Raw genomic sequence first — 277,793 nt, forward strand, 5'->3', positions numbered from 1 at the left:
ATTATTGAGCAAACAGAAATTTTGGTTTCTTGCAAAAAGATAAACTAAACGGGAAAAGTATTTTTTCCCCCAATATATAACTCCAATATCCTTATTATTGTATTTTTGAAAGCAAATGTCAGGGGGCAGCTTGCTTTGAAAAATGCAAAAACAAGATTTCTTGTTGAGGCCAAGCTAGACGAGCCATTTGACAAAGTATGTGTTTCGTTTGCTGGTGTGAAGGTTTATGTTTGTTGTTTGGCAAAGCTGGAGGAAATGTGCCACTTTGAGGAAGCATCGTGAATGAGCACTGCCGAGGGGCGAGAGTCTCAAACCGCTGGGATGCGACAGATTCTGGCTCACAGCGATGAGAAAGAGCCAATTTAACTGCCTTGGACATTTGAGATGAGAAGGAATTTGAGTCTTCTTCCATTGTGCTTTCTCGCCTTCAACAACTCGCACATTTTCTGCCCAGTGGCAATGAGGCACAAGCATCAGCCCACCAGCCAATTCCATCAGTTCCACAGAAGCAGCCACATCCAGCTCTTCCTTTGGCTCAGAATTGTTTGGAAAGCAAATGGGAATGAGTCTGGGGAATTGAGATTATTTTGTTTTGTCTCTTCCTCTTTCTCTCTGGAACTGTGACAAAGAGGGCTGCTCTGTGTGGCTGCTGGTTTGTGACATTTTTAAGTTCAAAGAATTGAGTTTATCTGCTTTCAACAATCACTTCATTTTTGGATTCGAAAAACACAAAAAACAAGACAAACACAAAAGAAGACGAACATCATGGGGAAGAGCAGAAAATGGCAAAGGTGAAGTGTCACAAAAACAAAAACGGCGGGGATAGAAGCAAATAAACAGAAAAAGATGCACAAATACTGATGCATTTTGTGCAACAACATCAACACAAACAAAAAGAAAAAAATCACAAAAATCATAAATGGTATTTGGAAGGAACAAATTGGGTGTTTCATTTCAGTTCACCATTTGTTGTACCGAATTCGACAATACTAATCCACCTTGTTGAAGCGAATCCTGCACGCCGATGAGCAAGATATCGGGCAGGAAGGAGGAAAACACTGTTCTACGAGATGAAAGTGGCCGAGATGGAGCTGCACGAGGCTGAGCCAGAGAGTTGCTGCTGTCTGTCGGAGCAGCAGGTGTAGTCGACTGCATCGGAGAGGGTGAGGATGGCAGCGCCAGGCGGGAAGTGCTGGATGAGCAGGCGCTTGAGACTGGTGAGGGTCTGTCTGTCGGCGGGGTTCACCGACAGGCAGGCATTGACGAGCTCAGAGAAGGCAGACGAGCCGATGGGCTGCATGGGCGGCCTCTCTCCATTTTTGATTTTTCTCCAGCGATTTCTGCCTCATACTCACCAAATGGGATCTGGAGCGTCAGGCACTCCCACAGCATCATCCCGATCGAGAATGCCACCGACTCCTTTGTTGCACCCATCTTCTTGTTGATCAGCAGCTCGGGCGCCTTCCACCTCAGGCACTCTTTTCTGAAGTCATCTTCATCCTCAAAGGCAGACGAGGGTAGTGAGTCTCTGTCATCATCACTGACAGACGTTGCAACTGTTGATGAAGAGATTGATGATGAATCTGAATCATCATCTGACAATAAGTCAGAATGCATCACAATGCAGATCACCATGTGCTCTGAGAACAACACAAGGTGGGGACTCAAGTTGGCCAAAGAGGAAAGCTCATTTTCCATTTCGTCAAATGAATGGAGAGCAAGGTTGGCCACCCAGAACAGGATCTGAGCAGCTGTTTGCTCCCTCTCCTTCAGAGTTCCTATTGCCATCTCCTTCGTCTTATTCCTCCCGTGCAACAGCATGAACAGCGAATCCCTCAGATCCACAATCAGCTTCTCATGAGGCGAGGAGCAGGCCATTGCATCCACCAGATTCGACATTGATGAGGTGGTGGGGCACAGATCCTCCCCACGAACAAATGTTGAATCTGAGTCAGTTGTTGAAGTGGATGAAACAGATGGCGATGGTGTTCTCTTCCTTATCTCTTCTTCTTCAACCTTCTCCAGCATCCATTCAGGAATCTTATCTGAATCTCTCCCCAGGATGTATTCAGTCGATCCACTTTCACTCAATAAATGCTCTGATGACTCGGAGTGTCCCAAGCTTTTCTCAAACACCATCTTCTTTATCCTCTCTTCATTCTTCTTCTCAGCCTCCCTCTCAGCCCTTCTCCACTGATCCTCAGGCGACATCTCCATTGTCACCATCTCAATCGCCTTCGGATCCTTTCTGATATTGTCTTCCACAATCACCTCCAATTCTTCTGTCCGTCTCTTTTGCTTTTTCCATCGAACAACAAACAAAATAAATCCAACAAGAACAATCAACAAAATCACAACAAGCACGATAACGATTATTGGCCATATGGACATTTCCTTGTTTTCACCTTCAACAATCCTTTCATCTCCACCCTTTGCTTCACTTGCATTCTTCAGAATGAATGGATTTGTTGAGGAAGGAGATTCTGCGTTGCCAAACAAAATTGAAGCACTCACTTCGATTTCATCTCCACAACTGCTGAGGAGATCTTTTGCCACGCTCCCTTCTGCTTCTCTTTCTGACAAGAATCCTTCCATATCAAAATCGTATTTTTCAATCTCCTTCTCATCTCCCTTCCTCTTCGCAACAGAGAATGACAGATTGCATGGAACAAGAAGCATCCCTTTGAATGTCAGTTTCATTCTATTTGCCTCTTTTTTTGCTTCCACGCTCTCCAGCACAGGAATGACGAATGATGAATCTCTTTCAGAAACAATCCCTTCAAAACTGCATCCATCATCCAACATCCAAAGTGATGTATTTCTCTCCAATCCATCTCCTCCCTTCAAACTCATCACATTCAATATTCCTGAATCAGAGCAGATGATGTTTCTTCTCAGCGAAGGATATCCTTCAATCGATGGATTGTTATTCAAAAACTCTCCTTTCTCAATTTTCACATTTCCTCCACTCGTTGTTATTCCACCCTCTGGTGAATTCAAGATTGTTGTATCTTTCAGCATCGCAGAACTCTTCGCAACATCAACAACAGATCCATTCCATCGGCATATTTCTTCTTCTCGATTCAAATAATTCTCGGTTCTTTCCTCTAAACTTCCTTCAAACACACACGATTCCATCAATATCTTCTCTGCCGATGTTATCGCCACCTGGCTCCCCTTTTGTGACTCTGATGAGCACTTGCTGAGCGAGCAGTTGCACATCTCAAAACAGCCCATCGGGTGAGTTGTGCAGACAATACAAGACCCACTTGCCGATCGGCTGATATTTGAAAACGATGACAACACCAACGAAACAAACAGAGAAGAATGGCCGTTTTCAAATGAGATAAGACTTTCGTTTTGAAGAGTGATGTTTGTGCCTGTCAGCCTTGAAACACTCACTTTCTCGCTCTTTCCACATTCAATCACCGAACTCTTGCATCGAACATCATCCACTCCCAGATCGTCAAATGATGCTCTTTCCGAACCCAATATGTTGAAAACAGGTTTTGTGAATCCCAAACTGTTAACGCTGCACGCATCTGCTTCAAATACCCCATCTTCAACAACAATCAGAGAAGCATCGAAAAGGAGCTGTGGATTCGCTGTTGTTCTGCTCTCTGAATGAAACGAAACAGATTCGAGAATTAGAGATCCATTCAATTGGTGTATTAAACACGAGCAGACAACATTCTGCATTCCACCAAAAACAAATGAAACTTTCTCAAGTCGAACAGACTCTGAAGTTCTCACAACTCCCTCATCTGCCAAACTGATCTCGCTCACTTTGATTTCGGCATTCCTGCTTGCTTCCATCGACTTGATGGTCACCCTTTGAGCAGAGCACGAGCCAGTCAATGTTGTTTCATTCCAGATCAATAACTGCGAATAATCTGATGGGATGATGTGGCTCACCCCAACATCCAGCGAGGAGCATGTGCTCTTCATCTCCCCACACTGCTTGCTGTCGCTGCTGTTCCCCACAACAGAAGACACAAATATGAACTCACTTCTGAACACAAACACTCTTCGCAGCAAATCCTCCTCATCCCCATAATTGTCTGCTGTGCATCCCCATATTGCCAGCTCCTTCACAAACGGCTCCCCGAAGTTTATCAGGAACTGTGATTCACTTATCTGCGAGTCAAGGTCAGTGCACTTCACAAACACATCCCTCCCTTTCGAAGCAACATTCTCTCGCAATGTGATATTCGACAGCACAAATGGCAATGCTTCCTGTGAGACACTCTGCGATTTCAAAAACATCCCTCCGCCCCTCCCAATGTTCGAGCAGAAACATTTTACCACATTCGTGTGGTTCATCTCCAGCTTCCCCCTCTCATTGAGGAGGAAGAACATTCCTCCTCCTTCATTCGAGCTTGCCGATCCACACCCATCAATTGTCGAATTCTCCATTTTCAATCTCACATCATTCGACACATCACAGCAAAGCAATGAAGGGTTGATTGTCGCACTGTGCTTCACATTCGCAAATATGCATTGCTCAAATAGAATATTCCATACTTCTTCTGCATCATTCTTTTCGCTTGAAGCAATCGTATTTTCACTCATCGCAACTGCACTTTTCCCGCTCAATGCAATATCTTCAAATGTCACATTGTTCATTGCTATCGCACAATCTGTTGACACACTCATGATCTCACACATCGATGACAATCCTGCGATGTTTGTCTTTTCAATCTCAACAATTCCTTTCGAGGCACCGATCAGCACAAATGACACCTCGCCTTCGGCACTGCCATGTGTGCTGATTGAACAGCTCACAATGCTCGTTTTGATTGCATCTGAACCTGTCTGGATGAGAATGCTTGCTCCGTTATCAAAAGCAGTCGGAATCACCATTCCCATTTCTTTGAATTGAACAGCCCCTTTGCACTCAACAATAGCATCTCCATCACCCTCAATCGCTTTCACAAATTGGATTTTGTCTGTTTCGCCATTTGTTCCTTCCACCTTCATCCCACTCATCTCAATCACACTCCTTGCATCGCAAACCCCATGAATTATCATGCGCTCGACTCCAGAACTGACTGTTCTCTTCAGCCCATAATCAACAGATCTGCACGGATATTCTTCCAACCCACACACCGCCACATTCTTTCCTTCCTCTGTAATAAACACGCTCGATCCAATCTCTTTCCAGAAATAGATCAGTGGGATTGCACACTCCCTATTTCCCCCATCATATCCCCTCATCGAGTCTTCTGTCAGCAACTCCAGTCTATCTTTCACAAATGGCAATGTTTCGTTCTTGATGCTCTTGATGAGCAATGGAGATGAAATGAATAAGTCTTTCCCAAACTTCGCATTATTCGGCTTGTCAGTCGAAAAAACAGGCGAGGATATCACAAACCCTGCCTTTCCTTCCTCTTCCTCTTGTTTCTGCATCTTCAGCATTATTCCTCCTCCATATCCAACTCCTTCCTCTTCATGTGGTGCTGTGCAGCAATAAAACTCACACCCGCTTATCAATAGGTTTGTGTTTGCAGATGCTTCATAAAAGAATGCACCTCCTCCAATCTCATTTCCCTTATCTCCAGCAACAGCACACCCTTCAAATGTGCAGTCATCTATTTCCACTTTGTGCTCTCTTCCATCATCATCATTCTCATTGTTCACAACACTTATGCATCCTCCACTTTCCTTCGAACGAGTAATCGATGAAAATGTGCATCCTGACATCTCATCGATATTTCCGTTATGGCACTCAACAACGCTCCCATCGCCAAATGTGATTTCAGCAAAATTGCTCTTCGTCATATTCATCGAAGGCACACTTTCTGCATTCCCTTCAACAACAAATACCGATGAATCTCCAATTTTCATATTCTTTGTTGCAAACTCATTAATCTCCACTACCCCTCCAGCAGCCTTCACAAACACTGTCGAAATAGCCTCATCCCCTCCTTCCATCCCACATTTGGTCAGTGTGAGTTTCTCTGAATGGCACTCAAACACACTTTCATGATCTGTCAGCGATTTCTTCAAAGAAAAGATAATTCCTGTCACAAACACACTGACAGAGCTTTCAACCAATCCATTTTGTGCTCCTTCTTTCTGGTCAGAAACTTCACACTTCATTTCATTCTCTTTGGATGCAATGCTCCATTCGTTTGAGGTCAAATCCAATTCCTCATCAAATGAAAATGGCTCACAAATTGAGACATCCTTATTCTTCCCTTCAAAGTGGAGTGACACTGCCTTCAAAATAGTCGAACATGGAGATGATTCATATCCACACATCGAAAAATCATGGCCCAAAGATCCTCCCACAAACGCTGGAGCTGAAAAGTTGTTCCACAGATACACCACCAGCGGGATGGCAAATGTTTCATTCAGCGTTGATCTCTCAAATCCATTCAATTTTGTGAAATCATTCAATTCAACTCCAAAGCTGATCGATTCTCTGTTAATCACACTCGAAAGATCATGTGCGTTGATGAAGATTTCTTTCCCCTCTCTGGCATCACATTCAGAAAATGAAACATCCCTCAAAACGAATGACTGAGCTCCATCAGCCAAATGAAGATAAATCCCTCCTCCGTATCCGCACTCTCCATCTGCCGTTTGTGTTGCCTTGCAGCTCTCAAGTTGCAACAAATTACTTTCATCATTTGAAGTTTTTGTTCTCAGAAGGGAAGAATCTGTGATGTTTCCCACAGTGAATGATGAACCTTCTCCAATCTCAACCCACAACCCTCCTCCATTTCCTCCATTGCTCTCACACCCGCACATTGTTCCTCCAACAATTTCAAGAGAACAATCTCTCCCAAGTGTGCATTCCACTGCTCCTCCATCTCCTCCATCTCCTTTGAATCCACTCATTGTATTGTTCAACAATTTCACTGACTTGGCTGAACTTGCGGAAATCACTCTTATTGATCCTGATGGCAAATCTGCCTGTAAAGATGCTTTCACTGAAAGTGTTGAATCCTCTATTGTGATGGATGCTCCATCAGCAACTCCAAATAAGACACTCTGTGCATCAGAGTTAATATCCTCAACACTCATGGAAGTGAATGTGCCAGCAACGCTTCTTCCGGCAAGGCTAATCAATGGATGATTCCCAATGGACAAAGACAACGTGGAAAACGATGAAACGGACACCTCACCTGCTGACACGGACAAAAACACAAAAGACAACGCCGACTGGGAATTTTGCAAAGAAAGTGAGCAATCTTCAAGCGAAAAGAATTGTGAGGAAGAAAAGAAGAACACTTCGTGATTTTGGAGAGCAGAAGGAACAGAGAAAGTTAGTGAACTGATATTTGCATTTGCACTGACTGTTATCATGCTTTCTCCACTTCCATCAGAATCGTCAATCACTTTCCATCCACTGTTTTCATCTTTCCCTCTGATTGTGTGTTTGAAGGAACCAAATGTCAGTTCATTTTTCACTTCAATCATCCCATCAACAACAATCTTCTTTTCCTCTTCTTGCCTCGTCAAACAATGCCTCAGAGTCAGGCAGGGAAACTCAGCAAATCCACAAAGAGAATGGTTGAATGCATCAACACTGCTCACATAAATCTCATCTGGCAAAGGAATCAGATAAGCACCCAAAGGAATTGGTGTTGAGTCATCACCTTTATCGAATCCTCGAATTTCATCCAGCAATGGATTCGAAGCTGTTAATGAAGTGATCTTCCCACTTCTTGCTGCTGATTCCAAATTGGGAGAATCAATGAAAATATCATTTCCCCACTTGGCTCTGTTTCCTTCAAATGCTGATGAAATATGAAAGTTGGCATTTGTTTCTCTCACTTTCAGCCCAATTCCCCCTCCTCTGCCTTGTGTGGTTGAGGCATAACAGTTCTTCGCAATTCCTCCTTTCACATTCAATGAACCCCCGCTTCCCACTGCAACCATCATACCCCCTCCAAACTCAGAGTCTTCACTTCCACAGCCATCAATGGTGCATTCTTCAAGGGTTATTGAATGTGACACTTCACCCACACTCATCAGCGATGATCCGGTTGTTGTTCTCACAATATTGCTGAATGTGCAGTTGCCCAGGGTCAATGTTGCAGACGATTCTTGAGGCACAGATATCAAACTTGTGGTGCTGAATGTTCTGCCCCACCTCACATCTTTCATCTTCAACTCTCCCCCTTCCACCTTCACAAGTGATCTTTGAATACTCTTTTCTTCTGAATGAGCTGCATCCATTGATATGTCCATTCTCTTCACATCCATCAATCCACTTCCCTCAACCTCAAACAACCTGCATTGTCTGTTGTTTTCAAATGAAGAATTGTGAATCACAGATAGATCGCTCACAACCAATTTCCCTGTTCCAACACAAAACAGACTCAAACTGTTTGCCTCAAACTTTGTTTCAATGGTTGAGCCAAGTGATGAAGCTCCATTCACAGAAATCGTTTTTTCTCCAATATCAACTCCTTTTCCTTCCACAACTTTCCCAGAAAGCACCTTGATTTCCTCCACAAACCCCACAATCATTTGGGAAAGGCAATGACTGATTGTGAGGCACGCACAGCTTTCATTCAATCCGCAGCTGAATGTGTCTTTTGCATTCTCTTGACTCTCCTTCGAACCAACAAATCTGCTTCTTCCTCCTTCATTCGGCAGCCATTCACTTTTGTCAATTCCTTTTGCGTTGTACCTAACTCCTTCAGATCGTGTTGAAAAACAAAAAACAATTTGGGAATCAGTGTAATTATCATCAACATGAATGTCATTGCCAAACGTTGCTGTGTTATTGTGGAAAAAGCAAAACCACAAAAGATTTCCATTATATCCATTTGTCAGAAAACTTATAGCTCCTCCTTTCCAATCTGAATGGCATCCTTGAAAAAGGCAATTTCTCAAAACAATTTTATCGACAGTTATCCAATTATCGAATCCTCCTCCACTTGAACTTGTTGCATTACGCCCACAACAATTAACAAACAAACAATCCAAAACACAATCTTTTGTTTTGTTTGCTTTTGAACTTAAAATATCAAGTCCTCCACCATCATTTCTTGACCATCCATCTTTGAACAAACAGTTTTCAATAAAAACTTGAATAGCCATTCCTTCTATTTCTGCCCCAGCACCACCATAATCATTTGACGAGACGCAATAACACTCAACAAATGTGGAATGCTTTACAGTGCATTCCGCAATTTTCAAAGCATATATCCCCCCTCCTCTAGTGGAAGTCGCATTGCATTTCACAAAAGACGAATTCTCAACAGTCAGCGTCGCATTTGAATTGTCATGCACATACAGCGCTCCTCCACAAGGCGCAGAGCATTCATTCCATTCAGCGTTCGTGAACTCAATTGTTTCTGTTGTTGTATTTCTTTCTGTATTCCTCACTTTCCGATTCACTCTTTCATTCTGAACAAATGTGCAATTGTTGCAGTTGAATGAACCAGATCCTTCTGTTCCGCTCGCTATCCCTCCCTCAAGCACATTCATCGATCTTTCAACTAGGCAATCTTCCATTTTGCTTCTCTTCATCATCCACTCTTTTCCAGTTTGTATCTCCTCTGTTTCAATAATTTTCATTGTGATATTCGCAAATCGACAGTTTTTGATCTCTTCAAAGCCTCCTGCACCCTCTCTCAGAATGCTGCCTCCACTCCCACAAAGCACAACATCCTCAAACTCACTGTTTCTCACAAATAACATCGGCAAACCTCCTCTATCCATCTTCACCACACTCCCCATCATTCCACATTCCTCACCATTCCCAACACCCAAAGTTGTGTTTATCAGCCAGCATGTTCCTCCATTCCTCACAAAATGACCATTCCACTCGTTCTTTCTCACAAACACACTCCCCTCAACCAGCAGCAATGATCCTGCTTTCATTTCAATCATCACACAATTATCTATCTTTTCAAGCAATATCCCTTTCATTTCAACTGACGAGTTGTGTATTTTGCAGAACATCCGAACAACACTTCCCTTCCCCAAAAAACCACTCTTCTCCACACCAGGAACACAGAAAGCATCATATCCATTATTCCGTTTATCGCTTTTGTCTTTGTCGCAAACAGCCGAGAGCAAAGACACAAGAAAAGCAAAAAGAATCATTGCTCCAACGATGATTATGGGTTTTATGAACCCATATTTTTATGATATCCCATTAACAAACCAAACTTAAAAAACTATAATTTCCTTCACTGCTTCCATTTTTGAAATTCAATTCTCTGTCTTGTTTTCCATTTTTCAGATTCATTCTTTTTTTATTAATTTCAAGAAACTGCCATCTTCAGCAAATTCTATGGTTGCTCTTTATTTTTCTGATTCATGTCTTCCCCATCTTTTTTGCTTGAATGAAATTTCTCATCCCCTCAGCCCTTTTTTCGTGATAAGGCATTTTCATGGAATTGTTCATTTTCATTCTGAATCTCAATGTTTTCTTCCTTTGATTTCATCGTCTCCTGAAAATAAAAATGGAGAAAAAATATCAAAATATAAATAAAATATAAATAAAATAAAATAAAAATAAAAATAAAAATAAAAATAAAAATAAAAATAAAAATAAAAATAAAAATAAAAATAAAAATAAAAATTAAAACAAAAACGAAAATAAAAATAAAAATACTGAGAAATAAATCAGAATTCTATTAATTCCTGCATTGTTGCTTTTGTTTCATTCATTGGCATTGCTTCAATCCTTTATCACACTTCCAAATTCGCCTTTTTCAGTTGCTCTTTCCAAGGGAAACCTTTTTTTCCAGTTGCACAAAAGATAAATTGATTTTTGCAGAAATGTTCTCTGAATTTTCTCTTTTCCTGTTTTTCAACATTTGCCATCTGGCAAAATTTTTTTGAAAAGTTCCATCACTTTAATTTTGTCCAACAAAAGATCACAAATGATCAAAAAAAGTTGATCATTCCGTTCCCATATAAGATTTATGCTAATTTTTTATTGTTGTTTTCTGAGCTAATTATTGAAAAGCATTTCAAAGATTTGATGATAACAGACAGAACGTTAATAATTTGTTAGCAAATGCTTTTGTTAGCTGCTGCTTTCGAGCTATTTGAATCAAATGAATTACATGTTCTTATTTCTGCATTTTCATTTCATCTATTCGAATATTCATTATAATTTCATGGATGTCATACAAGCTTTTATAATTTTCTTTTGTTGTTAAACGAATAAAATTGATTTGCTTTAATTCAAGAATTTTTCATAAGAATTAATCAAACAGGAAAAATTCATCAAAACTTTGCTCGTTGTTATCGAAAAATATTCAAAAAGCAGTTGACATTGAATAATTATTAATGTTGTTTTTCAAAAAAAATCACTATTTATTACAAATGAAAAAAAAAACAAACTTTTCTCTTATTTTGATTTAATCATTCAATATTATCAAGTTTCTTTCATCTCAGTATGTGCCTTTCCCTTCTCCCTTCCTTTTAATATTGACACATTATGGAAAAATATCCTACAACTATCCTTTCAAATAGCATGAAAAAAGCAGATTTTTTCGGCTGGTCAACCATTCTGATACAAATGAAAATGTTGTGTTTGTGTCACCATTAGGGCAGCCTGAAGACGTTGTGCAGTATCTGAAAAAGCTTCTTATGGCGGGAGCAGCGTAACAGTCGTTTCTTCGCTCAGCGCCTTCGTCTTCTTCAACTGGAGCAGCACGCCGATCAGCTTCGCCATTCCTGAGGCGGAAAAGCGACGAGAAGAAGGCAGCAGGAGATGATAAGCTATCTTCTTCTTCTTCTTCAGCACCTGCGATTGACCCTTTGGATGCATCTGCGGTGGCAGCGCAATTCACGTCGGCAGGAGCGATGGACGACTTCGAGAGGTGGCTGGGGTGTATGAAAATCAAAAGATTTCGTAACTGAGGGAGCAACGGACGCTGCATGGATATGTTGTGGCGCGACTGGCGGTGCTGTATGGGGGTGTTGCATGAGCGTGCGATGAGGAGCTTTCAGCGATGCTTAAGGTTCAGTTCGTGGCGCAGCTTCCATCGCTTGCAGCGTCTATGTGCACGAAGTCGGGGAGCAAGCGAATCTTTGTAGCGGCAGATGTGATTGCAATCTGTTTATAACATTGCAGCTGGCTTTGCGATCACCGCAGTCGATGCGTGTGGTGGTGAAGCTGGATAAGGAAGCGATATGACACTTGCCCACAGTGCGCGAAGTGGCGAAGAGCTGAAGAATATGGAAGAAGATCTGAAGAGGAAAATGGTGAATGCGGTGAATATACTGCGTGAGATGTGTGTGAAGTGCGAGGCGCAGATATCTGAGATTGCAGGGGAGAATGAAGGGCTGAGCAGACAAATCCGGGAGCTGAAGGAGCAGCAAGAGGAGGAGAAACATGAGATGGTAAATATGTCTACAAAGTTCAACATACTTTTGCAGAAGATCCGGGACGACGAGCGGAAATCGTTGCGGATGAGTGCGCTGGTTAAGAAGCTGCAGGAGAAGAACAAGATTATCCTACGGCGGGAGAGTAAGATTCAGGAGCTGAATGAGAAGCACAATGCATAGGTGAAGGAGCTTCAGGAGCAGCTGGCGGCCATGAAGGAGAAAGTCGAATTTATTTATGTGGGGATAGAGAAGGAATTGAAAATCAAGATAAAGAAGTGCGAAGTGGAAAGTGGAGAAAGCAATGTTTCGATAGATGCACCAAGGGTGTTATTTACGCCGGCTTTTTTTTTGAGCCCTGTGAAGGGGCATGCTGGTTCCATCTTCGGTTTCGATGATTCAGCCATCGGAGTTGTTTGAAAAGGACTAAGAAAATTTGCACCGAGCATCGGGGATGGCTGCAGTGTGATGGTTGTATCAGACCCGAGCGAGAAGGTTGTTGTTGTGAAAGCGAGTAGAGGAGTGAATATTGCAGGAGAAGCAAATGACGATGGAGCAGAGAATGCTTGTAATGGTGATGGAGGATGAGTGGATACAACTGTAAAGCAGAAGATGAACCAGATGGAAAAGGAAACAAAAATGTTGATGGAGCTGCTGAAAGGATACGTATAGGCAACAAGCGAGTAGATGGCGCTGTTTATGGAGGTGATTGAGAAGCAGCAAATTATTCTTATGTTTTCAAAAAGCAGGAGCAGAAGAAAGTGAAGTTGTCGTTTGAAGAGACGATGGAGCGCCCGACGAGCTCAGCGTCTTTATTGCTGGAGCAGGTGGTGTTCGAAATTGTGCATATGCTTCTGATGTCGCACATATATAAGTTATCAATGTCGATTCAGTCGAGACAGCAGTGGCTAAAGACAGGACAGCTACGGAAGCTGGCGTGGATGCAGTCGACGATCAAGGGAATATTCAGAGACAAGATATTGGTTGATTTGAGTGATGGCAGCTCCGATTGTGAAGATGTGGAACTTCCAAGGCAGTTGTTTTGAAGATTTTGTGTGTTTGCGGCTGGGGGAGAAGTTCTAGGAGAATAAAAAGAAAGAGGCAGTGCTGATGGCAATGATCTGCAATGTGATGTTGTTCCGAAAGGAATTTTCACATGTGCAGCAGTTGGGAAGTACGTGCCGGAGGATTTTACGGGAGGTGAGCTGTCTTTCTTCCTTTATTGCAACACGATGCAGTTTGAAGGCAAGCAGCAGAAGCAGCCGATGAAAGAGAAAGAGGACTTCCTGACAATATCGTTCCGGATGTGTCGTATGCGTATCGACATTTTGCTTGAAGGGGTATTAAAGAAGAAGATAAAGATGTTTTTTAAGGAGTTAAAAGAGATGAAGTCGGAGAAGGGAGAGGTTGATGCATCTTTATTTCTTGGATTGCTGCTGAACATCAACCTAGCTGTTGCAGCGAGTCTGAAAGAGGTGATGAATGTGTAAGTCAGATACGATATGCAATGGCAATCCTCCTATTTTGTCATCTTCAGAAATATAATAGTCATTGGGTATGGCACGTTGGGGCAATGCAAACGATGAAGTGGAGTCTCTTCCACACGTGCAATCCAGACTCAATTTGCGCAGTCCCGGAGGATCTTCTGAGACGCATGTCGGCTGTCGAGGTGCTGTCTGCCGTCGTTTGCGTCGGTGCTGTGGGCGTGCCAGTGCAACGATTTCTTAATACTGAACCAACGGTCGCCGTATAAGTGCGATGTTGCATACCGAAGAGAGCCTCTATCACAGTTTGAGAACATTGCTGTTAAAAAGACTGTGAGCTATCACTTTGCACTGATGAAGCAAGTGCCTGACGAATGGATGCGTGCGCTTTCGTTGGTGCCAGCTGGGGTGTGTGTGAGGGTTGTGCTGAGGAAAAGAACGGAGAGTCTGCAGACTGTGATGTGGAAGAAAGAAGGGCAGCGGATGCTGTTGTGGATGGTGAAGCTGGATGTGGAGTTGGTGGGACTGCAAATTGGAAGAAAGAGGTGGAAGTGGAGATCTTCTTTAAGCTGCCACTGTGAGACTGGAAGCGAGTTGTTATGTCTCACGACACAATGACATGGAACTGGAAGGGAGAAGGAGCCAATGCCTTTTCATGCTTCATTATTATCTTCTTCTTTAACTTTTACATAATAGCTCGAGAAGGGTTTGAGTGAGAAAGAGATGGAGATCAACAACATGCTGCTGTTCTTTGAATGCGTATAAGATGCGATCGACGCTTTGAATTTTCTTATGACATGTTCATCAGAGTTATCATCTTCTTTTCCTTTTTCATCCTTTTCTATCTCCTGTTTCTTGTCGAATTCATTTTCTTTCAAAAAGCTTTTGAAAGAAACAGATATGCAGTTAACACTGAGAATACAACAGTCTTCCTTCAATATATTTCTGAACATAACGTTTGAAGAGAAGAAGTTGAAGAAGGTGAAGGTGAAGGTGAAGGTGAAGGAGAAGAAGGAGAAGAAGTAGATGATGAAATCAAAGAATACGAAGAAGACGAAGAAGACGAAGAAGACGAAGAAGACGAAGAAGAAATAAAAGAAGAAATATATGATAACAAAGAAGACTTTGAAGAAGAAAAATCAACAACTGAAAGAGAAAGCTGTCCATATGCTTCATGAATAATAGAACTGCCTGAATATGAATATAACTGACCAAAATTGAATTTCACATTCTAAATTCGAACTTTCTCTGACGTTGTGATTAGACTTTTCTCGTTGGTTATTGTTGAGTTCAGATACAGCAAAGCAGCTGAGGATATTCCAACGAGTTATTGCTAATATTCTGCACACTGCATTCTCCATTTATGAAAGTTTGCTCTGAAATCTGCTGCGAATTTGTCGAGCTAAAAACAGTTTTTCCAATTAAAGAAACATATTGTTAAACAAATCATAAAACCATCAATTTTTGATAAAATTTTTGTTTATTCCAACTTTAACCAGCTGTATTTACCAACAAGAAATGTTGATATTCAATCCGAGTTAAAAAAAAATTCTGAGTAAGTTAAAACTTAAACGATTATCAAGATCTTTGTTTATTCTTAAAAAGAATCAAATAAACCATTAACAATTCATTGGTCAGTAATTGAATGATAGTTAAAGCAAATATAACTCTTTTTCATTGAGAATTTTATATTTTTTTATTTTGATCAATAATTTGATATATAATTTTTTGATTCAAACATTTTCTTTTCATGAAGAAGATTGCAATTAACAGATAAGCATTTTCGTTATAATTTTAATCTTTTCATAAAAATAATGGAAACGGAATGATTATATATTAACTGCCATGGGTCAAGTTTTTGATCTGATGTCACTTTTCAAAATAATTTAGCCATCTCTTTTAATCCTATTCTTGCTCTCTTCCATTTCATGTCAACTTATTTTTGTAATCTTCCTCTTTGATCTCTTTATTTTTATCAATCTATTTTTGCGTTTTCCTGATTTTTCAGATTGCCTGTCAATGAGAAATAAAACTCTTTTAAAAATTATTCTTTGTTTGAACAGTTTAAATCGGATACAATTACATCTGTTTTAGCATAAATTTTTATGACAATATCCGATTGTGATAATAAACGATGCAACTTTACACAGAAAATAATAAAAATTAATAAATAAATAAATAAATTTTGGGTCAAAAATTTTCAATTTTTGATAATTCTTCAAAAATATACAAAATTCATTTGCGAAATTAATTATTTGGCATACTGCAACTATAAGCGCATCAGTTATTTTTCACAATTTTTTCACTCCAAGAAAAAATTGAAGTTATTTAAGTTAATTATAATCTCTTTGTTATGAAAGCATGAAAAAATATCAAAAAAACTTTAAATTGAGTAAGAAAATTTAAAAAACAAAAAATATTGATCCAATGATCACTTTGATCTGAAAATTTCAAATTAAAAATTCTCTCGAAATAAGACTTTTCAGAATGAAAAAAGATTATTATTGCAAAGACACCTAACGAATGAATGCATATATTACGAAAAAGAGACAAAATTTGAGGATAATAAATTGAGTGTGTTTGTAACTCTCTAAGTTTCTGCTATTTTTTTCACTTTTAAAAAACTTCATCGTCAATTTATCCATTTATTTCAGACATATAAACTATCCTCAATAAAACTGAAAACTTAATGAACAGAATAATAAAAATTTTTGAATATTTTTTGGTTTCATTGATGTCGTTCAAGTTTCATTATGCCAATTTTTTTCACAAATAAACATTATTAAAACTTTTTTGAGTTCATTTTTTGATAAAGCGAAAAATTGAAATTTTTGTTCAAAAAATCGATTTTTAATTGAAAAAGGTACCAATTACTAAATAAAATGTGATTATATGGGTAATTCTTTTTGGGATCATACTTTTTCTGTCAAAATTTTCGGTCTGATTTTTTTCGGTTCGAAAGTTATCAACATGTAAAGAATTTGAACGGAAAACATCTTAAAATCTATAAAGCTTAAATCTCTCATGAAACTCTTCAAAATCCTTTATTTTAAACTTGAATTATCGCTTTTTATCAAAATTTTGGAACATTGACATTGTTTTTTTTCATTCAGTTTCCGTTATTCTTGAAAAACAAATGTTATCATGATAATATTTAAAAACATGTCACAAACTTCATTTGGACGACAATCAATCAGATTTAAAAAGTTATGTTTTTTGATCTCATAAAAATTACAATTGCTGATTTTTGGTGAATTAGAGTTTTTTCTTTTTGATCCATCTTGAAAATAGATGTTTATAAAATTTACAATGAATGTTTCGATTCTTTTTTAAGAAAATTAAATATTAAGATACGTATATAAAGTTTTATTCAATCAGATATTTTCAAATCTCAGAATTGATATCAACGTTTCGTATTAGCAAATACATCTCACTAAAATTTTAAGCAAAAAAGCATTTTTATAATTGGTTGTTTGTAATTTGTTTTTTCTTAAAAGTTTAATTTTTTTTTGGATTTTTTGAATTCGTTTTTTTGTTGCAATATTCTCAAAGAATATAACTTCTGCATATGACTATTACAACGATCGGTGAATTTTCAGAGGGAAATATTTCATGTTGTCAATAACAATTTTAAACATTTTTAATTTGACGATGAAGAATATTTAGCCGGAAGGAGTAAGTGAATTGCGCATTTGAAAGAGTTCAAGAAGAGTAAAAAAATGAAGTTGAACAAGATGTTGTTATTGAATGGAGTGTATTTGAAGAAGTCACCCAGAGAACATCAAAAAATGTAAAGCGCAACCAGTGTGAGCATCAACCCTCTAGAGTCTCCGTCTTCTGCATTCAACCATCTAGACTCGTTCATCAGCGCTGCCCTACCATCTTTGAAACCTATTCGAACGACAGGATCAAGTGTCTCGACTTTTTCTTCTTCTCGAACTTTTTGCAATCGGCTGGTGATGTTGTATTCCACACCTATGGCAACATCTTTTTTCCTGTGACAAGCTTGCTTCCTCTTTATCACCAGTTACACCTTCTGCTTCCACCCTCACCCGGTGCATTCCCTCTCGGCTGCAGCACACACACCGCCCACGCATCGCCACCAACGCCGGATAGTGCATAAACTCCCCATTCTCCAGGAAATAGACTTCATACGATACCGTCTGCATCCCATACGCACCCGGAACAACGCTCCGTGTCCTCGTCGCACTGCCCCTTTGCAGCACAATTGACCGTCCTGGCACCTGTATCAGCACCTCCACCGACCTCTGCGCTGACGTCGTGTTTGTCAGCACCACATCGCACACACACACGCCCCGATAGCATCTTCTCCCACTCCACACACTTCCTCGCCTTCCTCCCTTCCTCATTCATCTCCCACTCTTCGCTCACGTCATACACAAACTTTTACACAACCACCTGCTTCATCTCCACTCGTTTCCCCAAGAGATTCAACTGCAGCCCTTGTTTCCTCACTTGTCTCTCTTATTATCTTTCTCTTTCCTTTTCTCCTTCTCCTTCTTCAGTTCCTTCCTTCCCTCCCTCAAATTCCTCCATCTCCTTCACAAACAGCACCACAGCTGTGTCCATGCTCCAAATAGACGCACTCGCCCTTCCTCCCCTCATCTCAATCGCCTTTTCCACACAAACAGGATGCACACAAACATCTGTCAGCGCGGCTGCAAACGCCGCTGACGCAAATGAATCAGTGTATTCAATCACATTCGCTGACACAAAATGAACGGCCCTCCTACACTCGCGCGCATCCCTACCCACCCACTCCCCGGCGCACCCAAACAGATGTCGCGCATAGTCGAGGAAGAAATGGTTCCACTCAATCAGCACAAAACGAGATGACGCCACACGATGATATTGGTTCTCTCGGTATTCCTTCATGTTCTCCACCTGCTGGAACTTCGCAACTGGTATTTTCTCTTTTTCTTTCCAGGTACAAAGCTCATCATCTCCAAAAAAGTCGCTAGAAACACAAGAAGCAGAAGTGAAAACATTACGCATATACTCTGATTCAATCTGCATTCCCATTGGCATCGCCATCTGAGGATCTGATGGAATAGCCATAAAGAAAGAGCCACAAAAATAATTTGCCCAACGAGGCATCACGCCAGCATTGCTTATCCTCTGCCATGCATTCTATTGCATCTATATTCTCGGCCTCTGCCCTTATCCTGCCTCCGCACCTGCCCTAGCCATCCCGACCATCGGCATTGCCATTCTCGCTCCAGGCCTCGATCCTTTCTCCATCTGCCCCATCTGCCCTTGAACATCCGTTGCACCCCCCAGCAGACACGGCATCAGCTTCAGCTCTTCGTTGTTCCGGATGAAGCACCCGCTCATCGTGCGCGTGTCACTCAGCTGCACATCGTTGAAGACAATCTTCTGCATGTCAGGCAGAATCCCTTCTTTCTTCCGCACAAGTTCCTTCAGCTCCTCCACAGTAGTCTTCTTCGTCACACAAACTCGAATTATCTTCCCTTTCATCGTCCTCACCTGCATTTCCATCTTCCCCAAATCCCCTCCTTCGTTGAATGCTCGCCCCGATGCTCCTTTCACACTGCTCGGCATAGGTACATCTGTGCTTCTTTTGCAATTTGCAATGTTAAAAATTAACTTTATGATGAAATAATAGATAAAAATAATTTAAAACTTTTGGGTGGAGGAATTTTTTGAAATTGTTTTTTCTTGTTGCTTAAAATCAATTTTGAAAAATCACCCATAAATTTTCCAATTTTTAATTAAAATAAATAAATAAAGATAATTTCTTATTAATAAATACATGCAATGCTTTAAAATGTTATATTAACCTTTTGCATCAATAAATTTCTGAGAAATAAAACATTTTTGAAAAATAAGTTTTGAAATTAATAATTTTTGATCTATCCCACAATCAAATTTCATATTGCCAAAGATTTAGGATTAGCTTTTTTTTGTGATGTGTTTAGTGCACACTTTCCAATATATTGCAATTTGAATATATAAATATTGTATAATTGTATGCAATGATTGTCATTTAAAATATATTATTATTATTAACAAAATTTGATTCTAATGATATGAAGTTGATAGTTATGCAACGTCACACAACATGAGTCCAATATTGGTGGATATAGTTGAAAATATATTGAAAATATGGATAAACGTATGCTACATATTTTATTATTATATTTAATCTGTAATTTTAACTTTTAACAATATATATTATAAAATTATAATTTCTCAGTTCGGAATGTTGCAGACAACATAGATTTAAATAAAATTAGAGGGGAAATATTCTAAGCATTTAATGCGTTTGGATCAATGATTATTAAAAATCAACAATCAGTCATTACAGCTGCAGCAGCACAGGAAAAGGAGGAGGAGTGTATTTTGCAACAAAGGAAAGAGGGATTCTTGATTTTGCATTTGTGAGAATGAAATTTAGCGCAAACACAGCAAAAGTGGGGAATGATATTTTCACTGAATGTTACAACATCACATCGCAGATCAATGAAAGTCGATTTCAATTTGATCTTCGAAAGAAACCAAATGTTAGTTATGCAAATGTGGGAAATGGAAGGATGTGCTATTATGGATATGGATATTCACTTTCCATACTCCACATTGATATATGCAGGAACAAATCTATTTAACACATCACCAGCAACATTGAAACTCGTTGATTGAAGTTCTATTTTCGATGAAATGACACTCAACACTCAAGAAATGAACATTGATGGAGATGTTGCAAAAGCAAAGATTGGAATTGTCGAAGGAGGAGAAAACGTATTTTTGATAAATAGCGAACGAGCAATCTCATTTTCATCATTGGCATTTTCGATATCAACATTTGCCGAATCAAGAAAGGAGTGTGTATTTTGTGCAGTGCAAACACATTGAGATTTGAAGGATGTTCATTTGGAGCAGAATCAGAAAGTATTGGAGTGGGATTGATTTGCGGGAAAGGAGGGAAAGTGGAGTTGACAAATTGTGAATTTGAAAATATCCGAATGACCAAATCAGGGATGGTGACTTTTGATGGAGCGGGGGTTGGAGGATTTATTGATAAGGTGATTGTGAGGAATGTGACAAGACAAAACGTGGGAAGAAGTTTGTTCGAATTAAGAAATGGAGGAGATGTTGAGGTTAAGAACACGACGATGAATGAATCTCGTTTTGATGATGGAAATGGGATTGAGATTGGAGAAGGGATTAATGCGAAAATCTGGAACTGCACATTCAAATCGATTCAGAGAGGCAGTGGGAATGGAGGGGTGTTGAATGGGAGAGTGGGGAGTGGGAAGTGTGTGGATATTAACAAATGCGTGTTTGAGGAATGCAGATGCGAGTCAATGAGTGCAATTGGGGGAGGTGTTGATATGATTGTGGGAGATGGAGGGAATTTGTTGTTTGATGACAACAAGATGAATGGATGCACAGTTTCAGAGAGAAGCGGAAAAGGAGAAGGGTTGCATCTGACATTTGAGACAACGAATATTGAATACTCTATGAAGAATGACACTTTCACGAACAATGTGGCAGAAAAAGGAGAAGATGTGTATTTGGTGTGCGGATCACCATGGACGATGCTTCTTCCAGCGTTGTAGGAAGGGACAGCCACAAGAGTCACAGCAGAAAATAAGATGTGGGTGCTTGAGTCATCTGAACCAAGAAAAGAAGACTCACTGATCAATTATCTGTTTCCAAGATTGGGATCAAATTTGTTTGTGAGCAATGCTGGAAACGAATTATCAAGTTGTGGAGCGAAAGAAAATCCTTGCTCGTCTGTTGATATTGGGTTTGATCGGTTGAACGATGAGATAGAGAGGATTATGGTTGTTAGTGCTGCTTCAGTGAGCAAGACTATCAACAGAGGTGGGAAAGGACTGACAATCAAAGGGAATGAAGAAACGAGAGAACTGGTTGTTGAAGAGGGAGGGAAATTTGAATTGACAGAAGGGGATGGGCAAACACATTTGACTTTGTCACTTCTTCAGATTTCGCTTCAATGCTCCTCCTCTGCAAGTGCAAGTGGTGATGAATCGATTGTGGAAGTGAGGATTGGGGAATGTTTCATTTTGGATTGTTTGTTCTCAGGAGGAGAAGGGAATTCAAATGCGAATGTGAATTCAAATGTGAATGAGTGTGGGAAGTGGATAGTGATTGGGAATGGAGGGGTTATTCGAATAGAGAGAACAGAAATGAACGGGATAACATTCGAAGGATATGGAATTGCAAGAGTTGGAGGAGGGAATGTGATATTTGAGAACTGTTCATTGAGTGGGATTGAAATCAGTGGAGGAGGAGTGATAGTGGGGAATGGTGGATCGGAAGTGACATTGAGGAACATGACAGCATTGGGGTGTGTTGTGGGAATAGGATCGCTGATAACATCGAATGGAGGATCGAGTTTGAGAGTTGATGGAGAAAGCAGATTTGAGGATATTGAGACTGAAAGTGTGAGTGGAGGGTGTTTGAAGAGTGAGATGAACCTGAATGATTTGCTTGAAATGGGATCATCATCCATATTGAGATGCTCTGCGAATGGAAATGGAGGAAGAGGAGGAGGAATATATCTGGATTTGAGTGACAATTGTGTGAATAACTTTGAGTTGACAACATTGACATTCGAAGGCAATGTTGCTGCTGAGGGAAGGGATTTGTTCATTTTGTGCAAGAAACTAAATGAAACAGTGACGAAGGAGAGGTTTGGATTTGAATACAAATATGAAAATGGAGAAGGAGAAGGTCAGGCAGTTGATATGAAAGGGGTTGACAGAGCACATTTTGTGGAGAGTGTTGATCTTGGGTTTTTCCTTGTTGAAATGAAGGGAATGGAGGTGAGTGTGTCGAGGGAAGGGTATGACGCATTGGGATGTGGGAGCGATGGATATCCGTGTGAATCGATGTGGAGTGAAATAAGCCACATTGACAGAAGTGAGACAGAAGGAGAAAGGAAAGTGAAAGTGAGGGATGAAGGGACAATTGAAGATATCTATTCATTCACAGATGCACTTGTGATTGATGGAGAAGAAACCAAACACAAGCCAATTCATTTTGAAAAGACGATCAATAAGGATTCTCATGTAATACTTTATAAATTTAGAGTGTTTCAAAGGGATATCAAACATTTCAAAAACGCTCAATCAAAAATATGATGTTATTGAAATGCATTGCTCTTTTAAAAATGATTTGCAATTAAAAGTTCTTCTTTTTGAAATAAATTTCACGAATAAATTCTGTGAATGAAATTCTTTTGAAAAATTGAATTTATTGAAAAAGACAATCAAAATAATCGAAAGAAAAATAATTACAAAATTAATATTTTTCTTATTCATTTCTTCCATTCATCTTTCAGTCTTTCTCAAACAGCGTAGAAAGCGTATACGACTCTGTTCTGATTGCTTTTGATGCTCTTCTTCATTGTTCTGCTTTTATCCTGATTCCTATCATATTCCTTCTCCGTAAAATAAGTCGTAATCTTCTTTATCTTCTCAGCCGCGCATGTATTCTGAGTGTGCCTGCGAAAGAAGCAAAAGAATGTTGTTCCGTTTTTCTCTTCAGGTCCAATTTCCGCATTCAATCTTCAATATTCATCTTTGTGAAAAAAACAATTTGATATTAAATTGTTTATCAAACAATTTGTACATAATATTCAAATAAAATGAAATTCAAATACATATATGCACTTTTTATATATTTTCAACCATATCCACCAATATTGGACTCATGTTGTGTGACGTTGCATAACTATCAACTTCATATCATTAGAATCAAATTTTGTTAATAATAATAATATATTTTAAATGACAATCATTGCATACAATTATACAATATTTATATATTCAAATTGCAATATATTGGAAAGTGTGCACTAAACACATCACAAAAAAAAGCTAATCCTAAATCTTTGGCAATATGAAATTTGATTGTGGGATAGATCAAAAATTATTAATTTCAAAACTTATTTTTCAAAAATGTTTTATTTCTCAGAAATTTATTGATGCAAAAGGTTAATATAACATTTTAAAGCATTGCATGTATTTATTAATAAGAAATTATCTTTATTTATTTATTTTAATTAAAAATTGGAAAATTTATGGGTGATTTTTCAAAATTGATTTTAAGCAACAAGAAAAAACAATTTCAAAAAATTCCTCCACCCAAAAGTTTTAAATTATTTTTATCTATTATTTCATCATAAAGTTAATTTTTAACATTGCAAATTGCAAAAGAAGCACAGATGTACCTATGCCCACTGCTCTTTCTTCCTCTTTCTTTTTCTTCTTCTGCCTCAATGAAACCCTCAACATCCAGTCCCGATCGAAGCACTGTCTCAAATACCTTCTCCTCTTCTTTCTTGTCTATCAGCTGCGACCTCAGCTGATTTTCCACTTTCTCCACCGATTCCACACACCTCCTCAAACTCCTCTCCAGCAATTCTTCTCCTTCTCTTCTTCCTTTTTCTCTTCTTCCTTTTTCTCTTCCTCTTCGTTTTCACCAATTGCTTCACAATATATTCTTTTCACCAATTTCTTTCAGAATCAGCTCCGAGTGCATCTTCTGCAAAACATTCTTTCTTCGGGTCAAACACATTCATTAGCATCATTTCTCTCAATTACCCTTTTCTTTCTTCTCCTTCTCTTCCCTCCGTTTTCCTTCTCCCACGGCACAGATTCAGATCCACTCATACCTTTTTCGCAACTAAATACTCATCGTCTGTCGCCACCACTGTCACAGTGCTCTGCCCTTTCCCTGCAATCACTTCCTTCGGGATAACCGCACGCCTCCTCTTTCCTTCCTACGGTGCTTCGTTCAGCACAACTGCAGTTGTCTCCCCACAAAAATAAGATGTTTTTCCAGTTCTGCGCTCCTCCCGTTCCCTCTTTCCATCACCCCGTTCTTCATCATCTTCTTCTACTTCCTCGCCATCATGTCTGCCATCATCTCTCCGCTTGCTGCTCCTCCGCAGATCGCATCCCCTTCAAATTCGCTCGCCTCCATCCTAAGTCTCCTGCGTCACAACCCCGTGCATCAGCACAGACGGCGCATCCAGCGTGTTCCCCAGCCGCGCTGCTGACGTCTGCCTTCGCTGGATATATTCTTGCTCTGTGCCCAGCCTCTTGTCCGACGTGTAGAACGACCCCGCCACCTTCGCTGTCTGCACCCCTGCCTGCCTCCCCTCTGCCAGCCCCGTCAGCTGCGTCTCTGTATCAAACACCTGCGCAAGCACACTCCCAAACACATGCACACGCGTAATCACTGTGCAGTTGCTCAGAGTCACCTCCACTTTCCTTGCTTCCGCTCCTTCTCTCATCTGCCTAACTCTCACAATCACAACTGCAGCATCACCTCCTCGTCACCAAATCTTCCACATACCATTTAGAAGCGATGTGTTGTCCTGTCTCACACCGCAATTGATTTCTTCTTTCTATTTTTCGATCATGTTTTCCCCATTCATTCCATCTTTCTCGTTTTTTTCAACCATCTTGCATGGCTCATTCAGCGAAATAGATGTCCGCAGCCCTGTCGCCCACTCAAATAGCTCATATTCCCCGCAAGGACAATCAGCCGATAGAATCGCCTTCCCTTCCTTCATCACCATCTTCTCGCTCACATCACGCAGTGGGACAATCCGCTCTATCCCGATCATTTGCGTCAGCGAAACCAGTCTCTTCTCAATCCCCTTCTTCTCATTCTTCGCTCTCTCCTTTTCTTCCTCTTCAATCTTTTCCTCTTCACTCCTTTCCTCTTCTCCTTCATCCCATCCCTTCACCTTTTAGCTTTTCCACCACATGCCTCGACTGCGGCGATCGCAACACCAGCCGCGCTATCGCCGACGGCAGCAGCGACGGGTCAAATAGATCGCAGATCGATATGAGCGCATTCACATCTGCCGCTGCAACGATCCGCTTTTTCCCCGACTTCGTGCTCACAGATGCTGCAAGCGATGGAGCCTGACCAACAAACGGAACAGAAAGCACCACCTAAAGCACAACATCATCAGCATACGTAACACCTCCATTCAGAACTCCCCGCCGAGCCACAACATATCCCTTGAAGCGTCTGTTGCTCCCTTAATTACGAATTCTTTTGATTTGCGTGCGCCCCAGCTTCTTCTGACACAGCAATCCGCATACGTCTATCGATATTGTCCATCGCTGCTGCAGACGTGTATGACGACGAAACCGCCGATGCATACGAAGAGTTAATTGCAGGCGAAGATGAAGATGATAATTACTTATCATCTCCTTCCGCTTTCTTCTCTTCGCTGCTCTGCCTCCTGAATGGAGAAGAAGATCTACGTTCTGCTTCAGTTGAATAAGACGAAGTCAAAAAAAAAAAAAATAGAATGATTAGAATAATGCTGTGCTGTTTTCCTGAAATAAAAATGTGCAAGAGATGTGAGATAATTTTTTTAAAGTTGACCAACAAGCTTCACTTTGGCTTCTTCAATTTTCGCATCAGAAAGTTAAAACAGTTGATGAAGTCATTCACCTCAAAATGATGAAACTTCGAGGTGCTTTCCTTTTTCTTTTTTCTTTTTCTTTTTCTTTCTTTTTTCTTTTTTTGAAATATCATTGCAGATTGTATGACGTCGAACTTTGAATAGTTAATAATCAAAAAATTCCGTTTATATTGATTGCAAAATAAAAGGAGATATAACAGAATGTTTGTATTTGACTGTGTAAACATCAATAAAGTTTGCAAATGAATATCAGATTTCTTCAGTTCTTTCGAGAAGTGTACAGTATAAACAATCAAATTGACTACTCATGCATATGCCATTTCCTTTGTTAAATTGGTCATTCATATTTGTGATTAGTGACTTTTGTGAATATCTCTTTTCAATTGTTTATTTGTTATTTTAGTATTTTTTAAAAATGCAACCAAAAGATCATAAATCAACGTAGAAGCTTATTTTTTTGTGACAATTTTTATATTTAACATGTCCAAATATTCAATAAGTTTGAAAAGAACAATTTAAAAAATCAGAAAACAAGAATAAACCAAATTCTTGCTCCAAAACTCTAATCACAAATTGAAAGCAATTCCAACTGTAAACACAATGCTTCACAGAACCCTTTGAGGTTGAATAAATATTTTGAAGTTGGCGCAGCCATTTTAGAATGATTATTTTGAAACAGATAGACTGTTGATTGAAAGTTGAAAGGAAGCAGAAGCTCAGAAATGAAAGATAGTCGAATGGAAGATGAAAGAGTTGCGTGATTGTGGAGGATGTGTGAAAAAATTATCTGCTGAAGCTCTGCAATTGAGCAATATTGGCTTAGGAAGAAACAAGTTTGTTTGAAGATGAGGTTGCAATATGATAGGAGATAAAAGTATTTTTTCGATAATTATGAAAGAAAAATGGATTTTGATGAAGGAAAATGTGAGTTGAGTGAAATGGTTGATGAAGAATGCTGATAAGAAGAAGAAGATGATGATGATGATGATGATGAAGGAGGAGAAGGAGAAGGAGAAAAAGAAGTGAATGAAGAATTTCGTGCATTCATATTGCTTGGCGAAGAGTAATGATAAGGCAATGAGCCAATTGTTAACGATGATGATGAATGAGAATAACTTGTATTTTCGCTTGTTTCATGCGAAAACTACCAAAAATTCGACAGGAATGAATCCAAAGTTTCATTAATAAAAGCATATGTTTTAAAATAGAAAAAGTCGATGTTATTATCAGATCAAAAAATTGATGGATTGCGATGTATCCAGATCTTCTCGATCATTCTCATTGGCTTTGCTGTTCACCACTTTCATTTGAACGAACTTTTTTATGCGTTGCTGTTTCATTTATCGGTTTAATCGCTTCTTTTTCTTCCTATTTTTCTCTATTTTTTCTTTATTTTCTTCTACTATCACATCTTCTTCAACTTTCCCTTAAAAGCATTTCTAAAACAGATAAATAGACAGTATCAAAACTTTTTCATATTATTCTTGTGAATACTCGACAAAACTTTCAATTCTTCCATATTCCGATATATGTTCAGCAACTTTGTTCGACTTTTCATCTCGGTATATAACTTCAATTCTTTTATTTCCTTTTTTTTCTCTTCTTCCTCTTTTCCCTCGCTGTAATTATCTCTTTCTCTTCCTTTCTCATTGTTCTTCCCTAACTGCTTCAGCTGCACTCGTTGGAGTCATATAATGTCGTTCATCAAATTCTGATATCTCTTGCTTTTAATCATCTGCATAACTGCTTCTAGGCACGTTGCTTCCTCAAATATTCATTCTTATCTGTTTAGTGATCTCTCATTCAGCATTGGTCTCACTGAGTGGACTCCTTGAAATATAAATTTGTTTGTGCTGTATGGTTTTTCGAATATTCTCTCTTAAGCCTAATGAAAATTTTAACTTAAAGGATGTCTGGTTTCAGATGCCTTATAAATAAGCACTTATTCAAAGGAGAGAAAATTATAGATAAGCAAATAAATGAATTTGAATGTGCCGGAAAATTGTGGATTGAATAGAAAACATTGGATGTGTTTTCAGCAATTGAATGAGCAAATATATTCATGTGATTTATTTGTCGAACATCGTTAAATAAAAGCACATCTTTTTCAAAAGCCAATATTTTTTTCAATAATTGTTGCTTTTTAAATTGGAATATCTGCAATTCACTTTTGCTGAATAAAAATGACACAAAAGGGAATAAAAAGGAGAATTTGTGAAAATTTGTATTGCTTTGAATAAAAATCGTTTAAAGCAGCCAAACCTGGTTTCATTCAAAAGTTGTATCGGTGCAAGCTTCCATTCTGCAGAAACACATTTTTCCCCCCTTTCGTTCAACGAATATTTGTCAGGATAAACTAATAATTAAGAAAATTCTCAGTGAAAACGTTAAATAAAATCTAATACTTGAAATCTGAAAAGTGTTTAATATCAATCAATTCAAAAAATACATGTGCTCTTTATTCATTTTCCACGCATTGATGTTAGTTTTTTAAAGTTAAAATTATCAGCAATAAAAGATTTCGCAGATAATCCCATTTGTGGAACTTTGTTATCACAAAGAATAAACTATTTTTTTTTGAATCATGGAACGAATCAAGTTTTCTCTTTTATCAAACTCGAGGAAAAGCGAAAAATGCAGAGATGTTTGGGAGTATCTATCAAACAAATCTGCAAATGATTGCGTGGAAATGCTGAAGTACATGTTTTCTCATACAAATACGGGGAAAAAAATATTTCCCCAGATTCAAAAAATATTTAACGGTTTGTTTTTTTTTCGTCTTTGTATTTATATTAATCATTCTCTTTTAAACTTTTGATTACTGAAGATCGAAATCGATATGTAATTTTGCGATTAGCGTCTGCGTATAATCGAGAAGAAAATCCACATACAAAAGTGACGCTTTTAAAATGTGTTTGCCAGGAATATGCCCTCTCGCAATTGATCGATTTGGGCTTTGAATGCTCTCATGGAAGCTATTATCACGCAAAGGATAATAGCTCGTACACATCATTTGATTTTCGAACTCCAAAAAAAGCTGCTCTTCCCCCATCAAAACGAAGTTTGATCTAATTCTTTATTGAAAAAAATGTGAATATGTTCATCTTTAATTTGTTCTTTGTCATGTATTAACATTTTCATAGAGATGAGCCCAGAAGATGAAAAAGTTTTCTCTGATTTCATAAATGAAAATTCAACCGAATCATCGAAATGCATTTGTAAGTTGTCACAACAGAATAACAGTTTGTCTTCTAAATGGGTTCTTTAATTGAAAGTGTTGAAGAATTATCACTTTCAGAATCTTCAATGGAAATAGATGATGATTTCAAAATCATAAACTGCAGCGAAGAAATGGAAGAAGATGAAGATCCTCTTTATCATTATTTCACAGAGAACAACACAAGAAGCGAATATTTGCAGACAGCAGAAGAATTAAACAATTCAAAAAACAATGAATTCATTCACATGGAGATAGATGATGAAATTTCACTTTTGGACGTTCAATGTGAAATAGATGAAGAAAGCTGTTTCGAACCGGAAATAAATTTGGATTTATCAGAATTAGCATCGCAAAGCAATAATGGAGTAAATATGGAGATTGAAAAAAGTGAAGAACTGCATTATTCCAACGAAACCAATGAAAATTCTATAAAGAATAATCAAGGCTCAATTTCTTCTTGCAGCTCAATCATCGAATGCTGTTCAAAGAATAATCAGCACGCTGCACAAACTGGAACACAGAGAGAAAACAAGAATTATTATCCGTTACCAAACATGGGAAACACTTGTTATCTCGCTGCAATGCTACAAGTGTTCCGTTCTATTTATTTGCACTCAGAACGATTTTGTACTCGAAAAGGAAGGATTTCACACTATTTGCATCGTTTGCTGGACATTGTTCAACCATTGGATTTTTCAGTTAACATTAACAATAATAATGTTTCACAATCTTGGTCCTTGCCTTTCGTAAGAAACTGGGAAAAAAGACATGGACTCAAAAACGGTGAACAACAGGAATGCTATGAGACATTTTCAAATTTGTTTAGCGATCTTTCATCTATAACTCCAATGATTGCAAATAAAATGTCAGCTAAAATCTGCTACCCCAGAAAGTGCAACGAATGCGGGAGGTTGGAATTAGGAATGATTGAATCGACCCCATAAATTCGACTAAATGGTAGAGATGTCATTTCCGAGTTAAACAAATCATTCAGGATAAGCGAAACAAATACCAACAACAGGGAAGCTTTCTGCTTCCAATGTCAAAAAACTACTACTCAATTTTCATCGATGAAAATGAATCAATTCCCTCACATTTTAACATTCACTCTCGAATCCGACATTGATAACCAAAAGAGAATATTTAATATTCCCTCCGCAATCTCGTTTTCTGAATTAAAAGGAACGATGATTTCTCATCCTTCTCATACAGAGAATTCCCACAATTACTGTTTGGTAGCATTGCTTTTTCATCAAGGATCTAAAGAAAGCGGTCATTTTTATTCAATGTGTAGAAGCAGACGCCCATCGCCAAAATGGACATCATCCAAAGATAGTTGGTATATTTGTAACGACGGAGAAATATCCTTCATTGATAATGAAATTACAACAGAAACAAACACTCATATAAACAAAGGTTCAATTCCGTTTATGATTGTTTCCTCTCAGGAGAATCGTGGATGCATTCCTGTTTCCGATATTTCTTCACCAAATTTGTTCCAATTGGGACTGTCACATCAAAAATGTGCGTTTTCTAATAATATTTCATTAGTGAATCAGAGGAAAACAGATGTTCGTTCGGTTTTCATTAATTGTGATGGTTTATTACAAGATCCTTCTTATTCACTTCATCCTAATACGACAAATCCACATCATTCCACTTCACCTTCAATAATATGGGTGATTATTTTTGATATCATATTATTTCATTTAAAAATTTCGATTGTTAAATTTCACTTGAATATTCACAAAAGAATACTGAAAAGTGATTATACTAATTAAAGATGTCTTCATTTTTATTTTGGCTTTAACATTAGTTTTTGAAATGGTTTTGATGAAATTTGTAATTAAAATACAAAATCTCTATTCAGTGACAAACAACCTTTGAAAAATAAATACTCCGAAAAAAGTTATGATTTCAAAAATATTCACCCATATATGATGATGAAATTACTAATGTTCATTCTTCATCAGAAAATCACCATAAAAAATCGACCTTCTTTGATTTATCAAATCGACCTTCAGGATGTTCTATTGCATCTGAAATAGACTCTTCATTTCTTCCTTTTTCAAACGAATTTTCTTCTAAATGCAATTATCAAACGAACTCAAAAGACTGTGAAACTAATAATACTGCAATTAATAATCATCTCACTCATAATTCAACCGCATCTGCAAAACCAAATGGAAAACAATCTCTCTTTCCAGAAATGATTTCATCCAGCCAATTGAGTGAAACAAAAAACAGATCAACAAATCCTAATCAATACTTTTCAACACTTCACAATTATCGACATCAAGATTCACAAAATGCAAACGTCAATAATCCATTCTTTCATGGTTCTCCAAACAATTCTTATTCACATATTAAAAAACAAAAAGTTCGTATCATTAATACAACGAAAGCGCAGCTATTCAGAAAGTTAATGGAAACCACGAATATAAAAATGTCAAAAAGTTCTTTCTACAAAAAGACAAAACACCTCAAAAGGGCTTCCAGGCGAACTGACTTGTGTAACTTATGTGAAATGTTCAATCATCTGAAGAAAAAAAAAGAATATCTTAAAACAAAATCACAAACATTGAATGATCAAGAGCAACAAACAATAAGACTTATTGAAAAGCATCGTTTTCTGGCGTCAAATCAACGTCAGCACTTCCACCAAATCAAAAAGAACATTTCATTTTCGGAGGCGTTGGTTTTGTTCGACTTTAAAGAGAATTGGACGCTTCCAATTTGCAAAAATCAAATAAGCCGAGATTATTACGAAAAAGAGGAAATCACACATTTTTGTGTAATTGTTTACATTGTTAACAAGAAAGGAGACAAAGAAAAGCACATTTTTAACTTCTTCTCAAACGCTCTATCTCACGACTACCGTTTCACCATTGATTGTTTAAAGCAAGTTTGGGAAAATGAAACAGTTAAAGACAAGCAAACTCTTCATTTTGTGTGTGACACAGGGCCACACTTTCGGGTTTCCCAACTTACGCATTTTCTCCTTTCTGACAACTCTTCTCCCGTCAAAGGCAAACGAACAACTCTTTCCTTTTTCTGTGAAAAACATGGAAAAAGTGAATGTGACGGAGAATTCGGGAATCTGACAAACTGTGTAAAAAATAACTTGTCCAATGGACCTTCACTTAATAATATTGATGAACTTATAAAATTTCTGAAAGACCATACAGATGATTCATATGATTCCCACCAAAACAACTTGGATAATTATCAAAAGACAACGCGATATTTTGTCAAGTGTGATTCAATTATGAAAATTTTGTTTTCATTTTCTTCATTTTTTTATTAACTTAGACACTCTTCTGGAAATAAAATAAGATGGAGGAAAATTGAAGCGAAGTCCATAAAGACGTATTTGTTCTATGAGAAACGAGGTAATCAAATTTTCAGATCTGTGTGTTCACCACAAGATTCCCGAGGAAAAGAGTTAATGAACTTCCTTGAAAAAAGCATCAGAGATGAAAGAATGATAAAATCCTCAAAAAAATATTCTCGCAAAACAGAAATGTTTGAAATAGGGAATGCTACAAGAAAACTATTAAATGATAGGAAAAAATTGGATACAATTTGTTATAAAAGTTCTGGTCTTATTGATGAGTAACTTTGTTTTTGTTGAATTTTATATTGAAACGAATGACGTTTTTTGATTCGTCTGCTGCTCAAGCCATAAAGTATTTGCTTCAAACAAATGCTTTCTGGTACCCCAGTTTTCGCTCAAGAGCAAAACAAATGGGGCTAGGCTGATTCCGTCCTGGGACTGTGCTGTGACCGGTCCAGCACAGTCCCTTGAAGGCTTTGGGTCCAGAATCAGCCTCCCAGGGCAGACAATCATTTTATAAATTCGTTTCAGTATTGAAATTCTAATTTTTCATCAGTTTTATTTTTTTCTGTTTTTCAAATGTCGGCATTTGATGTTTTATTATTATGTATCACATTTATTTCTATTTAAATTATTCATATTTTAATAATTTTTGTTCAGTAAAAAGATCAAGAAATGTATTATATTAATATTGAATTATAATTCACAAGTTTTCTACACATTTTCAGAGCAGATAAGATTAGTAATTTAAAATGCGTTGAAAAAAAAAACCAGAACTTTCGTTGATTTAGCTTTGAATTTACGATAATATTTGTATTAACTGAAATTGAGAAGAAATCATTCAATGATTTATCTATTGACATTGATCAAAAAGCGAATTCATAAAGTTTGTTTTCATTGCAACAATGAAATATGCTATTGAACGATCAATTGTGAATGATTTATAAATGCAACTGTTACTTTTGAACAATTTGCAGTAACGCTTTCTTTTCAGAAAATTGAAATGCCTGCGAAGCGTTTTTGAAGCACGGAAAAACGCTAACAAAGATTCATAAATATTGCCGAAATGATGAATTACACTTCAATATAGACCAAAATATTTTTTGGAATTCACTTTTAGTTGCAATGAAGATTTTGAATGCAAAGATAAATAGTTTGTTAATAAGAAAATAAGTGAAATTGAACGAAGAAAGGAACTGAGAAAAAAGAATCCGAAAAAAATAACAAAATTCAGAGGCAAAGGAAAGTCCAAAGATGAGCATCCAATTGAAAACATGGCTTTTGAATATTATGTTCAAATCACAGAAAAATCTGCGGGAATCTTATAACGGAGTTTGTTGTTTGCATCATATTGCTTCTATTTATTGTGAAGCTGATTAAGCTTTATTCATCCTTCTTTCGTTTTTTTGTTTGAGCGCATTTACACAAATATCCATAAAAAGATTTTTCTTTCTTTTTCCTTCTTTGCATATATGTGATCTGAATTACTTTTTTTGATGATAAGAATAAATGTTATTTATTTATTAATATTTTCAAGGAAAGTTACTTTGTTCCCGTTTTGTGAGTGATAGTGTTCAACTTCTTTGTGAAGTTTACCAATAACAACTTCAATAATGAAATTTTATGTCTTCTTCTTCTCCATCTGATCTTACTTTAGTTGTATTCTCAAATAAGCTGGTTTCTTCTTCTTCTCCTCCTTCTCCTTCCTCTTCTCCTCCTCCTCCTCTTCTCCTCCTCCTCTTCTCCTCCTCCTTTTATTTTCCTCCTCCTCTTCATTCCAAAGAAGAAAATAATCTTATGTCACAGCATCAGCAATACGATAACGGTGCAGGCGTCAATCCTTTTTCGTCAAGATTTTCAAATTATCTCTGTCAGATTGTTTGGAAAGACATTCACAGAGATCAACAACGTGAGATGAGTGCAATACGCGTTGAGAAATTGCTCAGGAGAAATAATGAATGAGAAAGGAAGAGAAAGAGAAAAGAAGAAGAACTCAGAAATCGAGCTACAACACCACGAGGCAGCGAATGAGATGATGGCACTGTTATCGGTACAAAGCGAATGGAAAGAAGGCAGAAGGAGAGAAGATAACAAGGCAATCGAAGTGGCTTCGTGGAAGCATACACAACAAGAAGTGGAAAAATAGAAACTTGTTTTTTAACTGTGGCTGTCGGGGGATGATGGAGAGGAGAAGCTGAAGACCGAAAAGCAGCAGATATATGAGAAGAAGGAGATTGATACCAACCTGAAGCATTATATGTGTAAACCTATGTTAATGCACAATATTTTTACACTGACCAAGGCGAAACTTACGTTGCATTTGACTCACTTGTTGTCAATGTTGTCGCTAACGATGATATTCTGAGAGGAATAGCGTTGTGAGAAGCATATGAAAAAGCTGGCATGGAACAACAAAGAAAAGAGGAGAATGATGATTGAGGAGCACAAACAAGAGATTATGCAGAGAGAGGAGGAGGAGAAAGCAAAGAACGCAGAAAAGCCAAACACTTCAAGAATTATTATCACAGCTCATCCTTTTGCAGATGTGTCTCAGAAGTCACAAACGGTGAAAGCAGCCCACAAGACATATAAGTGAACCCTGTTTTTCATCCAACCTCGCTTCCATCCACTTTTTCAATTTACAATATCATCCATGAGCAGCCAAGGCAACCTCTTTCCTTCCAAATGAAAAAAACCAGTTTGGTCAACAAAATTCAACTTGTCAATTTTCAAGAGATAATCTCCTGCTTGGACGAGCTTGTGTCTGTTATGAAGCAGTACCTGATACCATTCTTTAAAATTTGTGGAACAGGAGATGGTAAAGTGGACTGGAGAGTTATTAAAAGTGACAAGGAAGTTGAATAGGTTCAGGAAAGAGCAGACAGAAAAGGAGAAGGCAAAACTTCATGCGGAGCTGAGGAAGCTGAATGAAGGAGAAAAGACAGGAGAGAAGATAAGTGAGAAGTTGAATTAGAAATCAGAGTTGAGGAGAAACATAGAAGAGAAAAAGAGGATTTTGAAGAAGGAGAACGAGTAGAGCAAAAAGTTTGTGCAGAACGATAAGCTGCCACAGTTTGTGAGCTCCCCGAACAGTAAAACTTCTCAGGCATATCCAATATCTTCTTCTTCTCCTTTTTCTTCTGCAGATGCTTCAAATTTGAGGTCATCAAGAACAAACGTCTTCAAAAGTTTTCTGAAAACATGATTGACTTTTCGGTTTCCACATAATTCTCATAATGGCTGGATTATAGAGGAGAAATGGCAAAGACAGATGAACAGAAATGTGAAATATGTATGACTGGTTATATAAGCATTTTTTTGGAGTTGTTTTGTATGATTTTCGAAATTTTTTATTTTATATATTTGTACTGAAGGGTCAGAATATATTTTTTTTTCTTATTAGTAATTTTGTGCTTTCATGAAACAACTTAAATATTTGTTGTTTTCACTTTTCTTCTTCTTCTTCTTCTTTCTCATCCATGAATTTTTTTGACTCATTTCAGAATATGCAATTTCACTATCTCATCTTCTGAGTGACATCTCAACTATTCAAGCCGCTCTCATCGCGCAAATTCGCTTCCTCTGCCCTGCCAACGAAGATACAATTTCACTTCCTTCTTTTCTCCAAAAATAGAAAACAATAAAATTTTCAACAAACACTTCTTGGCCTTCTGCCACCAGAACTATTCATTTTCCAGATGCATATGAGCACACCACATTCAACACTTCCTTCTGTGATGATTCATGGAAACCATTGAAGAAGGGATGAAAGAGAGGCAGGGAGAGAAAGCGAGGAAGAAGAAAGGAGGCTTGAACTACCGTTTTGGCAGGATCTGCACTCAATATCATCGTTATTGATGCTTCTGGAGGTGCATCAAGGAAATTTAGTGGAGCGGCTGGAAAAGAGAGAGAGAAAGAGAAAACAGAAAAATTAAAGGAAGAGAAGAGGAAGAGAGAAGAGAGAAGAGCAAAAAGATAAGGAATTTTAGGAAATAGCCCAAACGATGGAAAAGAAAAAGATAAGCAAGGAAAGCCCGAAGAGAAACATGAGAAAGAAGTGAAAGTCTGAAAAGAAGAGAAGGCCAAAGAAGGCACTGAAGAAAAGAAGGAGAAGAAAAAAAGAGGGTGAGAGATAAAAGAAAAGAAAAAGAAATGCAATCCGAAGGAGAACTTTTTTTTTCTGTTTATGGAGAAAAATTATCTCAAAATGCCTCGCATTGAAAAGAACAGTTAGCAATTAATTTATAAGATAAAATGAGTCTCAAATTCAATATTGTTTCAATTTTTTTTTTTTTTTTGGACTTAGAAACACAGACAGATTATATTTTTAAAAAACATTATTAACATTTTTTAACTGCGAATCGATAATTACTGTGAAAAATAAAATGCCAGTTTTGAAGAAAAGAAAAAAATGAAAACGAGAAATATATGGAATTCAATGAAACTTTTATAACAACAATAATATTCGGTTAAATAAGAGAATTATTTAATATTAAACAACTTACACTCAATTTATTGCAAAATTTGATACAATATTGGATAGTGTTGTTGCATATTTGAAACAAACAATAAAGTGATTTTGTTTTTCATTTTTGTTCACGACTATACGAAACAGTAACATTTGACAAAAATTTTCCAAATTAAAATGATTGCATTTCTATTGGATAGCGCAACATTATCATAATAGATCATAAACATTCATGCAATATGTGTGAACTGTAAAAGTTATTTTTCATCAAAAAAGACAAATATCAAACAAGTTACGTTTTTAATAATGGTCATCCAATAATAATCATTAAAAAAACTATTTTTTTTTTTTTAATTGTTGACTTGAAAGTTGATGACTGATATTATTCATGATGCCTGAAAGCATTTTTGATGTTTGAAAACTGTTTTTTCATAATCATAAACTTACCCCGAAAAAAAGTATGATCCCAAAAATAATTACCCATATATATTTAGCCCCGTGACAATATGCGATGGAAATTGAATAAAAAACAAAAAATGTCGGTGCATCGAAAAATGTGACAATAAACGAATGTGATCATATTCGATGTGATTATTTCAGGTTAAGACTGTATTCAGAAAAATGAACACGGGTTATTTTTAAATTTTTATTTGTTCATATACACCAAAAATAATTCTAATTCGAAAAAAAATAATTCAAATTCGAAAAAGAATAATTCAATTTCGGAATTAATAATTCAAAATCGAAAATTAATAATTCGAATTCGGAATTAATAATTCAAAATCGAAAATTAATAATTCGAATTCGGAATTAATAATTCAAAATCGAAAATTAATAATTCGAATTCGGAATTAATAATTCAAAATCGAAAATTAATAATTCGAATTCGGAATTAATAATTCAAAATCGAAAATTATTAATTCCGAATTCGAATTATTTTTTTTCGACTTTGAATTATTAATTCCGAAATTGAATTATAAATTCCGATTTTGAATTATTAATTTTCGAATTAGAATTATTTTTGGTGTATCTTTGTAACTTAATATTTCTTTTTTATGCAAAACAATGTGATCTTTTGAGAATCGTTATAATCTTGAAAAAAGTTTATACTTTTTGAAAAGTCGAAACTATTAAATTGTCAGTATTTGTTTTTGTTTCACATTTTTTTGATCAATTTTTCTCATAAATTCATGAAATTTTATCTCGGAGTTAATAATTACTCATTGGATTTGTTGATTCGTCTTTTTAGCTCCATTGTGATAAAATTTTGTGAATGTTTATAAAAACCGTCCAAAAATGTTATTTCATTATAAAAATATATTTTTTATAAAAGAAATGAAAAATATTACATGTTAATTGTGCAGTTGTAACAATTGAAGCTAAATAACCCATGTTTGCGTTTTATTATTGTGAACACAGACTGACTAAAATTTTGATGTGATTTTCTTTTCTTTTCTTTTCTTTTTTTTTTCTTTTTTTTCTTTCTTTTTTTTTTTGTACAAAGAAAATAAACACTAATAACTATATCAAAGCACAAAAAGTTTGGAATAAATCGAGGCTTTTTTTCAAAATAGTCATAATAGTATCCCAAATGATAATAATTATTGTTTGATTCCTACGTTGGATCAAAAAAGCTGTTGGAGTAGCATATAAAGTTTTATAATATAGAACAAATTAAAAAAATCCGATTAACAATTCATAAATATCACTTATAATCAATTAAACATATTTATGAAGTGTCTTTATTAAACATTCAAAAATCAAAAATGCAAACCATTTCCATTTTTCTAATTCTTTCGCAGATAAAAAAGTGCAGATATTTGCAGAAACATAATACCAAAATAAAATTATTTCCTTTTTCTCGTGCATTAGAATATAAAACTCATTTTCATCAAGAAAATATCTGAATTCCATCAATATTTTTCAAGTGAATGCCAGATTTTGGATGTGTAGAATGAATTTGAGGAGCATCCAAAGGAGTTTTCTCCACTGTTGAACTACTAATAATTGAAGAAATTGAAGTTTTGCGCGTTGAACAATTAACCGGGGATGAAACTGAAGAAAAAAGCGACGCTGTTGGAAACAAAGAAGGCTTTGTGGAAGAAAGTTTATCGGTAACTTCACTAGAAGAATGACTGTCCTTTGGCTGTGGAGAAAGTGGTATCTGCATCAGAAAAGACGAATGAGTTGATGCAGGCCGAACAACTTCAGGTTGGCTGCAAGAAGGAGAAGAAGAGGTCTGCTTCGGACGAGGACGCGAAAGAAAGTGGGGAGATTGCGGTAATGGAGCTGGGTGCTCTGTTGGAATGCTCGGGGATTCATCGACAGGCTGACGGACAGAGCGGTCAGCTGGTTTCAAATGGTGAATTTTCGACTTCTTTTGATGAGCTTTTTGGAAAAGTTCGCGCCATTGAGAATGAGAAGATAAAGAAGACGAAAAAGTAGTTGATTGGTCATTTTGCGTTGTGGAAGAAAACACATTAACAGGAACATTTCCGGTGAAATTGGCTGCATATGTGGAATCCATCTGATTCTGATTCTCAAGCGAAGAAGGCGAAGGAGAATCGATCAAACACGAAGAAGAATAAGTATTTGATCGCTGCACTTTTTTCACAATGCCTTTCTGTTCCCCAGATCGCAATGGATGTTTCTGTTTGATAAAATCTTCATCATAAAATATCGGTCCGCGCTGTGAGACAGGCAAAGCCTCAGAAACATCTGTACTTTCAGATGAAAATTGTGATAACGAAGAAGGCAGCAGAGCACTTCGCTCTTCGAAAACAGATGTTCCTAATGCTGGCCGGACAGCTGCTGGTGAGTTGGAATAGTCATCTGTCAGCGGAGTGGCTGAAGGTGTGGCCGGAGAAGGCTTTACTTTGGAATCAGATGCAACGCTTTCAGAACTAAGTGCAGAAGTTGCTTCGTTAGCGTTAGTCTGCAACATGTCTTTTATCAGCAGAGGCGAATTAGAATTTTCAGAATCAGCGCAACAGTTTTGATCCAAGTCGCGATGACTATCTTCATATCTTTCGTCTCCTTCATCCCCTTCATCTGCATCACCATCACTTTCTAATCCAGCAAATGGATGATCAACCATCGGAAAAGGCTCTTCCTCTCTGCTGATTCCCACAGGCTCCTCTTTCGACTCCTCAGACATCGAAGCACTCGAATCTTCATAATACTCTTCTCCATTTTCTGTTTCTTCGTAGTCAGCATTTTCATACCTCTGCCTGTTTATTAGTTCTTTCATTCTTTCTTCATATGCTGCTTCTTCAAGTGCATCCAATGCTTTCTGCTTTTGGTCAAGTAAATATTGTGCCCGCAACCTTTCAACAGAATTCTTCATCCAATCAATCTCCAGTGACTCATCCTCATCCTGTTCATTCTCTGAACCACTCTCAAATTCTTTCTTTTGATCAGAAGATAAAGTTTGCTTATCTTTTTGTGCAAATATTTCTTTATATCCCTTTTTTGTACTTCTTTTTGCTTGCTCCTGAATTCTGTTTAGCATTTCAGGTGGATAAACTCGCACAACATCCCCAGAATCAGCATCAATCAAACCCATTTTTTGTGCATTTGTATCAGACGATGAAGAGCTGCCAACATTTTTGATCAAATGTCTTTGCAATCGATGTGTAGTGATTGTGGCTGTAGATAAATCAATGCCGCCCAAATTTGCAGAGCTTGATAAATTATTATTGGAATTGTGAGTGTTATTGTGATGATTTGCATTCTTTTGTTCATTTTTCTCTTTTTCATCCGTTTTGTTTTCTTGACTGTTGTCAGCCATCTTTTTCTTTTGAATTTCATTAATGTTTTGTACATTGCTTTTCGCTTTGCCTTTCTCAGAATCTTTTTCTTCGAATTGTGAAACTCCATATTTCATTGATGCATTTTCTTTTTCACTTGTATCATTTAATAGTTCCAATTGTTCATCATCTTCTTCTTTCACAATCTTCAGCTTTTCTGTTATTCTTGACAGTTTTCCAGATCTTGGCTTTAAATTCATTCTCCCTCCATTTGCTATTAACGATTCATTGCTTATGCTTTGCGCTTTGTTTATATCTGGATTTAAAAATTCATTTTCTTCTTCATTATTCTTTTCCAATTCATCATTTCTTTTTTCATTCTCCACAGAATTGTTCTTAATATTCGCTTTGAGTTCCTTTGTATCTGCCATTTTCTCAATTCTCTTTGCTTTTTCTACTCGTTTGCTTGTCTGCTTTGCCATCTCTTTCAGCTCTTGCCTTTTTTCGACCACTTCCTCTTTTGCAATTTCGTCCCTTTTCTTCGCTTCGACTTCTCTTTCCTCATTCAAAATCAGCCATTTCTGACGAGGTGTCAGAAGAGCAAGCTCTTTCTTTGAAAATATTTTCTTCGCAGGAACAGAAAAAGTAAGCGTTGGAGAAATAACAACACGATTATACGAATGACCACACGATAAACTTCTCCAAGTCGGTACATTTAACGAAGAAGACAGCTGTGCCTTTTCATTTTCATTATTTCTCTCTCCTTCTTTTAATGAACTATCTCTTTGTCCACCCTTCCCTATATTCGCCTTTCTTCCTCTGAGTGTGCCTAGTCTTTCTCTCCGAATCTTCTCCTCTGCCTCACGCAGCCGAAGTATCGTCACACGCTGCTCTTCCATCTTCTGCTCGAAAAGCGCAATCGATCGCTGGAGCTTGTTTTTGGCTGGGACATGTGAAGACGAGTGGATTGGAGACAAATGTGCAGATGGTACAGTCGAAGAAGAACTTGGCTCGTTTGTTGGAGGAAGATAAAATCTCGAAGTAGTTGCGCTTAATTCATTCATTTTCTTTCTGTATGATATTGGCAGTGTCAAAGACGATGCAAGGCAAGAGCTGGCAGACTCTGGGATGCGATGGATTGGGGCGGCTGGATGCAAAGAAAGAGGAGGAAGCACAGACGGTGGAGTTTCAAAGGGAACGTACATGTCATTCCCTGTTGGCGCCAGCAGAAGTTCTGTGCCAATCAGCTCTTTTTCCTTTTTCATGTTCTGAAAAGCAGTCTGCTGTTTGAGATCTTTCTCCTTTTTCCGCTTTTCAGCTCCGCTGTATCCCAACGGAGAAGAAGAAGAAGAAGCAGATGCGGGACTTAGATTCGTGGATGGAGAGCTTATTGCAGCTGCTAAAGATTTTGTTGTGCCTGATAATTTGAGCATCTTTTGTTGCTTTCTTTTCTTTTCCTTCAGATTCTGCTCCCACTGCTTCATAGCCTCTTCTTCTCCGATGACTATCTCCTTTGGCTTTGCCAATCTGTTTATTCTCTTCTGCAATCTTTTCTCTCTTTTTGCTTTCGCTTTCGCTCTCTTTGCCTCAATAACATCAGCATCGCATATGCAATCTTCAGCCATCGATTTGTTTCCAGATTCCTCTGCATCATCCTCTTCCTCTTCGCTGTCTTCATCCCCTTTGTATCCTCCCACAATTCCCGGGATTTTGCCTCTTTCCCTTTGAAACGCCTCGATCTCTTCCTGTTTGATGAACTTCGACTGAATGATTGATCCCCAGCTGAGTTTCTGAAATGTTAGCGAGGGTGGAGGAGTGGCCACCCGAAAGAGCTCCATCGGCTGCTGATGCAGAGGAACAGACATCACACTCGCAGAAGTCGGCACATCTGGACACGGAAGAGGGAAGCAGCGATATCTCGGCCGCTGTGTGGTTGGAAGAGAGGCTTCGTTTGACTCAGAAGAAGAAGAGGAGGAGGAAGAAGAAGAAGAATTGTGCTTGCTAGGTGAAGAGGGGAAGTCAGATCCTTCTTCTAGCTCATTAATGTTTGAATTTGATTGAGATTCGTCAGATAAAATTTGTTCGCTATTTTTAACAGAATTATTTATAGCAGTTTCGAATTTGTGACCTTCTCTTTCGAGTTTTTCATCCAAAATCTTCTGTCTAATTTCCCTTTCCTTCTTTTTTGTCTCAAAATACTTCTTTTCCATTTCCATTTGAGTCTTTTCTTCGTCTTCGCCATCTTTCGCTTTGCTTTTCTTTCTGGCAACATCGCTATCAGATAACAGTTCCTCAAGACTGTCGATTTCTTCTTCCTTATTCCCCTCCTCTTCCTCCTCCTCGCTCCCTCCTTCCTCTCTCTTCCTCTTCTCCTTCAAGCTCTCTTTTCTGAATATCGACTTCGTGTGCAGCTCTTCTGGAAGCGGTGGCATTTCAAGTGGAAAATCACACTCCTTCAAAAATTGAGGGTTGGGCATCCAGCCATTCTTCTGCTCTTCGTCTATCTCTAACGAGGAGCGAGGAAGGCCGTATGTCACATTCGGATCAGCAAACACATAATACACCCGCTCTTTGTGCTTCCACCCCATCCGCCGCTGGGTTATCTCTTTCTTGTGCTTGTGATGCGTTCGAGAGCGCTTCGATTTTTTGGTTCTGGTTTTATCACCCTCTTCACTTGCATTGGCTTGCCCTTCATCCTTTCCAGCTTCATTGTCGTTCTCATCTTCTTTTTCTTTCTCTTCTTCATCTGATTCTGAAGACGAAGAAGATTCATCATCAACAAAGTACACTCCTTCTTTCCTCAGCTTCTGTTTCGTCAGCTTTCTTGTCCGAGAATAAGCGTCTGGATCATACAAAGGCAGTCTTTTTGTCATGTCTCGAATGCCTTTTTTCGGATGGCGCCGATAAGAAAACATGCCAACACGTGGAGGCGAAAGGTATGTTGACAGCGAACGAGAAGTCACTTCCACACTTTCTCCGTCACAAGACTCTCCTTCATTCACAGTCGCCCTTTCTGTTTGTATTTGATCCGCTCCTCTGTTTAATTCGCTCTCTTTCCCAGAAAAGCCGAAAGAGCCATTTGCGACAGGAGGGTACCGAAACAACGGGGGAATTCTGTTGATCTTCAGTTTTGGTGGACGGAATGAACAGCTACTGTCCTTCATGTTCAGTGATTTGCTGAGCGATGAACCAGACAGTGGAGCTGCTTGAAATGAAGTTTGGGGATTCTCCGAATAGAGAAAAGAGGAAACTGAAGGAGAAGAAGGCGAATATGAAGAAGAAAAAAATGCGCGAGAAGGGGGAAGCTGTTTTTGATTTTTAATGCTTTTTTGGTCTTCGCTTAGAGATCTTTTGGTTGAAGCAAATTGTCTTCCGGTCTCATCCATCTTTTTAAAGGTTTCTTCCATCGAAGATGTGTTGAACAATTCCAAAGCACCTGCATTCAATGCTTGGATTTCATCTGCGAGTAAAGATTTGTCTAATGATGAAAGCTGTTTCATAATTATTAAATGGCAAATAAAGAAGATAAAACATTATTTGATAAAACATCTTCAAATATAAAACAGAATAGTTCAATTCCATTCTTGCAAAATTTATAATTACTTGCTTTTGTATTTAGTATACCTTTAATGATAATCTAACTTGTCCGTCCTTGCTCAATATTTGAGGTGATACGCTATTTGGTAACCCTTGAATGGCATTTTTCGTCTTTGGGGAAGCTTTCGCTTCATCTATTCGTTTCTGGCCAGACGAGGCTATCGAATTTTTTGCATTTTTACCACATATTCTAACACCAGAAAGATATTCTTGGTCTAAATACTGCAAAGCTTGCTGCTCTGAGTTGATAAGTGTCGACCCCCAATATATCTTTTCCGCTCCAGGTATAAAAGAAGGCTTTTCAACAGATAGCGACATAACACGAAAGAAATCTGGCAACGGTAAGTAGTTGGGCACATCAAATTGCATTGCATCTAAAAAATCACGCAATTTTCGAGGAGAGATAATTAATTTGCAAGACTCAAAATTTTTAACATGGTCACAAATGCAAAATCGTCAGATATAAAGAAACAAAAATGTTAAAAGAAAATCAAACATTTAGACAATGATTTAAAATGTTCGGTTTATTTAAGTTTAGGCCATCCTCTTCCTCAAAAATTGAAAAAACTCGAACAATTTGTTGAATTTTGTGGATGCTGAAAGAAAATATTATATACAAATAAATCTATAAAGCAAACTCAAATTTTTTGCCTGATAATAACTGAACTCCAGCTTCAATAGCTTTCATGTTATGCGATGAAGTTCTTTTGTTGTTTGTTTGATCATTTAGTCTACGAAAAGCAGGATGAATGAGCAAAAGAGATAGTTGATTATCTGTTAGTGTTGTCTCTTCTTCGTTGTCGAGAACTTTCCACTCATAAAGCTGACGTTGCGAGATTTGTGTAATCTGATTTTCATATTTAACATGCATTTAACAGAATATAAGTGAAGTAATATTTTTCAATAAGCTGAATTTATAACAAACTGAAAGGATACGAAGCAGTTCATTCAGTTTGTGAATTGTTATATGCATTTTTCCAAAAGCAGTTTATTCACAAATAAAATATGAAGGTATTTTTTTGATCATTTATTCCTTTGAAATGAGAAGATAAGATATGTTGCTAAATTTAATATCAAGAAATTCATTTGGAATTTCTAAGAAATGTCCCATATGAAGCATATTAAAAAATGTCGCTTCAACAAGTTGAGGAACAAAGGGAGGAGATGCCCATGCCTTCGCCCACATTTAAAGCGTATCAACAGCAGACATCGTTTTATTCGCCAAAGTCTGGAAATTAATATTCAATATTCAATATTTACTAATTTTTTCCCCGCCGAATTATTTTTTTGTGTTTTCCGTAAATTTTTTTATTATAAAGCTTTATGTCATCATTCCAAGGATCTCCACAAATTTGCTATTCTTTGAAATCGCCAATTGTGAATGTTGGAGCAGTTGCATCGCCTCCGACACTTGGTTTCACGACACAACATTCTCCTCCAACACCGGCAATTATGCAAACTGGATCTCCGTCCATTGTTTCATTATTTTCATCTTCGTCATCTGGGTCAACTTTATTTTCTCAATCGTCATTTAATCCGTTGCCATTACCGAAAACTGGAGCAACCCCTTCTCCGCTTCGTGCCTCTGATTCACAATCTCAAGACCAAAATAACAATGCAAATGCTTCAAATAATTCATCGCAAGCGCAAAATGGAGCTTCATCTACTTTTAATCCATCAATGGTTTCTGTTCAAGCTGTTCAAGCATCTTCTCCATCAGGAGATTCTTCCCGCCAAGATCCTTCTTCATCGTTTACTCTTGCTGCGACTCCGGTCGTTGGGCAATCTTCGTCATTTATGCAACCTGGTTCTTCACAAATGTATCCGTCAATAATATCTCCGTCATTGCCTGTTCCTCAACTTATGACATTTTCACCTTCATTTGTAACTTCTCAACAGTCATTCGGATCAACTTCCACTCCTCAAGTTTTAGGACAGCCTATGGGCTCAACAGTTGGTCCGTTTATTATCCAACATTCACCTCCAATGCTAGGAATCACATCATCACCTTCATTTTCTACCTCACCTTTTCCAACAACGTCCGAAGAGCTTCTAAAGTTGGCAACCTCGTCAACATTTACCTCTTCTCCTTTTAATTCACTTTCACCTCCTTCAGCATCCCCACCATCGACCTTCGATGCAGCTGTTAGATCTGAGCAGAACCAACTCCAGAGACAAGAAGGAAAAACGTCTACTTCCGTTACTGATTCTTCTACTCCTGCAGATAAATCTCAGACAAATTTCTCAGCTTCAACCTCTTCGTCATCTTCATCTTCATCATCGTCCTCGTGCTCTGGTGAATCTGAATCTTTTGCTGGACAGTCTGTTTTCTCGCTTTCCCAGCCGTTTATATCTTCTTTTGCCACACCATCTCCGTCTACCATTTTGGTACCAGCGTCATCTGCACCTGCATCAGTTGCCACTTCCACTGGGCAGGAGAGGTATTTGGTGCAAGAACAACAGGACGCATTCCGCCCCTCAGGCTCTGTCCAGCAGCTTCAAAACTCCTATCAGTATCAATACTTCACTCCTTCACTGTATGTTTCATCACCTTCATCGCAGCAGCCACAGCAGCAACAACAACAGCAGCAGCAATCGCAACAGTTTGTTCCTTCGCAGTACATCATCTTAGCACAACCTCAGCAGCAACAGCAGCAGCCGCAGCCGCAGCCGCAGCAGATTAGCCCAGTATCGTCTTCTTATCCTGAGTCTGTGCGCGCCATTCAGGATCAGACAAAAGAACAAGAAGTGTTTTTCACGACTTCTTCGTCTTCCTCTTTGCCATCTCAATCTCCTCAAGGTTCCCCTGTGAACACAGCGTCAGCACAGATGCATCAGTTTTCAATGGCAAATCAGTCTCAACAACAAGATTCTCATTCAGCACACCAATCTTCATTCAACCAGCAGGCGATGTATCAGCAGGAGATGCAACGCCCACAGATGATTGTCAATCAGGCAGGTCAGCTTCAGCCTCTTCCTGTTCAGTTTGTGGCACAGAATCAGCCTCCTCAGCAATATGCACAGACGTCTGCGATGATTCAGAACAATCCCTCCCAACAATCTTCTTCTCCTCAAACTGCAATACAGGCGAGCGAAGCTGCTCAGCCTGTTATGATTATGATGGCTCCATCTCATATGCAGTCAGTGATGTCTCCATCTCCACAGCATTATGTGCAGCAGCAGAATGGCAACAAGACGATTCTGAACACTCAAAATGGACAAGTTGCATACATTACGAATGGATCAAATATGTCTGCTTCTCATTCTTCTCCTTATCCAATGGCTCCCTCGGCTTCTGTCCCTGGTTCTGCTTCTAATTCTCTTTCTTCTCCGATGCCTTCTTCATTTGCCAATGCTGCCTCATCTCATCCTCCGCAATATGCGCAGATGGTGTATGCTCCCATGGGGTATGCGCCTGTCCATCCTTCTGCTGAAGCAGTTGATCCTCAGCAGTTCTATCGGATGGCCCCAGCAGGCACACAATACGCTCAGTATCCAAATGCACAGGACACCTTCCCATCTGCCATGGCCCCTCAAAAAGCGGCTGGCTACAATCTCCGCCAGTTTCAGCCGCAACAACCGCAACAACAGCTACAACAACAACAGCAGCAGCAGCAGCAAATGGCTCCATACGGCCAGCCATTCACTCCGCACCAGCAGTTCCAGCGGATTAATCCGAACGCCCAGAAGTTTGTGAGCATCAACAGCGATCCTTCATACAGATACAGCCATCCATCTGCTCGTTCATCGCAGCAGAAGCTGTCTCAGAATGCGATGATTCCGATGAATGACACTTTGTCCACTTCCTCTCGATTGTCATCCAGTTCATCGCAAGCCTCTAACTCTGCACTGTTTCCTTCAACGCCTTCTTCTCTCTCTTCTGACCTGTCGAGTCAGACTACGACGTTCAAATCAACTGCTTCTCTGGCTTCTTCAAGTGCTGCGTCATTTGGCGCAGCTGCCTCTTCGACGCCGTATGCAACAGACAACCAGCTGCTTCAGCATCATCTGCAGAACAGAGATGTGCCTCTCTCTCTGGCAGACATGAAGGGCAATGTGATGGCCTTTGCGCTGGATCAGGTGGGCTCGCAGACGCTGATGAACATGTTCAGGCAGTGTGCGCCGTTGTATTTGATGGAAAAGGAACTGAGAGAATGTGAGAGGAACGAAAGAAGAAAGAAGAAGAACGAAAAGAAAGCGAAAAAAGGGAAAGACGATATGAAGGAAGAAAAAGAAGAAGGCTCAGCAGATAGCAAGCAGGAGACGCAAAACGACACATCTTCATCGTCGTCTAGGTTTATCGACGAATCTTTGCTTTCCACATCGCTGCTTACCAGCAAGCTGTTGGACGAGCTTGTGACGAATGCGACTTCGGTGTATCTGCTCGCAGTCGACCCGTTTGGAAGCAGCGTGCTGAAGGCAGCTGTGCTGAAGATGCGGCTGATGCAGTTGAAGCGTGTTGCCTTTGCGCTCTCTGGAAGGATGCTTGAGCTGGCAACACACACATTTGGATGCAGACTTGTCCAAAGTGTGATGGATGCGCTTGATGCGTTTGAGGGGAATGAGGGAGTAGAGGATGAGAGCTTTGATGAGGAAGCGGAGGAGGAGGAAGATGAGGAGGAGGAGGAGGAAGAAGAGGAAGGCGAAAAAGAAAATGCAAATACCGATGAGTCAAAGAAAGAAAGCGACAAAGTTTGTGACAGTGACAAGGACAAGCAAGAATCTGAAGGAAAAGATAAAGAAACAGGAGATCAGAAAGAAGATAAAAGTCAAGCAGAAGGAAAGGGAAAAGAAGAAAATAGTGCAAATGATAGCAAAACAAAAGGATCTCAAGACAAAATAAAAGATCGCAAGCGCATCATTCATCATCCCTTCCGAGGACTAACAGGACAGCAAGTTAGCCGCCATTTGGCTGTGGAAATCTTCCCTCATTCTCTTCTTTTGCTGCACAATCAGAATGGCAACCACGTCATCCAGCGCTGTATCGAATGCCCAGCAGCATCAGAGTCTGACCTGTCTCTTGTGTTGTCGATATTAAACAGAAACATGCCGACCAACCTTGCCAGACATCCATATGGCTGCCGTGTGTTCCAGCGGCTGGCTGAACATTTGTCTCCTGCTGGACGCATCGAGATGGTGAAAGGTTTGCTGGGCGACATTTTGGCTGTTGTGCTTAGCCAGTTTGGCAACTACGTGATATCTCATTTGATGGTACATTGCGACGACAACGGGCGCTCTCTTGTTGTCAATGCGCTTTCTGGATCGTTTTTCATCCTTGCAAAGCAAAAGTACTCGTCTAATGTGGTTGAGAAGTGTATCGTGTACTCTTCTCCGCAGCTGCGGCGCAACATCATCAAAGAGCTGTCGTGTGCCGAGCTGCCTCAGCGCGATTGGTCAGCCAACTCTTATTCAGACATCCACCCACTGATGCATTTGCTCTACGATCAGTTCGGAAACTACGTTGCACAGCGCGTCTTTGACTATTCACCGAGCGAGCAGAAGGCGGAGATTTGGGCTGCGCTGAGTGGCGTTGTGGAAGAGATTCTGAGTCTTTCATCGGATGCTGGAGGTGCTCAGTCTTCGATGGGATCGTCTAAATCAGAGCAAGAAGCTGTCCCCAGGCACATTGTCACAAGAGTGCAGAGAATGAAGATATCTCTGCTGCAGCCGACGCTTCCCCTGCCGTCGCCTGAGTGGAGTGCTGCAAGGCGAGCATGGAAGACGCATCGGCTTGCTGCAGCTGCTTTGAATGCTTCGTCGCAGTCACACGATTGCTCGTCTGATGCTGTCTTAAATCAGGATGAGTCTGCACAAACATCAACTAGCAAACAATCTCCTCGTGCAATTGAAGCGAATCTTTCTGCAATTTCATCTTCATCATCTTCATCTTCATCCTCTTTAACAAATTCTGGTTCCAATTACGAGGAAACTTCTATGCCTAACCAAGAGCAAAATAACTTTTTCAAAGAAAATATGAAAAACAAATCACTTAAAGTGCATACAACATAAGTTTGATTATAAATTTGTGTTGTAGTCACTTGCATATTAGAAAAATCATCGCATTAATGTTTTGTATTTAAGTTCTAGTGAGGTTACTGAAATACGTACAAACTGTATATTGACTGTAAATTGAGAGATTTATTTGGATGCATATGATTTGAGAAATACTTTCAATTTCTTTAGTCCAGTAACTATTTTCTTGTGCACTTCGTAGAATGTGATTTTATCATTTAAAAGTACATTTTTGCTGAATATGTATTTTTCCATCAACACTTCGACAATTTCATTTATGCATCCTCTTCGTTTGATTTTGGTTTTCCACGATATGAAAGTTTTTTTAGCTTTCACTTTCTTTTCAACTTTTTTACCTGCACATATGCAGAAGAGATGAACCTTTCAAATTTAATTTTTTTGAGTTAATTTTTTTTTAACTTTGAATACTTTGATATCTTAGTCTTTATATTGCATTTAATTTGTTGTTCTTGCATGGGCTAACGTTAATTTTTGAGAGAGCACTTCTTATCAAAAGCGAGGTTTGGCTTATTTCTTCTTGTTCGGTGAATATACGGAAATTAAGTCCGTTTGACTTTCATTATAATTCTGAATATCTGGACAGATCTTGTATTGTACATTGAATGTAATAATCATTTTCTCCACAACTGTTGTTTTTTAATTGGTGTAACATTTTTTTGCTGTTTAATTTTCTAAATTCGCATGAACAAAAAGCTCACAAATTTTCAACCTTTATTTGTTACCCTTGCTTGAATACAAAGTTTTGGTTTATAACATTTCCCACATATTTATAGTTAGATCTTGTTAATCAAATTTATATCTTTTGATTTAGAGTAATTTGAGTTTCCTTGTTTTAATTTTTTGTTAAAAAATAAAAAATAAAGGTTATAACTTCTTAGAAAGGATAATTTTTTTTTTTGGACATGGCAATAATTGCGAAATCAAAGCAAGTCCAGATATTTTGTGATTCTTTTAAATGTGCTTTTGATTAGAAACTATCGAAAGAAAATCATAGCTGAGAAAGAATATAATCAAACATTATTAAGATGCGTTTGACTTTTTGATTGGAACCAATAATTTGGAAAATGTCAAAACAAATCAAATTGCTCCAAACCACCTTTCCTCATGAGATTTATCCCCTGTTCTTATCAAATCTTTTCATAAGCTTCATGGCCTGATGGGAAACCATGGACTTATGTAATTATTTCAAACCATTTTTCAAAAGTGATTTCCAAAAAGTGGAAAAAATGCAATTATCCAATGGTTCCTGTAAATTGAAAACAAATAAAAAATTGGCCATATTCCTCAGATATTATTTCTGCAATTTGCTGTTTCTTCTTGGCATCTGCAATGAAAACGAACCCTCGTTGAGCTTTCACTTGCAATCATTTTCATCTGCACTTTGCGGCTGCATTCAGCAATCAGAAGCAACAAAGTTTCTTCCATAGCGTATGCATCATCATTTCATTGGATTTGAGATATTTTATATTTTGGACAAATGTGCTTATGACAGTTTGAATCTGTCAAATATCGTTTTCTGAATTTTTGGGTGCGACAGAAGTGTTCGGATTGCAGGCATGGGTGAGGTTTCTGGATTGAATGCTGAAGCAATATTTCATAATTCTTTTCAGACGAATTGCAGATCTGGCAAGCTGTCAAAGATTCAAGAAATCACATGTTGGATTTCGAATATCGAAACATGCATTATTGAGCAAACAGAAATTTTGGTTTCTTGCAAAAAGATAAACTAAACGGGAAAAGTATTTTTTCCCCCAATATATAACTCCAATATCCTTATTATTGTATTTTTGAAAGCAAATGTCAGGGGGCAGCTTGCTTTGAAAAATGCAAAAACAAGATTTCTTGTTGAGGCCAAGCTAGACGAGCCATTTGACAAAGTATGTGTTTCGTTTGCTGGTGTGAAGGTTTATGTTTGTTGTTTGGCAAAGCTGGAGGAAATGTGCCACTTTGAGGAAGCATCGTGAATGAGCACTGCCGAGGGGCGAGAGTCTCAAACCGCTGGGATGCGACAGATTCTGGCTCACAGCGATGAGAAAGAGCCAATTTAACTGCCTTGGACATTTGAGATGAGAAGGAATTTGAGTCTTCTTCCATTGTGCTTTCTCGCCTTCAACAACTCGCACATTTTCTGCCCAGTGGCAATGAGGCACAAGCATCAGCCCACCAGCCAATTCCATCAGTTCCACAGAAGCAGCCACATCCAGCTCTTCCTTTGGCTCAGAATTGTTTGGAAAGCGAATGGGAATGAGTCTGGGGAATTGAGATTATTTTGTTTTGTCTCTTCCTCTTTCTCTCTGGAACTGTGACAAAGAGGGCTGCTCTGTGTGGCTGCTGGTTTGTGACATTTTTAAGTTCAAAGAATTGAGCTTATCTGCTTTCAACAATCACTTCATTGTTTGTATTCAAAAACACAAAAAAAGAGCAAGACAAACGCAAAAGAAAGAAGACGAAGAGCAGCAAGGGGAAGGACAGAAAATGGCAAAGGTGAAGTGTCACAAAAACAAAAACGGCGGGGATAGAAGCAAACAAACAGAAAAAGATGCGCAAATGTTGATGTGCTTGGTGCAACAACTTCATCGACAAACAAAAAGAAAAAAAAAATCACAAAAATCATAAATGGTATTTGGAAGGAACAAATTGGGTGTTTCATTTCAGTTCACCATTTGTTGTACCGAATTCGACAATACTAATCCACCTTGTTGAAGCGAATCCTGCACGCCGATGAACAAGATATCGGACAGGAAGGAGGAAAACAGTATTCTACGAGATGAAAGTGGCCGAGATGGAGCTGCACAAGGCTGAGCCAGAGAGTTGATGCTGCCTGTCGGAGCAGCAGGTGTAGTCGACTGCATCGGAGAGGGTGAGGATGGCAGCGCCAGGCGGGAAGTGCTGGATGAGCAGGCGCTTGAGACTGGTGAGGGTCTGTCTGTCGGCGGGGTTCACCGACAGGCAGGCGTTGACGAGCTCAGAGAAGGCAGACGAGCCGATGGGCTGCATGGGTGGCCTCTCTCCATTTTTGATTTTTTCTCCAGCGATTTCTGCCTCATACTCACCAAATGGGATCTGGAGCGTCAGGCACTCCCACAGCATCATCCCGATCGAGAATGCCACCGACTCCTTTGTTGCACCCATCTTCTTGTTGATCAGCAGCTCAGGCGCCTTCCACCTCAGGCACTCTTTTCTGAAGTCATCTTCATCCTCAAAGGCAGACGAGGGTAGTGAGTCTCTATCATCATCACTGACAGACGTTGCAACTGTTGATGAAGAGATGGATGATGAATCTGAGTCATCATCTGACAATAAGTCAGAATGCATCACAATGCAGATCACCATGTGTTCGGAGAATAGCACAAGGTGGGGACTCAAGTTGGCCAAAGAGGAAAGCTCATTTTCCATTTCGTCAAATGAATGGAGAGCAAGGTTGGCCACCCAGAACAGGATCTGAGCAGCTGTTTGCTCCCTCTCCTTCAGAGTTCCTATTGCCATCTCCTTCGTCTTATTCCTTCCATGCAACAGCATGAACAGCGAATCCCTCAGATCCACAATCAGCTTCTCATGAGGCGAGGAGCAGGCCATTGCATCCACCAGATTCGACATTGATGAAGTGGTTGGACAAAGATCCTCTCCTCGAACAAATGTTGAATCTGAGTCAGTTGTTGAGATGGATGAAATGGATGGAGAAGGTGTTCGCTTTCTTGTCTCTTCATCATCTTCTTCCTTCTCATCGACCTTCTCCAGCATCCATTCAGGAATCTTATCTGAATCTCTCCCCAGAATATATTCAGTCGATCCACTTTCACTCAATAAATGCTCTGATGACTCGGAGTGTCCCAAGCTTTTCTCAAACACCATCTTCTTTATCCTCTCTTCATTCTTCTTCTCAGCCTCCCTCTCAGCCCTTCTCCACTGATCCTCAGGCGACATCTCCATCGTCACCATCTCAATCGCCTTCGGATCCTTTCTGATATTGTCTTCCACAATCACCTCCAATTCTTCTGTCCGTCTCTTTTGCTTTTTCCATCGAACAACAAACAAAATAAATCCAACAAGAACAATCAACAAAATCACAACAAGCACGATAACGATTATTGGCCATATGGACATTTCCTTGTTTCCACCTTCAACAATCCTTTCATCTCCACCCTTTGCTTCACTTGCATTCTTCAGAATGAATGGATTTGTTGAGGAAGGAGATTCTGCGTTGCCAAACAAAATTGAAGCACTCACTTCGATTTCATTTCCACAACTGCTGAGGAGATCTTTTGCCACGCTCCCTTCAACTTCTTTTTCTGACAAGAATCCTTCCATATCAAAATCAAATTTTTCAATCTCCTTCTCATCTCCCTTCCTCTTCACAACAGAGAATGACAGATTGCATGGAACAAGAAGCATCCCTTTGAATGCCAGCTTCATTCTATTTGCCTCTTTTTTTGCTTCCACGCTCTCCAGCACAGGAATGACGAATGATGAATCTCTTTCAGAAACAATCCCTTCAAAACTGCATCCATCATCCAACATCCAAAGTGATGTATTTCTCTCCAATCCATCTCCTCCCTTCAAACTCATCACATTCAATATTCCTGAATCAGAGCAGATGATGTTTCTTCTCAGCGAAGGATATCCTTCAATCGATGGATTGTTATTCAAAAACTCTCCTTTCTCAATTTTCACATTTCCTCCACTCGTTGTTATTCCACCCTCTGGTGAATTCAAGATTGCTGTATCTTTCATCATCACAGAACTCTTCGCAACATCAACAACAGATCCATTCCATCGACATATTTCTTCTTCTCGATTCAAATAATTCTCGGTTCTTTCCTCTAAACTTCCTTCAAACACACACGATTCCATCAATATCTTCTCTGCCGATGTTATCGCCACCTGGCTCCCCTTTTGTGACTCTGATGAGCACTTGCTGAGCGAGCAGTTGCACATCTCAAAACAGCCCATCGGGTGAGTTGTGCAGACAATACAAGACCCACTTGTCGATCGGCTGATATTTGAAAACGATGACAACACCAACGAAACAAACAGAGAAGAATGGCCGTTTTCAAATGAGATAAGACTTTCGTTTTGAAGAGTGATGTTTGTGCCTGTCAGCCTTGAAACACTCACTTTCTCGCTCTTTCCACATTCAATCACCGAACTCTTGCATCGAACATCATCCACTCCCAGATCGTCAAATGATGCTCTTTCCGAACCCAATATGTTGAAAACAGGTTTTGTGAATCCCAAACTGTTAACGCTGCACGCATCTGCTTCAAATACCCCATCTTCAACAACAATCAGAGAAGCATCGAAAAGGAGCTGTGGATTCGCTGTTGTTCTGCTCTCTGAATGAAACGAAACAGATTCGAGAATTAGAGATCCGCTCATTTGGTGCAGCAAGCACGAGCAGATAGCATTTTGCACCCCATCAAAAGCAAATATCACTTTCTCAAATCGAACAGACTCTGAAGTTCTCACAACTCCCTCATCTGCCAAACTGATCTCGCTCACTTTGATTTTGGCATTCCTGCTTGCTTCCATCGACTTGATGGTCACCCTTTGAGCAGAGCACGAGCCAGTCAATGTTGTTTCATTCCAGATCAATAACTGCGAATAATCCGACGGGATGATGTGGCTCACCCCAACATCCAGCGAGGAGCATGTGCTCTTCATCTCCCCACACTGCTTGCTGTCGCTGCTGTTCCCCACAACAGAAGACACAAATATGAACTCACTTCTGAACACAAACACTCTTCGCAGAAGATCCTCCTCATCCCCATAATTGTCTGCTGTGCATCCCCATATTGCCAGCTCCTTCACAAACGGCTCCCCGAAGTTTATCAGGAACTGTGATTCACTTATCTGCGAGTCAAGGTCAGTGCACTTCACAAACACATCCCTCCCTTTCGAAGCAACATTCTCTCGCAATGTGATGTTCGACAGCACAAATGGCAATGCTTCCTGTGAGACACTCTGCGATTTCAAAAACATCCCTCCGCCCCTCCCAATGTTCGAGCAGAAACATTTTACCACATTCGTGTGGTTCATCTCCAGCTTCCCCCTCTCATTGAGGAGGAAGAACATTCCTCCTCCTTCATTCGAGCTTGCCGATCCACACCCATCAATTGTCGAATTCTCCATTTTCAATCTCACATCATTCGACACGTCACAGCAAAGCAATGAAGGGTTGATTGTCGCACTGTGCTTCACATTCGCAAATATGCATTGCTCAAATAGAATATTCCATACTTCTTCTGCATCATTCTTTTCGCTTGAAGCAATCGTATTTTCACTCATCGCAACTGCACTTTTCCCGCTCAATGCAATATCTTCAAATGTCACATTGTTCATTGCTATCGCACAATCTGTTGACACACTCATGATCTCACACATCGATGACAATCCTGCGATGTTTGTCTTTTCAATCTCAACAATTCCTTTCGAGGCACCGATCAGCACAAATGACACCTCGCCTTCGGCACTGCCATGTGTGCTGATTGAACAGCTCACAATGCTCGTTTTGATTGCATCTGAACCTGTCTGGATGAGAATGCTTGCTCCGTTATCAAAAGCAGTCGGAATCACCATTCCCATTTCTTTGAATTGAACAGCCCCTTTGCATTCAACAATAGCATCTCCATCACCCTCAATCGCTTTCACAAATTGGATTTTGTCTGTTTCGCCATTTGTTCCTTCCGCCTTCATCCCACTCATCTCAATCACACTCCTTGCATCGCAAACCCCACGAATCATCATGCGCTCGACTCCAGAACTGACTGTTCTCTTCAGCCCATAATCAACAGATCTGCACGGATATTCTTCCAACCCACACACCGCCACATTCTTTCCTTCCTCTGTAATAAACACGCTCGATCCAATCTCTTTCCAGAAATAGATCAGCGGGATTGCACACTCTCTGTTTCCCCCATCATATCCCCTCATCGAGTCTTCTGTCAGCAACTCCAGTCTATCTTTCACAAATGGCAATGTTTCGTTCTTGATGCTCTTGATGAGCAATGGAGATGAAATGAATAAGTCTTTCCCAAACTTCGCATTATTCGGCTTGTCAGTCGAAAAAACAGGCGAGGATATCACAAACCCTGCCTTTCCTTCCTCTTCCTCTTGTTTCTGCATCTTCAGCATTATTCCTCCTCCATATCCAACTCCTTCCTCTTCATGTGGTGCTGTGCAGCAATAAAACTCACACCCGCTTATCAATAGGTTTGTGTTTGCAGATGCTTCATAAAAGAATGCACCTCCTCCCATCTCTTCTTCCTCTCCAGCAACAGCACACCCTTCAAATGTGCAGTCATCTATTTTCACTTTGAAATCTCTTCCATCATCATCATCATTCTCATTGTTCACAACACTTGTGCATCCTCCACTTTCCTTCGAACGAGTAATCGATGAAAATGTGCATCCTGACATCTCATCGATATTTCCGTTATGGCACTCAACAACGCTCCCATCGCCAAATGTGATTTCAGCAAAATTGCTCTTCGTCATATTCATCGAAGGCACACTTTCTGCATTCCCTTCAACAACAAATACCGATGAATCTCCAATTTTCATATTCTTTGTTGCAAACTCATTAATCTCCACCACCCCTCCAGCAGCCTTCACAAACACTGTCGAAATAGCCTCATCCCCTCCTTCCATCCCACATTTGGTCAGTGTGAGTTTCTCTGAATGGCACTCAAACACACTTTCATGATCTGTCAGCGATTTCTTCAAAGAAAAGATAATTCCAGTCACAAACACACTGACCGAGCTTTCAATCAGTCCATTTTGTGCTCCCTCTTTCTGTTCAGAAACTTCACACTTCATTTCATTCTCTTTGGATGCAATGCTCCATTCGTTTGAGGTCAAATCCAATTCCTCATCAAATGAAAATGGCTCACAAATTGAGACATCCTTATTCTTCCCTTCAAAGTGGAGTGACACTGCCTTCAAAATAGTCGAACATGGAGACGCTTCATATCCGCACATCGAAAAATCATGGCCCAAAGATCCTCCCACAAACGCTGGAGCTGAAAAGTTGTTCCACAGATACACCACCAGCGGGATGGCAAATGTTTCATTCAGCGTTGATCTCTCAAATCCATTCAATTTTGTGAAATCATTCAAATCAACTCCAAAGCTGATCGATTCTCTGTTAATCACACTCGAAAGATCATGTGCGTTGATGAAGATTTCTTTCCCCTCTCTGGCATCACATTCAGAAAATGAAACATCCCTCAAAACGAATGACTGCGCTCCTTCAGCCAGATGAAGATAAATCCCTCCTCCATATCCGCACTCTCCATCTGCCGTTTGTGTTGCCTTGCAGCTCTCAAGTTGCAACAAATTACTTTCATCATTTGAAGTTTTTGTTCTCAGAAGGGAAGTATCTGTGATGTTTCCCACAGTGAATGATGATCCTTCATTCATCAAAACCCACAACCCTCCTCCATTTCCTCCATTGCTCTCACACCCGCACATTGTTCCTCCAACAATTTCAAGAGAACAATCTCTCCCAAGTGTGCATTCCACTGCTCCTCCATCTCCTCCATCCCCTTTGAATCCACTCATCGTATTGTTCAACAATTTCACTGACTTGGCTGAACTTGTGGAAATCACTCTTATTGATCCTGATGGCAAATCTGCTGGCGATGCTGCTTTCACTGAAAGTGTTGAATCCTCTATTGTGATGGATGCTCCATCAGCAACTCCAAATAAGACACTCTGTGTTTCAGAGTTAATATCCTCAACACTCATGGAAGTGAATGTGCCATAAACACCACTTCCAACAAGGCTAATCAATGGATGATTCCCAATGGACAAAGACAACGCAGAAAACGATGAAACGGACACCTCACCTGCTGACACGGACAAAAACACATAAGATAACGCCGACTGGGAATTTTGCAAAGAAAGTGAGCAATCTTCAAGCGAAAAGAATTGTGAGGAAGAAAAGAAGAACACTTCGTGATTTTGGAGAGCAGAAGGAACAGAGAAAGTTAGTGAACTGATATTTGCATTTGCACTGACTGTTATCATGCTTTCTCCACTTCCATCAGAATCGTCAATCACTTTCCATCCGCTGTTTTCATCTTTTCCCCTGATTGTGTGTTTGAATGAGTCGAATATCAATTCATTTTTCACTTCAATCATCCCATCAACAACAATCTTCTTTTCCTCTTCTTGCCTCGTCAAACAATGCCTCAGACTCAGGCAGGGAAACTCAGCAAATCCACAAAGAGAATGGTCAAATGCATCAATACTGCTCACATAAATCTCATCTGGCAAAGGAATCAGATAAGCACCCAAAGGAATTGGCGTTGAGTCATCGCCTTTATCGAATCCTCGAATTTCATCCAGCAATGGATTCGAAGCTGTTAATGAAGTGATCTTCCCACTTCTTGCTGCTGATTCCAAATTCGGAGAATCAATGAAAATATCATTTCCCCACTTGGCTCTGTTTCCTTCAAATGCTGATGAAATATGAAAGTTGGCATTTGTTTCTCTCACTTTCAGCCCAATTCCCCCTCCTCTGCCTTGAGTGGTTGAGGCATAACAGTTCTTCGCAATTCCTCCTTTCACATTCAATGAACCCCCGCTTCCCACTGCAACCATCATACCCCCTCCAAACTCAGAGTCTTCACTTCCGCAGCCATCAATGGTGCATTCTTCAAGGGTTATTGAATGTGACCCTTCACCCACACTCATCAGCGATGATCCGGTTGTTGTTCTCACAATATTGCTGAATGTGCAGTTGCCCAGGGTCAATGTTGCAGACGATTCTTGAGGCACAGATATCAAACTTGTGGTGCTGAATGTTTGGACCCATTTCACATCTTTCATCTTCAACTCTCCTCCTTCCACCTTCACAAGTGATCTTTGAATACTCTTTTCTTCTGAATGAGCTGCATCCATTGATATGTCCATTCTCTTCACATTCATCAATCCACTTCCTCTCACTTCAAACAACCTGCATTGTCTGTTGTTTTCAAATGAAGAATTGTGAATCACAGATAGATCGCTCACAACCAATTTCCCTGTTCCAACACAAAACAGACCCAGCCTGTTTGCCTCAAACTTTGTTTCAATTGATGATCCAGATACTGAAGCGCCATTCACAGAAATCGTTTTTTCTCCAATATCAACTCCTTTTCCTTCCACAACTTTCCCAGAAAGCACCTTGATTTCCTCCACAAACCCCACAATCATTTGGGAAAGGCAATGGCTGATTGTGAGGCACGCACAGCTTTCATTCAATCCGCAGCTGAATGTGTCTTTTGCATTCTCTTGACTCTCCTTCGAAGCAACAAATCTGCTTCTTCCTCCTTCATTCGGCAGCCATTCACTTTTGTCACCATCAGCATAATATCTGACTCCTTCTGTTCGTGTTGAATAACAGAAAACAACCTGGATATCTGTATCGTTATCGCAAACACATATATCATTTCCATTCGGAGCTGTGTTATTGTGGAAAAAGCAAAACCACAAAAGATTTCCATAGTGTCCATCAGCATGAATACTTACGCCTCCTCCGCGTAAATCCGAATGGCATCCTTGAAAGAGGCAGTTGTGAGAAACAACTTTGTCCACTCCATGCCAATGAGCAAACCCTCCGCCATCGGAGCTTGTTGGGGAGTGAACGCTGCAATTTTGGAAAAAGCAATTCAAAACACAATCTTTTGTTTTTGTAGTTTTTGAACTCCAAATTCCAAGTCCTCCAGCATCATTCCCAGTCCATCCATCTTTAAACAAACAATTCTCAAAAAATACTTGAGTTGTAATTTCATAATTCTCAACGCCTGCCCCTCCATAGTCAACTGACGAGACGCAATAACACTCAACAAATGTGGAATGCTTAACAGTGCATTCCGCAATTTTCAAAGCATATATCCCCCCTCCTCTAGTGGAAGTCGCATTGCATTTCACAAAAGACGAATTCTCAACAGTCAGCGTCGCATTTGAATTGTCATGCACATACAGCGCTCCTCCACAAGGCGCAGAGCATTCATTCCATTCAGCGTTCGTGAACTCAATTGTTTCTGTTGTTGAATTTCTTTCTGTATTCCTCACTTTCCGATTCACTCTTTCATTCTGAACAAATGTGCAATTGTTGCAGTTGAATGAACCAGATCCTTCTGTTCCGCTCGCTATCCCTCCCTCAAGCACATTCATCGATCGTTCAACATCACAATCCTCCATTTTGCTTCTCTTCATCATCCACTCTTTCTCAATTGGCATCTCCTCTATTTCAATAATTTTCATTGTGATATTCGCAAATCGACAGTTTTGAATGCATTCAAAGCCTCCTGCACCCTCTCTCAGAATGCTGCCTCCACTCCCACAAAATACAACATTCTCAAACTCACTGTTTCTCACAAACAACGAAGACAAACCTCCTCCTTCCATCCTCACCACGCTCCCCATCATTCCACATTCCTCACCATTCCCAACACCCAAAGTCGTGTTTATCAGCCAGCATGTTCCTCCATTCCTCACAAAATGACCATTCCACTCGTTCTTTCTCACAAACACACTCCCCTCAACCAGCAGTAATGATCCTGCTCTTATTTCAATCATCACACAATTATCTGGCTTTTCAAGCAATATCCCTTTCATTTCAACTGACGAGTTGTGCATTTTGCAGAACATCCGAACAACACTTCCCTTCTCCAAAATACCACTCTTCTCCACGCCAGGAACACAGAAAGCATCATATCCATTATTCCGTTTATCGTTTTTGTCTTTGTCGCAAACAGCCGAGAGCAAAGACACAAGAAAAGCAAAAAGAATCATTGCTCCAAAGATGATTATGGGTTTTATGAACCCATATTTTTATGATATCCCATTAACAAACCAAACTTCAAAAACTATAATTTCCTTCACTGCTTCCATTTTTGAAATTCAATTCTCTGTCTTGTTTTCCATTTTTCAGATTCATTCTATTTTTATTAATTTCAAGAAACTGCCATCTTCAGCAAATTCTATGGTTGGTCTTTATTTTTCTGATTCATGTCTTCCCCATCTTTTTTGCTTGAATGAAATTTCTCATCCCCTCAGCTCTTTTTTCGTGATAAGGCATTTTCATAGAATTGTTCATTTTCATTCTGAATCTCAATGTTTTCTTCCTTTGATTTCATCGTCTCCTGAAAATGCAAATGGAGAAAAAATATCTAAAAAAAAATGGAGAAAAAATATCAATCAAAAGAAAAAAGTGAAAATACAAATTCCAAAAAATTAATCTGAATTCTATTAATTTCTGCATTGTTGCTTTTGCTTCATTCATTGGCATTGCTTCAAACCTTAATCACACTTCCAAATTCGCCTTTTTCAGTTGCTCTTTCCATGGGAAATCTTTTTTTCCTGTTGCACAAAAGATAAATTGATTTTTGCAGAAATGTTCTCTCAATTTTCTCTTTTCCTGTTTTTCAACATTTGCCATCTCTTTCAATCCTATTCTTGCTCTCTTCAATTTTGTATCAACTTATTTTTGTAATCTTCCTCTTTGATCTCTTTATTTTTATCAATCAATTTTTGCGTTTTCCTGATTTTTCAGATTGACCGTCAATGTTTTAATCAACCTCATTTAATGAGAATTCTCCGAATTCATTACGATGTTAATTTTCTTTTACGAATAATTCTTCCTGCCGCTTCAAAGACTTCTCGATTCATCCTCTTTAATTTATTCTGCAAATTATCCATCGCTTTGTTTTTTTTTTTTTTTTTTTTTTTTTTTTTTTTTTTTTTTTTTTTTTTAACTTGTTGAGATTTGAGTTCACAACTGTGTGAGGTGAAATATTTGTGAGTTTCTGCTTTTAACAGCCAAAATAATCCATTCATTGATTACTGAAAAAAACATCTTTGAATGCAAATCACAAAATATTTCAAAAAAGAAAACCTCAAGCCTCCAATTCCTTTGGCATTTCCGTTGTTTTAGTTCTGGGGTCTGTTTTCCATTCGCATTCCAAGTCTTGCATAAAAATCATTTCTTTTGCATTTTCAAGTTGATTTCAGCCTTTCTGAGTTAAATGAATTTTGTTTTTTTAAAAAAGCTATTGATAAAGAAAGCAATATTGCTAAATAAGATTATTTTTCTCTTGCATCGCTTGGAATGGACTTGAGTGAATCATTTTTTGAAAACAAGCCATTAAGTTATTGATATCATAAGGCTTTGGTATAAAAGTGGAGGTTCTGCAAAATTACAAATTATCAAGCATGAATGAAAATGTATAAAGCCAGCTTTGTAACATCTGCCTTCAAAATGGGTCATTTTCTGTTGGCATCAATAACTGAAACAAACTTTTAAATCGAATTCAGTCACGTGAAAATGAAAAATAAATGATTGTTTGCGCAAGCTCCATTTTGAAACATTCCTTTGCAAATTCATTAAACAAGGAAAATGAAAATGATATAATGCTGGAAAAATGATATTATTATGGGGCAATTGTGTGTTCAAGAAAAAATGATTTAAAAATATTTAAATAAAACGTTTTAAATATTTGTAAATAAATAAATAAATAAATAAAAAAAAAAAAAAAAAAAAAAAAAAAAAAAAAAAAAATATTGGTAAAAAAGATTCAATAATACGATTCTCTATTTATTCTTTGTAATATATCAAATAATAAATGATTGAAAGGACAAACATTAAAACTAGCAAACAAATAATAATCTCTTGAAAATTCTTGAAAAATGTAAAAGAAATTCTCAGACGGATAATTCAGTGGAATGTTGATTATAAAAATTCAAAAAAAGTTTACAATAATGCAAGCAATGGTAGTTTAAAAAAAAAAGGAAACGTATGCATAGTAATGATATGTTAACATTTCGATGAATTCCACTAAGATTAATGCAAAAAACTTTTCAAAAAATAGTCTTTTTGAGCAGGAAAAACCAATCAAATAAAATCATATCATTTTTGATTGGATCTGGATTTACTCATCGCTGTATCAATTTTGATTCTAAGAGTCGGTATATAAACATTCAATACAAAAAACATTTTCTCATTTTTCGTTTGTTGCAGTAACGATAATTCCTGATGGAATTGATACAACAAGAATCGGAGGTATTTCAAGTTGGTCAATAAGTTCAATATGCTCTGATAAATTCCTCAAATTATCCTCCTGCTCATCAAACAACGAATCTTCACTTTCATTTGTGCTGTTTGATTCATCCTCTTCTGAACTATCATTTTCGTCATTTTCATTATGCTCCTCAGCATTCTCTCGAATATTTCTTCTTCTGTGATGTTCCTGGTGCTCATGCACAATCTCGTCTCGCCCTTGTTCCGGTGTCAGTTCGCCCATTAGCATCAGTATGTGCAAGAGTGGATTGATCTCTCTCATCTCATGCTGCTCTCTTTCCCTCTCGTTTTCTCCCGCATTGTTTCTGTTCCTTCTCCGATTCCTTCCGTTCTGCGTGGCAAAGTCACCAAATAGCAGCCCGTTTTGCAATCCAGCAGCAGGAGAATTCGTGTCTGTCTGCCTTTCTATGTCAATGTCAATCTCATCCACAAGTGCTCTTCTCTCTCTTTGCGTTAGTCTTCTTTGCTGACGACCCTGGTGCCTCCTCTCTGTTGTATTTCTGGTTCTACCATTTTCATCCCCTTCGTCATCGTTGCCTTCTTGCTCACCGTGAATCTCATCCAAATCTTCTTCTAAGCCTAACAATTCCTCAAAGTGTACTGCTTCTTCCACTCTTCTTTCTTCCTCTTGTGAAAGCACTCTCAAATATAGTCCGTTCTTTTTCGCCCTAAAGCTGATTCTGTTCATGAAAGTAACGTGGTTAAGGTCAATCCCTTGGAACAGGTTTGTTTCGCCTCTTTCCCCGCCATGCTGATTAGCATTAGCATTAAAAATTGCGGCTCGTCTCCTTCGCTCAGCAATTGCATTTCTCAGCTCTGTTTCTCCAGCCTTTCCAAATGAAATGATGTCGAAGAAAATCGAGCAAAGCACAATTGTTGTCAAGTCTCCAAAGTCGTCCATAATAAGTGTAATGAATCCGAGTGGTTGTGGAAGTGCAATGAAGAATATAAGATATATGCACCGAACGGCTGCATACACAATAAACACAAACTGAAGCCTGGAAAAGAATGTTAGCCGATTGCGGAAAGGAAGGGAGAAACTCATTGGGTGAAGTGGAGAAAGAAGAAGTTGATTCTGCAACGCAGTTTTGTTTGTCTTCACGTTGGAGAACCAGTGATATGTAAGAAGAAATAAAATGATTATAAGAGCAATAAATGTCATTTTGTCGTAGAATATCATCATCATTCGAAAACCCATCGACGCAAGAGATACAATCACAATTGCAGCCCATGATGTCTTTTGGGTTTTTCTGTGTGTAACAGATGATCCCAGAGCCCCAAGCCATAGGAATACAATTGGAATTACACATCCAATTGATGTTACAATCTCTAACAATATGCGGAACCATAATGGTCGTTCACGTCGGTAAAGCGGAATCGTATCAATGCTCAATGCACGTAATAATGAAGAGATGACATGCACGATGCACATGCATATTTGCGTCCAATGCAATATGCATCCAACTTCAAGTGAATGAAAAAAAATCACACGAATAAGACTATAAACTGTCAACAACGCCCAAATCCCTGTTGATGCATAATAATAAATAGGAAGCGGAATTTCGTAAGAAGGGATATGCACGCTGCCAGGATTAAGAAAAGATCCACTCACAGACACCCTTCCGGAACGAAGTTCGCAATTTGACAAAGCAATTGTGTACTGATTGTTATCTGGAATAGGAAGGTGATAGTTGCCAGAAGATTTTATGTCCAATAAAGATAATTTTTGTTTATATTTGGGCTCCTTTTTATTTAAAAATGGAATTTCAATGAAAAAACAATATAAATGTAAATGTCAAACTTGGAGGTCTCTCATAAACACAATGCATTCTTTTGTTCCATCTCGCACGTGGTGATCCATTTTTTCGAACTGTACAGTGGGCATAGAAAAAAGTGTCAATTTCTGATTCTTATTTCTTTATACAAAAATATAACTTTCAAAATAAATAATATCTGGCAAACTGCATATCTACATGTATTTCGACAAAACCCCCTATTTAATAAGAAAAGAGTACATTTGTTTTATCCAAATAAAAAGCAGATACAATTGTTATAAATTATTTAGGATAAAAATAAACCTCTTAAAAAACTAAAGTTACCAATAACATATAATCTAGACGAAACTGACCAACTACGTTTAAATTCTAATGAATAGCATTGTCTCAAAATTAAAAATGCTGAAACAAAGAAATACAGCATCGGTAAAACGAAAACAGAAATATTAAAAATACTATGGGAATATGAAGAATGGAATCATTATTCTTTTCAAAAATGAATGGAAGAGATCGATAAATTCTCTAAGATAATGAAGAACTTAAAAATGACAAACAAAAATTTTATATGGTTTAGAGATCATATAACATGGATTCTTCGATAATAAAGGCATTTATTGAGATGCTAAAAGCATCAAAATTGCAACCAGATCTACAGCCTTCGCATTACATTAATTTTTGGTCATTGATGAAAAATACCACAAATGCTGCAATTGTTCTTCAATCATTGATACAAAAAGCGTGTGGAGTTCAATCTGACCAAGTTGAACAGTATCTGGCGAATGTTAAAGCGAAAAAAAAGCCACCAGAACGTGAAAAAGTCGAAGGCATGATATTTCAGTTCGTTTATAAAAAAATAAAAGAGAAAAATATGAAATGTTTTTCAAATTATTTTTCAGAAACAAAAATAGCAGCTTATTTGAATAGTGCATTTTATCTTTCGTTATTTTGCGACTGCCCCCCAACAAATGTTGAAGTTACAGAATCAATCAACCTTTGGTAAATGTTTTTTTGTTTGGTTTTCTGGGTTATATTGTTTTCCATTTTTAGGAAAGTAACAATTGGAACTTCAATGGAAGAGAAAACCGCTCATGGAGAACAGCTTGCATTTGTGTGGAGATTGTGCTTCTAGTGATATTTATAGATTTATGTTTTCAATTTTTCTTTTCAGTTCCATAAGGTTCTGACAACCTCAGGGCAAACAAGAGAAAACGTAATTTCAAGATTATTTGACATACTTGTTTACATTCCCCTTCATAACTCTAACGCGCTTACAAGCAGTCTACGTCTCACCACACATTTTTCAAACCATCGTATGAGGAAAAAAATGATGTTTTGATATTTTGAGATTTAATTTCTTTTCTTTAAAAATATTTAATGTCAGACATTGTCCTTCTTGTGATGATTTATTTGCTGCGTTGCACGAATTTCCGGAGTTTTGGAGGGGATGCGTTTGGTGGTGATGCCCAACTGAACCTGTCAGTCATGAAAAAGAGTGAGGCTCCCCAAGCAGAGTCTTCAAGCACAGAAAGCGGAAAGCCACAGCAGTCACATGCACACGAGCCGATCGAAAGCGAACTGGCATTTTCAAAGCCGAAGTGGATTTCGGAGGCGTCGGACGTGATGGAAGGGTGGATGGCGTCGTCGTCTTCGCCGCTTTTTGACTCGCCGTTCTACAAAGAGTGGCAGAGGAGAGACATCCTGGCAGAGGAGCAGCGGAAGAAGGCGAAAAAGAAGAAGGAAGAGCAGCGTGGGAAGGAAGAGAAAGCAGCAGGCGAAGGCGACGAAAAACGAGAGGCAGATTCTGCGAGTGTTGGGGCTGAGGGAAAAGGCAGTGTCAATGAAGGAGCTAATATTGCCAGCACTTCTCTTTCTACCAGTGCTTCAGGTTCTGCGGGTTCTGATGCAAATGATACAGACACACAGAACAATGCTGAAGCTAATAAGGAAGAGATGGGCGAAGCAAAAGAAGCCACTCAAACTGATATCAAAACAGACTCACAGCTCAATTCATCTGCTGAATCAACAGAGAAAGCTGCGGAAACAGACAAAGAATCATCTTCAGCTGTATCAGAGCAGACGAACTGTTCGACTGATACTTCAATTTCATCGTCTCAAGAACAGTCTCAGAGTGGAGAATCAACAGCTGCTCAGCAACCTTCTTCATCTGCTGAACAAAAAAGTGCAGAATCAGAAACATCTTCAAGCCATTCTTCCTCTTCCAACGACGAAAACACGAAAAAAAGTGATAGCTCCGAATCCAAACTGGAGCAAGAAGCAGAATCGCAGTCGTCCACAGACAAAGACACATCAGATCAGAATGTTCCACCGCCGTGCTACACAACTCTTTCTTCTCTTCCTCCACACGCAAGTGCTCAGCCGTCCATTTCACTCCTCCGCAAAGTGGTGTGGCAGAAGATGCAGCTGTCGTCCCGCCTGCTGCAGCACATCTCTGACCTCTTCCTCCTCCCCAACATCTCCGAGCGCATCCTCTCTCTCTGCCTCTCTCTCCGCCACCTGCTCCTCACCCGCTGCCCAGCTGCTGACCCCATCTCCCTCCTCTCTCTGGCTGTGCACTTGAGGCCGTTTGTGCTGCAACCGCATCCTGTTGGTGGAGTGGCAAGGGACACATTGACGGTGGTGCAGGAGGAGCTGTGTGTGACAGGGATGACAGCGATGAAGGCGAAGTACACTGCACTCTGCGACGAAGAGGAGAGAGTGAGGAGAATCGCAGGGAAAGAACAGAGTGGAGGAGGAAGAGGAGAAGGAGAAGGAAGAGAAGGGAGAAGAAGAAGAGCAAGCTCAGCAGATAGAAATAGCAGAGACACAGAAGTGACTAAGCTGAGCCGCAGCAACAGCAAAAGCAGCTGCAACAGTCTGAATCAGCCACAAATGACAGAGAATCCAACAGAATCGCAAAATGAGCTTATTCTTCGTGAGAGCATTCCAACAGACATCCGCCCGACCATTCCAGTTGTGACATCTGACTTTGCTCTGCAGCATCCGATGGCATCTCTTGTGCTCACACAGTCAACACGCTCTGTGCACCACCACAAGAGACAGAATAATAATAGTAATAGTTATAATAATAGGACAAGTGCAGAGGGAAAGGGTAACACACAGGAGAGTAATCTTTCTGCTGTTAATTCACCTGTGGGAAAGAGGATTGCTTCTGGCAGTTATTCTCCAATTGTGTCATCAATATCATCATCATATTCATCATCATCATATTCATCATCATCATATTCTTCTTCTTCTCTTTCATCCACCACTCCTCCTTCGATAGTCCCTCCTCGCCCACCAATTGAAGTGCTTGTCTCATCCTTCCTGGCTGACATCATCAACTGCTACATCCCCCTCAACTTCCCTTCTCCTGCTGCTGTCTCTGCTATGAATCCGACTTCTTCATCTGAATCTTCTGAGTCTTCTGACACATCTTCTTCTTTTTCCTCTTCTTCCTCTTCCTCCTCTTCTGATTCGTCTGGTTCTGCTTCTGATTCTTCTTCTGATTCTTCTTCCGATACTTCTTCTGCTTCAAACACAACAGACACCACATCTTCTGAACACACTTCAGTCACTGAAACATCTTCACCATCCTCTTCCTCTTCCTCTTCCTCTCCTTCCTCTTCCACCCCCATCCCCTCCTCCCCTTCCCCTTCCCCTTCCTCCTCTCCTCCTCCTCTTTCCTCTGACATTCTCTCTCCCTCTCTCCTCTCCCATGTGGCAGGCGCTGCCATGTGTCTCCCTTCCTCCCGTCTGATGCCTCTTCTCCATCGCATCATGCGCATCTTCAGCGACCTCTGCGAAGCCAAAAAGGAGTTCCTCTCACAAGTCATCGCTTCTTCGGCTGTCCCTTCCACTTCCACTCCTTCTGCTGCATCGTCTGAGTCCTCCCTCCGCCGCTCTGTCTCTCTCTTCTCTTCCTCCGTCGCTCAAAACACTGTTGCTTCTTCTTCTTCTTCTTCCTCTTCCTCCTCTTCCTCTTCTCCTTCCTCTTCTCCTTCCAATGCTAATAATGATGCCAATAATCCTCACAATCTCAGCAACCTCAGCAAAGTCAGCAGTGCCAGCAAGCTGCCCAACTTTTCTGTCTCCTCGTTTGTCGCTCTCACCTCCTCAGACACTTCTTCTGAGCACAGACGGGCGGTTGTGGAGTGGCTGTGGCAGGTGAAGGAAGAGGGCACGCAACATTACAAGGCGTTCCTTCGCCTTCCTCCTCTCATGCAGAGGGTTCAGATGGAATATATAGATGATTGTAATGTGAAGAATGTTTGCTCAACAATGTCAAGCTCTCCTAATTCTTCTTCTTCTTCTCATTCTTTGGCTGCTAATCTCTCAACTGCCCAACTTACACGAACGAACTCCTCTTCCTCTCCACAACGTCCTCTTTCTCTTTCTCTCACTTCATCCACAAATAATCGCAGTTCATTATCATTATCATCTTCAGCATTCCCTTCTTCTTCCTCTTCTTCTTCCTCTTCTTCCTTCTCTTCCCCTTCCATTCTCTCCAGTTCTCTTCCACTTCAGTTGGTTTCTCCTCATTTGCCTCGTCTATTCCACCAGCCAGATCTGATGCGCCATGACTTCTCCTGTTTCGTCCTCAGCGACGGCGACTACAACACCCTCACTGGCATCATCGTTGAGGGACTGCTTAGCTTGCAGGATGATGAATGGAATAACTATGCTCTTTCTTCTTCTTCTTCTTCTTCTAATTCTCCAAGAGGAAAACTCTTTGAACAGTCTCTTCTTTCCAATGATCATTCACTATCATCTTCTTCTTCTCCCTCTCCCTTTCCCTCTCCCTCTTCTTCCACTCATAAGTCTCAACCGTCCCCTCCTCTTCGCATCGTCCTGATGGGCGGAAATTTGGAAGTGCACAAAGCAGTCAACGCGCTCTTCCAGGTGCAGACGACGTTTCCCCATCTGCTGAAGCACAAGCAGGTGCTCTTCTACCTCGTGCCCCTCACTCCTCACAAGAGAGACCCAGACGCTGCTCGTGTTGCAAACAGAGGGAATGGGCAAACAGGTGCAGAGAATATGGGCGCTTTGGCTGCTGGCTTGTCGTTCGGGTCGTTTGATGTGGGAAATGCTTCGGCACCGCCGTCTTCTACTTCTCCATCTGTTTCATCGTCTGTTTCATCATCGTCATCATCCTCTTCTTCTTCTTCAATTTCAACTTCTTCACTTTCTTCTCCTTCTTCTCCTTCAGCTACCACATCCACCACCACCACCACCACATCCCTCCCTCTCTCTTCTCTTCCACTCCCCCGCTCTCCTCTCGAAGATGAGAATCGTCTTGGCCTCTATCTCTCTTCCATCGATCCCTGGTTCCATCACCTCGTGTTCCTCCCTTGGTCTTCTCAGCAGCCACTGGCGTTTCCTTCGATGAAGACAACTGCTGCTGATTTCTCGTCGCTGGAGCAGAAGAACGGGGCGTGGACGGTTGGAGTGGAGGGAGAGGAGGAGGAAGAAGAGGAGAAAGAGAGAGAGAAGGAGAAAGAGGAAAAAGGAAAGGAAAACAAGGTTTGTTGTTTAGAAAATGAGGCTGTTACTGTATCTGAGGGATCTGCTCAGAAAGATGAATGCAAAGAGCAAAGCAACTCAGAGAAACAAAAGACAAACACAAAGACAACAAATGAAGAAGAATCCAATGGAGAAGGAAAAGAAGAGAAGAAGAAGGAAGAAGAAAAAGAGCAAAAAGAGCAATCAACAGAAAAAGCAGAAGAAGCGAAGGATTCGACAACAGAGAGTGAGACAGATGCCAAAATGAATGAAGCATCAAATGTGACACAGCCATTCTCTCTTTCAGCTGCTGACAGCCAACAAAGTGCCTGTGAGCATTCGAATGCTGCTGCAATCTCTTCTTCTTCTTCTTCCACCTCATCTTCATCTCCTTCTTCATCTTCTCCTTCTCCTTCCTCCCCTTCCAACAGCCAACTATCCAAAAGACTCTCCCTCACTCGTTCACGTGCCTCTTCCGTCTCCTCCAGCAGCATCCACCAGAACATCCTCCACCCTCACTCTTCTTCTCTCTCTGCCTCCTCCAGCTGCCTCGCTTCTGCCTCGCTCTCCCCTTCTTTCCTATGCAAGCGCGCCTCCTTCTCTTCTCTTTCTCCTGTCACACAGCTCGTCCACTACGCCGAGCACAGCCACAGAGGACATGTTACCCACACCCACCTGCACACTGCTGTCTCTCTCCCTTCTGCCCTCCACACAGGATTCGCCTCTCTCTCTCTAAGACCTCCCCTCGTATCACCTGCTGCCAGACACCTTTCGCAGCTGACGGCTCTGCACAAATCGAGAATAACACTCTCTTCGTTCGACGAGGCAGCCCCTCTGCATGCAGTGGACGATGCAATGCAGCTGCTGCTGACGATGGCACAACACAAACGAGCACTGAACATTTGGATAGCAGAGATGTGGTCGAAGGGCAAGCAGTGGGCAGAAGAGAGAGAGAGGAGAGAGAGGGAGATGGAGGCAGAGAGGCAGCAGATAAGACGAGGAGAGGCTGATTCGTCAAAGTCAGCGGCGAAACAGGAGGAGCTCCCGAAACCCATCTGGGCATGGTTCACGCCATATTCCTCTTCTTCTCTCTCTCAGTCATCTTCTGCTTCTACTTCTTCTCTGTCTTCATCATCATCATCTTCTTCTTCTTCCTCTTCTTCCTCATCATCATCCTCCTCTTCTTCTTCTTCCTTCTCTTACTCAGGTGCAACATCCACATATGCTCAATCAGAACTCATAGAAGTTCCAGTGTCTTCTCTTTCTTTGACTCTTTTGGAGGCAGCCGACGATGTTTCGAAGAATCCGCTGCCTGAACGGGTGTTGAGGGAGCAGCAGCTGAAAAAAGAAGAAGAAGAAAGAGAGAAAGCGATGAAGGAAGCACTCGAAAAGGGAGAGGCAGTTGAAGGAGATAACTCCAACAGAACAGGCGAAGAAGGTGCAGATGATCTGATCTCCACACAAAGTGTGTCACAAATGGGGGACGACTCTTCTCTCTCCACACCTCCCACATCCTGTGTGGACGATGACCTCTCATCTGCTGCTCCTCTTTCTCCTCTTTCTCCGCTGGCTGCCCTGTCAGACGCTGCTGGCTGTCTCGATGCAGCTCAGTCAGCACAGTGGATGAGTCTCCACAGATGCGCCTTCTGCCTGCAGATGCTGTTGTGTGTGCCAGGCGTGGATAGCTTGCAGATTGTCCACTCTCTCATCGCCAGAAAGAATGTGAAGCATATCACACCGTGCAGACTGAGGCTGACTTTCTTGGAGGTATGCAATTGAATCTTTTCTTTATTTGGTTGAATGAAACATATATATTGTGATTAATATTGTCATTGTCATTTTGCATATATGTTTTTATAATTAATAATCTGTCAAATTTTCATTCCATTATTTTTTTTATTTTTCTATTTGACATGAACCGACTTTGCACTTAGGTCTCTACCGATAACACTCCGAAGGATGAGATCACAATTGCCACCACAGAGACGTGCTACTATTTATCAGCCACGTCTGTCCCACACTCAGACGACATTGGCTTTGCCGGAGCGCCTCACCTGGACTCGCTGGAGCTTGCTGTTCTGAGCAACGACTGGTCAGTCAGCCATGCTGAGTCTAACACTCGCTCCAAATCAACAGCATCTTCGGCTCTTTCTTCTTCCTTCTCAACAACTTTTTCGCCTGTTCTTCGGTGCTTCCGCGTGGCGCATCTTCAGATAGACACTTTGGGGCGAGACGCTGATGATTCGTTCTCCTTTTGGCTCGATGGGCAATTCTATGGGCCAAGTGCTCGCTTGTGCTTATCTCTGAACCAATCAGATATAACGGGCGTTGACGACAAAATGAATATTGCGTCTTTCTTCCCTTCTTTTTAAATTTTTGAGTTAGCCGCAATTATATTTATGAAGTTCTAAGTGTTTGTTATATTTTTATACAAAACATAAAACATAAAAATTTATTTGTTATTTTTAGTAAACGTTTAAGAAAGAAATAATTATCATATGTTTTTCATGTTGTTATTTATTTCTTGGTAGTTTCTCTTTAGTATCAAAATTATTAATTTTGAATAAAATACAGATATTTTGTTGTGTTTGTATTTTTTGAAGGCCCTGCAAATATTCCATTTGTATTATAAAGAAGTTTATTTGCAATTGCTTTGAATCACATCAAATATATTGTTTGATTTTCTGTTGCATCATTAACACATAACGATTTTTAAGATCATTTATAAATTATCCAAGTTAAAATATTTGGAAATGCAAGACTTTTAATTGAAAACAAAATTATCTAACATTGAATAATGTTTAAGAAAGATAGGAAAAGCAATTTAACATCCGCCATATCCACAGTTTGATGAACGCAAGCATCCTCCTCCTCCGTAGATTCCGCGGGAGTTGCAGTTCAAGCCAGCAGCATTGTTGTAGCAGTTGTTAGCGTTTCCGCAAGCATGGTTTCCGGCAATGCGGCGTGATCCAGCACACATGTTGGCATGTCCCATGTCATAGCAATCGTTTCCTGTGCTAATTGCTTCGTTTGCACGACGGATCATAAACTCATCTGCGCATTTTTGAGCATAGGCACGGTCACCATGAACGCGACATGCATCAGCATTCATGTGAGCTCCGTTAGCTGATCCGCAAATTGCACCTTGGTTGTATCCGCAGTTTCTGTTTCCAGCACCATAGCAATTGGCTGATTTTCCGTTCGCATATCCTGCACCTCCTCCTCCTCGGATAGATGATGTTTGACCATACATGCGTGGGGCTTGGCACATATTTCCGTAGTTACCATAGCCACCATTCATTCCATTGCATCCCATTCCGTTGTATCCCATTCCGTTGTATCCCATTCCATTACATGCATCACAAGGAGCTGCACAAGCACACAACTCATAGCAGCATCCATCAGGATAGCAGCAAGATCCGCAGCACATCTCCTCAAGTTCTTCATCAGAAAGTTCAGACCCACACAAAAAGCCCATTCCTCCCATACCCATTCCTCCCATGCCCAATGCACCAAGGCCTCCCATTCCTCCCATGCCTCCGAATCCGCCCATTCCTAATCCGCCAAGTCCTCCCATTCCTCCCCAGAATTGTGCAGTCAATGCTGCAAGTGAAAGAAGTCCAACAAAGAATTTCATTCAGAATATCTGATTGGTATCAATAACAGATATTTTGTTTTAAAGGATAATATTTAAACGAATTTATCTTGTCAAGTTTACAGTTAAGACATGAATTAAAAATAAAGCTCAAGTCGAATACGAAATTATTTGATTATGGGTCAAAATGGTTGGAAAAAAACATAATTTATCGTTTTTGAAATCACTGCTTAATTCATTTTTTATTTGATCGTTTCAATTAAGCTTATCTGACAAGGCAAATCAAATAGTGCCTCGTTAGTCCCTTTGCGAAAAAAATGATTTGTATGAATTAAAAAAAAAATACTGAGTTCAATGCATAGATTTCCAAGTGAAAAAAATGCACCAGAATCAAAAATCAAAACAATGCATTAATCTTTTGTTTGAAATGTTGCAGAAACATTAATTTATTTCTAAATTTTCTTTTATAACGGAATGTCTTTTTCTCGACAAATCCATCCGATTATTATCATTCAACGAATGCAATACCAAGTTTTTGTTTTTTATAGAAATTTGCCGTTAACAATTAACATTCAAGTCCATTTGAATTTTTGGAAAATAATATAACGTTTCTGATGAAATCAATTTCAAATGAATATTTTTTATGAAATAACAATTATTATTCAACAGCAATCATTTTTCAACCATCGAAAAATAAACCAAAGAGCTAAATAATTTTTGTTGTTTTTCCAAATGAAAGTTCATGTCATGATGTGCAGGATTTGAGTATCTGAACGAAATAGAAAAAATAACAAACCTGATTTCTCGTTCGTTATTTCGTGCTAACTCCACTTATATTAATATCGCGTGAGGCAGACTTTATCCATAAAAATTATTAAATAGATCATTCAAAAATTTGAATAAAATTGAAAAACTCAAAAAAAAGTTGGTACACATATCGCAAAAAATTCCGTACATCGCATAAAATACAAGACAAGATCGATTTCACAATAACTGCAAGAGGAATAATTCTGACAATTTTCCTCAAAATATATCTCATCAATGCAAACTCATTTGGCTTATCAAACTTCCATTTTCATGAAGACTGAATATAGAAAAAATTATTTTTGAAATTTAGGAGAAACTCAATATCATATTTCTCCTAAATTTCAAAAATAATTTTTTCTATATTCAGTCTTCATGAAATGACAATATGATTTCAAAGCCAAAACATAAAAGATTTGAATCAGATAAAATGAAATCACAAATGAGATTTTATTGTGATGTCAGTTCAATCAATTTCAACGTTTGAACAAAAAAGTTCTATTCTTTCAAATTGCAGCTATTTTGTGGAAAAGTGAAATTATAAAAAGAAAAAAAAAAAAAAAAAAAAAAAAAAAAAAAAAAAACAGATATTTGATCACCAATGACAAAAAATTAAAAAATCAATAAAAACAAATTGATAAAGATTTCATTCATAAATATTCAATTGATGATGTCATCTTCCTATGTGAATGAAAGAAATAAAATTTTGTTCATTTTATTAAAAACAAAAATGTTTATACAGTCAAAACCGGATAAAATCTCATCGATTTTTGCACAACTTTTTGTGACATTGTCCGATTGTGATTATATTCGATGAGACAGTGCACAGAAAAGTTTAAAAATTAATTTATGAAATAATTAATTATGAGTCAATTTTTTTATTTTTGGAAATGTTTCACAAAAACAAGTTTTTCAATAAAAACAACAATTTTTTTTATTTTATTATGTTATACTGACTTATTTGAACATTTTTATGAAAAAGCGAAAAATAGAAAATTATAATCAAATAATCGTTTTTTCATTGAAAAATGAACCCATAATAATTTTTAATGTGATTGAAAATATTCAGCCGTGTGATTATATGCGATGGAAAAAAAAAGGGAAAAAAATATTTGTGCATCGAAAATTGTGACTATAAACAAATGTGAATAAATTCAACGTGATTATATCCGGTTTAGACTATTATTCAAATAATGCACAATTCATTTTGCATCAATATTTGCAACAAAACCAACAAAATTATATCTAAATGATTCAACACAATAATTTTTGATGTGCATGAGCACGAAAGTCATTGAGTGTAATAAGAAGGATTTTATAACAAATATTGTGGCAAAAAGAAATGTTCATTATGAAAATTATTAACATTTTTATTTTTTATCAAAGGAACTTTTATAGAAAATCTTTCATACATAGAGGAAGATGACACACTCGATTGAATGTTTTTGAAGGTCAGTCAAAGTTCATTGATTGACCTTCAAAAACTTTAAATTTGAATGACAAAATAATATCGATTTTTTATTCAAAAAATGAACATCAATTAAGCTTTTTTCTTTTTTGTGAAACAATAATCCAAAAAAATGGGGCATTGTATAACAATTCAAGCATTATCGTTAACTAAATATGTACTTTTAATGAGCTTTTTGTGATCAAAAAAACGCAATAAAAATGTGTTAATTTTGGAAATACGTATGAGGTCACAAAACATAAAAATATTTCATCAATGATGTTTGTTTTCAATTGTGAAAATTTAATATATTTTGAAATCTGATAAAGTTTAATTATATTATAAGTGAAACAAAGTTTTCAAAATATGTGCAAATAACGCATGAAAGCACGTATTTTCCCCCAAATGTCAATCAATTGTTATTTTTTCAATTTCACAATGTTGTGATCAACGAAATGAAATGAACTCTTCAAAGTTTGTGATTCATTTGTAGGTTTATCTTAATGAATGATTCGGCTAAATTTCAAACTTTTTTTCCATTGAAAATATGATTTCATTTTTAATCACCCATTGATATTCAAAATTCACGGTTTTTTTTTTGAACTTTTATTCTTTTCAAAAAAATATTTAACATTGGAAAAGAACGATGAACAACTCTATACGTAAAAGTGATTATTAAAAACATGAATCATATTCATTATCTAAAAAGTTCACAAAGTATTTGATAAATTTATAGTTAAAAGCTCATTAAAACATTTATGAAAAAATGAATAAAAAAATATTCAAAACTCAAATAAAAAGCATTCTTTTCCAAAATACTATTTGAAAAATTAAAAATGTTTCATTTACAGATGAAAATCAACTATTTCTTTGAAGGTGAGCTGCGCGAGCATCATCATAACCTTCTTTTTCGAGTTCATTATTTACCATTAACAGTTTACGCTTCCGCGCAAGCATTTCACCATCATTTTTCGATTCTCTAATGAAGATATCAAGACTTAGTAATAGAGAATCGATACATTCTTTGGAAGCGTTTATGAAATTCACATCAATATCATCAAATGATACAAAAGGTTTAATGCTTTCAAACAATTCTGCAAATTCAACGTATTGATATTGATAAATTAGAATATCAAGCCACAAAGCATTTTTGTTTAAGATTTCCGCATCAAAAAATCTTCTCTGCTGTAAAAACTCAAGATGTGAAATAGATTTGCATTTATTCTCTAATCCATCACGATTGCTATCAATCTTTCCCGTATTTTTCTTTTCGTGATGGTTTCGAAAATAGTTGATCAACGCAGCTCTTTCTGAAACGATGGACGAAGAAATTTGAATACATTTTTTCAATTCGCAATAAGTTAAGGGATTATGCTTTGAAAATACAAGAAATGAATTCAGAAATTCAACAAATGAATATTTGATGTACCAATCCTTTTTAAGCTGATCCAGTGACTTTACAATGTTTTCTATTGAATCTCCTTTCATTTCTTTCGATTCTCCATCATCAAAATATATGTTAACTTCTTTTTCGAAACATTTCCAATTCACAACGCAGCTTTCCTGTAAGCAGTTTTCAAACCAATCAATAGCAGTCAAAAACAACTTTGATCGTTCTTCAGCCGATAAATTAATATATTTATTATTTAAAATAGTGATAAGCAACCACGCAACATTATCTTTCCTCAATTTCATGAAATCAGTAAACACGAGCAGCTCTTTTTCCTTTTCCTTACATTCGTAGCTGTTTGTAATAGCCAACTGTTTTCGTTGCACATAAAGCTCAAAACGAACAATTTGATCAAGAAAAACGTTGAAATAATCATCAATAGCATCATCGTCACTATTGTGGTAACACCTCCATTTTTGCAATCTTTTCAAATTATGAATTGTAATTAATGCATTCATTATTATGTCGTTCCGAAAATTGAAATCAAAAATTTCCAGGAAACATTTGTTTTTGTAAATAGCTTGGTGAAAGTTCTCACTCGTCTTTCTCAAAACGTGGTCATTTTTACAGAATAAAGCCAGGAGCGTCTTTGATAATATGTCAAAAATCTGAAATTTGATAAGATCCCATTGATAAGTATTTGACATACATCCAACATATGCACATAAAATTCGAAACGATGCAGCCATTCTTGACGTTTGCATAACCAACGCTTCACACAACTCTTCAGTTTTTATATGTCCGTTCTCATCAAATGGAAATTTCTCTAAAATCTCTTTTTCATAGATCCAGTTTGACAACGTAGACTCAAAAAAACACCATCCACCATAGTCCTTACAAAAGAATAATTTCATTTGACATATTTCTAGAAGGAGCACAATTAATTCTTGTGTTTGCGCTTCAGGTTTGAAGTGGACATATATATTTCGAAGATCCAAAAAAAAGTCTCTTGATCCAGAAAGCAACATTTCGTTGTTATTGACACCCAATGTTAGAAAAATGATTTTTATTAATATTATAATGTGCCTCTGATTTGTAGATTCATATGCAATAGATGCAAGTTCTAAGAAAAAATAAATTAAAATAAACAATAAATCATTTCAAATTATTAAGATTATAATAAAGATTCAAACTTTGTAACGTCGTTCTATTTTCTGATTCAGCAATACGTTTTGACTCGCATTTTTTTGTATATTCGTCCAAAATTTCTGAAAATACAAAAAATAAATAGTTGAAATTGTTAACCTTTTCGAATACATCTAACCTTTAATATCACTATTGTATATTTCTTCTTCATTGAAAATATCAAACATAGATTTTAAACGTTCCTTGCCACACACACACAAATAAAAAGCAAGTCTATTATTATTATTAATGGGATAAGCAAAATTATTATTCGTTAAAAACCTAAATATGAGAGTTCACAATTAATTTAGCGCATTCAATACTTGCCATTTTACACTTTTTTCATAAAGAAAGAAATATATCCATTTCTCTTTTTCACAAATAAAACAAAGATGGAAAAAATAATTAATTAGGATTATTTCTCTTTGAAATTTCACAAGAAACACATATTCAAAATTAATTAATTTTCTCATTTAATAACATAAATCAAGACAAAACGATAATTTGACATGAATTACTTGAAGAAAAATATGAATAAATAAATTCAGATTTATAAAAAATTGTTTCATGAATATAAAGTGATATTGCTCATGAATAAAAAAATCAAAAAATATATAAAGAAAATCAATAAACTATAAAGATCACAAGAAAGGAATATAACTTTATTTTGAAGAGCATCCACAGCAAAAATGAGATTTTGGTCCATGAAAAGAACGCGAAGTGGTTTCAAATGGTGCAGATGGACCAACAATAAGCTTGCTATCTTGGGGCTTATAAATGTGCTTGTCATCTGGACGTCCAGGATCTTTGTATGTTTCCCTTGCTGTGGATTCCAACCTTCCAAGAGGACCTGCAGATTCTGGAACACCTTTAAAAGCTCTTTCTCTTGTAGGATAATCATCAGATGATGGACTTTTATATGTTCCGCGTGTTGTTGTAGTAAAATCTGTAGGGCGAGTTCCCAAAGGTTGTGTTGAACTCTTAAAAGGCAATGATCGTTCAGTAGGCTCTCCAAGGTAATTTGTTCTGTACTCTGTATCAAAAAGTCCAGGAGGAGATGATCTGGCCTTTGTTTCTCCTGGGCCCACAGACGGGCTATACAAATCTTCGCTTGGCTTGATGTATGTTTGCCTATATGTTGTATCGAATTTTCCAGGTTCTGATTTCATTGGAGAATTAAAAGAACGTACACGAGCAGGATAATCAGCTGAAGACGGAGCCTTATACGAATCTCTCGTCATTGTGTGCGGATCAAACGGTTCGCTACCCTTCCAAGAACGAGACTTAGCCAATGGCTCATGATCAACGTGTTTTGGAGTGTATTGGCGTTTCATTTCGGTTGCCATAGGAACCAAGCTGGGATCGGTTCCTAAGTTATCTGTTGGACGATATTGACGAGACGTTGGATAATCTTCATCGCTTGGGGGCTTGTGAAAACCTCTGCTAGTTGTGTTGAATGCATCAGGGTCATATGGCAAAGTTTTTGAAGATTTTGGTTGTTCTTTTCCATGACACAAACAGTCACATTTATGTGCGCATGTGCAGGGATAGTAAGGAGGACAAAGAGGAACAAGATCACAAGTTTTTGGCATAACGGTTTTTTGTAACCATATTACTTTCTTTTTGTTGAGACGAAATAAAGATTATTCTTTTTGATTGAATAATGTCAATTATTCACTGAAATAAGTTTCAAATGCTGCTAATGCTAAATACATCGGTAAAGTGTAACTTATTGGGTCCGAAAATTTTCAAAGAAATTATCTTGAATTGTTTCTTAAATATACTTCATTGTTGTAAATTCGATTAATAAATGTGTAATTAAGTTTCAACGATTAACAAATAAGTTGTGAATTTCAGTTTCATTACCAAAAATAAAACCAGAATTTACAAATATTTACAGAATCATTAAAATCTTCTTCATTCTTCAAATTATTTTCTACTTTAATTCACTCAATTCACAAATACCCAAATAAAATAAGTTGCTATTTACAGAATCTGAAGATTTTTCATCATCTTCATAGTTTTCTTTTCATTATCATCAAATAATTTTCGAATAAATATGTTCCACCTTTTGAGTGATAATGATTTAAAAATTATGTTATGATAGGATTTTTCAATAGAAATCATAATTTTTTTACAAAAAATATCATTTGATGAATGATGATATTCGAATGTGTTAAATTTGGTGAAATATTGAGAATAATTCACAGTTAAAATCGGGACCCAATATATTACATCTTACCAATACATGCAGATTAGAACGTTCTTGATATATTATTTCAAATACATTTTTATCTACAATAATTGTCAAATGAAAAAAAAAAAATACAATTCTTTTGCTCTTCATAATATTAAATAACTATTGAAGTAATTATTATTATTATTATTATTCTGAAGTCTGAAAGTTAGATGAGAAACGCTTTCGAAAACTCAAAAATCAAATCATTTAAAATAATTATTTATTTAGAAAATTCTTGTATACTTTAATTTTGATGAAAGTTTATTTTTTGCTCATTTGAACAATCACAATAATTCATATGTTTCACCTGCAGATTGTTAATTCCATTTCCTTTTTGTCATTCAAAATTCCTCTTTCCGGTTTTTGATCCCTTTGACAAATTTATTTTTTTCATTCTCATAAATTTTATCTTCAAATCATCAAAGTTAAAAAACAACAAGAATGTGATCATATCACAGTCTTTGCTCATTGAAACAGTCACTATATCACAAAAATAGTCGCATTATTTCTTGTTATTTTCGTTTTTAGGTTGCAGTGATCGTTTTCAGGTGCTCATATTTTTGAAAAATATATGTATTTCGATATATTCGTATATTTTATCACAAAGGACTAATTAATGGTTGATCACCTGTTAACAAACCCATTTTTACAGTCTGAATATTTCTCTATCTTTTAAATCGTATTTATTTTTTTTAAAAATTTTTAACAACGAATTAATTTTTGTTTTCCATTGTTGATTCGCATTATATCTAGATGGAAGATAGTGGTATTAAGCTTTTTATAAAATTTGATATTCAACATTTCAAAAAATATTATTTTCTTTTTTCATGCAATTATTTTTCTCATTTTGAAAAAATTTTGCATTCACATAATACCCCGCATAAATATAATAGAAGAAAGTGACTTGGATGAACTTCATTTCCCGTTAAAAGTGTTGAGCGCGGAGAATATTGACAGACTCGATGAAGAGATTTCTTTTGATGGTGTGAATTTTTTTGTGTAAAATAGTACAACATATTTCATCATGCATAATATTTTATTGTGTTTTGATAAACTGTTATAAGATAAATTTTGCACTGTATGTGGATTGTACACATCTTATGATGACAACCCGATCGTCGTTTGTGACAAATGTCAAACGGCTGTACATGCAAAATGCTACGATATAAGTGCTGAGGAGCTTGAAGAAGATGAGTGGCTATGTAAGCCATGCAAGTGTGAAGACTATAAAGCCAATATTTCAATTTAAAAAATTTATTATTTTTTTTTTTTTTATTAGGCAACATGTTTATGCTATCAAAAAACAAAAGGTTGGACAAAAAAATGCTCGTAATTCTGAAAGGCAATGTAGGTTATGTTCGCATTATGGAGGAGCAATGAGCGAAGTCAGCAATGATGGTGGATGGGTTCACACATGCTGCGCTATATATCTCCCAGAAGTTTGATTTGTCTAATTTCATTTTCTTGATTTATAAATTCGTTCCAATTATTAAGCTGCAATTTGTTGATGGAGCCGTCGATATTGACAAAGTGTTGAAAGAGCGAAAGAAGCACAAATGCTGTTTGTGCAATTCTTCGGAAGGGGCGATGATTCGATGTAGCTGTGCTCTCTGCGATTCCCTTTTGAAAGACCAGGAATCCGATTCCGAAGAAAGTGATACTGAAAATGCTCAAGAACAATCAGGAAAAGAGGCTGATGTTTTGGAAGTTAAGGAAACAAAAGAAAAAGTGAGAAGAAATAGACGAAAGGAACAAAAGAAAGAAGCTGAGGAAAAGGAAAATAAAAAAGAGGATGAAAAGGAGTTAGAGAAAGCGGAGGAGAAAGAAGTTGAGAAAGAAGCTGAAAAAGAAGAGGAGAAAGAAGCGAAAGAAGAAAAAGAAGAGAAAGAAGAAAAAGAATCCGAGAAAGAGGATGTGAAAGAAATTTCAAAGGCCAAAGCCGATGAAGAGAAAGCTGCAAAAGAGGATAAAGATAACTCTTCAGATGTCGAAGTCATTGAAGTGAAGAAGCCGAGAAGAGGGCGCCCACCGAAAAAGAAGCCTGAGGGTTCTGAGAAAGCAGGCGAAGACGCTGCTGCAAAACCAGTTGTCAAGAAAAAGCGCGGGAGGAAGCCGAAGAACGCGCTGAAGGCGAAGAAGGAAGAGGAAAGCAACGACGGAAACGAGTCGCCTGAGGAAGAGGATGTCAAAGAGGATGAAGTGGTGCCTCTGTCCAAGCGCTTCCTGCAGCTGCACGATGGCTGCCAGAAATGGTTCCATGTGTCGTGTGCTGTGAAAAGTATGAACGTTGTCAAATTGAATGGCTTTTGAGAACTTCATTTTAATCGTCATTGTCATCGTCATCGTCATTATTTAGAAATAATTATTGCACGTTTTAACAAAAATTTGCATTTTTATTCTTTTTCAATTTAAATCTTCATTTTTATGTTTAAACAAATGTTTATGTTTTTCTCTTTTGCATCAATGGCAGACCATCTTCTTATCGATATTCTCCCGTTTCCCACTTCTGCTAAAACGAAAGTGGCAACACCTGCTTCATCATCAGAATCCACCGCAGCTCAAACATCCTCTTCTTCCTCTAATTCTTCCTCTTCCTCTTCTTCTTCATCATCTGATTCATCAACTGAATCAATCCAAGCAGATGGCCCAACCTTCTTCGCTATTTTCTGCCCTGAGCACACCGAGGCATTCTACAACCTTCCCGATGACAAGAAGTACATCATCGGAAGTTACAACTACCATCCGCTGATTGGAATGGGCGTGCTGACACGCGAAATGATCGATGCGCTGAAGCAGAAAGTGAAGATGGACAACAAAGCAGAAGAGGCTGCGAAGGAGGAAGCGGCGGAACAGAAAATGGATGTGGAAGAAGGAGCGAAAGAAGAAGGAAAAGAAGAGATGAAAGAAGAAATAAAGGAAGAAATCAAAGAAGAGGTGAAAGAAGAAACGAAAGACGAAACAAGTGAAGAGAGCAAATTGGAGGAAGTGAAAGAAGAGCTGAAAGAAGCAAAAGAGAAAATTGAAAACGAAGAAGGAAAAGGAGAAAAAGACGAAAAGACTGAAAAATCGAGGAAAGCCGAAAAATTGCGCAAACTGAAAGAAGCAAGAGCAGAAGCCAATCGGATATTCAAGTTTGCACTGACGATGCAGGAAATCATTGACTGCCGTAACACTTGCATGACATGTGTGCCTTTGTTGTATTTTTTAGCCCCCTCTTTCAATCATATTCCAATTTAAATATATATTCAACATTATTATTATTATAAATTCCGTTATTTCCAATTAAAATAATAATGTTATTAAAAAATATTTTCACAGGCACCAAATTCTCTGTGAAGCCCTGTGGCAAGTTCCTGAATCCATTTGTTGCCCTCAACAGATGCATGCGTCCTCCAAAGACAGACCCACCAGCGCTGAATTACTGGCGCATTATGAACCAAAAGAAGAAGCGAGAGAAAAGCGAAGAAGACGAAGAAGAAGGCGAGGAGGAAGGCGAAGAGAAGGAGGAGAACGAAGGAGAGGAGGAGTCTTCTTCTTCCGAAGTGGAGAAGAAAGTGAAGAGGCGCCCGAAAGCGAAGTCTGTGCGACCGAGATGGGAGCCAGCGCCGGGCGAGGAGTTCCACTTCAACGACGTCTTCTTGTCAGATGAAGAGCTGCGGGAGCTGGATGCTCAGCTTGCCTTTGAGAGGAAGTCTGCGAAGGCTGGCCACGAGGAAGAAGAAGAGGAAAGCGCTGGCTCAGGCGCAGGCGGAGGTGCAGGTGCAAACAACGACGGAATGGATGTGGAAGAGGAAGGGAAGGAAGGCAAAGATGATGATGATGATCAGTACAAAGACGAGTCCGAGGCGAAGAAGCAGAAGAAGCCTGTGACAGGAAAGAAGCGGGGGAGGAAGCCAGGGAGCACGAAGAAGAAGAAGATGGAGGATGACGATTTTGTGGGAGAGGCTGTGGAAGATGATGCGCATAGCGATGCTGAAGACAGCGATGCCGACAAGATATCACAAGAGGATGTATCAGACTTCTCAGAAAACGGAAAGTCGAAAAAGAAAAAGAAGCGCCGCGGACGGAAGCCGAAGAATGCAGACAAAGAAAAGAGCGAGAAAGATGCAGAGGGCGAAGAGAAAGACGGTGAAGGGAAAAACGAGGCGAATGAGAAGAAGCCAGGAACTGTGGGGCGAAAGCGCGGGCCACGAAAGCAGAAAGATGCAGCAGCAGCATCTGCATCGGCAGCGCCAACTTCTGCACCACAGCCGTCTGCTCCTGCTGCGACATTCCCTCAAACTGCCTCATCTTCTGCCTCAGCCAGCACCCCAGCCTCAGCCTCAGCCTCAACGATGGCCTCTGCACCAGCCACGCAGATCAGCACACAGCCAATCAACTCCAGCAGCACCTCGCTGACATCGCCTCTGACGTCTTCGTATGCATATGCACCTGCATCTCTGCCACAGCACCAGCCGCTCACCCAAAACTCGCTCCTTGCAGCAGCTGCAGCAGTTGCCTCGTCGTCGTCGATGATGTCATCGATCGGGCTGTTGGGAGGGACTTCACAAGGCGACGGCTACGGGATGTCGCTGGACGAGTACTATGCGTGGCAGAAGCAGCAGCTCCTCCGCCAGCAGCCGCGCACTGCGATGATGCCTGGCTATCCTGAGGGATATGGCCCCTCGCAGATGGGCATGGCTGGCACTGGCATGCCCACAGGCACATTGGCATTCTCAACGATGCAGCAGGCCGTGCCGATGGGGACAGTCGCGATGGGCGAGCAAAGTGTGATGGGGGGAGAGATGGCTCCTGCGCTTGGGGCGGGTGCGGGTGGTGCACAGGGCGGCGAGCAGACAACAACGCCGACAGGGTCTGCTGTACCGAATGAGCTGCTGGTGCTGGCCAATCGTGTGCAGCAGGAGCTCGCTGCGTCGTACGGCGCTGCTGCCAACAACATCAGCCTTGCCCAGCTCTTCCAGCAGATCAGCCCGTCGATCGTGTCGCTGTCGCAGGAGGAGCAGTCCTCGACCATCAAAGACGCGTTCCTGAAGATCCTCCAAATGGCCCAGTAAAATTTAAAGAAAGAAAAAAAAGAAAAGAAAAGAATAAATAAATTCTTCTTGTTTGGTTGCAATTTTGGTTTGATTTGTTTTTCTTTTTAATCGTTTGTGACTGAAAGGAGGAGTGTTTTTATGGGATTGCTGCTGTGGATATTAGCTCTCCTGTTCTTAATCTTTTTATGAATTTACTTCTTCTCGTCTTTTGTTCCTTCTCATGTCATGTCTTAATGTTATTTTCTTATCATCCCACAAGTATTTCTATTTCCATGGATAAGTTTCAATACACCAATTTAAAACTCATCTTGTTGATATAAACAAACCGATTATTTGTTAACATTTCTTTCTCTCATAAAGCATGATGACTTCAATTACAAAAAGCAAAGTTCTCGCAAAGAAATCATCCAATTTAAAAAACATCTTTGAAAGAAACTATTTTATTATCAAAATCAACTGAGTTCAGTTTGTGTCAACAGATTTGTGTGAAATGAATCGAATGAATTGACTGAAAAAGCAAAGAACGATAAAGACTTTTTAAAATATAATTCACAACATACATAACAGAACAGAAATATGACTCATTTCCAAGGAGAAATAAACTAATCGCCAATTTAAATACAACAATAAAGGTTATGAAACGAAGAAACAATGCAAAATAAACTAATGCAATCGATCATCAAAAGAAGCAAAAAACTCGTTTCAATAAAAATAAAAAAGGCTTACAAGAGATAAATCATTCTGCTAATGTCCACTAAAAAGCAATACCAATCGATATTTATAAATACAGCACGCAAATTTCTGTATATTTTCACTCCCAAAAAAATTCAACAACTTAAAAAGAACCACCTAATTTTCTCTAATACTCTCATTCTCATTCGTATCTAGCATCTGATCGTGGTGTTCTGGTGGATCTTGCACTCATAGGAGGTTTGTGTGCCGAGCTGTGTGCAGATGAAGAAGGACGCTCAGATTCCGAAGTGCCAAGCTTGCTGGATGCAACTTGCTTCACACGAGGCTTCGTGGAGTTTGATATCTGCCTCATAAATGCAGTTGTGGGCGTCGCCGGTAGAAGTGATTTCTTTGCGCGTGCACTTTTTGAAGGTATCTGATGATGAGGTGTTCGAACAGAGGGAGTGCTTGGGGCACGCTGAAGAGGCTCCAAATTGAGATGCGGAACAGAAATAGAAGAAGACGACGAGTCAGTTGAAGGTGTAGGTGATGAAAGTGCTGTCTCTTTGTACTTCGGTGGCTGTGCAGACGGATACTCTACGCTTGCTGCTGCTGAGCCTTTGTTCGCATAGAATGGCGAAGAAGCATGCGACGGAGGAGACAAAGAATTGCGTCGTGGCCGCGGAACAGTGCTGCAGCGTGGAGGAGAAACCATCCGCGGAGCCGCTGCACGTGGCTCAGTTCGCATTGATGTAATTGCTGATGATGGATATGCATGTGCTGGAAGTGGGCTTGTGTTGTCTTCCACAGAAGGATATTCAGGCATTAGCCTGGCCGGCCTTTCTCGCACGGAGCGCCGTGTGGGAGGCGTCTTGCGCCTCGAAAAGGTCACAGGGGTGCGAGCGCTCTCCGGTTTTAATCCATACACATCTGAACGTGGTGTATGCTTTGGCGTTTTCGGAGGGGCGCGGTGAGTTCTGGCGGATGTTGGAACTTTTGGCGATTTTTCAGTTCTAACAGGCTCGTCTTTTCGAACAAGTCGTTTGCTGCTTTCTTTCTTTGGAGATGTTGTTCCTTTCTCTCCAATGCTCGGACTTACCGTGCTGCTTCTCATTGTATCACTTGCTCTGTAATTTGGACCTGCTGTTTGAGTGTCCTTGCCAAATTCGATATCTTCCACCACTTCTTCGATCATTCCATCTGACCCTTCTGTGTGATCAAAGCTTCTGTAAGCCTCATTCAAATCATCGCTGCTTGATTTGCTCTTGTTGCTTGTAGCAGAAGCAGAAGCAGAAGTATTGCTTGGCCCTTTCGTCTTTCGGACTGTGCGGCAGATGCGTGTTATTTGCGGCTGAACCGAAGGCTGAAAAGTCGAAAGGACCGTCCCCACCAAAGACGACGATGCATCAGACAGAATGTTGCTTGCGATTGTCGATCCCCTTGAAAGCGTAGCTGCCTTTGAGGATGCAGACGGAGATTCTGAAGGAAAAGCGTGTGAATGTGTTTGGGGAAATGTGAATGGTGTAACAGAAGGTGTGGATGAAGTAGTATCTCTATTTCTTGGCATTTTCAGATCTCGATTTCGTTTTGAAGATAGAAGGCGAAAGGCTTCTGCCTCATCGATGTCATCGCCTTCGTAAATCTGTTCATTTTTAATAAGCGGAGTGTCAACAGCTGACAGACTTGTACGAGTTGTCTTGACAGTTTGTGGTGTTGACCTTTGAGTCGAAGAAAATACATTCATCTTAGCACCAGTCCGCCTCGATGAAGATAAAGCACTTGCATCAGTGACACGTTCACTTTCTGAGCGGCTTATGGGTAGTGATGATGGACGTAATGCATGCGTTGGAATAATTGGAGAGGGAAAAGAAAACTTAAAAAGAGGAAGTTCAAGGCAAGAAGCTGCGGATATCCTAAGCGTTGGGTTATAAACAATTGTTTGGCGAATGAAATCGCAAAAATGTGGTATCAAATAAGTTGGTATTTGAGAAAGAATTCCAAATGACTCTGAAGGAGGAATAAATGGTTCCTTCCTTGAAAAAAGAGTCTGTGAAACAGGAACAACTGGACTACTAAATAAAGATAAAGCATTAAAACGCTTATCGGAAATATAATGCAAATCAGCTCGAGACGGATTCCCAAAACGTGAAAATATAGATTCAAAAATATCCTCAAATGAATTACACGACAATGGTTTATATCCAAGACACATTTCAAAAAATATCATTCCAAATGCCCACATATCGTTTTCTGGGGTAAGAATCCCTTCTGATTTTTGAGCTTCAAGATGAAAAAACACTTCAGGTGAAAAATACTGTGCAGTTGTACATTCAGCTGGTAATAAAAATATTTCTTCAGATGGTGAAACAAAAATTGTTTTAGGATGAAGAGACCCAAAACATTCACCGTTTTCATGTAATTCTTTTAGAGAAATTAGAACTTTTTTCATCCAAGGAACAAGCATCTCTATTTTAATGAATCCTTCAAGTTGCAAAAAAAGAAATTTTTATATAAAGATTTAAATTAAATTCGAAAGAATACCAGGTGATTCATCAAAAATGGACGCAAGAGAAGCAAGCTGCATAAAAATTAATATTGATCGATACCCGTAAACCAATTCGCAAAGAATTTAAAAGGAAAAAAATATTTCTCTCTTAAAAATGTGCAATTTCTTTTGTGAGTGATTGGAACAAAATGAACAAATAATACTATTTACAGTTATAAGAGATGACTAAGATAAAAATTTGGATAAAGACATTCTCATGCTCAAAAAAAAGCTGCGTTAAATATTTTGTCATGAAAGAGTTGTCATTACTCATTGCTTTGACGATCCAACTCCACTTGCACATTCTTTGCATGGCTTAATCGGATCTTCTGGTCCAAGTTTTGTTCCTTCTGGAGGTGGTGTAATAGACATATCTCCAGGCAATTCTGATTTTCTCTTTTGTGCTTCAGCAACTTTATTCATCTCCTCTTGTGCTTTTTTAACTTGCTCTTCTTCATTTTGTTTTTTCCGTTCATCAGCTTTTTGGAGTTTATCTTGAATAACTTTTTCCAACTCTTTTTGGGATTCGTCTTGTTTCATCTTATGCTCTTTGTGAATATTTGCAACTTTTTCTTGATGCATACGACAGCTTTCCACCTTTTCTTGCATTAGCGATTCAGCTCGTTTTTGTGCCATCTCCAAGTCTTTTTCCATTTGTTGTCGGTCTTTTTGACGGTCTGCATTCATTTCTTCCTTTTGTTTTTGTACTGTTTGTTGCTTTTCTGATACTTTTGCTCCAGCTTCTTTTTTCTTTCAACAAAAATTTGAATAAAAAGTTGAAAAGGATAAAAAAAATCAAACTGATTGAAGTTCATTCATTCTACGTCTTTCTGCTTCTGCTAATTTTTCCTGTATTTCTTGCGCAGAAAGCTCTTCCTTTTGATTTGATTCAAGTTTCTTTGCAACTTCTGGCTTCTCAGAACTTTTTTCTAATGGTACATCGATACAGATACTTTGCATTGAACTTTTAGTTTTGTTTGTTTGCATTATAAAATGTATTTATAGATTATAGAAATTAACGCGATTGTTCCAGCACGGTTATATCATGCGAAGGCAAAAAATTCGCACATTCCTGCAGCATTTTGATCTGATTGTATTTTAAATTATTTAAAAATTTTATGAAGGAATAATTCAAAGTTGCATATTTTGGTAAATACCCTCTTTCAAAAACAAAAACGAAAAAAAAAAAAAAAGACGTTTGGAGTGAAGACTTCAAAAAATAAATTGGAAAAAAAAAAATAGCTTCATTCGTTAAAAATTAAAGTTAATAACTTAAATTGTTGAGTGATGAACGATATTATCAAGATATAAATTGTTTTCATTCATTTCTAATATCATTAATTGGTCTATAATTTTTCCTCTTTCGATCTCTGATGCATCTCACTGAAGTACCAAGAGTATAAAGAAGAATAGAAAGACTGACAATTCCAGCACAGATAATTGAAATGATTGTAATAAATAAAGATTGCTTTTCGACAGGACGATTGCCATCCCAATCAGCTTGGATCCACCCAAATTTATAGGATTCTGCAAGTCCCTTATGTGCAAAGGGCAAATCTTTGCTGAGTCCAGAAATAGAAACTGGGGGAAGTTGATGAGAAGTTGTAGGCCCAGCAATCATTAAGAAGTTCTTTGAATCCTTCATCATGAAAGCAGATGTGATCTTAGCATCAATAGCTCCATAGGGTTTTGGTGGAAGAAAGTTATCGGCCTCTGCTGTTTCTGTTCTGTTTCTGAGATCGTGCCGAGAGGCAATGCTTGTTCCTGGGTCTTTTCCAATGCTTGGCAGGATGCTTTCCTCGTCTGCGAGATAATCGTTGTATCGAATCGCCCATTTGGCTGTGTTGAGGTCGTGTACCTTGCGCGACACTTTTTGCATCACTTTCTTCCGCCTCGACTCTGAAGGCGAATAGAACAAAGCAGAATTCGACTGCTTTTCAAGAAAGTCTGTGAAACCCAGTTCATTTCTGATTGACTCATGTGGCGGAACACCAAAAAGCATAATGCTCTCTTCCTCTCTTAACTGCTTGCTGACGTCTTCAACGATCACAGATAAAGGTGATGCCTCAACGCGAAATACTGCTCCATCTTTAAGTGTCTTTTTTGGTTCAAAATGAGAATAATCAACAATAAGCCATTCACCATTCCGGGTTCCGCTTGATTCTGTATTCAGAGCTTCCGAAAAGATATCCCCTGGATTTCTGCCTTCTCCATTTTGCTCGCCGATTTTCATTATTCCGATCATCGCCCGCATCCAACAGGGCAATGCTTTGCTTTTCATCAAATTCAAAGCATCTGAAGATAATACAGGAAGTGCAACACCAGATATGCACACATGATCCCCAACAATGTAGAAATCATCTAAAGAATGAAGCAATCCGGGATAACTTGTGAACGATACGCTGGATGTCTTTCCATTTGCTAATGGAAAATGGATGCATTTGTGGATTTTTGTCAAAGCTGAATATGTGAACCAAGTATTGTGCATAACATATAGCTCTTCATTCCGCTTCCGTAGTTTAACAATAGAAGTTCCCTGATCTCGTCTGCTGAGTAAATCACAGCAATTGCTTTTTTCATTTAAGCATGGCCAGGGCTGATACCTTCTAATTATATCGTTGAGATCTCCAATGTTTTCCAGAAACCAAAAATCTTTTTCGGTCAACTTTGCAGAGCCAGTGTCTTTCTGAGTATATCCATCTATTAAGCCAGAGAACTGATTCCATAGCATTTCTACTTGCTTGTTAACTTCTGTGCTTTGCTCATTTTTAAAAAAATCTTGAACATAGTTCTTTGATTCATCCAAAAAATTAAGAACATCCTGGTTTAAAGCATTATCTTGTGAAAGTGTGGAGAGGTAATAATGAATATTTCCATGAAAAGAGTCAATGAGAGATGATGTAAAGTATCCTTCAGCAACACCAATTGCATGATACGTCTGCTCGTCTGCAGTCTTTGAATTTACAAATATTTCCAGTTTGTTCCATCCAGATAAAAGCATGGTGTCTTTGTATCTTGCTGTCACAAGTGCATCATTAAGTTTTCCGCTATTTACAACATATTTATTATTCAAAAAGGAAACAGAAATCCAATTATCAGAATAAAAGCTATTTATTAATATGTTTATCAAAAAGTAATGAATTATTTTTATCATTTCTTATTAAATATGTATGAGTATTCAAAGAGTATTCATAATAAAAGTTTGATGGTGGGCTTTGATCTGACAAATAAAAAAATCAATAAAAGTACTTAACCATCTTATTTATAAAAGCTAATCAATTAAAATTGAAAATATTGATTTCATTCAAACAAATTATTTTAAAAAATAACTGAAAAAACTGTTAAAACTAAACTGAAAATTTTGAATAAAATTTAACAATTCAATGAAACAAATTACAATTTGCAAAAGCATAGTTAGCTAAGGATTAATTGTAAGTCTCGAAAGCATTTGGAAGGGTAGAGGATGTGGAGAAGGAGGGATAAAAACGTGTGTTTGGGGTGTTTGTACATTGTTATTTGCTTGTTCATCTCTTTTCTGTATAGATGTGCTTTTAATTGGAGAAAGTGAATGAGAAGAAGAAGGAAACCTCCGAAGAGGAGAAGTCGGAGGTGTCTGTTGCACGTCAAATGGAATCTGCTGACTGGAAAGTGGATCATCCACTTGCATTCTGTGCTTTTTGTATTCATCTTCATCTTCTCTTTCCTTTTCGGTCATTCCTTTCTCATTTCTTCTCTCTCCACTCTCTTTAATCCCTTCTTCGGTGTGTCTATCATCATAACCAGGTGTGGCAATAGCAGATGAACCAGCAGTATTAAAAGCATTAGAAGCAATAGAAGAAGAAGCATTATTATTAGTATTACTATTATTAGAAGCAGAACTGAATGTTCTGGGCGGAGTGAGTGAATAAACAGAAGCAGCGACAAGTGCCTGTGGAGGGATGAGAGAGACAGCAGAAGAGGACGACTGGATGGTGGCTGTGTGATGAGGAGAAGAGAAATCACTGGACTGAGAGAAGGGAGATGTGGAGAGAGAGAAATGGGAGTTTGGAGTGGAAAATGGAGATAATGAAGAGGAAGAGGAAGAAGAAGAGGAGGAAGAAGATAAAGAAGTAATTGAAGAAGAAGAAGAAGAAATGTTAGCTGATTTTTTGGTTTGCATGGAATTGTTCTTGTTTTGGGTCAATGTTAGCAGAAGTGATTCAGCAAATGAAATTGAATGAGAAGTAGTCAAAAAGCGGGAGTTGTATGTGGCAAGAAGAATGGGGCGTGGATAAGAAGGATGAGACACTTTGATCCTGAATGAATAAGATATTAGATAAATATAAAAAAGAATGTTATAAAAAGAAGAAGAATAAATAAATAAATAAATGTGCAAAGAAAACAAATGGAAAAGAAAGAAAAGAAAGTAATCACAAAATATACAATGAATACAATAAATGCAATCATAATAGCAATAAACATTATTTCCATCCAATATATTCACACACCAAGGCGGATACACAACAACATATGCCCCGTCCTTCAGCTCTCCTCTTCCCCCCAAGTCCATCTGAAACAGCGCATCCACAAAGAAGCTGTCATCCTCCAATGTTTGCCCTTCCTCTTTCATTTCATCTCCTTCTTGTTCTTTTTCTCTGTTTTTACTTTCTTTTCCTTCACTTTCTCCATTTCTCCATTTCTTATTTGATCTTTCTGTCTCATCCATCGGCATTTTCCCTTCCTTCCCCATCATTTTCCTTCCTTCCTTCTTCATCTTCATCTTCATCCTTTCCTTCTTCTCCTTCTTCTCCTTCTCCCTCCTCTCCTTCCTCTCCCTCCTCTCCTTCTCCTTCTTCCTCTTCTCCTTCTCTCTTGCTCTAAGTGCCACTTTTATTCTCTGCTCTGTCAAAGGAAGGGCATGACACACCGCCACAATCAGCTTCATCTCAGCTGTGTCTGAAAATACAGACAGGAGAAGAGGAGGCTGGGGATAGAAGACAGAAGGCGTTGGGTGAGAAATTTGAGAGGAAAAAGAAGGAGAGGAAGGAGAGGAAGAGGAAGAAGAAGAAGAAGAAGAAGAAGAAGAAGAAAGAGAAGGAGAAGAAGGAGAAGAAGATGATGATGATGATGGATTTAACATATTTTGTGAAGATTGGCTGAAAACAGAAGGAGAAGATGAGAACGTTTGGATATTTGCATACGAGTCGCTTGGATTGTGTACAGCAAAATGAAGAAAACTCTGCTTTTCTGCTTGTTTTGAGCTGAATGAGAGGTCGGGGAGAGGGAAAATGGCTGAAGAAAGAACGCTGCCAAAGAAAAGAGGAAGAGAACCACCTGAAATTGATGAACGGAGATAAGAAGAGGAAGAAGAGGAAGAAGAGGAAGAAGAGGAAGAGGAAGGATTTGATGGAGATAAGTCATTCATTAATGCTTCACTATAGTTTTTATTGCTTCTCTGTTCTCCAAATAATACGTTCTTCTTGTCTGCTTCTTCATTGTGAGGAGAAGACGCAGAAGAAACAAGCGCTGTTGTTGATGATTTTGACAAAGGGGACAGAATATTTGGCTCTTGAACAGATGGAAATGGGGAGAATAGCTCAGACTCAGGAAGAGATTGCACATCGCTCTCACTTTCAAGCAAAGAGACTCCGTTTGGCACTTTCATGAATGAAGAAGAAGAAGAAGAAGAAGAAGATATTGATAATTGCATTGATGATGAATCATTATTGAATGTATTCTGTTTTTCTCCTTTCATTTTTTGGCAAGATGGACTTTTAGCTCCAAAACTGCTGTTTTCTGCAGTAAATACAAGTGTTCCTGATGTTTCTTGATTTTGATGCTTCTCTTTCATTCTCTTCGATTCTTTGCCTTTCATCTCAAAATCTTCACTTTCGCTTTCGCTTTCTCTTTCTCTTTCGTTTTCTTCTGATTTTGATCGGCTGCGTTTCTGTTTTCTTAATCTTTCTCTTTCTTTTGCCTCTTCTTCTTCTTCTTCTTCTCCTTCTCCTTCTCCTTCTCCTTCTTCTTTCTGTTGTCCATCTATTATTATACTCCCTTCTTTTTCTTTCTCTTCGTCAATTCCATAGCCCCTTCTAGGTGTTCTAAAGTTATCCCTTTTATCTCTCTTATCCCCTTTCCCTCCTCTTCTTTCTCTCTCATAATAATACTCCTCTTCTTCCTCTTCTTCATCTTCCTCCTCTTCTTCCTCTTCCCATTCACTCTCTTCATCCATCGAGTCTTCATCCTGTTCTCTTCCTTCAGCTGAGTTCAGCCATATCTCAAACAGCGTCGTGTCGTGTCTGATTGAAGGCAGCAGCGCTTGCAATCGACTTGTCAAATCTCCTTTGCGAAGGAGCGGGCGAGAAGAAGGGTCAGAGAGAAATGTGTGTGGCTTGAAGGAGATAGAGGAAGAAGAAAGGGAAGAAGAAAGAGAAGAAGAAGGAGAGCCAGAGGAAGAATACTGTGAGGAAGAATATTGAGACCCAAAAGTGGAAAGAGAAGACGACGAAACCGACGGCGAGAAGAAAGGTGAGGGCGTCTGAAGAGAGGCAGAGCCCAATCCACTGTGTGAAGAAGACTTCGAATAAGTCAGCGGCTGTGTGCGAAAGGAGGTGTGAAGCAGAGAGCCAAAGAGAGAAGCCTTCTGGTTAGGCGTGGTGAGTGTGTGAGAGGACAATAGAGGAGCAGAAGGAGAAGTGGTGTGGACATCGAATCTGCCGTCAGTGAATGAGGAATATTGAGATTGTGGTTGTTGTTGCTGCTGCTGCTGCTGTTGTTGTTGTTCTGATTGAGTCTGCAGATGTTGATATTGCTGATGCTGCTGTTGATGATTCTGTTGTTGTTGTTGTTGTTGCCATTGCTGTCTGTCCAAATCAGCTGCAAACTGCGAAAACGTCGTTTTTGGGTGGCTGAGCTGTGGGTGTGCTTCGTCTGAAAGCGATGAAGAGGATAAACGCGAATGGAATGGACGATGAAAGACCGAGTCGTCCAAATCATCGACTTCTAATTCTTCTTCTTGCGAGCATTGCCTTCCAAAAGAAGAAGAAGAAGAAGAAGAAGTTATAGCAGAAATGGAAGAAAGAGAAGAATTTGTAGAAGAAGAAGATAAAGTTGATGCAGCTGTTCTTTTTGTTTTCTCTTCAACTTCATTACTTTCCATTTCAATGCTCATCCTTTCGTTCAATTCATCCATTGGCTTTTCCAAAGAAGATTTCTTTTCTGCTTCTCCTTCTTCTGCTTCATCTGTCAGATCAACAATCATTTTGTCATTGAATGATGGATTAATCGTTGTATGGATAAAAGGTGATGATAAAAAGGGGTTCTTTTGTACACTAGATTCGCTTAAAGAAGGAAAAGTAGCTGAAGATGAAGAAGAAGAAGAAGATGATGATGATGAAGCGAAACCAGATGGGGAATTAGTTGGAACATCGTGTTCAGAATACACCCCCATCAATGGATTGCGCAATGGAGTGTGTGGAAATGGATGATGCCCTGGTGAAACGATATCGTCTGACAAAGGAGGACTAAGAGGTGTTTGTGATTTGACAGCACGTTTTGGTGACAGTTGATTTCTTGCGCTTTCAACATTTTTATTGTATTGATTGTTTTCTGAGTTAGTGTTGTCTGATGTATTGATCAAATGCTGTGGTTGGAGATTCAGCCTTTGTTCATTGCTCTCATCCTTCTCTTTGCTGTCCTCGGAAATGATGTCTTTCTCTTCATTGTCCGTTTGCTGCTTTTTTGTTTTGGGGATTTGCAAAGGCTCTTCTCCTCTTTTCTTTCTCATTTCATTAATCATTTCCTTCAGAACATTCAAATTGCCCTTTTTAGGTGATGGTCTGTGAATTGCGAATGTTGGAGATTTCACTATAGGCTCGCACGCTTCAAATGGCTCCTGCGTTTGTACATTTATCTCTGAATTTTGTGGTGTTGAAATTTTTCCATCAATAAATATTGATGGAGATGATGCAGAAGTCGATTGTTGAAGATGAGCATCTGCACGCTCGTTTTCCATTTGAGCTTTTAATTCTGTTTCTTGACCTAAAACTTTCAAATCTGTAAATTGTGATAATGAGGTTTCTTCGATGAAACTTTGTTGAATGTTTGATTGTCCTGAATCTGTTGTTTGCTTATTGCCAGCTTTTGATAAAACCGGTTCATAAACGCCAATAGAACTTGCTCCAAGTCCATATTTTCCTTTTATTGACTTTCTCATATGTAATGGGGGACTTGAAGCACCATGAGGAGACGAAGATTCGCATCTTTTCTGCTTTGAGGAAAAATCATCATTTTTTTCAACTGTTTCCAATCCTATTCGCTTTGGCGAAGTAATTATTATGTCTTCATTATCTTCATATTGATGTATATGATGCAAAGACGTAATTTGTTCAGAAGATGTTTTCTCACCAGTAACAAGATTCAACGTAGAATATTTATTCAAAATTGGAGAGGACCTATATCCTATTAACGATTGAGAACGAAACGATGCTTTAGAACCTTCCTGATTTTGTGTAAAAGTTGTTGGAGAAAAGCGAAGCGTTTTTTGAGGGGATTTTGTTTGAGAAATTTTAGAACGGACCAGTGGCTGGGTTTGAGTTTGTAGCTTTATCAAACCCTGAAAAGGTTTATCAAATAACTTTGGGCTACTTTGATAATGGTGAGGTGAATCAGAATTCATATCTATAATTAATTATGGTTATGTTCTTTTTTTCATTTCACAAAAATATTTTTTTGTCTTTATATCGATGTCAATTTTTAATGAAACTATTATTTGAACAGATTCAATTCAAAAAGATAATTCATTGAAAATCTTATTATTCTAGGATGATCTCATTGGAAGTTGATATTTGAAAGTATTTTTTGACTGAAATTTACATTTTTTCACTGTTTTATAATTTGACATTGATTTTAATGATTTAGGGAATGATATCGCTTTTATCTCCAAAGAGTCCACGTCGTTCGAATTGGGAGCAAGGTATATTTTTTGAATTTTCATATTTTTTATGATTGTTTTTCTGTTTGATTCGTATATTTTTGCTTTATTTTAAAACTACATTTTCTTTTTCTTTTTTAAATTGCTTTATAATCAGATTTTACTCCAGTTTCTCCAAGGACAAGAGGTCGGAAATCACCACGTTTAAATGAAGTTCCATCTCCTTCTCAATCGAAGCAAGTGCAATCACCCGAAACGAAACCATATTTTTCACCTTCATCTTCAAAGTCTTCTGGCTCAACAAACTTTTTGACGCAAACTCATAATTTTGCACCTTATTCTCGACAATCTCCAAATTCTTCACGGATTCCCCTTCCTGTTCAGTCATCTCCTCATAACATTCCTGAATCTCCTCCAACTGTTGTTCTACCTTCCCAGCCAAAGCCTCAGCATGAAGATTTGTTTATGGCAGATCATCCTTCAACAAACCCATCTCCTTTAAGTTCAAGAACATTCAATGATGATGAGGCCAGTTTTTCCCCTTCACCCATTTCCTCAACTTTCTCTAACAATCGACCAAGTAGTTATTCTCATGATTTTCTTAAATCTTCTTCAATTTCAAACAGCCAAAATCTTTCTCAAAGTTTAGGAAATCAGAAGCGTTTGAAATCATCTCCGAATTTCGATCGATTTTCTTCTTCACATGCATTAAGCACTTCACATTCTCCATCTCCTGCAAAGACATCTTCGTTTGGATCTTCATTAAACTTGCCTAAAAAGAGTTCATCTACCTCATCTCCACACCCTGAAACAGAGCTTATCGCCTCGCCAAGTCGCCAAGCAGAAATAAGACCCCACATTTCAATGGAGCTTCCTTCGCAGCATTCGTCACCGCCTCGAATGATGTTTGTCGTTCAAAACAAACTCTGGTCTGACGAGGAAATGAAAGAAGCAGAGGAAAAAGTGAAACAGGGAAGTGCATATGGACAGAGTGAAACAGAAGAACCTGAGCCTTACAGCAGCATTCAGCCCAGCATGTTTCTTATCGAAGATGCATTGAATGGGAAAACTATTCCAACCGAGCGAAACCGCACTTTTGGAGGATCAAAGACCGAAAAAGAAGAGCTGGATCTGGATGATGATGGAATAGATGAGTCAAATCAGATTAAAAGAACAAACGTGAAAGAGGAAGGAGACAGTTTGTTGGGAGATGACATTCCAGTTTTTGAGGAACGAAAAATGGAAAAGAGAACAGCAGATGAAAAACAGGCGAATGAAGAGGAACTGCCTGATCTTGGAGGCGACGATGCAGATGACGATAGAATTCTTGGGGAGAGAGAAGAGCTGCCTCCGCTGGACACTCCCCCTCTGCCTCAGCAAGCAGCACGCACTTCAGTCACACACTCAGCCGACCTGCCGTCGTCCAAGCCTTCTTCTGCGTCTGACAGTTTTGCTTCACACACAGCCCCGATGAGCTTAACAGGAACGTCTTCTTCTCTTTCAAAGCAAGCAACACCAAACAATCAGTCGCAAAGAACATATCATCAGTCCCAGCCGTTGACTCCGTTGCCAAATTCTCTTCCTGACCCGTTGCCTCAGAAATGCGCTCCTCTTCCCCTTCCATGCTCTCCTCCGATTGTCGACCGCCTCGAACATCACATAACACATAATTCCATTGATGTTTTCGAGAAACCACCAAGTTTATTTCCACTAACTTCACAAGTTGCACAAAGTTTTTCAACAGCTTAACTTTCTAATTTTTGAAATTCTCATATTGTTTTTTGTTAAATACTTTTTTCTTTTTTGATTATTTCATTCAAAATTATTCAAAATAAGAATTTTCGCTTTAAAATATATTTGCTTTAATTTGAAAAGAAACATATCATTACGAATTAATTTGCATTAACAAATATGGTCAGTTTTTTCACTTGTTAGAAAAAAAATTATTTTGAATTTTGAAACAATCAAAAAAAAAAAAAAAAAAAAAACTATAAATGATACAAAAAATTTTTTTGAAGGATATGTGAATCAATCAAACTAACTTATATACATATTTATGAATTATTGTTATGTATGTTGCTTTATATAGCTATTTAATCTCAATTTAAATTGTGAACATTTTCAAAGCGAAATAATGAATGATCATTCATCTTTTAAATGAAATTATATATATTGATCAATATTTCCTCAATAAATTGCTTCATTTCTTGATGGTTCGCACAAAACAAGTTGCTCACAAAACCACAGTTATTAAAGTGCCTCGAAAGCAATTGGCAACTAAGGTTGCTCGCAAAACTATTTCATCTCAAGCTGGAATTAAAAAGCCACATCGTTATCGCCCTGGAACTGTTGCGTTGCGAGAAATCAGAAAATACCAAAAAAGTACTGAATTACTCATTCGAAAGCTTCCATTCCAAAGACTTGTTAGGGAAATAACTCAAGATTTCAAAACAGATTTGCGTTTTCAATCAAATGCCCTTCATGCTCTTCAAGAAGCTTGCGAAGCTTATCTTGTGGGATTATTCGAGGACACAAATCTCTGCGCAATTCATGCAAAGCGTGTCACAATTATGCCAAAGGATATGCAACTCGCTCGTAGAATAAGAGGAGAAAGAATGATTTGACTTTTTCATTTTTATTTAATTTTTTTTGACTTCATTTGTATTCTTTTCTTTATCATTATATTTTTTTCATCATTTAAATTTGATTTACTTATTGTTCTATTTAATTTTAATCTCATAAATATATTATAAAGAAGGCTATCCTCGATATTGATTTTTCTGAAATGAAAAAATAAAGGTTTACTACTTTCTTTGAGAAAAGATGTAGGTCTGTGAAATGGAATTTTTGAGAACTTATTAATTCCAAGGTTCAAAGGTGCTAAAGCAGAAAACAAAAGAATTTGATAAAGAAATGATCAAAAAACAAAAATATTTTATTTTTTCATTTGATGGAAGAAGAAAAATCATTTTTTAAAGATGATACAAATTCTTTAAACTTCGTTGTCATATCAGATCTGCATAACAATAAAGAAATGTTTGATAAATTTATGGAATGGTGTAAAGTTCATCAAGAAATGTTTGAAAAATAGTTAATGTGATTTTTGAGATGTTAAAACAATTTTTTATTTTTTTTTAAGACTAGATGTATGCATTATGCTTGGGGATATGGAGAATTACTTTCACAATAGAAAAATGGAAACTCGGGATGTGGAAGAGATGGAAAAGAGAGTAATTGATAGATGCAAGCAAATTTCTCTTCTTTTCAAATTAATACTTTTTATTCCTGGAAATCATGAACCTCCAATGTTCTATCATGCATCGTCATTGCAAATATCAGATAATGTTTTTATTCTTCATGGATCTATAAAGAAAATCTGCGAGGGATTAATAGCAGCTGGAGTTGGTGGATGCATCCCAGGTGTATCGCGTAAACAAAAAATATTTAAAGGCTATCCGTTTAATACAGAAGTTGACTTTTTTAATTTTTTGCAATCGTCACAAATCGAGAAGTTGGCACAATATTATCAGTCAAGCTCCACCTCTTCAATTTCAGAATCCCAATTGATTGATGATGCTGTTATTTTCCTTACTCATGACGGGCCTGTACATTCGTTGACAACATTTTCGATGAATGAAGATCACATTGATTCTCTTGGATCAGTTGCCTTGTCAAAGTTTCTTCTTCACAGCTCTCATTCTTCTTTATTGAATCACATTGAAATTTTGTTACATGGGCATACTCACGAAAGTGTAGGTTTTTTCGGGGAGCATATCGTTGCTCAAGAGATAGCGGAGATTGAACAAGTACAATATTTTGATCAAAAATTTGGAGAATATTCAACAAATATTGATGAAGAAGGCGTTCCAACTGAAAAGCCATTTTTGCCTTTTACAGCAAATTGTTGTTCCTTGACGTTTGTCTGTTTTTTTAAGAAATGGTTTCTGATTTTAAATTTTTATATTTCTTTCAGATTAGGATATTTTACCACATTTTTTATGAAAAAAATCGAAAAGCGTTGGATAGTGGAAGAATTTTCTGAACACTTTTTATAATTTCTAGATTATATTTTTCTGTCATAATCTATTTATATTATCTATTAAGCAAAGGGGTAATGTTCATTTTATATTTAAGAAAATTGATGAAACGTTATCAACTTCGAAAGTGGAAATTTTCCTTTCGTTGCAATTTATTCAAGTGTAATTATTATAATTTTGAGTGAAAAAAATCTCAATTGTGTATTTTTCATGAAAAGTGAGGAATTTTTAATAGGGTTATTATTTTATCCTGACCCTTTTTCTTTATTCTGACACAAAAAATGAAGTGAAAAAAATTCAAAAAAACAACATAATTAAAAGAAAACATAATCAGAATTAATTCTTCTGATAACTTTCCTTTTTCCTTCAGCTCGATTTAATGCATTATCTTTCTTTTCATCTTCAGAATCATCGTTTTTCACATGAAGAAATCTTCTTTTTTTTTTTCTTCTTTTCATCCACAACAGTCTTCACTTCATCTTTCTCCTTTTCATCCATTTCATTTTTCCTTTCAATATTCATTTTCAAATGATTTTCCCATTTCTCTAAAAGATTTTCGTCGGTTATCACTTTTCCATCAAAGTTGTATCCATTTCTTCGGGATGGAAGAGGGTAAATAGATGATTCGGGCAATTTCAAAAGAACTGGCCCAGAAGAATTGTGAAGAACACCACTGCAGATGAAAGCTTTCTGAATAACTGAAGGACATAATACAGTGTGGATGGCTTGAGGCAGAACGTCGGAAATTGCTGATCGTTTGGAGGAAGATGAAGAAGAAGATGGAGCCTCAAATTTGTTTGTCAGTTCAGATTTGAACACAGCAAACACCACTCTGTCCAGCGGTTGATTGAGGTGTGTGCTGTGTGGTACGAAAGTTGAAACGTCGACTAGTTGTTTTTGGAATTCTCGCCAGATAGCTGGATCTGCGCGAGATGCATGCGAATCAAGAAGGAGAAAATGTGTTCGTTTTCAAGTGACATGCGCTTTCTTCTTTCGATGATAGAAGGTTGAAGAACGGTGAGAGCATGCCTTTTAAAGCACTTGTTGTCTATCCATCCGCTGCAACAGCTGCCACGAATGTCGAATTTATCATTCTTGGTCGTTCTTTTGTGAAACCTGCTTTTGTGTCTGCTGTATGCACAACAAGCTGTTTGGAATCTGCAGGAAAGCGCGTTGAAGATTCATCGACATTTATCATCAAAGCTGGATTATAATGGAACTTTTCATGCAGCTCGTCGAGTGTTATGTACCAGGGTTTTAAGACACTTCTGCACGAAACAACCAGTCTATTGATGTCCAAATTCTTCGGCGTTCCAGTCTTCAGCTCCGGATGAAGCTTGACAAAGCCGTACGTAGCAGACATTGAAACTTCTGTAAATGGTGAGTCTTCATCATCGTTGTCGTTTTAAAACATTTTCCATCTGAAAAACAAATTAACAAAACATAAAAATAAAAAAAAGCAAACCAATTCTCTTGTTTTTTTAAAGTTAAACAAGTTCTTGACTTTGCTTCAATGTGAATAATATCCAAAACTCTATGTTCCTTTTCGCCCACTACTGCTGCAGGTCTGCCAACTTTTCCAACTAGCCTTCCTTTTCTCGGTGCTTGAACTGCATTCTTTATTACCGTACGGCTGAATTCCTTGGAATTAATATCATCCGTTATGCGAACTACTCCATCGACAACGATGTGAGCCATTCGCTCCAGCCGACTGTGATAATTCCTGTACTTGCGCGAAGACATTGCACGCTGTAATTTTTTCTAACCTTCTTTAAATTTTATTTCTGTTGATATTTTCATTTTTTAATAATATTTTTTAGATCATAACAATTTTTTATTTTTTTAATAGAAATGAATTAAAAAAATCGAAAAATAACATTTTTAACGAATTGAAGGTTTCATGCCCCATGTAACCCTCCAATTCCACACAGAAGTTCAATGAAGGGGCTAAACCCTCCCTATCTCCTCCCCACTCAAAATTGGGTTTGTTTTAAAACGTATTTATTTTTATCTATTGAATTCATACATATACTTAAAAATCTTTAAAAATATGAAATTGTGGGAAAAGTTAATGATTAATTAAAAAAAATGGTCTTGATAAAAAAAAAGGTCAAGATAAAATAATAACCCTAATTCAACAAAAGATTTTCTTATTAATTTTATTTCATTTTGTCTTTGGAGCTTTGTAATTATGAATATCATTTTCAAACAAATTTTGTGTTGTTGATGAATGAACAATCATGATATTCTCAATTTTGAAGAATGTCTGATTAAAGAAAACAAAAAAAAAAAAAAAAACTTCTGACGTGAAAAATCAATACTGACGGACGTGAAATAAAAATCTTCATCACGTCACGCAGGCTTTAAATAACCCAAATTTATTTTAAAAGACAAAAAATGTTATTTGCTCAAGAAAAAAAAAGTTCTTCCGAACAAATGAAAAACTTAATTATTCGATAAATAGTCATTGAGGAGATATAAACAAATATGCATTAATTTTTATGATTCTTTCTCACTAAAATTAAAATATAAGTTATAACATTTTGATCAAAAAATGTGAATGTTTAAGCAATAATTTTTTTAAACTTTGATCTGAAAAGATCAACTTGAGTACGAGAATTTATCCTGATAATGACAAAATTGGAAGGCATAACAACAGAAGAATTCGAACTTCTTAAGAAAGGATATAAAAAACAAGATTTTTTACACTTAGAAAGAGTTTATGTAATAGAAAAGAATTGGTTTGATGCTTTCTGCGAGGGGAAAGCTCAAGGACCAATTGATAATTCAATACTATTATTGGATGATCATTTATCATTTAATCCATGTTTGTTATCAAAAATAATTTTCAAAAATTTCCTGAATTTGCAATATTTTCCTATTTATTATAATTATATTTATTTTTTTAGCAAAAAATGAAGTGAAAGATTTTTCGATAACTACAGAAATTAATTGGAAAAAACTAATATCTGTGTATGGAGGAGGTCCTCAAATCACTTTAGATGTATTTTACAATAAAGGAACACCAATTTTAATTAAGTCTTATAATACATACTCAATTACAGCGAAAAATGTGTCAGGCGAAGTTATTGATAAAAAGAATTTAAAATGTGGAAAGTTTTTTAAGTTGCAACATTTTGTTGAGAAGTTAATCAATGAATTTCCACAACTGAAAAATTTATCTTTCAAGATATTTGTGCACGATAACAATTCCAAACCACTTGTCCTAAACGCAGACGCTTCTTTTCAGAGTCAGATTCCATCAACTTCTAATGAGCTAGTTGTAAGTTGCACTGAAAACGATGAACAAGATGTTTCAATTATTAACAGCCAGAAGTATTTAAGTGCATCTTCCGAAGGGTCAACACCTCAATCAATCACCAAAATAATAGCAGCCGCAGTTACATTGGCACAAGAAACAAAACAAGAATTTTCAAAAATTAATCCGTACAAAGAGCAAGTGAAAATTGGATCTGATCCTCATTATGATCGATTGTATTCTACATCAAATACTAAATATTCCGATAGTTACAAACCTTACAATTTTCAGTACAAACAAAACGAAACTCAGAAGACAATTTATGCATCACAAACATATTGCATGAATGAAAAAGCGAAGTACCTTAAGTGGAGGATGAAATTTAATCTTCCAGTGGAAGGATGGTGGAATATGCATGAAAAAGAACTTTCAGAGAAAGAACTTGAAACAGAAAAAGACTCAACTCAAACGAGCGTTGACAGTTTGCAGCATAAAAGCGATGCCACATTGAGAGAACAAAACGAAGTCAATACATTACCTCAAGTTGAGGAGCAACAACAAAGCAATATCAATCCCGAAGACAATTCAACATCGGCATCCATAAAACAAAAAGAGATGATAAACAATTCCATTGTCACTCCTCCTTCACATTCTCAACATCTTTCTAGCACTCTTCGCGAGCCAGTCTCTGAATGCATCAAAAACCCACAAGTTTCGCAGACTTTGCCAATTGAACCACCACACACATCAGAACTCATTCCACAACTCACTTCAGAAAAAGAAACTCCTCCTCCTCCCTCCTCTTCCTCTTCCTCTTCTTCCTCTTCTTCCTCTTCTTCTTCCTCTTCCTCTTCTTCTTCCTCTTCCTCTTCTTCTTTCTCTTCTTCTTCTGAATCACTTCACTCCACTTCAGTTAACACTTCATCCTCTCCATCTGCTGACTCCTCACTTGTTTCACCTGCGTCATTACCACCAAAATCCATTTCATCCATTCCATTTTCTTCAAAGGGATACTGGGTCTCTAACTTACCCACTCCATCTCCATCTCCATCACCTTCACCATCGTCCACTTCATTTCATTCAAATAATCTTTCTTCTTCTGCTGTTGCATCGTCTCCTTGTGCAACACCCTCTCCTCTCACCTCAAACACCTCTTCTTCTTCTTCCACAGATAATTCTGATTCAAAAGACACATTGTCTATTTTAAGCAATGCACTTTCGCAATCAACAAGCATCATTCATTATTCATCATCCACACCATTTCCTCCACCTCCTTCAACTCCAGTTAAGCCATTTCAGTCTGCCTCTTCCCTTTTCCCTTTTCCTTCATCAAACCGTCTTTATTCAATGAATTCTTCTTCTTCTTCTTCTTCTTCTTCTTCTTCTTCTTATTTATCCTCATCATATTCATCTCAATATGTGCCTGGACTGTGTGGCCTTCAGAACTTAGGCAACACATGCTACATGAACAGTGCTCTTCAGTGTCTTTCAGCGTCTGTCCCGTTGGTGGCGCATATGCTGTCGCTGCGCTGGATCGACGAGGTCAACATGGCGAATGTGCTCGGGTGGAAAGGCGTTCTTGCTGAGGCCTTTGCCGAATGGGTCGGAGAAATGTGGGTTCCGGGCACATGGACAGAGGAGAACAGGAAGGAGACAGAAAGAGAAATGTGGGGGGATCAATCAAAAGTTAGTGAAAACAAACAGAATAATGATAAAGCAACAGATTTGTCTTCAAGCTTTTCTATTTATTCTCGAACAGGATACAACAACTCAGCAAATCAGAACAAAAAATATTCGTATCGAGTTGTCTCACCTTCGCATCTCAAAAGTGTGATTGGAAGATGTGCAAAGCAGTTTTCAGGATATTCGCAACAGGACTCACAGGAACTTATCAGTTTTCTTTTGGATGGATTGGTATGATTGCATTTGTCTTATTTTGAAATATTTTCTTTTTATAATATTTTTTTATTTATTTCTTTAAATCAATTTGCTATTTGCTTGAATGATTATCAACGCAATTTACTTTGTCAAATAACAATTCTTTTTAGCACGAAGACCTCAACCGTGTGAAAGAGAAGCCATATGTCGAGTCTCCCTCCTTCTCCACCACGAGCGACATGACAAAGGACTCCCTCGTTGCGTGGGATGCGCATCTGAAGCGGAACAACTCGATGATCGTTGACTTGTTTCAGGGGCAGCTGAAGTCGACTGTCACCTGCCCGACCTGCGGCTTCTCTTCTGTGACGTTTGATCCATTCACCATTCTGTCGCTGCCTTTGCCATCAGAGAAGCACAAACAAGGAGCAATCTGGCAGCCAGACGGAGGGCTGGCTGGAGGGAAAGAGCAGCTGTGTGTGATTGTAATCACACAGCAGCAGAACACGAAGGAAGGACGGAGGAAATGGAACTGCGAAACAGTGCTGTGGAAGATGAAGTGCGCACCTGAGTGTTACAGAGTGGAATGGAAGAGGAGAAAGAACGCACTTCTTCGGGAAGGCGCTGGAGAAGAAGAAATTCAAACCAAAAAAAGAGAATACAAAGAGGAAGTGAACAAAATGATCGATGAATTTAAACATTTAATCAGAAAATATGATGATGTTGATGCTGATGGCAACGAGCAAGAAAGCAATGATTCAAATTCAGAACTTCCTTGTATGTGTCCTGTGGAGATTCATTTGTCTCTTTATCACACAAAAACAGTTGGCGATGTTCTCTCAGCAGTGAACGATATGTTTGAGTTGAATTCCACGTGGAAAGGGAAGAAAGCAGATGAAAGCAAATGCGAAAACAACGGTCCTTCTGCAAATGAAAAGCAGACGTCGCTGGTTGCCCTCTGCGATTCTTCCATAGCAGCATCATCCACAATATACAGATACACATACACCAGTTCATATAACACTGCCTCCGCTTTCACAAAATCATTCACTCGCCTTTCAGAGAACAAAGAGGTTGGGTCTCTTCGAGGAAGGAAAATTGTGGTGATGCAAGTTGAAGGGGTTGAAGAGACGAAAGGCAAACAATCAACTTCTTCTGTTCTGAAGCTCATAAGAGAGAAAGAAAAGAAAATTGATACTAAACACACAAATGCGCAGACATCATCTGCTTCATCTGCAGATTCTAATAAAGGATTGCATTCAGCGTCACAGCCATCATCAGACTCAACTCTTCAAACAACGAAGCCACAATCTTTTGAGAAGAAAGAAGAAGAAACAAATAACAAGAAAGCAGATGAGAACAATGTTCAGGAATTGAAAGAAGAAAAACCAAAGAACAGTCCAAAAGACGAGCAAGAGCTTGAAAGACTGAGAAGACAGAGAGAACGAGAAGAAATGCTTGAAGAGAAGAGAAAGTTAGCAGAAAAGAAAAGATATATTTCTCCATTTTCGTCAGATTCTGACGGGGAAACACTAAGTAACACTTGGCCAGACGAAGTTTCATTTAAAATTCCGTCGACATCAGAAGCTATTGTATTACGCACGCCAACGCCGAACGACCCAGAACCTTCAAAGGATCTTGATCATATGACAAACACAGCAGCTGATTATTCATCGTTTATTCTTTGTCATTCAATCACAGTGTCTGTTTATCTTTCTTCAATAAATTCATTTTATTCGTCTACTCCGTTTTCAAAGATCAAAGCAGCTACTCCTCCAATTGTCGTATCAATTAAGCGAAAGAAAGATTCTGTGGAAGACTTTTTAAGAAAGATTTGGGAAGCAGTTAAGCAATACATCAACCCGAGCCGCTACAAAGAATGGATAGAAAGCGAAGAACGCAAAGAAATAGAACGCAAAGAAAGAGAAGAAATGGTGACTGTGAAAGAAAACATTGACAAATATTCGAGAAAGGACGAGAAATGGCGAAGGAAGCAGAAGGAGTTGGAAGACGAAAAGAGAAAGAAAGAACAGGCAGAACGCATTTCGAAGCTGAATCAGTTGAGATTGGCGAGACTAGAAAAATTATCTTTGACGAGGAAAGATGAAAAGCAGATGCAAAATAAAGACGATGAAGAATCACGAATCAAGAAGACTAATTCTTATCAAAGAGGAAATAGCGAAGAAGATGATGACGAAGGATCTTCACTGCTCAGTTCAATGAACTCTTTTGAAGGCGATCAATCAACTCTAAACACCACAGCTTCATTCAAAGGATCTTCTTCTTCACACTTATTTTCATCAGCACCTTGTGATACCAACAAACCAAAGGCATCTGGAATATTTCTGGAAGGGTTTACGTATTTCCCTGGGGTTCTGACAGAAAGCGAGCGGCAAGCACGCTTAATGCACAGAATGAAGGCTGTGCATCAATCAGGCAAAAAACCATCAATCCCAGCAGATCAACCTGGACGCACACGAATGATCCTTTATGCATGGATTGATAAACTGTCTGAAGAAGAGAAAGAGAAGCAGAAGACTTTCATTGCCCGCTGGATGAGGGAAGCCCCGCAGCTTGAGTCTGATCTGTCTGATGTGCTGGGCAGAATAACTGAAGATGCAGAGATGATTGGAAGCTTGAGCGAGTTGACTGATGCAGCAGCTGTTATGATGGAGGAATGGGCAGATGAGATGAAGCAAAGAGAGAAAAGAAGACAAAAGAAGGCAAATAAACAATCAGTGAATGAAAATTCCGCTGATACAACATCAAACAAGAGCTCTTCATCAGCTCCTATAAGTACAGGAACATCTTCTACCGTAATTGAAGAACAGTCGACAATTCCAAGTTTTCTGTGCTCATATTTCTATATTTCACCAGATATCCTTCAGAAGATATTTGAAACTGTTAGTTTATTTGGTTCATTCACACACTTATTTGACCAAGTCATTGAAGATAACATAAAGTCCAGTTCCTCTTTGACTGTTTCGCCTTCTTCAAAAATTAAGAAGTTTGTGATGGAGAATGCAGAGCTTATTGATGCAGTGTGTGATGAGATAGAGCAATATGCGAGGAGTAATTATTATTTCGCGATGAAGCTGGATGAAGGCTTCTACACAAATCCCATGTTCTGGCCTGTTGCTCCATCAGATCGCAATTGTGGATCACGCTCAATTTCAAACACATTAAGCTCTTCAGACTCTTTGCAGGGTAATTGTAACGAACTTGATGATGAAAACACGGATTGGCCCGAAGAATATGATGACTGGAATGATGCTGCAAGCAATGGTAATGCTTCAGATCGACAAAATGAAAGAAATGATCGCTCGGATATGTCATTACCTGAAGATTCTCAATTTTTAGACACTCAGGTTGATTCTTCATCAGAAGAAGATGTGCTTGGAAAAGATGATGACGACGATGATATCAACTACCAGTCAAAACTATATGGTAAGCCAGTAACAAAACATAGAAAACTTAAACATTCTAAAATGAATACTTTCAATTCTGAAATAGAGCGTTTGCAGGATTTGTCAAATGCATTGCTTCCATTGAGGAACGGTGATTACATTCTCTATGAAGACGAGCAAGATCCATTCGAAGATGAAATGGATGATGTTTTAAAGGAAATGAATGCTTTTCCCAGTGACTCTTCGAATTCATCAATGTTTTCTAGAAATGGTTCAATGAGGGCAACATTGCCTAAATCCATGTCAACGCGCGCTCACAGAATTTTGTCAATTATGCTGATGAAAGATGTCTGCGAATTGGTGGAAAAGGAAAAAGAAAGAATGACTTTGAAGAAACTCAAAGAAGATTCTGCATCCACCTCTGAAGCTCATGAAAATGACAATGCACAAGAAGATGGAGATAATTTAACTTCAAAAGAAAAAGATTCACAAACAACATCGAAACAGAAATCTTCACTTTCGACGTTGTCTTCAAAAAGAGATAAGATATTAAATGATATTCAGGATGGAGAAAAGGAATTGCTCGAGATTGAAAGGTCGTTATCCAAAAATAACACTGAAAATAATGAAAGAAGTGGAAACAAGCGAAATGATGGAAAATCTTCAGGCAATTCATCAACAAGAAATCTGCAATTGATCAATGAAAAGAACATCGAAACAAATTGTAGTGATACAAACAATGATTCAAACGAGATTTCAATTGAAGTCGATACAAATGATGACGAAAGCAGTGAAATATCTGAAAGTGACAATGAAGATACTGATGATTCGACAGATTACAAAAACAATTCAGAGGAGGATGACAGCATTTACTCAGAAGCGCTTTCTCATCTGAAAAAGACAAAGAAAAGAAGCACAAGCGCTGTGGTAATTGATGATAAAACGCCTTCAATCACTTCATTTTTCAAGCGAGTGAAAGAGACAAGCGATTCAGCATTGCCAAAACCCGAAGAAAAAAAATCGACCCAATTGGTCAGTTCTCTTTCCTCGAATAACACTACTACAGACGTTAACACTTCTAATTCATCAACTTTACCGAGTGTAGAAAACTCTGAACAAAATACGCAACAAAGCTCAAGTTGCGATAGCAAAATGTCTGATGATGAGGATGCAAATCCTTTGCTGTCTGAAACTCGCTTGTACCGAGAGCCTTTGTTTGGAACTGATAATGCTTTTTCTTCGTTCACCTCAAAGCAATCAAATTCACTATGCTACGAAGACTTAACTGATGGAGCATGGTTTTCTGTTCCAGCCAGAAAAAAGCATTTCCATCGATGCAATAGAGAGAGATGTGGAATTGGAAAGCAATGGTTGCTTAAACAAGAGGATAATTACAAATGGCCTGAAGATCTGTTTGAAAGCCCAGAAATGCAGATATCGAGTATTTTAGAAGACATTAATCAAGAAGATGATTTGAATGATTCCCAACAAATGAGTGAAGATGATTCTGTGATTGACGATGCTGATGATGATGATACTGAAACTCCAAATCAACTTTTTGAAGAAATAGAAACAGCACTTGAAGACGAAGAATGGTTGGCTTCTCTTCAACTTCCAAGCCGTGCGTTACTCCCGTTTCGTGTTGTGACTGGCAACGTGGAGAACGAAAAATGGCTTTATGAAATAAACTCTGTTTGCATTTCAACAATTCAGACGAATAATGTAGAAGGGCAAATTGAAAAGCAAAATGGGAAAGAGATTCAAGATTATAATATTTTATCATTGGACAGTATTCTCCAAAAGCGGAATTCGGATTCTGTTAAGAATTGGGAACTCCAGCAGTTTGAAGCAGAGGAGAAAATAAGACAAAAGAATTTGCACAAATTCCAACAAAAGGAAGGAATAGACACAATAGAAGACACGAAAGACAGCGATGAAAATAATGAATCCAGACAGAAAACTTCAATTCCAGAAAAAGAAGAGACGGAAATAAGCCTTGTTTGGATTGCACCACAAGTGATTGATGCTCACAAATCACTCAGAATTATTGAAGATTGGTCGAAAAGAAAGTGGATGATGGATATGCTCAAAGAGAAAGAGTTGTTTGAGAAAAAACAGCGAGAAGAAGAAGAAAGAGACGAATTTGAAGAGGAAAACGAAGAAAATAGAAACTCTGAAGATCCTTCGCACATGGTAAATGATAACATGATTCAAACCGATAAAGGCAAAGCTTCACATGAAGAGATGAATGAGCAAATGGAAGATGAAGATACTCAAAAAGAGAACAGGCTTTTGCAGATGAAGACAGCAGAGACATTAAGTGACAACGATTTTATTCCAGACAAAACTGCATTATCACTGAACAAAGATTCATCCTTATCTTCTAACAAAAATGACTATAAAAAGAAAAATCACATTACAACACTTCAGGATTGCTTCCGTTTGTTCTGCAGGAAGGAGCAGCTCAGTGAAGACAACATGTGGTACTGCCCCAAATGCAAAGCTCATCAACAAGCTTGGAAACAAATGGACATTTGGCGATTACCTCCTTTGCTAATCATCCAGTTGAAGAGATTTTCATCAACTGCTTCGTCGCTTTCTTCTTTCTCAACATTCGATCCATATTCGTCATCATATTATGGAATGTCTCAATTTTCTCGAAGAGAAAAATTGACAGATTTTGTGGATTATGGCGTGGATGCTGAAAACTTTAAAAGATGGGAGCGATGCAATCCTTCCGTGATTGATTCATTTGCAGAGAAAGAGGTGAAGCAATATTCTTTTAATGAGCAGAAAGATACACAAGTTAAGAAAGAGAATGTTAACGTCGAGCTTAAAAATGATAATGGAACAGAAGAAGAAAAGAATTCAAAGCAACAAAGCGAAGTGGAAATCGACATATCCAATCAGAGTATTGCTCAATGTGCTGAAAATTCAGTTGAGAATAGTCAGAATGGAGAAATAAACAGCTCGTCATACGACGCTAAAGCTACGCCACTTCCTGAATTGAGCAATGCACAAAGCCAAAAAGAAAATGAAAAGCTGACAAGCCCACAATTATTAAATTATTCGAACATGAAACTATCACAAGAAAGTGGTTCTTATGCACCAAAATACCCACCTATTTACAATTTATATGCTGTTTCCATTCACAGCGGTGGGACTGGAGGTGGGCATTACACTGCAAAGGCCTTATCCCCACTTACACAGCAATGGCATTCATTTAATGACAGCTACGTATCAACAGAAGGTGGATACACAAAATGGATGACGGATTCAAAGTCTGATTGCAAAGATGATAAGAAAGATGATGATGATGATATCAGTTCATATCCTCCTTCTGTCGTTTGCGGAGATGCTTATGTTCTTTTCTATAGGAGGGAAAACATTCCCTTCAACAAGGAGGTTATTGAAGGAGCTTTGAGAGAAGCTGAACAGAAAATTGCTGAAGAAGAAAGTTCCATAAAAAAGGACGAGGAAGCAAAAAAAGAAATGATATAATATTTTATTAAGTATTACTTAAGCGAATTTATAAATATTTTCTTGTTGTATTTATTTCGTAAACTTGAAATCAAAGTCTAAAATTTTGAGTAAACTTTCATTTCATTTCATTTCATTTCATTTCATTTTTTTTTTTTTTTTTTTTTTTTTTGACATATCACTTACAAATGAAAGAATTCTTTGTTTATTTTTTACAAATTGGAACGTGAAGGTTTTAAATATAACCGAAAATTTAAACTACAAATTTTGAAACAATTATTAAATACTTAACTTTGTTTCAAGAAATAGCAAAATCTCGTTCGAGAAACAAATACATAATCAAAGAACTCATTTACGTGAAACTTAAATTGGAAGAAAACATACACAAAAACTCTATTTGAAAATATAACAAAAAAGACATTCGAAAAAAATTAATATAGAACGAATTTGCATGCGTCAAAATAAGAATTCAGAGAATAACTTTCAAAAATCCAAATAAAGCAAAAGTTAGTTTTCCTTCTTCTTTTTGGCTTTTGCCGATGGGCATTCCTTCGATATATGCCCCACCATCCCGCACACAAAGCAAACTCTGGTGTCTTGAAAGTTGCACTCCTTTGAAGAATGCCCCATTCTCCCGCATCTGAAGCACGAATGCCTCGACACATCGAGATCCTTGTTGTGATGAGGGCAATTGATGAACATATGTCCTTTTTGACCACAATGATAGCATCTTTCTCCTTTCACTTTTTCGTGTTGGGCAACAGACCCGCTTTTCATATCAGTCACCGAATCACCCTCCATATTTGACAGCAACTGCTTTTTCACTTCAGGCGCTTCAATCAGAAGAGGTTTAATGCTCTGTTTCAGTGGATTAGTAAAGGAGGAAATAGGCATCTCAATAGGAGCTTGCCATGAAGGTCGCAGTATTTCATTGCTTTTGTCGGGCAATGGAAGAATGGGTTGGTCTTGTTGAAGGGGCAGAACCCGTTGCCCAGGGATAGGCAAAATACCAGGAACGTTGAATGCGTTGACATCTTCTCTTCTTTTCCTGCTCAATTCAATTTCTTGTTCTATTCTTGGATATGTTTTTGCTTCATTTATTGGACTTTGTAAAGGTGGGAATAATGGAGCCACATCTGCCTTGTTAACAAATGGCTGCTTGATCTGTATTGTCCGGCCATGCGAATCAACAAAAGAAGGAAATGGCAACAAACCCTGCTGAACATAAGGCTGCTGTGGAATTGGATAAGAGGAGTTTGACAGTTGAGGCATTGGTGCAACTGGTGGCTTGCTGGTATTTTGTGCAGTCATCACAAAGCTTTGCTTGTCGACAGTCTGCTGATAAGGCATATTTTGAGGAACGGCATTCGATGCAGGTGAACGGTACATCAAAAGGCCAGATGCTTGAGCAGGATCTCGATATTGTTCGAAGCATACTTGAGGAGGATATTCTGAAGTGAAAGATGGCTGAACGCCATTTTTGTAAGGCATGCACTGCTGCATGGGCATCGCCATGGGCAACGGTGAAGACGACGCTGGGGACAGAATTATGGGAAGTGGAGTGTTTAATAGCGGCTGATCGGTCATTGTGAGAGAAGAGGCTGGCAGAAGCGGAGGAGAGAAAAAGGGACTGATTGCGAGCATCCCAGGCTGTGAAGAAAGAGACGATGCTGAGAAGATCACAGGAGGAACAGAAGAATCTTGCAGAAGCGGGGCATTGCTACGCGAGTTAGCACGTTCGGGATTTGTGTCCTGGCGACTGTTTGCGCTGCTTGAGAGAGGAGACGATGAAGGATCAATTACACGTGGTGGAACAACGATTGGTGCAGGAGGATAAACGGAAGAACGATTAACACCTTGATTAGCTGAATAAGTGGGTGCATTTGAGGTATTATGACTTAACTCTGGACGTGCCTGGGAATCAAAAGCAGAAATGCTATCATTTGTTCTGCTATTTAAACTAGAATCTATTGTCCGCTGATCCAAAGAGTTGGTTTGAACATTCTGTAAATCTTGAGTGCTGTGCAAAAATCTTTTTTGATTGTCACTCTCTCCAGATTTCAGATCCTTCTGAACTTTTTCAAGATTAACTTCTGAAGGAACTTGAATGAAAGTGGATTGTGTTGATGAATTGGATGTAATGTTTGATTTTTCTCCGTCTTTTGAGTTCATCAGCAGATTAACATCAGAACCAGTTTTTGAACTGATGTCAGCAGATCTGTTAGACCCCAATGCCATTTCCAAAGATGAGTTTGAGTTTGTTCGAGAATTATGCGACTGATTGGAAGCGGTTGAATCAGCTTTCCCAGTAAATTCCTTAGGACCACTGGGAGAAAGGCCAAGATGAGTTGGTGCAGGAAGCAGTGGTCCGAGTGCTCGCTTAGGCAGTATTTCTCCATCCATTGTCACAATTATCGGCTGAGGATGAGTCAAAGGCATCGAAGTGAAGTTTGAAGAAAACGTGCTTATGTTGTTGGTACGAGAAGAGGAAGAATCTGAAGCATCTCTTGTGGACGTATTTAAGGTCTCTGAAAAGCTGTGCATCGACGGAGGAGGAGAAGTGGAAGTGGAAGAGGAAGAAGAGGATCTTGGCGATGAGCAAGCGGATGACGTGCTTAAGGCAGATGTGGAGCTTGTATCAGACAAAAACGAACTTGTTGAAAGTGAGGAAGAAGAAGTGAGTGAAGATGGAGTTTGGGAAGCTGACGAATCAGTTGAGACAGAAGAGGAAATGGAAGACGGAAAATGCATCTGCAAAGGAAAGCTTCTGCCTGTCGAATTCAAAGGATCGTGCGAATTCGACAGAGAAGAAGAGGTAGTTGGAGTGGCAAACGATTTTGAAGCATCTTCAGAACTGGAAGAAGGTGCTGTGGATGTGTTTGCCAAAGATGACGGTGAATGAGCACCAGACCGAGTGTTCATAATTTGCTGTTCTTCTTTGTTGGCAGAGGGAGCAAAGATCGATGCTGTCTCGACAGTAAACATAGATGTGTTGCTTGTCTGGTTCGTGTACAAGAGAGAAGGCGGCTGCAGCGCAGAATAATCAAACGAGGCGCCGTCGTGGTCGATTGTTGACTGAGTCCCTGTGTCTGAAAGATGAGTGGATGCAATCGAATTCACGCTGCGTCCTTCGACAACAGAGCAGCGTGGAGAAGAAGTTGAGAGCATCTCCTTTTTGTCAGTGGCCATGCTGTCAGAGTAAGTGGCGGAGGAGTTCTTTTCTTCGATCAAAGAAGAAGTGCTGGAGACATCTGATGTTTCCGCTTTTGAAGAAGTCTGCTGATAAAAGGGAAGAGAAGATGGCTGCTCTTCTGCTTGATTATTGTCTGCAGCATAACTTGCACTGGAATGCTGCTCAAATCTGCTAAGATCTTCATCATCACGCTTTTCTTTCTCTTCTTTTTGAACTTGTTCTTCAGTAATGTTTTTTTGCTCTGGTGTTTCTTTTGTGTCATTTATGGAAAAGTTATTTGAAAGTACATCTTTTTCTCCGCTCAGCTGCTGAGTGACTAGTGGAATGTCATTGTTTAGAACCAAATCAACTCCAACGTTTATTTTTTCATCTGCAAAACGCAAATTATCGATCATTGAAAATTTTTCTGTTGATGTCTCACTTTTCTTCACAGAAGTAGCATTTCCTTCGTTTATGTTGTGTTGTTGTTCTGCTGATGAAGAAACTGATTGATTTTCGTCTAATTCTTGGTTCTTTTGAGAATTTGTCTGTGTATCAGTTTCTTTTGCGATTGCTTTGTTCTCAGCTTCTCGTGAACTGTCCTTCTGAGAAGGCAATTCATTGCTAACTGTCTTTTCATTGGAAGGATATAGTGTTGAAGTGTTTAGTGCACTTTGTAATGAATTGCCTGTAATTGCTGATGTTTGTTCATTCACATCCAATTTTGTGTTGGACGTTTGAGAAATCAGCTGCTCCTCTGGCAGCAGGTCAAGATGAACAGCCGCCACATTCAAATGCCCATCAACAGGAAGAGATTTCTTCTTCTTCTTCTTCTTCTTTTTTCTTGTCCCGTCCTCGTAAATAAACTCAATCACTTCGTCGTCTTCTTCTCCTCCTTCTTCCCCGTCCTTCCTCTTCTTCTTCTTCTTCCTGACGATCCTGTGCACAGGCACATCTTCCCCTCTTTCTGTGATGAGTGAGTGCATCAGGCTGCTTCCAATGCCATTTGCTTCGCTCAAACCAGCCGAGTGGCCAGAGACACGGCGATCAGACGACGTCTGCTGAAGGGCAACAATTGAATGATCTGATTTTGCATTGGACTGGGAAGAGGAATGACTTCCTGTTATATCCTCATCTGAGATATGTGGCTGCATCTCTTTGTGCTCGGTGCGAAATAAAGCAGAGCTGTTTGATTGATCGTTGGATGTGTTTGAAGGATGGGCATTCATTTGCTTCAGAGCATTTGCATCATTAGTGTCATCAGGATGAGAATATGTCTTCTTTTCATTGGGAGAGTGCTTGTTTGCCAGATACGATGCAGGTGAAAGAGATATAGAAGCACCAGACGTTGAAGGATAAGATTGAAGGGAGTTGTTCAGACTCGAATGTCCTGTCTCATCAGTCAGTGAAGATGGAGATGGGGCAAGCTGAGAGGTAAAACTCGACAGCGGAGAAGCAAAGTTCGAAGAACCAGAACCAGAAGAGGAAGAAGAAGAAGAGGAGGAGGAGGAAGAACCAGAAGCCAATGCAGACGAAGAAGAAGATGACAGAACAGAAGCAAGATTATCTGACGAATACTGCACAGTTGTCTCATAAGACCCCCTCTGAAACTCGAGAAAGTCTGCTGAGCCAATTTGGCTTTCCTCCGAAAAATGCGACGATCCCATCGACTGCTGCTTGGAGGAGGACTTGAGCACATCTCCGCTGAACGGCGACTGGAACGAGCTGAAGGCGTCAACATGGTGCAGCGAAGGGGAGGAGAACCCAGACCCAACGAAGCTGTCCATGTCATTTGGCGAGGGAGACAGCAGCGCCTGTGCCGAGCGAGGGGACAGAGAGCCAGCAAATGACTGGGGAGAGCCAGCGGGGTAGGCAGAGCTGATGGCAGAGAACGGGAGAGCAAAGAGAGGAGAGGCGCCCATTGCAGAGTTGGAGGACTTTGCAATTGTCGCTGCTGTTTCAGAGAGATATTGCAGATCGTCTTCAGGCAGCATGTTTGTGTCGTCAGAGGGAAGAAGACTGAAACTCTCAGACGAATGGCGTTGGAGCTTGCGCGGATGATACGGCTCAGCTGTGAGAGAAAGGGAGAGGGAAGAGGTTGAGGAATTACGCAAAAGCTCCTTCGGTTTGGAGGAGTTGGAGGAGGATGAGGATGAGGTAGAGGAAGAGGCAGCAGTCTTGGAGCGCAGTTGGAGAGGGATGATTGTTGGTCGTGCATTCAGCAGAGAGGAGTCGGCAGAGCTGAGGCTGCTTGTGGTTGGCAACTGCACATACTCAGAAGGTGGGGAGGTGATTGAGCGTGGTGAGGAGACCAGCGAGGAAGGCGGTGAAGAGGCAGTTGATTGGTGCTCAGAAGGCTCAGAAAGAGTTGTGTGGTTCTCTTTGCTGTGCAGCTGATGTGTCTGCTGCAGCGTCTGTGGAACTGAAGTTGGCTGGGAGATCTTTTGGTAGGAGATTTGAGAGTTTATTCCTTGCAGACGCCGGATTGGGGGAGAGGAGTGAGGAGTTGTTGATTGCATGGAAGGAGAGAAGGAAGGGAAGTGCGGGTGGGAGGTATGGCGATGGGGCGATGTGAGAAACGGAGAGGAGGTTGGGAAAGAAGGAGAGGAAGAATTGGCAGAGGTGGAAGAGTTGGAGGAAACAGATGAAGGAATAGAAGAAGAAGAAGAAGAAGTAGAAGTAGAAGAAGATGATGATGATGACATCGACACAACCATTTTAGGATGGCTGCCTGAATGAGAAATGGACGAAATGGTAGAAATAGCTGGAACAGCTGTTGGAGTGGGAGCAAACAGGGAGGAAGGGAAGGAGAACGAGGCAGATTCCAGTGAATGTGCAGGAGAAGTGGTGGAAGCATACTGATCATGATAAGTGATGAAAAGGGGGGACTGACAGGAGGAAGGAGAAGAGGAGAAGGCAGGCGAGGCAGAAGGTGAAGAGGCTGTTCCATATGAAGTTATTGAAGTGAAAGAGGCAGCAGGAGAATGTGTTGTCTGAGAAGCAGAGTGGACAAGAACAGGAATGTCACAGGAGATAAGCGTGGACTTGACAATGGTGCTTGTGGGAGACAGAGACAATTCAGCAGTAGCAGAAGAAGAAGAAGTGAGAGATGCTGTTGAAAGTACCTTTGGTTGAACAGAAAAAGGATTGTGTGACAGTTTTTTCTTATCGGGTGAGTTTGTCGTGACATTTTGAATACCGCTTTTACTGTCGAATTGATGAGGGTGTGTTCTGCTGGGGAGGAGAGATGGGAATGAACTGAAGATTGGGCGACTTTGAGGAGGAGATTGAGTCACAGAAGAAGATGGTGCAAGTGAAGTGACTGATGATGATGTCGAAATGGAAGAAAAAGATGATGAAGAAGAAGGCATCGCCGTCATCGATGCAGAAGGGAAGGAAGATGATGGAGTGGAACTGGAAGCAGCAGAAGAAGAGGAAGAATGCTCTGAATGAGGTGAGTCATCTGACGAAGAATCTGCTATCAAATCAACATCCATCGCAAACAGCGAATGCCCCAGAAGCTCTGCTGCTGTAGGTCTCATCAGGGGATTTGTTGCCGTGCATGCTGTTACAAAGCTTTTCATCTTTTCAGAGCATCGCAGTTCTGGCAGTGGAAGAAACTGCTGAAACGAGAGTTGCGATAAATGCATAGATAACGCATTGGACGAAACAGAGACAAATGGATGCGTTCCAGTGAGAAGCTCGAGCGCTGTTATTCCCAAAGACCAGACATCCGATTTCAGATTAGGATGTGAAGGATTTGTGATCTCCTCAGGAGCTGTCCAAGGAGTAATAATTCGGATTCTTTTTTGACTCATTGCTTGTGGAAAAGATAAAAGACGGCTCATTCCAAAGCATGATAGCAAAACTTCACCTGTTTTAGATATAATAATATGTGAGGCACTAAGGGCTTCATATCTCCTCCCCAAAGTGTGAAGGTAAGCCAAAGCAACTAAAGTCTCATGAAGTATTTTTACAACTTGTTTCTCTGAAAAAGGACCTTTTTGAGTTAAAAACTTTTTTGCGCTGTTTGGGTAATAATCAACAATTAGCCACATCTTGTTTCCAACAGTAAGGTTTCCTCGAAACGTAACAAAACGAGGAGGTGTATTTCTTTTCAAAAAATCGAGATCGGACAGAAGAGCTCTACTATGATTTCCTAAAAGATTAAGTGAAATAGATAGAATGGTACACGGTGATTCTGTTGGTTTGTAGGTGCTGCATTCAAATTTTGTTTCCATCAAAATTTTGAACATGAAAAAATGCAAACAAAATTTTTAATTTATTTATGAAAAATGCAAAAAACACGTGCAAACGCTCGAAAAATGCTAGTTTCATCTTCTGCACGAGGTGGATCACTGATTTCAAACTGCTCCGCTGCTAAGGCAGGGAAAATTGACCTTTATCAGTATTCATTTATAAAAAGCATAAGAAAATAGAATTCCTAGGATTTTTACGCTAATAAATAAAATTCAAACATGAAACAGTTCGCAGTTTAAAATTAACGCGCCAATAGCTGGTAATAATTGTTTGATCGTTTGTTCGATCAATAAATCTATTATTTTAAAAAAAGAAAGAATTTTTTTTTATGAAAGGTATTGGCTCATGTTTTTGGATATTCGTCAATCCAAGAAGACTTTTGATAAAATTGTAACAAAATTGTAACTTTAAACAAAAAATTTAAAAAGAATAAAAAAATTTTTTCTCATTCTAATATTTTAATTGAGATTTTCCCCGACTTCCCCTTCCTCTTCCTCTGCGAACTCCTCTTCCCCTCTCAAAACGGCTTGGCTCACGACTTTCCATCAATTGTTCAATTCGTGAAGCATGAGCTGTTTGATTTGCAAGTAATCCTTCAGTTTCCCTCGACAGCTCATATTCAAATTTGCTTTCAACATCCCTTAGCAAAGAACGAATAGCGAATTTCTGAAGAGGTGTGAACTGATCTTCCATTGCATCCAAAATCCCGCTTTCTTCATCGCCTTGCTGCTGCATTGCCTCGATGGATAATTCATTTTGACTTCCTGCATCGGACATTGTTTCATCAGTTGTAAGTCCTTCAACGGCAAAAGTTGGGGATGATGAAAGTGTGGGTGAAAGCTGTGGTGTAACAGAAAACGAAGGACAAGGTGAGCTCAATGCAGAGAAAGTTGGAGATGGCGAGAGATCTGGAGTTGATAGAGCAGATGGCTGTTCTCCTGTGGCTGCAAGCTGGTCGTCGTGTGAATGCTGATGCATTATAAGTCCAATTTCTGTTCCACGAAAATCGTCGTTAAAGGCAGACTGATCTCGCATCAATTCCTGCTGTGCAAGTGTCATTGCCGAGCGATCATCGTCATCTTCAGCAAGAGCCATCGCCCTTTCAACATCAATCGCTTGTGAAGATGAAGCTGGCGAGGGTGACGAAATCGGCATCATTGCGCGCATATCACCATCTGAGCTAAAACCGCCTTGCACACTTGAAGAATCGGACTGAGCATTTGAGAAGTCTTCAAACTCCTCAAAAGACATCACATTCACGCCAGCTGCTTTCAAAGACTGCAACTCTTCTGACGGCAATTGTGATTGACTAATGTCACTTCCGCCTGCTGACCTTCTCGAAGACGTATTTGACTGCCTGTTGCTTTCATCCATCCCAAGAAAGTGCCTCACATCTGATGCTTTTAGCAATCCAGAATATGTGAAATTTCCTTCTCTTGTAACAGCACTTTCTATTTTACGCTTCCATTTTGCTCTTCTCAATATGTTTTCTTCCACAGTTGATTGAGAAATAAGACGATAAACATGCACTTCTCTTGTCTGGCCAATTCTATGCGCTCTGTCTTCTGCCTGCGCATCCATTGCAGGATTCCAGTCTGAGTCATAAAAGATGACTGTATCTGCTCCAATCAAATTCACTCCAATACCTCCTGAACGGGTTGAAAGCAGAAACAGGAATATTCTGGGCGTAGTGTTGAACAGCTCCATCAGCCTCTGTCTCTTATCAATAGGCGTTGCTCCATCCAATCGAAGATATGCATATCCCATCGAAGAAGCGAAAACTTCCAAGATATCCAGCATTTTCGACATTTGTGTGAAAATTAAGCAGCGATGACCTCCCTTTTGCAGATTTTTGAGCAAAGCAGCAAGACATTGAAGCTTTCCGCAATCATGCTGCACAAGATGAGGAGGAGGAAACGACACAGACATTTGAGCTTCTGTGATACGAAAGATCGGTATAAGTGATTCTGAACGCATTTCCGAATCGGTTGTGTGACAATTTGTCAAATGAGTTTGTGAAAGTGCATGAATTGATGGAAGCTTCAAATGGAGTGGCTTGATAATACAAGAATCATCAATTTTTGAACTCATGCTCACTTGAGAGTGGAAAGGAGAGTTTGAGGCGCTTGTATGAACATATTCTGCCTTTACAGAATTTCTTGGACTGAATGATGAGTGTGTAAATGAAGAACTAATAGAGGCAGTATTGGAAGATGGTATGTTCGTTTCATCAGCTTTCATCACAACTGTAACAGGCTTTATAATGTGAGGATTTTGAGTACGCCTTTTAGCAGACGAGGATACAACTTCATTTAGAATAGAAAATGCTCCATCGCAATTGCAGTTCTCTGTGCAGTTGCCAAGAAAAGAATCAATTGATGAATTCATCTTTGAATTAGAATACGATCTGTAAGGATCTTTTGAATAATTTTGTTTTGGCTTCCATATCCTCCCCACTCCACCGCTAACACGCGAAATGCCATCTGTTTCTGCAGTCCATCCTCCTCCAGAAGATGCGTGCATGGTCGAAGTAATTGGATGAAGAGAGATTGGATCTGATGAGAACAGCAACGAGTTCAAGCAGTTTATTGAAAATACTTCCTTTTGAAGAGCTGACAAAGCAGAATAAGGAGGCGATTGTTCAGCAGATGGACTCTGATTGATCGATGATTTGAATGGAGAGATGTGACTTATGTTTGGAATGACTGGTGTGATTGTAATGGAATGAGGCTGGCAGACAATGCATTGAGACAAGATTGTTGAGGAATATGCTTGATGCAGATGAAATGGAAGAGCCACAAGATGTAATAAAACATCCGAATAATCAAAAGAAGGATTGCAATTTTCTTCAACATTTGATGAAATTTCTTCACAAAACTTGTGCGGATAACGCATTCTTGAGCATACTCTTGCATGATAGTGAGCATATTGTGGATGAATGGTTTTTCCATCATGGCAAAGCAAGCATCCGCAGCAAGTTTCAAGGCGTGGGACTGATATTTGGTTGATATCTTGTTCCATTTCCCCAGAAAGGGCAGGCGTATCCTCATTCTCCCATTTACCACTGATTGTTTTTGAAAACTTGGCGATGCTTGCAATCGACAAGAGCGAAGCATCAGGCTGCATCTTTCTTTGTGGTGACGCAAGCGGATTGTTTTGCATGAAGCTGTTTGAAAGAGGCTTAATATCCACCAAGTCGTGCTGTGTTTCCAACAGATTTGCAGTTTCGCGCTGCTCAGTCGGAGAAGCAGAAAGCGGTGAAGCAGAAGAATTCGATGGAGAATCAGCAAAGAGGCTGTCCACAGTTGATGGCGTGTGTGGTCCTTGCTGCATGGAATTCGGAGGAGTCGTCTGAAGAGAAGGAGAAGGTGGCTGTGGTGTCAGACGAATACTGAACTTTGTTTTTCCCTTTGTGGTTACGCGAGAAATGGGCAAAGGTGGCGTTGAAGACGGAGAAATGTTTGACGAAAATGGAGAATCGGTGAATTGGTTTTGTGAACTGTCTTCTTTCAAAGGTTGAGGGATCATTTGTTGGGCATTTGGTGATTGCGAAATTGAAGTGGAGCTCTGAAGTGCAGAAGGTGATGTGGAAGCGACCTGAGATCTTGCAACATTTGGAGTTGATGATTTATCTGAAGCAGCTGACAGATAAAAAGGCATCGCTGATGAAGGTGAACGAAGTGTTTGAGGCGAAAGTGAGGAAGTCTGCTGAAATGATGATTGAATTTGTGGAGGATAAGCAAAAGGTGATATTGATTGTAGATTAGGATGTGAAGTGAATATTGTTCCGATCGATTTGCGTGGATCTGATTGTTCTTCCGAAGAAGTTGGCAAATGAGTAGGAAAAGTCATGTTTGAAGCATATGGCAAAGGAAAAGAAGAAGCCATCTTTCCGTTAATTGAAGCAGGTTGCATATTATTTACAGGAGAAGAGACTTGTCGAGTCTCAAAGCCGCGGTTCGCAGGACGCCTTCCTCTCTTTCTTCCTCTTTTGTGTGCAGTGTTACTTGCTGCTGAAACAGTTCTTCTGGCTTTAAGCAGAGAAGTAGTCGACATATCACTGCCTGACAAATTGAGTGAATTGCTCCTCCACAAATAACCGTTCTGAGAGCCTGTCTGTGATACAGTGAATCCACCAGACAGCAAACTGTCCAGCTCATCTGCATCGTCGCTGTCTGCATCACATTCAGAATTGGCTTGGTTGTCTCCGCTAATTTCAAAGAACTTGCAGCTAAGTGGATCTTCCTTGTTTCCTTGACCATTTTCTTGCGCCTGGAGTGGAATGCCTCGAATGGCTAGTTGCATTTTGTGCGATGTTTTTTCTGAGAAACGAGAGTTGAGCAAAATCTGGTTGAAAGCTGCTCTTTTTTGCATAATTGCCATCGAGCGCACATTTACAGCATTCTTTGTTGTTGTGCTTGATGGCAAATTATTCGCTTCAGAGCTCTTCAAAGTTAGCTCTTCATCGCTTATGTCAGTCAAAACATTGCTCATCTGAATAGTTGCTTCCTGTTTATTTGTAGCATTTAATCTTCTTTCATCTGACAGTCCGTTTGCATATCTCTCAGAATCAGATCTGAGCGGAAGCCCGCCTCTCATCAGCATCACACAGCAGTCGCCCATGATTGGCATCAGCGTTTCTCTGCTGCATCGAACCTTGTTCAGCCTAAGGACACTCTCCAAATTGGCTGCACGGCTCTCCAATTTCGATATCTCATACGCCACACTTTGCTCAGCCATTGTCTGCGTTGAATTGATGAGAGGGTTCGTCTGTTCAGAAGATTGAGCTTGGGGGAAAGAAGAAGAGGAAAGACGAAATACACCAGAATGAAAGATTTCTGGCTTCTGTGTGAATTTACGCAAATTGGATATTTTGCTCTTAAGTTGATCTATTTTTGTGTGATATGCGTAGATCTGCTCTTCAAGTTCTTTGTTTGCACCCGAAGAAAGTGTAGTTATTCTGTTTGCAATTGCTCGTGAATTAGGCAAATTTGAAGCTCCAGACAGGCAGAAAGGTGAAGAAACAGGAGAAAAAGCATTTTGAGATCCGACGTCTCGCGAAGTGATTGAAAGAAGCGAAAACAGGACTGGAAAAGACACAGCAGCTGACGGGAGCTGAAGTGAAGAGGTCTGCAATGAATGGACTAAAGCTGTGATTAGCAGAGAAAACAGGCTGCCTGATGCTGATATGCCCATTCTCGACAAAAGTCGCTTGCCGAATGACAACTGCGGATCATCGGAGAAAGCATTCAGCGATCTGTACAAAGTAGAAAGAGAAAATGAAGCAAAGCGGAGAGCAGAAGAGAATTGAGCAGCAAAACCAGGAGAGACAAATGAAATAAGTTCGAAAAGAGAAGATGATGATGAAATTAGCTGTGTTGAAATGAAAGAAAGGAACTTTGGGATTGATTCCAGAAAAGAGGAAGAAAACGAAGAGGAGTCCGAAGAAGAAGCAGAAGATGGTGAAGGTGTGGTTGAAGTGAGTGAAGGAGATGAAATATTGGTAGGTGTCCGTGAATACTCAGAAAGGGTGACAGAGAAAGGCGAAGTGGCAGATGAAGGGCTGGATGAAGTGGAATCAGAAGGAGCAATGAATGTTTCTGAAATGAGCTGCTTCTGCGAAGTTGTGAGCGAATCTGCTGCTTCAGAAAGCATACGGCTCATCGCTTCGCCTGAGGCAAATGGAAATCCCAAGTGGAGTGTGGGAAGAATTGTTTGGAGAGAAAGCACAGGGTCATCAGCAAACACGTTGAATATGCACGATGGATAGGAAGAAGATGGAGCAGGAGAGCTGTCGTTCTTTGTGCTTCGAGAAGAGGATGAAGTGTCTGTGGATGCTCTTTTTGTTGATGACAATGGACGTTCCACAATCATTAAATCTGGACTTTTAGCAGATCGAATTTTGTCAACGTTTTTAGGTGCTGTTTCAGCTTCATCCATCGCTGCCTCTTCATTTGCATCAGCATCTTCGTCTTCATCTTGATCGCGTTTCTTGCTTGCCTTCATCATTGCTTCATTATACAGTTTTTCTTCTTCTGCTTCTTTCAGCGCTTCGAGCCTTTCTTTCTTTTTGATTTCAATTGCATTTCTTGTCTCGATTGTGCCCATCATCCACTCCACAGACGATGTAACACAAGGTGTGATGCGAACAGCTGGCAGTGCAACAGGCGATGCAACTGGAGGTGCTTCAAACAGATTTGGATGATTGCACACTTTCCGCAGCTGCATAAGAACATTGCACATTCCCATGTAGTTGCCAGATGCCAAAATCCGCTTCGTGTCTGAAGCAGCCATGAACTCTTCATACAAAAGTCTTTGCCTCTTCGACAATGGGCACACAATGATATGCTCATATTTTGCAGGCAACTGCTTTTCGACATCTTGTTTCAGACGACGAAGAATGAAAGGTCGCAGCACATTGTGCAATCTCTGTACAATCTCTGGGTTCAAATCATTGCTGGCACTTGAACGTTGTGCATCATCCTGTGCTCCACTGCCTATTCCCCCACCATCATCGAGCATTCCACCGCCAGAAGAGCCACCATCTTGCAGTGCAGTCAGAGGGATGTTGAACCACTCGTTGAATTCTGCATGCGATGAAAACACATCTGGCATCAGAAAGTGCATCAGAGACCAAAGCTCCATGACTGAGTTTTGGAGAGGCGTACCTGTCAGAAGAAGTCTGTGTTTGGTGTTGAAATGCAGCAGCTTTTGCCACCTCTGCGTCTTGAAGTTCTTAATGTTGTGTGCTTCGTCAAGAATCATGTAGCACCACGACTTCATCCGAAAGATTCGATAATCTTGAGTCACCAGCTTGTATGTCGTGATGCAGATGTGAAACGCATTGGGTCTTGACCAGCCCTCACGCTTTGCTTTTCTCTCTTGAGTAGAGCCGTAATATGTCAGGATCTTAAATGCAGGACACCACCGTTTTATTTCTATTTCCCAATTGACAAGTACAGAAGAAGGAACGATGATCAAATGTGGACCCCAGATCCCTTTCTCACACGCAAGATGGGCAAGCAATGAGACAGCCATGACTGTCTTTCCCAAGCCCATTTCGTCTGCCAGAATGACATTGAGGTTCTTCTCGTACATTGTTGCCAGCCAGTCCAAGCCGATGATCTGATACTCACGCAATGGGCCTGGCCCGTGAATGAGATGCGGAACTTTCGTTCGCACAACAGACGATGCTAATGTGAAGCCTGTTGGAGCTGCAGCATTTGCTTCCTCACGAACAGTTTCGATTAAATTGTGATGGTCAGTTGATGTTGATCCAGCAGCTCCAGACGTTGAAGATGAAGCAGATGAATTTGTTGATGAATGTGAATGCTGTGGTGATGCATTGTTGATTGTTTTGTTGCTTTTAACAGGAGTATTTTCTGATGGAGATGAAGCAGGCTGATTTGACATCTTCAAATACAACTGTTTGAAATGACTGAAAGGATCGTCATCATCATCAGAGCTAATTGAATCAGCTGAATCGTCACTTTGCGAAAACGGACTGTTTGAGCGATATCTTTTTGAATGAACATTCTCAATTTCTTCTTTTTGAGACACATTTTCTGTGTATGTTTTGTTGTTGACTGAGCGTAGAATCATTTCAGACTTAACTTTCACTTTTTCTTCCTCCTTTTTCCATGACTTTGTGCGTCCTCTTGTTTGAATCTTATCTTGAATGTCCTTCGCTTTCTTCTGTTCCAGTTCTTCTTTCTCCTTCTGAAGCTGATCAAACAACTCTTGTTTCACAGGATCAGCCCCACTTTCTGTTGCATTCACCTCCAAAACATCCGGCAATGATGCATCATTCACCGCGTTTGCAGATGCAACTTCAAGAATGGATCCTTCACCCTGTGACCCTGCCATTTCAGGCGAGAAATCAGAGGAAAACGGAGAAAATGGAGAAATCGATCTTTTCTCCTGCCCTTCGCCGTGTGAATCTTTTGTTTCGGTTGTCCTTCCTTTTCCTTTTTCATTCAATGAAGGTTTCTCTTCCTCTTCATCATCATCATCATCAATGGTGATTGGTTCCTTCCCATACAGATTTTGTATCAGTTCCTCAATTGGAATATCAGCTGCCTTTTTCAGCTCAGACAATTCTGAATTGTCTGCATCTGCATCAAACTCTTCGTCAGTCGCAATCTCATCCACATCGTCTTCTGCTTCTGTTGCTCCGCTTCCATCAAAGTCAATTTCATCGTCTTTCTCAATTTCATCCAACGAGCTTGGCACAAACGATGGCTGAATGATTTCACTTGGTTTGACTTCTTTCACAGTTTGCTCCTTTTTCGCGCGCGAGCGTGTTGTCCGAATTAGTTCTGAGTCAATTTTCACAGATCCCCGATGCCGTCTTGTTTTTATCCCGGATTTGTCTTCGGGTTTTGGAGCATCTTTTATTGATTGTGAAACATTTTTCGCTTCTTCGCTGTTTTTCTGCTGTGCTGATTGATCCTTTGAATCAGACTTCCCTTCACTGCTGTCTCCTTCAATGCGAGCAGCAATAGAAGAGCTCCAAGACTCCATTTTCCCAACAAAATCGTCGAACGACTGTGCCTTGATCTCCGTCACTTGTTGATTTTTCACCATCTGCTGCTTTAGTTCTACGTATTCCCTCACCTCGTTCCAGAAGTCCCGAATCATTCTCGCAATTTTGGCGCATTGTTGTTTATGAAATGCTTCAAGTGCTTTCTCTTGTGTCTGGAAATAGCGCATAATTGACTTGTTGACTTTCTGGCTGCTTGAAAGCAAAGAGCGTCGATATTGTGCAAGCTTTTCAGCTGCCACTTTAACATCTGAACAGAGATGAGACCAAGAAGAAACGGAATTAGTGAAGCTAACAGAAGTCGTTGACAACTGAGTCGTTGCAGAGGTACCTTTTTTGTCTGATGGTGTTCCAGACAATGCAGCAGACAGAGAACGTTGTGCTTGAATAAGTGGTTGGACTGTCGAAGGATATGCATTGAGTGCTGAGCTTTGTAGCGAAGGATGCAATTCCAGATGATTTCGCTGAGAGTTGTCTCCGCCTCTTTTCCTTCTTGTTGCTTTCTGGGTGTCTGAAAGAGTGCTTATCAAGACAGGCGGTTCCAGAGGAAGTGACTCAACCAGTCTGTTTCTCAAATGTATTGAAGAATATCGTATCATCAGCGTCTTTATCTCTATTGGCGCTGGCATTCCTCTTTTCAAGACGAGTTCTGGATATGTTCTAAGGTGTATCACATAACCATTTGTGCTTCCTTCTTCTTCATCTTTTTGCATTCGTTGCTGCAGTTGTTTTGCTCGATACGTCTCTTCATCTTCGGTTGCTTCATCGTCCTCTTCTTCTTCGTTTCCTGGTAAGCTGTTATCTTTTTGACTTCCATTACCAGTTTTTTCATTTGACATGGATTCCTGTTTGTTCATGGACTTTCCCATTTGATCATTTGCGTTGCTCATATTTCTTTCCCCTAACTTTTCATCTGAGTTTGCATTATTTGAGCCGACGTCATCTTTTCCCTGATTCTCGTTTGTTCTTTCTTCAGTCTTTACCGTGTTCCTTTGCTCTGTGAAAATTGTTCGTGGTCTTCCTCTCCTTCCTTTCTTTCGAGTTGGTTCGTCTGTTTTCTCATCTGATTGCCTTTTAGCAGTTTTACTCTTATTTCTCCTTTCCTCCATTAGTCTGTCTAATGCTTCAAATGCTTTTCTTTCTTCTTCTCTTTCTTTTTCTCTTTGAGCTTTCCTTGCAAGTTCTTCTTTCTCTAATTCTTCTTGTTTCCTTCGCTTTTCTTCTGCTAATTGGTTTTTTCTTTCTTGTTCTCGCTCTTTAATCCGTTGCTCTTCTCTTTCTAATGCAATCAATTTTTGAAGATTCTTTTGTTCTTCTGTCAAAAAAATAGTTTCTTGATGAGCAGGCAACGTGCGGTTCTGAAAGACAAGGGAATTTGCAGCAGCAGAAGATTGAGATTGAGAAGGGCTCTGAATTGTTGAAGCTGTAGCATCGCGGGATAAAGCTGATGGAAAATGAAACGAATGTGACAAAAGTGCATGAGAAGTTGACATTGTCAGCGGTGATGGAGATTTTGTAAGCATAGAAAGTGGAGAAAAATAAGAGTCTATGCGAGACGTTGGGCGAGGATTTGTTGCATTGCATGGAGGAGGCAGTTGAAAGCGATGAGAAGTTGAAAGAAATGCTTGAGGGAGTTCTGTTTGCGAAGAAGGGCGTGCCATTGGGTAAAGAGGTTGTGATGGGATTTGTTGTTGTGGAAAAAAACTTGAACGCGGTGAGCTTTGCTTTTGAAAATTCTGTGACGCCGCAGATCCTATTTGATTTTGTTGCATAAATAAAAATCTAAAACAGCAATAATTATAAATCGTTAATAATTATAATCTCAAGTATACGATGCCAATTAAATATTTCTTTTATGGCAATATGACTATAATTTTTAAATATCGCTTAAAAAGCAAAAGAAATCAAAAAAAATATGAGTCGCTGATCTCTTGCCCATATACCGTAACACTTTATGAACAAAATTTGTTAAATTTTTTGGCATTTTTTTGCAATTGAGGAACTATCCCAACTTTACTGATTAGATATATTTTTTTGAGGATGAGCAAGTTGTCAAAGAATCCTGATTTTGAAACTTTACTTTGTTTCCAGCAACTTTCTCTTGAACCTGCAATTTCAAAATCACCATCGTTAAGTCAACCATCACCTGATACATTTTATGTTTCAAATAAAGTTTTCGATATTTCTATGGATAATTCTGATGAAAAAAGAACATATCAGAATGATTCTTTTTCTGATTTGTTAGAAATGAAGTTTCACAGTAATCCTCTGCAAATTACAAGAAGTCCTCTGAGCCCCAATAAAAAATCTACATCTGAAACAAAAAATCTAACTTTTATTGCAATACCATCTGCACATATGCAATTGTCAAACGAAAATGTCGTTGATGTTGATTCGTTCGAAATTATTGATGATGCAATAAATATCTCTTCAAACAAACATGAACTTCAGTCGAAAGAAAAAATGCAAAGTCAGATTGCCGAATGGGAAGGTATATTGCCTGATGTTAAATTTCCAGCAAATGATAACAAATCTTTTGACTTCAATTTGGTGCAGCACCATGGGAAATGCAAATACGTTGAACAAAATCTGGAAAAAATTCCAAAAGTTACGCATCCAAATGATATGTTTGAACAAAAAAGGTCTTCTACAGCCCCGACTATCCACAAGACATACAGTTCCAATAATGCAAATATTTATTATCCTGCTGATACTTCAAGAAAAAATCATGATAAAATAAACGATAAGCGAATTCCGTCAAGTCTTTTGCTTAAACTTGATTTAGATTCATTTCCATGCTCTGATCCATCCGTCACAGATCGGTGCAAATCAACTTCAACACCTTCATCTCATTCTGCTTTTAGACCTTTTTGCTCTCATCGTTCTGCCTTATTCGGTGTTGCACGGCAAACCACGCATCAACAACGACCTTCATCGGAATTATCATACGCTTTTCCAGCGCAGAAAGGAGATTCGATCAATTTGCTTCCTCTGCACAAAGAGGAAGGTTTAAGCATCATTACGACACACATCACAGAGCAGCCTTTGCATCTCTCTGAAAAAGGAACTAAATCTCCACGTCGAACAAAGAGCTCTCCTTCAACTCCTTCAACTCCTTTAAATCTTACTCCAAGTCAGGCAGAACGATATCGCCGATGGAAGCGCAACAGGCGGAGCAGACAGTTTCGCTCAAATTCTTCGCGTGGCAATGAAGAGAGTGACAATACAAGCCGAACGCATCGACTTATCCAAACTGAGAACTTTGTGAAACTTATCGAGATGCCCTTGCTCTCCAACACAAACGCTTCCAAGCCGCAGCAGGCACACTCACAGCAGTCTTTGCGGAGCAGGAGCAAATCCACTTCTCCTCTTTCGTTGCCCTTGCAGAGCAATGCAGCATTTGCTGAATTCTCGAAGACTTTGCCAACGGCAGCACAAACGCTTCCGTCAACTCTGAAGAATGATGAGCTGAATGAATTGTTGGGAACATTAACTGCTCGTCGAATGTGTTTATCTCCATCTTCAACTTCTCGTTCGCGAAAAGCTTTTTATTCTTTCAAAGATACAAGTCATACTCAAAAGAACATCCCTGATTCTGACAAGAGCCACATACAACAAAAATTAGAAAACGATTTTGAGAAAAAGAAAGAAAACAAAATTGAACAAGCAAAAGAGAATGTGGAAATTGAGGTACTTGAACGAGATTTGCCTCCGAAAGACAAAATGGAACGAACTCCATCGCTTAAAAGAGTGAATGATAAAGAGCTGACTGCAAAGGAAGCCATTTCCACTCCAAAGCAGCAGCACAAAACGCTGTTGGATTCCACTCCGCTTTCATCCTCGCAGAAATCGCTTTATCACCCAGCCGTTTTGAGCTTGTCTTCTCTCCCTGCTGTTACGTCGAGCTCTCTCTTTTCTGTTTCTCCTCCTGCCACCCCCAAATTCGAGCCGTTGCAGCGCGGAAGCTCGCTTAAAGATGTGCCGCCAGTCAATTCCATTTCAACACCCAGACGTAATGCAGAGCACACAATTGCCTCTTCGCCTTCCACAATGCTGTCTGACTTGCATTGCTCCCCAATGCCTCAATCATCGTCTCATCAGACTTCTCCTCTTCGTGTTCCCACAGATCTGCCTTCTGCAAAGACGTCAGCTGAGGCTGTGCCTGTTAACAAGAGACATTCTCCTCAGCGCACATTCAAAAAGCTCACTGCCATTCCACTTCACCCTGTGGCCATTTCTCATTCGTCTGCTCTTCCGCCTGTGGTGACTCAGTCAAATAGATGTGCCAAACTGCTTCATACAAACCACTTTGAAGCGGAAGAATCTGGGTCTGAGGCTGAAAACTGCGAAAGCTCGTCCTGTGAAGGAAGCATTTCGTCTCATAGAAATGACAGCAGTGATGGCGTTCAAAGCGAAACAGACGAAGAAAATGCACACAAAAATATACACAAAGATTATCATCATTCTTCTAATGCTCTTGGCAGTCGTTCTCCTGCTTCTGTTTCGAAGCGCAGGCAGGCAAAAGTGCAAGAAGAGTCTGGAACAGCACCTGATCCTCATTCGCTTTTTTCTTCATTTGCTCCGTCACCTCCACTTCGCAAGGGATATTTGTTTAATTAACTTCATAAATTAGAATTGTTTCTTTTCATTTCTTTTCTTTTTCTGTTTTTTGCTGAAAACTTTCAATTTTTATTTGATTGAATTCATCATTGTTATTTTTTATTTTCATATTGTAAATCTTTTTCAAATGTTTTGTAATTTTAACTTTTTAAACAAAAAATTGATTGAAGTCAACATCAAAAAAATTCTGTTTATCTCAAAAATTCAGAAAAAGCAAAAGCCAATTGTGTCTTGAAACATTTCCATTTTTTTCAATAAGTTTATTTAATGGCACTCAAATTAAAGTTTCAAAGCACAAATTTTTGAATAATTATTTGACAGAAATGGAGAATAAATAAAGAAATAAGTTCTTTCGTTCATGGCATCATGAAAGTCGAATATACAATGAATATTTTTTTTTGTTAATAACAACCTTAAAAATGCACAATTTCCTGGATGTTGCGCAATCCATCTTAGATAAGTTTTTTTAATATTTTTTATTTTTCTTAATATGGTCAACTGATCTCAATAAATCAAAAATTTATGAATAATCAACTTTCAAATCAGATCGAACAATCTCGCACTAAAGAAAGTGATCAGGATTCAGATGTAATAGCAAGTTTGGTACTGTTTTAAGGATACAATCTCAGTTCTTTTTATTTTTTAAACATTCAATATTTCTTTAATTTTGTAATCATTAATGTGTAGACTTACAAGGGGCTGTTACTCTTTTAAAGGCTCGTATCGATGCAATGGAAAAGCGTTTTTCTGAACGTCAGGAGCACCTTCAATCCCTTTCTCTTCTACTTCCGCTTGCAAGAGTTTCGTACACTTTCTCTGAACTCATCCAAGTTACTTCGGTTGTTAGACTTCACAAAAAGGCAGTTCTATGCATCAAGGCAATGAGCGAAGTTCAGACACCAATTCCACTTGGCACACCTTTGAATAAATCATTGTTCAATGTAAAAATCACTTCCCACGATCTAGCCTTTTCAGGAAGAGAAATTATTAGCACACAAGAAGTGCCATTTCGTTACCTTACCCAGCGAGAAGCCGAAGCAGAAGGGTTGGATGTTCATTCACCACCTCTTTCAGAAGCTCATTTCATCATTACTTTCATTCTTGACAAACCCGTCACGTATAAAATTGGAGTTTATCGACCTTTAAGCAGCATGACAACGCAAAGGCAGGAGCTTGAAATAAAGTCTCATGTTGCCCAAACTGGATCATCTACGTTTGGAGAAGCACCTTTGCCAACAATAAAGCATCAAAAAGATGAAGTGTTTGCTTCACCTTCTCCTGGCCATCGACCAATTTCTTCATATCCAGCAACATCACCTCAAGCTTCTGTTTTTTCTTCATTCTCCACTCCTCCTGCTTCGATGCTTAAGGCGCAGACAGAAGGGGATTTCGCAGTCCCTAGCACAGGATCCACTTCATATGCCATTCCTGACCGTGTTTCATCTTCTTCTCCTTTTTCAGTCACATCCCCAACAATTTCCGCACAAAGTTTTTCCATGGTGCCATCTCACAGCAGCTCTGCTTATCCCGTATCCAGCTCTCCCATGGTGTCATCCATGATGTCATCATCTTTCAAGCATGCTCCTCTATTTTCGGCTCCTTCTCCTTCGCCACCATCGTTTCAGTCATATTCCACTGTTGTCAGTGCTGTTCCTTCTCACGTTCCTTTGTCCATATCACCAATGCCAACTTCTGTGCTGGGCTCAACCACACCTCCGCTCCTTCCTCCGCTTCAATCAGCTTCTCCTTATTCCTCGATTTCTGGTTCTTCAACAGGAAATGACGCTCCCATAGATGTTCTTGGAAGAACACCTGCTCCTTCTTATATGTCTGGCACACCATTTGTGACAACCCTTTCATCGTCACTTGTCCAATCAGGGCAAATAGGCTCTGTTGCTTCGTCTATTTCTTCATCAGGGCTAAATCCTCCCTCTCAGTCAAGCATTTCTGGTGTTCGAGGCAGACATCTGACCACTTTGCACATCCCAACCTCGCCTATCTTCATTCGCTATGCATTTGCATTCAACGAGAAGAAGAGCGCTGCTGGGTTAGCTGTGAGCGATCACGGGCTGTGTCTGAGTTATGAGCGTGATGCAGTGGGGCGTCGAATGGGTGTGACTGATGAAGTCATGGAAGGATCTTCATTCTTCTGGAGAATGCGGATTAAGCACCTTGCACCATCTACTCCAATGCTTCTGGGGATTGTTGATGAATCGTTGTGGATGCCTGGGCAAACACTGACTTCGCTCAAAGGCGCTGTTGTTGTGGATGTGCAGGATCTGTCGGTGTTTGTGAATGGAGAGCAGCAGAGGATATTTGCGAGACAAGAGAAATACCAACTGAAAGAAGGCAGCTGCATTGACTTCTATTTGGACTGCAAAGACGAAAAACTCTACATTTCTTTGGATGAAATGCCGGCAAAGGAGATCAAAGAGATTACACCGTTCCCACAGAAATGGATAGCAGCAGCCGAGTTGTATTCGCACGGCGATGCTGTTCAGCTTGAATTCCCTTATCCACGAATTGTCATCGACCATTCTGATGACGAAGACCAGGAAGAGCGAATTTGGAGAGAGCAGGCAGAGCTTGTATACATGCAGAACCCACCACTGTCCGTTCCTGAGCCTACATGGACGTCAGACAAACAGTTTGAAGAGACACCGAAGAAGATTGAGACACCAGGAAATGAAGAGGAGGAGACAGAAGACGATGATTGTAACCCAAAACCGGTACAGATTTAATAGGCAGTAACTGTTCATTCATCGAATTAAATCGGAAAATCGTTATTCATTCTTATTTTTATGCTTATAACTTTAGCTTTGAAAAAAGACATTTCAATTGCATGTTTGGGTGCTTTATCATTTCTTTGGCATTCAAATGTGTTTTTAGTTATTTCTCATCTGCTTGATCATTTTACAAAAAGACTCGTTTCACAAAGCGCCATTTCCATCTCATTGTTTTTTTAAAATTCTGTCTTCTTCAATTTGTAAACAATATTCTGATTCAAATTTAAAAAAATCAAATAAATATATTATTACAGACATCAAAAGAAAAATTAGCATAATGCCTTGACTAACACAAATTTTTATAAACCGAAAATCTAAATCACGATAATTGTCACATCCATCTTCTTTTTTTATTAAAGATTGATTCAGATGTTTGATACGTGTATCTTGTTGGTGGTTGTTGGCTAAATACAGCATTTCTTTGGAAAGGTTTTTCTGAAGGCTGCTTCGTTGGAGCTTTGTGGATTGCTTCTTGTCTGCCAAAAGGTGCAATTACTGGCGAAGCTGTGACAGGAAGATTGAGTCGAGGAATAAATGGATGTTTTCGATGCTCATCAACCTGACGATCAACATTTTGCAAGTGTTCTGTTGGAGCATTTGAACGAACTTGTGACGATAAATGCTCATTTTCTTGCTCTTCAATGCGATTCTGATCGCTTGCCATTGTAACTTTCTTTGGAGTTTGATGAATCCTCCCCTCTTCTATTTGCCTTTTTGATGAAGCAGGTCTCTCTTCTTCTTTTATCCCTTCTGGTGTCTGTCTTTTTCCAACTTTTTGATTCAAAGGAGAAGCAATTGCATGACTTTGCTGGAAGTGTACTGTTGCAGGTGACTGATTCCTTGTAAGCACCGATCGAGGTTGAACAGACGAAGCTCTTTTCTTCTCTTCTTTTTCTGCTGTTCCAAATGCCTGCTTTTCATTTGACTTCTGGAAAATCGGTCTTCTTTGAACAGAATCTGCTTGCCTCGATCTCATCCCCACATCTCCAGCTGCAGTTGAAGGCCGATTCAACGATGCTCCTCGCTGAAGTGATTGAGATCGTTTGCCGATTGCTGAGCTTGGGCGCCTGAGAGCCGAATTCTGTACAGCTGATGAAGCAAGCAAATTGCTCTTTTCTTTGCTGCTCAAAGAAGAGTCTGGCTGTTCATCACGTTTTTGGCGTGTTAATTCACGAGAAATATGAGCAGAAGATGGAGAAAAGCGCGAGTGAGATTCGATCAATACAAAAGGTGGCTTTTGCGACTGAGGCGCATTGCTTGCCTTTGTTGGTGTTTGCGAACGAGATGCTGTTTGAACAAGATGAGGTGAAGGAGAAAAAGTGACTCTTTTCTTTGCCGAATTTTCAGCTTGTTTTGCAATTGGCGTTGTGTCTTTAACAGGATTTTTGTTCGAATTCAAAGGTGTTCGCTTTTGTGCAAAGAGACTTTGTTTCGAAGGAGATGAAGCATTCGATTTTTTGGGTGTATCGTTTAATTCTGGTTTCGGTCTTTCATTTTTCTCTTTTGCTTCGCTGGGCTCTTGTAGTTCGTGTGATGGTGCAGGAGATGATTTTTCGTATGATCGATGTGGAATTATTGCAGGCTGCTGCCTTTTGATGTGCTGTTGTCGATATGAAGAGAATGTTGAAGGGGAATGTGTTGTATTAGTCCCATTGGATTGCAGAGGATCTGCCATCTTTGCAGTTTCTGGTGAAGCAGTAACCAAATGCTCAGAGTTGTGTGGTGGAGATTCGTCAAGTATGTCGACATGAATGACTGGTATAACTTGTCGATATTCTTCTTCAAGGTCGGTATCAGGATAGTGATCATGAGAGTGTTTTGAAGTGTCATCGGGAGATAATGGAAAAGAACTATCAACAAGATTGGTTGATTGTTTTGTGACGCCATGATGAAGTGGTTTAGAAGTGTGAAGTGCTGTTTCAGAAGTAATAGAAGATTGAACATTTTGCGATTGAGGTGACGACTGAAGTGCTGATGTGTCTACAAATGGTGTTGTGGAGTGAAGTGGATTTATTGCTTTAATCTCTGGACGATCTGCAAGATTTTTTGATTTGTGAGAAACAAAAGTTTCTTCTTTCGTTCCTCTCAACTGCATCATTTCTTCTTCTTTGTCGGATACATCCAAAATATTATCTTTTTCATTTAGTTTTCTGATGTTTGATTTAACTCTCTCAGACTTACGATAATCATCCTCGTAATTGCTATTCTTCTCGTCACCAGCTGAAGAGCTGTGGCTTTTGTATTTCTCATTTGAATGATGTGCTTCAACTGAATTGTATTCTTTTTCTTCGTTTCCAGATATCAAAATTTCCTTTTCCTCTTCATTTTCCTCTTCTCTTTTGTGTCTTTCCATTTTTCTTTGCATTCTCCGGATTCTGCGATTCTCTTTCTCTCTTTCCCATCTCGTGCGCAGCACTCCAATATCTGCGCGCAATAGTTTTATTTCTGAATCTTTCTCGTCCATTGCCTCTTGAAGACTCTTCACTTTTTCTTCCATCTTTTCCAATGCAATTTTCCTCATTTCAGATTGTCTTTGAATTTTTGCAAGTTCTTCCTGTTCGGCTCTCTTTTGAACATTTGGTGGAGAATTCCTCGAATCTGCCTTTTGTGATACATTTGTGGTTGAATTGCGATTGCTTTCATTTGAAAGTGCTTGTTTTCGAGAAGGAAATGAAGGACTTGGAGAGCAATTAGATGAAATAGATGCATTGAGTTTTGCGTCAAGTTCTGTCTGTTTTTCGCCCGTCAGAACAAAAAGCAATTTTTGTGCCTTTTTCAAAGAATGCTTCAAAGATGATATTTGCTTATGAAGAGATTCAGTGTCCTCATTTTGAGAGAAGCGTCCTTTTGTTGAATGAGTCGAAGAAGTCATGTTTGAAGACAAAACAGTTGGCGAACCAATTTCCATGACTCTGTCTGGAGTGGCTGTCACATCAAGTACATCATTTGAAGTGTGCAAACGTTTGTTTGACTGCCTTTCATCATCTAGTTCACTTTCTTTGATTGATCCAATTGACGAATCGATATTCTTTTCTTCGTTGGCTTTCTTAGCATTCTCATCGCTCTCACATTCCAGTGTCTCGTCTATTTCTTTGATTCCAACAAGTGCAAGTTCTTTAGCTAGTTCGTCTCGTTCCTTTTTCACTTTTTCTATTTCTTCTTCAAAACTTCGCATCAAATCCGCAACCCCTTTTTCTGATTCAAATTGTCTTATCTTCGCTTTCAGCCTCTTAATCTCAAGTTGTGCGTCTGACAATGCTATCAACGCATTTGACTCTTCTTCCTTTTCGCTTTGAAGGATATCCAGTGAAGACTGATGAGAAGAGCAAAGGGACTTTAAGTTCTGGACGCAATTATCAAACAATAATAACATCATATATAAAAAAGAAAAAAAGAAAAAGAAAGTTAATAAATAATCCTTTTTTTTTTCAATAAAAATGCATACTTTCTCATTTTCCTTTAATTTTTCGTTTTCCATTAAAATATCTTGATTTTCCTTCTTTAAGCTCTCAATTTCTTTCATTATAAATTCATAATCTTTGGAGTTGCTTGCATTCTTTTTGATTGCAGTTTCATTTTTGTTCCATGCACTTTCCATTGTCTCGTTTTCTACATCTTTTGTTGAATTATCTTGAACAAATTCTTGGTTATCATCTTGTTTCTCTTCAATGTGTTCTTGTTTCACAATGCTTTTCTTTGGTTCTTTCTCTTCCATTTGCTCACAATTTCCTTTATTGAACTCGTTCGGGTCTATCATTTCTTCAACTTCTATTTCACGTTCTTTTTTCTCTCTTGCCTTTTGCAAAGCAACTGCTCGTTCTTCAGCATTGTATGAAGGTTTGTTATTATGTGTTGGATTTTCATACATAAATATTTCATCAGTTTCCGTGCATTCCTGACCAGTGCTAGCAGTCACATTTTGATTAGTGCAAACTTGCTGTTGTATTTCACTTTTTTCGCTTGCATCTACAATTGGAATTGAATTCAATGAAATCTGCTTTTCCTGCTTTAATTTTCTTTCGGTTTCATTATTTGAAAGCATTTCAATTTCGGCTTCGTTGGATAATGCCTGATGAATAATTGTTGCTTCTTTCGCCTTTTGTTGAAGCTGTTCGCTTTGAGTATTATTGCGCTCATCCACATTGTCATCTGAATTTTGAGGTTGATCATTGCCTAAGTTGTCTTTTTCTCCTGATAGCTCTACTTCTTCGATGCAATCACTCCCACTTTCTTTCTCAGAAGAAACAATTATTGCATCTTCATCAAAATCGGATTTCTCTTCGTCATAATCTTCTGATTTTATTCCTTCAATCTCCTCGTGATTTGTTTCTGAATTGATTGGATCCGTTTCATTCTTTTCTTTTTGTTGATCTTCTTTCATTTCTGCTTGTAAAGATTTCAACTTTTCATATTCTCTTCGAATCATCTGGCCCACTGCATCGTTTCCCATAATGATATGAGCATCAAGCCTTGATATGGATGGTACAAATTTAGACTCATCAGGCTGTTGCGAATCTTGTTTGACATTTTCTTCCCTCGTTCCAAAGTTTTCTTTCATTTGCTCGTTTTTTGATTTGACGTCTTTCTCAGCTTTTTCATGAACATGATCTGTTTCATTATCCTCCGAAACAGAAGAATTATACTTCAAATATGGCGAGTCTGGAGGAGTTACAAGTAATACTTCGTCATCATCTCCATCTGCTGAGCTGCTTTTTCTTTGATTGATATCGGTTGTCGGAGGCATAGTGATTGTTCTTGTATCGTGTTGATCATTTAATTTATGTAAATCATCACAATTGATATCGCTTTGTGTATTTTCCTTTTCCGTTGTTCCAGAAGATGTCAAAAATTCTTTTTCACATTCATCATCAATTTTTAATTCATTATTTTCGGTGTTGTCTAAAACACTTTCTGAATCTGCTTCGCATGTTGTACTTGCATCTTCATCTTCTATTGCATTTTGATCATCAAACGGAAATGAATTCTCTCTAATAATTTCTTGTTGGTTTAGAAATGCAAATTCATTTATCCCGCTTTCTTCATCATCAACATAAATGTCTCCGACTTCTTCTGACGTGTAATATTGATTATTAGCAATTTGATTGTTATTGTTTTCGTTTTCTTTTTTTCTTGACAGAACTGGCGTTGAGTAACTGGATAGATAAAAGTTGAGAGCATTTTGACAATGCTTCACCGATTCATCTTCTTTGGTTGAATCTTTAAATGTTTCAACACTTCTCATAATCATAATAAAAAATAGAAATGTTGTTAAAGAATGAAAATTTAAGCATGAATGAATAACAAACGTATTATTTATATCAATGTTTGCTCTCTCTTCAGACATTTTTAACACCTTATCAAAATAAATAATATTCAAAAAATATAATTAATTAAATATTTTGCAAACCTTTACCCCTGAAAATGTTTCGTAGAACAGAAAATTTTAAATGTTATTTATAAAGGATATATAATTTTTTATTTTCAACGATCATGAAAAATGATTTGTTTCTAATCAAGAAAAAAAGTTGAATTTAAATTAAATACATTATATGTTTTCACATGTTCAGACTTTATAAATTGAAAAAAACGTTATTCTCAGGAATGTTCTCTTGTTTTATTTTTCTAACAAAAATTGGTTGCTGACTCAAATTTTCGAATTTATTTTTTGTAAATTAAAACACATTTTCAAGGAGAAATTTTTATTCAATGAATGTTTTCACAGAATAAAAGTTCAAAAAAAAATTTTTTTTTGAAATATATGTAGCCCTTTTTTTTATTTATTCAAACATGAATGTATTATTTAAGCTAACTGTGATTTATTCCAAGCAGTCGTTCATTTTTGAAATTTAATTTCAACAATGAAAATTTTCTTTTTGAAAAACTTCTTTGATTGTTAATTAAATTATGAGAATAATGAAAACTTTTTTTCAGATTATCTTTTTATTCATTCAACTCAAATGATGATTTAAAAAAAAACATGATGATGTGTCAAACATTTAAATGATGATTTCAAAAATTCTTTGATTTTGGTTAGAAATCAATACACCAAAAGAAAAGTTAATTTTTTTTCTAATAAAATACCTAATAATGTTTTCATCACTTTTTATTCCTGATATTGATTTATAAATAAAAAACTTTTTGTCTTTGATGTGAATTATTTTCCTCTGGCATAAAATAAAAAGCATTATTGTCGAATGACACAGAAGTTTTGCATTTATGAAAAATTCAATCATAAGTTCCATCTTTTTCTATAATCGAATAATTGTGACTCTGGTATTCTCATGCAAAATAAAATATTGAAATATGGGTGATTATTATTGAAATCATATTTTCTTTAAGAAAATTTTCGGTTTCAATTTCTTGTTTAGAATTAATGACAATGAACATAAATATGAAATTACTTTAACAAATATTATTTCTGTCTTTCTTTCACGTCAAAGAATATTTTATGATTCAATAAAATGAATATAACACTTCAACAAAAGTATAATTTTCGAATTCACAAAACTCAAATAATTATGCACACCTCGAAAAAAGTTATGATTTAAAAAATAATCACCCATATTCAAAAGTTGAGAAAAATCAATTAAAGCAATGTGTGGAACAAAAGTCATAAAGCAAAACATTATGTCCCAAATAGATAATGATGTGAAAATAATCTTCAAAAATAAATTGAACATTGAGTCATTTTGAATAAGAAGTTCACTTAAAAAATACATGAATGTGTGTGTGATTATTTTAAAAATTATCTTTTTTTCAGAAAAAATTTTTTGTGTGAAAATATGTCTGGAGTCTTATTTAATGAACATTAAACAAATAACATTTGAATGCAAATATCCTTTCAAATGATAAACATCAATTCAAAAAATCAACACACTGAAAAAAGTTGAAATTTTCAAATATAATTTAACGTGTGATTTTGTCTGCTTCAAAAGTCACAAATTATTGAAAATATTGTCACTTTCCTAATAGGCGGACACTTCCCTGATGGCCGGATAGTAGCCTTTTCTCAGCAGCTAATGAACGTAGAATTTTGATTTTATCCCACATCAATCGTAAGGTGAATATGAGTATATGAAGCATTCTGAGAATACTTCATTCTTGTTCATTCATTTTTTAAAAATAATTTTTGTTTTTCAGAGAAATTCGGAAAAACTAATTACTCCGTGTTTCTCCGAAAAACAAAAATTATTTTAAAAAAATGAATGAACAAGAATGAAGTATTCTCAGAATGCTTCATATACTCATATTCACCTTACGATTGATGTGGGATAAAATCAAAATTCTACGTTCATTAGCTGCTGAGAAAAGGCTACTATCCGGCCATCAGGGAAGTGTCCGCCTATTAGGAAAGTGACTATTCCATTATAAAAATTCTTCAAGTTATTCTTATGCGATGCACACAACCACTTTTTGAAGAGTTTATTTTTATTTTGTCGGAATAATAGAAAATATTGCTTTATCTTTCATCATAGATAAGTCACATTTTTGTAATGAAGAATCATTTTTAATGGATTTTCTATAGAAAAAGATTATTTCATAAAAATATCGAAATTTTTATTTTGTTAATCATTTTGGTATTTCTTTATCAAATACAAATAAACAATTTGTGCACTCTGTATTTGTGAGAAATCGGAAAAACTTTGAGTTTCATTTTTTCATGGTTGCAATCGAAACGTAAAGACAAAGTCATTTTAATATTTTTTCATAATTAAACTTTTTGCAATAAATACTCATTTTCATTTATTGATTAAAAAAATATGAACAATATTTTTCGTTATCAAGTTTATTTTTAAAATTAAAAATAAAAATTGATGAATAAATATTTTTAAAAAAATAACTACTATATTGAATGTAAACTTTTTCAAATTTTCATTTTTCTTCAACTATTTCAATTCATTTGCTTTCTTTCTTTTTTTCCTTTTTTTCCTTTTTTTCCTTTTTTTCCTTTTTATCTTTTTTATCTTTTTTCTCCTTTTTTTCCTTTTTCAATTCTTTGTCTGATTTTTCATCCTCTTCTCTCTTCTCTTTTTTCTCTGATTTTTTCTTTTTGTGTTTCTCTTTTTTCTCTTTTTTGATTTCTTCTTCGGTCTTTTTAATATCTTCTTCACTTTGATCTTCAGTTCTTTTTCGCTTTTTGGACGATTCTCCGTTTTTCGTACTTGACTGCTGTTTAATCACAATAAACGGTGTTTCTGTCTTTGATTCGACAGGGCGAGTATCTGAACATTGAAATTCTTCCGACGAACAAGAAGATGTGTCAGGTAAAGGAGAAGGAGACAGCGATGGAACAGGTGAATATAAAGGTGAAAATTCTGGAGGAAACGAAGGTGTTGGTGAAGGTGAAGGAGAAGGAGAAGGTGAAGTCGAAGGCAGAGGTGAACCTTCAGTTTGAGGAAATGTCTGACCTGATTTATATCCAAAAATTGTTGCAAGTTCTTCAGAAGAATACCTACTAACATCTCTGCTTTTCATGCGCTTATGATGACTTTTATAATTCAAAAAAATTATTCAATAAAAAAGTTGACATTATAAAAATTATCTGAACAAAAAAATTCGCAAAAATAATAAAAATAGAATTCATAAATAATAACAATCAAATTGAGTTCCCAAAAAGTGATTTTCATTCGTTTCATTCACATTTTGCATACGCTGGTCGCACCATCACTAAAGAAGAATTTGTGTGCAAGGTTTCCACTGCGTGAGCTGTAGTTTCAGATTTCTCAGAATCAGAATCCTGCACGTGTGATGATAAATGAGAAGAATCAACCGTTGATGATATGGATGGAGGTGAAATGGAATTAACTGGAGATGAAAAAGAAGGTGAAGCTGAAATCGGAGGAGAGCGCGATGGTGATAAAGTTTCTGTTGGGATGGGTGATGGAACTGGTGAGGCGGATGGTGAAGGAGAAGAAATGGATCCTGTCGATCCATGCTTTAATTTCAACTTATTCAGTATAGATGCATAACTATTGGCTGTTGTTCAAAATTAAAATAGTGAATAAAAAGAATATTATCCATGACACATACACACTCCGAGCCATGCTTCAGAAACGTTTCCCGTACCAATGCCTTTTTTATTTTGATTTATTTACCATATTATCAGAAAATTTTTATTACCAATAAATACCTTTTAAATCTGTCTTAATTGGAACATAAATTTGTTCTTTCGTGCCTGGGTTTTTCCCGATGCCTTTGTTCATTTTGTAATTGATTGCAAAAAATTCAAAGAAAAGTAAAAAAAACATAAAACATTAATTATCCTATTTTCATGCCTTCACCGGGCTTCCACCCCATCTTTGAAAGCATACGAAATCCATATCCTTTTGACTTAGTCCACGCAATGTTTTGAGTTGCTAAAAGTGGATTGGACATGCGACAAAAAGATATTTATTAAGATCTAACCCTTATTCCTTTATAAATATGGATCAATATTATTCATTAACAATTAACGCGTGCATAATATAATCTCCAATTCAACATCAAGATTTAAGTTCAATTAATTTATCACGAATTTTATGTGAATCAGATGTAGTTAAAGATGATTTAACAATCGACTGAATATGATTATTTCCATTTTTACCATCATTTTCAGGCTTCTTTTCCTTTTCAGGAACAGTTGCAATAGGAACAGAGTCTTCACGATGAACTTGCTGAGATTTGACAGAATCAACATCATCCTTTTTCTGGAGCTGGGCTGAAGGATGTCCAGTTTTCGGTAGTATGTGCAGCACCTCGTCAAAAGCAGCTATTTGAGCAGCAGCGACAGAGATGAGGCGTGAATACAGCTCAGGATGAGTCGATGTGCGCACGTCAAACGGAACATGAGGCACATTCACGTTGTGTCTGTTGGGTGTTGCCTGATATCCAGTCATTGCATTTGATGAGGATGGATTCCCAGAGTCAGAATATTTACCTGTACTGCGATTATCCTGCACATTGCTGGCACTTTCTCCCTCTGGCTTCTTTTTCCGTTCATCTTTCTCTTTCTCTCTTTCTTTCTCTTTCTCTTTCTCTTTCTCTTTCTCTTTCCCTTTGCCTTTCTCAGTTTTCCTCTCCTTCCTCCTCTTATCCCCTTCCTCTTCCTTCACCCCTTCCTTTTCCTCTGTGCTTCTCATCAGATAGTTCCACAATGTTTGGCTCTTGTTGCTGAACCGCTTGTCTGCATCCTTGAAAATCTCGCTGTTCTTCAGCGACTTCTCTGCCTCTACCCACTCCCTCTCAAAGTACTCCTTCTTCCGCGCCCGCTGCTTCTCCCTCTCTTTTTCTCTGATCTTCCTCTGCTGGTCAAGAATCCTCTGCCTCCTCCTCTGCTCTCTCTTCGCCTCCAGCGACAGCAGCGTCTCCATCCTCTCTTTCTCTCGCGCGTGTCTGTCAGCCACAGACGCCCACAGCTGCGCCTGCGCCCGGCGGAGCTGCTGCTGCTCTGTGCTGATGCGGTGCCAGTAGTTGCACAGAAGGGTGGGGAATGAAAAAGAAGGGGTGCGGAAGAGAGAGGAGTTGTCTGGATGGAAAGAGGATGAGGCAGATAAGAAGAGGTTGAGTCGATTTTCAGGCGATGTTTGTTCTGATTGACTGGATGATGTGTGGTGAAGCAGAGGCTCTGCCGGCTTTTCAGTGTCAGGAGCAGGCGTTGGAGAGCCTTCTAGCCAATCGAGTGGATCAGGTGAAGGAGGAGGAGAAGATGATGAAGTGTTTGTATTTGGTGTGTTCAATGATTGAGTGATGGGATTGGAAGATGAGATGGAAGATGAAGAATCTTTTGGAAGTGTGGTTGTGGAAGAGGGAGAGGAAGAAGAAGAGGAAGAAGAGGAAGAAGAGGAAGAAGAGGAAGAAGAGGAAGAAGAGGAAGAAGAGGAAGAAGAGGAAGAAGAGGAAGAAGAGGAAGAGGAAGAAGAAGAAGAAGAGGAAGAGTAAGAATCAGATGTGTTTTGAGAAGAAGATGGGAAATGTAGTGATAGAATGTTGATGATTGGTTCGACCAGCTCATCTGTCTGGCAGCGAAATGAATAAAGTCTGCGAGAAATAGATTTGAGCAAGCTTTCTTCGAGAAGTGCCATTGGAGAAGAAGAAGAAGAAGAAGAAGAAGAAGATGATGATGATGAATCAGAGGATGATGAAGTGCTGAGTGAATTTTCAGCAGTTAGAGAAGAATTTGAAGTGTTTTTATTAATTTCTTCTGATATGCGTGTGCTTGAAGAAGAATCCATAGAAGAAGTTGACAATGAGTCAGATGAAGAAGAAGCAGAAGAAACAGAATCAGATGATGCAGATGAGAAAGTCGAAGCATCATTCATTGGCGCTGACTGCTGAAGTGCTGGGGCATTTTCGTTTTCTGCTGTTTCCTTCTGAGTTTGTGCAGGTGCTGTTGGCAAAGAAGAAGAAGAAGAAGAAGAAGAAGCATCAACTGCATCAACAGAAGAGCTGGAAGTTGAAGTAGAAATGGTATCTTCCGAAGAATTTTGCTCTTTTCCATTCATATTTGCTTGATCGAGTTTTTCTTCTGCCTCTTTCGTCTTGTCATTTGCTTCGCTCATTTCTTTCTCCACAACTGCATCTGATGAAATTGCAGAGGCAGTTGTGGATGATGCTGAATCAATTGCTGGTTTTGCATCAGATGCAGTAGTTGTATCAGCAGCAGCAGCAGAAGAAGAAGAAGCAGAAGAAGAAGATTCATCAGCAGCTGGAGCAGGCAGAGGAGCAGGCAGAGCAGCCTGCTTCAATGGAAGCGGCTGTCTGGGTGGTGTGATTGACATGTCAGACGAAGAAACAGAGTTGTTTGAGACAGACGAAGGTGACGCACCAACAGGCGAGCCTTGTGAAGCGGTTGAAGGCGAATTCATATTTGATCCTTCAGCATAAGAGGGGGAGGCTGAAGGAGAAGGAGATTGTGCTAAGGAAAGAGACATCCAGCTGGGCGCATAGGACTCGCTGGCGGTGAGTGAGTGCAGGGCATTCGATGTGGAAGACGAGAGAAACGAGGTCTGATCCAAAAGCCGCAGCGCTTTCACAGAAAGATAACTTGGTTCAGCTTCAGTGGTTGTTGTTGTGGTTGAAGAGAGAAGATCAGCAAAGGATGAATTAATAGAAGGATCATAAGAAGAAGAAGAAGAAGAAGAAGAAGAAGAAGAAGAAGTTGATGAATCAAACTTGTTTGACGTAAGTATGTTCAAAAAACGTGTAATATCCTCATCAAAAACAACACCATTTCTTTCACTAAAATCTGAATGTGAATTGCCCATTTTCGGCTTTTTTGGCATTGAATTGAATAAATCTGTCACATCCGCCGTGTTCAAATCAACATCTTCTTCCTCTTGTTTCACATTCTCTGTTAAACTTTCTTTGAGTCCGACAATTTGACCCAAGTCAATTTTGCGAAAACAATCTGGTTGTTCATTTCTCTCCAAATTACTGTTGATATCTTTACCTTCTCTTCTGCTTTCTTTGCCATCACATAATTTGCCCTCTGTTTTAGGCTCGTCTGTTGCCAAAAGCAAAGAAAAAAACGAATTCATCGATTGTCTTTGAGAATGCACATTTGTAAATGTTGGCGAGCTATCACGTCTTCGATCATGGTTGTCCGATGCTTCTCTCTCTAATTTATTTTTTGCATCCATTGAGACAAATCGACGACTGGGTAAAACTCTATCAAGCTTTGGAAACATACGCTCTTCAACAACGAAAATGATAATATTCATCAAAATAACATTTATCAAATATAAGGAAAGAAAAATTTAAAGGACACACTTCCTTGAAGAGAATCTGTTGTAAATGGATTTTTTGGTTTTGAAGGTAAAAGACGCGAAGGTGACAAGGGCATAGAAGAACTTCCAACATCCTTTTGCAACATTTGAGGTAGCAAATGCGAAGAAACTTTATTGCGCTTGTCTTGTTTTAAATTTTCAGTATCCATGTTTGAAGAGCCTGAAGAGTTTTCTGCTTCCTTTTTCATGGGTTCTTTTGGAGTAGATTCAGTTTTAACACGTGAAACATCTTCGTTATTCAACTCAATATTTTCTGATTGATTTTCTTCGGAATCTGATTCTTCATTCTGGTCGCTTCGATTTACCGTATCAGATTCGTTCATTTGCTCATCGTTTGAATCATCGTCTTCTTCGAGTTGTAGTTTTCCAACACGCCTTTTCTGAACTTTTTCTTTATCACTTTTCCCCTGTTTTTGCGCCTTTTTCGCTTGCTTTAATTTTTGAACTTCTTCTTCGTTAATTTTTTTGCAATATTCAATATTTTCTTCAGAATTTTTCAAAAATTGAGATGGTTCTTTCCATTCATCTGAATTTTTTTTGAATCCTTTGTAATGAATCTTAAATTCAGTTCTATCCCCCAAAGTTCGTAGCGCTAAAATTTTTCCTTCATAGTAGCACGAGCCTGATAAAACCCACACAATTTCATTCTTTTGAAAATTGTTTTCTTTTTCAGACATGTTGATCATAACCATTTTATTAATATTAATGAGCAACAAGCGGAATATTATTTTTTGTATTTGTTGTTTGTGTGGATCTTGCGTTTAGAAAAATAAAAAGTCACATTTTGTTGAGGAAACATGAGAAAAAAAGATAATTAGCAATGAAATTCATATGATATTTTAAGTTTTAAAGGTAGGTTTAGATGAAAAATTGAAGAATGCTTTATTTTGTTTATGATGAAAATTTTACCGTATCCAGACAAGTTTAAAAACTTGAATGAGCTTGGATTTGTCATAGTTACTCTGATGCATTTTTGAAAATTCATTTTTGATGAGTTTTTATTGACTTATTTAACTTTTGAATCATTAATTTTTTGAATTGTATTTTTGAATAATTTTTTTGTATTCTCGAAGGTTTTTTAGTTTGAACATGTTAAAAGAGCGTTTATCTCTTTTTAAACTTCTTGTTCAAAGGTGTGCATAATGTGAGTTGAGTTATTGGAAAATTTGAAAGAAGTATATGATGAAGATTTTTTTTTGACTAGAGTTTCTGAAAAAAAGCATGATTATACAACATGCATGGACTGATACTTCTTTCGTTGTTTTTTTTAACTTTTTTTAATATATTTCGATTTTTTTTGAGTTAATTAATAAATTATTTCGATTTTATTTCTTCTATTTATAGGTTTTCATTTCATTTTTGGTTTCAATGAAAAACATGCAAAAAATAATTCGAATGTTCTTTATGTTTTTTTCAAAAATATTAAAACAAATAAATTAACAATTAAATAAATTATTTATGATCATTGTTACCAAAAATATAAAATAAATATTTTTAAGAATTAATGTTTTGAAGTTTTGACAAAGGAAGCTGTATTTGATTGTTGACCGTTCAATTTTTCACTTGTGTTTTCAGTTATTGTTTCATTTGATCATGCGGAGCTTAAATTTACTGTAGATGAACTTTACAGTTTTTTTTTAACATTTCTTGCTGGATTAAAAATGATATTGGTGAAATTTGGAGTGCTCCTTCAGCTTATTTTATTATCTTCTGTGAGGAGCAATGTTATACCTACCCATCATGAAACCGATGCAATTTGTGATTTATCGCAGCCTGATCCTGAAAAATTGATCCTTTCTGCTTCTTTGCCAGAAGAGAAAAAATGGAAAATTGATGCTGCATACATTAATTTCAATGCCCATCATCTTCCAGAAATAATTTCATCAAAAACACATGAAATCGTTGGAATCGACTTTTTGGGCGGGAAGATTCCATCCGATGATAGACATCTTGCACCTTCCGCTCCGGTTGACTTAGCTCTGTATTTTGAAAAAGCATCTGCTCCAAGTTTTGTTCCAAGCAAATCTCTTGAACTCTTGTTTGATCATTTTCCCGCTCATGAAGGAAGAAAACCAATCGTATGTAAATAAAATTAAATAATGTTTTCTTGAAATTTTTTTTTTCAAATCATTTCTTCTTCTTCTTCTTTCTTTAATCCTTTTTTTGCACACGTTTCAATAAATGTTTATTTTATTTTATTATTTTAGAATGCATATGTGGCAGCTTCCAATGATAAAGAAGAACAACTTTTTGAGGTGACATTTGATAATGATGATCTTTTGAGAATTCATCCAACAGATAAAAAGAAACCATTAACAACAACAACTGAGCATAGCACTTTTAGTGAAGAGAACACGATTGTTGAATCTCACTTTGAAGATGACGCAGATGCAGCGAATAAAGAAGTTGAAGCGATTGATGAGGAGATTGATAGATTTAAAGAAGTGGCAGATAACATTCAAATCCCCCGATGTTTGATTTCAACAGACGGGGAAAGATTTTATGCTGGAGAGTGGAAAGAAGATCATTGCATATTTAAAGTTGATTCTGATGATGCATATATTGTGCATGTAGTTGAAGGTTTGTTCGAAAAATATCACTAAAGCACTCAAATATTATTATTTCTTTTCATAGATGATGAAGAAGCAGATAATTGGGCTCAAATCGAGGAAGATGGAGACATTTATTATGTAATGTTGGACGAGGATGAGGATGAAGAAGAAGATGATGACGATGATGAGCTTGAGGCAGAAATAAAAATGAAAAATCTTTTTGGAAACAGAAGTGAGCGAAAGAAGAAAAGATATGCAAAGAAGTTGAAGAGAAAAATGAGAAAAGTTGAAAGAAAGCAGAAAAAGTTACTTCGAAAGCAGAAAAAACTGGATAAAAAAGAAGCAAAAATTGACAAAAAAGCTGCAAAGAAAGGAGTTGAACAAGAATTGTATAAAAAACCCCAAAGAACAGTTCTTAGACAATTCACAGCAACACCACAGCCACACCAAGAAAAATCCAAATATTCCTCTCGTTCTGCACCACCACCTCCTCCTCCATCATTAACTACCCCAAATCGAGAATAGAAAACATGAAAAACGAAACCAATAAAGAGAAACAGAAAAAGATTTTTTGGTTCAACTTTAAAAAAAGATGGTGAACAAATATTAATGCTGAAAGCTTTGTTGAATATCATTCTTGGGGGTTAGTTTTTCTTTTTACAAATTGTTGTTTGCTATTTTTTATTTGCATGATATAAAAATATGACTATTTTAACACATATTTTTTATTTTTTTGTTTTTGAAATTTAATATTGGGTGCACCGGAAAATGAACGATTCACATTTTGCTCATTTTTGAATAAAAACAGGCAATATATTGCATGTGTGTGGTTCCATCTTTTTGATATTTTGCATCTGTTTTGTTCTTTTATTTGTTGGTGTTAATCATGTTGATTAAAGATATTAACCTGTAAATGTCTTTATTGTCCCATTTGTCTCTTTCATCATCTTCGCGCTCACAGAATGTGTCTTTTAGCACACATAAGCATACAGCAAATGATTTTCGCGGAACAAATTCAGGTACTTATCATTCTGAGAGGGAAATAACTCCATATGATCAATTGAAAAAAACTGCAGGTTTGCCAAATGGATATCTCATGAAACTTTCTCTGAAATAATTTTATGCATAAAATTAAAGAAAAAATTCTTCAACAGCAATTGAGTAGTAAGACTATCAGTGAAGCAACTGTATGATGAATACATATTCGTTTTATTTTCAAATTTTATCTTTGCTAAAGCACGAAAAACTCAAAAGATCAGAAGAAAGAATAGAACACTTGGAAGGGAAAATCAAATTATTCCAATCTGATAGAGCAAAATTACAAGCCATCAACAAAGCTTGCCATCAAAAGATTATAGCTTTGGAAGATAATTTAGATGCGACAAGATCTGTTTGCAATAACCTCAATGACTTTTGCGCTCAAACGGAGAGGAAAATACAAGAATTACAATTAAGGAGAAATGAAATGGAAAAATTCATAACTTTTTTGAGAACTGAGTTAACTAACTTAAATAAAACGCTTTCTTCGAGTAAAGAATATGAAGCAATGCTCACTGAAGATTTGAACGCGCAAATAAAGAATGTTGCGGAGCTGACAAATGAGTTAAACAAAACAAAAGAAGAAAAATTGAAAGTTAATAGCGAACTCGTTAATACAAAATTACAATTAGGTTTCATTTAATTTCTTGACTTTTTTTATAATTATTTTGTCTTTATTTATTGGAAATTATTTGATGAAAACATATCTTTTATGCACTTTTCCTCTAATAAATTTCCTTAGAGCAAACAACTGAAGAGTATCATAAAACGCTTTCAGTATTATCCGAGACTCGTCAAAAACTTGTGATTACTGAACAACAAAATTTGCATTTAATTGACCAATGTTCTTCACAACAAAAGGAAATAAAAGAAGCCCAAGTTTGCTAATATTTTAATAAACCGGATTTTTTTTAATATGAAATATTTATATATATAAATTTTGCAATGATAAAACAGGACTTAAACGATAGGCTATCTGTTTCATTAAAATTTGAAACAGAAAAGAATGAACAAGCTGTGTTGAAATTATCAACATTGGAAGATGATTTAAAAAATTTGAAGGAGATTGAGAAAGCAAAAGAAATTGAGCTAGTAAACGAGAAACAAAGGTTTGACAACTTAATTTAAGTAATAGTTTTCATTTTTTTGAATTCATATTTTCTGCTTTTTTATATTTTTTCAATGAAATACTCCACAACACATAAACGAAGATGTGAATCTCTTCAATCATCTTTGACTACATTGATGGAACAAAAAATTGAATTGGAGGATAATTTGTCAAAAGAAAAAACAGAATCATCAGCGCTTCGCCAATGTAATGAGGAATTAATAAGAAATGTGGCTCAAAAGAACGAAGAACTTGCTCAATTATCACAAAAAGTGAAGCTCACTGAAGATTTGGTCAATGAAGAAAGAAAAGAGAAATCTGAAATGATTGAAGAGATCAAAACAATCAAAGACGAAGCAAACAAAATGGAGAAAATGGCACAAGAAATTCAGATAAAATGGAATAAAACTGAGACAGAAAAGAATAAAGAAAAAGAACAACTGCAACAAAAAAATAATGCGCTTGATAAAGAAATTACGCAATTGGAAGAAAAGCTGCAAGTAATAGAAGTTTGTAAAATATAAAAATTTTTGATGTAATATTGTTAATATTTAATATTTCTCATAGAATGAAAGAACAGAACTTGAAAAATTGAATCATGGCTTAAAAGAGGAATCAAAAGAAAATTCGGAACAATTAGAACTACTCAGAAAAGAGTCGGAAAAAAGAAAAGAACTTGAAGATAAAATTGGAGAACTTGAAGCTCAATTAAGCAAAGAAACGCTTGAGAGAGAACGAATAAAACAACAATTCGATCAAGAGTTGCAAAAGAAGGTTTCATAAATATTTATAAACAAAAAGGTCTTTGCTAAAAGAAATGCATTTATTTTTATTTCGATATTTTTAGAACGCGCTTGTTTCTGCATTGGAAAAAGGCTTTAAAGAATCATCATTGTCATCGCAAAATGCACTTGAAGAATTGAAATCCGAGAAAGAAAAGTTGAATGAAGAATGGGAAAGAAAGTATGAAGAAATGGAAAATGAAGCTGAAAAAATTAAACAAGAACTCAATGAAGAAAAGCGAAAAGTTGATGAGCTTACGAAAGAAGCGATGAAAAAAAGAGAGAAAGACAAAGCTGCTGCAAAAGAGAGAGCCAAAGAAGAAGAAACAAACAAAGAGAGAGAGAAGGTCATAAATGATAGTGAGAAATGGAAAGCCGAAGCTACAAAATTAAAGAAAGAAATTGAAAAACTGAAGGAAAAAGAAAAAGTTAAAGAGGAACAAAGAGAAAAAGAGCGAGAAATTGAAAGAGAAAAAGACTTTGAATTGAGGCTTTTGCAAAAGAAGGTGAAAGATAATGGCTTTGAAGCCACTCCAAATAGGAAAAGGAAATCTGAAAATGTTGAAAAAGATACTCCATCAGACAAAGGAAAGAAAAAAAGAAAGACATCTTTAGAGGAACCAGAGAAAGATCGAGAAAAAGGCACGAAAAGAAAGTTGAATATGCTTTCAACTGAAGAGTTTTATGATGAATCACAAATTCAAAGTGAAAATGAAAGTGAAAGTGAATATGCTCGACATTTTACTCCAAGAAAGCGAATTGGAAAAAGTCAGCAAAAGGCAACTCACATGCATTCTATACCCTCTGACTCGGTAAGTTCAGATATTCGTTCACCTTCTTCTATCACTTCGTCAAGCAAAAATCAAACAGTTGATGGCTCACGCAAGAAAAAGCTGAAGGTGAATGATGACATAAATTCGGAGGATATTAATCAGGAAAATGCAAGCAACGACTTTTCGCTACCTGCTCCTGTTAGCCAAAAAGGCAAGATAACTTCAACAAAAAAATCAACATCTTCAATTTTGCCTCTTGTTCCTCAGGCTGATACGATTATTCCACATATTCAAAGACCGTCATTTGCTTCTACACTCTCAACTACCTCTTCGTTGAAAACTCCCGTAACAAAATCTCAATCCTCGTCTCATTCTTTGCAGGACTCTTCAAATGTCACATCTGGATCAACTTCGACATCAGCGTTTTTAAGTGAAATGAATAACGCTCTGTCGAAAAGGGGAAGAATAATGAGAAAAGATGGTGGAATGTCAGCAATTTTGGCTAATTCGCCTTTAAAACCATCAAATATACAACTAGCTTCATTATCACCTTTGCAGACATCTTCTTTGGCTATCACTTTGTCTTCTTCGATGCTTCCATCTGCATCTGTTCATTCTAAATCTGTCTCTTCTTCATCATCCACTCCAAATCTTAAATCTCCTTATTCAACTCTTTCAACAAGTTCCGTTATAAAAAGTCGAAAGAAGGCAATTGGAGATATTCCCTTTTCACTCGTGCCATCAAAATCATCTCTTTTCTCAACAAGACGGACTGATTTTGAAGATTTGATGACTTCAGACGTGTTTGCTTTTGAATAAGAATGAAATTCTTGCTAAAGTTGTAAAGGTAGTATTTTTTTTGTACGCATTTTTATCTAACTCAAATTGTTATTTCTTTCTTTTCACTTTTTTCTCATACTCAATTTGCCTTTCTTAATTCTATTTGTCTTTTAAAAAAGTTTGTTCACTCAATTTTTTTTACCATCGTTTTTTCCATTTCTTTCACAAATACACTACGCTAATTGGATTTATGTTGTTGAAAGGTTGTATTTATTGTTAGATTCATTGAATATTATGAATGGATCAAATAAATTTTGTGTAAAATTCAAGAATCACAATTGAACGAACTTGTTGAATCATAAAAATACTTCAAAAGAAGCAATAAAATAAAATGGCAATCGAATAAAGGCGATAGAGAAATAACATTATCACAAAAACAATGACTACAATTCACCCACTTAGCACTCTGCTTCGGGGAGAATAAACGTGCTGTCCTTTCTCATTTCAGTAAAGCTGGATGGGTACTTCAACGACCATCCATCTGCTAGCTCAATGACGCCTTTCTGCGAATCCGATGAAGCAGGCGTTGAAGATGAAGAGGATGATTGAGGTTGCTCTGATGGTGGAACAAGACTTGGGAATATCATTCCTCTTCCATGTATAGCATCAGCTGACCTCATGACAATTTCTTCTTTCAGAGGATCTTCAAAGCAAAATTCACTAAACAGTTTTTCTGTGGCTGTTTATTAACAATTATTTATTTGAATATATGTGTTTAGAATTATGAAAAAAAAAAAGCACTTCAAACATGATCAATCTTCAATTTCAAACCTTTTTTATCCAGATTTGATTTGATGTCTTGAACGCGACCCAAAAAGCTCAAAACTGCGGGCTTCAATTTCTCTATCACGAGTTGGAACTTCTTCACTTTTTTCGCTGTTTTGGACGAACCTGACAAATTATCTTCCTTCTTTTCACCGTTCTCTTCTTCTTCTTCTTCTTCGATGATTAAAATCGAGCCATTTCTCTGGAAGTAGTGGAACATAACGGTTCTTGCCTTTTGGTGTGCTTGAACAAGAGCATACTTCAGGGAGACGATCATCGAGGCCAGCATCTGATAATGTGCAGCCATTGCCTCCTTCTGGCTAATAATGCCCTTTTCAAGACAGTAAAACACGCCGTACATTCCAAACAGCTCTGCTCTCAGCTCTTCCAGCGCATTGTACTCTGATCCAATCTCTATCTCCGGGTTCACACTGCGCTTGGCCGGGTCCGTTGCTTGGCCCGTCGTGTGGCCGATTTCGTGGATCATCGAGTGGATGGTGCTTCCGATGGTAAGATGCTCCTCCAGGTCATGGAATATCTGCTTGGGGAAAAAGAGACGAGATATAAGATTCTTAGAGACCTTCTCCATGGTTGCGCCGGTGTTGACGTAAAACATGTTGACTGCCCCTAAATTCTTTTTCAGCCATTCATCGTTGGGCAAGCATTGAGCAACTGTCGTATACGGTGCCGTTGCATAATCTCCGGTCCACCTCACAACATCGACTGCACGCAAATGGAGATCTAAATCTCCTTTAATTTCCTTTCTGAAGCCATCAGATGGGGCTTCCCTTTCCATAATCGAAGCTTCTGTTCTCAGCCTTGAAACAAGTGAATCCAAAGTTGTGTTTTTCACCATTACAGAAGCAGATGGTGAACCCTTAATACTCTTCCAATCGTCCATATATACTTCAAGTGCAGTAGAAAGTACTAAATCGATCTTATAGTCACTTTTAATCCATAGAGAATCAGCTACAAGTCGTGCTTCTTTGCTCCCAGTTTCCAATTCCAAAATCTTTGCATCCAAATACAAGCAAAAACTAACATTATCGCATTCTTTTCTGGCCATTCTTAATTTCTGTGCAATTGCTTGGCACTGAGTCCGATATTTTTGTTCAAAAGGAATTATTTCAATTTTCCCTTCATTGCGTCGAATAAATGTGTTTGGCTGCTTTGCCGTCTCAGGAAGAGATTCAAATTCAGAATCGCTTAGATCTTTTGGATAATAGCATCCTTTATCGGAAATAGTTACTAAATCAAAAAAGTAGGGTTTTAAAACATCTTGATCGAAAGTTGAAATTCCAACTTGACCTGATGATTTTTAAAAAAATATTATTCAATTATTATAAAAAATTTTTTCTTTATAAAAAATATGTTAGAAAAGGATACTCATTATGTTCGTGCAACGGTCTGTTGGTATGTTCAGTAGATGATTTTTCTTTGGTATTGAAGAAATAGGAGAGTTTTGCAACAAAAATATTGTTTTGTAGCTACGTAATGAAGAAAGCTCTTCCGGAGTAATATCGGGGCATTTCATCATTTTATCAACTGATTTTAATATCATTGATGCATTTTCGTCTGACATATCAAGAAAAATTGAATTCATCAAATCAGCAGCATCGCATAAATATTTCAGTACAAGTAATTCTTTTCCATTAAATGATGATAAATCAACTTCGCAGTTAGCAAATGCAGCATTAAATTCTTTCTCTCCTTTTTGTTGATATTGTACTCTTTCTTCGTCACACCCAAGATTGTTCATATCCAGATCAATAATCACCCATAAATAATATTTTAATAAAAATGATTTTATTTTTCTTTTGGATATTGTTTTTATTTCATGTTGATATGGTAAATAGAATTAAGCCTGTCTGACCTGACAAGTTTTTTTTTGGGTCAGTGACAAATTGACGGACGAGTCATTTTGACTTGTCATTTCCCATATTATATTCAAATATATTTCCCTTTCAATGAAAAAACAAAATGGAATGTTAAATGAAATCCATTCAATAATTTACTGAATTGAAAAAATTTTTTGTCAAATTTTGATCATATTTGTTACAAAGTGTCAGTTGCGGATATATAATAGATTTTAAAACATAAATCAACTCATTTTTTCGTCTCAATGGCTGTTAATCGTTCGTTACTTATTAAAGAACTTCCCATTGGACTCCAAAAATCATTAGAGGACATTTCAATCGTGTGCGATAATAGCAATCATGGAATTCTTGACATAATTATTATTTTTTTTTTTAAATCGAGAAAAATGCATTCGAAAAAAAAATGGACGAGTTGGATAAAGCGAATTGTTGTTTTGTTCAATTGGAATTAGCTTCAACCGATGAGGATGTTCAATGTTTCAATGATTCGTATATATATATAATAATAACGACTTTTCTTTTCTTTTATCCATTAAATAAACTCATTGCCACAGGCTTCAAGCATCCAAATAGACCTGAAGAAATCATGTCTCAAATTCATTAAAAAATTCAAAATGATCTCTTATGGATTTGCTGCTATCGAGTTAAATCAGATTTCAAAACAAAAGCTGATGGGCACAGAATGTTTTAGTGTCCCAACGAAAAGAAGGGATATGCATGCGGATGTTCAGGCAGAGAAACTTCAGCTGCAGTCAAACAACACAAATGTGCATTGTTGTCAACAACGTTGGACTTTTGGATCAATAAAAAACAAAAAGAAGTTCGACAAACCATTATTTCTATTAAAGAGCACAACCAGTCTTTTAAAGACAACAAACAATTGACAGATCAATTTTTAGATTTAGTTTCCAGATGCAATATATCGTTCTTGTCAGCGGGGTCATCTGAGTTTAACTCATTTGTGAAGAGTTTGATTCAAAAGGCACAAACAAATCCGACTGCTGAATATACAGAAATATTTCCGTATTTATCAAAGTGGAAAATAAAAAGACTAATAAGCGAAAAGAAGGCAACAGCAATTCGAGAAAGATCCAGATTAATAAAGGACAAATACATAGCTTTGAAGATCGATGGAGGGAAAATCGTAAATAAATAGTGCATTATTATTTCATATCTTATTCATGCAGAAAAATCAACTCCTGGATTTTGGAGCCTTTAACCAGCATGTCATTCTTCTGATGATTATAAAAATCTTGCTGAAATGTGCATCTCGGAGATTGCAAAATGCGGTGGTGAAGTCAGAAGCATTTGTAGTGACGGCTTGGCAGCTCAAAAAAAAGCATTTCAAGATTCATCACACAATTCTGATAGAGAAATCGATTTATTGAACTTTAATGTCAAACCTTTTCATGTTTATTGTTTTAATCATTTAATCAACTTAACAATCACACATTCTTTTCAAGAAGTCCCATTTCTTAAATCAATCAAGGATATTATTATTGAGTTCTCAAAATTATCAAGGAGCTCATCAAAACAACGGATGTTACCTACAAAATGCCCAACATTCATACTTCCGAGATGGTTGTGCCTGACAGATATTTGCTTGTTCATAAGGAAAAACAGAGAAATTATATTGGAATCGAAGCTGATGGACAGCCAGAGTATTATTAATGCAATTAAAGCGGAAATTTTGTTATTCCCTTTAAAAAAGTTGCATTTGTTTTTTGAAGATGACAACAGCAAGCTTGGAAATGTTTTTCCAAAAATTCTGGAGGCAATGTCTTTTTTCAATAACCTTTTCGAATTAAGCCCTTTTCGTTCCGATCATTGGCATATTGCAATTGTGAACGTTTGGATATATCTGTTCAACTACACTTTGGAAGGCGAAAGATGGGATCTAATTGCACTCGCTTATGCATTAACACCAGAAGGAAAAAATAAACTTATCAGTGATGATTTTTGTCGTATGTTTTTTAATTCAGAAGAAACGAGAAAAGATAGTTTGTTCAAACATTTGAATATTCTCATAATTGATTGTTTCTTTCTTCCCCATTTTTGAACTCAATAAACAACATTTCAACTGTTTTCTAGATCGAGCATCATCATCATCTGTTCCCTCATCATCACAGAATAAGGAAACATCTATTGGAAGGTGCTTTTCAAAAGAAAAAGAATCAACAGCTTTTCCCTTGTCTGTGAGAAGATTTAAAAAGGCATTATCAACGATTTTGAGAGACGAATCATCAACCGAGTATGTCCACCCGAGTTCGAACAAGCAACAAATTGAGGAAGAGCAAGATTCAGTAACATCATCATCGAAGCACATCCAGAAAGAAATTGAAAATCTCTTGTTAATTGTTTCACAATTTGAGAAGAAAGAAATTTCTTATTCACATATGCGAGAAGAAGCTATTATTTCAGAAAAAGAAAATACAGCAGATTATCTTGGACTAACTGAGGCAGAGGAGCAATCAGAAAATGACGAATATGATGAAATATTAAATGATGAAGCTTCAACCCTTGTTGAAACAAGATCTTCTCTTATATCTTCTCAAGAAACGCTCAGTGACGAATCGGATTATCATGCCATAAGCGACTTCTACAAAGATGTTTCCCATGAAGACGAAGATGATGTGATTTTTGCAGGCACAAATAAAAAACTTCAAGTTATTCACGAAATTACAAAGCGGAAGGAAAATGAAGCTGTCGATTCAATTAGGACGTCAATTGCATCAAATTGGTATTTCAGAATATTTAAATCATTTAATTCTTTTATCAAAAATTCATTGGGGCAGTTAACTGAGGAAACTAGAGAAAAATTCGCATCGTTATTTAAAACTCACACACTTACTGCAACATCAGTTGGTGTCCTTGAGAGTTTACCAGTATACTACAGTCATATTGCATCGCTTGGTGAAGCGGAAACAGTTTATGTCAACATTTGTTTTTGCATTGCAACATCTCCTTGTAGCGAATCCGCCTGTGAACGACTTTTTTCAAGATTAAAGCGAATCTTCGGTGATCATAGACATTCGCTTTCCTTTGATTCGCTAAATTCGTTGCTTCTCTTGTGAATAACATTTACAAATCATTCGTTTTGAAATCAAATAACCATCGTTTGTTATTTTTCACTTCTTTCAAATGATTGAGTTATTTCACATTTCATTTAATGAAAATCAAAAATTGAATTCCTAAAAAACAACTATTATTTTTGCAAAACAAGAACATCTTATTTGACATGAGAATAATTCAGTAGTATGTGATTATGAGAAAAAAAAACGATGAGATAAAAAAAAATCAGTCTTATCAAATGATCTTGATTCATGTTTATTATAAACTGATTATGAAACATCATTTAACAACGAATGGTATTCTAAAGCTGGAAAATTAAACTATTGTGCAAAGAAAGACATTGAAAAAAGAATAGATGGGAAATGCAACAACATGAGAAGCAATAGAGATTGTGGCAAAGGCGCTTTGGGTTGCAATGTTGAGGATAATGGATGTGATTCTGTTTTTTGAAGCAATTGCACTGAAGGTGTTGGTGGAGCGAGAAGAGGCAGAGGAAGGAGAAAGGGGAATGATGAAAAAGGTGTCTTTCCGAAAGAAATAAGGTAGTTTATAGAAAGAATCAAACTGAATCTGACGCAACTGAAAAAAGCAAAGATCCACTGGTTGTTGAGGTGCATGACTTGCTGGGCTGAGGTTTGTAAAAGAGGAAGCAGATGTGGCAAAAGCATAGAGCTTGCAGCAAACCGCAGAAATTGAATTGTGATGTGCTTTGTTGGTTGATGGAATTCTACAAAAGATTTCAAGTGCATAAGACAGTTAGAGAGAAGCGGCAGACAAGTATTTAAGAATAGCTGTTGATGAAATCATAGAAGGATTAAGAAAATGTGAGAAAATTTTTGAAGATGGAGATGAATGTTTAATGATCAGAGAGGATCAAGTGAGAGAGGACAGAAATTATGAGAGGGCTTTGGAAATGAAAAAAAGGAAAGAGATATGGGAAGTGCCTGGAGATGGTCATGAAGAAGAAAAAGAGAAGATGAGAGGAACATATAAGGAGGACCCGTCTGTTTTGTGAAAGAGCGGTGCTGAAGCTGACAAAGTGCAAACTTTCACTTTGAGTGAAGATACAGAAATAAGGATGGCTTTGAGGATTTATAAGAAGAAAAAGAAATAACTTCTTTTTTTTTGTTTATCTTCCTTCAAAACATTCAAATGAGGGAGAGAAACAGGAGAGTCTGGAAAGTTCAAGAAAGAATCAGAAGGAGAAGGACGATTAGAGAATGAGATGTTGAAGCATTAGAGAAGAGAAGAGAAGAGAAGAGAAGGAAGAAGAAGAAGAAGAAGAAGAAGAGACATGATCAGAGAGCAACTGGCCGGTAATAGCGAGAAAGAAGGGGGAAAATCTCTGTATTGTTCATTCTTTGTGAAGAAGATGAAAGAGACAGATCTTAGTTCGTTCAACTTATTTTGAGTGGTTGCATAGATGAGGGCATGCAAAGGAAAAGGATTGAAGAGGAAGGAGAAGTCAAGTGTGAATGGAGGGCTTGATAGGAGAGTAAAAAAATGGAAAGGAGAGCCCAATTGAGAAGAAGAAGAAGAAGTATTAAAAGCAGAAGAGAATGCTATTGAATCTGTGAATGAGGCAATTGCTCTGGAAAAATGTTTGTGTTTTCTTTTCAAGCTTCAGATCAACAAGTTCTGCGTAAATGTCATTTTTATATTTGTACGATTCTTCCAAACACAGAGGCCTAAGATGAATGAATAATCGTTTGTTTCCTTTGATGATGTCAAATAATTCATTTTTTAGCAACCGCTGTTGCTTGAGGCACTTCTTCAACTCTGATTGTATTTAATTAGGTCACTGTTGATTAATTATTTCATTGTCAAAAAACGCCTTCTATTTTCTTTGAATGGTCCAAAGCAGCCTTTCCTCTTCATTGATGATTATCTATTGCAGAACTTCGTTTGCAACATCATCATTCACGAAATTTTTGTATCTTTTGATGACTTGTCTTTTCTCCTTCCATTTTTCATTCGTTGGTAATACTGCCTTCGGACATGTTATCGATTCATAGAGATTCACGAGGCAGCTCGGCATTTCTCTTCGTTCAAATGTGCACGTTTAATGCAAATGGAGCGATGTATTGTTGGAGATGATGGCAGTTGAGAAGAGGCCGATGAAGTTACAGTTGATATGGGCGAAGACAAAGAATAAGTCAAGGCATTCGGTGATGAAAGCATAAACCATTCACTGAAAGCTGAATTTGTAAGTTTCTTTCCGTCGGTTATCAGAATGTGCAACATGTTATCTTCCGCACAGTCTTCATATTGGATCGAAGACTATCAAAATCTTTTAATAGCAATCATTGCATGTGCGGATAAAAATCTCGATTATCACGGTCTTAATAAAGGTTATTCCCTTTTTTATTACGAAGTGATGCAAAGAGTATATATCCATTAGTGCCTTATTCCCACACTGCTGAATAAATTCTGTTTCTGATCGATACAACTTTTTTGACTCTTTATTTTAACATATTCTTTCGGAAATACTTCCTTTTGCTCTGGATAATGAAAGTTCAATATAGGTTAAATAGGCCGAGACTTCAGCAAGAATAAAATATGCAAAAAATATTGAAGAAGCACTCTCTATTCATTAGTGTTTTTTTTTCATTTTAATCGTTGTTGTCCACGTCTTTTTGACATAACCCTATTTCAGCAACGGATGTTTCAGCATTTCTGTTATCTTCTTTGTTTGCTGATTGTTGTTGAACGTTCACAATTGCTGTTGATCGTTTTCTTGATAGCTCCCAAAACCTTCGTATCTTCTCATCTTGTTTTTACACAATCACTGCTGTTTCTCTTTGTAAATTCTTGTGTTCAAAGAATCTGAATGAATTGCATGATCTCTTTCACCTCTAATTGCAACATCGAGAGTTTCTCCCAGAGCTTCTTCAAAAGCGTCAATCAAATAATTTTGAACAACAATTTCATGAATGATGTAACTTTATAAATTCATGATTTTTTGACATCCAATGTTACGTCCAATCAAACGAAATAAATGAAAAAATTATGTGGTACATATATTAATCAAAAACTTTCTCAAACTCCTTTTCTCAATAAATACATCTTAAATTTTTGACATTTGATTTTTCTTTTCAAAGACTAATTTGTGTATAAGAAAATGTATTAAATAAAAATGAAATAATTACATTAATGAAAGAAATCATATACAAAACAAACAAATGATTCACAAAAATTTCACTGCTTGTTTGTATAAGTTTGTGGAATGATAAAGAAACCCAGTTTTGAAAATCAAAATGTTGTTCGCTGCATGTTGAAACTTCATTGAAAATATGTTAAACAAAAAGAGTAGATCACAACAATAAATAAAACTTATTCAGCAAACATTAACAACTTGAAAATAAAAGAAATGCGCAAGAAGCTTATCACTAATCTGAGAGTTCAATCCTGCCACTTAAATGAAAGAAAATGCTATTTCTCCTCTATATCTTTAAAACTGCAAAATTTTTTTATAAATAAGATTGTGACAATCCCAAAAAAAAAATGCGTTCGAAGGACACAGACATTTTTGCATGATTTTGAGCAACAATAGATAAGAAGAAACAGCTTGAATTTTCAGTGAATATATTAAAATGGGCCTATTTGGATAGAATAATTTTTTGTTATCAAACTTTGACGAGTTATTAATAACTCTCAGAAACTTTATGATCAATTTTTTTTTTTTTTTTTTTTTTTTTTTTAGTGACGGACGAGTCAAAAAATGATTTGTCAGGTCAGACAGGTTTAAATAGAATCATGTTTTTGGTCTTTTATTATCCAACACTTAAAGAAAAAAAGAAAATAAATCAAAACCGAAAATTTTTATTTTAAAAACGTTAAATTTTTCACATGTTTAAATATTGTTGAATTTTTGTTAAGAAAAATATTTTCTTAAAAAAAAAGATACTTCTGAGGTTATTCTTTTTGAAAAGTCGCAAATGTTTAATTTTCAAATAAATTAAAGATAACATATTTTGTTAAATATTTTGTTAACAAATATGAAACCTCACAAATATGGAATCTATTTTTGGATAATGCTATTTCATACATTTTTTAGAAGATTCTTGAGTGAAAACAGAAATTTGAGCAAAATATGAAATATTTGATATATTTGAAAATTAAACATTTGCGACTTTTTTAAAAGAATTACCCATTTCAACAAATAGCATTTTTTTCCCACTATTTTTTCTTTAATTTTTCTTTTTCTTCATCCTTTTCAAAGCTCGAAATAATATTTTAATTTATATAAAAAGTTTTTTGAACAAAAGAAAGGTTTTTTTTTTGCAACATTCATTTTTTCAATAAGAAATAAAAACAGGAATGCACATTCGAAAGATTAAAAGATTAACAAACAACCAATAAAAAAAGGAATATGTCACAGAGTTTTGCACAATATTTTGTGACCATATCTGATTGAGGCTGTATGCGATGTCTCTTTTCACAGAAAAAACGAAATCATTGATTCAAAAATGATATATTTACAAAGCAATTTTTAATCATAATTAGTGAAGATTCTCACAAAAACTCGTTTTTCAACAAAAAACATTTTTGGTGAGTCACACTCCATTATGTTGACTCTTTTCAACGATTTATTGATTAATCTTTAATAAATAATTTCGACAAAAATGTTGATGTTCCAGAGAAAAAGTCTCAGATTGAATTTTTGAATGTGATGAAACGGGTAATTCTTCTTGATTTCATAAACTTTTCCGAAAATATTTTGGTGATTATTTTTGAAATCATAACTTTTTTCGGGGTGTTCATAATTATGAATTTTCATTGTCGTGAGTTAAAAAATTATCATTCTAATGAAAAATGTTTATTTATCGTTTCAAAAGCCACAATTTTTCTCAAAAAAAGTTTAGGCATAACGAAATAGTTCTCTCACTTTTTAGTGTTCATTAATGGATATTCATTTCAAATATCCAAACCCAAAATTTTGACAGAAAATATTGTTTCAAAAATAATTACACATTACTATCAAAATTTTTATCAGAAAAACATGGATATCAATCCAGTGATGAAAATGATCATATGTTACGATTGACTTTATTCTTTAATAACAAAAGATTCATAAAAAAATATCACTTTCAAAGAAAAATATTTATTTACAGAAATTTTGTTATCATTCACGTTTTACAAAGAAATAATTTTCACCACGAAAGAAGACACGATTTCAAAAACAATCACGAAAAATACTGGTGAATAATAACAACAGCGGAATGAAAAAATACACGAATTTTCTTTTGCTTTTATTGTGGCAGTTGTGTTATGAGAAAATGAGGATAGATCTTTTTAATTTTGGTGAGTGGTGAAGATCCAATAACCAAGGAGAACCAAAATTTTTTTTCAAATAATTTTCGTTTTTGATATTTCTTTTGTTGTTAACCACAACCCAAATGCATTCAAACTGGATAGAACTACATCGAATATTGGCATAGGTTCAAACGCGTTCCTTTTGCAATTTGCGTTTTAAAACCCTCAAATCATAACAAATTAATAGATAATAATTATTTAAAAACTTTTTATGGACCGATTTTTTGAAAAAAATTTTTCTTGTTGAAAAAAATGATTTTTGAAAAATGACCCATAAAAACATGAATTTCATTGAAAAATATTTAAATTGTAAAGAAAACGTGATTTTTACATGTCCAATGTGTTTTTATTATAATATAAATATATTTTATTTGTTAATTTTCATCATTAACAATAATGATCATAAAAAATTTTTTTATTAAATATTTTTGATCTAACCCACAATAAAATTTTTTTGTCTGGAAAAGTTGAATATGCTGTTTAAGATGAAATCGAACTCAATAGTTTGCCATCATTTCATTTTTATATATAAAATTTAACATATTATTATATGTGCACTTGTTTTATATTGAAAACAGCTTTTATTATCAGTGACACAAACGCATGCATTTTCACTTCCATGTTGTTAAGATGAAAGATTAAAATTTCAAAATTGGTAGCAATGGAACGCAAAAGGTATTGTATGGTTCTTTTCATCAAATAAATATTTATTTTGCTATTTTCCTGCAAATATTTACTTGTTCTTTTGTATATTAATATTTTTTTGTATTAGGCTCGATCATGGCATGCTTAAATAAATCAATGTTGCAAAATTAAACATTACTTACACAAAATAGCTCAATGTTGAGAAATAAAAACATGTACTAAATAAAAGTTTGGTTTTTTTTATCATTAAAAAAAGAATTGTTTGAATTTGATTTATTTAACTCTAACAGTGAATTTGATGTTGTGATATGTAGAAGCGAGGAAGAACCATGCCAAACGATGTAGAAATGGATGGAAAACACGGAAAAGGAAAGTGGAATGAAAACAATTCGGATTGATGGATCGACTGTTATTCGAGATTCATTCAACATGTTCAATTATCAGATCAAAAAGAGTGTAAAGATGGGAGAAGAGAATATGAAAGCGATATTGAATTTTGAAAAGGCAATTGGAAGTCAGCTGGACCATTACATGGTGAATGATGATCATCTAGAATTGTCGAATATCCAACTCCAACTGAAATCTGGATTTGACAATTCAGCTAAAACGATTATTTCAAACAAAGGAGGAGAATTGGTGATAAGTGAATGCTCATTCCGTTCAGAGGCTGGAGTGAACAATGGATTTGATTGTGTATTTGTGGATGTGATTGGAGGTAGTGTGGAAGTGAATGATGAAAAATCATTCACACAAGAATGACTTGTTGGATGTTCGAGTTCGCTGACAATGAGGAGACTTTCATTTGCTGTGAAAGGTCAGTTGAATTCAAGGAGAAGTGCATTCATCCATTCAACATCAACACTCAGTGTGACGAACTGTTCAATCTCATTTAAAAGTGGGACATTAACAAATGGAAAGATAGGATACAGCATCATTGAGATGGCAGGAGGGAATCTGGTTGTTGATGGATTTGTGATGGAAAGTGGAGTGACACAGAAGATGAATGAGAAATCGCCAATAATGATGACAAGTGGAGTTGAATTGGAGATATCAAACAGCAGAATGAGTGGAGTGGAAGTGATAGGGGTTGATAGGGGATGTTTGAATGTTGAAATGAAGGAAGGTGGAAACGTGGATATTGAAGAAAGCAATTTTTAATCAACATGCTCAGGTGGAAATGGAATGAAAGGAGGAGGGATGATGATATCAGTTGGAAGCGGAGGAATATTGACAGTGAGTGGAGTGAATTTGTCAGAATGTGAAGTTCCATCAGAGGATGCTGAGAATGGAGGGAGAGGAATGGGAGGAGGGATGTTTGCTGAACTTGCCAATCAAATGGGAACGTTTTCATTGGAGAGCATGACATTCAGTGAGTGCAATGCATGGAAAGGGAAGAATGTGTTTGCTTCTGGATGGAATCTGATAGAGATTGTGAACAAGGAGCACCTGAAATGGGAAATGAGTGAAGGGGAGTTGGGATCATTGGATGAGTTGTGTGGATGGGAGAGGAAGACAACAGGAGAGGATGGATATGTGATTCCATTGGTTGTGTATTTGTGGGATAATTGGAGTGTGAATGGGTTTGTTTCGAGAGAGAAAGGAGGAGACTTCAGTGGTTGTGGGTATTCAGAAGCTCCATGTTCATCAGTTGATCACTTATTTTCTCTGAGATATGGTTCACTTGGAGAAGGGGAATCACACATCAACATTGTGGGATCAGGATTGCTTCAGAAAGCAATATCATTTTTATCATCATCATCATCAGATACACCAGTTGTGAAGATTGAAGGAGAGACAAATGGAACAGTTTTGAGGATTGAAGAAGAGAAGGAAAAAGATGGAGAAAATAGAGAGGCAATGGTTGCTTCAGAAGTGATCCTCTCATTTGTGAATGTTTCATTTGTTCTACCGAATGTGCTTGTTCATCATCTGGCATTCATCAAATCGTCGTCAGGAGATGGGGCACTTTCTGTGAGAAGCTGCTCATTTGTGAGTGAGGATGCTTCAAAAGAAACGAATTTCTGTTTGGTGAGAGTGGATGGAGGAAGCGTGGAGATCGAAGACTGTGCCCTGAAAGAATTCCATTTGTTGCAAGGATTTATGGAATTGTCCTCAGATGTGAAAGTGGCAGATGTGATGAATCTGTCGATCAGTTACACGAGTGTTTCTGGAAGAAGTCTGATATCTATCAGTGAATCCGCTCTCTTATCAGTTAGATCATTGAAAGAAGCAACAATGTTGAAAAACAAAGTGAATGTGGATGAAGATGGAATGCTATCGATGAGCGTGAACAGCTCATCTTTCACAAACATCACATGCAATTACAATAGAGCCGCAATTGTGAGTGCTTATTCATTTGAATGTGAAATGAGATGCTTGGTGGAAGGGTGTGTGATGACGAAGTGTCTGAGTGAGTGGAGCGAAGAGGGAGGAAGGATGAAAGTGAGTTTGAAGAGCAGAGGGAGTGAGTTGAGAGTGAGTGGCTGTCAGTTTGGGATGTGCATTTGTTCCATTGTGAAGGGGGAGAGGAGGAGGGCTGATGATTGATGCATCTGGCCTGGGTGAAACACAGACAGATACAGTAGATGCACCATTTTTGGGAATACTGATCGAGAGCACCAGATTCACAATGAATGATGCGTTTGTGGGGAAGGATGTGTTCATCCGGCGCAAGTGGATTGAAAAGCAGATCAATGAGAAGCTGTTCTCGCTGGACTTCAGCCAGGATGCTCTGAAGTCGAACAACTCGATTTGTGGAAGCGACGAAGAGAAAAGAGATATTGATCTAATCCCGCTGGTCACATTCTATTATGGCCAGCAGGTGTTTGTGGAAGCGAATGGGAGGGATATCAGACAGTGTGGAGAGCAGACGAATCCATGCAAAAGCATCAGCCATGGAGTGTCTCACATTCAAAAGGGGATCATGAATGTGATTTTTATTGATGGAGAAGGGGACATTGGAGGAGAATGTGTGATGGGAGATGTGAGTGTGAAGCCAATGAAGAAGGTGAAGGCAACAATCCGTTTCAATGCAACTGTTCAAGAGATGGGAAATGAAGGGGCTGTGATTGTGTTTGTGAATGAGAGTGTGATGGAGAAGTGTTTGTTTGTGTTTGGAGAGGCATTTGAAGGGGTTGAGGAGAGTGCTTTGAAAGAAAAGGATGGGAGATTGGAGATTTCAGATTGCTTTTTCAGCTCGTCAGCAATGGATTTTGTGATGAAGAGCATGATTCTTCATGTGGAGAGAGGAGAGCTGAAGATGAGCGAAACATCATTCAGTGGAATTCATTCATCTGTGCCACTTCTGTCATTCTGTGGAGAATTGGGTGTGTCAATTGCTGAGACACGAATATCGAATATCGAGTGTGAGGGGGAAGTTGTGCGAGTTGGGGGAAAAGCGAAGGCAGAGATGAAGGAAGTGATGTTTGAGAATATCTCAGTGGCTTCTGGAGGAAGCGTGATGAAGATGGATGGAGCTGAAAGGGGGTTGAGTGTGCTGAACTGTTCCTTTGCGAAATGTCGGAGCACAAACAAGAAAGGAAAGATGATGAGGATATGTGAGTGTGTAGATATGAGAGTTAGATTGTGTGTGATTGATGGAGAGGAAGGAGATGAAAAAGAAGGAAAGCATGGGAATGAGAATAATGGAAGAGGTGAAGAGATTTGCAGATGGGATGGATCTCTTGTGGATGTAGTGAAAAGTTCTGTTTTGATGAAAGACACAACAATCTCGAATTCACCAGAAGGTGGAATAACTATAAGTGGAGAAAATATGTAGATGAAAGTCATAAACGTTTAAAATTATTTACTGAGACTTTTTCACTTTGCAGAAATCACAATTGACAATTTTTCTTGTTGTTTATCGTAATACAATAACTATTTTCGATTTTTTTTTTATATATATAATGAGCGAATAAAAATAAAGATGATGTGTTATCGTGAAATTGGGAATTGTTGCGTTCCTTTGTTTAATGCATTTGTTTGACTTCTCAAAGTTTTTTGATTCATTATTGAATACAACTTTTTCTTTTCTTTTTTCTTCATCTCACAAATTTTATATTCTTTTTTTTCGCAAAAACTTTCTGTTTCTTTTTCTAAATTTGATGCAAGTTGGTTTTCATCTTTTTTGCAGAATCTTCCATTGCTTGACCTTTTTCTTTTTATTTTTCTTTTCCGTGGTTTTAAATCATTTACATCAAATTCAAAAATATCCTCATAACAGTCATTTGTTTTTTGTTCATCATTATCATCCATTTCGCTATTTTCCTCAGTATTTTGAAGCTTTGGAATGACGGCACAGCTTGAGCCTGATTCATCATTTTTTCATGTTTAATGTTTTGTGCATTTTCATTTTCCTTGTCAGTTCTCTCCTTTTCTTCATCTTCTTTATCATCGAATAAATTGGAATGATTTTCATCATTTGATATGTCATCTTTAGCATCATTGCCTTCATCCTCAGATTCGTCGATTAATCTTCTTTTCCCCTTTTCAGTAATCACTTTGGATCCTATTTTTTGTAATTTTTTCTTCTCCTTAAAGAAAGCATCAAGCTCGTTTTCATCCAATAATGTTGCATCTTCATCTTTTTTCTTCTTTTCTTCTTTTCTCAGAATGTATGATGATAACTTGAACTTTCTTTCTTTTATTAATACCGTTTTCGTTTTAATTTCACATTTATTATAAGACTCCATGTAATTGTCAAAGTCCCTTTTTTTTATTTTAGAAATATCATCGAGAAAACTGTAAACTGTTCCTTTATTATAAATTCTGTACTGAAATTCGTAGGTATATTCTTTTGTTTTTTCATAGGTTCTTCCTCTGATTGGGAGATGATGTTTTAAATGTGACCACATGCTTTCTATTGTTTGTGAATGAATTGTTTTGTCAGCTGGATCAGAAAAATGCTCTGAATGATTAATACTGTAATGCGTATATCCACATTGCTTAATTCCACTATAAGCAGACCATTTGTCACTGTAAATTTCCGAAGATATATCAATGTTTTTCTTAATGAAATATAACAATGTTTCTTCTGTTCTATCTGGGACAAATTCAAGTTTTAATTTTTGCGGCTTTCCTTCCACTTTTCTTTCAACTGCTCCCCACAGCCACTGCTGTTCTTTAACTCTTCCTACCCCATTTTTTCTTTTGTGAATCAGTGTTTCATCCATTTCAACTTTTCTGTTTTTTCCTATTTTTTCGGTATCAAGCGCTTCAAGATAACAGCAGATATTACGTAATCTTTTGAAAAAGCTTGAGATTGTGTTCTTTGATAGTTTTGTTTCTATCACAACCTCATTCACAGAATGTTTGTACCAAAAGTGATAAAACAATGTCATGACGTAGTAAGGCGATAAATTGAAATCCATAAACAAAGATTCATGATTCCAACTGTAAAGTTTTCCACACGACGAACATTTGAAAGTGTAATAATCGCATTCTGGTTTTTTCATTGTCAGATTCATCTCTTTTTCGCATTTCCAGCATTTGAATGACTTTTTAATGCATCCCATCGATGACAAAATATCTAGAGCTAATTTATTATTCCCATTTGACATAACAAGAAATTCGCAAAAAGTTAATTTTTGAATATCTTCTTTGTTGTATTGAGTCTCCATGTGACAGAAATTGGAAAATATATTTTTCAATTTAAATTATGATAGTCAAGTTATGGGAAATTTTTTTGTTACAAATATCGAAACTGCTTTGAAAGTATTAATTTTTCATTTAAACCGTTAATTTTCAATATGCTATTTTCACAATATAATAATTAAAAATATTTATATGTTTTCAAAATAATACAAAACGAAATGTGAAATCATTTTAATAATCAAATATAGTTATTGTATTACGATAAACAACAAGAAAAATTGTCAATTGTGATTTCTGCAAAGTGAAAAAGTCTCAGTAAATAATTTTAAACGTTTATGACTTTCATCTACATATTTTCTCCACTTATAGTTATTCCACCTTCTGGTGAATTCGAGATTGTTGTGTCTTTCATCAAAACAGAACTTTTCACTACATCCACAAGAGATCCATCCCATCTGCAAATCTCTTCACCTCTTCCATTATTCTCATTCCCATGCTTTCCTTCTTTTTCATCTCCTTCCTCTCCATCAATCACACACAATCTAACTCTCATATCTACACACTCACATATCCTCATCATCTTTCCTTTCTTGTTTGTGCTCCGACATTTCGCAAAGGAACAGTTCAGCACACTCAACCCCCTTTCAGCTCCATCCATCTTCATCACGCTTCCTCCAGAAGCCACTGAGATATTCTCAAACATCACTTCCTTCATCTCTGCCTTCGCTTTTCCCCCAACTCGCACAACTTCCCCCTCACACTCGATATTCGATATTCGTGTCTCAGCAATTGACACACCCAATTCTCCACAGAATGACAGAAGTGGCACAGATGAATGAATTCCACTGAATGATGTTTCGCTCATCTTCAGCTCTCCTCTCTCCACATGAAGAATCATGCTCTTCATCACAAAATCCATTGCTGACGAGCTGAAAAAGCAATCTGAAATCTCCAATCTCCCATCCTTTTCTTTCAAAGCACTCTCCTCAACCCCTTCAAATGCCTCTCCAAACACAAACAAACACTTCTCCATCACACTCTCATTCACAAACACAATCACAGCCCCTTCATTTCCCATCTCTTGAACAGTTGCATTGAAACGGATTGTTGCCTTCACCTTCTTCATTGGCTTCACACTCACATCTCCCATCACACATTCTCCTCCAATGTCCCCTTCTCCATCAATAAAAATCACATTCATGATCCCCTTTTGAATGTGAGACACTCCATGGCTGATGCTTTTGCATGGATTCGTCTGCTCTCCACACTGTCTGATATCCCTCCCATTCGCTTCCACAAACACCTGCTGGCCATAATAGAATGTGACCAGCGGGATTAGATCAATATCTCTTTTCTCTTCGTCGCTTCCACAAATCGAGTTGTTCGACTTCAGAGCATCCTGGCTGAAGTCCAGCGAGAACAGCTTCTCATTGATCTGCTTTTCAATCCACTTGCGCCGGATGAACACATCCTTCCCCACAAACGCATCATTCATTGTGAATCTGGTGCTCTCGATCAGTATTCCCAAAAATGGTGCATCTACTGTATCTGTCTGTGTTTCACCCAGGCCAGATGCATCAATCATCAGCCCTCCTCCTCTCCCCTTCACAATGGAACAAATGCACATCCCAAACTGACAGCCACTCACTCTCAACTCACTCCCTCTGCTCTTCAAACTCACTTTCATCCTTCCTCCCTCTTCGCTCCACTCACTCAGACACTTCGTCATCACACACCCTTCCACCAAGCATCTCATTTCACATTCAAATGAATAAGCACTCACAATTGCGGCTCTATTGTAATTGCATGTGATGTTTGTGAAAGATGAGCTGTTCACGCTCATCGATAGCATTCCATCTTCATCCACATTCACTTTGTTTTTCAACATTGTTGCTTCTTTCAATGATCTAACTGATAAGAGAGCGGATTCACTGATAGATATCAGACTTCTTCCAGAAACACTCGTGTAACTGATCGACAGATTCATCACATCTGCCACTTTCACATCTGAGGACAATTCCATAAATCCTTGCAACAAATGGAATTCTTTCAGGGCACAGTCTTCGATCTCCACGCTTCCTCCATCCACTCTCACCAAACAGAAATTCGTTTCTTTTGAAGCATCCTCACTCACAAATGAGCAGCTTCTCACAGAAAGTGCCCCATCTCCTGACGACGATTTGATGAATGCCAGATGATGAACAAGCACATTCGGTAGAACAAATGAAACATTCACAAATGAGAGGATCACTTCTGAAGCAACCATTGCCTCTCTATTTTCTCCATCTTTTTCCTTCTCTTCTTCAATCCTCAAAACTGTTCCATTTGTCTCTCCTTCAATCTTCACAACTGGTGTATCTGATGATGATGATGATAAAAATGATATTGCTTTCTGAAGCAATCCTGATCCCACAATGTTGATGTGTGATTCCCCTTCTCCAAGTGAACCATATCTCAGAGAAAATAAGTGATCAACTGATGAACATGGAGCTTCTGAATACCCACAACCACTGAAGTCTCCTCCTTTCTCTCTCGAAACAAACCCATTCACACTCCAATTATCCCACAAATACACAACCAATGGAATCACATATCCATCCTCTCCTGTTGTCTTCCTCTCCCATCCACACAACTCATCCAATGATCCCAACTCCCCTTCACTCATTTCCCATTTCAGGTGCTCCTTGTTCACAATCTCTATCAGATTCCATCCAGAAGCAAACACATTCTTCCCTTTCCATGCATTGCACTCACTGAATGTCATGCTCTCCAATGAAAACGTTCCCATTTGATTGGCAAGTTCAGCAAACATCCCTCCTCCCATTCCTCTCCCTCCATTCTCAGCATCCTCTGATGGAACTTCACATTCTGACAAATTCACTCCACTCACTGTCAATATTCCTCCGCTTCCAACTGATATCATCATCCCTCCTCCTTTCATTCCATTTCCACCTGAGCATGTTGATTAAAAATTGCTTTCTTCAATATCCACATTTCCACCTTCCTTCATTTCAACATTCAAACATCCCCTATCAACCCCTATCACTTCCACTCCACTCATTCTGCTGTTTGATATCTCCAATTCAACTCCACTTGTCATCATTATTGGCGATTTCTCATTCATCTTCTGTGTCACTCCACTTTCCATCACAAATCCATCAACAACCAGATTCCCTCCTGCCATCTCAATGATGCTGTATCCTATCTTTCCATTTGTTAATGTCCCACTTTTAAATGAGATTGAACAGTTCGTCACACTGAGTGTTGATGTTGAATGGATGAATGCACTTCTCCTTGAATTCAACTGACCTTTCACAGCAAATGAAAGTCTCCTCATTGTCAGCGAACTCGAACATCCAACAAGTCATTCTTGTGTGAATGATTTTTCATCATTCACTTCCACACTACCTCCAATCACATCCACAAATACACAATCAAATCCATTGTTCACTCCAGCCTCTGAACGGAATGAGCATTCACTTATCACCAATTCTCCTCCTTTGTTTGAAATAATCGTTTTAGCTGAATTGTCAAATCCAGATTTCAGTTGGAGTTGGATATTCGACAATTCTAGATGATCATCATTCACCATGTAATGGTCCAGCTGACTTCCAATTGCCTTTTCAAAATTCAATATCGCTTTCATATTCTCTTCTCCCATCTTTACACTCTTTTTGATCTGATAATTGAACATGTTGAATGAATCTCGAATAACAGTCGATCCATCAATCCGAATTGTTTTCATTCCACTTTCCTTTTCCGTGTTTTCCATCCATTTCTACATCGTTTGGCATGGTTCTTCCTCGCTTCTACATATCACAACATCAAATTCACTGTTAGAGTTAAATAAATCAAATTCAAACAATTCTTTTTTTAATGATAAAAAAAACCAAACTTTTATTTAGTACATGTTTTTATTTCTCAACATTGAGCTATTTTGTGTAAGTAATGTTTAATTTTGCAACATTGATTTATTTAAGCATGCCATGATCGAGCCTAATACAAAAAAATATTAATATACAAAAGAACAAGTAAATATTTGCAGGAAAATAGCAAAATAAATATTTATTTGATGAAAAGAACCATACAATACCTTTTGCGTTCCATTGCTACCAATTTTGAAATTTTAATCTTTCATCTTAACAACATGGAAGTGAAAATGCATGCGTTTGTGTCACTGATAATAAAAGCTGTTTTCAATATAAAACAAGTGCACATATAATAATATGTTAAATTTTATATATAAAAATGAAATGATGGCAAACTATTGAGTTCGATTTCATCTTAAACAGCATATTCAACTTTTCCAGACAAAAAAATTTTATTGTGGGTTAGATCAAAAATATTTAATAAAAAAATTTTTTATGATCATTATTGTTAATGATGAAAATTAACAAATAAAATATATTTATATTATAATAAAAACACATTGGACATGTAAAAATCACGTTTTCTTTACAATTTAAATATTTTTCAATGAAATTCATGTTTTTATGGGTCATTTTTCAAAAATCATTTTTTTCAACAAGAAAAATTTTTTTCAAAAAATCGGTCCATAAAAAGTTTTTAAATAATTATTATCTATTAATTTGTTATGATTTGAGGGTTTTAAAACGCAAATTGCAAAAGGAACGCGTTTGAACCTATGCCCGAATATTATCAATATCTTTTATTTTCACATTTTTTGATCCGCAGACATTTTTGCTTGTTTTTCATTCATTTTTCATCGCATATAATCACAGTGTTGAAAATATATAATCACATTTTTTTTATGAATCATTTTTTCATTGAAAAATCGTCTTTTAGATCAAAATTTTCAAATTTTCACTTTTTCAAAATTAAGATGAAATAATTCTGAATAATATGTATTAATAATAAAAAATGTTTTCGAAAGTGAAAATAGCGTTTTAATGAAGTATTTTCAAAAATAAAAAATTTAACCCAATATTTATTAATTTATTTATATATTTTTATTTTTATTTTCTGTGTAAAGCAGCATCAGATATTATCACAACCGGATGAAGTCACAAAAAGTTGAGTGAAATCCGATGTGATTATTTCCGGTTTAGACTGCACTGCTCCGTAATACTCTAAACCAACATTTAATTCTTTCTGAGTTTGTTTTATTTATTGAAACCAAAAACCATTATAAAAACTGCAAGAAACAAAACCTATTTGTAATGAAAAAGAGCATTAGATATTTTACGGAAAGAAGTTCACTTTTCAAGAAGCCAATGAAATCTTGGGTATGAATAATTCTTTACCGAAACCATTTTTTGTATGTCAATATGAAACGACCTATCTCGGGATGAAACTATCTTTTCGTCATAACTTAGTCTTTTCGATTTATTCCAATATTGTTACAGAACTATTTTTTTCTTTCACGAAAGAAAATGCTTTTCTTAATGAACGGAACAAAAAACAAAACGACGGGATCAATTTATTTTTCTGAATCGAAAATAATTCATGAAATATTACATCGTTTGTCGTTGAAATTAGAAATAAGAAGATATTGGTAATTATTTTTGAAATCATAAATTTTTTTGATGTGTTGATTTTTCAATTGTTGTTTGTCATTGAATAGAGATTTTGTATTTTTATGAATAATTTCATCAAAACCATTTCAAAAACAAATGAATAAGCTTATACTAGAATGAAGATATTCCTTATTAATGTTTTAACTTTCCAATGTTCTTTAGTTAATTTTCAAATGAAATTTTCGAACAGAAATTTTTGAAAGAAAAAATATGATTTCAAAAATAATCGCACATAATAAGTTTGATTATTTTTGAAAAGTCGCAAATGTTTAATTTTCAAGTAAATCAAAAATTTAATATTTTGCTAAATATTTTGTTAACACACATCTTTAATCACTAATACAAAATCTTTTTCTGGATGATGCTGTTTCGGACATTCCAAAGTAGGTTCGTGAGCGGAAACAAAATTTTAAGCAAAATATGAAATTTTTGATTTATTTGAAAATTAAACATTTGCGACTTTTCAAAAAGAATTACCCATATTATTAATTATTTATTGATATTTATAATTTTAAAAAAAATTAAAGTCAAATCGAGGCATAAAAAAACCTGAAGAAGTAACCATAATCAGAAAAACCGAGCAAACAAATAATAAAAATGGAAAAAGAAAAATTAGTTATCTTCACTGCTTTTTTTCATTGGCGATGATTTCATCGGTTGAAAAATTTCGTTGTTTCGAATGTTCGTTGCACATGTTCTCTATAAGTGAGGCACTTCTAATTCTTTTTATTCTTTCTCTGGAAAAAGCATTCGATTCTGACTTTTTTTCTTATAGCTTTTCTATCTCAAATTGATTCAAAAAAATATATAGCTTCTCAAATAATCTATCATCTTCACACAAATCATATGCCTGAATATTTTGATTTCTCAGCCAAACTGCAATTTCGACATCTAACTTTGCATCATCCAAATTATTTCTGTTCCTATTTGCACATTGCTTCCACTGCCTTTTAATTCTTCCGAAAAACCATCAACAGGAATCCGTTTCTTTGCCAATCTTTCATTAAATGCAATTTCTTCTATCGTTTCAACATTTTTGATTGGTGTTATGACTTCAATTCTGTCAATAGCACCTTGATATCCTCTGTCTCCCATGACTTTCTAATGTTTAATTCCTTCATCCAACCCATATTTTTCTCTTTCGTATTCTGATATGGGGGAAAATACGGACTTTCAAGCTTTTTTTGCACAAAGCAAGAAAAAATTGCTTCACTCATAACTTTATTTTTGTTTCTCAGATTTCAAAACAAATTTTATTTTCAAATCCGTAAACAGGCATCGTTGAAATTAAATCATCAAGTTTTCCAATATTTCACGAATGTCAAAAAATGGACACATTTTTATTGTGTTTTTTGATCTTAAAAAGTCAATGAAAAGTGCATTATTTTTTTCTGAAAATGCTTGAAGCAAAATATTTTTCCCCATATATGTAAATATTCTAACAACGGCTGCAAGTCTCGTTTGAACAATGAGAAATCATGGATGCGACACTCTACAACTTTCGAAGCAAACAATGCTTCAAAAGGATAGCAAGCAGCAACTGCAACCTGGATTTTTAATCCATAAACTTTCTTATGCCCATCGCAGAGCAACTTCTGATTTTCAATACTGCTAGCTTGGTTGTCTGTTCTTATTGACGTTGCATCTACAAGTAGTGCAAATGTACCAAAAGATTCGTCTGTATCAGAATATTTACGTCTTCTTTTCTCCATGTTCATTTTTAACAAAACTTTTTACAGGAGTGGATGCATATGAATTATTGCATCAGAAATTATGTGGCTGCTTCTGTAAAACAAAAGCCCAATTCTTGTTTGTGTTGTTCCAGAAGACAGCCATTCGATGAAATAAAGTATTTTGTCAGTAAGCGATAAGGAACCTTTTGGTCCTTTTTTCGGAGTCTGGCTTGTTTCGTTTTCTTGTTCGCAAATGATGCTGAATATTTGTTTTTCAGTTTATTTATACAGTCTAAACCGGATATAATCACATCGGTTTTTGCACAACTTTTTGTGACTATATCCGATTGTGATTATACACGATGCTGTTTAACACAGGAAAAATTAAAAATAAATTTTTAAAATAATTAAAATTGGGTAGATTTTTTTATTTTTGGAAATTCTTCACAAAAACACATTTTTCAATTAAAATAACAATTTTTTATGTTTGATTATGTTATTTTGACTTATTTAAACAAAATTTTGAAAAAGCGAAAAATCGGATTTTTTGATCAAAAAATCGATTTTTCATTGAAAAAATCACCCATAATAATAAAAACTGTGATTATATATTTGCAGCCCTGTGATTATATACGATGGAAAATGAATGAAAAACAAGCAAAAAATGTCGGTGCATGGAAAAATGTGACTATAGGCGAATGTGATTATATTCGACGTGATTATATCCGGTTTAGACTGTATCTATCAAATGATTTTTGTTTGCTTAAGTGATCAAATAGCTGTCCCTCTGGCTCAGGATCTGATAATTCTCTAATTTCAGTGTTCACAATTTTCTTTTCAACGCTATCTTTATGTTAATCAGCTTTTCGAAAAGCCAAATCAAACGTGTCGTTTGTTTCTTTTCTGTAAACATCAGATCATTCAAAAAAAAAATTTTTTTTTTATTTGCATTATTCAAACAAGAACCTTTCCATTTTATTTTTTGCTATTGAAAAAGATTGAATTGAGGGATGTTCCTGAACTTCAATTGGACCAAATACATATGAACGCTGAGAAGCAGATATGGAAGCTGAAGGCTGGTATGAGAGTGCTTGAGAAGAGAAGTTTATATCAAACTGAGATGGAGATTGAATATTGCTTTGAACGGAGTTCATTCGTGAACTGTGTTCAGAGCAATATCATTTAATAATAAACAAAAAATAAATAATTTGTAAATTACCATAAAGACAACGAACAAAGAATACTACAGACTAAATATTTGGATCAATTCGAGGAAGCATACTCATTTCCAGTTATTAAACTAATATCAAAACAAACTGATAAAAGAAAAGCCTTTTTAACGTATGGTGATGTCTTCTATTTATACATATTGGCCTAATGCGAAAAAATGGGTCTTTTTCGAAAAACATATGACTTTTTGGTTACAACTCGTTCTTATTCGAAATAGCACTAGTTACACTCAAATGGTTTTTCTTTTCGTAAAATATCTATTGATCACTCAAAAAAAAAAAAAAAAAAAAAAAAAAAAAAAAAAAAAAAAAAAATGAAAAATTCCTTAATTCCTAGTTTTTCATGATCCATAAATGAAATTTTCACTTCATAATGACTCAGTAATATTATATATATATTTAGCTTTATTGTGAATTTTGTGTTTATCAATTCTTATTTGAATTCCCAAATAATTTCAATATACCATTTTCCTTGCTCCATTTCGTTTATGTCAGATTTGTCGTTATTTTTGAATCCATAAACGTTTATTAAACACAAATTTCTAATCATCAAATGAAACATTTTTACAATAAGTATTTTTTATGAAGTGACTTTGGTAAAATGTTTATCAAAGGCTTTTGAATAACATCAGTGAGTTATAAAAATGAAGTTAAAAATACAAAATTAATAAATAAGTATGAAAAGATTAATTAATTGATAGGCAAATATATTTGAGGAAGTTATTTAAATATATAAAAAAAATTATTTTTGATAGAAACTTGTTTTGAAAATGAAAATCACAGTTGAATGGAAAATAAAAATGAATTCATGAAAAAAGTCACTCAAAAATTAATTACAAGAAACTTGTCTTTGAAATTTATTGAAAATGTATTTTAAAATAAATCTTAGAATCACATTTTCTTTGAAATCAAACATTCATCATAATTGAAAAAAGCACATGCGAATTTTTGCCAAACAGATTCTGGATCGAATCTTAAACGCAGTAGACGCTTTCTTAATCGTTAGAACAGTCTTCAAAAAGAAAACAAGCTCACAAAATTACTTGAATTAGAAGAACAAGATGCAACTTCGCTGATTTCGAATGCATTTTGATTCTAATCATGATCAGTTATTTGGGAAGCACAAACATAGTGTTCCTTTCAACCAATTTCTTTCCAGATTGGTTGTTCCCATCATAATTTCATCTATTTTTGAAAGCGAATTAAAAATCTTTCAAGTTGGGTTATCCTTTCAAACCTCACAATTTTACAAAAGCATTATCATTTGAACTTCTCTTTTTTGCAAATGCTTGTCCAATTACAACAAATATTACAATGAAACAAGCAGCAGCAACAAATACAATCCACCATGGAAACATATTTGATGTGGATTTTGCTTGACTAATTCTTTCATTGCTGTTCGAAATTACATCTTGCAACATAACAGGATCTGTCTTCACCACTTGGGTTATTCTTCGCCGGGAATCATAAATTTCGTCCTCCTTCAATTTCAATACTGCTTGCACAAAAATTTGAGCTTTTAATGAATTGAAAGTGAATTTAAGTTGAGATTTTGATGCTTCCACAATAAATTCCTCTTGGCTCACAAAGGTACAAGTTATAAACGGTAAAGATATTATTTCTTTCTCTGAAGAAGAATTTGAACCGTATAAAATAAAAACCTCATAAGATACGAGACATGGAAGAAGATTATTTCCAATAAAATGAATCATCATTTTGTCTCCCTTTTCGCTTCTTGTAATCTCAGAAATATGAGGTCTGCAAAATAGATAGGCTTTTTGTGGAAATTCTCGTAATACTGTCTCTGCTGTTTCAATATCTTCTATTGGATTCCAATTAATCAGCCCACTAACTGTACACTCTCTGTTTTGCATCCAGAGTTCCGGATACTCTCCTTCACGAAGATTATCGGGATTTCGATTTCCGGATTCATCTGAAAACGAAACAATTGACAGAGAGCTATTTTCACATAAAATGTTTCTTCGAACAGAATTGAACTGGGAAGAGTTTGCTGTGTTGTTCAGAAAAGTTACATTCTTCAGATTAATTTCTCCATCTCTCACAGACAAGGCACCAGTAGAAGAATTTGCAAAAGTTGTTAATTCAATTGAAGAGCTACAATTCCTGAGATATAAAAGCGATCCTTCAAATTGGCAACAAATTTGTCGTTCATTTTGATTTTCTCCGTTGCGAACAATGCTCCGCAAATAGCCGATTCCAGACATTGTGCAATTAGTCATTTTCACAGTGCTGTTTGAGACGTTGATTAGAATGCCATGAGCAGCAAAATTATTATTGACACAAAGCATTGAATCTGAAATTGATACATTTACGAATTCCAGCCTCAAAAGCGAATCATGTCCAATTTTTGTAATATTTCTTAAAAAGAAACTTGAAATTGAAATATTTGGTTTGATTGAAGGTATTGAAGATGTTCTATTGATTATCAAAGACGAATTTAACGTTACATTCTCAAAGAAAACATTGTCAGCTTGAAATGCATTGAATTCCCTGCCAAAAGCAAAAACCGAGATAAATTGAAAATTTGAATCAAAGTAATTGAATGTGCTGACTTTAAATGTGCCACCTTGAATATAAAAAATGCAATTATTGCTTGCTGAAGATAATTGCTCAATGCCAGATTTATAATCAGAACTCAAAATAGCATTAGAATTTGCGGTTGCAAATTCACATGCTCCACTAAAAATAGTTTTATGAAATGTGACATTCTCAACCATGGTTTCACCTGCTTTCACTGTTGCAAAAGTGAAGCTGACAGCTTGAGATAATGATGAGACTGTAATATTCGCCAACAAAAATTTGTGATACGATTCAAAAACAGCATTGTATCCCTTAATTCTTGAAGGAAGAATAAATTGAATGCCACAAAATTCAGTATCAACGTCTAATTTAATTAAGCTTCCATTTGCAGATTCATTCAAAGCAACAATGTTTATTACTGCCTGATTTCCATTAAACCCTTCAATTCGAACACGATTCCTTTCGAATAATGCATTGTCTGTCAGGCTAGATTGATTACAGACGCTGATAACAGGAGTATCGCCTCGCTTCATAAGAGCATATTCAATTGTTTCGCATGCAAACTTCAACAAACCGCAATGAGGATAATCTGTTCCTTTCCCTCTGCTTCCATCAACAAAGACTGCGGATTCAGTTTCACACAAATACACAAACAACGGGAATATGTTATCTTCAGTTCCATTTTCAGTTCCGCACAATTTCCTCGGATCCAAAGGAATGGTTGAAGCGTCAAAGAATTCAAATGAATTTCTACTAATCTTCGTTTCAAGCAATATTCCAATACCGCATTTAACAAAAACATCTTTTCCAAACATCGCTTCATTTTGATTATCCTCTGAAAATCTCACTTGCGATCCAATCATCAATTTGCACGTTTCGCCTTCTAAATATACCATCATCCCTCCTCCTCTTCCTCCCAACATTGCTCTACCATCCGAAACACATCCTTCAAATCTTGAGGTTCCGTTAATAATCGCTATTCCACTCTCTTGCACATCAACATACACTCCGCCTCCATTTCCTTCTTTGCACGAACACCATTCCATTGTTGTATTCCACATAACAAATGTCTCTCCTCCCTTCACGCTTTTTGCCATTGCAATACCATCTCCTGTTGTCCGGTTCACATTTCGAATTGTAACATTTCCCAGCAAACTTTCTCCTGCTGTTGATCCTGCTGATGATGGTTCGGCAAATAATGGTTGATTCATTTTTAGATTTTTTATTTCAACATTACACATCCTCAACTGAGACAGTGCTATCACAAATATCGATGACGAGATTGTACTACCTCCTGATGTTGAAGAATTGATCACCACATCATCCAGCGAAAGTGTTCCGCTTCCCACAGACACCATAAACACATTCGGTGAAAAATCTTTTTCAGAGTTGTGATCAATCCCCAAATGCTTTACCTCTAACTTCCCACTCGTCAGACTGAAAAGCGTTGTTGAAGATGAAGAAAGCTCTCGCGTCCCAATTACGCTCGTCTCCTTCCCTCTTCCTGTTATTATTATCCGCTTTTCTCCAACATTGATTGTTGCCCCTTCACTTGCATGCTTCCCACCAAGCACAGTGATTGTCGAGCTCAGTTGTGACATGCTCGACACTACAGCATGCCCCGCTGTCTTGCAAGGTGTTGACTCGGTCTTCCCACACAGACTGCTCGAGTCACTTCCACTCACCCCAACATACCGATCCTTCATCACTTCCTTCAACCATTCCTTCTTTTCTGTGTGCTGATACACCCAATTGCTTCCATTTAAAAATTGGAAATGAATTCTCCTTTCATCGCTATTGGTTGTGTATGATTCATAGAATGGATTGTTTGAAGAAATGAGATTATTATTATCAATAAAAAGCACATCGTGGCCATATGGAATGGAATTTGTGCATATACAATCGTGGAAGAAGAAGAAATAGAAATAAATGTTGTTTCTTGGAGCTGTTGATTGACTTGGATAAAAATACAATCCTCCGCCAGTTGATGTTGCGTTGCACGAAATAAACTGGAGGCTCCTCATTTTGAATGCAGCCGGAACATTAACACAATTCATCCCTCCGCCACCAGTGCTCGAGAGTGTACATGAAGTGAAAGAGCATTCAAAAATACACGCGCTCTCCCCGTTGCCACTTTCTGTTTCAATACATCCAGATTCCGAAACCTGAAAATTGTTAAGATAAAGGCCTCCTCCTGAGCTAAATGCTCTACATTTCCAGAATTCGCAACCACCAATTCTGACACACGACGAAATTGATTCAGCAAGCATTCCTCCTCCAGCAAAATTTTGAGAAGAGGATGCATTGAACGAGTTGTTCTCAATCCTGATGGAATTTATTGAAATACACAATATTCCTCCACCACAATAATGTGCATAGCAGTTGTTGAAGGAACAATGAGTTACTGAAAGCTTTCCAGAAAAAAGATTAGACATGCAAATTGCCCCGCCGCTTGATATTCCATCTGAATGATCATAATTTGTCCCAGTTGTTTTCGACCCGTTCCATTCGCACCAAATAAACGAATTGGTCCCATTTTCTGTTGCGCTATATCTCCCCAGTTTTAATGGTACCTCTGCATTTCCAGTAAAATCAACGTTTTTTGTACGACAACACCCAATGAATGAAGTGTTTGAGGCTATCAAAGAGGCATAGGGGTTGTTGAGTGAAGGAACAATCCCGCCATCATACACATCGCAAATCGATGAGAACGAGCAGCTGCTCATAAAACATGTTGTTTGAGCTGACGTAGTGGTTGCAGATGAGCATGCCTCATTTGCTGTTGAGATGTTGAAAAATGTCAAATGGGAGAGGGATATAAGGGGAATAGAAGGGGACGACAGGAATGGAGCTGATGAGACACAAAAAGAAGAGAAGTGTGATTCACTCACCGAAATGCTCCCTTCAATGCCTTCTCCATCTCCATCTCCTTCTCTTCCTCTTCCATTTTCTCCTCCTTTTTCTTCACCTCCACCCTTCTCCCCTCCATATCCCTTCCCTCCAAATAGCCTTCCTGAGTATATCTCTCCCCCTCTTCCCCACCCTTTCAATGTGATGTTTGTCAACACCCCAATGCTCCCACTCAAATCAAATGCCCCTGCCCCATCATCCTTCCCCATCCCTATAACACATCCCCTCACCACAATCATACTTCCCCTCAAGCCACGCACCACACTCCCACGCTCATGCCTCGTCAGTGTTATCCCCTTCAACTCAACCGAAGAATTACATGCACAAACACACCCACCAACCACACTTCTTTTTAACCCTCCATCCAAGCACACACTTATTCCCAAAATACTCATAATTATCGCCATACGCATTATTTTAATCATTATCTTGTTATTAACAAGATAAAATCAAATTGATTTTCTTGTTGATCTTGATGGATCATGTTCCCTTCATTATTAAAAATTTCAAAGGATAAAAAATAATGACAGTCAATTATTATATGTCATATAGCGAGGCTTATTCGTCATTATTTTATAACTTCATTTTCATAACCACATTTTTTTTTTCGTTGATTATTCTCAAAATAAAAATCTATAAGTTTAGAAGTTCAAATAAACCATATTTTCTTTCATTTTCTTGCTTAGAAGAAAGTATTAGAAATTCAGTTGCAGCAAAGAAACATCTTTTGGAAAAACGGATGAGAAGTGAAGTATTTGCTTGCATTTCTGTTTTTGTGTTTTTTGGGTGTTGATTATTTTTGTGATTTCCGTCAGCTCAGAGGAATACAATTAACAAAAATGAATAAACTGGGGAATATGTAATTATTCCAGCTGAAGATAGATGTCAAATTGCGAATGAAGTTAACGAAGGCAAATGATGAATACATTGGGTGTTTGTTGAAATTGTTCGAATTTTTTTGAAAAAGAGCTAAAAACGAATAGATATGAAAATAGAATCTGGATGCCCGTTTTCCAGAAAAGTCGGAGATTGAATCATTTTGAGGAAGAAAGACGAACAAAAGAATGATTAGCGAATCCGTTTGCTGAGTCATTTGAAAGGAGAAGATGTTGATGGTGTGCGAAGAGAATGGAGACAACTGAATGTTTGCCCTTTTTGATTTCTATTTGGAGAACGGAATGATAATAGATGTGAATCATAGAAAAAATGATACTACTACTTCTTCTTCTTCCTTTTCCTCCTCTTCTTTTTGGTTGTCCCGAATCTCATCATCAATTTGTTAACAATTCCGGTTATTCCATTCTTGCCAGCAACGCCATGAATTCCATTATGGAGACGATCATTATTATGACAAAGACAACGAAGCGTACTACAGCTGAACACCAGATCTCCTCTTTTGCTGAAAAATGCTGTTTTCAAGTGTCTTTTCTGGGATATGATTCGCTTTTTCTGTCTGGTGTGGAAGGCTCCTTTTGCGGAGAGGGGAGGCTTCTAGTGCCATGATCCTTATGAGATGGTTTCACAAATTATGGATTACGATGGTATTGTGCGAGTTGCTGCATTGCATCCATTTTTCGGAGATGTTTGTGAGTGATGAAAAGAAACAGGACGACTTCTTCGATAATGTGTTTGTCTTTAGATATCTTATCAAAAAATGGCGAAAGGGCCAACAATATGTATGGAAGAGCTAGATCACCGAAATCTCAGCCAAGCGAACATATTTTTCTTCCCATTTAATCAAACGAGTCAACAAGAATTTCTATTATGTCATTCATTTTCCAATCGAAAGATCAATTTTTCTTTCATATTACATCTTCATTAACAGCCAAACAGTTTCACAACGGACACTTCTATTCAACAATACCTAAGTCCTCTTTGAATCTAGCTGCGCTGGCTTTGCCTATGTTGCAGCATCAACAACAGACAGCAAAGATACACTTGATTCACAACACAAACAACATCAGTTTCAGTTTGCTTTCACGTCGCTCATTTTGGATGGACGAGTGGTCATTGAAAACGTGAAAAAAAACAGAATCAGCGGCAGTGGAAAGAAGAGCAGATGAAGGAAGAGATCCTGCTGCAAATTCTATGGCTTCATCTTCCACTGAATGAAGAACCAATACAATCACGAAAGGCGCTTTACCATTCTCCATTCGTTCCGAATGCCTATTTTCCGCATCTGCCTTGCGTAGAAGTTTGCTTCATTTGTGCAGCCCAGGCTGGAACTGACAATGAAAGATGCAACGGATCATGAAAGAAGCTCTTCTGGAAAATAGAATAACACTAATTAACGAATGAAGGCATTTGTTTTCAACGAATAGAAGATAAACTACTTCGATGAAATAAGCAGCAATCAACCATCAACAACATCAACTGGTTATTTTTCCTTGGTACCTTCTTCTATTGCTTAATTGCTTTTTCAATTCATCTCATCGTAGTTCATTTTTTCTGTCCAGGTAACTCGTTTTGGCCAAATCAGCATTCGCTGCAAAAGTGCACTTGAGTTGCATGGATGTTCAGCTGCAACGCACTTTGGGATCAGCTCTTCGATCGACATTTCAGGTCATCATTCACGCGCAATTGGTTCCACACTCGTTGCAGGCAAAGCAAAAGTCAATGAAACAATTGCTTGAAATGACAGATGGGACATATGCCTTTGATGATAAAGAAATAAGCTGTTCATTCGTATCTACTCCTTCAAATACTGAATAGCCAACAATTGTTCCAGCGACTTCTTCTTCTTCTTCTTCTTCTTCTTCTTCTTCTTCTTCTTCTTCTTCTTCTTCTTCTTCTTCTTCTTCTTCTTCTTGATGTCCGTATTTCTTTATCCAATCTCCGTCAGACAACAATGAACTCAACATCGAAACATTTCCCTCCATCTTGATTTCCTCAATAGGGTCATACTTTTTTTTGTACCCATTTTTTTAGTACCCAAATTTTTCGAAATGAAAAATTTTTAAAAAAATTCAGAAAAATACAAAACTCGAATCTAATTTGCGAATGACTTTTCTTTTTCCCTTTCCTCTCTCAGTTTCATCAGATGATTCTTTCTCTATATCGTTCTCATCTTAAAGTATTTTGAATTTTCTTTTCAGCTTTTTTGTGAAATTCATTGTTTCATCATTTTCTTCATCCGAGATGTTTTCTTTTTCATTTTCCATTTCGCTTTTCTTTTTCAAATAATCATCCCACTCACTTAAAAGATTTTCTTCTGTTATTTCTTTACCGTAGTAGTCAAATCGATTTTTATGTGAAGGAAGAGGATAAGTCGATGATTGAGGAAGCTTCATCAGAACTGTCCCAGACGAGTCTTTCAACACGCCGTAGCATTTGAATGCTCTTTTGATGACCGAAGGTGATAGCTCCGAATGAATTGATTGTTGAAGAGCTTCCACCAGAGCTGTTCTCTTTACAGTTGAAGACGACAATAAAGAGCTTTGACATGTGAAATCATTCCAGATTTCAGAACTGCAAATATACCTTAATCCAGTGGACGTTTGATGTGTGTGCTGTGAGGGACGAATGTCACAACATCCATATTTTCTTTTTTGAACTCTCGCCAGATTGTTGGATCTGTTCGAGACATGTGGGAGTCTATAAGAAGCAAGCAGTGCGATTCGTCAAGTGACATGCGTTGCCTTCTTTCTTTGATTGAAGGGAGAAGAATTTAAAGCGCACACTTCCTAAACGTTGAAGATTCTATCTATCTGCATTTGTTCAGCCAAAACTCAAGATTCAAAAACTGAAGAGGCTTCAAGTCATCAGGAAGTTTGAGACTCGGCCACAGAATCACTGAAGGAAGTGATTGACAGTCAGCTGCAACCGCAGCAATCAGTGCAGAATTCGCCATTTGCGCCGCAGATTTTGCGAAATTGGGTTTTTCATTTGCCGCATGAAAAACGTTCCGATTGGAGTTGTCGGGGACACTGAGTGAAGAGTCGTCCACGTTTAAAATCAGTGAGTTGTTGTAACTGTTGTTCTGATGAAATCCGTTGAGCATATCATACCAGGGCTTTAGAACTCATTGGCATGATACTGCAAGCCTGTCTGCATCAATAATTTTCGGCTTTGATGCCTTCAGCTCTGGATGTCGTTTGATGAAATCGTAGGCAACTGACACAGAAGCTTTGACATCTGGTGTGTTCTTTGGTGTTTAATCATCAACAACATTTTCAATCTAATTAATATTAATAAATGCATTTCAAAGAATATATATGCAAACCAGTTCACACATTTTCTTGATGGTTAATCTTACTCCAGACAGTGATTCTATTTTTTTTTCGTCCAACACTGTTTGCTCTTTTTCGCCAATGACCACAGAAGGTCTTCCAATTTTCTAAACAAGTCTGCCTTGCCGAACAGCCTTCACCAACCGCTTGATTCGAATTTTGCTGAATTTTTTGATGTTGTTTGCATCCACCATGCGCGCAGATCCATCGTTAACTATATGCGCCATTCGTTCCAGTGGATTTCGAAATTGTCTGTATTTGAAAGATAGCATCGCCTCCCGCAGCTTCAGCTAACCAGCAGAAGATTTCCTTGTAAATTCGTTTTTCATTTTTAATTTTTTGGATAATAATCATTAAGCCAATTTATTTTATTTATTATTAAACATTTCAATTTTCATTGAAATTCACTTTTTTGTGCATTAAATGCTTATTTTTTTGAATTTAACACATTAAAACCAACATGTAACTGATAGAATCTCAACGGGAGGCTTTTAATCCTCCACTCACAACCCCCATAAGAAACACGTTATGCATTTAAATGTATTTATTCAGTTGGTAATATTTTTCTTATATACCAAAAATGCTATTAATAAATCGAAAATGTGGGTGGCTGAATAATTTATATATTAAAAAAAGGATCGAATAAAAAAAAGGATCTAATAAAAATATGACCCTATCGCCTTCTTCTTCATCAACAACAACGTTCAATACTTATTATCCTCTCTCAAATGGTGTTCAGCATCTTCCAATATGTTTATCACATCTTCAAAATGATTTGGAAAATTTTCTCTTTAATAATATCAAAATTTTTGTATTTTTTGTCAAGCTATAAAATAAGCAAAGAACAATAATTGAAGTTCACTTTTGATCTCTAAAATAAACAACTGTTTTGATTCACATCTTTTGAATATTCATTTGACTCAACTTTCAACCTTCAGAGAAAGAACAAATTGTGAAGAAATTATTGACAAAAATATTTATAATCCATTTAACATTTTTGAAACATTTTCGCAATTCAATAATGTTTCGATATTATCCCCCTCAATAATGAAAGTCTTTATAAAATTAAAGCAGATTAAGTTTGGAAAAAATCATGGCTTTTCTCAAAATAGTAAAAATTTCCCACATTTATCCCAAATTAATTCTATCTCTTCATGAAAAAATTCACAAATTGATTATTTTTCAATAATTCTCTAAAAAATTTTATAAATATATTGTGCTTGTCAGTTTTTGATTAAAAAATGAAACAAAAATCTATTTTGAACATTTATTATTTGTGAAAGTGTTAAAACAAAATTAAGCAATGGAATAGATCACATTTTGTTTTGTTGTGTTCGTTGTCATTTAGCAATTAATTTCAGACATAAATAAAATTACAACTCCCATGTTAGCTCACACTTAAATTAAAATTTATAATTCTTATTTTTTGTTTGCTATTATTGATTAAAAAATAGGAGTTCTATTCAACCGATAATTTGCCAGTTTTGCCGTCAACAAACACACGAACGCACTCAACAATCTGATGACGTTGAATTTTCTGTGTGCTCAAAATGCGGAGAGCACATATACTCGGAATATACGACCGATTTTTCTGAGGCAATGATGGAAAGTTTATCGTTTGAAGATTTCCCGCTTGAAACCTTTGTAACAATGACAGAAGTGCCTAAAAAATTCGAATCACATTATCCTGAACATGCTCCATTTTTTGAAATAGCATCAATTGCAAATGTTGATGTTATTCCTTCAATTTTTCTTCCTTTCAAAAGGTTTACATTTTAATGAGAAATCAAAAATTTATTATTTCTTCATTTTATTTTTTTCTGATGCTTTGGAACTAACAAGAGCCCTTCCGCCAGATTTGGTATCTTTTCAAACACAAACTGAAAAGTTATTTGCAGATTTGAGTCAGAGTCTAACAGTTCCACTTAGTGTCTCAGGAATACCTCAATTCCTTTCTGAATATCCCCCCTCAAAATCAATTTCTATCGATACATATTATGACATCGTGGAGCAAATGAATAGTTCAGCACCTCTATCTGCAGATGCAATTTCGCAATATTTTGATGAAAGACGGAGTTTGAATTCTTTTTTCAAAAAAAAAATTTCTGTTTTGGGTTAACATATTTCGTGTACTGAATACTTTTGCTATGTTAATTAGAATCACCCACATTTAGACGCAGAACACCCACACCGCCCTCAACCCCATCTCGCACCGGGTCCAACAGCAGTGCTTCCAGGACACCTCGAAGAGGATCAATATCGCCTTCTTCATTTGGCAGCAGCGGACAAGGGAGGCGCAAGTCTCCAGCAACTGTCCGCATCTCCAGCTCTGCGAACTCTCCTCTTGATGCGCTTAGTCCCCAGCAGCCAGCAAAGCCACAGATGACGACGTACAGATGGGAGGCGTGGATGTCCAGCTTAAGTCCGCAGGCTGTGCAGCTCATTGGCACACTCATCATCACAGAGATCTGCATCCACACACACACAGACAGACGCTTCATTCGCTCCTCTGCTGCGCTGTATGTGCGCCTGTGGGACATACAGACAGAGTGGATTGCGTGGATGGAGGAAAGACAGAGGAAAGAGAAGGAGAAGGAGAAGGAGAAAGAAAGAGGGAAAGAGAAAGATAAGTTGTCAAAGGATTTTAGAGGGAGAGTCGGAAGAAGCGGAATGGGATCGAACCAAATAACCCCCAATTTGTGTTATGGTGCGAATAAAAAGTCGCCGCCTCGCGCTGAAGACATCGTGAATCCTTTTGCCAATTCACAGTCAGCAGGCAATTTGACATCCTCTGCATCTCCTCCGCCATTCAATGGAGCAGCAATCCAACCGCCATATCCTCTTCTGCCTTTCTCGTTTGCTTCACAAGGCACCACCCCTGCTTCTCTTCCACAAAACAGCGTGGCTTCTCTTTCTCCTCCTCAGAACATTAGTCATGCCACCATCCAGCATCCATTCTCTTCCTCTTCCTCTTCTTCTCCTTCTGCCCCATCTCGCAGAGTTGTCCGTGCGCTTTCGCCTTCTCTTTCACCAAAGCGCAATTACCCTCACTCTTTTTCTCCTCCGCCAGGAATCGACCAGCGCGTGTCGCCATCGCCTGCTTATCCGTCCAACGTCCTTCTGCCGCCGGAGCTGCAGACACAGCAGCAGCAAGCGTCTTCGCTGACTTCAGTCAAAATGGAGCAGTACTTTTTGCTGTCTGCGAATCCAGCTGCATCTGCTGCTGATGTTCCACTCACACCTTCCACACTCACATCCATCAATGTGCCTGTGACACACACGGTCTCTTCGTCTTCTTTCACAACTGCCTCGTTCTCTCCTGCAGCGGCGTCTGTGCCCCACTCGTCGATGGCTTCTGCTGCAACTTCTCGTTCAGGCACTCCCCCGCTCACGCGCACAGTCACCTCCACATCTACACACCCGCCTTCCCAGTCGTCTTCTCCCCCACCTTTCACTCCTTTCTTTGGGTCGTCCCACGGCGGCACTGCATTTCCACCATCACTTACAACTTCATCTTCATTCACAGCACAGACGCCTGCGTCCAACACATCTCTGTCTCCTTCTTCGCTGTCTCCGCCTTCTTTGTCTCCTCCCTCACACTCCACTTCGGTATTGGCAAAAGCGAAAAGCCCAGCTGGCACTGGAAGTGCATCAGAAGCAAACTCTACAATGCAAAAAGAAGGGCCATCAGCTGTTGCCTTGATACCAACTGCTATGACCACTTCATCCGCACAGCAACCAGCACAATATCCTGTTTCTGCTCCTCTACTTACACCCACCTCGTCTTTTTCATCGTCAACAGCATTTCCACAAACTACTCTGCAGAACCAGCCTATGCTCACAACATACGCACAGCCACAAGCCGTGCTACCTCCCTCAGCTTTTCTCAGCATGGCAGCCGAGTTGCAACCATCACAAAAACTCCAATCTTCGTCATTGGGCACAGCTGCTACTTCAGTTTCATCAGCTGGCTCTCGCCCTGAACTGTGTTGTATGCCATCATCGTCGTCTTCAGCCACTGCCGCAGCCATTTCATCCATCTCGCCCACTTTCGCAGCACTTTGCGAGTCCCTTCTCCCTCAGCACTCGATCATCTTCCCTCCACCTTTCTCTCCAGCTGTGATGGCAATAGCGGCATTCATGCTGGTGACACGCGAAGACAACCACCCTCGTTCATTTTCTGATCTGAAGCAGGCACTCCAGCACTGCGGGCTGAGCACCTCACTCGACATCTCAGCTGGCTCCATCGTTTCCACACAGCACTTCTTTTCGGGCTTTCTGCGGCTGCGCCAGCCGTTTCCTGCGATCATCGGGCAGGTCGAGGCGGATCTGCGGAGAGCGGCGCGTACGCTGCGTCTGTCTGAAGAAGAGGAAGAATTTGCATCTCTGTTTGCACATTCACTTCTACTTCATCCATTGTTTTCGCGGAGGAACGCACCATCGACGATTGCTGTGTCGATTCAGAGCTCATTGAAGTTTCTGACGACAATGTCAGCTGACTTGACTGAAAAGGAGTGGAAGCTGCGCTGCCAGATGGATCAGAGGAAGCAGCAGAGATTGCAGGAAAGGCAGATAAGGCTGTCGAAGATGATGCAGGAATCTCCATCAATGTCTTCTTCATCCACATTGGGGCAGTCATCTTCGAAGAGGGGTGGACATTCGCACTTCAACCGCCAACAGCCTGCCGCGCCGATACACTCGAAAAGGCAGAATGAAATATGCTCAGCTTCAAAAGTGAGCGAGGTTACGATGAGGAGGATGTGGAAGGAAACAGAGCAGATTCTGGATGAGCTGACGGTTGAGATGAATCAAAGATGGAAAGAGAAGGAGAAGGAGATGAAGAAGAGACTGAAGAAAGAAGAAGAGGAGGAAATAGCGAGAGAAGCAGAAGATGAAGAAAGAGAAATAATGAAGTGGAAGAAAGAGCAAATGGATAGCAAGTCAGTGTTTCTAGCTGAAGATGCGAAGTCCAGCGGGATTTTATCAATTGGCAAAGAAGAGAAAACACCTGCAATCAAACAAGAAGTGGCTTCTGATTCAATGAATACAAAGGGAGTAGCAACACTTGAGAGAGGAAGAAATCTGACGAGACGAAAGGATATGCTTGGATTTCAGCCTCTAACACCTGAAGAAACGTTGAAGCCAAAGAGCAAGCAAAAATCAACAAAGTGAGAAAAAAACAAAAAACAACAGTTTAATTCCGATATTGCGATATAGCAACAATGAATAGATGAGACACCTTTTCACTTGGCATTATAAAGGTGATGCGTTACTCAAACGAGCATTTGAAGGGTTGAACGTGCTGATGGTATCACAAAAATTTGCAACAATTAACTTCAACCTAACATTTTTATGCGAATGATTTTCGATGGTGAAATGCAAGTAAAAAAAAAAAATTAAAAGAACAACTATTCGTCACATTCAAATATCACAATGATGAACTTGAATCAGCAAAGCACCCAATTCAATCTACAAATTTTCGTTTAGCAGCCTTCAGGATAAGGCTTCCAGTCAGGAGGAGAGGCTCCACAGTTGTCAAACATGTGGTCGTGTGGTGTGATGGTGTTGTAGTACTGAACATCCATCACATACGGCCCCATCAGCTGGCAATAAGGTTTCACCACAGGCAGAGTCGAGACACATCGGGGGGATATGCGTGCTGCTGGGTTTGTGTCAAAGATGTTGAGCTTGAAATGCGACAGAACAAAAGAAATTGAAAAGAAAGGGGAATATTTTGGAATAAGGCAAGATGAATATTTCACTTTGAAAGCAATCTGCAAACCATCAAAATGTCTTTTGGAGTCAGCTCAGTTGGATTAAAAGTGATGTTGCCCAGAACTCCACCAGCTCGAAGCATGTTCGCAACAACGGTTGAACATACAAGCATTGGTCCATCCTGATTTGCAAAGAAATAAGAAAGAAAGAAAGAAATTATTTTAATTGTGGATCAGAATTATGCCAGTTTATAATGAAAAGAAAAGAAATGGAGATTAAACGAAGAAAACATATCAAGTTAAAAGAAGTTTTGCTTCCTTTCAACAAATTGAAAAAGAAAAGAAAAGAAAAGAAAAGAAAAATCATATTTCCTCCTTTACCCACAAACCTGATACATCCAAGATTCGTCTTCAGGAATCGCAGCAATGTCGAACAAATCCAGTCCCAGTTTGTTTGCAGTGGTGATGCATTCCTCAATTGAATGGCAAGGTCTTTCATCGAATATGTGGAAGAGCCTCATGTTGACTGCTTCAATCAGATGCTGCGACACAACTTTTGGTTTGACATGGCCAGCCAGCATCAGAAAGAAGATGAGGGACTCGCGAGTGAAGTCGGTGGGGATGTTGTTATTTGGCGTGTCGATTGCAATGAACGGGAACGCTGTTGTGGAGAAGGCCTTTTCGTGGGAGTGGAACCATTCCCACGCGGCTGTGCTGTTGAAGGAAGAGGAAAGAGAGGATTCCAATGGAAGAAGAGAGACTGCATAGCCGTGTGAATGGTAAAGAGTCATCCACTCACGAAACGGGGTCTGAGAGCGAAGAATGAGATGTCAAACACAATAGGATAATATTAACGAGAAGAAGAAGAGGGAGAAAAAAGTGAAATTATAATTATAAGTTTGCACCAATCAATCGAATAAATGGAAAACCTTTCGAAATCCATTTCCCCAGGGAGGCTGCGGATCAGGGAAGAAGTTTGCATTTGTTGTCTCTACCACAAATAGTTCGTCATTCTCGTCTCGAAGGCACACTAAGATAGATGTGAAATACAAAGAACATGAGAACAATGAAAAGCATTGAAATTTAATGTTTTTTTAACTAAATATGACGACAATCACAATTCATTCATTTTTCTATCAAAGCAAAATGAAACACCCAAAATTCAAACATGAAATACATATTAAAATACTAAATAATTCTTTTTCTCATTTTCATTTTCATTTCTCTAACAAATGCAACAAACTGACAATATGCGATATGTGTGTTCCGTAGAAGTACCATCCAAAAGTGTTTGCTCCAGTCAGAATGTGACACGCCAGCAAATCTCCAGAACGGATTCTCCTTTCGATGGAATTTACGTCTTCCTTGTTGTCATCTAATCCAAGTACGATCGAGTCGTTTCGCTGTGTAAATGTGTAGTTCATTTGGTCTTGATGGAACTGCTTCAGCGTCTTTTCATCTGACGTTGAGAGCGCTTTCACCAGCTGCATAATTCTCCATGCAGATTTGAGAAGAGGACCAATCCTTGAATAACAAATCGATTACATTTAGAGATATTAGTCATTACACAAATGATAACATCAAGCAGAGAAAAAAATATTTTTCAAAATAATTTGAACATGATTGATAGGGATAAAAAACAATTTTTTTGAATTGCAGCAAACTTCTGATCAAAAGTGAAGATGCGGACTCCATTCGCCTCAACATCCAGTATTTCTGTAACGTTTTTCCAACCTTTCAAAGTTATTTTGTGAATTCCCTAATTCACATAAAAATAGTTATAAATAGCGTTGCTGTAATGAAGGACAAACTTCTTTTGAAAGAGAATGAAAAGCCATCCTGTGAGAAGTCATCAATATTATCCATTCTGACCCAAATGCATGACTTTTATTAGTTGCATGAATCTCCAAAATCATTCCCTTTGTTTCATTTATCTGAAGTGATAAATTCAATGAGCCAAAAACTGAACTTTGAAACTTCAGTGGAACATTTTCTTTTACAGATCCTGCAACATTGATATGACAACAGAGAAATGAAATAAATTAACATGAAATAATACCTTTGTAGCGAGGGATTGCATCAAATGGTTTTTCAGTTTGAGCTTCAATGACAAATTTTGTGGCCTCTTCGGATTCTTTCTTCGCGTTTTTCAAAATTTTGTTTAAAGGAAGATCTATACTATCAATTTCGCATTTAAAAATAGATTGTTTTTGGAAGGTTGTTGCTCGACTTGTTTTGGTATTTTGAACTCCTTCCAGCCAACCACTATTTTCAAGTTCAACAGAAAGGCTTAATAGCAAGATAAAATTAAGCATATGTCAAATTTATTGAAGTGTGGGAAAATATTCACAAACTAAACTCATTGCATTCGTATACAGTACAAATGCATTTCGAGCTTAAAAAAAACAATATTTCTATCAGGATGAAATTTTTTATTCTTTTTTATAAAAATAAAATGCGGTTCTTCAAAATGAGTTTCAAAACAAAAAAAGATAAAAAGATATTTTAAAATCAAAAAACAGTTAATATTCCAATGGGAAATGATCAACAATGAAAAAATAAAAGTTATCGAATGCACATTTGTTTGCTCAATTTTCAAAATAAATTCAAATCTCTTGCGTTAAATAATTTTGATGGGAATATTTGAACGAATTTTAAAAGGACGAGAATGACTATGAGGTTGAAAAGTTAAAATGTTTAAAGGTTTGCTTTATTTCAAGTGTAATTGAGATATCCGGACTTTATTTGAAGTAAAATGTGAATAATTTATATTCGTTATGCGATTAGCAAAAACGATCAAATTTGTAAATGACTCCGATAAAAGCATTTAAAAGAGATCAAAAAAACTTCCAAAAATCAGTAAATGCAAAATCTGAGCGAAAGCTATGATTTTCATTCGCTTAAGTATTAACGAATGCGCGGTATGGAGAAACGTGTTTATGAAATGAAATTAAAGACAAATGTGAAGTGAAAGAAAATATGTTATTGTTTCATTACAAAATTGTTATTATTAAATCAACTAACAAAAGATGGTCTTTTAAACAAGCGGCTTTAGCTCAGCGGTAGAGCAAGTGACTGCAGATCACTAGGTCACCGGTTCAATTCCGGTAGGCCGCTGTTTTTTATCCATATTTTTTGAAAAATGAGAATTGTCCCAGTATTATTTTTATTTTTTAGAAGATAATTTATGTTAGCTTCTTCTGCAAATGATTTTGCTCAACAGTTCAAAAAATGTTGGAGCACTGAAGATCAGGAGCATTTGGCAGAGGATTTTTTGTGCTTAAAGAAAACTGTTCCTCATTGGCTAGAAAATGTTTGAAAATGAATTCTTGTTTTTAAATATTGATTGTTGTACAGATGAATGAAGGACAAATATCTTCATTGGTTAAAAGACATTTTTCATCGCAAATTCAGCAAGATGTATTTTCACAAATTCTTGAACGTGACCTTTGTATTGCAAAACAACAATTTTCCTCTGCATTTCATCATCAGAGAACGCTTCTCGAGTTTGCAATTATATTCAAAAACATGATTTAATTTTGACATTTCTTTTTGAAGTGATTTGGTGCAAGAAGGTCTCGAATGGGCTGTTTCTTTGTTTATGTTTGTTTTGACTGATCTCAGAAAGATAGCCACAGTGGTTTGTGAAATTTGATTCGTTAAATTTCGAGATATCAAATGTGACATGAAACTAGGCCGACAACATTCTGGCAAAGGAACGCCAACCACCAAAGCACCTTGAGGAAACTGCAATGCTTTTATATAGTAAATATTTTTCACTCTGCAATAAGGATCGAAGCGAATTCTCAATTTCAAGAAAAAGGGCAATTTTACACATTGTTAATAACACATTAAAGATATGCTCAAAAGTGTGTTCCGCTCGTTAAATATGTATTAAGCCTTTTCCCATTCATTTTTTTAAAGATTAATAACACTCAAATTCCCCACAATTTACTTCGATCTACAAGCGCGCCAGGATTTCCTGCACTTGAACTGTTTCCGCTATCACAACAAGTCACATATAAGTATTATTGCGGAAGGTTTTATCTTTTTGAATCCAAATATCAGCAAGCAGAACAGGATCTTGATTTTGCTTTCAGAAATTGTCCTGATGGTGGAGGGTATGATTGCAAGAGCATCCAAGAGAAGTTCCATTTCCATAAGAAATTTGTGTTTATATTTTGAATGTTATGAGATGGTCTTTCATTTTTTGAGTTTTATCCTAAAATGTTTTCATATGGTGAATAATTGCTTAATTTGATTTCACTTTTATTTTGACAGGCCAACAGGAAACGTTGAGCTATTCAAAAACAAGCAGCTAATTCTTCTCTATCTGATTCCGTTGAGGATGCTGAGATTGAAGATGCCATCTGCCGCTTTACTGGGGAAGTATCAAATGAAATGGTTTGTTGAGATCAGAAACGCAGTGATTGCTGGCGATGTTAAGAGACTAAATGATTCGATCAAGCAACACGAAGAGTTCTTTATAAGGGCAGGAATCTATCTGATTCTCCTCCAGCTGGAAACTTTGACTTTCAGGCAGTTATTCAAAAGAATGTGTGCACGAAAAACTTGAAAGGGATATTCTTTTTTGCTTTGTTGAAAAAGTTATCTGATGAATTATTTGCAAAATCCTTGATTTTAGAGATCTTTTTATTTCTTTCTTTGTTTTTTTCAATTAAATCACTCATCTGCATTGATTCAATTTTGTGATCTGTTTTGAATGCACCGTGCGCAACAACGGATTTATCAGAATATCTGTGATTGGAGGCACAAACATAAGTTTGGGCGTCCTTTCTGATGTTCTGGTCGAATTAGGCTTCAAAGAGTTTGCCGGAGTCCCTGTCTCATCTCTCGTCTCATCATCGTCTTCTTCAGCGTCTTCTTCAGCATCTTCCTCTTCGTCCATGCTCTCGTCAACATCGCCTGCACCATTTCAATCCACATCGTCACAGCAGGCATCTTTTCCTGCTTCTTCTGCTGCACCTTCTCCTCTTCCATTGCCATCTCCCTCCCCCTCTCCTTCTCCGCTGCCTTCTCCTGCAGCCTCCACCTCTGCTGCCTCGATGATGCGGTACGATGAGTTGGAGTGCCAGCTGGCTTTGCTGATTGCACAGAAGTACATCAAAGGCTTCATACACCACGAACGGCGCATCCTCGTTATTTCAAAAGACACTCCATTCACACCGCTCAAAGTGTTGGCACAAAGGCTTTGAAGAGCATTGTTTGTAAAATTAGGATTAAAAAAAAAAGAATAATTTTGACCTCCAAAGGCATGATCACTTCTTGCCCTCTTCTATCATTTCATTACATATGATTACATAAAGCGTTATTTTTTGGGAAAAAAATTCAACTTTATACAATTCACGTGAAACAGAAAAAAAAATGAAGACAAAATTCATTTGAAAGCTATGAAACAAGAGAAATTCCAACATTAAAACATTATAAATCATAAACGAAACAGAAAAAAAATAAGAAATAAATATTTATTGTAGACTCCATAAATAAAACTATTCTACATAAAACAATCATATAAAAAATTTTTATTTTTTGTTTGTAATTAGCGCTTCTTTTCAAGAAGACTGCTGTGATATGAGGCTTCTCTGAGTTAGCGGATACGTCTCTCCTGTCACGGTTGTTGGAAGCTCAGGAACTTTTCATTTTCGAACAAGAGTGAAAAAAAAAGAAAAAAAAAAAGAAATATGATGCAATGAATCGATTATCAAATATTCAATCTAAAATAGAAAACAAACCATTTTCATTTGGATGATATATCAACGGAGACAGCCGAGGCGATGGCTGCGATTGAACTGACGAAGAACGATGAGCATGACGCTTGAGCTTATCACTCTTCGGTGGAGATCGAGCGCTTTGCTCTGCCTTCCCCCTTTCTGTCAAGGGAGAATTGCTTTGTTTCTTTGATTTGTGCTTTTTATTGGAGTTTTTGATCGATCCTTCTTCTTTAAACTCAATCGATGTCAACTGAACAGCTGTATGAGATTTACTGTTACTGTTGCTGCTGCCTGTATCTTCATGTATCTTTGAGCTGTCACTTTGATTAGATGAAACAGTATCTGTAAGTAGAGGCAGAATGGTGAAAAACTCTTTATCGTCCTTCCTCTTCCACTCTTCGACTCCTTCTTCCGTTTTGTTAGTGCTCGCATACTTCTTCTCTTCGTTTGCTTCGCTCTTTTCTTTCTCCTTCTCTTTTTTGTATCTTCCAGAACTATTTGAAACAGGAGATTCTGGTGAGTCCTTTGAACGATGTGTGACAAGTTCTGACTCTAACTGCAGTGCACCGCTGTGGAAGAAAGACGGTGAAGGCGACTGCAAACTCCTTTGCAGGCGCTTTTGCGGAGTTGTTCCTGTCTGAGAATCATTCGATCCATTCTCTGTTAACCTGGTTGTTGATGCATCCATCTGCCGATCTGAGAAAACAGGAGGAAACGTCGAGACAGACGAAACTGTCCTTCGCGTGCCTTGTTCAGAGTGTGACGTATTTCGCTGCTGCGGAGACGAGCTTTGCTGAAGTGAAAGACGAGGGAGGTGGAAGTGGAGCGGCAGAGAAGGAGACGATTTGGGTGGTGCTGGCAGAACTGCATCATCCCCAACGTTTACAATTTTCCCAGTTCCACCACCGTTTTCCTTCAAGTTCTTTGCTTTTCTGTCTCTCCATTCATCTGACGGGCTGTTGTCTTTGTCTGCATTGGACCAGCTCTTTTGTGGTGTGGCAGCAGGATTGATCCACTGATCACTGTCACCCCCAGAAATCACATAATTCCTTGCATTCTGTTCTTTCTCCTTCAAAAGTCCATTTCCCTGTTCCGAATCGCCATCCAATGTGTTGGAGGAATTCTTCATTTCGCGAGCCATCAGCTGCCGTGAGAGTGAATGTGTTGAGAGAGGAGATGAAGGAAAGCCATCAGGTCCCACAACAGTCAATTTGGGGGAAGTGAAGCTTGGAACAGAAGGCAAAGGAGAAGAAGGCGAGCGCATCGACATCATATGCGATGCTGTGAAGTGTGGACCATAGACAGGAAATACTTCGGGTGAAAGTTCTTGTTCAGAAGATAGCAGTTCATCAGAAGACTGACTGTGAGAATCACCAGTAGTGCTTGTTTGCTGAGTAGCAGAGCTTATATTGCCTGGCGATGAAAGAATTGACAGATAGTTCGATTGATTCTGCAAAGCGCTCTGCCCAGATGAAATGACCACAGCCGCGTTGGAAGACGGCCGAAGCTCGCTTTCAGAGGAAAGCGTTGTGAGTGTTGTCGTTGTCGCTGTTTGTGGAGGAGTCCACGGAGTTACCCCTCTCTCTTTGATTTCAGTCTGCCCTGCAGCTTTCCCAGATATGCTGAGCTGCTTTTGGATGGATGCGTTGGCATCTTCAGTGAGAATGTCAGTTGCTGTGAGAGACTTTGAGGAGTACTGTTGCTGAAGAGAAGAAGACGATGAGGCTGCTTGTTTGGACTGGTTCAATGGAGATTGCTGCGAATTTGTTGATTTTTTGGGGGGAGTGGAATGATTGGGGGATGAATTGGGTGGAGGAAACGATGCATTTAGGTGAGATGGCAGGCGAGGTGAGTTCAGTGAAGCAGAAGAGCTTGTCGACGAGAGAGTGGAAGAGAGTGATGAAGTGTGCTCAGCTGATGAAATACTTACAGGATATGAATTTGTGTGTGGATGAGCCTGCACTTGTGAGACAGGCGATATTGCTGGCTGCAGAAACACTCCGCTGCCTGCTGTCCTCTCCATGCTCTGCAGCTGCGACTGTCGCGAAGATCTAGGGCTTTGTTGGGAAGATGCGATGGATGAAGAGGAAGAAGTGCGAGAGAGGTATGGGTGCGACTGGGACACAGAGAAATAGACTGAAGAGTTTGGAGAGAGGAGAGAGGAAGAGCCGAAGACAGTGAAGGATGTGGTGGAGTGGACCGGCAAGGAAGTGGCTGGCTGAGAAGAGGAGGTGTTGTATGGGAGTCTTTGGGGATCGGGTGGATACAGATGCATTCTCTGTGAACTCTGATGTGATTGAAGGAAAGTAGCCTGCTCCATTTCTGTGGGAGAAAAAGAGGAGGAAATTGAAACGGGCACAAACCCCCCCATTTCAGCTGAGGAAATGTCTTTGCCTTCCGTGCTCAATGAAGAATACTGAGTGCGATATGGTTGAAGCTGAGGCGATAAAGTTGGCAAGGATGCAGCTGCCGAGGGAACAGCAGACAGCGAAGGGAAAAGCGACATTGTGGAGCAGAGAAAATCGGTTGATTCGTCCAAAACCTCGCTTGTGTCAACAAGAAGTGCACCTCCTCTTTCTTTTTCCCTGTCTCTTTCGATTCCTTTGAATGTCCTCTCTTTCACTCGCTCCTCGCCTGCTTCACGTGGACTCTCAATGCTCTGCTGCTGTTGCTGCTGAGCAAGCATCGCCCGCAAAGTGCTTTCCATCTTCGACCCTCTTCCAACAGTGATTTTTCTTAGCCGCATCTCCCTCGTCCTCGCGTTTTGGTCCTTCAGTGCTTGCTCTCTGTCACTGATGCTGATTCTCTCTTTGGCTTGATCGTTTCTGTCGTCTCGGGGGATGTCATATGCAGCAATCCTGTCTGCATTTGCATGCATCTCCAGCAGCCTTCTTTTCTCATACGCTGCAAGATGGTGTGCAGCATTCAGAACTTTGCCAAGGTTCCTCTGCCTCTTTATGGTGATCTCTATTCGGAGCGCCTCCAGCTCCTTCTCCTTTTCCTCCTGCTGCTTCCGCATCCGCTCCAGAAACGAAAGCGACAGAAACCGAGACGACATGCCGATCTTCCTAAGACGCGCCTCCATCTTTCTTTTGGCTCCTTCGTCGTCCGAGTCATCTTCACTGCTTTCCTCGCCTGTAAGGCCTCTTTTCTGATTCCCCTTGCCAGAGCGGTGCAATGGACCCAGCAGCAAATCTTTGGATGCATCGTACGTGCCGTCTCTGATAGATTGGATCTTGTCCTGTTGGAAATGTAGTGTCGTTTGTGAATTAAATAAACAAAAGAAAGAAAAGAAAAGAAAATTCATTCAAATAAACAAAATGAATAAAAAGAAGCTATGAAGTTGAATCGCATTTTCAATAAATCCAAACATCGAAGTACTTCTTCCTCAATTTAGCTGCCAAAATCTGCCATCTGTTCTGTATTGCCTCGCTCTTCAATCTTGCTTCCTCTGTGAGTGCATTTTCCACCTCATCCACCCTTCCAGCTATTTCTCTTTCCCTCGCTTTGGCATCCTTATTCGCTCCTTCTCCTTCTCCATTGCTTCCACTTCCATTCAATATGGCCAACATTTCCGCTTCTTTTCTCTTCCATTCTTTGAACAAAGCCAATTCATCTGGTTCAATCTGATTGTTTGCAGCATTCTCAGCTGCTTTTCCTGCTTTCTGCTCCAACAGTATCAGCTTCTCTTTCAGCTCTCTGATAACATCGTTCTTTTCCTCCACTTCCACTCGCGTAGCCTGAAGCAGTGACATCAGCTTTTCGCTTTCTGTCTCTTTTTCTTGTTTTTCTGCAGCGCCATTTTCATTTTTCTTCGATTTCCTCCTTCTTCCTCCATTTCCATCATCCTCCCACTCATCTTCTGAGCCAACACTTTCTTCCTCTGCTTCTCCTCCTCCGTCTCCTTCACTCGCTTGCTTTGCTCTTTCTTCGCTTTCTTTGAGAAATTGCTCTTTTAACTGCCGTATCTCCATTTCGTGCTGTTGCTGAATATCTGCCAGATTATTTCTGTGAGTTGGTTGGTTTAGCAATCATCACAGAATAAGCAAAATTCAAATGATCAACAAAATTGAATAAATGTTTAATACACATACACAGCTAATAGATCGTTTTCTTTTCTTCTTTGGAGCTCTTCTTCCCGTTCTTTCAACATTTCCTTCAATTTTTTCAACTGTAACTCTCGTTCTTTCTCAAGTTTCTAGATTAAAAACATGTACCAAGCATTAAATAAAGCTAAAGATTTTTTTAAAAAATCCAAACATAGAACTTATCTTGAAGCTTTTTCTTGTCAGCTTCATATGATTCGTTCAACTTTTCAATTGCTGCTTGTGTCTTTTTTTGAAGAGTCTCTATATCATCATCTGGATCGGCATCTTCTCCTAAAAGTTCTTTAAGCCAGGCTTGTGGATTATATAATTTCAGGTCTTCTGGCTGATAAGCATCTCCGAGTCGAGAACGCTGATAAAGTTGCTCTTTTAAATTAAGTATTTCCATATAATACATCTGTCTCTGTTCCTTTAACAATTGGTCACGTCTCCGAACCTGCGAAACGAGCTCAGAAAATTTATGTCTAAAAGTTGTGTTTGATTCCGTTGCATCTAGAAGCTTGGTTAAAAGTTCAGAAGCATTCACATCCTTTAATGAAATGCATATAAATGTTTGTTAATGTGTTAGTTTTCAAAAAGCAAAAATAACTTTAACAAACATCAACAGTTGATCGTTCCTGTTGTTCAAGTGATTTGAAATATATCCAAACTCCAAGAATATATTCTGCAAACTCTCTCAAAATATCAAAGCAGCTATCAAGAAAAATTGACATCTAAAAAAATTTAGGAAAGAAATAAACTATTGTTGAAAATGTTTGTGTGCGAATGAAATACCTCTTCTTTCGTATAAGATTCATGAAGCGGAGCATTTTCATTATCATCTCGTAATAGCATTGAAAGGCGATTTTGATAAGATATAACCCCGTCAGTTACTTTTGAAGATATCCTGGAATCGATGGTTTCATCCCTTACATAGGTTTTTGATGGGGCTTTCTCCTTTGACGAGGAGTCAGCCATTTAATTATTCCCAACAACTTATGAAAAAGTTTATGCTTGCTATGATCTTATGAAAAAACTTCGCAGGTAATTTGAAAGCGTCACAATGGACACAGAGGATTTATCCTCTGATGTCAAAGATCAAAATAATGTATCTTTTTCTTTTATTTATTGTTTTATTTTTGAAAGCATGTTTTAAGACTGTTGATGTATTTTTTAGTTTTATTGAATCTTCAAATCATCTTATTCGAGAAGCCGGTATTCAATCTATTCTTGCGCTTCTAGAACATGGTTTGCATTTGCGAGCAAAATTTAAATGATAAATACTGACTTTTTTTCAAGAACCAACAATAATTCAGCTTTTTATTCAGCCTGAAAGACTAACCAGACTAATGGCAATAATAACAAATGAAACAAATCCTTCTATCAACGTTTGCAGATTTGAATTTAAAAAATAAATAAAACAAGTTTTTCTATTATTATTGATAAAAGAAATTACTTAATCAGTTATTAGCGCATCTACAAACATCTATTGAACATTTTTCGGGAGATAACTATATTTCCAATCAGTTTAGCATTTATAACTTTTTCGTCACAGCGTTATACGTGTGCTGTTTTGCAATTATTATTTCTGTGTTATTAATTTATATATTTAGAGCAACAATTTTAGTTCTCTAATTTCCGTAATGAAAGCTCTTGAGCAGCATTTTCTGATGCACCCTTTTTGCAACGAAGCAGCGTCAAGGTGCTCTTTTTGTTCTTGCCTTTTGCATTTTTTGGAGCATGCCATAATTACTCAAGATGTTGCACTTGAATTACACAATCTTTTATCAATATTAAAAGATCATGACATTAACGAAACTAATAGGCAGCTTCTTTCTCAATGTGAAATGAAATCAATCAAGATTTTTCATTCGTTTGGAGGGAATACGCAATCAGACATTGACATGCCAGAAATGACTCATCCGAATATGTTCAAAGCAGTTACAACAATTCCTTATCTTTTTGGAGAAGACGAAGTTTCATCAGTTCATTCAGATAGCTCATCAACTGGGCATATCATTCGTCCAATTGCGGATTTTCCACCAGCTTTTCCATCTTCTTCTGCGGTTGTAAATCCATCACCTCCTCCAATAGATTCATCTTCTGATGAAATGAATGATATCTCCGCAATTTGCACTCCATTTCCTGCTGCATCATCTTCAAGCCAGCCACTATCCTCTACTGAATCAGCAAAAGCAACTGGTTTATTTCCTTTCTTGTCGAATTCCACGTGCGAGCAATCACCTTTAGTTATGTGCATGTCTGAGTCAACTGAATCGGATTCATGTGTTGATGAGCAGTCACATTGTCTTTCTTCTTCTTCTTCCTTTGCTGGAGCATCGTCGTCTGCAACACTTGAATTCCAAAAAGATAGAAATATTGTAACAAAACCAGACATTTGCGAATTCCTTTCCGGAGCTTCTGCTTCGTCCAATCAATCTGTTTTGACATCTGCGTTATCGACTGTTAGCTCGCTTCTTCCGAGTGCTTCAAAATTTGCAATGAAAGCGCTGAGTGATACAAAAATGATGGGCAGCATCTCAAAAGTTATGAAATTTGCCGTTTCGCCTTTTTTGCCAACTCCTGTTGCTGCAATTGGCTCTGTTCTTGCAGACCCCGTTACATCTCTTGTTGGAGAAGCAGTGAATGCAGAGCATATTTGTCAATTTGTAACGAACTTCCTGGAACATAACCCAGATCAGGTTGAGAGATTTATAGCAAATGGGTTTCCTTCCACAATAACGAGTTTTATTCTTTCTCAAAAAGATTCAGATAAAATAACAAAAGTTTATATTGCTGCGATGCAATTCTTTGTTCAGTATTGTGAATCTCATCCTCAACGTTTGCATTCTTTGCTTGAAGCCAACTTTTTGGAGGCTCTTGTAACAATGCTAATGCAAAATCAGCCAGATATTCGAAGCATAACTCTTGACACATTGAAATTGCTTCTTACTATCAAAGCTGCTCCATGTGAAAATCGAAAATGCCAGAAAGAGCCACGAAACAAAGCATATGATGGATGCGAAGACGAAGAAAGTGACGATTCAGATGAAAGCAGTGAAAATTCTAACACTTCTCTGACATTCAGTCAGTCCGATTCTTTTTCGCAGCAAAATTTGCTTCGTTCACATTCTTTCTCAAACTTTGCAACGCTTTCTTCGGATCCATTTAATTCTATTACTTCACAGTCACTCCCTCGATCGTTCAGCTCTGATGATTTGGTGAGTGCTGTTCCATCTTCCATTCCTCTGCCCCATCCTTGTTACCACAAATTCTGCCGCTGCAGAGGCGTCGAGCGCATTTCTTTGGTGTTCCGTCAAAATGAAAGTATGGAAATGCAGCTGAGGGCAAGCGAGGTTTGCGCATTGGTGTTCAGAGGTAGAGAAATACCATCTGAATTGGTGCCAATGGTTTCTTTTCTTAAAGCTGCATGCTCAAGTGGTGATCAAGTAATTGAACAGCAGGCCTTAAGCGTTCTTAACGACTTGTCATTTGTACAGCATAATCAGCTTATTTTGCTGCGAAATGACTTTATCAAATTATTAAAGATAATGTTACAGTGTGTATTATTTTTCTTGTGTATATTCTATTTAATGCATCTGTTCTTTGATGTTTTAAACAGGGACAATCATCTCAAGTGTCCATCAGTCATTATTCAAGTACTTGTTCTTCTTCAAACAATCACTTCTAACTGCACACCTCTCACAAAGTCCTTACTTGAAATGGCAATTCCTTTTTCACTTCTTACAATGCTAATTTCTCATTCAGACAAGAACATTTCTCAGAATGCAGCAGCTCTTCAACAACTGTTGCATCCTGAACAAGACAATTCTTTTATATAAAGAGAAATCTTTTTTGTGAATAAGAAGAGAGAACTGTATATGTTTGATTTAAATTTCAATTGAATTTTTTTGTTGAGATGTAATGTTGAATTTCATTTAGGGTGATTTATAAGCCCGAATATTTTTTTGTTAACCCGAACAAAAAATAAAAAAATTATTTTTGTGAAATGAGTATTGATTTCGTTTTCAAAAAAATCTTAATTATAAATGTAATCAACAAGCGTTCGTTTCACAATTTTTAGAGTATTTCTTTTTTTCTGTTCTTTTTTTTTTTTTTTTTTTTTTTTTTTTGTTTGTTTGTTTGTTTGTTGTTTCATTCAAAAATTATTATAAAAGTTCGAAAAGGCAATTATTACGATCCTCATTTTTTTTCCATGAAGAGTTGATAGTATTTTTGGTTGTAACTTCTTCCGAAAAAATTATTAAAAATCAAAAAAACAGTTTTTAAAGTTAGTCTTTATTTGTTAATTTTTTGTTTTGCAAAATTGATATTTTCGGAACAACGAAAAACATTTTTATTGATCAATACAACCGCATTTTTTAGTAATTTGCTCAATTGCATAATTACTGTTTCATCCGAAAAGATGATACAGCATAATTCAGAACATGTTTGATAATAAACATTCTTTATTATTCATTTTATTGAATAAATACGTTTTTTAATTTGCCTTCTTCGCGATATTTGATGTATTTTCAAAAACATTTTCAACTATTTTGGATAAATACATTATAGTTGATCAAAGAGTTTTCTGGTTTGAATATTTTATTCATTTGAATGTTATATATATATTTTCACATTTTTATTTGATATTTTTTGGTTATTTCTTTAGACCTTTTTTCTCATTTAATCGTCAGTTCTCATGCCGAGCAATCACAAATTGTTTGTGAAATGAAAGAATTAACAGATAAGATGAACAAAGAAGAATTCCAGGCCATTCTTACAGAAGAAATGTTCAATAAATTACACTACATGATTACTGAAAAGAAATTGCCTTTGGAAAGTGTAACCTTGCTGCTGAAACATATTGGATATTGGAAGAATTTGATGAATTTTTGGACTCCAAATTTTGATAGTTCTTCACTTTATGATAAATTTGAAGAGATTTTAAATGATGAAGAAAAGAAACAAGAAGAAAAGAACGAAAAGTTAGAGGTGGATATTTGTGAATGTATTCTTTCTCTGCATAATAAAAACTATGATATGTCAAGCGACTTTCTTTTGATTTGTATACCATGCCTTTTAAATTTTGTGATTGCCAAAGAGGAAAATGAAGAAGCACGAAATGAGGTAGAAATGGCATTGCTTTCTTTAAGCAGCATAAGTCAATATTGTGAGGTGTGAATTTTGTTGTGAAATGTTTGTCGTTCATGGATGTAACTTTTGCAAGTATTCGGAAAATGAATTGTGCTTAAATAAATTAGCAGAGATCATAAAGCATCATCAGGTGCATCAAAACCTAACTCCGCTTGCCTATTTGTCTGCTTTTAGGTTCTTTATGAACAGAGTTCTGGGTTCAAATAATTCTTTAAAGGAGCATTTGGATGAACTGCATTTTGTGAAAGAAGTTACAAAGCAGTTGGAAGAGCTGACAAAATGCATCGATTGGAAGCAAAAGAAAAACGGAGTATTGAACACAAAAGAAGTACGGATCACTAAGAGATGGTGCAAATTGCTTTATTTATATTTTCTTAGCTTCACCCACGAGACAGAAGAAATCACCGAGTGTGCGCGATGCATAATTAGGCTGTGCAAGACTGCAAAGGATAATTATAGCGAAGTGACTTTGCTTTGCGTTGAACTGTTAAATCTGATGATATTCAAAGATGGAGTTAATGTTGACGATTTGCTGAGAGTTGGTGCTGTTGAGCTCATTTTGGATGAAATTCATCAGCCAACATTGGGAAATGACTTTACCGAGACTTATCTGTCTTTTTTCTCGAGGCTTTCGAAGAGATTGAATAGAAACGCCAATGAGAAAAGCGACAAAGAGAAAAGTGAGATAATCAAAAGAGTAACATTTAGTGTGCTGGAAGAAGATGGCTATGAAGATTCCTTGATTAGCTTCAATGAAATGTTGCGTGTTTATATGAGCCATTATGTATTACCTAAAAATCCTTCTGAATTATTTGTGGTTAATTGAATCTTTTTTTATTTTTATAGTCGCAAATTATTGCAACGTTAATACTCAGGGATATGTTTCATTTTCATCATTTCTGAGAATTAAAAGAGTGCTGGTATTTTAACCATTTTATAATTTTAGAGTTGAATGTTCTTTTCATGATTGTTTATTGAATTTTGTGATTTATTTTAACATTTATGATTGTTTGATGGGATTTTTTGAAGACAAACAAAACAAAGTGAAAGAAAACAACCATTTGTTTGTCTTTCGCCAATTTTTTATCATCCGCAAATAAATGGCGCTGAAAAATAAAAAATTAAAATTATGAATAAATACCCACGTCAGTGAGAAAAACTTTGTTAAATTTTTTTTCTGAATCCCTTCTTTGTTTTGAAATAGAATATATCGCAAGAGCCATTTTTTCGGTCTCCAGAATATTTAATAAGCTTTGATTATTTTTTCAGACCAAGGAAAAAGACAGTTACAACAATGTTTCAAATGCAATGCATTTGAAAAAAAAGTTAGTGATTTCTGGATTATCAATGAATTAAAAAAGGGAATATTAAAGGTGACTATTTATTAATATTGGCTCCCAATTCTCCATGAACAACAATTATTCAAAAATCATGTTTCATGATAGCGCATACTCCATATGCTTTGGAAAATCCCTCTTCTTGCTTAGAGAAACAAACACTTTTTTACTTTTTTCCACAAAGAGTTCTCCACAAAAAAGGACAGTCATATGATTTCTTATATGAAGACAAGAATCACAAAACAAATAAAGAAATTCAATATTTCATCTCATTCTGATTGAGGAGCGGGTTCACGTATCATTATTGGGTTGCGAATTCTTTTTTGTTAACAATGACAACAAATATACAGTAAAGGGGTTTATTCTTTTACTGAAGTTGTAATTATAAAACGTTGTTACATAAACATTACAAAAACTTAACAATGATGAAAATCTGAACATAAATCAAAGCAAATCAACGACAATGCAAATTAAAGCGTCAATTAAGTTAACAGAAAAATAAACATATTACAAGCATCATCTAAGGTGCGGTGTGAAAGTGGCCGAAAATGATGAGTGGTTCATTCTGGATGTGGGAGTCATTGGCTCGTCAGCTTGAGTAGGGGTCATTGATGAAAACTCAAATGGCGATCGACCTGGATGATCCAATGTTCGACTAAAAAGGGCAGTTGTGGAGCCGACAGAAAGAGAAGGTGAACTTTCAAAATATGAGGGACCATGAGACGAAATCGGAGTTGGCGAAGAATCAAACAAAGAAGATGATGACGAATCCGATCCGTTAAAAAGGCGCATGCTATGATCGAACGACGGGGTTGATGGAGGAGTGGAAGTTGAAGATGAGCTGTCCTGCGTAGCAGATGGAGACATTGAAAATGTTGTGGAAGATGATGTCAAAGGGGAAGCGGACATAACCCCACCAACTTGAGAAGACAAAAGAGACATCGATGGTGACCTTCCAACTGACGAACTCATGTCCAAAGGATTGACATCATCAAACAAACCACCAATATTCTGAACGCTGCTCATTCCTGTTTGTCCGAGTCTTCCTCTGAAACCTGATGGAGACGGAGTAAAAATATCTGCTCTTCCCATCTCACTCATTCCGAGCGATCCAAAAGTTGACGTGGGGGTGTTGCCAATCAGAGTCTGAGGCGACATTCCAAGATCAGATCCCAATCCATAACTTCCACTCATGTCATTTCCGATGCCCATTCTAATAGACGGAGATGAAAGCCCATAAATGTCTCCAGAGTCAAGTCTGTGATTGCGCATGTTCCTGCTTCCACTTCCAATTCCACTATGGAACATCCCAAGTGTGCTCGGTGTCTGTGGATCTTCCATCGCTGCTTGCTGTCTTCTCTTCAGCATCGCCATGTGTCTTGCTGCGCGAGTGGCGCCTGCTCTCTCAATTGGTGTGGTTAAAGAAGGAGAGGTGCCGAGTTCAGAGGGTGACTGGAGAAGCATCGATCCCATCACAGAAGAAGGTGCACCCCACGAGCTGTGTGTTTCTAATTCTGGGAATGTTGTTGGTGTGAAGTCGCCTCCTCTCCGAATGACATTTCCACTGTCAATTGGAGTGAAAGATGCTGATGGAACATTCGAGGGAGAAGACGGTGGAGATTCAGCTGGAGTCACCAGAGGAGAGAGAACAGGCTGCTGTGAGTCTGTTTCTAAGCTATCTTCTGTTGCTGTTGTTGTTGCTGTTGATGCTGCCATCGCTGGATTAGATGAGGAATCACTTCTATTTGTCTGTGAAGTTTCATCTTCAAAGCCGTTATCTGTTGACTTGTCCGTCTTCTCTATTGTTATTTGAGTTGTTGTTGTTGAAGTTTTATTGAAAGAAGTAGAAGTAGTTGCTTTATTTGCAGAATGTGTCATCGGCTGAGCAGTTGATGAAGCAATCCAATTGACGTCTGAGAAAAGAGAGCGCGAGAAAGTGCTTCTTGCCGGTGCACTTGGAGGAATAGACTGAGAAGCAGACAAAGACGACTTTCCTGTTGCGCTCTGCAAAGAAGGAGCAAATGGCTTTATCTTCAAGTCTGATGGAATGGAGGTAGCATCCGATGACTCAAGTGCGACGGTGCTTGAAGACGACACAGAAGTCGAACGCTTCTTTTGTTTGTCTCCATCATTATCACTTTCATTCGGCGTATGCTCATTCTCGACATCCTGCTGATTTTTATCACCAAGTTCTGCCTCAGACTTGCTAAATGGCTCTGGGGATCGAGAATTACGCGAATTTGACTTGGGCGCAAACTTCTGCAGCAGCTTCTGCTTTGGCGGGATTGGAGGATCAGCTGAAAGAGTGCCTCTGCGTGCAGCAGACGGAGAAAGCGCAATAACACGAACAGTTGTTGGGCTGTCCCTCGAAAGCGAAGGGTCCAAATTGTTAGACACAGGCACAAATCCTTCTGGAAGAGGCACTCCATCCGAGGTTGGAGAAGGAGATTTGATGGAAAACGGAGAAGGAGACAGAAAGTCTGCAGCAGAAGGAGACTCTGCCCTGAGGAGATCTGAGAGCACTTTGTCATGGGGCTCTATTCCAGTCTTTTCTGACTGGCGCGCCAAAATGCGGAGCTGCTTTTGGCGGAGTCGGATGGAACGAGGCGAGAAAGAAGGAGCAGAATCGAAAGGAGGGCTGACAGAAGGAGAAGTGCTGGACGGAGAAGAAAAGGAGAAGTTGTGTGCGACCACCCGAAGTGGGGTAGAAGGTGAGGTCGATGAAGGAGTAGTCTCAATGGAAGACATCAGAGAAAACACCTGAGGCGATGATTCTGTTTGCTGTTGTGACAGTCGGCCGTACTTGCCTCTATTCTCCTTCGCAGCCTGTCTTCTCTGCTTCCTTGCAACATAGTTGCTCATTCCCAGAAGCGGAGTGGGCGAGTCAGCCCACGACTCAGCCAGATGGCTCGACTGGTTCAGCTTCGAAATCGCAGGAGAAGGAGAAGACGAAGAGACGCCTGGAGACGAAGCAACGCGATGCCTCTTCCGAAGCGGCGAAGGTGTCGACAAGGAAGCATTTCTGGTGGACACAAGAGACCTTCGCAATGGCGTGGATGGTGCGAGCTTTGGGATGTCTTCGAGCACATCGTCTTCGTCTTCTTCATCAAGCAGCGCATCAACATCGTCTTCTCTTTCGTCGTCAACGCCATCTCCTTCTTCGCTTTCATTCTGAGATTCTGATTCCTTCTCATCCTCGTTTTCGTTCTCATCCAACTCATCGTCATTCTCTTCGTCGATTCCACGACGCTCCTTCTTCGACTTCATCCTCAGCCTCCGCTGCCTCAGTTCATCTGCAAATGCAGCAGAGCCCAGCTCTTCCTCTTTCTTCCGCTTTCCCCGCTTCTTCTTCCGCTGGAAGTCCACACTGTCTGGATCAATCCCAAACCTCTCTCTGAACTCCTTCGGCAGCTGGTGATTCATTTCTGATGGTTTGGCAACACCATATTCTTCACTGGGCAATCTGCTGCCGTGGTGCAATAGTGAAGCAGTGCCTTCAATGTACTTTTGTAGTGAAGCTGATGAGCTCCTCCTTTTGTGCAGGTTTTTGCCTGTGGCTCCACTCATTACAGAAGAATAAAGTCCTTCAGAAAATACACCTCCATGTTCTTCTGGCAGAATAGTGTGCATATTGTCTTCTTTGCTCTTTCTTCCTCTCTTCTTTCCTTTCCGTTTCCGTCCAATGCGCTCCCCTTCAGCAGATACAAGTGATTCATTGCCAGATGATAGTTGATCAGGCAAAAATGGCGATACAGCAGGAGAAACACCATTCATAGAAGAAGAGGAGGAGGAAGAAGAAGAAGAAGCAAAAGAAGATTTCAATGCCGGATGCCACGTTCTCCCGCCGAACACAAACGACTTAGAGTACCACGGATTCAGCCTGGCAGAGCGCTTCCCCACAGGTGACGACTCCGGAAGCGTCCTTTTCATTCGGGCAGCTCTGTCGCCCTGCTGCTCCAATTCTTTGTCCTCTCCCGTCAGCCAGCTCATGTCATCGCCATCGTCTTCGCCGTTGTCTGCTCGCTGGCTCAGACTCATCTGCCGCATCGCAATCATCCGCTCAATCTCCGTCTGCGACTCAGACCGCCGCGGCCTTCCTCGTCCTCGCCCTTTCTTCTTCTTCATTCGACGGGGTAAAGCTGCTTCCTCGGCTCTGTCATACTCCAAAGGAGAAGAAGCAGCACCACCAACAGAAGAAGAAGAAGAAGAAGAAGAGTAAGAGAAACTTCGTTTCAGTGAGGCAGATGTTGGATAAGGTGTCGCCATGCTCATCCACTGAGGCCTGTTGTGCCGTGCGCGCTGCAGTCGCGAAGATTTTGGGAAGATGGAAGGATAAATAAAGTCAGACTTCATCGAGCGACTGGATAGAAGCAGAGAAGAAGATGACTGCGATGTCTGTGTGGAGGCATTGCCTTCTTCTGCGTCTTGTCCGTTTTTGCATTCTTCTCTTTCTCCTTCAGCCGAAGCAGTCTCACCAGAACTCTTGAATGTACCTGATGTGCTCTGTGATTTCTTTTCCTCTCTCATTTTGAGTTGCCTCAGCAGCCTTCGCCGCTTCTTCAGCTTCTTCAAAATTCTTCGGCGCATTTCTTCAGACAAAATGAACGGCTTTTGAGGAGACGAAGCAACAGCACTTTCTGATTCTTCTGTCTTTTGGACAGTATTTTTGGGATCAGAAAGCAAAGTTTGGTGTTCTTCTTTAACGGGCTCTGGGAATATGAGTGTTGGAAAAGGTGCGGTGGATGAAGTGGATGAGATGGATGGAATGGATGAGATGGAAGAGATGGATGGAACAGATGAAACATGCAGTGCTGAAGAAGAAGAGGAAGAGGAAGAGGAGGAAGAAGAAGAAGAAGATGATGATGATGATGATGGTAATGATGATGATGATGGCGAATGTGTGGATAAAGAAGTTGCAACTTCGTGAAGTGTCTTTGTTTCGCTCGCGTATGAAGATGAAATGGAAGGTGAAGATTCTGAAATGGAAGAAGCAGTTTGAAATGATTCAGAAGGAAGCGATGAGGAATGTGTTGGTGTGGAAGTCAAAGTTGAAGAGGAAGATGATGTTGTGATAGACGATGAAATGGAGACAGAGTCAGAAGATGCAACAATCAAAGTGCTCATTTTCTGTGTGTCATTCACATTCAAATTTGGTTTGATGTCAAATGAGTCAGAAATAGCAGAAATATCTTTCAGTTCTTCTTTGATCTGCTGGGACATTGTCACAACTGGCATCTGCTCCTCATTCAATTCTGTCAAAGAAGAAGTCGAAGTCGAACAAGCAACTTGTGCTTGCTCGTCTTTCACAGCAGAATTTGCTGAGGCATCTTGAACATCACTTTCTGTTTTTTCCTTCTGTTCGCTTTGATTTTGGAGATCTGTCTTGTTCATCCAGCGAGGAAGCAGCAGCTCCTCGTGGTCCTTCAGAAACTCCTGCAGCTCTTCATCATCGTCAATATCATCATCGTTCTCCTCGTCTTCATCGTCCTCTCCATCACTCAGCTCATCGTCATCGTCATCATCGTCTGAGTTCAAATCGATGTCTGCAAAGAAGTCCTTGTTGTCTTTGATCGACAAACGCTGCTTTTTCGCTTTGGCCGCCTTTGCCGACGTCTCCTCGTGGCTGTCCTCGTCCAGCCAGCTCCCGTCAGACAGCTCTGCTTCTGCTGCTTTGTTCCCACTCCGCTTGGCAGTCTGCCTGCCCCTTCCTCTCCCTCTGCCCCGCCTTCGTCCTTTCCCTTTTTTCCTTCCCCGCTTCGCTTTGTCGTGCCCAGCTGTATCTGAGTCCTCTACTCCTATCCCCAAGCCATCTTTCCCGCCTCCGTATCCCACTCCATTTCCATTCCCAGAATCAAATACTTTTGAATCAGCTCCTGTCAAACCATTTTCAAGCCCATTCTTCTGCCCATATGAAAAATCTTGGTGCTGCTGCGATGCTCCATTTCCTGTAGACCCAAACAAATTTGTCGAGTCAACGCCAAAAAATGAAGTCGAAGAAGAAGTCGTTTTTATTCTCTTGGGAAATGTGGATGCAGCTTGAGCTCTTGTTATTCCTCCCTTCGGAAAGAAAGCAGACGGTATTTCTTTCCCTTCCTTCAGCAGCTGCTCTGCCCTGTCTCTTAAATCGGCCTTGCTCCAGTATCGCATGATGGAGTACATCCTGTTCTTAATGTCATTCTGTGAGCGCCCTGGTAGATCAACGGCAATGCGAGACCATTGATTGCCATTCTGGAACCAAGACGCAACAAGCGTTCGCTTTTCTTCTTCTGTCCACTGCTGTTTTTTCACTTGCGGGCACAAATGGTTTATCCACCTTTCTCGGCATTGCTTATGCGACCTGTTTGGAACATGCCGCGCAACTATTAACCAGTCTTTGACTCCATCCGGTCCAATTTCTGCTACAGTATCCTTCAACAGTTGATCTTCGAGTGGTGTCCATTTTCCCTTTTTCCAAGTAGGTCCCATGCTCCCAACTCCACTGCCCAATGAATTCGCAGTCGATGTGAATCCAGTAGTATTGTTAAGAGATAATGTTGATCGTGCTTGAGTTTGAGATGGTGCTGATTGATTTGTGGAGAGACGGTTGAATGAATCCAAAGGATTTGGACCAATATTTGGAACCCCGGTTGGATTTTCGCGAGAAATATGTCGGAAAGGATTATAAATTTGATCCAGAGGCTTGCTTCCACCAGGAGCAGAAACGCTCTTTGGAGCTGAAGAAAAAGGAAAATGTTGTTGAGGCTGATTCAAAAAAGAAGATAAAGAAAGAGGCGGATAATTTGGTAGCGGATAAGAAGGCAGAGGAAACATAACCTGAGATGCTGGTGGTATCATTGGAGGTGGTCCATGATTTGTCTGGGGAAGGAGAAACCGTGAAGAAGTTGTATCACTTTGAATTGGTCCTGGCAAAGGATGGGGAAGTGGTGGAGCAGGTTGGAATGGAATGGGTGGAAATTGCAATTTTGATGTGGGTGAAGTTGTTGCTGGAGGTGAAGAAGATTGCTGAGCATGAGAAAGTGAAAGAACAGAAAGTGGAAGAAAATGAAGTGCAGCAGGAGGAAGATGAGGTGAAGTCGGTAATGGTTGTTGAGATTGTATGATGTGTGGATTTTGCGAATGATCATTTTCTTCTGTTTGCTGTGTTGACATCGGAATGACCAGAAAAAAATATTCTAAATTTGATTTTTGGGCGAAGAAGGTAATTTATATTTTCGATCAAAAAATCCATATCTTATTTTTGCAAAACTTTCAAAGATTTTTAGAGAGGAAGCGTAAACAAATTACAAAAAAATTCCTTATAGAGTCATTTAACTCTTAACACACTTTGGTAAACATTGTGAAACAGAAAATGTAACATGTTTTTTTTCACTTTTTTCAGAGATTTTTTATTTCTGATTTTTTATTTTATTTTACGACATCTTTGAGTCTGTCTACGATTGAATAGCTTATACAGTCCACCGTTCAATTCAAGAAATTGCAAATGTTCAAAAATATTCAGAAATCAATCAGATTTTCAAAAACCAATTAAAAAAGCTATCAAACTCTTTCTTTGAAAAAATCCATCAAATCTCAAACTTCATGTGCTTCATAAAACTTCATCTTGTTATCATGCTTATCTCAAAATCCGACAAAGTGAATTTCCATTTGAATAAAATTGAGGCTAAAGTGAAGAAGCAACTTTCTCTCTTTAAAACCATTTTTGTTTGGAACTAATTTCTTTTGTTTTTAGCTTTCCTCCCTTATCAAACATGTCTTTCATATCTTTCTCTTCCACTATTCCTTCTTTTTCACATTCTTTGCTCTTGCTACCTTCTTCGCGTTCTTCGCTGCTTTCCTCAAGTTAGATTTCATCTGTCACCGTCATAACAAATATCCCGCATGGAAACAGTCCAACCATTTCTTTCTTCAGTTCAATAAGCGTCGGTCTTTTCAATGCATCTGAAGACAGCCTCACATCCACAACATTTTTCATTACACTCTTTTCAATCCCCATCTCATGCGGCTTCTCTCCGTTCACAATCTTCTGCCCCGCCACCTCTGCCTCATACTCTCCAAACGGGATCTCCAGCGTCAGACACTCCCACAGCATCATCCCAATCGAGAACACCACCGACTCCTTTGTTGCACCCATCTTCTTGTTGATCAGCAGCTCGGGCGCCTTCCACCTCAGGCACTCTTTTCTGAAGTCATCTTCATCCTCAAAGGCAGACGAGGGTAGTGAGTCTCTATCATCATCACTGACAGACGTTGCAACTGTTGATGAAGAGATTGATGATGAATCTGAATCATCAGATAAAAGCAAATCAGAATGCATCACAATGCAAATAACCATGTGCTCAGAGAACAGAATGATATGAGGACTCAGATTTGCCAAAGAAGATAATCCGTTTTCCATTTCGTCAAATGAATGGAGCGCAAGATTAGCCACCCAGAACAGGATCTGTGCAGCTGTTTACTCCCTCTCCTTCAGAGTTCCTATTGTCATCTCCTTCTTCTCGTTCTTTCCATGAAGCAGCATAAATAAAGAATCCCTCAAATCCACAATCAGCTTCTCATGAGGAGACGAGCATGCCATTGCGTCCACCGGATTCGACATTGATGAAGTGGTTGGACAAAGATCCTCTCCTCGAACAAATGTTGAATCTAAGTCAGTTGTTGAGATGGATGAAATGGATGGAGAAGGTGTTCGCTTTCTTATTTCTTCTTCTTCAACCTTCTCCAGCATCCATTCAGGAATCTTGTCTGAGTCTCTCCCCAAGATGTATTCAGTGGAACCACTTTCAGATAGTAAATACTCTTCAGATTCTGAAAGAATCGTCTTTTTTCCTCAATTTCTTGCCTTTATCTTTTCTTCTGATTTCTTCTCATCCTTTCTTCCTTCTCTCTTCCACTACTCATTTTGTTATCCCATACTAAGATTTCATTCGATTTTATATCCAAAATACTTCTTTTCTTTTCAATCTGTTTTTCCTTTGATAATTGCTTTCTCTAACAATCAAGAATATTAATTTATCTGCAATATTAAGCATTTTGAACAAATGTTTGCAAACTGAGTACATAGTAATAATTGCGGAATTCATATAAGAGCAATAAACGCAAAAATCGAACAAAAGAAAAATTATTATTGCAAATGATGTTGTTGATAATCTGAGTGACATATCATAATTATTGTCGTTAAGTCAGTCAATGGATTTTGTTCACGTCAGTGGTTTGTTTACTTTTTTTTTTTTTTTTTTTTTTTTTTTTTTTTTTTTTTTCGGAAAACAATAAATAATACAAACTTAAAGAAAATAATTAAACTATGGAAATAATAATAGTATTAGGATAAATAATAACTCAATTTCGAAGAGAATAAAATTTTTATTAGTGGAATAAATGTCTTGAGTTTTGTTTTTCTAATTCTTTTTATTGATATCTCTTCATTCGCTTTATTCATCAATATATGTGTGATTATTTTTGAAATCATATATTTTCTGTCAAAAATTTTTATTTGATTGTGAGAAATGAGTATTTATAACAGAACATTGAAAGGTGATATATAGTTAGTGTCAATATTGGTGAACACTTTTAATAACTGTGGACATTAGCATTTTCTCAACAACCGTTGATAGTTGCTTTTTGACAATTAACCCAATTATTCCTAAAATGAATATGAACTAATATGAATTGTTTTAATCACCTATCCAACACAATGAAATTATACAATAATTATTTTTTCTTTTCGGAGAAACTCGGTAAATAAAGATTCGGAGAATCTCTCTGAGAATTTAAATTGGTAAGTTTTTTTTTAACTTGGGAGCAAGTTGTTTCATTTTTGTGTGACTTTTAAGTTTGTATTCATTTTAGGAATAATTGGGTTAATTGTCGAAATCCAACTGTCAACGGTTGTTGAGATAATGTGAGTGTCCACAGTTATTAAAAGTGTCCACCATTATTAACACTTACTACATCTGTTTTGTTGCGCCTCTTCCATTATTTCAAGTCAAAATTTGGCCTTTGAAACGAAAGATAAACATTTTTCATTTGAATGAAAAATTCCAGCGAATGATGAACACATCGAAAAATGTTATGAGTTCGAAAATAATCACACGTATGTGATTTCAAAAACAATCACCGAAATATTTAAATTCGCTGTGTCGTTTTGACAGTTTTCGTTTTGCTCGAATGTTCAAAGAAATGAATATTGCTTCATTCAAAAGATGTTCCAAGTATTTTCTGGAAAGGACGAACATAGAAATCACACCATTGAAGGTTTGATCAGTGAATTTTTATGGATAGATCAACATTAATAACTGAATGATTTAAGAGTATATAAATCACCTTAAATGTTTTTGTTTTAATAAAATAATAAGATCTTTTTTTTTTTTTTTTTTATAACTAGTTTATATTTTTGAGGTGAAAACTAGAAAAAGATGTGATAAATTATTTTCATTTCTTCGCACAAAGCAAAACGAAATTATAAATACATAATAGATTCAATGTTTCTAACATTTGAAATTAACTGTTTCTAATAAAAGCAGACGAAAATGCAACAACTTTCTTAGGTTTCGGCTTTGGCTTCATTAAAGCAGTATTTTGATGTGTTTGTTCAGAAGCTTGTTGGAAAATAGACGATGGAGTGGAAAGTACCGAAGATGGCCGAGAAGGAGTAAGAGAGCGATGGCGACTGATATCATTTCCATTCGAAGACACAGAAGACGAGCGAGTGCTTGGCCTAACAGAAGAAACACTGCTTTTCCTGCCAAGACGATGTGCAGCAGGACGCAAGAGATGATTTTGCGCCTGCTCCTTTTTTGTGGTATCCTGTTTTGATGGTACGTCAAGTGGCTGCTTTGCTTCTGCCAGGGATTGCGAATCTCCGCTGTGATCGCTTCCGACCACAACAAGACGGTGCATGGAGCTTATTTGTGGAGTGCCTGGCTTCTCCCTTTTTCTTTTCTTTGCTGCAGTTTCAAATGAAAGAGGCGGAAGACCTGGTGACAGTGGGAGTAACGAAGAAGAGGAGGAGATGCTGAGCATCGCTGGCGGAGAGACAGGCGGAGTTGCTCTGCCTTTCTTCTTTGCAGAACCAGTTGTGGCAGCATCTGCACTGCTCTCTTCCAGCTTCTTTCTTTCTTCAATTTCCAGCATTTTTTCTTGTTCTTTTTGTTGAGTCACTTTTTCTACTGCCTCAGGAATTTCGATTGTTATCGATTTTTTCTCTCCAAGTGGCTTCTTATAAGCTTGTTTCAATGGCTTGTTCGCATCAATACCTCTCTCCGCCCACATGCTGCCTCTCCATTCTCTGCGGAAGCGATGTCTATTTGATGCCCACCAGCCAGCTGCATCGCGTTCACTCCAGATTTCTCTGTCGAACAGAATTCCGAGAATAACATCTCGTCCCGTCTCTTTTGATTCTGCCATCACAAAAGAGATTCCTTTTGTTCCTGATTTTCTTCGGTAAGTCAATGGATCGCATGAATCTGGGTTCAGCAGACGCCATCTGCCATAATACTCGTCTGAGTTTGGATCAAAGCGGAACGGAGACGACGGGCGATGCGACTGCTTCCTGCTTCGACGGAGCAGTGAAGGAGAGCCTGCAAAAGGCAATCCTTTTGAGTCTCGATTTGGACTTGAAGCAGAAAAAGAGAGATCATTTGAATTCTGTTTCTGAGTCGTACTTTCTTCATTATCTTGTTCAATAAATGCTTGTTTTATTTCTGGTTCGAAGTTATCGGCCGGAATCAAAATGCGATCATTTTCCAAATTATCATTCCATTTTGATCCATTTTCATCTGATCCGGATGATAAGTGGATCGATGATTGCTTTGACGTCTTTGCTTTGTGAGTTGTTAAAGAACTTACTTCTTCACTCTTTCGTTGATTATCATCTTCAGATCCAGTCATTATTTTCTCTGATTTTCCATTTGCTTCGTGGCCATCTCCCAATTCAAGATTCATTCCTTCAAATACATCTCTCACAAACACACAAATCTTATGTGGTGGGCTTCTGCCTTTCCTCGAGAACTCTTCAAAAGATAATTTTCCATCTCCATCTGAATCAAACTCTGCAAAGACAGCCTGCGTAAGAGCAGCGATATCATCTTCCTCAACGTCAGATTGAAGAGAAGATAGAGCATTAAACAGATCGCTTCCGCTGATCATGCTGTCTTGATCCCAATCCAGCAATCGAAAGTAAAATCTCGAGCATAATGCAAGTGCAACTTCAACTGGAAGTGATTGATATTCCTTTAAATTGGATAAGCCTGATGAAAGTTGAGTTGCTTCATCAGATCGAGTTGTGCGCGATGAAAACATCGAAAGAGAAGGCAGAAAGGCAGTTGTTGCAGAAGTATTTCGAGCTGTAACCGAAACAGCTCCTATAACAATAAGCAACGACCTAAGCGAGAGGTAGAAAGAACCGACATCAAGAGGAAATGAATAATCGTCTTTGACCAAGTCAAATTCTTCTTTCTCTTTCAACTTTGCTTTTCTCTTTTGCAGCAATAAGACCCTTTCGTGGGCATCCATTCCATCTTTTCCTGCATTTTCTTGCTTTTCATCAATTTCCGCATAATTTTTACTCTTTTCTTGCAGCATGCTGTTGTCATATTCATCTTTCTGTGGTAGAAGAAAGTTAAGAGTTGTTGTTTGCTTGCCAATACGATATTTAACAGTTGATGCACCATCAAACACCCCTTCCTCTCCCAAGTTTCCCTCCCTCAATTTATTTTCTGCATCTGTGCTCTCATCCCAACTTTCACGCTTCTTTTTGGCGTCAAAGTCCAACCATTTCAGCAGGAGATTCAACGAGACTGGCTGGACTCCTCGCGAAAGCGATTCCTCTTTTCTCATTCTTTCCCTCTCCTCAGCTTTTGTGCTGCTTTGGCTGCTTCCTCGTTCTTTCGACATTTCCTGTGCAGCTGCAACAACGTTCCAGTAGAAGTAATTGCAGTACAATCCGTTCTTCATTCCAAGCTTTTCTGCAAAGAATGAGAAATGCAGAGGATCTAAATACGCATCAACGTCAAAACAGCCATAAAGAACAGAAGGAGTTGGAGTTTTCCCTTTCCGCTCAAATAGTCTCTTTCTCTCTCTGGCTGGCAGCGGTGGAGCAATCTCAGTGTTTGCAAGAAGCCCAGTATCGCGAGCAGTCGCTAGTAACTTTGCCACCTGCTCCTGAGAAAACTTGGTTTCTCTTTGCAGCCTTTCAATGCACATGTCAAATGCAACCACTTTTTGCCTCAGCTTTTCCATTAGCTCGATTTCTTGCTGTCTCCTCAGTTCTTTTTGTTTTTCCAGTTCTTGTCTTCTTTCTGCCTCTCGCTTTTTGGCCATTGCAATGTCTTCTTCAAGAGTTGTTCCAGTTTTTCGTTCAACTTTTCTTTTTGCTTTTCCTTTGGTCTTTCCAACTGGATCATCTCCTTCCTTTTTGTCCCTTGATGTTTTATTCTTTTTTCTAAGAATAGACAAACCTTCGCTTTGCGATGAAATAGTTGTGCTTTCAGTTTCGCTCATAGAATCTGCATTTGTACTTTCATATTCCGAAGTGAAATCATCATCTTTCTCCTCTTCATTTTCCAAGTCCGTTCCCATTCCAAGCAACCCGAGTATTGCTCTGTTTTCATTTGAAAGCTGCTGTGGGTGTCGTCTGTTGTGTCTTCTTTTCCTCTTTCGTTTTCTTTGTTCTTCTGTACTCAAAGCTTCACCATCTTCGCGATTAGCAACTTCTCTTTTCTCTTCTCTGTTCATACTCTCTTCCTCATTGCCATCTGCACGTTGCTCTTTTTCACCAAGCTCAACGCTCTTCTTCCATACTGCTCTCTTCTTTCTTTCTATGTCGACTCTTCGCTTTTCTGGGCTTATAATTTTGTGTATTCCATCTGTTGTTCGATCATCTCTTCTTCCCTCCTGGATATCGCGAACATAATTTACAATGTCATCATTTTCCCAGTCGCTCTGATCCACCTCATCCGCATCGCCATAATCAAATATCTCACCTTTTTCTGCTCCATCAAAGTATTTCTCTCTTTTATGAAGTTGTTCATTTGGTTGAATATCATTATCCCATTCATTCACCTCTTCATCATATTTAATTTCCATTTGATTCTTTCTTTTTATTCCCTGTGAACGAGGAACTCGATACTTCGTGTATTCTCCATTCTTTCTTTCAAATGCCCTTGTGGAAGATCCTTCTCTCAAGTATGGCTCATTGTCTGTATATGGCTCATTAAAATATTTGCAATCAGCCTCGCTATCTTCTCCACTGCTGGGCAGGCGCCGATGATACTTTTGTTCTTCTTGCTGCTGCATCAACCGCTTCCAAAATGCGGTCTGAGGAGGAGGCGGAAGCACAGTGTGACTTGGATTCTCTCTTCGCGATTCTGCAAATTCAAGAAAAGAATATAGGAAAGAAAAAATGATATTTGTGTGTAATAAAAATGATATCGAGCAAAAGAATAAACATGCGAATGATAATCAAAAACAAAAAATTAGAATATTCATTTGCACACCTTTGATTGGGAAAAGTTTTATACTCCTTGCCTGAAGTGAAGAAGTAGTAGTAGAAGTAGTGGAAGAAGAAATTGAAGATGACATGAACGGCTTTTGATTGGAATGGAACTGCATTCGTGGGTTCTTTGCAGAAGCAGAAGATGCCTCAATTGAGCTTGCTGAATACAAAGTTAAAGCAGATGTTGGCTTGTTGAGAGAACTTGGCGTCTGCGGAAGAGCGGCAGATGGAATCCATTGGTATTCATCTGAAAGAAGCTGATTGTTTGGAACATCAATTTCTAACTCTTCAAAAGAATTGTCTGCGGAGATTGGCGGAGCAGCTACTTTCTTTCTCCATTTGCCGCTCAGCGAAAGAGGATCAGAAATAACACCCTGCTTCATCAGCACAGCAGCTGTTGATTCTTCAACAAGAGGAGAAGCATCAGAAGGTGATTGGAAAGAAAGATAATCGTATTCTCCTTTTGTCATCTGTGAAGATGAAGATGGAAATGAAAGTTGTGAGATTTTTTGTGAAGGTTGAGCAGAAGAAGATGCAAAAGATGAGGTTGTAGTTGGCATTAGTGCAGAACTTTGATATGATTGTGATTTTTTCACTCGAAGTGGTAAAGGAGATGCATGAAATGCAGGAAAAGAGGATGAAGTCTGCTGAGATGATACTGAAGTGGATGAAGGAAATGTGACTTCGGTGGTTGATGAAGCAGAAGGAGAGGTGGGAATCAAATGAGGTGGAGAAGAAGTGTTTGTAGTTGTAGCTGGAAATGAAATACTTGCTCCACATTCCGAAGACAGAGAAATATTCCTCTGATGCTTTGGACGTGTTGATGTTGTGCGAGGCTTGCTGTCGAGAGAAGGAGCAAATAAAGTGGGCACAACTGCTGTTGGGATTGCGTCATCATACACATCTGCTGTTGGAGATTCGGGGACAAACAAAGTCCTTCTGTTTTCTCCAATAGCAGCAGTTGCAGAGGGAACAGAAGTGAATATTGACGATTTTTTGTCTGACTGATAATCATTGCGTGGCCTGCTTGGTGAAGAAACAGCTGATTTGGCTCTTAATTGTCGTTGAGGCCTTCTACTCAGCATGATTGCTTCTTGTCTGATTCTTTCCTCAAAGCTTTTTTCATCTCTGTCTTTTTTCGGTTGAGACAATCTAATACCATCCTCCGGGAAAAAATCTTGGCTAAACAGCTCTTCTGTTGGAGTTTGAATCGACTCTTTTCTTTCTTGTTCTTCATCATTTTCGTAGAACCTTTGGATTTTGTCTCTTTTCTTATCAAGAATAATAACTGGATCTTCATTTCTATGGCTCCTAACCTTTTTTGATGGCAAAATATGCTGCAGCTGTGGCTGTTCCCATTCAGTGTAATCCGTTTGATCATTTTCAATTCTTGAAGTTGTTTGTGGAGTGAATGATATGTCGAACTGAGATGGAACAGGTGCAAGTACTTTCACTGAATGTTTTTCAATTGCTCCTTTTTTGTTGGATAAATGATTTTCTGCTGACATCGGCCTACGATGAGACGGTTGTGATGGATATTGGATTGTTACAACCTTTTTTTCGTTGCTTTTCCGCTCTGACGTTAACAAAGGGAAAGAAGGCTTCGTTTGAATGTTTTCATCCAAAGCTTGATTAGAATGGAAATGATTTTCTATTTCTTTAAAAGAAGATCGAGGAATATGTGGATACACGATGCGAGAAGGCTGATTGAAATTATTCTTTTTTTGCTTTGATGTTAAATTTGATTCTTGAATATTTTTCCCAACAATAGAAAAGGGGAGTATAAAATCCTCCTGTAATTATAATAATATGATTTTGAAAAAAACTGAGGATAATTTTCTTTCAAACTTGTAAGTTGTCCGATATTTGAAAAGAGTCTCCAATTCCAGAATCAAATTGCACTTCTCTTCTTGCCATAAATATTTAGTTGCTGTAAAGATAAAAACATAATTACAATAAACAACTAATTTCAAAAAATGTGAACAAAACTCAAAAAAGCCAATTCAAAATTCAACTTTTAACAAGGCAAAAAATAAATAAGGGTTCATTACAAAATAATTTTTATTTAAATGTGAATAACTATTTGGAAATGCTGCTTATTGTCTTGGCGGCATTGGATTTCTAGCTACTCCCTGCTGCATAAGCTGTGCGGCAGACAGCGAAGAAACAAGCGGTGACGGAAGATGGGCAGAGGCAGCAGCAACAGCAGACGACGGTGACATTGGTAACGAAGATGAGGACTCAAAGTGGTTGGGATGGTGCAATTGTGACAAAGGCATGTGCTGATGAGCCTGGTGCAGCTGTTGTGACTGCTGCTGCTGGAGCTGCTGGTGGTGGGCGAGTGCTGTGATGGGCGAAGGATGTATCTGCTGGTAAAGTGATAGAGAAGCACCTGTGACAGGAGAAGGACGCGACAAAGAGGAAGACGTGAGTGTGGGTGAGAGAGAAAGCGGAGGAACAGAAGAAACAGAGGAAGAGGGGAGATGCGAGGAAGAGGAAGCAGAATTCATGTGAGCAGAAGACGAGGAGGAAGGATAGCCCATTGAAAGAGAGGGCATCTGAAGAGAGAAGGAGAGATTAGGCTGAGAAGACAGGAGGGGAGAAGGGTTGTGCAGAAGAGCAGTGTGTGGAGACAGCTGTCGAGGGATAGAGGCAGCAGTCATCATTGACGGCTTCTGCGCGGCTGAGGGAGAAAGAGAGGCAGCAGACGGGAGAGATGGATGTGGATGCGAAAGAAGAGGAGCACGGTTTGTATCGTTCCCTTCGGGTGGATGTGGAGCTGAGCCAAAAGTCGTCTCTTGCACAGATTTCTGTGGGAAATGGGGCGAATCGTGCACTCCATTGAAGGCAGACATTGTGGCTGCTGCACTCATTGGAGTGGATGCTGTTGGGCGGTTGTGCTGCAGATTGGAAAATGACTGAAGAGCAGAGGCAGCATCTCTTTGAGCGGAATGAAGAACATTCCCTGGCTGTGAAACTTGCTGTGCTGTTGAAGTTGCTGTTGTTGCTGAAGATCCTCCTGTTCCTCCTCCTCCTCCTCCACCTGAACTTCCACCACTTCCTGCTCCTGCTCCTCCTGCCCCTCCTTCTGTTGCTGATGATGTTGTTGTGTTTGCATTAGAAGCAGAAGCAGAAGCAGCAGAAGCTGACGACGATAGCTGTCCCGTCGACACCTGTGGTGCTTGTGCGACTCTGTTCTGCCCAACATTCTGCCTCTGCTGATGGTTGCTCCACATCAACAGCCCATTCCCTCCGATCCCTCCGCTCCTTCCCGCGCGGTTGCCAAACAGATCGCCCAGTGACTGCATCGATGTGCTGATGCCCAGTCCACTCAGTGCGCTGTTGATTCCTGTGCCAGTTGCACCCATAATTGAGCTTGCTCCTCCGCCAGCTGCACTGTTGGCTCCAACACCCGCTGCACCTGTCAACGAATGCCCCATCATCCTCGCTGCAATGCTGCCTCTGTTGCCTGTCAGCCCGCCAATGCCCATGCCCACACCCAGATTGCTCAGCCCACTCATTCCCATCGACGACAACCCCATCCCCATCCCACTCAGCCCCACAAGTCCTCCTCCGCTTTCGCCCATCCCAAAGCGAGACGCGCCGAGCGTCTGCCCAACAATGGAGAGCGTGTTCAGCCCCATCGGAAGCGAAGGAATGGACCCAAAGCCGCTGGTGCCTGTGATGCCAGAGGTGCTGCTTGCTCCGCTTCCCGACTCGCCTCCAGCGGAGCTTCTTCCTCCGCTGATGGATGCAATGCCTGTCTGTGTGCTGTTCACAAACGACGTCGCAAGATGTGTGCTGTCGCTTCCGTCCACCAGCCTCCGCGACGCAAGTGCAGCAGACCTCGCAGCTGTGCCTGTTACACCTCTCTTCAACAGCATGCTGCTCATCGTTCCTGCACCTCCAACACCCACACCCATCCCAAGCACTCCCACACTCCCCAGCCTCCTCCCCAGCATCATTCCTCCGCTCCTCCCAAGCAGTTGCCCACCAACAGAGCTCGTCGCACCCGAAGATAGCGCTGTAGTGTATCTGATTCCATTTCCTCTCATTCCCAGAATACCACTGCTGCCACTCACGCCAACACCCAGCGATCCAATTCCCGTGCCTGCTCCCACTCCACCATATCCTTCTTCTCCTGATGCTCCGCTGCTCCCAATCCCAACATTGCTCCCGACTCCCACCTGCCCCAAGCTGCTCAACCCGCTCAGCGTCACTCCAGTCTGCTTCTGTCTTCCCTTCTTCTTCGATCGTCCATTTCCCTTTTTGGAGCCTGTCCTCTTTCCACCAGGCCCCACTACACCTGCATTGGCACTTCCATGTGCTGCTGCAGCAGCCGCACTTGCAGCAACCGCCGCAGCTGCTGAGGAAGAAAGATAGCTGTACGGCGATGCAGCCCTGTTCAGCCCACCCATCTCCCTCAGCCCCACTCCGCCTGGATGAGGAGATTCGGAGATGCCCAGCCGGATCATCCCACCTTTCGCTTTCTTCGATCCCTTCTTCGCCTTCTTGCGCCCAGTGCCTGGCGCATTCTTCTTCTGCAGAGGTGAATAAATCTGTCTGCGCGATGAGGCAGAAGCAATTAGTGCTGCTGCAGTTGGCGTGTGTGTCAGCAAAAAAGAAGGCGAACGAGATCGCAAGGAACGTGTGGACGACAAAGAGGATGAGATGTCATTGGGGCCATAGCCATCCACACCATATGACGAAGCAGAGGAAGCAGAAGAAGAGGAAGAGGAATAGATTGAGCCTGGCTGGCTGCCATAGCCAGAAATGTAGTGGTGCTGAGACGAGCCAAGTGTTGGCGAGAACCGCCCAGAAGGCGAAGAAGAAGGCGATCTTCGCATTCTCTTGCGCGACGGAGAAAGCGAATCAAGCAGGCTTCCTGAGGAGGAAGAGGAAGAAGGAGAATAAGAAGAGGAGTGGAGAGGAGGGCTGGAGGCTGTTGGCACAAGAGAAGGAGAAGAGCCGCGGGGAACAGAAGGATTGGAAGAGAGATAAGAGGAAGAGGTTGGAGAGGAGACGAGTGGAGGCACAGCTGGATGTGTCAGGCGCTTGTGCCGCTTTCTTTTGGAGGAGCGGCGAGAAAGCGAAGGAGAAGAGAAGGAAGGAGACATCGAACGTGCTCGAGAAACTTCTATTTATTTTGATTTTTTATTAAAAAAGCAATAAATAATATTTTATTTTTCAAATAACAATAAAAATAATAACAATGAAATAAAAAAGAAAACAAAAATATGTAATAAAACTACACACCATCCTGATATCCACCCAAGTTCAGTCTGTCATCAGCGGAGATGACTCCCACGTCATCCAACAAGCTGTCATTCAGCTCGCTCCCACTTCTTCCGCCGCCTGCTGCTCTGATCATCAGCTGCTGTGCATTCTTCTCTCTCTTCAGCTGCAGAAGCAAGCGGCTGTGCCTCTTCCGCTCCTTCTTCGAAATTGGGTGTGTCGACGTCTGCTGCAGAGGAGGGACAGGCAGAGATGAAGAATGAGGGATGGCTGAACCAACCACTGGCGAGACAGAACCTGAGGGAGAAGAAGAAGAAGACGACGAGGAAGAAGAGGAAGAAAGCATCTGCTGTTCAGAGGAAGAGTATGAGAGAGAAAGAGACGAACGAGGTGTCGAGGCAGAGAGGGAGCCTGTGGCAGTCCGTGGGCGGTCGGGATAAAGTGAGGGATGTGCCATTGAAGGAGACATAGTGGGTGAGTTCAGCAGATACGATGCAGACACAGGTGTTGATGCAGGAGATGGAAGAACAGACATTGAAGAAGATGATCGAGGCCTCGAATAGAAGCCGCGTGACGGGCTGTTCACAAACTGCTGGCTGTCTGCTGAAGCTGCTGAGGAAGAAGAAGCAGATGCTGAAGCTGAACTGTCGTCGAAGGGCACATGTGGATGAAGCAGAGGGTGGAACGAAGGGAGCTGTGGTGGCTGAGTGGTGGAGGTGTGGTTCATAATGGTGTGGTAAAAGTCGAAGAAGGAGGCTGTCCATAAATCGTCTGCATCGTACAGCACTTGCTGCGACCGGCGGATGGCATCACGACGCTGCTTGGCAGTGCGAATGGGGGGTTGCTTGGCTGACGGAGAAAGGGAAGATGAAGAGGAAGGGGAGCAGGAGGAGAGAGAGGAAGAGGCAGAAGCAGAAGCAGAAGCAGAAGCAGAGGAAGAAGATGAAGAAGCAGAAGCAGATGTATTCAGAGAAGACGAGAAAACAGGTGAAGAAGCAGATCGGTTGAACGAAGGAGTCGAAGTCGCTGCGTTTGACTGTTGAAGTGCTGTGAGTGAAGGTGTGGCCGAGTTCTCTCCATCGAGCGACAAAGAGCGGAACGACACACCTGCACGGCCATCGACTGGCTTGTGCTGAAAAGCAGGGGAAGACGGGGGAGTGCAGGAAGAGCCAGATAGCGCTGCTAGTTTGCGCCTCTCACGATCCATCCACTGAACAGGCTGCTTCTGAGGCGTTGAAGGGGCAGAAGCGGTGAGGGATGAGGAAGCATCGGATGAGTGGCTGAGCGGAAGAGGTGGATCTGCTGATGAAAGAGAGGGAGAACTGACAGAAGAGGAACTGGAGAGAGAAGGGGAGAGGGTTTGTGGATTGGAAGGGGAAGAAGAAGAAGATTTGTTGAGAGTGCTTTGCGAATCATTGGAATTTGATGTCGAAGAAGAAGCGCCGGAAGATGCTTGACTATCTTTTTCATCTTTGCCCTTCAGAAGTGCCTTTGCTGCTGGTGTTGGACTCAGACTCTTTGAGGAAGACTGCACTGATGGTGTGCCTGTAGTTGTTGAAGAAGACATGGTTGGCGTCTGCATTGAGCCATCTTTTGATGCAGACAGAGAAGTGCTTTTGCTCAGAGGCAGCATCGACAGCTGAGAAGAAGAAGAAGAGGAAGGAGGAGGAAGAGATGAACGGCAGCAGCTGATTGGGAAGCGGAGTGGACGAGTGATGTAGAGCAGGCGGTAGAAGTAGTAGAGTGCTGGAGATGCTCTGTGCAAAGAAGAGGGATGTGGAAGTGACTGGATGGTGACTGAGGAGAAACGCTGCTTTAAAAACAGAGTGCGGAGGCGGGTGTGCTGTAGCTTTGGAGAAGAAATGGATGTTTGCGTGGAAGACAAAGAAGGACAACTAGCCTGTGATGATTGAGAATTGGGGGATTCATCCGCATTCCCACCAGATGCCTGAGAAGAGTTGGTTGAAGTGTTACTGGAATCGTCATTTGATTTAGCTTTTGCTGTATTTGAGTTGTTTGCCTGGGGTTCAGATGGAGAAGACGAAGGTGGAGGTGGATGCTCTGTGAAAGAGCTACTCTGACTGCATTGATTTGATTGATTGGATTGACTTAACTGACTGCGAGAGCGAGCAGGCTGTACAGCAGCGTCTTTCCATTTGGCGCCTATCCACGAGGGGAGCAAAGAGAAGAGATCAGAATGTGAAGACGACTTTGATTGTTCTGCAGAGGAGCCCAAAAGGTGAAGTGGAGATTCAGTTGGCTGCAAGGTGCGTGGCACAGAAGGCGATGTGTGTGCTGAAGTGAGGATGGTGAGAGGGGATGAAGAAGGAGGAGGGAGGAAGGCAGAGGAAGATTTGGATGCAGAAGAAGAGGGCTGAGATGTGCATGTGTTGGACAAAGATTGAGAGGGATCGGCGAAGTTGTTTGTGTCATTTGGGTCAGAAGATGAAGGAGAAGAAGAAGATGTTTGTAGAGTCAAAGAGGAAAGCGAAACTTGACCTTCAGGTGGATTGCTTGAGTTCTTAATGATCGATACTGAGCTGATGCCTTCAAACAGATACTGCATTTGAAGGGAAGAGGGAATACTAACTGAAAGTGGAGAGGAAGAAAAGCTATTCCCAGTTTGCTTGTTGAATGAATTGCTGCACTTGCTTCCTTCTTCACCAACAACTTCACAGGAGATGTGATTCGGCGGACTTGAAAGAAGTCGAAATGGAGTGATTGCAGGTGGAAGTGTAAATGGTGGAGTGTTTGTTGACGGAGAAGAAAGAAGAAGAGTTGGATCGATTTCAATCTCCATCTCTATTTCGAGATTATCATCTTCACTCTCTTTTGAATTTTCTTCAGTTTCTGACACATGTGGTGAATCTTTCATCTTTTCGTTCTGAGTATCATCAACTGAGTCGTTCAAATCTTTCTTCTTTTTTGCCCATTTTTGTTCATTTTCAAATGTTTTACGAGGAAGAAGATGCTGAAAGGAAATTGCATTTTGTTCAATTGAACGGATATCTCTGGGTGCTGTTTTATTATAACATTGACCACTTTGGAAAGGGAAGAGCGATGGATTGCTGTTTTCGTTTTGTTGAACCACAACAGCGTCTAAAATAAGTTTTGGAGATTTTGGACAATTTGCAAATTCTTCTCTATTTGAATGCCCCGTAACAAATACTGGAGGAACTGAGCGAGGACGTTTCCGTTGAGGGATAGGAACAACACCCAAATATTTACGAAGACGTCCTTTGCTAACTATCTGACGAGGATAAGCTCCTTCATGTTCAATTTCATCTGATAACACTTTTTCAGCTTGATACGCATGCTCGGAAAGTTCTGCAATATTCAAGCGAAAACATTTTGCTGTATTTTAAAAAATATGCATTATAAATCGCTTATCATAAAATACTTATTCTTGAACAAACTGAAATGTCGATGATAAGAAGAGCTTAAAACAGGACGAGAACAATGGATACATTTCACAAGATGAGGAGGCCCAGTGAGAATTTCGGAATCTAATCGAACATATTTTGAAATTATTAAAAATTAAATATTTGATACAAATGAAGAAACCTTCAAGAGGCAAAGAATTAAATGGTTCACATTCTGTGAGGATATAGAAAAATGTCATTATTTTTGAATGTGCGCAATAGGAAAGATATTTAAAAATAAATGATATCAAAAATCAAACGATTATTACGATTCTTCCTCTTGGAAAAATGATCTGAATTTCTTAAAAATGAAACGATTGAATCCCAATCAGAACCGGATTTAAAAAGGAGCCATGAATCCAGATCATTAAGTTTTGTCTCTCTCACTTTTTGATTTCGTTTCATATGTGCTCGTTGCTCGAAAAAAGAGAGATAAATTCACGAATAACCCATATTCCTTTGGTCGAGATCAAACATTAAAATTTCTAAACAAAACATATTACACAAACATAATAGTACAAAACGGAAAATTATTCATTTATAATAATCATTTACTTGCGTAAATAGAATTCCAAAACTTCCAAAATAACGCTTTATCTTCCACATCCATTTCATAAACAGTTTTCAAAAACTCAGACGGGGAAATATTAATATGATGAGAGCGTTTTCCGCGCAATGCTTCATTAATGGATTCTGCCGCCTCTGCTCGAATGCGTTTAGCTTGCTTTGCAGAGGTGCTCTGATCAATTTGTATGTTGTGGTTTCGCAAAATCTGTATTAGAAGAGACAGAGCAGCCCGAAAAAGGAAAGTTGGATCGTCTGGGAGCAAATGATCCATAACAATTATCGATATCTCAACATTGAACGATTGAGCGAACAAGGATATGAACCATGTGTGAACAAAGTCCAATTGAATCTCCTTTGCAGTGAAGAGTGAGGCTAAAAGTTGAAGCATGGGCTAAAAATACATTCAATAAATAAACATGAAAATTTAAAAATAAAACTGGTCAAAATTAGAAGAGCAAACGTGTTTTGCTTTTGAAAGTAGATGCAGGAAGTAGAGGTCAAGTTTGATTAAAAATTCCGAATTCATTGTAAAAAGCGACACAAAGAAAGGCGAAGAGATCAAATTACACAAAAGAGAATAAGAAGAGAAGAGGTCTCCGCCAACAGAAAACAGAGCAGCAAGGTAACTCATTCCCTGAAGGAATGGAATGGATGGGCAGCGCACAGTGAACAGCTGGAGGAGAAGACGGACTGTGTCCGTGTCAACAGAAATGTCAGGGTTAAGAGAAGAAAAGAGAGAGGTTCTTGATATATCCATGTCAATGATTGAGAATGAACGGATTATTGCAGGAGAGGGGGTTTGTGAAAGCAGAAGATTTGGAGATTTGTAGGCGTTCTGCTCAGAAAATGAAATTGGCTGTGAAAGAGACTGGATTGGATCATTCTCATTTGATGAAAACAAGTCATCCAAACTTTCTGAATTCTCTTTCTTTGAATCAAATTGCAAAGATTTTTCTTCAATTAGTGCAAAGCCATCGTCATTGTGAAATTCGACAAAATCATTGGTCTGAGATAAGCATGGCAATGCTTGGCAAATGAGTGTGTTTTTTTCATTGTTAAATGCTGTCCGTGAGGGGACAATTTCTTCAGATGAACAAGTTATTGCTGTTTCATCGGCTTGCTTTGCACATCCATCTCTGGAAGTCACTTCTTTGCAAATGTCGCAACGTTGAGATTCTTTCATCACTTCAATTATGTTTTTCAGATCTGAATGAAGTGTAGCCCAATTAAGTTGCAGTGTGTTTGGAATTTGTTGAAGCCAAAGAGCCATGTGCTGTTGATGACTAATTCGCGAATGGACATACAACGTTGGGGACTTTTTTTCATTTTTGCTACTTTCCTCTTTGGCTTCAACAGCACGAACTTTTTTATTCACTGACGTCTTACGTGACTCAGAGATGAAGTTAAGAGGCAGCTGAATGTCTGAATAAGAGAGTGTGCTGACAACAGGCAACACTTGCGTAGTAGTCAAGCGCATTGAATCAGAGGCTTCAAAAAGAGGCGTTTGTGCGAACACTGTTGCCATCTCAGCAAATGAAGGAAGCAGATTCAAAAGAGACGTTGAAAGTTGAACAAGAGGAATCTCTTTTCGTGATGATGAATGAGATGTCATCGAGTGAAAGCGGCTTTGTGAATCAGCCGAGGTTACAACCTGAAACTCATGAGACTCATCCACTGATGACTGCAACACTCGCTGAATAGCAGCTGAAAGGCTGAAAGGAAGAGAGAAATGAGGATAGATGGTGAGCTGCTGGTGCAAAAACTGAGAGAAGACAGGAAAAGTGAGGCTTTGTAATACATTTAGAGAATCAATAAGAATCACAATAGCATCAATAATTGATTGGGGAAGTGCACATTCATGAAGATGAATTTGTTCAATTGAAGCATGCTTCTCTGATTGTTTATTGCTGCATAGAGAAGACTGAAGCAAATATGTGTTATTATCTCTCACAAAGGAATGCTTCAAAGGATAAAATGCAAATGGAGAACATAAGAGATCGTTAATCAACATTACTATTAATTTGCTAAATTCAAAATTTGATGAATATTCTTTCAGTAATGCTACAAGTTCATGAAGAGCTGTGAGTTGATCAATGATGGGCTGAGCAATCATTGTCAAAGAAAACACTTTCATCTCCGAAGAAACATATTGTTTGGGAGAAATATCTTTTGTGAGGCAAATTTCAGGAGGTTTTATATCCTCATTTTCAGAAAAATCAATTAAGTTTGTTATGTCCATCAGTTGTAAAGCATGAATTGTAAGCGAAACCTTCAATTTTGCCTCGATTGAAAATGAATCACCAAACAATACGCCAAAAACTATTGATGAAAGATATTTTGCAGAAGTCAGTATTGATAGCGCACCAAGAACAGAGCAAGTTGAATTGATAATGTCAACATTCTTGCAATTCAGATAAGGCAGTAGTGTGGAGCATAGCAAAGATAGAAAAGGAAGATCTAGAGACGCAGTGGACAAAGAAATATACAATGGCTGATAATCATTTTCTCTTAATTCAACAACATCCTTCTTTAAAGATCCCTTCTCATTGGATGAAATCCACAACAAGTGTCTCTTAAATTGTTGTTGAGATCTCAAAAGATAAATAAGCCTGGATGACAAAGAGCTGTTGGAAAACCTGCTTAACAAATTGTCGAAAAGATTTTGTGCATCTTTATTGTATGTAATGCTTGCTGACTTTTCATCATCAGCATCAAAAGAAGATGTGCCAAGAACAAATCTCATTGCATGCGGTGAAATGACCCCGATCATTAAAATGAGAGTTGTTTCAATAGCAGTTTGGATGAATTTCTTCCATTCAGAGGTGATCGTGAACAATACTGATTGAGTTGGATCCAAAGGAAATGTTGTCGTATTTTCCCATTTTGTTGTATTCTTATTTAAAAGAGAGACATCAGGTAAGGCTGATGTAAGAGAAATGGTTGGAGTAGTGGTTGAAGATGGAGCATTGGCAGAGCGTATTAGTGCTTCATTCAATCTGTTAAACTCTGTTAGATTGTTATCAAAGATTGGAAGTTCTTTCATCATTGTTAGAAGTTGATACATTAGAGTAGCACAGTTGTGTTGCTGAGGCGAAAAAGAAGCCAAAGATTTCAAATAAGAAGATCGTTTTTTGTTAGTCGAGTCAGATTGTTCTTGAAATAAAGTGTTTGCTTGATCTTCTGTCAAGGGAGTTACAGGATATTCTCTGTTAAGACCCAAAAATGGAAGAAATCTTATAACTTCAGTTGCAACGATAAATCGATAGTTTTGGCAACTCGAATAAAGCAACGACATCACTTCATTAATAGTTATTGTTGATCTGTAAGGGGAAATGTTACACAGGCAGCGAAACGCATTAAATTGCAGCGTTAAAGATGAAAGCGATGCACAGGATGATAATGACTTTACTATATGAAAAACGCATTCTTCGGCATCTGTGTGAGAACCAGAAGCAGAAAGAGAAGCATTCCGCTTTCTAAGTGAGCTTTCAACAAGACTAGTAGCTGTGAGTTGAGTTTCGACTGATATCCTTTCAATTTCTGTGCGTAGCGAAGGAAGATGAGAAATGTTATGTTGGCAGCTCCAAGCGTTATCTGAGTCTTGGAACAGTCCATCATCAACAACGTGCAATGAAAATGGAGAAGAACAGTTATCTGTTTTGGTATCTGAATGAAGGCCATCTGAAAACTTGTGATTGCAACCGATAAACTGTTCTGAAGGATGCTCGAAACAGAAAGGAAATGGAGAAGGAGGGCTTGAACAGCACAAACAAAAGGATGGATTGCAAAAAAGTGGTGACATTGATTCTGGGATGCTCTTTTCCTTTTCGTTTATGAGCAGAAGTTGTGTCTCTTTTGATTGAAAACTTGAATTCTGAGATTTCCAAGAAGATGATGACTGAGGTTGTGCAGCTCTAGGAATAACATCATTCTTCGCTTTTCTTATGATTCTTTCTGATCCTTGTTTTACGCCAAAAGGAAGCAATGTTTGATTCATTGGGCTTCCAGATGGAATAGAAGCAGATGCCATTCTTGAGAAAAATGCAGGAAGAGAAAATCTTCGAGTGAGCCCATCAAGCGAATCAACGCGTTGAAGTTGATAAGTTTGGTCAACAAATGATGAAAACGGATATCGATTTAATCCCATTGACTGAGAAATGGTTTGATGCTTTTCGGTGAAGCAGCTGATACAAGAATTGCAACTATTTTGACACCAAAAAGTTGCGTTATTCACAGCTCCATGCTCGTCATTCCAAGCTTTGAGTAGCAACCGATCAAGTTCTTCCGCACGTTGAATAGCTTCAGCATTCTCTTTTTCTTCTTCTACTTCTTCTGGCGACACATACTCAAAAGATGGATCTCCTCTCATCAGAGTAAGTTCTCCAATGGCAGACACAATTTCATCCATTGAATCATTTGATGGTTCACTTTGGCTTGTTGAAAAGGCAGATTCTGGAGATGTTGAAAAAGAACTGACTGATTGAATGAGAGGAGAATTAGTTGTTCGGGACAAGTCTGGTTGAGGTGGTGTAAGTAGGTTTTGAGGACTTATTTTTGGAGTTAGCGAATTATCCTTCTGTCTCTGACTCTTATCATTTGAGAAATATGTTTGCTGCTTTGATGCTTCTGACAGGATCTCGTATATTTCGATATCTTCTGTTTCGAGTAAATCTCGAAGTTTGGAATTGTTGTGCTCTTGTTTTTTATAAATATAACCTTCTGTATCCTCATTAAAATACTCAGATAAATTGCCATAACTTGAATCATTTTTCTGATTGCAATATGTCACTAATTCTCCATCTGTTTTTGGAAACGCACTTTTTGCCCAGTTCAGAAAGTGAACAACTGTTTGTGAGACAGTCACGTCCATAACTCCCAAAGCAGACAAAAGACGAAGTTGAAGACATATTGCAGCAACTGACGAAAACGGAGGTGGTGTTGATGAATACTCAAGAGACGTACTGCGAAGAGTTGGTACAGATGCAAAATCAGAAGAATTACCTTTGCTTGCAGTCACTTTGATGTCAGTTCGATCTGATAGAGCAGAAGATGTCTGTTGACTTTGTTCAGAAGTGACATTTGATTGGGAGCTGAAAACACTTCTTGGTAGGGCAATACGCGGAAGATGCGACCCTATCAAAGGCGGAGAAGGGCAAAGTTGTGGTGATATATTCGGAGATGGAGAACAAGAAACCTTATTAGAAGAAGATGGTTTTGAATATTGAAAGAAATGATCAGTATTCAAAGAAGGTTGTAAAATCTTTTCTGAATCTGCACTGGTAAACATTATCCTCCAGTTCAAACTGCGTTCAAGCCTGGAGCACAAAGTATGTGCAAAAGATGTTAAAAGGTATTTGCATTGGAAAGATCGTAAGACTGTTACGCACACAACAAGAAGTTGTTCTGGTGAAGAATCGTCTGCAATCCAAGAAGCAGCAACAGAGATGAGAGAGCTAACCAAAAGAAGAGCATCCAACGACGATGGAACAGGAAATGCTGATTGCTGATTCTTGTTTGATTGAGCAAATCCAACAGGAGATAATGGAGGCAGTGAAGTAAATTGAGATGCATCTTGCGAAATAGATTGATTCATCAGTGGCGAGTTTGATGTTGCTGGTGATGAAAAAGTTGGTGAAACTGAATTTATCACATTCCATGAGGGAGAGGGGGATGCAGAAGGAGAAGCAGGGTATTTCTTTTTGTGCATGAACAAAGGATCAGAAAGATTATGAAGCTCGCGAAGCACATAATTTCGAGTCATCATCGTGAAAAATGGATTTGACTGTGAACTTGCTTGATCCACAACTCCAAATTCTCCAAAATAGATTTTGGAATCTTTCACAGAAGATTGAGGAGTTGTGTTATTTGAGAATATCTGCGAAAGAATGAAAAGGTTTGATTGAACAAAACAATAAGGAACAGAAATGATATATCTTCCTTGCTTTTCTTCTGTTTCATCGCGTATTTGCATCGAATCTGCAAATTCGTAAGATTTTGTAACGTTTTCATTAAGCTTGGCAATAATATCATAATATCCAATAAATGCAGGATGGCTCAAAAGAATGCTTTGAATGGCATTAATAGCGTTGGCTATGGTTATGTAGCTAACAGCTGGAAGAGAACTCATCCTTTGTTTTGATGAATTAAGTTGTGATTGCACAGGCTGTTGTTGATCCAACCTTTGAGAAGAATGATAAAGAATTCTTGGTGCTTGGAGTATATGTGCATCTTTTTGGTCTTCCTCCATTTTTCCGCAGGTGAAGGTTGTAGAATCTCTTTTATCACTGAATGAGGAAGATTGAACTTCGTCTTTCTTTGAAGTATTCTGTTGAAGCTTCACCTGAATTCGCCCCTTCTCATTTTCGCTCCACCAAGTTAAGCGGGAATGAATATTTGGATGTGCGCACAGCACAAACAAACGAGAAAGAATCAATGGAAGATAGTGCCATGAAATAAAGGGAGATATGTAGGCGATTGCGCTACACGCTCTCCAAATAAAAAGAGGATTGTTTGAATAAAGATGATTAATGGTGAGCGAAACAAACGCGACAAAAGAAGGTTGTTCATTAAGATATTGCGAAACTTCATCAGTGTTGCAACTCAATGATTGAGAATCAATAAATGAATTGTTTTGAGTGCAAAAATAATTCTGAGAGCCTAATCCACTGAAAACAACATCACTCAATGCATTCATCTTTCCGTTATCCAGCATCACTGCCGTGAGTAATTCAGAAGGCAAAAGAGAAGAGGGCTTATTACAGATCTCGTTAAATGAACTGCGATAAATATCCATCGGCAATGGGGAATTGAAAACATGATAAAGTGATGGCGCCTTTGATTCTTTTTTAACTGTTGCATTTTTGAACTCTTTTGACGAGCACCTATTCTTGTTCTTGATGCATGCATTGATACACCCGTTGACAATAACTTTTGTGAGAGCACAATAAGAAATTATCTGCAAAAATGTACTTGTAAATGAAGGACTTGACTGAGCAGGCACATCAACAGAAACAATACGTGATTTTGGTTCATGAGACAAAGCCAGGAAAAGAAATGGAGTTGGAATAGAAAGGCTTCTATTTGATCCCCTTTCTGATAGTGGCGTTTGTGCAAACTCAACAGAAAGCAGCTGAGGAAGTCGTTGCTCTGAAAAATGCATAAATGGATGAATCGATGATGAGGACGAAGCAGGGACAAATGACACAGACAAAGAAAGCAATTCAAAAGTTGACAGAAATGAAAAGGGGTTGTCTGACTGTGCGCTTTGAACTGGATCTGATTCGTCTTTTTCATCAAAGAAAGCTTCTTCCGTGATGAGAAATGGGATGTTAATCTGCTTGGGCTTTGGAAAAGGTGAATCAAGTGCACTTGCTCTTTTCCTTGGCATCATCACTGAAGCGCTGCGATTTCTTCCAGATTGCTGTGGAGTGGCCATCTGACTGTGCTTGGTGGCGGATTGAAGAGGCGAAATTGGCCTGTTTATAGGCGAAGGTGATTGGGGTGTAGAAATGAGTTTTGGGGTTACACGTGGAGTTGCAGAGTGAAGGATCACACGCACGGCACTTTCAGAAGTCAAAGGAATTGAACAGAGGCACAATCCAGCCATCATTCGAAGAGAAAGATAAGTTGGCGAAGAAGGCAGAATGACTCGAATATGAGAAAGAGTGGCTTGAGATGTGGTGGAAGATGGAGATGAAAGTAATTCTGACAAATAAGATGAGCATAAAAAAGAAAGAAGAGGATGATGAATGGCTGAATTTAACACAAAGTGGATGATATATTGGGAAGCTGTGGATAAATTCGAAAGAGAATGAAAGAACGATACAACATCGCAGAAAGGAAGCAGATTTCTATCCCACATCAATTTGATTGCATGTGAACAATCATTCATCAAAAGAAGAGACGAATGAATGGGACTTTTTTGGCTAAAGCAAGAAGAAAGAGGAATACATTTACTGTTATGAGTGCTCTTCTGATTCTTTGGTTGTTCTTGCTTTGATGATGAAACAGGCAAGCCCTCCGATTGTAATGAAGATGCAGCTCTTGTTTTCTGTTGAAGTGGATTAAAAGCAACGACTGAGTCATTCGAAGCGTTGTTACTCGTCTGAATATGATGCGAAGAAATCGACGGGGATTCCGTTTCAGAACCAGAAATATATGATCGATGAAGATTGGATGTGCCGCTCTTTTCATTCTTCACTTTGATTTGCAAAATGTCCATCAGATCCAACAAATCCTTTGGCTCATTGTTTATCTTTGCCACTGAAGATTTGGTTTGAAAAGAGGCTGATCTTGATCGCGACGATAAGTGCTGTGCAAAAGATTCTTCCAGCTTTGCAGCGTTTGATGGCAAATCGAGCTTTGATGCAACAAGTTGCTTGTCAGTTGGCAAAAAATGTCCAAATACTAAAATCTTAATCGAATCAGAGGTGGACGAAGATTTTGGCGAGAAAATTGAAAGATTTTCTGCCTCGTCTTCGGCTTCAAAATCTTCGTCTTTTCGTCTGAGCTGCTCAAACAATGATGAACCGGTCGAGCCACTACCCAAATCATCCTTTCCAAATAGCGAATCATCGTCAGCTATCATCGAAGCAGACACAATATCGTCGCCTTCGATGCAGAATGAGTCGGAATCGCACTGAGGAAGGAATGGATGAGGTGCATAGCGGCGCGTGAATGAGGATGCTGAAAGAAAAGAGGAGTATTCCATGCTTGGCAGATAACTGCCTGATTGTTCTTGTGGTGAAGTACTGCCAGTAGAGCGGATAATCAGATGACTGAAGTGTGACGTCTGTCTGTTTTGCTGCTCCTTCTGCAGTTCAGATATGATATAGCGACTCATCGACTTCAGCGTAGTTTTAAGAGCCATTTGCAGCTGGAACTTCGTTTTCCGCTCTTTCAAAAATACATCTTGGAATCTTCTGACTCCGCTTTCTACAACCGTCTCAAGCCATTTTTCTCTGAAATCTGCTGAGGCATCTCTTCCATTGCTTATTGCACTGAGATCTTTTGAAGCCTCATCATTTTCACTTTTCATCATGCTGAATTGTGACTTGTGATACTTTTCGAAATGTCCACACGTCAATCTAACTTTTAGCAGTTCCACGCTCCGGAATGGAAAATACGGATGCAGCATTGTTTCAATTATCCCCTCTTTCCCTCTTTTGCCTTTGATTGCATCACACAGGAACTTCAGTAAATCCGTCCTGACGCATCCAGCTGCATAAAGCGAGAGTGCAAACGAAAAGAAAATCTGAGTCAGAATGTGAGGGTGATACCGTGAGGATGACAGGAGAAGAGAATATTGAGGAACCTGTGGGCTTGAATAGCTCATTGATGAGAATGAGGCAGTCAGCTGCTGGTCGATCTTTTTGAAGACAAAACTGAAATAAATGGGCAGAGAAGACGGAGGAAGCAGGAAGAGGATGGTTGTCAAAGAAGGAGAAAGCACAGGATGAAGCCACCGAGATGGTGAACGAAGAAGAGAAGTTGAGAGAAGTCCAGTTCTCAAAGAATTTTGATAATCCAGTTGATGTGCATAGGACTTTGGTATTGAACAGGATGAAGATGGTTGTGCAAAAGCAGATGCTTCATGAAACGAATTATTAAGCGGTTTAAAACTGATTTTTTTATTTGATTGGGCTGGATTAGACAAGTTTTGAAATTCAAATGAAGAAGACGAAAAAGAAGAGGATGGGAAAAAATCAACAGGAAGCAAAGAATTGTCTGAAGATAGCTGTGTGAAAGAATTACTTCTAGAATTAGAAGTGGAATCCTTTGAAACAGATGCATTACTAATAAAAGCTGCTGAATATTGCTGCTTTTTCTGTTCAGTTTTGTTTGTTTGATTGGAAGATTGCGAAAATTGATTTGGTTGAAGTTCATCCAGTTGCTCGCTAAGATGATCAGTTGCTGCGCGAAAAAATCTTCGAAGTTCGAAAAGTGAGGTGAAAAGCTCTTGTATTGCGATGTTTGAGAAGCGATAGACATAAGGCGGACAGGCAGAAGAATGAAGAAGATCAAAGAATGACAAGTTACTGACTGAAGATGAGTCTCTTTTTTCATTGTCATTTTCATTCACGTTCGAAACTGATGAATACATAAGAGATTCTTTTGTTTTGTCCTTTTCAAATTTTTTAGAGTCCAAATAAGTGACCAAGTTCGGAAGCTGAAGAATCTGTTGAAGAAGCTCTGGGAAATAAGGGAGCGGCGGTGGAGGTGGTTCTGTTTTTCGTTCAAAAGAACCAGTCTCGGTTGCAGCATCATCACAAAAACCGTCAGAAGAGCTTTCTTTGCCTGGTATTGTTTGAGAATCGCAGCTAAACGTCTCTTCCACAGAAGAATCGGAAGAGTCGCAAGGAATTCGCATGACTTTCGATTTGGGTGTGCTGTGTTTGTTCTCTTCAACTTTTTTGTATTCGACTTTTGAAGCATCAGCACCTTCAGGCCAAAAAGGAGATGTTTGAGGTGAATAAATGGAGTGCCCATCAGACTCTTCCATTGAAGAGCAAGAGCAGTTGAGTGAGGATGAGTATGACGAGCAAGTTGAGCGGATGCTCATTGCACTTGAAGCGGTGGAATCACCCAAAGAACTTTGAATTGCATTTCCTTTGTTTGTCTTCTTCACATCGGTTAACTCTTTTGGCGTGCTTTCAGTGTTGTTGACTGATGCATCTTCCTGATTTGCAGAGGATAGTAAGAGAGTTGGCGGACTTAAAAAAGTTGCTGACAGATTTTTCTTTGCATCGTCTGCTTGGACTTCTTGAGAATTGCAATCATCTTCAAAGTCTTTAACTTCTGATGTTTGTTGGCGATTAGTCGGTTTATAAGACAGCTTCAAAGGCGATGAATAACGAGAAGTCAAAAACTGATTGTCATCAGCAGGTTTAATTGTTGAGCCTGTTTTTGCGTCAGAGGTTGAAACATCGTTGCCTTGTTCTCTTTCAAAAGACAAAGAATAACCATCATCGGATGAATCATTTGCCACAGAATATGCTTCGCTCATTTCATCCCTTATTGATAAATCGATGGAAGATGCAGAAAAGCTGGCTCTTAATTTCTTCTTTGAAGAAATACGTGGAAAATCTTCCGCATCATCGTCGGCAAAATAGCTTGATAATGTTCTGTCATCTTCATCAGCCGAAGGCAAATAAATGATACGGGCAAGCGAGTGCAGCCGTTTTTTAATAAGTTTTAATTGCATTTTTTCATTTGATTGTGATGAATTGTTTTTCTTCTGATGCATCTTGTTCGCCGTTTTTTGCAGTTCTTTTTCCGTTCTTTGTTTTTCGTCTGGCTTTGTTGTTGCAATTGTACTTTCTACCTGGAAATTTGACCCGTTTTTGTTATCTTCTGCATACAATGATGCCAGCTGCTTTCCAAAATTCAAGAGTTTCCATTTAACAAAACGAGCAATTTTTGCTTCTCCTTTCAAAATTGATCGCCTCAAATCTTGTTCTGTCTTGTCTTCAACATTCACCTCAAATTTTACTGTGGCATTTTTTGTTGTGTTTGAGATTTCCTCATGAGCAGCAAAGTCGTGCATTTGCGTACATCTTTTGAATGAGTCATGTGGAGGATACAATCTGTGCAAATTGAGAGGTGCGTAAATAACAGAATACCAGCCATTCTTCTTCTGAACAGAGCGTTGGGCTTCAGGTGGAATGCCATGCAACAAAGGCGGGTAGTGTTGGCGAGAACGAGTGAATGAGTTTTTAACTGGAAAGACAGCTGAATTGCCTTCAGGTGTCTTCAAAGTTAAAGGCGCAGATGTCGCCTCGAGAAGCGATGCTGTCACAAGACTTGCAGCATTTGGAACTGCCTTCTTTGAGGAAGGCCTACGAATTTGAAAGGATGAACTTCTCCTTCGCTGATGACGAATCAATTTCTCTTCATTATTTGTGTGAAGGTGATCTTTATGCTTCACAGAATGTTTGAAATGTCTTGATCCTACATTATATTTTCCATTCTCATCTTTATCAAAATCTTCGTTTTCGACTTCATCTTCCACACATTCAGCAGGAACCGATCGAACAATAAGAGATGATGGTGAGTCCATCATCAGCTGCAGCTGGCACCACGCTGTCATCAGCGCATCGTCGCCCACACAAATCTCTGCAATTGTTTCAGTGGCGATGTCTGTGGAAAAAGAGGATGACAGTCTGTGCGCAATCAGACAGAGAAGATTGACAACTGGTGACTGAGACAGTATCAACTGATCCAAAATGTGGAAAAGCATCTGCTGGCACGGAGACAGCTGTTGGGCTTCTGTCTTCTGTTCGGCTGACGGACTGGGAAAAGTCAAGTCTGGAAATGAAGCAGAAGAAGAGCGCTGAACACCCAACGGAGAATAGTCATTGGGATACAAAGTGGATGAGACAGAGCTGTTGGCGTCTGAATAGCTGTTGGAAGAGAACGAAGAAGCAGAGCTGGCAGAGCGATATTTGAATGAAGTGTCGAGAAACTCTTCGGAGTCTGCTGGAAGAAGCAGAGAAGATGACTGGCTGGTCATTGACGAGAGCGGATCCAGCTCCAAAGCAGGTGTGGTGATAAGAGCTTGTTTGCGAGATGATAATGAATTGGATGATGTGGTGCTGCGTGCTGGTGGTGATGTGCTGCTTGAGTGTGTGAAATGAGATGAAGTGAATGGAAAGTTTGAGGAAGTCGAATGCATATTGCTGCCATAAAGCTGGTGCAAAATGCCTGTGAGATGAGAAGGATGCCGAAATGCATTTTGATGTGCTGAAGTGAAATCAGAAAAGCCCGATGAAGTGAAAGGTGTCGATGATAATGTTATTGCTCCATTGTGTCTGCAACCATCGCTGTTACATTCCAAAATAGAATTGACAGAATCGATTGAAATGAGCTGGATAAAAAGTGGAGAGAATTCAAGAAGTGGATGAAGAACATGCCTAAGAGGTGCTTCAGGATGAAACAACACAGACGAAAGATGATTTGACTCTTTATTATTTGAAGATGAACAATTGCTAACTATTTTTTGGCTTGTGTTCTCTTGAAGTCTAAATTGCCTTTGAAAATAAACACCCAAGGATTCTTCAGCTGATGAAATGAGTTTTTGTTTTTCAAGCCAAACGTTGTATTCTTTGACGAGAGAATCTTTACAGAAGCGGAATGACGAGGCAATGGCTTTGAGATAAGCAGGCTGCGTTGATAGAGAACGAATCACTGGATTAGATAAAAGAGATGCAGATAGATCGAGAAAAAATTCAGAAGGAGACTTGTTGGCAATTTCGTTGAAAGATAAAGGCGATTTGTTCTGGTTGATTGAATTATTGTAACTTTGTGTTTTTGATTCGAAGTCATCACCACCACATTCTGGTATATCCACCAGTTTTTCGAGTTCTGCTGCCAAAACACGGCAACGTTGCGGAAGAGTTAGTGGCTTAATTATGCCAAATTCGAAGAGAGGCACGATAGAATGCAGAAAGAACAAATAAAGCGAAGTAACTGGAACGTCTGCTATTTGAGCAGAAGAGCTCTGAAAGGAAAAACTATCAGCTGATAAATGGTGTTTTTCTGATGAAGAAGAGTTGGATGCTGAGTATTCGTGCGATATTTCCAATTCTGGTGGTAAAACATCAGGCTGCTTCTGATTATCAATAGAAATTGCTTCTTCATTGGCATCATCAAGTTCTGGTTGCGCAAAAGTCGGACGAAAAAAATCTTGTTCGCAAGCAAAATCAAAAGCTACTATTTTGATGTTATTAGAAAGAGGAGTAGAGAAGCTAGCAGTCGTTGAGTAGAGGCATTTTTCAAACACTTCCATGCTGATTGCCATTGGAGCAGCAGCTCTGCCCACTTTTCTGATGAACCCTTTGCTTTTCTCATCGCCTGCTGAATCCACTCCTTTGAAGCTTATTGGCGTCCCTTTTGGAGGAAGCTCAGCAGCCTCGTTTCTGTTCTTTGAATGGCGCTGGTGTTTGCTCCCTCTCTTTGCTGAGGCGATTTTTTCCCTTCGAAAATGGGGTATTGATTGAATGGCAGATTCTCTAATAATATTCAAAAGTGAAAGTCCATCATCATCCTCGTCGTCTTCTTCTTCTTCGTTTCTGAATCCTTCGATGCTACCGTCAACATCTTCTGTTAGTAGATTGTCATTTGGTGTAAAAGTGTATGCTTCGCTTGGATTTTTGAAAGAAGGCGGATACTCTATTGCAGTTGAATTAGATGACAAAGATGAATTAGTGAACTTATCATTTTTGAAAAGCAATTCGTGACTTGGTGAACTCACTTGTTGTGGTTCATATTTATTTTGTGCCTGGATGCCCTCATCAGCTAGCTGCCTGTGCAGAGCAGCATGCCCTGGCTCTACAGAAGATTGTAGTTCACTGAATGAATTTGCGTCCAAATGGCTCTCCTTTCCGCTACTAAAAGCACTGTGCATTGAAGATTGGCATCCATGTTTAGATATTTCTGGATTAATGAACGAAGATATGAACAACCCATTTCTTTGTATTGCACTTTCTGCTTCTTTTCGTCTTAATTTTTCTATCCAAATATCATTAATTTCACTTTGTTCAGATTCAGAAGAAGGACAATCTCCAAATGCAAAACTTTCGTTATTTGCACTGAGGAAAGGGATTTCTTCCCAACGACGAAAAAGTGACAAGAAGTCAAAAGAACGAGCGGTTACAATCACTTTTTTTTGTAGCAAAAGAAGAGGAGATGATAAGAACTTCGAAAGAGCAAGAAGAGATGAAAGACGGCTCAACGATATTGACGGATTGGATGAGAAAGTGGAATGGTAATGAGAAAGGGATTGAGGAATTGTTATCCGTTGTGAAATGAACGATGATTGACCAGTATGATCGTGCATGGCTGAATCGACAGAATGCAACTGGCTATTACTGTCTGAAAATTTTGGTGCATTTTCAACATTTATGGAAGAAGATGATAAATCTGTAAAATCACGAAGCGAACTAAGTTGTGATGAAAAAGAGAAAAACGATGGTGCTATATCAATAAACATCACGCAATTAAATGAGTGTAGTTGTTGAAGAATGTATTTCTGAAGAAGTTTAAAATCTTGTTTTGATTTGTCTTCATTTTGAAGCACTTGAGATTCTAACACAACATCTTCAAATGAAATTTCCTCATTAAACGAATAAAAAACGCTCGAAGATAATAAAGGGATGTATATAGGCGTAATGCGAGACCAATCTGAATTTTCATCTGATTGAAGCGCTCGCTCAGCACAAACTGCACAAAGATGCTTCAAAAATGTTGTTTTCCCAACTCCATCCATCCCGCATAAAAATACCCTTTTGGGGGAATGAAGGTTCAGTAACCTATCTGTGGTGTCAAAATTTTGTATCGGTCTTAAAAATGCAAAAAAAAAAAATAAAATCTTTAATAATGAAAAAATGCTTTATACTTCAAGTCGAAATTTCTAATTTCATCGCATAAACAATCATTTTGTTGATGTGTTTTTCTTTCAGAAAAAAGTGTTACAAATTCAGAATCAGAATCCGAGGAAAAATGGAAAGATTCAGAAATAATTCCAAAAGACAAATTCCAAGTTGAAGAAAGTGTTGGACAATTCCCAATTTCAATCACAGGTAATTCTCTTATTGTTTTTCCATTTTTTTCTTTGGAATTTCGTAATGATTTTTTGTCCACTAATGAATATAAGCAAGAATGCAGATATCTTTTATGCAAAATCTTAAACTCATCTAATCAGTAATGCGTTTATTCGTAAAATTTTATTAAATTAATATTTATCATATGTAATTAATAAATATGCAAAAATTTTCACACCAAAAGATAAATTGGAACATTTGTTTTGCATTAGATACTGTTAAGGGTACGAAAAAGGTGATAAATAATATTTCCTTCAAAAACAGCATTACCAATGACAATATATTTCATTGCATTAAATAACTTTTTAATTGAAGAAAGCATTCTTTTAATTTCTTTTAGTGTTCTCTTACAAAATAATTGAATATTTGATTATCAAAGAATTAAGCAAAATCCTTTGAAAATAACAATAAAACGGTTCAAACTTTGTAGTCCATTGTGACGTTTTCTCCTCCTCTATGAACTTTTTAATAATAATTATTATCTTTTTCATTTTTTTAGATGGATTTTCTTTCATTAAAATTTCTGTTCGTATCTTTTTTTCCTGAAATCATTAAACAATTGCCCAAAAACTTGAATTATTTATAATTTGGATATTAATTTTCGTTATTTTTTTATTTACAAGGAAATATTGAAAATTGATATTTTGATCTTAAAAATCCTCATTCAAAAGATCAATAAATTGTGATATTTGAGTTTTTTCTCAATAATCGTATTTTCATAAATGTCTGATTGCCATTGTAAGGAAGGATGCGATTGCCATCATGAATGCAAACACGAGCACGAAGGACATGAATGCGGTTGTGGCCACGATCATCATCACCACGATCATTCAAATTTGGCTTCTTCTCTTGAAGATCCACAAATAAAAGTTCTCGAAGATGGAACTATTGATTGCTACAGTCAAGATCCAGGAAAAGTTATCAAGAAAATTATTAAAGAAGGCTCTGGAGAATCACCAAAAAAAGGAATGAAAGTTAGTGTTCATTATATTGGAACACTTCTCGATGGAACGAAATTTGATTCATCTCGAGATAGGGGAGATAAGTTTGAATTTCAACTTGGTCAAGGAAGCGTTATCAAGGGATGGGATATTGGAGTTGCAACAATGAAAATAGGTGAAGTTGCAGACTTTACTCTTGCTCCAGATTATGCATATGGAGCAGGTGGATCACCGCCAACAATTCCTCCAAATGCAACACTTAAATTTAACATTGAGTTGTTTTCATTTTACAAAGAACCAGAGACTCCAGAAGAAAAAATGGAATATGGTCTGGAAAGAAAACAGAAAGGAAATGAATTCGTTAAAGAATCTCAATGGCCATTGGCAAGAGATCAATATGAACGAGGAATTAACATGTGCAAATATGTGTATTGTTCGACAGAAGAATTGAAAAAACAGCATAATGATTTGATGCTTGCATTATATCTTAATCGTGCTCTTTGCTGTTTAAAGATGAATGATGGAAATGGATGTGTTAACGATTGCGATGAGGCACTTCGTCTTGATGGAGAGTGCACAAAGGCATTCTTTAGGCGTGGTTGCGGGTTACGCCTGATGAAAGAATACGATGCTGCAATTGCCGATCTTGCTCATGCGGCCAAAATGACACCAAATTGTGCTTCGATCAGGGGAGAGCTTGAACGAACAAAGGAGATGCAAAAAAAAGAGAAAGCAAAACAATTATCCGCATTTTCTAATATGTTCGAGAAAATGAAGAAAATGGAAGAGGAAGAAAAGCAGGCAGAAAAGGCGAAAGTCATTGTTGAAGAAAAAAAGCCAGAAGAACATACACAAAATGAAGAAGAATCAGCAAAGAATGTTGAAGAAAATAAGAATGATGCATCTACCGAACAACAAATTGAAACTAACAAAGATGAAGACAAGCCAGAGGTGCTTTCTGATGAAAAAGCAAAAGAGGAATAAGTTTATTTGAACAAAATTTCAATTCAATCAACCATTCGATTTTTTCTTGCATTTAATTCATATTTTTTATTCTTCAATTCGTTTGAATTTTAAATATTATTTACAACCAAATTTTATTATAATAATGTTTTCAAGATTGTTTAAAGAAATTTTTGGGAAAATAAATAATTTAACACAATTTTCGAATGCATCAAGAGCTTTGCGATCCTAGGTTTTGTGAGGAGTTTCAAAAAAGTACACAACATCAAAAAATAAATCGATATCTTTATTCATTCAAAAACCATATTTTTATTAAAGAATATACTGAATTTCGTTTTATGGATTGTTTGACTAACAAGTAATTTCATACAAATAGCATAAAGGCTCCCAGCCTTTTCAATTGATTTTTATTTGAAAATGTGCAAAAAATTGTTAAGTATTGAACCTGTAGAAAGTTGAGTTCATTTTGTATCTCTAAGAAAATGAAAAATGATTGTAATGACTGAGCTGGATGCATTGTTTACAAATATAATCGGAAATTTGGAACTCTGCGACATGCGGCAAATGATAACTTGACGTAGTCGCTGAGAATATGTTTTTAATCTATATTAATATTTATGTTGCGTATTAAATGATAAACAAAAAACAAATAGGTTCGAAAATTAAAGAAAATTTCAAACATTTTTCAACTTTTTTTTTTTTTTTGAAAAACACCCTAAATATTTATATTTTCATAAATAAAAATTTAAACTATTCATTTTTCCAATGTATTTTTCATTGAATCTTGTTTTTAATTTTATTTTTATTAATATATCTTTCATTGTATTATATGTTTTATTAAATACACAGCCTAAATGCGAAACTTCCATTTTTTTCATCTTTTCAAAAATTGATAACTCCCGCAATATTTAACAATATCATTGTTTTTTTTCAAAAAAATGTTAGATAAAAAACCAAAAATTCGATGCAAAACGGGTTTTATTTATTCTATTAAATCACGTTTTATTAATGTTAAAAAATTTTGTGAACATTTCAACGACTACGTAAAGTTATCATATGCCCAACATGCTATAGATTGGAACGATTTTTGTGCTTTCATTCTCCAATGAATCTTAAAGTTTTTATCGTTAATTTCGAGCAATTTTTGTTTCCACTGAAGCAAGTACAAAGAATATGATTTTTTGTTTATCTTGCAAAAAAAATTCAAAATTTGGAATTGGGAGCTTTTCAAAGGCCATTAATTGATTTCAGTGAACGCTTCAATTGAATGGACGAATTGCAAGATCGAAGGAATCAAAAGATCGAAAAAACCTTTGAGTCCATTAGATTCGTTTTAAAGGATGTTGCAATCTTGAGAAAATGAAAGAAAAAAGGGAAACACAAGTGCTGAGAGAAATATGGCTGAAATCAATATAGAATAGACATCCTTATGAACACGTTCAACAGTTTCTTTTTCATTTTGCTTTTAGAATTAATTATCAATTCATTTGTTTGAACCAAGATTACGATCTTTTATAGCATTATGGTTTCTAGCTAATTCATGAATTTAATGGTTGCAACCAGTTCAAGCCCCTTCAAAAAAGATAATTTTCGATATTCGTCATTGATCTTGAAGAGTTGCTCAGTTACTCTTCAAAACAAGATTATGTGACAAGATATCTGACGGAAGAAATTGAAGCATCTTCGTATCAAGGTTGTATTATTGACTTGAAAGCGTTACTCAGAAAAAAAAAGCAAATGAAAAATTTTACCTAAGGAACAACAACTATTTGTGCACGCTTTAATGCTTCGTCACCACTTCTTTTAATTCAAAAATGAATAAAAAGGTAAACATCTTGCAAAGGATGTGCCTCATTGGACAGCAGCCTTCATTTCAATTTCTAACAATTTGAAAGCAATTGGCCAGAGATTTTGCGATGGCACGACTGAGATCGAGGAGTGGAGGAGCTTTCAGCTGCTTATTGGAAGAAAAATCCAAAACAAAAGAAAGACATATTATGGAAAAGGAAAATCAAAGGAAGTTTTGAGAGGTCAATGAAATTGGGGATTGTGATCATTTGAAGAAGAAGCTACGCAGTTTCATGGATTGTTGAGTCGAGAGATAAAGGCAAATATGACAGGTATATTGCAGAAAGTTTTTTTATAAATTGATCTGAATTGGAAATTGAGCAAAGAGTCCAGCAAGTTGATGAGATGGAGCAGCAAGCAACTCGATGCCCAACATCAAAAAATACTCAAAAGAAAAATAATTCGAAAATAATAATAATAATTATAATAGCGATGAAACTTTCAACAAAACACAACAAATGAATCGAGGATATTCCAACAACTGGTGTGCAGCATCTCGGCTGCAACAACAGAATTTTCAACGGTTTTTTTCACCTGTTTCAGAATTGACTTTTCTTTCACAATAATTGTGATCGTTTCAATATTATTCATGGCTTTCCTTCTTTTTCGATTGGAAGTGTTCTGACAGCGCTTCATTTTTAACTATCAATTTCATTTTTCTAAACAAAAGCTGCTGATTTGCACCTGCAGATTGTTGCTGATCATTCAAATGCCCAATGGAATGAACAGAAAGACGAACAATCTGAGGTTTTATATCTGGCCGTGTTTTGGCGAATTTGTAATTTCAGTCTCTTCAAAGACTTGCTTTGAAGCATTCTTGGGAATCGCATCGTTTTAAATCATATAAGCGAATAACAGAAAATAAGCATTCACCTGTAAGTTAGGTTCAAGAGCGTTACTGAATCGAGGAATCATTAGGATCATGCTTGCTTAGCAATTGTGTTGTGTGTTTGCGTGTGTTACTGTTGCTGTTGCATTTGAAGAAGCAGTGGCAGATTGGGGAAGGAAGCTTCCACGGTATCCATAATCGGTGTCAGCCTCGAAGTCGACAGCATCAGACATTGTGAGCATGACAGCGCCTGAAGGGAAGTGCTGAATGAAGATCCTCTTGAGGCTTTCGAGCGATGGTCTGTCTCCAGGCGCACGCGACCAGCATTCCTTTGCCACGCTGGCAAAAGACGAACTGCAGGTCCTGTCGATATTTGGCCTCTCCCCATTCACGATCTTCTGCCCCGCCACCTCTGCCTCATACTCTCCAAACGGGATCTCCAGCGTCAGACACTCCCACAACATTATCCCAATCGAAAAAACAACTGATTCTTTTGTTGCTCCTATCTTTTTGTTGATCAGCAGCTCTGGCGCCTTCCATCTCAAGCACTCTTTCCTGTTGTCTGAATCATCCTCAAAAGCTGATGATGGCGGTGGCGAGTCTTTCCCATTTCTGTTCACAGTGGAGCAATCAGATGTTGATGTGACAACAGTTGATGAAGAGATGGATGAAGTGTCTGAGCCTGATGAGCAATCCGAATGAAGTGCAATGCAAATCTGCATGTGCTCAGAGAACAGAATGATATGAGGACTCAGATTTGCCAAAGAAGATAATCCGTTTTCCATTTCGTCAAACGAGTGGAGTGCCAGATTAGCCACCCAGAACAGGATCTGAGCAGCTGTTTGCTCCCTCTCCTTCAAAGTTCCTATTGCCATCTCCTTCGTCTTATTCCTCCCATGAAGAAGCATGAACAGCGAATCCCTCAAATCCACAATCAACTTCTCATGAGGAGATGAGCATGCCATTGCATCCACCAGATTCGACATTGATGAAGTGGTTGGGCACAGATCCTCCCCTCGAACAAATGTCGTGTCTGTATCTGACGTATCTGTGGATGAAATTGATGGTGATGGTGTTCTTTTCCTTGTCTCTTCTTCTTCAACCTTCTCCAATGCCCATTCTGGGATCTTGTCTGAATCTTTCCCCAAAATGTTTTCAGTGGAGCCGCACTCACTCAGCAAATGCTCTGATGACTCCGAATGTTGCATTTTCGTGTCATACGCCCTCTTCTTTATCCTCTCTTCGTTCTTCTTCTCAGCCTCCCTCTCTGCTCTCCTCCACTGCTCCTCCGGCGACATCTCCATCGTCACCATCTCAATCAACTTCGGATCTTTTTTCACTGTATCTTCAACAATCACTTCCAGTTCCTCTGTTCTTCTCTTTTGCTTTCTCCATCGAACAGCCAAAACAACAATGATCAATAGTAGCACAACAAATATAATGCAAGAAACAACAATAATGATCCAAGGTAATTTCGTGCCATTCCCACCTTCAACAATTCTTTCATTTCCACTTGACTGACCTTCGCTCCTGTTCTTCAGGATGAATGAATTTGTCGAAGAAGGTAATTCTGCATTCCCAAACAAAATACAAGCACTCACTTCGATTTCATCTCCACAACTGCTGATGAGATCTTTTGCCACACTTCCTTCTGCTTCTCTTTCTGACAAGAATCCTTCCATATCAAAATCAAATTTTTCAATCTCCTTCTCTTCTCCTTTCCTCTTCACAACTGAGAATGACAGATTGCATGGAACAAGAAGCATTCCTTTGAATGCCAGCTTCATTCTATTTGCCTCTTCTTTTGCTTCAACACTCTCCAGAACAGGTATGAAGAATGATGAATCCCTTTCTGAAGCAATCCCTTCAAAACTGCACCCATCATTCAACATCCAAAGAGACGTGTTTGGCAAAACGCCGTCCCCTCCTTTCAAACCCACAACATTCAATTCTGAAGAGCCTTCACACAATATGTTCCTTCTTGCAGATCGGTAATTCGGAATGGACTGATTGTTGTTTTCAAACTTTCCATCCAATATCTCCACTAATCCACATGTCACAGAAAGCCCTCCTTTCTTCGAATTGCAGATTGTTGTTTCTTTCATTGTCACATTGCTTGATGTAACATCCACAACTGATCCATTCCAATTACACAATTGATCATGCTCCTTCATCTTCACTTCATCATCATAAAAATTGTATTGACTTTGATTTCCATCCTCTTCTTCTTCCCCCTTTTCATCTCCATCGAACTCACAAGAAAGAACAGATATATTTGAACTGCTTGAAACAGACAATTGGCTTCCTCTTTCTGTTGCAAGTTCACAAAAAGAAAATGAACAGTTAATTAAATTCACACATGTCTTGTAACTCTCAATTCTCACAACACTGTTGTTATTAGTGTTCCCATATGATGAAATATTCTCAAATGATGAAATAGAGATTCTAAGACTTCCCTTATCTTCATCATTATCTTTTCCATTTCCATTCATATTCAGCTCTTCTTTGTTCGTTGAGATCAGACAGCCATTGTTCAATGAGATGTTGGAACAGTTCATTTTTTCAATCGAGACAGTTGCACTCTGTCCAATTGCCACAACATCTGCTGTCGATGTGAGAGATTCCAGAGTCATTTGGGAAAGCACAATTTCTGACTCATCTGAAAACAAAAGCAAAGGTTTTGCAAAAGACAGCCTGCTGAATAATGTCTCGCTCATCTTCAGAACTCCTCCCCAAACAGCCATCACATGTGAATCCAGCTCCAACGAGGCATCGGCTGCTGTGAATGTGCACTGAGACACTTCCAACACACCATTCGATTCAGCGAATACAGCTGAGTGTGTGGCCTCAAACGAAGAGGCAAATGATATCAGGCAGTTGCGAACTGTGCAATCCTCCTCAAACAGAACCACACTCTGGGCATCTCCAGTGAATGGAATGGATGCGCTCAGCTGGATTGTTGCTTGCTGCTTTGTTGAAGGCAGGATGGACAGCCCATGCACAGTTGTCTCTGAGAGGAAGGTGGATGTAGTGTTGATGAAAATGATATTCACGAGTCCCGGCTGGATGTGGTGAACAGCAGATGAGATGCTCCGACAGGGGTTTGTCGGCAATCCACACTGAGTAGTGTCTGCCGAATCGAGATACACAAAGATCTGTGGTGCATAGTAGAATGTGATCAATGGGATCAAGTCCACATCCTGCTCATCAGCATCACTCGCACAGATGGACTTGTTTGACTGGAGCGACTCCTGGGTGAAGTCGAGGGAAAAAAGTGTTTCATTGATCTGCTGATCGATCGACTGGCAGTTGATGAATATGTCCTTCCCCACAAGTGCATCATTCATTGTGAATCGGATCTCTGATATTTTCAGCGGGAGAAAAGATGGTTCATCAGGAGCTGGTGATGGAGATGAGAGATCCACACAATCAAACATCATTCCTCCTCCTCTCCCAGTGACTGTTGAACATCTGCAGATTGTGAATGAACATTGCTTCACCTCCACCAATGATTCTCCACTCTTCACACACATCATCAGTGCCCCTCCCCTTTCACTCATCTCGCTCACACACCGGCTGAATGTGCACTTCTCAACAACACTCTCCACAACATCGAACAGACCAAAACAAAGAATGGTTGCACTGTCACCAGAGCATGTGTTGTTGGCAAATGAGGATGACTGGATTTGGATGGAGCAACAAGGCTTGTCCGACACTTCATTGTGAGCAAATGAATGCTGAGACAGATGAGATGGTGCTCTTTCGAATGATATAAGAGCACTTGAAGATATTGAATTATTCGAGACTGTCATGTTGGAAAGGATGATTGACTGAGAAGGAAGTGAAACAAGGAGAAATGGGTGAGTGGATGAAAAAGAGGACAATGTGCAATTGTCAATCAACAGGCTTCCCTCTGAAACACTCAACAAAGTGAATGAGACAGGCTCACTTGAACTATGAGGAGTGAAAGAGCAGAACTTCATTTTAAGAAGCGATGAGGAAGTTGATGATCTGATAAATGTTCTGTGATGGGCAAATGCTGTTGGGACGTGGAAGGAGAGAACCTCAAATGAAAGACGGATGGTCGAATGGATCATCCATTCTTCATTTTCAACCGGATCATCACCCACGTCAATCCCTGACTCATTGTCTTTCCCAATGATTTCCATTGAGATTTGTTTTGATTCAACAGAAGATGAAAGGGAAAGTGATGTTGTGAGTGAGGGAATGTGAGACACAGAGATGGACAATCCATCTTCATCATCATCAGAAGCACTTCCAGGGAGTGGGGTGAATTTGAGGGAGATGAGATGGGAGATAGACCTGCATGGAGCAACATCATATCCACATCCACTGAAGTCTCCTCCTTCCTCCCCATCTACAAATCCACTCCCGCTGAAGTTGCTCCACAGATACACCACAAGCGGAATCACAAACCCAACCCCTGTGCTGCCTCTCTCCCACCCACACAGCTCGTCCATCGATGTCTTTTCCTTCTCACTCATCTCCCAGCAGAAATGTGCGGAATCCACAACTTCATCCAGAGAGCTCCCATTCACAAGCACATTCTTCCCTTTCCAGGCATAGCACATCACAAACCTTATATCCCCAAAAGCAAACTGAGTTGCCTCATCCTCCAACCATAGAAATATTCCTCCTCCCATACCATCTTCTTCTCCTTCTTCCCTCTTTCCTGCACAGCACCCTTCAAACTTCGAGGATCCATTCACGACCATTTCATCCCTGCTTCTCAGGTACACATGCGTCCCTCCTCCTTTTGCTGTGTTTCCCTTTGCCCAGCATCCATTCAATGTGCAGTTGTCAATTATCAGTTTCTTGTTTTCCGATTCATGAGCGTTTGTCTCATCCTCAACACAAACACAAATACAAGCTCCATCCCCATTCTCTTTTGTGACTCCCTCAAAAACACATTCAACACAATTCATAACAAAACTGCTCCCCTTCCCTTCAATCAACGAATGGTATGTTAACACCATTGCTCCTTTTGTCTCAAACATTTCCATCTTCAACTCCCCTCCAACCACACTCACAAAGCAGAATCCGATCTCATTCACAATCTCAGAAAACACAGTCACCGATTGTGTTTGCTTCATTGATGAACAGTTCGAAAGAGTGAGAGAGGAAGTGGAAGTGGGGAGTGTGATGAAAGATTTGGCATTTGAGAGAGAAGAAGGAAGGGAGAAGCAGATGTTGTATATTGAGCACTCGGTGGAGACACTCACCAGCCATTGATTGAAGAGCTCTGTTTGTGGTGCATGCACATCAACAACCATTCCCTTTTCCTCGCATGAGATATTCCAAACTGGTCCATCCATCATCATCTCCTCATCCAGCTCATATCCCTCTCCGACAACAATCTGCCTTTGTGCTGAACCAAATCTGAGCTGAGCAGCATGCATTATTGTCAGGCATGGAAAGAAGCTGAATCCACAAAAATTCGAATCAAAAACCCAGTTTCCTTCAGTTCCTCCAACATGTGCTGGAGGTTGGAATGACTCCAAAAATACATTCAATGGAAACATTCCCATCTCACTCAGATTTCTATCAAAACCCATCAGCTCTTCATATCCCAGCCCATTCAGTGAAACACAAATCTTCTCCAAATTGATTGTCTCTCCATTCATGTTGCTCCCATTCACAAAGATATCTCTCCCTCCCTCTCTTGACTCACAATCCACAAAACTCACTGATGAAATCACAAAGTCTGCTGCCCCATCCTCCAGCCAAAGATACAATCCTCCTCCACATTTGCTGCATGAGCATGAATCGAGTGTGGTTGGAAACAAGGAAGATCCCATTCTGAAGGTGCCGGTGGATGATGTCATGTCAATCCTGATCACTCCTCCACTCCCATTCGGACACTCACAGTTCTCGATTGTTGTATTCCACAGATAAAATGACTCTCCCTCACTAATTGTCTTTGACATCACTGCTCCATCCCCTTCTGCTTTGATCACATGCGAAAAGTTGGAATTTGCGATAAAACATTCATCATTGTTTGGAAGAGAAGATGAAGACGATACCAATAATGAAACAAAAGAGGTTTCTTGAAAGAGACTGTCCTTGGACAAGATATTCTTGACAATGCAATCAGTCATTCGAAAGTTGGCAAAATTCACCTCAAACAAACTGTTAAAGTATTCTTTTGAGTGTAGTCCTTCCTGATTCAATGGGGTGCTGATTGCAAGCTCCTGGAGAAATAGTTGAGAATTTGAGGAGCTCAGTCGGAACAATCTTGAACTTTCATGTGAGTCAAACACAACGCTCAAAGATGACAATTTGCATATCCCGTCATCCACATTCAGAAACACTTGATCTACCTCAACACGAACTGGATTCAATTTAGTCAGATCCTTTCCTCTCCCTTGAATAGAAATATTCTTTCCCTCCACATTCAAACCATTTGATTCATCCATTTCATAAGTTCCCTCGATAAGCATGATTCTGCATCTGCTCTTTGTTAATGTATCTTCCAATGCGAATTTCAACGAATTACAACCATCCTCAACTGTCAACCCACAGAGCGAATTGTTGTTTCCTCCATCTGAAATGACATATCTCACAAGAAATCCATTTGGCAACCAATCATTTTTTGGACCTAATGAGGAGCTCACACATCTGCTTTCATCACTTGTCATGGAATAGCATTCTTCAAATGGACTTTCTGGAAATTTTCTTTCTTCATCATAAAAATATGCATCACATGCATTCAGTGCTGAATTGTTGAAGAAGAAGCAGAAAAATATGAATTTTTTGTTAAATTCCAATGAACTGACATGTATTTGAATTCCTCCGCAATATTCTTTATTCGCAGAGCAATTTTGAAATACGCAAGAGCTCATTAGAAAAAACGACGGAATTGATAAATCTGCATATAATCCTCCCGCATTTTTATTCACTGAAGAATCATTGATGCACGAAACATTCATTAGCAGGACAGGAGATCCATCATTGTGAGTGTTCAAATTGCATTCAGTAGATGTGGGAGTACTTCCATGATTTAAAAATAAAGCTCCTCCGTATTCGGTAGAAGAAGAATTTCTAATTGCAGTATGAGAGATATCATAACAATTTGCTGTTTCTAAAAAAATAGAGCCACCATGAGAGCCAACATTTAATAAATCTCTTTTTCCAACGCAGTAATCAAACGAACAATTTGCAACATTAGTATTGAGAGAGTTGAGCACGCAAATTCCTCCTCCCCATCTGCTGCATGAACAATTCTAGATTCAATATTGAAAAAGTGAGAAAGAAAAAGTTACCAACAATTATAAATAAAAATTAAAAACGATCAAACCATGAATATGCAGCTCTGAACACTCAGTGTTGATGAAGGGCCATTGAAAAAAATGGCACCTCCGCAAGTGTTAAATCCCTCATCTGTAGCAGAATAATCAGTGACATGCTGTTCGACAAATGCTGTGTATAGAAAGCTCCAATCTTCATTGACCTCCACTCTCGAGCCATTATTCATGGTTCTTGCACAATGCATCACACTTGTGTTGAAAACATTCAAAGCACGATTTCTGTCTCCTATTCCTCCATAAAGCACGTTTTCAACACCATGCAATTCACATCCAGTTATGATAAATGCTCCATTTCCTTTTTGAAGCTCCGACATTTCTGAACAAAATGGACCCTTCTTTTGAGTGGAAGAAATGTTCGAGAAGACACATTTGGCAATGTTCAAAGAAGATGAATGCGAAGAGTCAATAATAGGAGCCTTTGCAAAAACAAAATCAGAAAATGTTGAGGATGACAATAAGATTGTTTCAAAATCATTCCCAATCCATTTCTTGCTGCCTGAATGTTCATGAACCACTAATTGTGGTATTTGACCGATTTGACTTTTTGTGAATAATGATATGTTGCTGAAGAGTGCTCTTCCATAAACAATTCTGAAAAGACAACTTGCTTTCTCATAGTTGCACAATATCATACACCAGAGAACAACCACATTGGATGAAGCTCCATCAACAACATTTGTGTCTCCTTTTGTTTGCAACTGCAACTTTGAGAAAGCAATTGAAGTATTTATCAATGAAAATGATGCCCTCAAACAAGAGAAGTCCAACATTCTATCATCTTGAAAATGAACGGAGGGATGTACACTAATGGAGTTTGGGAAAATGCATGATTTAGGGAAACCTAAAAAATATTTGTCTATTTTGGAAAATCCGTAATAGGATGATTCTCCATTCGTATTTCGCAAAGAATTGTATTCAAAAGCATTGGCATTCCAGTGAAAACTCAGAATTTCAAAAAAATAAAAGAAAAAATTCATGCAAGAAAAATTCTTGAGTTTTTTATTATTAAAAATATATATTATATGCATATTTCTGATCTTTTGAAATTTGAAATTTGAGTGATTGTTTTTCTCAACGAAACAATTTTTGTGGTGTTGATCATTTTAAAATGATTTGTGATGGGAAAATAGTTTTTTGCTTTGAAGTTTTTATATAAGTTTTTTTTTTTTTTTTTTTTTTTTTTTTTTTCGTGAATCAACAAATTATTACAAAGGACTGTTGATCAATTCAGAAATTTTTATTTTAGCTTTTTTGAGGAAAGTTTTTGAAACTATTTGTGAATCTAAATTTTGTGATAAGTTTTATAATAAAAACTTAAATTACGGAAAGAATTACATGCATTTGTATTTTTCAGGGTACTTTTTGTATTTCTCATAATTTTTGATGCTTGACTTTAATTAACAATCATCTGAGTCAAAAACAAAAGCCTCAGTACAATGAAATGCAACAAACATGAAATGATTAATCAGAGAAAAATGTTTCAACGAATTCATTTTTAAGAAACAAAGATTCTCTGATAATAATGGACAGAAAGAATTTCTTTATTAATAATGAAATTTGGCCAACATAATGTTTGTGAACCTGCAACATTAGTGGAATGAATACAATTTGTTTTTTGTGAAATAGTTTTTTTTATTTTCACATGACGCATGCTTGTTGATATAATAAATCATTACGAATACGAAATTTATAACTAAAAATGAATAATGAATTTTAAAAGTTGATGAAAAATTTCATAAATCTCCATAACCCATAACATTGTGTTAATTGTCGATTTTTTTATCATTTTGCTTCGGAAATTTGATTTGAAGAAATTTTAAAAGCTTTGTCCAATGAACCCTATGGATGATGCAAAGCTTTTATTTAAATTGAAATTTACGGTTTTCATTTTGCTTTTCCTTCCTTTGATTATGATAATTTTTTTTTGAAACATACAGAATATCAAGCCATTGGGTTTGCTAATTGTGAAGATTATTGAATATTTTTTGATTCATTTTTTGTGATGATGCGTTCAAAAAGGCCATGGAAGTTTTGGAACGTTTGCCTCATTTATTCAAATTCCGGATGATTTATTATTTTTTAGCGTTTATCTAGGAACGTCTCCATCTGGTCAACTTCGGGCAATAAAAGTGTTGCAACAAAAAGGATTTACAAAAGGAGAGCAAGATGCAGCACTTGCACTTTCAAGGTTGATATTATCCGTTATCTATTTCTAACAAAAATTTTTGTAGAGTGAATTGTCCATATATAATACAAACTTATGATATTATTCAAGAAGATGATAAAGTTGTGTTGGAGATGGAATACGCGAATTCTAGGGTTTTATTTATTTTGTATTTGATAATGCTGTATTTTATAACAATTTCCCCCTTTTTTAAGTCACTTGAAAATATTATAAAGAAGAACAGGCCATTAAGTGAAGCTGATGCGCATCATTTTATTTATCAAATATGTTTGCAAACTTTATATATTGATGAATTGCAGTGTTCTTTGTTTTTAGTGGTTGGGACTCAGGTTGTTCACGACAATCATCTTTTGCATAGAGATTTGAAGCCCGATAATATATTACTTCATCAAGAAAAGCCTGATGGTTTGCTTATTGCAAAAATTTCTGATTTTGGCCTGGCACGAAGATTGGACCCTGGGCATATGGCTCAGACGCAATGTGGGTTTGTCATAAAAATTCAAACAAAGCCATTTTAAATAGAAGCATTTTCAATAAAAAACAAATTGATTGTTATTATTATCAAATTTTTCATTCTTTTATATTAAATTTTCAATGTTTTTGCAATCTTTATCAATATTATCCTGGATTGTGCACCGCTGTTTGAAGAACTCCTTTATACATGGTTTGCATTCAGAGAAAGTTAATTGTGATTCAAATTTATTTATTTATTTATTTATTTATTTATTTATTCGCAATTGTTCTGTTTTGCTGCTAAAGTCACCAGAAGTGTATCTGGAAGGGGTGCCGTTTGACGAAAAGACTGACGTGTGGGCAATTGGAGTAATCTTCTATCAGCTTCTCTCATCAAGGCATCATAACTGATTCTTCTCTTTCTTCTTTTGTTTTAAGCATTTTTTTTTCCAACTATTAAATTGTTTATTTTTTTGTTTTCTGTTTTAAATTATGATGAATGCGCCTTTAGGCTTCCATTCCCTGCTCAGTCTCCAGCTGAACTGATGAGGTCTGGTCAATTTATCAATCCTTTTATCATATTCGAACATTTATTTTATTTTGAACAATGTATCTTTCACTTTCGCTTTCGCTTTCACTTTTTATTTTCATACGAAATATTCAACATATATACGACATACTCATTCATACATGCTCCGTGCAACAGAATGCTCCAATCCCCTCCTCCGTTTATGCACTATGTTTCCTCCGACTGCTGGAACGTGGTGTCTGCTCTTCTCCAGCGGCAGGCAGCCAACCGGCCAACATGCCGGCAGGCTCTGTCGATGCCTTTCTTCACTCGCTTCACCACTCCACTTCCTGGCCTGCCTCCACCTCACATTTCTGAACACTTGCCTCCTCATCCCCACCCTTTGCCTCATGGTTCTTCTTCACCTTCTGCTTCTGCTTCTGCTTCTTCTACTTCTACTACTACTCCTGCTACTTCTCCCTCTTCTTCTTCAACAAGACCTGATTATATTGCTGTACATGAAGCTGAGCAGGAAGTTATAATTGGCTCTGGAAGAGCATTGATACCTTCGACGGAGATGCCTGAAGCTGCTAAGCCAGCTGCAGTTTCTGCTCCAGCAGGCATTCCACTAAATGTACACTCACCTCGGACTTCTCAATTGCAGTATTCATCATCATCACCTTCTTCTTCTTCTTCTTCTTCAGCGACAACTTCTTCTTCCCCATCCACAACCAATCTTTCTCCATCCTCTCCCCACTCACTACCTCCGACCACACCTCAGCCATCTGTATTTACACACATACCAACCCCACCTTCTTACCCTTCCTCTCAGATGCATGCGCGAACAGAGTCCCCAACCCCTGCCTCCTATCAGGTGCCTGCACCTCCTGTCGTCGCACGCTTCCCTTCTCCTCCGCCTGCTGTTCCACTGCAGCCTGGACACTCGTCTCCTGTTGCCCACTTCTCTCCCCCGCCCTCTCAGCAGCAAAGCAGCATGACTCACTCACCACCGCCAATGCCGCTTCCGCAGTCATTCTCGGCTCAGATGGAATTCACTCAGCCTCTTTCTGAGCCAGCACAGCCACCTCCAAGTTCAAAACCACAGTCTTCTTTTAACCATTCGTCTCTGAATCCAACGCCGTTCTATCCGCCAATAGGCATGCTTCCTCCCCCGCCTTCGATGGGATACCGCTCCACACAGCCAATGCCAACTGTCCCAACTTTCCCTCATCGCACTCTGCCTCCTCGTTACACCCTGCCTCCTTCACCTGCATCGTCGCAAGTGCAAAAAGTGCCAAGAAACCCAAAGACTACTTCCTTCGTCTTCTACCACCCGACTTCTTCGCCTACTTCTCATGCTGCTGCACAGCCTATTGCTCAGCTTCCACCTCCTGTGCTCCGCAAGAGCCAGCAGGAGACTCTTCCTTCTTCGCAACCAGCCCAACCTTCTCCATTGATCCAGTCTATTCAGCCTTTTCAGCCTGTTTCTGTGGAGCCTGCTCTTCCTCCTCCTCCCGATGCCTTGTCTACTTCGCCAAACTCATTTCTTCCACCACCTCGCTCAACGCAGCCCGCAAAGCTCCTTCCATTCCCTCCCTTGCTTCCACGTGTGACACCTCCTCAGACGAGTGCGCTTTCTATAACAGATCCAACAAGATATAGCGACACTGAGAATCTTTCTCAACCGCCCACTACCAGTAAGCCTCTTCCTTATCTCAGCCGCAAGCCGACGTTAGTTCTCGGCCAGCTGCCTTTTGTGATTGCGCTGCCAGATAAGTATGATAGCTCAGAGGCGATACGTGCGAGCTTTGAAGGTCTCGAACGGCTGCTCGGATTCTGCCTGCGGACAGACCTTTTCTCAGATGCGCTGTCGTTGACAGTGCTCGTGTTCCACCACCCGTCCATCAATGCGAAGGAGTTTAATACAGTCGGCATTACGATTAATTACGTGGCTCCGATTATGAAGAACTTGATACGCTGTGCCATAGTCCGTCAAGAGGAAGAAAAGAAAGCAATGGCAGGGAGGCTCTCTGGCTACGGCTATAATGACATGCAGATTGCGCCTGGTTCATCTGCATCTGTCGTGCGAAGCATCCAGCGGCTAAAGAGCGGAGTAGCTCTGATGCTCTTCCATGCTCTGCGGTATGCACCATTCCATTGCACAGACACTGAAGTGGCCGAGAGGCTGGATACGCTGTTGGAGATGGAGGAGTTTCCTCCTTTTCCTCTGATCGAAAAGGAAAGAGGCATATGGCAAGTGCACAAAAACTGGTCATTGGGCGATGAATACATTGCGCCTGGAATTATGATCAGTGGAAACGGAAACGCTGTGCTGAGTGATGGGACAGTTGTCTCAGAAAAGCAGCTCAAAAGAGCATCTGTTGTGAGGCAGGGATATCTTCTCTTCATGTTTCTGGCTCAAATAAACGATCTGAACGAAGATATATGCTTTTTGACAGCACCAAAATCTGCACCCGAGTCACCTTCATCTTCATCGTCTTCTTCATTGAACAGTCCTTCCCCTTCTTCTCCTCCACATTCTTTTCGGTCTGCTGTTATTTTGCACGTTAATCAGAAGCTTATGGAAGAATACGCTAAAAAGGCGCTGGAACTGTTTTTGTTTGTTCTAACTTTTCCTTGAAATAAGTGAATTAAGCGTTCTTTCTGTTCTTTCTTAATATTTGAAAGAATCATATATAGTATTTGCCCTCATTATAATTATTATTATTTTCTTTCCTTATTTTTCATTACTTTTTTTTATGTTTTTGATTGTGGAAACAAATTTTGAGCATTCATTCTTGGATGATTGTCTGTCAATAAATAACACTGAAAAATTGAAGAAAACGTTAAAATAAAAAAGAAAATAAAAATAATTAGTGTTTCACAGATTCATATCATGTGCAGAACACACAAGATATAAAAGTAACAACCGAATAACATAAAGGCTAATTCAAAAAAAGTAGGAAAGGCACTAAAAATTTATTGACATTCGAAAAAATCGCAAAAAACACAGATGCTCAATAAAGCTATTTTGGATAAAAAAGTTAAAACTTAAAAATTGCCAAATGCAAATACAGTAAACATAGCTCTTTAAAAACAATGATTTGAATATGAGAAAAAGACGACAGAAAAGTATTAAACAGCAAAAACAGTATGAAATCACAATGTCAAAGACAGGAGCAATCAAAACAGAAAAAACATAAATAAAAAAAGTTTTAAAAAAATTCAAAATAATTGATTGTAAGAATCTTACACAAAAACGCAAAAACAAATAAATTCATAACTTAAAACGAAAACCAAAACTGCAATAAACATCAGAACTGAGCAAAATAAAAGTTGATAACTCAAAAAATTAAAGAAGATAAAGAAAAGAGAAAAACAACAAAAAATCTTTGCTTTACTACAATTTAGCACACAAAAAATACAACTCAAACAGAAAATTCGACATCAAAACAAGGAAATCATCAGATACCAAAATCTCTACTTATGTTGCTGATGATTCTTGTAATTACTTTGATGTCTGTTACCGTGTTTGTGGCTGTTGTGGTGTTGTGAATGAGAATTAGTGTGAGAGTGTTTGTGTGTGTTATGGCGTTGGTGATACATTTCGTAGACAGTTTCCTTATATTCTGCAGGGCATAAGCGTTTCAATGTCTTCAGAGCCTCGTCGGCTGTTATTCTTTCTTCGGCTTTTTCCTTCCAGCACATCTCGACAACAAAACGGATTGCTGATAAAGTATCTCCCTCTTTCAAAATGTTACCTTCTTCGTTCAGAGGTGCGGCGCCAATTTTGATTTCATCAAAAGGTGTACGAATTTGTACAAGCTCTGAATGATTACAATCATCGCCAGATTCATCGGTGATTTCACTTTCGTTGTCAATCTCCTTTTGTGAATGCTCAACTGTTGATTTCACAGAAGATGCAGCTGATAACTCCAATCGTTGCATCTTTCTCAAATCCTTCTCTCTTTTTTTCCGAAGCTGTGTTTCAACATAATCTCTTTTCATCAAATTTGTGTTTGGTCTCTTTCCATTTAGAATATACCTCATCGAATCAAACCCACTCGCTTCTTCAAATGGCCTCTTTTTTGAGTACATCCACCACACGAGAAGCCCAAAACTAAACATGTCACTTGCCGGAGTGGCCACTTTAGTTATAATTTCTTCCAGATGAATCAACATGCTTTCTGAAAACTGAAGAGCTGGGCTTTCTTTGTTGATTGTTTTTGGTGACTCTTTAGGTGATGTAGGGAAAAGACTAGTTGAATATAACCTAAAATCTCCTGGTAATGGCGACACAGTTGCGGTAACTGGGGAAAATGCTTCTTTTTTACCAGACTCTTCATCAACATGGCTTATATTTGATTGACTATTCTTATTGCCATCTTCATATGATTCATCTCTTATTTCACAAACAATTTTTCCCTTTTTGAATTTCCCAACAAATAAACAACCGATTTCAGGCGCGCACCACCTCAAAATCTCCTCTCTTTCTTTCAAGCTCTGAAGCTTTTGTTCCAACTTTGCCTTTTTGGCTTCTTCAAATTTCTTTGTTTTTTTATTCTTAATTTTTTGTTGCAACTGAAGTTCGGCTCCAGACATAAGAGGTGAAGGAGATTCATTTCCTTTTCCACTTTTAGCACAACTCTTTATATCTGATAAAGATACTCCAGTATCCAATAGCAGATTACAATTTGAATTATCTTTAGATACATCACTGTTGTTGATCGAGTAATTCCTTGTAGAGTTCGAAGCTGGAAATGTTGCTGTGGATTCTTCAACCCTTTCAGTCGCTTTTACAAAAGCATTCTTGCATTCCTTTCCAATGTTTTTAACAATTCCTTTTCTGTGTGTTTTAGAAGATTCAATAGCCTCTTCCAATGCTTCCTCATCTTCAGGCAGAATTACAGATGAATAAAACACATTATTTGCTGAAGAAAATGCAGTGGACACAAAAAGATGAGTCGGAATAACCATCGAACGATACAATGCAGAAAGTGATGAAGGATCATACGAAGTGCTTGCTGAAGAGTACTTATCACTCCAATTACGGGGAAGAGGTGGGACTGATGATGGAGGGTGTGTTGAAGAGCAGAGAGACGGTTCAATCTGTAGCACTGCTGAAGAAGAAGAGGCTGTTGATGAACTCTTTTTATGTTTTGGTGTTGAATCGTGCTTGGAAAGAGGTGGGACATAATGATGATGAGAAGATAAATGAGTCATCAGCATCGTGTATGAAGCCATTATTGAATACTGCTTTTGGAGGATAAAGGTTTTTGGCTTTGAATCTGCTGGAAATGCAAAAATTGATTCGTTAGACTGATTTAGTACACCGATTGGGGAAGAGGAAGAGGAGGAGGAAGAAGAAGATGATGATGATGATGATGATGAGGAAGAGGAAGAGGAGGACGATGATAGTAATAATGAAGAAGATGAAAGTGGACCAAAATTATTGTTTGTGATTCTAGAAATCTTATTCGCTTCATCTGGTGATTGCAATGTTGTGAATTCTCCTTTTTCAGCAATAGACAAATCATTTTTGTCTTTTAAATTTGTTTTTTGATTAATATTCTGTGAATATTCGGAATCAGCTGAAATTTTTTCACTTTGTATTTTTCCATTTACTCCATCACTTTTCGATGAAGCAGACTGTCCTAAAACGGATTTCGATCCATCAGAGGTGAAATTCTCGGTGTGTTCTTCCATTTCAACCATCGTTATTTCTTGAGATAGCAAAAGTGGAATATCTCCTTTACGCTTAACTGCTGCTGAATTAGTAGTTGTACGTTTCTTCTGAGCTGCGTTTCCATTGTTAACTTCAAAGGGACTTGAACCAGACAACTTTTGTGGAATTTCACTTGAAGCTGATTGTTCAGAAGTCGATTTCTTTTTCAGCTTGTGATTGATTGCAGACAAAATATTTGAAGGCTTCAAACGATTCTTTATTGATTTGAGTGAAAGTGTTGCTTCTTCGTCTGCTTGTATCTTTCCATTATTCTTATTATTTGAAGACACACTTTCGCGATCTCGTTGCATAACTTCTTCTGTTTCCATCAGAAATCGCTCTTCTGCCTCTCTATTTTTCTGTTCTTCGCGTGTTGCCAAAAGCTTCTCTTTCTTTCTTTTCGTGTAAATCTGTTCAATCTCCTTTCTTTTTGCTTCCTTCTCTTCTATTTTCAAGTCTGCTGCTGACATAGGCAACAGATAAAGAGTGAAAGGATTAAGAATTCCAATACATTTTCTCCTTTGAGATGGAGAAGCCAGTGAAGGAAGAGGAATTAATGGAGATGTTGCAAATGGTGAAAGTGCAGCGGATGGAGCAGTAGATGATGGAATGCAAGATTCTGAATTAAAGGGAGATGAATGTGTAATAAAAGGAGAGCAATTAGATGGTAATGGAGAGCTGATAATTGGAGAAGTTTGGGAATTGCTTTTTGGAGAATAATCAGCTGCATTCTGGAATTGATACGGAATTGATAAGAAATGTGAATGCGAGTCCAAAGGATAAGAAGAAACAGGCACCTTCAAAGAAAGTTCAGTGGGCAAAGAATTTTGTGAACCGTTTTGAATGGAAGAGCTATTCAATGATTGAACAATGTTTTGTGGTTGACCATCAGGTGCTGATTCGCACGAGCTCATTGTTGTCTGGACTGAATCTTCTGTTGCATCTTTTTTGCTTTTGTCTTTCTTCTTCGTTTTCACTTTACGAACAATAATCTTCCTAACTTTCTTTTTCTCCTTTCTTTTTTCCGTTTCTTCAGCACCGTCTTTTGGCTTTTCGTCTTTTTCCTTTTTCAGCTTTTCTTTTTCTTCTTTTTTGTTGCAATCATTTTGTATCTTTATCTTCGTTTTGTTTTCAAAGCAGCTCAAATTCTCCTTATCTTCAGCTTCTTTA

The 277,793-nt window shown here is 38.3% G+C and overlaps 59 protein-coding genes across 59 annotated transcripts in view; 25 read left to right on the forward strand and 34 right to left on the reverse strand.

Annotated features, from left to right (window-relative positions):
* Positions 1 to 1,242: 1,242 nt before the first annotated feature.
* MONOS_15105 (uncharacterized protein) lies at positions 1,243 to 10,071 on the reverse strand (the record flags this gene model as incomplete). The annotated part of the gene is made up of 3 exons (XM_067867960.1): positions 1,243 to 4,027; positions 5,108 to 6,481; positions 6,575 to 10,071. 3 exons carry the CDS (start codon positions 10,069 to 10,071, stop codon positions 1,243 to 1,245), a joined length of 7,656 nt encoding a protein of 2,551 aa, XP_067728299.1.
* A 1,429-nt stretch (positions 10,072 to 11,500) lies between these two features.
* Positions 11,501 to 11,844, forward strand: MONOS_17480 (uncharacterized protein; the record flags this gene model as incomplete). Its single annotated transcript, XM_067870404.1, has 2 exons — positions 11,501 to 11,513; positions 11,609 to 11,844. The coding sequence occupies 2 exons, from the start codon at positions 11,501 to 11,503 to the stop codon at positions 11,842 to 11,844; spliced, it is 249 nt and encodes an 82-aa protein (XP_067728300.1).
* Positions 11,845 to 12,117: 273 nt separating this feature from the next.
* On the forward strand, positions 12,118 to 12,492 carry MONOS_15106 (uncharacterized protein; the record flags this gene model as incomplete). Its single annotated transcript, XM_067867961.1, has 1 exon — positions 12,118 to 12,492. The coding sequence occupies one exon, from the start codon at positions 12,118 to 12,120 to the stop codon at positions 12,490 to 12,492; it is 375 nt and encodes a 124-aa protein (XP_067728301.1).
* A 401-nt stretch (positions 12,493 to 12,893) lies between these two features.
* MONOS_15107 (uncharacterized protein) lies at positions 12,894 to 14,971 on the forward strand (the record flags this gene model as incomplete). The annotated part of the gene is made up of 6 exons (XM_067867962.1): positions 12,894 to 13,014; positions 13,185 to 13,292; positions 13,456 to 13,795; positions 13,858 to 13,993; positions 14,064 to 14,338; positions 14,758 to 14,971. 6 exons carry the CDS (start codon positions 12,894 to 12,896, stop codon positions 14,969 to 14,971), a joined length of 1,194 nt encoding a protein of 397 aa, XP_067728302.1.
* Positions 14,972 to 17,574: 2,603 nt separating this feature from the next.
* Positions 17,575 to 18,167, reverse strand: MONOS_11662 (uncharacterized protein; the record flags this gene model as incomplete). Its single annotated transcript, XM_067864213.1, has 2 exons — positions 17,575 to 17,768; positions 17,954 to 18,167. The coding sequence occupies 2 exons, from the start codon at positions 18,165 to 18,167 to the stop codon at positions 17,575 to 17,577; spliced, it is 408 nt and encodes a 135-aa protein (XP_067728303.1).
* A 114-nt stretch (positions 18,168 to 18,281) lies between these two features.
* On the reverse strand, positions 18,282 to 18,872 carry MONOS_11661 (uncharacterized protein; the record flags this gene model as incomplete). The annotated part of the gene is made up of 1 exon (XM_067864212.1): positions 18,282 to 18,872. The coding sequence occupies one exon, from the start codon at positions 18,870 to 18,872 to the stop codon at positions 18,282 to 18,284; it is 591 nt and encodes a 196-aa protein (XP_067728304.1).
* Positions 18,873 to 18,974: 102 nt separating this feature from the next.
* On the reverse strand, positions 18,975 to 19,376 carry MONOS_11660 (putative Ubiquitin family; the record flags this gene model as incomplete). Its single annotated transcript, XM_067864211.1, has 1 exon — positions 18,975 to 19,376. One exon carries the CDS (start codon positions 19,374 to 19,376, stop codon positions 18,975 to 18,977), a length of 402 nt encoding a protein of 133 aa, XP_067728305.1.
* A 1,116-nt stretch (positions 19,377 to 20,492) lies between these two features.
* Positions 20,493 to 21,394, forward strand: MONOS_11659 (uncharacterized protein; the record flags this gene model as incomplete). Its single annotated transcript, XM_067864210.1, has 2 exons — positions 20,493 to 20,573; positions 20,651 to 21,394. 2 exons carry the CDS (start codon positions 20,493 to 20,495, stop codon positions 21,392 to 21,394), a joined length of 825 nt encoding a protein of 274 aa, XP_067728306.1.
* Positions 21,395 to 21,430: 36 nt separating this feature from the next.
* Positions 21,431 to 22,945, forward strand: MONOS_11658 (uncharacterized protein; the record flags this gene model as incomplete). Its single annotated transcript, XM_067864209.1, has 1 exon — positions 21,431 to 22,945. One exon carries the CDS (start codon positions 21,431 to 21,433, stop codon positions 22,943 to 22,945), a length of 1,515 nt encoding a protein of 504 aa, XP_067728307.1.
* A 1,847-nt stretch (positions 22,946 to 24,792) lies between these two features.
* MONOS_11657 (uncharacterized protein) lies at positions 24,793 to 25,104 on the reverse strand (the record flags this gene model as incomplete). Its single annotated transcript, XM_067864208.1, has 1 exon — positions 24,793 to 25,104. One exon carries the CDS (start codon positions 25,102 to 25,104, stop codon positions 24,793 to 24,795), a length of 312 nt encoding a protein of 103 aa, XP_067728308.1.
* A 114-nt stretch (positions 25,105 to 25,218) lies between these two features.
* Positions 25,219 to 25,987, reverse strand: MONOS_11656 (uncharacterized protein; the record flags this gene model as incomplete). The annotated part of the gene is made up of 3 exons (XM_067864207.1): positions 25,219 to 25,563; positions 25,610 to 25,774; positions 25,928 to 25,987. The coding sequence occupies 3 exons, from the start codon at positions 25,985 to 25,987 to the stop codon at positions 25,219 to 25,221; spliced, it is 570 nt and encodes a 189-aa protein (XP_067728309.1).
* Positions 25,988 to 39,172: 13,185 nt separating this feature from the next.
* Positions 39,173 to 45,632, reverse strand: MONOS_11655 (uncharacterized protein; the record flags this gene model as incomplete). Its single annotated transcript, XM_067864206.1, has 5 exons — positions 45,553 to 45,632; positions 45,266 to 45,474; positions 45,124 to 45,223; positions 44,655 to 45,047; positions 39,173 to 44,521 (listed from the first exon to the last, which is right to left on the reverse strand). Exons 1-5 carry the CDS (start codon positions 45,598 to 45,600, stop codon positions 39,173 to 39,175), a joined length of 6,099 nt encoding a protein of 2,032 aa, XP_067728310.1. The 5' UTR covers positions 45,601 to 45,632.
* A 123-nt stretch (positions 45,633 to 45,755) lies between these two features.
* Positions 45,756 to 51,541, forward strand: MONOS_11654 (putative pumilio; the record flags this gene model as incomplete). Its single annotated transcript, XM_067864205.1, has 2 exons — positions 45,756 to 45,853; positions 45,947 to 51,541. The coding sequence occupies 2 exons, from the start codon at positions 45,756 to 45,758 to the stop codon at positions 50,634 to 50,636; spliced, it is 4,788 nt and encodes a 1,595-aa protein (XP_067728311.1). The 3' UTR covers positions 50,637 to 51,541.
* Positions 51,542 to 53,032: 1,491 nt separating this feature from the next.
* Positions 53,033 to 62,441, reverse strand: MONOS_11653fu14686 (uncharacterized protein; the record flags this gene model as incomplete). The annotated part of the gene is made up of 1 exon (XM_067864204.1): positions 53,033 to 62,441. The coding sequence occupies one exon, from the start codon at positions 62,439 to 62,441 to the stop codon at positions 53,421 to 53,423; it is 9,021 nt and encodes a 3,006-aa protein (XP_067728312.1). The 3' UTR covers positions 53,033 to 53,420.
* A 2,204-nt stretch (positions 62,442 to 64,645) lies between these two features.
* MONOS_14687 (uncharacterized protein) lies at positions 64,646 to 66,692 on the reverse strand (the record flags this gene model as incomplete). Its single annotated transcript, XM_067867510.1, has 3 exons — positions 64,646 to 66,469; positions 66,527 to 66,641; positions 66,688 to 66,692. The coding sequence occupies 3 exons, from the start codon at positions 66,690 to 66,692 to the stop codon at positions 64,646 to 64,648; spliced, it is 1,944 nt and encodes a 647-aa protein (XP_067728313.1).
* Positions 66,693 to 67,086: 394 nt separating this feature from the next.
* MONOS_14688 (uncharacterized protein) lies at positions 67,087 to 74,715 on the forward strand (the record flags this gene model as incomplete). The annotated part of the gene is made up of 6 exons (XM_067867511.1): positions 67,087 to 67,324; positions 67,397 to 67,496; positions 67,548 to 67,608; positions 67,669 to 67,810; positions 67,882 to 73,766; positions 73,934 to 74,715. 6 exons carry the CDS (start codon positions 67,087 to 67,089, stop codon positions 74,369 to 74,371), a joined length of 6,864 nt encoding a protein of 2,287 aa, XP_067728314.1. The 3' UTR covers positions 74,372 to 74,715.
* On the reverse strand, positions 74,655 to 75,676 carry MONOS_14689 (uncharacterized protein). Its single transcript, XM_067867512.1, has one exon. It carries the CDS (start codon positions 75,634 to 75,636, stop codon positions 74,824 to 74,826), a length of 813 nt encoding a protein of 270 aa, XP_067728315.1. The 5' UTR covers positions 75,637 to 75,676; the 3' UTR covers positions 74,655 to 74,823.
* A 4,183-nt stretch (positions 75,677 to 79,859) lies between these two features.
* MONOS_17481 (uncharacterized protein) lies at positions 79,860 to 80,608 on the reverse strand (the record flags this gene model as incomplete). Its single annotated transcript, XM_067870405.1, has 5 exons — positions 79,860 to 79,882; positions 79,945 to 80,128; positions 80,279 to 80,358; positions 80,429 to 80,503; positions 80,560 to 80,608. The coding sequence occupies 5 exons, from the start codon at positions 80,606 to 80,608 to the stop codon at positions 79,860 to 79,862; spliced, it is 411 nt and encodes a 136-aa protein (XP_067728316.1).
* A 64-nt stretch (positions 80,609 to 80,672) lies between these two features.
* MONOS_8188 (uncharacterized protein) lies at positions 80,673 to 82,026 on the reverse strand. Its single transcript, XM_067878575.1, has one exon. The coding sequence runs from the start codon at positions 82,010 to 82,012 to the stop codon at positions 81,083 to 81,085; it is 930 nt and encodes a 309-aa protein (XP_067728317.1). The 5' UTR covers positions 82,013 to 82,026; the 3' UTR covers positions 80,673 to 81,082.
* A 1,276-nt stretch (positions 82,027 to 83,302) lies between these two features.
* Positions 83,303 to 88,020, forward strand: MONOS_8189 (putative NuA3 HAT complex component NTO1). Its single transcript, XM_067878576.1, has 8 exons — positions 83,303 to 83,338; positions 83,413 to 83,425; positions 83,553 to 83,642; positions 83,724 to 83,874; positions 83,939 to 84,098; positions 84,154 to 84,937; positions 85,130 to 85,843; positions 85,978 to 88,020. Exons 2-8 carry the CDS (start codon positions 83,413 to 83,415, stop codon positions 87,711 to 87,713), a joined length of 3,648 nt encoding a protein of 1,215 aa, XP_067728318.1. The 5' UTR covers positions 83,303 to 83,338; the 3' UTR covers positions 87,714 to 88,020.
* A 113-nt stretch (positions 88,021 to 88,133) lies between these two features.
* Positions 88,134 to 90,968, reverse strand: MONOS_8190 (uncharacterized protein). Its single transcript, XM_067878578.1, has 2 exons — positions 90,909 to 90,968; positions 88,134 to 90,848 (listed from the first exon to the last, which is right to left on the reverse strand). Exons 1-2 carry the CDS (start codon positions 90,949 to 90,951, stop codon positions 88,570 to 88,572), a joined length of 2,322 nt encoding a protein of 773 aa, XP_067728319.1. The 5' UTR covers positions 90,952 to 90,968; the 3' UTR covers positions 88,134 to 88,569.
* A 51-nt stretch (positions 90,969 to 91,019) lies between these two features.
* Positions 91,020 to 92,001, reverse strand: MONOS_8191 (uncharacterized protein). The gene is made up of 2 exons (XM_067878579.1): positions 91,714 to 92,001; positions 91,020 to 91,662 (listed from the first exon to the last, which is right to left on the reverse strand). Exons 1-2 carry the CDS (start codon positions 91,897 to 91,899, stop codon positions 91,183 to 91,185), a joined length of 666 nt encoding a protein of 221 aa, XP_067728320.1. The 5' UTR covers positions 91,900 to 92,001; the 3' UTR covers positions 91,020 to 91,182.
* Positions 92,002 to 94,009: 2,008 nt separating this feature from the next.
* MONOS_8192 (uncharacterized protein) lies at positions 94,010 to 99,568 on the reverse strand (the record flags this gene model as incomplete). The annotated part of the gene is made up of 3 exons (XM_067878580.1): positions 94,010 to 95,207; positions 95,400 to 99,351; positions 99,505 to 99,568. The coding sequence occupies 3 exons, from the start codon at positions 99,566 to 99,568 to the stop codon at positions 94,331 to 94,333; spliced, it is 4,893 nt and encodes a 1,630-aa protein (XP_067728321.1). The 3' UTR covers positions 94,010 to 94,330.
* A 14-nt stretch (positions 99,569 to 99,582) lies between these two features.
* On the forward strand, positions 99,583 to 101,677 carry MONOS_8193 (uncharacterized protein; the record flags this gene model as incomplete). The annotated part of the gene is made up of 4 exons (XM_067878581.1): positions 99,583 to 99,590; positions 99,714 to 99,729; positions 99,811 to 99,865; positions 99,981 to 101,677. 4 exons carry the CDS (start codon positions 99,583 to 99,585, stop codon positions 101,570 to 101,572), a joined length of 1,671 nt encoding a protein of 556 aa, XP_067728322.1. The 3' UTR covers positions 101,573 to 101,677.
* Positions 101,678 to 101,994: 317 nt separating this feature from the next.
* MONOS_8194 (histone H3) lies at positions 101,995 to 102,590 on the forward strand. Its single transcript, XM_067878582.1, has one exon. It carries the CDS (start codon positions 102,034 to 102,036, stop codon positions 102,445 to 102,447), a length of 414 nt encoding a protein of 137 aa, XP_067728323.1. The 5' UTR covers positions 101,995 to 102,033; the 3' UTR covers positions 102,448 to 102,590.
* Positions 102,591 to 102,750: 160 nt separating this feature from the next.
* On the forward strand, positions 102,751 to 104,395 carry MONOS_17482 (uncharacterized protein). The gene is made up of 3 exons (XM_067870406.1): positions 102,751 to 102,901; positions 102,963 to 103,739; positions 103,797 to 104,395. Exons 1-3 carry the CDS (start codon positions 102,774 to 102,776, stop codon positions 103,876 to 103,878), a joined length of 987 nt encoding a protein of 328 aa, XP_067728324.1. The 5' UTR covers positions 102,751 to 102,773; the 3' UTR covers positions 103,879 to 104,395.
* Positions 104,269 to 105,223, reverse strand: MONOS_8195 (uncharacterized protein; the record flags this gene model as incomplete). The annotated part of the gene is made up of 2 exons (XM_067878583.1): positions 104,269 to 104,783; positions 104,977 to 105,223. The coding sequence occupies 2 exons, from the start codon at positions 105,221 to 105,223 to the stop codon at positions 104,269 to 104,271; spliced, it is 762 nt and encodes a 253-aa protein (XP_067728325.1).
* Positions 105,224 to 107,494: 2,271 nt separating this feature from the next.
* On the forward strand, positions 107,495 to 115,902 carry MONOS_8196 (putative ubiquitin carboxyl-terminal hydrolase 15; the record flags this gene model as incomplete). The annotated part of the gene is made up of 2 exons (XM_067878584.1): positions 107,495 to 109,033; positions 109,168 to 115,902. 2 exons carry the CDS (start codon positions 107,495 to 107,497, stop codon positions 115,900 to 115,902), a joined length of 8,274 nt encoding a protein of 2,757 aa, XP_067728326.1.
* A 125-nt stretch (positions 115,903 to 116,027) lies between these two features.
* MONOS_8197 (putative Protein kinase of the PAK) lies at positions 116,028 to 123,294 on the reverse strand (the record flags this gene model as incomplete). Its single annotated transcript, XM_067878585.1, has 1 exon — positions 116,028 to 123,294. One exon carries the CDS (start codon positions 123,292 to 123,294, stop codon positions 116,389 to 116,391), a length of 6,906 nt encoding a protein of 2,301 aa, XP_067728327.1. The 3' UTR covers positions 116,028 to 116,388.
* A 123-nt stretch (positions 123,295 to 123,417) lies between these two features.
* Positions 123,418 to 133,755, reverse strand: MONOS_8198 (putative helicase SRCAP; the record flags this gene model as incomplete). Its single annotated transcript, XM_067878586.1, has 4 exons — positions 133,688 to 133,755; positions 123,793 to 133,637; positions 123,532 to 123,608; positions 123,418 to 123,453 (listed from the first exon to the last, which is right to left on the reverse strand). The coding sequence occupies exons 2-4, from the start codon at positions 133,625 to 133,627 to the stop codon at positions 123,418 to 123,420; spliced, it is 9,948 nt and encodes a 3,315-aa protein (XP_067728328.1). The 5' UTR covers positions 133,628 to 133,637; positions 133,688 to 133,755.
* A 47-nt stretch (positions 133,756 to 133,802) lies between these two features.
* On the forward strand, positions 133,803 to 136,660 carry MONOS_8199 (uncharacterized protein). Its single transcript, XM_067878587.1, has one exon. The coding sequence runs from the start codon at positions 133,896 to 133,898 to the stop codon at positions 136,473 to 136,475; it is 2,580 nt and encodes an 859-aa protein (XP_067728329.1). The 5' UTR covers positions 133,803 to 133,895; the 3' UTR covers positions 136,476 to 136,660.
* Positions 136,661 to 136,972: 312 nt separating this feature from the next.
* On the forward strand, positions 136,973 to 139,425 carry MONOS_8200 (uncharacterized protein). The gene is made up of 2 exons (XM_067878590.1): positions 136,973 to 137,073; positions 137,163 to 139,425. The coding sequence occupies exons 1-2, from the start codon at positions 136,998 to 137,000 to the stop codon at positions 139,214 to 139,216; spliced, it is 2,130 nt and encodes a 709-aa protein (XP_067728330.1). The 5' UTR covers positions 136,973 to 136,997; the 3' UTR covers positions 139,217 to 139,425.
* Positions 139,426 to 139,592: 167 nt separating this feature from the next.
* MONOS_8201 (uncharacterized protein) lies at positions 139,593 to 144,605 on the reverse strand (the record flags this gene model as incomplete). Its single annotated transcript, XM_067878591.1, has 2 exons — positions 139,593 to 144,495; positions 144,568 to 144,605. 2 exons carry the CDS (start codon positions 144,603 to 144,605, stop codon positions 139,593 to 139,595), a joined length of 4,941 nt encoding a protein of 1,646 aa, XP_067728331.1.
* A 2,426-nt stretch (positions 144,606 to 147,031) lies between these two features.
* Positions 147,032 to 148,660, reverse strand: MONOS_14314 (putative Pin2-interacting protein X1). Its single transcript, XM_067867106.1, has 5 exons — positions 148,537 to 148,660; positions 148,392 to 148,454; positions 148,292 to 148,333; positions 147,913 to 148,237; positions 147,032 to 147,749 (listed from the first exon to the last, which is right to left on the reverse strand). The coding sequence occupies exons 1-5, from the start codon at positions 148,634 to 148,636 to the stop codon at positions 147,158 to 147,160; spliced, it is 1,122 nt and encodes a 373-aa protein (XP_067728332.1). The 5' UTR covers positions 148,637 to 148,660; the 3' UTR covers positions 147,032 to 147,157.
* Positions 148,661 to 148,743: 83 nt separating this feature from the next.
* MONOS_14315 (uncharacterized protein) lies at positions 148,744 to 152,717 on the reverse strand (the record flags this gene model as incomplete). Its single annotated transcript, XM_067867107.1, has 2 exons — positions 148,744 to 151,931; positions 152,009 to 152,717. The coding sequence occupies 2 exons, from the start codon at positions 152,715 to 152,717 to the stop codon at positions 148,744 to 148,746; spliced, it is 3,897 nt and encodes a 1,298-aa protein (XP_067728333.1).
* Positions 152,718 to 153,686: 969 nt separating this feature from the next.
* On the forward strand, positions 153,687 to 155,298 carry MONOS_14316 (uncharacterized protein; the record flags this gene model as incomplete). Its single annotated transcript, XM_067867108.1, has 3 exons — positions 153,687 to 154,103; positions 154,233 to 154,605; positions 154,660 to 155,298. The coding sequence occupies 3 exons, from the start codon at positions 153,687 to 153,689 to the stop codon at positions 155,100 to 155,102; spliced, it is 1,233 nt and encodes a 410-aa protein (XP_067728334.1). The 3' UTR covers positions 155,103 to 155,298.
* A 192-nt stretch (positions 155,299 to 155,490) lies between these two features.
* Positions 155,491 to 159,097, forward strand: MONOS_14317 (putative laminin, alpha 3/5; the record flags this gene model as incomplete). The annotated part of the gene is made up of 8 exons (XM_067867109.1): positions 155,491 to 155,653; positions 155,715 to 155,764; positions 155,815 to 156,247; positions 156,358 to 156,494; positions 156,573 to 156,724; positions 156,827 to 157,232; positions 157,291 to 157,497; positions 157,571 to 159,097. The coding sequence occupies 8 exons, from the start codon at positions 155,491 to 155,493 to the stop codon at positions 159,095 to 159,097; spliced, it is 3,075 nt and encodes a 1,024-aa protein (XP_067728335.1).
* A 208-nt stretch (positions 159,098 to 159,305) lies between these two features.
* Positions 159,306 to 161,655, reverse strand: MONOS_14318 (putative Zn-dependent hydrolase). The gene is made up of 3 exons (XM_067867110.1): positions 161,270 to 161,655; positions 159,890 to 161,191; positions 159,306 to 159,797 (listed from the first exon to the last, which is right to left on the reverse strand). The coding sequence occupies exons 1-3, from the start codon at positions 161,640 to 161,642 to the stop codon at positions 159,517 to 159,519; spliced, it is 1,956 nt and encodes a 651-aa protein (XP_067728336.1). The 5' UTR covers positions 161,643 to 161,655; the 3' UTR covers positions 159,306 to 159,516.
* Positions 161,656 to 163,314: 1,659 nt separating this feature from the next.
* MONOS_14319 (uncharacterized protein) lies at positions 163,315 to 164,834 on the forward strand (the record flags this gene model as incomplete). Its single annotated transcript, XM_067867111.1, has 3 exons — positions 163,315 to 163,421; positions 163,570 to 163,724; positions 163,852 to 164,834. The coding sequence occupies 3 exons, from the start codon at positions 163,315 to 163,317 to the stop codon at positions 164,832 to 164,834; spliced, it is 1,245 nt and encodes a 414-aa protein (XP_067728337.1).
* A 6,310-nt stretch (positions 164,835 to 171,144) lies between these two features.
* Positions 171,145 to 171,552, forward strand: MONOS_3977 (uncharacterized protein; the record flags this gene model as incomplete). Its single annotated transcript, XM_067874012.1, has 1 exon — positions 171,145 to 171,552. The coding sequence occupies one exon, from the start codon at positions 171,145 to 171,147 to the stop codon at positions 171,550 to 171,552; it is 408 nt and encodes a 135-aa protein (XP_067728338.1).
* Positions 171,553 to 176,731: 5,179 nt separating this feature from the next.
* On the reverse strand, positions 176,732 to 179,569 carry MONOS_3978 (uncharacterized protein; the record flags this gene model as incomplete). Its single annotated transcript, XM_067874013.1, has 2 exons — positions 176,732 to 179,337; positions 179,410 to 179,569. 2 exons carry the CDS (start codon positions 179,567 to 179,569, stop codon positions 176,732 to 176,734), a joined length of 2,766 nt encoding a protein of 921 aa, XP_067728339.1.
* Positions 179,570 to 187,311: 7,742 nt separating this feature from the next.
* On the reverse strand, positions 187,312 to 190,700 carry MONOS_3976 (uncharacterized protein; the record flags this gene model as incomplete). Its single annotated transcript, XM_067874011.1, has 2 exons — positions 187,312 to 187,335; positions 187,560 to 190,700. The coding sequence occupies 2 exons, from the start codon at positions 190,698 to 190,700 to the stop codon at positions 187,312 to 187,314; spliced, it is 3,165 nt and encodes a 1,054-aa protein (XP_067728340.1).
* Positions 190,701 to 191,803: 1,103 nt separating this feature from the next.
* MONOS_17483 (uncharacterized protein) lies at positions 191,804 to 192,908 on the forward strand (the record flags this gene model as incomplete). The annotated part of the gene is made up of 4 exons (XM_067870407.1): positions 191,804 to 191,857; positions 192,308 to 192,469; positions 192,597 to 192,665; positions 192,714 to 192,908. 4 exons carry the CDS (start codon positions 191,804 to 191,806, stop codon positions 192,906 to 192,908), a joined length of 480 nt encoding a protein of 159 aa, XP_067728341.1.
* Positions 192,909 to 196,103: 3,195 nt separating this feature from the next.
* On the forward strand, positions 196,104 to 199,900 carry MONOS_3975 (uncharacterized protein; the record flags this gene model as incomplete). The annotated part of the gene is made up of 3 exons (XM_067874010.1): positions 196,104 to 196,270; positions 196,347 to 196,579; positions 196,663 to 199,900. The coding sequence occupies 3 exons, from the start codon at positions 196,104 to 196,106 to the stop codon at positions 199,674 to 199,676; spliced, it is 3,414 nt and encodes a 1,137-aa protein (XP_067728342.1). The 3' UTR covers positions 199,677 to 199,900.
* An 87-nt stretch (positions 199,901 to 199,987) lies between these two features.
* MONOS_3974 (uncharacterized protein) lies at positions 199,988 to 202,071 on the reverse strand (the record flags this gene model as incomplete). The annotated part of the gene is made up of 7 exons (XM_067874009.1): positions 199,988 to 200,191; positions 200,287 to 200,400; positions 200,608 to 201,027; positions 201,148 to 201,248; positions 201,462 to 201,742; positions 201,883 to 201,977; positions 202,030 to 202,071. The coding sequence occupies 7 exons, from the start codon at positions 202,069 to 202,071 to the stop codon at positions 199,988 to 199,990; spliced, it is 1,257 nt and encodes a 418-aa protein (XP_067728343.1).
* A 1,303-nt stretch (positions 202,072 to 203,374) lies between these two features.
* MONOS_3973 (putative COP9 signalosome subunit Csn12-like protein) lies at positions 203,375 to 205,615 on the forward strand. Its single transcript, XM_067874008.1, has 7 exons — positions 203,375 to 203,531; positions 203,576 to 203,724; positions 203,777 to 203,858; positions 203,914 to 204,087; positions 204,143 to 204,339; positions 204,500 to 204,775; positions 204,972 to 205,615. Exons 1-7 carry the CDS (start codon positions 203,406 to 203,408, stop codon positions 205,432 to 205,434), a joined length of 1,467 nt encoding a protein of 488 aa, XP_067728344.1. The 5' UTR covers positions 203,375 to 203,405; the 3' UTR covers positions 205,435 to 205,615.
* Positions 205,537 to 211,013, reverse strand: MONOS_3972 (uncharacterized protein; the record flags this gene model as incomplete). The annotated part of the gene is made up of 7 exons (XM_067874007.1): positions 205,537 to 205,871; positions 205,972 to 209,191; positions 209,322 to 209,958; positions 210,045 to 210,148; positions 210,211 to 210,585; positions 210,656 to 210,769; positions 210,831 to 211,013. The coding sequence occupies 7 exons, from the start codon at positions 211,011 to 211,013 to the stop codon at positions 205,792 to 205,794; spliced, it is 4,713 nt and encodes a 1,570-aa protein (XP_067728345.1). The 3' UTR covers positions 205,537 to 205,791.
* A 371-nt stretch (positions 211,014 to 211,384) lies between these two features.
* On the forward strand, positions 211,385 to 213,877 carry MONOS_3971 (uncharacterized protein; the record flags this gene model as incomplete). The annotated part of the gene is made up of 4 exons (XM_067874006.1): positions 211,385 to 211,423; positions 211,485 to 211,598; positions 211,649 to 213,594; positions 213,658 to 213,877. The coding sequence occupies 4 exons, from the start codon at positions 211,385 to 211,387 to the stop codon at positions 213,875 to 213,877; spliced, it is 2,319 nt and encodes a 772-aa protein (XP_067728346.1).
* A 1,007-nt stretch (positions 213,878 to 214,884) lies between these two features.
* On the forward strand, positions 214,885 to 216,345 carry MONOS_17484 (uncharacterized protein). The gene is made up of 2 exons (XM_067870408.1): positions 214,885 to 215,213; positions 215,266 to 216,345. Exons 1-2 carry the CDS (start codon positions 214,923 to 214,925, stop codon positions 216,016 to 216,018), a joined length of 1,044 nt encoding a protein of 347 aa, XP_067728347.1. The 5' UTR covers positions 214,885 to 214,922; the 3' UTR covers positions 216,019 to 216,345.
* A 700-nt stretch (positions 216,346 to 217,045) lies between these two features.
* On the reverse strand, positions 217,046 to 223,678 carry MONOS_3970 (putative Myb-like DNA-binding protein FlbD; the record flags this gene model as incomplete). The annotated part of the gene is made up of 1 exon (XM_067874005.1): positions 217,046 to 223,678. One exon carries the CDS (start codon positions 223,676 to 223,678, stop codon positions 217,046 to 217,048), a length of 6,633 nt encoding a protein of 2,210 aa, XP_067728348.1.
* A 315-nt stretch (positions 223,679 to 223,993) lies between these two features.
* Positions 223,994 to 224,924, reverse strand: MONOS_3969 (uncharacterized protein; the record flags this gene model as incomplete). The annotated part of the gene is made up of 1 exon (XM_067874003.1): positions 223,994 to 224,924. The coding sequence occupies one exon, from the start codon at positions 224,922 to 224,924 to the stop codon at positions 224,370 to 224,372; it is 555 nt and encodes a 184-aa protein (XP_067728349.1). The 3' UTR covers positions 223,994 to 224,369.
* A 57-nt stretch (positions 224,925 to 224,981) lies between these two features.
* Positions 224,982 to 225,254, reverse strand: MONOS_3968 (uncharacterized protein; the record flags this gene model as incomplete). The annotated part of the gene is made up of 1 exon (XM_067874002.1): positions 224,982 to 225,254. One exon carries the CDS (start codon positions 225,252 to 225,254, stop codon positions 224,982 to 224,984), a length of 273 nt encoding a protein of 90 aa, XP_067728350.1.
* A 1,630-nt stretch (positions 225,255 to 226,884) lies between these two features.
* On the reverse strand, positions 226,885 to 232,528 carry MONOS_3967 (uncharacterized protein; the record flags this gene model as incomplete). Its single annotated transcript, XM_067874001.1, has 3 exons — positions 226,885 to 230,537; positions 230,655 to 230,892; positions 231,022 to 232,528. The coding sequence occupies 3 exons, from the start codon at positions 232,526 to 232,528 to the stop codon at positions 227,027 to 227,029; spliced, it is 5,256 nt and encodes a 1,751-aa protein (XP_067728351.1). The 3' UTR covers positions 226,885 to 227,026.
* Positions 232,529 to 232,916: 388 nt separating this feature from the next.
* MONOS_3966 (uncharacterized protein) lies at positions 232,917 to 240,130 on the reverse strand. The gene is made up of 5 exons (XM_067874000.1): positions 239,938 to 240,130; positions 239,820 to 239,852; positions 239,672 to 239,761; positions 236,277 to 239,609; positions 232,917 to 236,157 (listed from the first exon to the last, which is right to left on the reverse strand). Exons 1-5 carry the CDS (start codon positions 240,080 to 240,082, stop codon positions 233,117 to 233,119), a joined length of 6,642 nt encoding a protein of 2,213 aa, XP_067728352.1. The 5' UTR covers positions 240,083 to 240,130; the 3' UTR covers positions 232,917 to 233,116.
* A 94-nt stretch (positions 240,131 to 240,224) lies between these two features.
* Positions 240,225 to 254,648, reverse strand: MONOS_3965 (Tre-2/Bub2/Cdc16 (TBC) domain-containing protein E; the record flags this gene model as incomplete). The annotated part of the gene is made up of 2 exons (XM_067873999.1): positions 240,225 to 240,635; positions 240,705 to 254,648. The coding sequence occupies 2 exons, from the start codon at positions 254,646 to 254,648 to the stop codon at positions 240,225 to 240,227; spliced, it is 14,355 nt and encodes a 4,784-aa protein (XP_067728353.1).
* Positions 254,649 to 256,505: 1,857 nt separating this feature from the next.
* MONOS_3964 (putative Peptidylprolyl isomerase D) lies at positions 256,506 to 257,951 on the forward strand. Its single transcript, XM_067873998.1, has one exon. The coding sequence runs from the start codon at positions 256,566 to 256,568 to the stop codon at positions 257,766 to 257,768; it is 1,203 nt and encodes a 400-aa protein (XP_067728354.1). The 5' UTR covers positions 256,506 to 256,565; the 3' UTR covers positions 257,769 to 257,951.
* A 2,574-nt stretch (positions 257,952 to 260,525) lies between these two features.
* MONOS_3963 (putative Protein tyrosine and serine/threonine kinase) lies at positions 260,526 to 268,066 on the reverse strand (the record flags this gene model as incomplete). The annotated part of the gene is made up of 3 exons (XM_067873997.1): positions 260,526 to 262,099; positions 262,298 to 267,668; positions 267,743 to 268,066. The coding sequence occupies 3 exons, from the start codon at positions 268,064 to 268,066 to the stop codon at positions 260,526 to 260,528; spliced, it is 7,269 nt and encodes a 2,422-aa protein (XP_067728355.1).
* A 2,869-nt stretch (positions 268,067 to 270,935) lies between these two features.
* On the forward strand, positions 270,936 to 273,979 carry MONOS_3962 (uncharacterized protein; the record flags this gene model as incomplete). Its single annotated transcript, XM_067873996.1, has 2 exons — positions 270,936 to 270,940; positions 271,097 to 273,979. 2 exons carry the CDS (start codon positions 270,936 to 270,938, stop codon positions 273,537 to 273,539), a joined length of 2,448 nt encoding a protein of 815 aa, XP_067728356.1. The 3' UTR covers positions 273,540 to 273,979.
* MONOS_3961 (uncharacterized protein) overlaps positions 273,681 to 277,793 on the reverse strand; it is a gene marked incomplete at its 5' end in the record, with an annotated part of 14,171 nt that continues 10,058 nt past the window's right edge. The window contains one exon of the mRNA XM_067873995.1: positions 273,681 to 277,793. This exon is cut by the window's right edge and continues 9,037 nt beyond it. Coding sequence (XP_067728357.1) covers positions 274,379 to 277,793 — 3,415 coding nt within the window. The 3' untranslated portion in view covers positions 273,681 to 274,378.

This window comes from Monocercomonoides exilis (genome assembly GCF_001643675.1).
Source record: "Monocercomonoides exilis strain PA203 chromosome Unknown scaffold19-1596985, whole genome shotgun sequence".
Lineage (NCBI taxonomy): Eukaryota > Preaxostyla > Oxymonadida > Polymastigidae > Monocercomonoides > Monocercomonoides exilis.

Excerpts from the sequence above, each read along its gene's own strand:
- MONOS_14689 (XM_067867512.1), bottom strand. The coding sequence starts at position 75,636 with ATGAAATTCTTTGTTGGACTTCTTTCACTTGCAGCATTGACTGCACAA.
- MONOS_8188 (XM_067878575.1), bottom strand. The coding sequence starts at position 82,012 with ATGCCAAAAACTTGTGATCTTGTTCCTCTTTGTCCTCCTTACTATCCC.
- MONOS_8189 (XM_067878576.1), top strand. Across the intron at positions 83,643-83,723 it reads TGAAGAGATTTCTTTTGATG|ATAAATTTTGCACTGTATGT; the intron begins GTGTGAATTTTT and ends AACTGTTATAAG. Across the intron at positions 85,844-85,977 it reads CCGTAACACTTGCATGACAT|GCACCAAATTCTCTGTGAAG; the intron begins GTGTGCCTTTGT and ends ATATTTTCACAG.
- MONOS_8190 (XM_067878578.1), bottom strand. The coding sequence starts at position 90,951 with ATGCAGCTTGCTTCTCTTGCGTCCATTTTTGATGAATCACCTG. Across the intron at positions 90,849-90,908 it reads CATTTTTGATGAATCACCTG|GATTCATTAAAATAGAGATG; the intron begins GTATTCTTTCGA and ends TGCAACTTGAAG.
- MONOS_8191 (XM_067878579.1), bottom strand. The coding sequence starts at position 91,899 with ATGCAAACAAACAAAACTAAAAGTTCAATGCAAAGTATCTGTATCGAT. Across the intron at positions 91,663-91,713 it reads GAATGAATGAACTTCAATCA|AAAAAAGAAGCTGGAGCAAA; the intron begins GTTTGATTTTTT and ends TTTTGTTGAAAG.
- MONOS_8194 (XM_067878582.1), top strand. The coding sequence starts at position 102,034 with ATGGTTCGCACAAAACAAGTTGCTCACAAAACCACAGTTATTAAAGTG.
- MONOS_17482 (XM_067870406.1), top strand. The coding sequence starts at position 102,774 with ATGGAAGAAGAAAAATCATTTTTTAAAGATGATACAAATTCTTTAAAC. Across the intron at positions 102,902-102,962 it reads TGTAAAGTTCATCAAGAAAT|ACTAGATGTATGCATTATGC; the intron begins GTTTGAAAAATA and ends TTTTTTTTTAAG. Across the intron at positions 103,740-103,796 it reads GCAAATTGTTGTTCCTTGAC|ATTAGGATATTTTACCACAT; the intron begins GTTTGTCTGTTT and ends TATTTCTTTCAG.
- MONOS_8199 (XM_067878587.1), top strand. The coding sequence starts at position 133,896 with ATGAGCAAGTTGTCAAAGAATCCTGATTTTGAAACTTTACTTTGTTTC.
- MONOS_8200 (XM_067878590.1), top strand. The coding sequence starts at position 136,998 with ATGAATAATCAACTTTCAAATCAGATCGAACAATCTCGCACTAAAGAA. Across the intron at positions 137,074-137,162 it reads GGATTCAGATGTAATAGCAA|ACTTACAAGGGGCTGTTACT; the intron begins GTTTGGTACTGT and ends ATTAATGTGTAG.
- MONOS_14314 (XM_067867106.1), bottom strand. The coding sequence starts at position 148,636 with ATGTCCAATCCACTTTTAGCAACTCAAAACATTGCGTGGACTAAGTCA. Across the intron at positions 148,455-148,536 it reads GGGGTGGAAGCCCGGTGAAG|GCATCGGGAAAAACCCAGGC; the intron begins GCATGAAAATAG and ends AAATGAACAAAG. Across the intron at positions 147,750-147,912 it reads TTAGTGATGGTGCGACCAGC|TCATCATAAGCGCATGAAAA; the intron begins GTATGCAAAATG and ends GAATTATAAAAG.
- MONOS_14318 (XM_067867110.1), bottom strand. The coding sequence starts at position 161,642 with ATGAACAATCTTGGGTGTGACGAAGAAAGAGTACAATATCAACAAAAA. Across the intron at positions 161,192-161,269 it reads CCGTTGCACGAACATAATGA|GTCAAGTTGGAATTTCAACT; the intron begins GTATCCTTTTCT and ends AAAAATCATCAG. Across the intron at positions 159,798-159,889 it reads ATCAAATCTGGATAAAAAAG|CCACAGAAAAACTGTTTAGT; the intron begins GTTTGAAATTGA and ends GTTAATAAACAG.
- MONOS_3973 (XM_067874008.1), top strand. The coding sequence starts at position 203,406 with ATGTTAGCTTCTTCTGCAAATGATTTTGCTCAACAGTTCAAAAAATGT. Across the intron at positions 203,532-203,575 it reads TTCCTCATTGGCTAGAAAAT|ATGAATGAAGGACAAATATC; the intron begins GTTTGAAAATGA and ends ATTGTTGTACAG. Across the intron at positions 203,859-203,913 it reads TCAGAAAGATAGCCACAGTG|GCCGACAACATTCTGGCAAA; the intron begins GTTTGTGAAATT and ends ACATGAAACTAG.
- MONOS_17484 (XM_067870408.1), top strand. The coding sequence starts at position 214,923 with ATGAATTTTTGGACTCCAAATTTTGATAGTTCTTCACTTTATGATAAA. Across the intron at positions 215,214-215,265 it reads GCATAAGTCAATATTGTGAG|TATTCGGAAAATGAATTGTG; the intron begins GTGTGAATTTTG and ends AACTTTTGCAAG.
- MONOS_3966 (XM_067874000.1), bottom strand. The coding sequence starts at position 240,082 with ATGAAACGAAATCAAAAAGTGAGAGAGACAAAACTTAATGATCTGGAT. Across the intron at positions 239,853-239,937 it reads GAGGAAGAATCGTAATAATC|AATGTGAACCATTTAATTCT; the intron begins GTTTGATTTTTG and ends ATATCCTCACAG. Across the intron at positions 236,158-236,276 it reads CTTGGGTGGATATCAGGATG|AAGTTTCTCGAGCACGTTCG; the intron begins GTGTGTAGTTTT and ends CAAAATAAATAG.
- MONOS_3964 (XM_067873998.1), top strand. The coding sequence starts at position 256,566 with ATGTCTGATTGCCATTGTAAGGAAGGATGCGATTGCCATCATGAATGC.